Source organism: Carettochelys insculpta, chromosome 5 (genome assembly GCF_033958435.1).
Source record: "Carettochelys insculpta isolate YL-2023 chromosome 5, ASM3395843v1, whole genome shotgun sequence".
In the NCBI taxonomy this organism is placed as follows: domain Eukaryota; kingdom Metazoa; phylum Chordata; order Testudines; family Carettochelyidae; genus Carettochelys; species Carettochelys insculpta.
In genome coordinates this window covers 119,504,876-119,793,233 of record NC_134141.1, presented here as the reverse complement: position 1 = coordinate 119,793,233, position 288,358 = coordinate 119,504,876, and the positions used below count along the sequence as shown (strand labels likewise).

The 288,358-nt window shown below is 44.0% G+C and overlaps 1 protein-coding gene across 1 annotated transcript; it reads right to left on the bottom strand.

Moving 5' to 3' along the window:
• Positions 1 to 69,858: 69,858 nt before the first annotated feature.
• RIT2 (Ras like without CAAX 2) lies at positions 69,859 to 275,419 on the bottom strand. Its single transcript, XM_074995967.1, has 5 exons — positions 275,401 to 275,419; positions 268,776 to 268,832; positions 231,408 to 231,481; positions 213,079 to 213,270; positions 69,859 to 70,086 (listed from the first exon to the last, which is right to left on the bottom strand). Exons 1-5 carry the CDS (start codon positions 275,417 to 275,419, stop codon positions 69,859 to 69,861), a joined length of 570 nt encoding a protein of 189 aa, XP_074852068.1.
• Between the last annotated feature and the right edge of the window lie 12,939 nt (positions 275,420 to 288,358).

The window sequence follows — 288,358 nt, the reverse complement described above, 5'->3', positions numbered from 1 at the left end:
GCTGAAATCCTGTGTAATTGAACAGGTTCTGTGCTAGTCTATAAGATGATTAAAACTGCATAATCTTTATCACGTCCTATTAAATTCATTAGGTGTTTCCCATAAGTGGAAGTCTTTAATAAGCAAGTCTGATCAATGTACAAAGTATGGAACTTTATTCTCCATCACCTTCACTCCCACAATAGGTTGAGAGTGCAGGGGGAGAGGAATGTTAACAAAGTAAATCATGCTTTCTGGTTTTTGATGGCACTTCTGTATGAGTTGCACAGGATGGTACTGTCACACTGCAAGACTGGGCAATATGTTGTGACACATATGCAATCTACTAACAAATAATGCATTTTTCTTTGGTGGTATAAAAATGATACCTCAACTCCCTTGGGATCACACATAACTCTTGTGTCTACCACATCATAGGCCTGTGAAAGAGACATTCCAAGTAAAAATGTCATGACTGATAATCTCATGTTTCTAATGTGCAGTTGATCATTATGTGAATTGCACTTCAAACAGATAAAGAGCTGTACAATTTCAGAGAATTATTTGCCTTCAGAATATGCAGCCAGATGTGTAGAACAGAATTTCCTAGTCAGACATAATGTACTATCAAAAGCATGATACTGTAATAATGATGCAAATAGATCATGTGACAGTCTCCCTTCCTAGATCTTTGTCTACACTACATCCATCACTCTAGTGTCAGTCCAGAATTTGTGCATTTTATTCTAAGTTCTTATTTAGTGGCTTTTTTTTTGAATATGTGCTTGCCATCACGTAGTTCTAAAGTTCTTTTTCTCTAAGATGTTTTTGTACACCTATTACAATCTGCATAAAGAATTTTCTCTTAAATTCCCCAGGTCCATAACATTGCTTTTGTTCACAGTATGCCTTTAGTTTTCTATGCATTACAATAGCTTACACCTTTGCATGCACAGATCATCTCTCCTCTTCAACTCTTCATAATTTACCTCCTAAACTCACACACACACAAACAATCACACACACACATGCATGCGCACACGCGCGCACACACACACACACAGAGCTTTTGCTGTAAATGAGTAAAACCAGTTCAGGTAAAACAGGAAATTCCTGAGACTTTAACCAGCTTTGAACATAAAAACATAAGAGCATTCATTCTGGATCAGACCAATGGCTTATCTATCTCGGTATCTTGTCTTTTAGCATTGGCCAGTGCCAGGTTTTGCAGAAGGAATGAGCAGAAGAGGTAATCAGCAAGGCTACATCTACACAGGCATCATCTGTCGACAAAACTTGCCAAGATCTACAAAGTTAAAGTACGGCATCAAGAGTTTGTTAACAAAACTCAGCTGTTCAGCTGGCTGTGTTATACCTCTCCCTAATCAAGTACAGCGGTTTTGTTGACAGTATTTTGTCAACAGAGTGCATGTGTAGACTTATGTAGTCAACAGAGAGGGCTTCCAGTTCCCCAGACAGCCCTGTTTGCAGAGCTTCCATTCAGCCATTCTGTTGAGAGAGGGCCAGGCAGTCTGGCTGCTCTCTGTCAACAGAGTGGCTTGCTCTTTTGATCTGCTTCTGTGTGTAGACACAATCTGTTAATAGAAGTTTTGCTGGGATTTCTCTGTTGACGGTGACCTCTGTCAACAGAAGCTCCCCAGTGTAGATGTAGCCCAAGTGATTCATCCTGTGTCACCCATTCCCAGCTTTGGCAAACTGAGCTATATTTGCAAATAGTCTCAGAGGGGTAGCCATGCTAGTCTGTAGCTTCACAAAAAACAACCGATCCCAAGCACCTTAAAGACTAGTAATTTTATTTATTAGGTCACCTGCTTTCTTGGGTAAGACCCACTTCATACGATCGGTAATCCACAGAAAGCAATTGCCATGGGGATAGTAATGTAGAGAAAAGTGCTAGGAGCAATCAATCAAAATTCCCCAAAGAAGTTTTACAAGTGTACACTACTTATTATCTGCCATTTTCATCTTGTGCTGTGCACCTTCTGTGTACACAGAAACGAAGAGGGAAAGGTGTTATATCAGCTGTCATATTTATTTCTATGTGCCTGTCCAAGTCTCAGTGAGACAAAATCCACCATACTCTCCATTGATCTAAGTCTTTCCAGCAGGCGCTACTCTGTTCATCCTTGATCACTCCTTGAGACAGTGCTATTTTTAAAAAGCTAGACTTTAGCTGGTGTCTAAAACAAGTAATCAAGAAGTTTAACTAATTTATGGTGAATGGAGGAACTCTGTTTTCCAAATCAACTATCCCTATTAAAAATGAGCCCAGCAGTGAAGGGAAATTGTCATTGATAAGATCTTCTAGATCTTTTTCCACAATGAAATCCTTTTCTTTTTTAAGTTACGTTTCTTTGTATGTATCCAGGTTTGACATCATGAAACAATAAGTATGGTTATTACTGTGAGACAATACCTATGGAAAAAGTACTAAATAACCCTCTCCATACCATACTGACCTTTCTGTATCTTTTTATAGGTATTTTCATATTAATACTTACAAATATTTACATATTTTATTTTCCCCCGACCTATTTATAAAACAGCTGAAGAATAGAAACTTTTAATGTACTATTGGTTGGGTACTATTGACTCAAAAGTAGTATCTGCCTTAGTAGACAGTTCCAATAATCTATAGCCTTAATGAACTCTCAAGCACAGTAAAAGAGGAAAAGTGTTTATCCACATACAGGTATTTATACTTGTTCCATAGTGACAAAGAGATAGCTGTGTTAGTCTGTATTCATGCTACTTGACTGCTTTTTTTGTTTTGATACTTGTTCCATACTATTTCTTTGATTTACAGAGGACAGCCACAGAGAGACTGACCTACCCCGGTGCAAATTTTCATGCTGAATAATAAATCTGGGAAAAAATTAAAAGGGTTATTGACCTGTGTGATGCCCAGCCTGTCAGAACTCTTCCATGAAGCCTCCACAGGCTCCATGCCAGTCTCAAGCATGGATGAAGGAGGAGGGTTGGTCAGATGATTGTCAATGTGCTGACCATGAAACAACATTACAAATGAAATCTGATGCCAGTATGGCTAGGTGATAAAAAATGCCGGCTTGGACATCATCCAGATAAACAAGGTCTGTGACACCAGTCAAGTGATAGGGGTTGGGTCGATAAGTTGGCTACTGAAAGAAAATTACAACTAACACATATGCTATCAATTGGAACATGGACCACAGAGAATGGGTCGATGCTATAATAGATTGGTGCGGAGCTAGTTTACAGAAACTAAGCCTCTCCGCACTGGCCAGAGAAGATGGAAAGAAATAGTGAGAGAGGCATCTGACACCAATGGGCCCTGAGCCCACGGTTAAAGATTTGATGATGATGATGATGTGAGACTGTCAGGCGTGGGAGGTGTTCAGCCTCCAGCTGCCCTCCCAAATCTACAGCTGGCTCCCCCACTCCCCATCTTGCAGCTAGTCTATCAGGATAACGTTTTGGGATTCAGCCCAGGCTTCTAGCACATTTCCCCTGTCTGCAGCTGGTCCAGGTGTTTTGGGGGCTGGCCCTTGTTTCCAGCAACCCCCTAACTGCAGTCCATGGGGGGGGAAAGGCTCTGGAGGCTGTCCCTGGCCTTCAGCTGATCCTTATCCCAACCTCCAGCTGGTTGTGGCTGTGCTGCCAGGCCCCAGGCCTGGTCCCAGGGATTGTGGTGTGGCTTTGCCCATGAGTTAGGGGCTCCTCCCATCTGGCACTGTTTAGGATGGGGGGGCACTTACCTAGGCCAGTGGCTAGTGGCCATGTGAGCTGCGTCTACACGTGCACGCTACTTCGAAGTAGCGGCACCAACTTCGAAATAGCGCCCGTCGCGTCTACACGCGTCGGGCGCTATTTCGAAGTTAACTTCAACGTTAGGCAGCGAGATGTCGAAGTCGCTAACCTCATGAGGAGATAGGAATAGCGCCCTACTTCGACGTTCAACGTCGAAGTAGGGACCGTGTAGACGATCCACGTCCCGCAACGTCGAAATTGTTGGGTCCTCCATGGAGGCCATCAGCTGGGGGGTTGAGAGATGCTCTCTCTCCAGCCCCTGCGGGGCTCTATGGTCACCGTGGGCAGCAGCCCTTAGCCCAGGGCTTCTGGCTGCTTCTGCGGCAGCTGGGGATCTATGCTGCAGGCACAGGGTCTGCAACCAGTTGTCAGCTCTGTGTATCTTGTGTTGTTTAGTGCAACTGTGTCTGGGAGGGGCCCTTTAAGGGAGCGGCTGGCTGTTGAGTCCGCCCTGTGACCCTGTCTGCAGCTGTGCCTGGCATCCCTATTTCGATGTGTGCTACTTTGACGTGTAGACGTTCCCTCGCTGCGCCTATTTCGATGTTGGGCTGAGCAACGTCGAAGTTGAACATCGACGTTGCCGGCCCTGGAGGACGTGTAGACGTTATTCATCGAAATAGACTATTTCGATGTCGCAACATCGAAATAAGCTATTTCGATGTTGGCTGCACGTGTAGACGTAGCCGTGGAGTTCCATCCTCAGCTGGCCTGTCTCCAGGTGGTGTGGCTGCCCGCAGGGGTCACTCTGCAATATAGCTTCCCTCCTGTCTGTGCCCCCTCCCTTTCCATGTTCTGGAAGGCATTCCTGTTCCAAGTATATCACATTTCCCTGGCACACCTAAATCCTGACGCTGTACTGTTTGAGGTTAAGACAGTTCAGTGGTTTGAGTATTAGCCTGCTAAACCCGGGGTTGTGAGTTCTATCTTATGGATATGGGGTAAATATATTTTTTTAAAAAAGGGGATGCTGCTTTGTCTGGTTAAGAGGGCAGGGGACTGGACTTGATGATGTTCTGAAGTCCCTTCCAGTGTGAAGTGTATGTGAAGCTGCATGCTAAATTTGATGGTCATAGCTCTTACTGTTCAGTGCAAGGTCTTGAGCAAATGGCCTGACAGATGGATGGACTTATGGAGAGACAGACATACTCTAAAATAGATATAGATATAGCATGTGCTTTCCTGAAATTCAGGCAATCTTCATTATTCATTCCCCCTTCTCTACAACATATATGCAGTAATGTATTCCAGCAATGCTAGTACATTTCTCTTTTTAATGATTCCATTCTGACTGTCCCTTAATAAATTATGCATTTCAAAATGTTTTGTAGTCTCTTCTCTTATTGATAATTCCTGTACTTTTCCTACAACTGATTTCAGCTCAGTTATTAGTGGTTTCCTGGATGTTCTATTAATCCATTCTGCAATATGCATTTCAATTTGTAAGTACTAATATGAAAACACCTATAAAAAGGCACAGAAAGGTCAATATAGTATGGATAGGGTCATTTTTATATTTCATCCATAGTCACAAAAAGGAGAGAGACAATTTGAAGGTTGAGCTAAGTGAGAAAGAAGGAAAAATTACCTCTCAGATAGATAGATAGATAACTTTCTCTACCAGTACTTCACACCCAAAAGTAATTTTACTTTAAAGAGGTACAAACTAATAACACCAATAGTAATATTTTCATTCACCTCTAAATTAGTGAACTTTGGTCAAGACAGAAAAAGCTGAACCACTCTTCTAAATTCTACTTTGGGTGACGCTTCTGGCCTGACCTGAGGAAGACTGAAAATCATAGGAAAAAAATCATTCTGAGTCACCTTCCAGGGCAAATTTCTATATTCTGAACATTCAGAAAGTTCAGATATTGATCCAAGTCTGACAGAAACATATCTGAAGGGGTCCTGAATGTTCTGAGATTCCTTCATCAGTGATAGTCACCATTCAGGACTTGCTGTAATTTTGATCCCTTTTCAGTTGGTCTGCATCACCCTGTCTGGTGAAATGCCCTGAACCTTCACTCCTCTCGAGGTGGAATCTCATAATTCTACCACTCTCAGACCCACTTCCCTGGGAATTAGTACCCTATATGCCAACTGTAAGGACTAGGTATGGATACCAATGTCTTACCTTTGAGAGCTGGGAACACAGTGAACCAAAAAAAACTGTTTAAAAATATATTAGTACATCTCAATACCTGGAACAAAGCCTAAAAGAGAAAAAGGGTTTTCACACAGTCTACACACATATCTGCCTTACGTAAAATATAGGTAGGCTTGTTTATTTATACCAGCCACCCCCACTTCTGGGAACTGGGCTGCAGTCTGATTCCCCACCATTGCTGCCTTTCTCCTGAGTATCAGGAGATGTGTTTTTATGCATCCCAAAGTCTTTAATTTCAATCATGTTTTCCTTGTTCTCTGCATGCCCTTGTAGTTGTCTTAGCAAGATGACCGTGTTGATAGTAGAACTTCAAGCTGTGAAACTGTGATTCAGGATAGATTCTGTAAGGGTCTGAAGCAAAATTACAAGTACTGAGATGCTCAAACAGAGCAGCACACCCAATATGCAAACCCTCCTGAACAGGGACGCCTTTGCAATTTGGGCATGTATGCCAAATGGATTATGAGGATATCCTCTAGAGTGAATTGGCACCTGGAAAAATACCCAAAAGATGCCAAAAATGCATTTCAAGGATGTCCGTGAGTGTGACCACAAATAAATGGACATGGATGTAGACAAATGGGAAGATCCCATTCAAGACCACATACTTGGGAAACAAGAGCTTAACAAAAGTCTTCAGAGTTAGGAGATGAAGAAGAGGAAGAAAGAGCTTGCAGATGGCAGAACCCAAAAAGTCAAAACAACACCTTTAAACATGACAGATATGGCAAAGATAGTCTCTCTTGAATGGGTCTCTTCAGTAATGTTTGAGGCTGCCACAAAACAAGTGGGTCTTACCACAAAAGTTCATTACCTCATAAATATATTTTTTTAGTCTTTAATGTGCTACAGGACTTCTTGTAATTTGATCAGATGTGCTTTTTGAGAGACAATGTCAGTCTCATTTGTTTGTCTGTCCAAAACAGGAGTTTTCTGGGAAAATTTTAGTGAACCTCAGGGAAATTAGAGCAAAATGTTTACAACAGTCACAATGACTGGCTCAGCTTAAATCATAATAGGTCAGTATTTACAGTTTTAAAACTTTCAGCTTGCTATGTTCACCAGGACTATCAAGATGGTTCTATCGTATTTTTAATGTGCTGCATAATTTATAAGATCTAGCCATAGGTAGGGAGAAAACTTCTTGAAAACTATTGCCATTTTTTTATTCTAATTTTCAAAATTTGAAATTTCACAAACAAAAAACAAAACACCTGTTGATCAACCATATGGATTGGTTGGGAAATGAAGAACTATTTCACTGATACTATTCCTGATTTTTTCATATTTTGAATCTTGACATTTTAATGCAATTTGAAAAAAAATAATCTATCTATCTATCTATCTATCTATCTATCTATTATTAGTAGCAGTAATAATAATAATAATAATAATCTGAATGGTGCCAATAGTGGGTCAAAATGGTTCACAGGCAGGTTGAAGGCCATGTCCTATGGAACCCCCTGTCTCGAAAGACAATAAGTAAACCCCACAAGGGCTGGGTCTACACAGAGTTGCTCTCCCGGCAGCTCCATGCCAATGAGCAGCCTTGTAATGCAAATGGCTTCTTATTAGCATATTCACGTGGCTCATTAGTATAGCCACATGAGATCTTGCTCTCAGCAGAGGGGGGTGCCAGGAATAAAGAGACCATGTGGACATGCCCTGCCGGCAAAAATACCCTCTGTCGCCAGCCACTTATGCCAGGAGAGTGGCTCTATGTAGACCCAGCCAAAGCTGCCAAGCTATGGAGCAGCGAAGTAGTAGTTTCATGATGTTTGTTTGTATTTTTGGGGAGGGAGGGATTTTCAGAGTAAAAATGGTTTTGTTTCCTGTAATTTCAAAACACTTTGCTTAAGACAGAATTAAGATGACAAAATGTGCCATATTGGGCAAGACCAGAGATGCACGTAGACCTACATGGAGCTGGAAGCAAGGGTCACAATAGCTTCAGCTGAAGTCCTATGTTCTGAAGCTGAAACTATGTTTGCTCACATGGATCATTATTGAGGAGGACACATAACAGTTAATGGATTGTAGAAAAAAATCACCTTCTCACTGTTGCCCAAAATCTCTCCCGATGGGTGCTGTAAAATTTAATATGGATAAAAAAATAAGAGGCTTCTTAAACAATGAGTTACTCTAAACAGACCTCCAGCTCAGATAAGTCACCATGGCTCCACTGATTTCTGTGGTTTGACTTCTGCTTTACGCCATTGTAATTGTGGGGACATGTGAGCTCATCGTTCTCTAATTTTAAAATGTTTAAGGTTTCATGTAGTCAAAAATGAATAAAGGAATCTCCAGGAGCTATCTGTGCTTTTCGATACGTGGGTATTTAAGGGGAATTGCTGCACAGCAGCATGATAAAGTGCTGGTACAGAGTGGCTGTAATGTGAAATACAAGGCCCTATATCTTCTCTGTTTATATGCCAGCCCTAACTTGGGTTTATGCTTCATTATTAATCCGTGAGCTGTCTGCCGTACAACAGGAGAGGAATGTCCAGGCTGGGATGAGTGGGGACAGACATTGATCAAGCTGTTTGAGACAGCTCCCATTGATTTCTCCAAGCTCTGCATACTCTACATGATTGTGATAATGTGGAAACTGGGTTTGCTGTACAGGAGGACTTGTGTTATCCCTTTGCTCAAATAGAGGATGGATTTTGTATTTTATGGTCACAATGGCCTGCATCACAAACAGAACGGCCATTTAAACCAAGGCAGATAGGCTGAGGAGTCAGAATTTCTAACAAGTGGTACTTAAAATCTGAACAGAATTCTGAATAAGCTTAACTTTCTGCTGATGTTCCTTCATCTCTGGTAGATTTCTTCTGAAAAATGCTTGTCCTGATCGGTCCTTTCCTGGGCACATGTTGTTCAACACCAGTGTCTCCGGAATACTAGTGCGCCTCTAATCTTCCCCTCAGGACACTTTCCTGTGAGTATCAGGGGATCCTGGCTGCATTCCTCAACTCCATTTTGAGAGGCCTGCTGACCCCTTCAATCTCCCCTGGCTGATTATACCTAATTTTAAAAAAATAGCAAAACAATCAGTATGGGGGCAGGGCTTCCATCCAGGACTCAGTGGGGCTGACAGCAGCTGTGGTCCCCAGTGCAAGTTATGGGGGAGGGCAGGGCTGTGGGCACAAGGGACAGGGCCAAGGGCAGTCAAACCTTAGCACAACCCAGCCCATGGCATGGGGGCTCCCCCATCAGCCCTGAGAGCCACACGGAGCAGTGCTACAGCAATCAGGCGGCAATTCAAAGGGTCCTAGATTTCCACGACCCTTTGAAGATCTAGGACCCAGTGCGATTCCCCCTTTTGCTCCTCCCCACATCAGGAACTCTGCCAGGAGTTGGGCCCTGTATTTCTCTGTTCACCTCATAGCATATATTCTTGTTGTATGTCATCCCACAGCATACCCCACCATACAACTTCACAGATCATTTACCCTGCAGTAGCCTCTTGAATCATGCCATCTCAGGTAAATATAGTCCCTGCTCCACAATGACTGACACTTTATTTCACTGCATGCTAGGATGAGCATGTGCTGCTGTGCGGAGAGATTCCCTGTTTAGTGTAGCTTGACCATTTCAACCCTCTAACAGCTTCCATTTATGTAGATTCATAGATTAGAGGCCAAAAAGACCCATGGTGATGCATATGAACAGGCATGGTCACCATCTAATAACCCACCCCCATCGCCACTGATAATGAACCTGTAAAGATTTGCAGTTGAGCCTGTAAAGCTTTGCTTGAAATCCCCCAAGAACAGGTGTTTTTTCTGAGACTATTGAGAATTCTCAACTGAACCTGTTCAGAAATGCAATTCAGAATGGCCTTTCAAAAGGGATTTTGGCACTTCTGGTTCTGGATTAGGAAAATCCAAACTCTGATGAACTACCATGCTATCTATTCTGAAAGCCACTGCTATCTAAACTGTGAGGGAAAGTGTAGCATATCTGTGTAACTTATGCCCTTCTTTTCTAGGAAGTGCACCATTACATTTACAAGAACTCTCCCAATCTGCATTTTTGTCTACAAAGTCACCCTGTCATATTCCAGAAGAAAAACACATGCTCTGTGACTTCTTATTTAGACTTTACTTTTGTTCTTTCTTCCTGTATTCATCAATTTGAAAGGAAAAGTCAAGTTAGGGTAGAAATACCTGTTTTGCACTTTGGGAATGGAGATATAATATGAAGCGACATAAAAATTCCCTATGAGGCACACAAATTTATATGTTTTACATTTAAAAGCTGATTGTATTAAATCATGCCTGTAACAATCCAGCAATTTTGTATTTTGTTTGAGTTATGATGGCATTTACACCCCTCAGTTCTTCTGCTCCTGTAGCTCTAAGTTTTAACTAAAAAAATACAGAAAAAAATATTCTAGCTTTGCCTAGAAGCATTTTTGAGGCACAGTTGAATCAGTTGTTAAAACATATTGAGCTTTCTGAGTGAAAGAAAGCATCACAATTCCAATTAACACCGCTGTGGTATTCCAGTATTGTCATGGTAACAGTGGCGTGAAAGTTTACATCAAACAGCTTGTTAGGAAGTGTCAGCCTGTAAGTATTCAAAATCTCTAGGAAATCATTCAAAAGTTCAAAAGAAGCTAGTGAAAAAGCTTTTAGGACATAATTTCCATTCACAGTTAGTCTTAAATTTAAAAGAGAAAACCCACAGAAGGTCTTATAAGGATGCAGCATGGTTAAAACAGATTAATTAGGGCAGTGATGTTAAGATTGACTGAAACATTACGGTATATATCAGAAGGACATCAGCTACGGTTACAAATAACAAAACAGGCCTGAGTCACCTTACAGACTAACAAATTTATTAGGTCATGAGATTTGATGGGGAAAACCCACTTCTCCATCCCTCCAGCTTCCATCCAGGACACACCACATGATCCACAGTCCACAGCCCAGCTGTAAGACACCTACCTACAGTTAAGAGAAGAAAACCTGAAGGTGAGAGATGGGATTTTGGATGTCACTCAATATGCATTGCAACTCTAAGAAAGTATAGTCACCTGCCTGTGAAATGTGAATCCTCACAATATTATAGCTGGTAAGAGGACACACCTATATTACCCAGAATATCAACCCACCCAGGGTCAATATTCTGGGGTTCGATTTCATGAGCCTGGTGGAGCTGCATGAAATCGACCTATTGGGGGTTGGCAGTCTACCCAAGTACTCTTTGCAATCGTGAAAAGTAGGGGAGATTGACAGGAGAGTTTCTTTCATCAACCTTCCTTGGTGAGGATGGCCAGGTAAACTGATTGCAGATAAATCAGTTCCAGCTACACAATTGCCATAGGCAGATTTGTGTATCAGCAATTGACTTACTTGCCTAGGGTAGACCAAGCCTAAGAGTAAAGAAATTATCAATAAAACAAACTTGCCAAAGGATATTTAGTGGTCCTGTGTTGTAGACACAATATATTAAATCCTTCCAAACTTGTTCACTGAGTAGTATATAGATTTGGGAACGCACTAGTGATGATAAAACATTACTTGACTGATTTTCTATGGGTCCTGAGCCAATCACTTTCAGGTCTCACAGCAGCCAACGGGAAGTGCAGGCACTCAGCAGCATTTTGGAAATTCAGCCACATAATGCTTTGCATTTGTATAGCTGCTTTCATCTGAAGATGTCAAGGTGCCTGATAAATAATGAATTAATCCTCACAAAGCCTCCTAGCAGGTGAGCTGCTGAAATCACCTCCTCAGCCTATCAACAGGGAGCATTATTCCCCTGTTTGCAGCCCTCTCCTGGCCTCCCATTGCCCATTGTATCAGTTTTAAACTCCTTGTTCTGGCCATTAAGCTCCATTGCAATGGTTCAGTCATAGTCTAATTATCCCATATAGTGTCTCACCCTACAAATCAGTCTTATTTTCCTTTTGCTTTCTACCAAATCTGCCTCTTTGCCTTTCTTGACAGAATCCTCCATGAGCATAGAACACTAATACTGATCCATCTTCCAAATCTGTTTAATGCTTTCTTTTTCTCCTTTTCTATAAATCTCTATAGCTTTCTGTTGCCTATTTTTTCCTGCTTTGAGAGTAGGAATCAAACTGGTCTTACACCAGTCCCTGTATCACTTATCCCACCACCACTCTCCTGATCTGTGTCCATTTCCCACATCCCTCTGTATTCAGAAGAGTCAATGATCATTGTTCAGAATTTCACCATGAATGAAGTACAGGTTGAACCTCTATCATCTGGCACCTTTAGGACATGACCTTTGCCAAAGGAGAGAATTTTCTGGACCATGGGTGGTCAATATTGTCTAGCAGCATTACCAACATATCCCCTGCTTAATGAGCTCTTAGAATACAAATACTGGTAAATTAGAGCTTAATAACATCACAGAACACTGAGAGCCAGGACGAGTGGCTGTAAAACTTGACTGGACCACTGGAAACTTGGCCACACCCATGATAAGTGGTTGTCTGGCTAACTAAAATCATACCAGATTATGGATATTGCTGGATGAGAGAGTACCAGATTAGAGGTTCAGCCTGTATTTCCCTTCCCTCTACATGGCTCTTTTAGACAGAAGTGTGTTGAAAGGCTTTTAAAATCCAGGTGGATTATAACTGGTGTGTCAGCCTTCTGTTGCACAGCATTACAGATAGATTCAACCAGGCAACTGTTACCTCTACATGTGCATAGCTTGAAAGCTTGTCTCCCTCATCAACAGAAGTTGGTTCAAGGAAAAATATTGTCTCACCCATCTGGTCTCTCCCCTGAACCTGTCATTCCAAACCCTTACTTTGGTCACAGTCAGTAGCACTAGAATATTTCTTCCACTGTAGCAGGAGCAGGGAAAGAGGGGAAATGGAAAGCAGGCAAGTATGATAGATTTGCTTAGGTGTTGGCAATTTTGTGGCTTTCATTTGCTCTGTTATTATAGCTGAGTGTCACATTGATGACTTCTCCCTGAGCACCTCTCCTACTTACAGTGAGAAATTTTCATTGCTGTTTCTGGGTCTCTCATTTTCTTTATAATACAGGCTGGATATTTCATGCCAGAGCTCATGCATTTGATTCTTCCCTCTTCGTACCTTGTGTAGTCATTTCCATCACTTCAAAGTCACTATGCAATGACTTAGCATTACAGAACATAGGACTGTTCAGGGTTGATCTGGGGTTCAATTTCATGCATGTGACAGGAATGCATGAAATCGACCACTCAGGGGTCAGCATCAACCCCTGTACTCTTTGCGAGACATGAGGAGTGAGGGAGTTCAAGAGGAGAAATTCTCCCATTAACCTTTTCAGTGAGGACAGACAGGTAAGTCGATTGCAGATATGCTCATTCTAGTTATGCAATTGCCATAGCTAGAATTGCATATCTGCAATTTACTTACTTTCCCTAGTGTAGGCATTGCCTCAGTCAAAGTTTTGTAAGTGGGTTTCATATGACCCTGGGTTCGGAACAGAGATTGTTAATCTGATATTTAGGTTCAGCAATTCTCTATCTCCCACCATCTGACTAAGTCTTTCTTTTTCTAGTTCTGTGGAGTGAATGTCATGGGTAAACTGAACATTTCAACTTCTGTAGCCTAAAGTTAGAAAAAAACACATTCCCTTCATTGGAAAAAAAAATGGTAATCATCCAACAAAACCATTATTTTTTACATGCTCTCATTTTAAATGTGTGTAAGATTGCTCTGTCCAAAAATAAAGGGACAAAAATATAAACTAAAATAAATAAATATCATATAAAATCAGGAACCTGGACAGAAATTCTCATTCCATGGGGTGGGAGAAAGAAAAGAGACGTGGCCATTCTGGTAATGTTCCTTTAATCTTAATTCACTAGTCTATTTCATGTTATTCATTATTGCCTGCAGAGAGGAGGAGGCCTGAGAGAGGTTGAGGTAATTAGTTACACATGTTCTTTGATCAGTATTGCATTTTACTTTTTCAATCTCTTTGCCAAATTACAAGCACAGGAGAAGGAAGATTTATTCATGGTAACCCATGCAACTGGTCCAGTAACAGCAATGATTACTGCACTTTAATTTTTGTTGTATATTGTATTTTAATAGCAATTGAAAGGTGACTTACTCTTGATTTTCTTTGTGTGACAAATATTTTGACAGATATTTTCCATAACACTGTTGCCCCGATGAACCTGAAGACTGTTTCTTTGGAAGGAAAAAAATGGTGGTGAAGTCACGTATCCTTAAGACAATTCAGTTTACTTGCAAAGGAGAAGTCAGACTAATGAAATTGTTTGTTCAAAGCCCTTTTCAGGCAGTACTCAGCACAAAAGCTCCCTCTGCTAGATTATTCTTATGTACCACATACTCAGTTGCTTGTTCAGGGTAAGCTGGGACTTTCTTCCTATCTTTTTGCTTTTCTGGTGCTTCTGCTGCTTTTCTGTCACACATAGACTAGATGCACAATAGACAGGACCCAATAAAATCTGTTTGCCCACATAGTTCAAATTCTTGAGTGGACTCACATGCACCTTTTGAGCCATAACTTGGGCAGTTGGGATGGTAACTTGTATCGTCTTTTTGTTTGAAGCCTCTTTTGTTTCCTACTGGTATGCTCAGTCACCAGTTCTAATGAGGTTTATTTCTTGTATTTTAGCAAGCCATGTATGGTTCTTAATCTGTTTTAGAAAGGAAGAAAAATATGTAGAATAGGTATCCTCATTTCCCAGACACACAGGGAGGAAATAACTTGCCCACCAGCACATAGATGGTCAATGGCAAAGCTAGGAATAGAGTCCGTAAAATCTCACCTGATGCCCTGAGCTCTCTGCCATATTTGTTAGTTACAGAAGCTTCTGAAATGTTAACCAAAGATGGTTCCAATTTTCAGAAGCCCCATTCAGTGGTAACTGCAGGGGATGTCAAAGTGACAACTCCCCGTGCAGATGGTGTCTGCAGAGAGGATCTGTGATTCTCAGAGAACAGAACTGTCCAAGGGCTCCTCTTATGATGATTCTACCATGCACTGCTACTTACTCAGGAATGTGCATCCAAAGCAGCATCAGACCCAAAGAGTATAACATTTATAATGGCATTTGGCATTTAATGTTGCTATTTGGTTTGGATTGGTTTCTCTGGCCATACAATTTAGGCTACTGGGCACCAATCCAAACCTCAAGACCAATTTAGAGTGGCATTCCAGCTGCCAGTTATTACTGGAATGTGAAGGAGCTATGACCATGTCCTCCCCCGAAAGAGCCCTGGGTGGGGTGGCAGATAGCAAGATTCACTGCCTCTACACCACTTGGGGACATGTTCTGGGTTGAGGATTGTCTGCCAGAGCATTAAGCCAGCTTTGTCTCTGTCACCAGGGCGGCAGAAGGAAGTTGTAGAGGGGGCAAGGATGTGACTGATTACGTCTAGGTGTCCCTCAGGCACACTGGGATAGTGATTCCTTCTTGGGATGCACAGAAGTTGTTTCCCCATCCCTGCAGCCCCAAATGCCTCCTTAGAAGGTTCCCATCTCACCACAGTCTTGTCCCCAAACATCTGGGACAGATTAAAACTAGACTTCACCTTCCTCATCTACAGATTTGGAGATGGGCCAGATACTGGTCCATGACCACTTGGGAGCTCTTTACTCCCAGAGTTCACCTTGGCCATTACCATTTTTGGTACAGGGGAGAAGGGGTGAAGAGGGGATGAACAGACAAAGGGGCAGTAAGAGACCCTTATCTTTAAGGGAAATATATTGCCCTCTCTCAAATCCCATTGTTGGATGCAGCCTGAGACAAAGGCACTCTGATGTGAAACGTCATTGGCTCCCAGTCATGAATGTCATTGATACTGAGCAGCTGAAGTGTAACAATATTGAAGTGGTAACTGACCTTTTTTTCAGGCATCATGTTTTGTCATGGGCTGGAGGACTGTTTGGATATGACCACACTACGAAAGCTATTGGGGAACCCATGTGATTGAAGAAGCCATGTTGTAAACAGCCACACTACCAATAGAGTGTGCACGTTACCCTGCCATCAGAGTGAGATCTGAAATGGCAGATGATCCAGACACGATGAAGCATAAACCAGGGCTGCAAGAGTCCACATTTAAAGGGTTCATAGGCATGCTGGCTCAACTCCCTTCTGAAGCAGAAAGAGGCTGAAAGGTTCCTTTAATAACAGACTGTGCATTTGATCTATGCCTCCCCTCATGCCCCAAACTTGGCTTAGTTTGAGAGATGTGGTAGAATTTGATTTCTTAGTGGCTCAGCCATAGGCACTACTTAAAGCCTGCTTGGCTAAGTCTACACGTGCACGCGACATCGAAATAGGCTATTTCGATGAATAACGTCTACATGTCCTCCAGGGCTGGCAATGTCGATGTTCAACGTCAATATTGGGCAGCACAAGGGAAATCAAAATCGGCGCTGTGAGGGAACGTCTACACGCCAAAGTAGCACACATTGAAATAAGGGTACCAGGAACAGCTGCAGACAGGGTCACAGGGCGGACTAGTGCTTCCGGGGCAACAGCTAGCCGCTCCCTTAAAGGGCCCCTCCCAGACACACGCAGCCTGCACAGCACGCGGTCTGCAGAGCCATAGGCATGCACACCTCGGGCGACGCAGTCATGGACCCCCAGCAGCAGCAGAAGCAGCAGCAGCAGCAGCAGCAGCTAGAGGTCCACACAGCCACCCCTGCAGGAGCAGGGCTTGCCCTGCTCGATGCCATGCAGGAGGCAGCTGAGCACCTCCTTGCCACAGAGGAGGAGCTGCCCGCAGAGGAGGAGGAGGACGCAACCCCCAACCCTGCAGCACCCAGCCCCAGCCCCCGCTGCACACGCCGCCGGCTGTGGAGCTATCCCATGAGCACCGACTGGTGGGAGTGGCTGGTGCTTGGAGAGTGGGACAATGGCCGCTGGCTCCAGAACTTTCGCATGAGCCAGCAGACATTTCTGGAGCTATGCCAGTGGCTCACCCCCACACCGAGGCACCAGGACACCTTCATGCGGCGCGCCCTCAGTGTGGAGAAACGGGTCAGCATCGCTGTCTGGAAGCTGGGCACTCCAGACACCTACCGATCCGAGGGCAAGAAGTTTGGTGTCGTCAATGCCACTGTCGGGGCTGTCCTCATGGAGGTAAGAGGACCCACAGGGGGAGGGGGAGGCAGCCCTGGCAGGAGAGGGGGAGGGGGGCCCTGGCAGGGGACGGGAGGGGAGGGGGCCCTGGCAGGGGAGGGCCACACACACCCTGCACACCCCTCATTGGTGCTCTCCCATGTGCTTCCCCTGCAGGTCGTCCGCACCATCAACGCCCTGCTCCTCCACAGGCTCGTGAGGCTTGGGGACCCGGATGCTGCCATCGTGGGGTTTGCCACCCTGGGCTTCCCCAATTGCTTCGGGGCTCTGGATGGGACTCACATCCCCATCTGTGCCCCGGAACACAGTGGAGGACGCTACTTAAACAGGAAGGGCTACCACTCAGTGTTCCTCCAGGCCTTGGTGGACAGCCGGGGCCGTTTTCTGGACATTTATGTGGGCTGGCCTGGCAGCACCACGATGCCCGGGTATTCCGGAACTTGGGCCTGTGCCGCCGGCTGGAGGCGGGGACCTACATCCCCCAGCGGGAGATCCTTGTGGGGGACACCACCATGCCCCTCTGCGTCATTGCAGATGTGGCATACCCCCTATGGCCCTGGCTCATGCACCCGTACACGGGCCATCTGTCTGCCAGCCGGGAGCGCTTCAACCAGCGCCTCAACCACACGTGCCAGGTGGTGGAGTGCACATTTGGCCGCCTCAAAGGGTGCTGAAGGTGTCTCCTCACCCGCCTTTATGCAGGCCCCACCAACATTCCCCAGATTGTGGGCACGTGCAGCACCCTCCACAACCTGGTGGAGAGCAAGGGGGAGTCCTTCTTTCAGGGCTGGGCTGTGGAGGCCGGCAGGGCAGATGTGCAGCCACCCGCTGCCCCCAGTCGCCAGGTGGAACCTGAAGGGACCCGGGTCCGGGAGGCCCTGCAGGCCCAGTTCAATGAGGCCGCGGGGTGAACGCTGGCAGACCGCCCACTGCCCCTCCCATCCTCCACAACACTCCCTGTCCCTATGCCCACACCACAGAGCACCCAAGAGCACCCCCCCACACTTTTCTTGTAAATAAAAGCAGACAGTTGTTCATCAACTCAAATATCTGTAGAACTCTTATTATTATTATCAACAAGACTAACTATTTACAGGCAAAATCTAACTTATATATATGTGTATTATAAATAGGGATAAGATGAAAGGGGAAGACAAGGAAGGGGAGAACTATTTACATGGGGGGGTAAGGATCAGCATCGTAACAGGGGTCAAATATACAAACTATTTACAAACTAGCATCAAACTGGGGGAAATATATACAAAGGGGGAGGGTGGGGCCACATCCTGGGCCCCACACCCCCTAACATCCAGTGCTGGGGGTGGGCGGCCGGGACCCCCGCCTCAGCCTCAGCCCTGGCCGGGGCTGTCTGGGAGCCGGGCGGACCGGGAGATACGGCCGGCTGGTGTCAGCTGGCCCCAGGTTCCCCTCAGCGGAAGGGCCCTCAGTGGCGGGTGACGGTGCGACGGCGGCCGGTGCAGTGGGTGGAGCAGCGGGTGGAGCAGCAGGTGGAGCAGGCAGGGCGGGCGCAGCGGCGGCCGGTGCGGCATGGGGGCCACGTAGTCCGCGATACGGTTGAAGGTCCGCATGAAGGCCCCCCATGCCTCCTGGTGCCAGGCCAGCGCCTGCTCCTGCTGCTGGAGGCGGCGCTCCTTCACCCACAGCCGCTGCTCGGCGACCTCCAGCTGCCAGCGGTGGAGGGTCAGCAGCTGGGGGTCTGTCTCCGTCGACTGGTGGTGCTGGGTCCACCGTCTTCCCCGCCGTGGGGCTGGTTGGTCCTCCGCCGAGGGGCTGGCCTGAAGTGATGGCCCCGGAGGGCTGTCCGGGACCACTGACGCTTCGTCGGCACTCTCCAGTCCTTCTGATGGTGCAGCTGCGGAACACAGGAGTGGGGGAAGAAGAGTGGAGACAGCCGTTAGTGTGGGCCCTGAGCTGTGGCCCTTGTCCCCCCACCCCTCTGCTGCAGGTTCCCCATCCCGGCCCCAGGAGATGCTTCTGTGATGGGGTTCAGGGGTCCCCCTGCACTGCATGCCGTCCACTGGCAGGCGTGACTCTCACTCAGCAGGTACAACAGGAGGTTTATTAGGCAACAGATGCCCAGTTTCTCACAGAAGTGACAGTACAGCAGTCAGAGACGGTCCTTCCAACCCGTCCTGGGGAGAAGACCCCGAGGGGTGCCCCTCTGGGGTGTAGCTTTCCCCCTCCTCAGGCAGGCAGCCTTCTAGCTCTCCCTTCCCCTAGCCTCTAACTGCTGCCCCCAATTCAAACCCAGCTCAGGTCCTCCCTCCTCTTTGTTCAGGGCAGAGGTGTAACCTGCCAGTTGTAGCCCCAGGATCATTCTTAGCCACTGGGAGCTATTCAGCTTGTTTCTCATATGTAGCCTGAGTCTCGCATTTGCACTCCCCCCACTCCATCACATGCTGCTGCTGCTGCTGCTGCTGGATGTCCCACCCCCTCCCCCCGGGTGACCCTAGAGGTTCCGCTCCCCCCAGCCCCGGGGATGGGGCAAGGCACTGTCCTGCTGGCGGGGGGGGCAGGGGCTGATGCACTCTTCTGAGGGACATGCCACTGCTGTCCTTGGGGCCATGGTCATCTGGGCATGTGGAGGGCCCTGGTCATATCTATTACCCCCGCCCCTCAACCCTGGGGGTGTGCACCGGGGGGTACATACCTGACGGTCCACTCCCACGGTCGGGGGACACCCGGGGGGAGGACGCCCGGCTGGAACTCCTGGATGGCAGGACGATCCTCAGGCCAGCGTCGCTGGAGGAGGACTCCCCCTCCTCCTCCGGTGCCCCGGGGCTGGGCTGCTGGGGCGGCCCCTGGGGTGCAGGGCTTGCCTCCGGGGCAGACTCCGCCTCTGGGGCCTGCTGGGGCTCCTCGGCCGAGGTATCAAGTGTGGCCAGAGGGGAGGAGGTGTGCCGGGGGCCCAGGATGTCCCTGAGCTCCCTGTAAAAGGGGCAAGTGAGGGGGCGGCCCCAGATCAGCCGGCCGCATCCGGGCTGTGGGCGTAACCCTGCCGCAGCTCCTTCGCTTTACTCCGGACATGATCTGCAGTGTGGGCAGGGTGACCCCGGGCGGCGAGGCCCTCGGCCAGCCGAGCAAATGCATCCGCGTTCCACCTCTTGCTCCCCGTTACCTGGAGCACCTCCTCCTCGCTCCAGAGCCCCAGCAGGTCCCGAAGCTCGGCCTTCATCCAGGAGGGGCCCCGCTGCTGCTTCCCCACCTGGCTGCTGGGCTGGGAGCCCTGGCTCTTCTTGGTGGGGTTCCCCTGGGGGCGCTTGGGGGGCTGGTGGCCAGCCATTGCATCGGGTGTGGGTGTCTGTGGCTGCGGAGGAGTGTGCAGGCTAGTCGCGTGGCAATGCTGCTGCCTGCACGCTCTCTCAGCTTCCTGCACAGGATGGCAGGGGGCGGGGAGCTTTAAGGGGCCGCTCCATGCAGCCACCATCGAGCTCAGGGGCTGGAGAGAGCATCTCTCAACCCCTCAGCTGATGGCCGCCATGGAGGACCCCGCAATTTCGATGCTGCGGGACGCGCAACGACTACACGTTCCCTACTTCGACGTCGAACGTCGAAGTAGGGCGCTATTCCCATCCCCTCATGGGGTTAGCCACTTTGACGTCTCGCCGCCTAACATTGATGTTAACTTCGAAATAGCGCCCAACATGTGTAGCTGTGAGGGGCGCTATGTCGAAGTTGGCGCCACTACTTCGAAGTAGGCAGCACGTGTAGACGCGGCTCTTGTGTGTTAACGGAGACAATCTTCTGTTTTCCACGGGAACTTCTAATAGAAACTTTAAAAATCTGCTCTCTACTCATCTGAGACAGTGGTCCACATGGTTCTGGTTTTGTGATCTCGTTTCTTTCCATCACGCAATTTCAGTACATCTGTGTACAACTCTTCCCAACTTGGAAGTAACTAATGAGGTTACAGGCACATTAGAACATCATAGGTCACTTGTTACCAACATTATGACAAGTGTCGGTTCAGTATAAATTACCTCACCAGCACGTTTTGTAAAATATTTCATTATTTCATGTGGCAGCTTCAATAGCAGTGATGTGGGACACAACTCCCATTAGAAGTGCACAATATATTTCCTTGTCAGTTAATCTTGAAAGCTGGCTACAGTTCCTCAAGAAGCCTGGAACTTTCATTTCCTTCTAATAAATACTTCACACTAAATACATTATTGCCAGAGATGTGTCAGTAATTGAATGCTTATCACTTCATTCTACCTGTGGCCTATGACAAAAATGTTGGCTGCATGCAATAGAAAGGGAGACTAACTAGGGGATATAGGAGTAAATTAAAGAAAGGAACAGTGAGTTGAATCTATATGGAAACCTTCCTGACAATGAGCTGGAGCATTTAAAGCAAGATTGCACACAGCCAGAGAGTGTGCAGTAAAGAAAAACATTGCTGGATGGAGTGCAGGCACACACCAGCACTGCAATGTCAGCCAAGTATTAGATCTCAGGTCAAGCCTAACCTTACTTCTGTCTACACACATATTGGTCTTACTTAGGATCCCAGGACCCCAAGGGGGTGGGGGGTCTGCTTCGGGACCCAGGTCTGAAGTATCTGTCTTTGCAAGGTAGATGTAACACCATTGGACTTACACTCTGAGAGTCCACCAAAAGAATGCCATAGACTCAGCGTGTCTTCTGGCCAGTCCAGTTTGGTGGACAATCAAATATTCCCATACTGTGCCATGAACAAAGAGTAGAGTGGCTATGCGAGGAAGTCTGAAATATGGGTAGCTGGATTCAGGCCCACATAATGTAGGTGCTGGTGCCCCAGGCCCACATAATGTAGGTGCTGGATTCAGGCCACATAATGTAGGTGCTGGTGCCCCAGGTTCAATAGTTCCTAACTTGGGGTTACAAGTGAGTGTAGCAATGACAGCCCTATGTTAACAAACCCAGAGTCTAACAGCTCAAGCCCTGCTAACCCATACTTACCGTATAGTGTAGAGATACCTTTAGTTTGCAAGTATAGATCAGTGTCCCTTTAAACAAACTAACAAACTATTGTTACAATACCTCAAATAGTCTGTAAACTCTCTAGTATTTTATGGTTAGAAGCACAAACTGGAGCAGCAGTGTGCAGGTAGCCAAGTCCCGCATATTTGTGTGCATTTCACAAACACAGTGCATTAGGATCCGGGTGTGCACTAGTAGTTTCTTCATCTTGTTTGATTGTGTGAAGTGCAATAAAACAATTAACCTAATATTTCTTTTGCAGTTTTAGTGTCTATTTCTGCACTGAAGTACCCCATTTACACCTCTATATTTGGAGTTAGTACTGTACCCATCAGAGTAGCTCAGCAGCTCATGTAACGTTTTGTAAGTATTGGATTCCAAGGAATTATCACGCTAAAGCTGTAGCCTGAGTGTGAAAGAGAAACCGAGGAGCACAGAAGGGAATAGGCTCACCAAAACAGTGAAGGAGGGAACAAGAAAGTTATAAGTAGTCCATTAAAAATAAAAGAATAATCTTTTGAATATAAAGCACTAATATGAAAGATGATTAAATTACTAGAATGCCAAAACGAGCTCCTGTATAATTCCGACCCTGAAAACGGCAGAACTTATGATTGCAGCCGCCACTTATTAATGTCACCCATCTCTTCACAGCAGCATAAACTCCTTAAAATCAAGTGACCTTCACAGTGAAATTAACGCTCACATCCAGAGCAAGACCCTCAGAATAGGCATCTACCTACACCAAGCTCTGAGTGAACCAGCCTTTTAGAGCTAAAGGACCATACATCAAGGCTGAACTCCCAGATAGGAGTGAGCTCCACAGGGAATGAGCAGGATTTTGAGTCTGCTGCATTTGAAAGGTTCTGGCCAGTCACCTCTTTGCACCTGACTCATAACAGGGATTTAAGATAAATAACCCAATTACTCTTTCACAGACCATCATCCTAGGTTTCTCCACTTACTGTTGTGGCACATAAAAGTACAACAATATAATCCGTTTGGTCTCCAACTATATCAGGTCACAGTAACCCAGCCATTTGTAGCATTTCTGATGTAGGGCTGAGAAACATTTTTTTCTTACCACCCATCCCTTGTAACTCATTCCAATCTGCTGACACAGTTGATGGAGCTGGTCCTGATGGGACAAGTCCAGTAGAATTTAATAAGGACAAATACCAATTAGTTTCTATGGACAATATTTGAGGGCCAGCATTAGCAGGGATTTGTGGGATCAGTGGCACTCAAGAAATAATGAAACCAAGGGTATAAGAGCATGATGGGGCTTTAGGTTGTTTCTGGCATTCCAACAACAGGTCCCCATCGCTGTCACCCTGAACCAAACTTGAATGTGGAGGGGAGACCTTCAGGGCTTGAGAGTGAGCCAGCACAGTGCTCACCCTTCAGCAGGTCCTGCCCCATAGGGCTGGATCTGGCTCCCCCATGACCCAGTGCACAAGATCACACCCCACTCAGGCTTGCTCCAACCTTTCATCCACCATGATGGAGAGGTAGTTGGGCCAAACTGAAACAGTGCTGCAACTCCATTTACCAGGTCACAATGCCACTGACTATGGCTATGATGCTCCAGAGGTGGCACTGAACAGGCAGTGACCTTAGGGCAATTTCTCATTGTGGGGCAGGCTGGCTCTGCACTAGACTCTATGTAAGTCACAGGCTACAACAGTAAATGGTCTCATTTCTATAGACACATGAGAGCATACAGAATAGGGACTTCATACTTGTCTATTAAATTCTAAAGGATGAGTCAATAGAGAGGTAATCATCCTCTATGCAATTTTCTGAGATTCTCCATAAAACAAAGGGGAGAAAAAAAAAGTGATCTTGTTGATAAGATATTGGAGGAGACTCCCATCTCTGCCACAGTTTTCTTGTGTGAGCTTGGGCAAGTCACTTAACCTCTCTATGCTTCAGATCTCTCTTGTGTAATAACATAATACGCCTTAGTCTCGCCTATTTAGTTGGTGAGCTTTTCCAGGCTGTGGTTTCACAACACCTAGCACAGTGAGGCTACTGTAATCAATCTGATAAAAGAGTTTAACAAATAATTCTTGAGACAGAATCAGGCCCAAATAAGTCAGAATCTGTCACAAAATACGGCTAGACATATTTAGGTACTTTTTTCAGCCCCTCTTGTTATTCTCTTGGGATAACCATTGAGTGATTTGAAACACACTTGTATGGCTCATGATCAAAATCCCTCTATTTTTCTGCCCTAGGCCAGGTCTACACTGGGTGGAAAAGTCAATGTAAGATATGCAATTCCAGCTATGACAATTACATAGCTGGAATTGACCTATCATAGGTCATTTTTTCTGACCATCCTGCAGTGGAAGGGTGGCAGGAGAAACTCTCCCACCAAACTCCCTTACTTCTCTTGACAGTAAGTTCACGAAGATCAATGGGAGAGCCCCAGTGGTTCGATTTAGTGTCTTCCCACAAGTACACTAAATCAAACCCTGAAAGATCAACTACAATAGAGATGATCTTCTGGTAGGTGTAGACATACTCTAGAGATTTATACTGTCCCTCCACCAGAGTGACTGAGTGTCCTCCACATAAAATCAGTTGCAGTTCTGAAGTTCCTTCTTTCCTACTTTGCCTTGGCTCCCCCTGACTTGCTTTCACAGTGCCTGGTGAGCTTGTGGTCTCCACTTTGTACCCACCACCAGCTCTTTGTGTTGGCAGACCTGGGAAAGGAGGTGATTCAGACTGAGGTCCAGAGGCTTAGCAAAAGCTATTTTTCCTTTTAACTGCAGTCATCACCTTCCCTGTTCAGAGGCCCAGGTTTTGTTTCCAAGTGCACTGAACATTTCTGTCCACTGGAAACATTCTTTCTGTTGGCACAGACATCTGGGCTTCTAGCAGGCAGAACTCTTTATCACCTCCCTGGGAACTAGAGTTTACAGCTGCCACTTGGCACTGCTCTAGTGAGGCGTTTATCAGCTCTACTCACGTTCAGCCACCTGTTGAGCCGAAGCAGCCCCAGCACACAGGCTGACGCTATATACATATCGGCTCGCCTGACTTCTGCATTCTTCCCCTGTAATGGGGGTGGCTGTGTGTGCAGCTAGGAGAATAATTATCTTTGCTGAGCTCAAGGGGAGCATTCATCATGTCTGGCCAACAGTAGAAACCTACATAACCAAGCAGTGAAAACTAAGCATGGAATATAATGAATTTCCCCTGTGACTGTAGAATTTGGGGTCATTATCTCATGTTTTCACTGAATGCCATGGACATATTTTCTGGCTAACAGATGCATCATCTTGGCTTTATTTCCATCTGCCTGAAAAATAGAGAATTTATAGCCTTTCACCAAGCCTGAAGAGCCATGAAATAGATAATTTGAAATGTTCTTTCCTTTAAATTTTGCTTGCATAAGGGTTATGTCTAATTATCTGCCTGATGTACTGCATATTGAACTGTAAACAGCTTTATTATAATGAGGAATGGTACATTCCAGTTTTACGTATTGTATTCTCATGGAGAGTGTGGTGCCGGTGGCTTTGTAAAACTGTTGGCCTGTTTATCAACTAAAGGATATGTCTACATAGCAATTAGATACACACTGCTGGCCTGTGCCAGCTGGCTCAGTCTCATGGGGCTGTTTCACTGTTGTGTCAACAGCTGGGCTTAAACAGGAGCCCAGGTTGTAGGACCTTGTGAGGTGGGAGGGTCTGGAAGCCTACATACCAGTGAAACAATCCCAAAGCCTGAATCCAGGAGCCTAATTTGCCCACCACAGGCCAGCATTTTTTTTCTTTGCTGTCTAGACATACCCTAAGAATCTATCAGTGCTGGCAGAAGGTCATTAAAATTAAATGGCTAGAGAGGCCATACAATAGACAGTGTTTGAACTTTTGTACATCCTGCTGATGAGACTTCAAGACTAATATGTGTTAGACCCTATATTTCTGATGTGAAATGTAGTATCTATGTGTCTGTGTTTCGTAAGTCTCCCATGGGTGGGACACACTCCAGGATGACAAGGGCCATTAATTATTGCAGAGTGCTGCCCTTAGAAATGACTACACACCTCAGGGGAGAAAATGTTCAATAAGAACATATTGAAAAGTAACGTGTCTAGAAGAAACTCCTAAAAATTCTCAGCACAGGAGCTAGAATACAATTTTCAAGACAATGGAGAATTGGAAACTCCCAGTCAGAGATGAGTTGCACAGGATGACCTCACCAAAGAATTACCCAAGGGAACCCCTTGCCACACACCCACCTTTGCCTCCATGCACCCTGGGTCAGAACAGTCATAGAGAAGGGTTTGGGGGCAAAAGATGTTTAGCGGAAGGGAACAAAGTTCCTTTTGACAGACTGTCACCTAAGAGGCAAGAAATTGACAAGGTAAAAACTCCCCTGACTTCTACAGCTGAGATTAGCCTCAGCAGCTAACCCTGTGAGATTCTGATATGTTGAATGCAAGGTTTATATCTGCACCTATCTGTACCTTCACTGTACTTGGCACTCTGTAAATATCTTGTTTCACTTTCATTTGATTGATAAAGCCAATATGAGTTTACAATGGCATTGCAATATGCATGGCTTATTAGGTAAATGAGGGAAGTCTTGGAGGGAAATTGTCAGTGGCATGTTCTTGGAACCAAGTAACTTGGATTTTCTCTGCCATTATTGCGGTAAGTCCCAATGCCACAGAGATTCACTTACTTGGCATCAGGCAGCAGAAGTTTTTTCAAGGGAACAGTTTCAAATCCATAGTGAGGAGGGGGAAAGCTTAGGAAGTTAAGTAGAGACAAGCCCACCGATAGGGGCAATGGGGGCAGTTGCTCCTGGCCTTTCAAGAGGGCCCAGAGCTCTGGCCACAACTGCAACTGTTACTTCAGCGGTGGCTAGAGCTCCGGGCCCCTTTGAAGTGCTGGTAGTACTGTGCTGCCACTCTGCACCTGCGGGACGGACACAGTTGCAGTCCCAGCAGCTCTAAGGGTGAAGGCTCTTTGCCCCACCCCTTCTGTGGGCACAGAGTGCTAAACGGCATCCCAAAAGATTGACTGCAGCAATGTTCATCTTCCACTTAGTATAGACATACACTAATTCATTTATATCATGGTGGCCTTTTCAACTGGACTTACAAATACCTGTGGGGCAATTTGATTGGAGTATCACTGGGCAATAAAGGCAACCTACAAATAACAACTCTTAGAAGTTATATAATATTTTACAGGCCTGATTCCAGCTGGCGTAATCACCAGATCTTCACATAAGACTATGGAGTCACTCCTATGTAAGCTAGTTGAGAATCAGGTCCATTCTCTTCAAGTGAGCCACACTTAGGATTCCATTAATTGAAACTGAACAAATGCAGTTCTGCAAACAAAATAATGCACATTATTTACATGTTTAATAATTGTGATTGTATAGTTACACCTAATTCCTGCTCCATTTTATTAAATTTCACAGCCAGAGAGCTATAATTTTGTTCAATCTGGGGGCTAACCCTTCTTCTTATCCTTCACATCCCTTGCGTAACAAGGAATTGCCTTGGGAACACTACTGAGAGTATCAAACTGCCTACAAACAGGGTTTACAGCCCAAGATTGGGATTCCTCCACTATAAAACACATCAAACCAATAAAAAAGAGAAATTCCATTTCACCATTCTGAGTTAACAGAATTCATACAAGCAATTTGTTCAGACACTTCCACTCCAGTAGCATGTCTGATACAGATGACAGGTTATGAAAATCAAAATGGTGAAATAAAAGTTTTTGCCCATCTCAAAGAACCAGACTCATTCTCAGGTCCATTTGTAAATTAGAGTTTACCCAAAATTCACAAAATTGACAATCATTTATAATCTCAATTTTGAAAGAAAGAAAGAAAGAAAGAGAAAGAAGTTAAAATGAGCCAGAGTTAAAATGTTCTCAGAGGAAATCAAATACATGCAAAGGTCTTGGTTCCAGGTGTAGTACAAGTGATGGAATAAACTGCTGCCTTAAGTCAAGTCTCTGAAGTTCATCCATAGTTTGGATGAGTCATTCAGTTTTTTGTTTAGATCTTCAGTTTGTAGATAAGTTCCTCCCGAGGTAAGGAGCAAGACTGACAGAGACAAAATGGAGGTGCGGGGGTGAGGGACGTGTCCAGTGTCTTTTATATCTTTTGCTATAGGGAATTAAACTCATTGTTCCTCCTGTGGAAAAGTCCATCCCAAGGTGGTGTTTGGAGTCACATGGGTAAGTCACCTATCCATGCATGACTCAGTTATTTGCTGCAATAAGCCATTTTTCTCATGATAGTCTGAAAATCTACAGGAAGGCTCATCACATTTGGACTGGCATCTTCCAAGGCCCATTGTCAGTCAAGTACTTCTATTTAACTTGAATAGTTTCTTCAGAATATGGTGGCCAAATCTCCTGTTGGTGTCTCCCAGAAGCAAACATTTGAAATACAAGCACACAGGCAATACTCATAACTTCAAATAGAGAAATGAGGCACCCATACACATAGCATATTCATAGCCGGTGAATCATCAGCTTTTCATATATCAGAGGGGTAGCCGTGTTAGTCTGGATCTGTAGCAGCACCGAAGGGTCCTGTGGCACCTTATAGACTAACAGAAAAGTTTAGAGCATGAGCTTTCGTGAGTTAAACCAGCATCTGGTGGTCTGACCAGCATCGGAAGAAGTGAGTTAACTCACAAAAGCTCATGCTCTAAACTTTTCTGTTAGTCTATAAGGTGCCACAGGACCCTTCGGTGCTGCTACAGCTTTTCATAGACACCTCACCTGTCCCACTTCATACAATATTCCTTGCATGCATATAACAGTGGAAACAATGGAACAGCAACAATGATCTATATGTTCATGTTACACTCAAACAATATCACATATTGATACCTGAAATTCCAGTTGTGCTTTGGCTTTACTGATTACACTAAACCCTTTAGATATGCACAATGAAGTTGTGCATGTCTTGGGTTAACATGACTGCCACCCCTGACACCAACAGGAAACCACTCCTGTCAGGGGCAGCGGCCTGACTCTTGCTGCCTCTGACAGGACCAGTTTCCTGGTTCCCGGAATGGTGGGGAGCTGGGAACCAGGTGGCCTCCTGGTGCCTGGCTCCCCTCTGCTTGCAGAGCTGGAAAACTGAGAGGGACAGAAGCCTTGGTCAGTTTCCTGCCTCCAGTCAGTGGAGGGGACCTGGAAACAAGGAGCAGCCTGGCTCCCAGCTCCTCTCCACTCCTTGCTTCCCTGGTCAGCTTCCTGGGTCCCACAAGTGGTGGGGAGATGGGAACCAGGCTGCTCCTGGTTCCTGCTCCCCACCACCCTGGGAGCCAGGTAAAAAACCAGCCCTAATGGGTTGGTCAGTTTCCCGGCTCCTACAAGCCCAGGGAAGCCAGGAACCAAGTAGCAGCCTAGTTCCCATCTCCCCTCGACTTGGACAAAAAATTGAGTTATGCAGGGGTTGCAAGAACGCAACCCCCATGTAACTCGAGGGTTTGCTGTACACCCCGCGTGCTCAAGCAGTATTTTGGTTTTCCCCTCAAGTTCTTCTCTTCAAGTTTCTGCTTTTTCTAAGCTTCCTTTTCTCTGCCTAAGAACACCAAAGATTTCATTGTTAATCCAAGCTGATCAACTGCCATACTAGCAACTCATTCTGCACATCAGGATGGTTCATTCCTCCATCCTCAATAAGATTTCTTTAAAATATAGCCAGTTCCTCTGCACTCCTTTCACCTTCATGTTAGCCTCCCAGAAGATCCTGCTCATCAGTTCCCTGTGACAGAGGTGCTGCAACAACTTCTCCTAGTGTGGAATCTCAGTGTACAGATGTCAACCCTGTATATAATGGAAATCCCTTCAAGTCTGGCAGTTCTTCAGTACCCCCAGAACCTCTAGTTCCAACACCTACCCCTGAGGGAGTCAAAATCTGCTTTGCTGAAGTCCATTTCAAGACATTCTTTCTTCCTTTTGTCAGATTCCTGAACTTGACCATCTCGTGCTCACTGCTGAAATTTGTCTCACCCAAAATGTCTTCTGCAGTATTTCAGCCAGGGCTAGCGAAGATTCTGTTTTCACGAATGTCACTGTAATGCCTGGCTACTTCCTAAGAACAGGAAGAGAAGAGAAGACTGAAGGCTGCTTTAATAGCCGCCTTCAACTTCCTGAAGGGGAGCTCTACATTGTTTTCAGTGGTGAAAGATGGCAGAACAAGGAGTAATGGTCTGAAGTTACAGAATGAGAGAAATAAGGTGGCTGTTAGGAAAAACTACTTCACATGGAGGGTGGTGAAGCACCGGCATGCATTGCTTAGAGAAATGGTGGATTCTGCAGCTGGTGTTGCTCAACATCTTTATTAATGACCTGGATGAGGGACTGCATTGCACCCTCAGCAAGTTTGCAGATGACACAAAACTAGGGGGAGAGGTAGATACATTGGAAGGTAGAGATAGAATCCAGAGTGACCTGGATAAATTGGAGGACTGGGCCAAAAGAAATCTGATGTGGTTCAACAAGGAGAAGTGTAGATTCCTGTACCTGGGGTGGAAGAATTCCAAGCATTGTCATAGGCTGGGGACCGACTGGCTCAGCAGCAGTACGACAGAAAGGGACCAAGAGTTTGTGGTGGATGAAAGGCTGGATATGAGTAAACAGTGTAGCTTTGTAGCCAAGAAGGCTAATGGCATACTAGGGTGCATTAGGAGGGGCATTTTGAGCAGTTCTAGAGAAGTGGTTGTTCCCCTCTGTTCGGCACTGGTGAGGCCACATCTGGAATATTGTCTCCAGTTTTGGGCCCCCCGGTGTAAAAAGGATGTGGATGTTCTGGAGCAGGTTCAGCGGAGGGCAACAAAAATGTTTCAGGGTCTGGAGCACAAGATCTATGAGGATAGGCTGAGGGATTTGGGCTTGTTTAGTTTACAAAAGAGAAGACTGAGGGGTGATTTAATAGCAGCCTTCAACTTCCTGAAGGGGATCTCCAAAGAGGAGGATAAGAAACTGTTCTCAGTGGTGTTAGATGGCAGAACAAGGAGTAATGGTCTGAAGTTGAAGAGAGAGAGGTGTAGGTTAGATATTAGGAAAAACTACTTCACCAGGATGGTGAAGCATTGGAATGAGTTGCCTAAAGAGGTGGTGGATTCTGCATCCGTATAGGTTTTTAAGTCCCAACTTGACAAGGTCCTGGCTGGGATGACTTAAAGGGGATTGATCCTGCTTGAAGCAGGGGGCTTGACTAGATGACCTCCTGAGGTCCCTTCCAGCCCTATGATTCTATGATTCTGTGATTGTCATGTTAGACAGATGGATAAAAACAAACAAGCAAACAAACAAAAACACACACACAAGATACATTAAAACCTTTTTTTCTATTATGATTTTTACCCTTAAGGTATTTATATCTGACACCATATTTCAGCTTTCTGGTTTCAGTTCAAACTCAGGCAATTTGTTGACAGCAACAGGTTCAACAATCAACATTTCAGCCATCACCTTCCAAGATGTCTCTTTAAAGTCTTCATGAAGAAACCAGTGCCTCAGTAGAACAGAAAAAGAGAAACAACAAAAGAAATGTAATTTGCTTTTGGAAACTGGTCATGTTGGCTCCACTCCTGTACACACTAGCAAATAAATTAATGCAAATTTCTGAGCTGCTTATAATATAGAGAAAAAAGAAGGGGCAGAGCAGAAAAAGCTGCAGAATCTGGGTATGTTTTGGAATGCGAGGTTCCAACCTCCCTAGCTTGTGGCCCTTCTGAGTGGTTGCCTAGAGTGGGAAATGAGTGACATTTGAAAACTGGCTAGCTAATATCAATATATTTTATACACCACTTAGCACCTAGCATAGACAAAGCCCATGATCTCTGAAATAGGTGTTGCTGGCAGACCAGGTACCAGTTCTTGCCACAGTGATGGGCCTCAGCTGACCACTGACAAATTCACTGCTGGAAACTAGTCTGTTTTACCTGTGTATTAGTATGATTAAGATGGGTATTAAATGTATAACAATGTATTTAGTGTTCACCTTTTGTGGAATGCTTGTAAATTGCTGCATTCATTAATCTCAATTATAATATCTTTTTCATGTGCAATAAGGCCATATTTAAGTTTTTGCTTCAGAACTTTAAAAAGTCTTTGCTTGGAAATTGTGAACTCAATCAGCAGGGATCATTTCCTGCCCATCAAAAAGAAATATCAAATGAAATGTGCCATTGTGAGCCATCACAACACAAGGACTTCATTACTCACCCCGTTCACACTTTGAAGATTCTACCTTCGAAAGGGCTTGTCCCATTAACCTGAGTTTGGGAACAAGGAAATAAAAATAGGTGACAGGGAAATTACTCATCTCTTTTGCTCTTCGGACTCTCATAGGGCTGGAGATGTGAAATAGAAGCAGAGTACTCTAAACCCTCAGCATGGGTTAGCCAGACAGATTACAGAAACCCATTAACCTTTCCCAACCATACATTGTAACTTATTTGCGTGCATATAATCTTGACTCGTTTAACCTGTAATAATGCTCTTATTTCTTTGTTAATAAATCCTTATGTAGTTTACTATGGGATTAGCAAGTGTTGTCTTTGGTGTGAGATCTAAGGTGCAAACTGATCTAGAGTAAGCGACTGGTCTCTTGAACTTGAAGCAACCTAAATATAAAGTATTTCTTAGTGTAGAGCAGCCATATATCACTAAACACAGTTTGCCTGATTGGCAAAATAGACTGGAATGACCAAGGGGACCGTCTGTGATTCCATGGGGAGACTATTGCAGTGCCTCAGGGATTCAGGTCTGTTATGGTTTGAACCTCTGTAAGTCGTAACTTTCTCATCTGGCAACATCCGTAATCTGGCATGATTTTAGTTAGCTGGAGGACCACTTAGCACGGGGGCAGCCAAGTTGCCCATGGTCCAGTAAAGTCTGTTTACAGACACTACTCCAGGCTCTCAGTGTTCAGTGCATTTATTTAGCTGCAATTTACCCCTAAAAGTTTTCTACGAGCCCAGTAAGTGGTGGTAGTATTGGCAACGTGCTAGACAATATTGACCTCCTCATAGTCCAGCAAATTCTCTCATTCAGCCCCAGTCAGGTCCTGAGAGAGCCAGCTGAGACAGGTTCGACCCAAACTGGGTTGGGGAAATATAATTACAGAACGCACCATGGCTACATGTACAATACAGAGTTTCATCGACAAAGCCAGGGTTTTGTTGACAAATTCACAGAGCATCTACAAACAAAATGAGTTTTGGTGACAGTCTGTTGACAAAACTCAGCACTTCCGCCGGCAGCATTCTGCCTGTCTGTGGTGAGGAATAAAGCCTTTGTTGACAGTTTCTGTCAACAAAAAAAGCCATGTAGATGCTCCAGGGAGGCCTCTGCCTATTTGTTTCACTGGGCAGCTCCGTTTGCTGAGATTCCGGGTTGGCTGTTCTGTTGAGAGAGTGGTAGGGCAGTGTGGCCATTCTCTGTCAACAGAGGGATTGCTCTTTCGATCCACTTTTGTGTGTGGATGTGATCTGTCAGCAGAAGTTTGCCTGAAAGATCTCTTTGGATGGGGACTTCTGTTGACAGGTCACTGTAGTGTAGACGTAGCCCACAAGCCTGGGATCTCTGCCTTGCTGCTTGACAATCTGCCCAAAGATTGGCGTTCACAGTCTTAAACCACGCCAGACACTGACACATGTCAACTATCACAATCAGCTGGAGTATTTTTAAATATCACCATTCTTCTCCCCATTAGGCACTAACTGGTGTTTAAGAAAGTGATGATGATGATGATGATGATGATGATTATTATTATTATTTTCATCACTTATTTTACAATACCAGTTTACTTTTCTACTGTTGACAAAACCTGACCTACAGCTTGTGCAGCTGGGATTTAGCACTGGCACAAGTTACGTTAGGAATTTCAGCCATTCTTTGCTACCTACAACCACTATTCTATGGGGGAAAATTTAGTTTAGGAAAACTGTTGGATGGCTCCTTTGTCCCTTTCCCCTGGCCACACCTTGTTTTCTGTGCAGGGTATTAACCATATTGATCTTTTGCATAAGGGCACAGGCTGGGCAGGATGCAGGATGCAGGATGGGCTGTGTGCTGTGGTGTCCACACTTCACTGGCCCTGATGTGGTTATTGTGAGGCTGGGGTCACTTATGGGATACTCAGGCATGACTACTCATGAAGCCTGGCATTTTAATAGCAACAGCATGTCAGACTGAGCGGACCTGGATTGCTAGTCGTGAGGTCCTTGGACTGGAATCTGGAGCAATGGCAGACCCAATTCCCCTGCCAGGGACCTAGCCAGAGGGCCAACTTAAAAGGACAAAACACTCTGAGTCAAAGAAAAAGAGAGGGAGCAAGGCATGAGAAACCTGTTAAAAGGAACATAAAAAGGGGTGAGAGCTAATTTCCAGACCCAGGCATACTGAGGAAGACTTGCATGAAGGAGTCCTATTTGCAGGGCGAGATTATCTGTGCCAGGTTTTCTCCACTGTTTGTTTGAAGAGCAAAGGAATGCAGGAGGTCACTGGGGTTATATTTTGGAAATTGGGAAGCGCCTCTGTTAAACTCCACTGCAACAAATTCAGAGTGACTCTCTCCTTTCTGCACCATCTTCTAGTTCACACTCAGAAGATGGCAAGATGAGAGAAGATTTTTGGAAGTGAGCTTAGAATTTATGTCAGCTCTGACAGAGTCAGTTGCTGCCTCCATTATGTCCACTATTTGCAGATGTACATTGTGGAAATGGTAACTGCTTTGTGATTTCTGTTACAGCAGATCATAAACTTAGGATGGAGAAGATGAATGTCTAGTATAGAAAGTTCATCTTCCCCAGAACTGCTACCTTAGCAGCATGACTGCTGAAGATGTTTAGCCATCCGGAAAGCACCAGGTTATCAAGACCTGCATACATTTAATTATGGAGCCATAGGGACACTGAAAAATGTAAAACTCCTAGAGGTAAAGTAAGTCTGGAAGTTGGGCTGGGAGCATCTAGTGATATCCATGCATGAAGTTTTAGTCAGATGCAATCAGGTTTTCCTTTCCTTTCCTTTTCTTTTCTTTTTTGGGTTTGTTTGACTTCTCTGTGCTGAGCACATGTAACTACCCCCTTATACTGTAGCTTTCCAAACTGACTCCCAGGGAAGCAATACTCTGTGCTTTAATCTTTTATTTTTTAGTTGTTCTGTAATACCTCGCTACTAAGTAATATTTCGCCAAATGTGTCTTGTTTGTTTTGTTGATAAAATCACCATTTTAAGACTGTGATCTGATTTTTGTGTCCTAGAAGGCAGGATGGTCTTTGTGCACATGACTAAGACTGCAAAGCCAACACTTGTAATTTGGTATGATTTTAGTTAACTCATCATGGTTATGGCCAAGTTTCCTGTGAGCCCATAAAGTTTGTTTCCAGCCACCAGTCCTGGCTCTCTGTGTTCTTTGCTGTTATTTAGCTGTAATTTACCCTTACATGTCTTCTTAGAGCCCAGTAAGCAATGGAAATGTTGGTAACGTTGCTAGATAATATTGATCTGCCTGGGTCTGACACATTCTCTCATCCAGCACTGGCCAGGTCTCAAGGGCACCGAATTAGAGAGGTTCAACCTGTACTACTGCATGACTGTCTTTCTGCAGAAACTGTGTAAGACTGCACTTTGAAATTACAGGTATTAGCCAGAAATTTGAACAGACACAAGAATAACTGAATGTAAAGAGAGACTGAGGAATTGCAATCCAACTGAACGAAAACTGAAAAGAAAAGGTGCTGGGGAGTGAACTAGATAGATAATATGTGTACTTGGTTGGAATCTGTAATAAGGCCTGGTGTATTCACTTTGGCAGCACTGACTTAGAGCTTATCAAGAACAATATATTCTATTGCAGCAAAAGGCAGTATGGCAACCTCTATGAGATTGTGGGGTAAGCCATATAAAAATTTATCAAAAGTTCCTTCTAGTTCTTCAGTAAAAGGGAGAAACATATTCTTGCGGGGCTTAGTGGACTGTAGAAGTCTGCTGAAGAAGAGGCTCTGAGACATACATCACGGATTACACAGTATAGAACAGACTGAAAATGGGATTTCATAGCACACAGTACCAAGTATTTTCTCCAATTTTCTACGATTTTTTTCGGCAGCTAAGTGCAAATTGGCTTGGCATTAGCAACATCAGTACTAAGCGTCTATGGAATTTAAAAGAGATGAAACCAATAAGTTTCTATAAAATCACTGTCCTATCCTACAAAGAATGGAAACCTCTGTACAGAATTTTAAACCAACCAACCAGTCTTTGCAAAGAATTTTATTCCTGCCAGAGGACTTCACAGGCCAAATCCTCAGTTGGTGAAAATGAGTGTACTTCAAGTGAAGACAGTATAGCAGGCTGGTTTAAAAATCCGATAAGAAACCTTCCCTAGAAAATTCAGAATCCCTATAGGAAAGTTATTGTTCCCTCTGCATCTCTGTCCACCTCCCTGATTTTATCTTTAAGAGGAGTCTGTGTGTTCTTGTCTCCCTTTTGGAGAATGACTTTACACCATAACTCTCCATAGGTGTTTTCTGGCTTTATCCTTTTGGAACGTCATCATGTGCAGGCCTGGACGTAGGGCAAGGTGAGCAAAGCAGTTGCCTTGGAACCTGTATCTTCATGGCCCCGCATTCCGATTGATTATAGCATCCATTGCCCACCGCCTGGGTCTCACTGTGTTACCAGATTTGCCTGCTACTCTGGGGTTTACTTGTTTACCTGGGGTTACTCGTATGGGGAGGGGTGAATTTTATCAATGTTCTGCTTGTGTTACTTGTGTTCACAAGAAGCCATACTTCTCCCTTTTGTCAATTCCCTCCCAAGAGACATATCCTGTGGGGTCTGGTTCCCCAGGGCAGTTTCTTCCCACCCTAGAATTAGATGAACACACACACACACACACTCACATCCACTACCAGAGCATGTCTGAGAGGAGGGGTTACTCAGCACTCACAAGCTGGTACCTTACATGCCCCTGGACTCAGTAGGATAGTTTGCAGAGCAATGCCAAGGTGTGAACCTCATGCTCCTTTGGGCTCAATGGCTGGGTTTAAAGAGCACTTTAAGCTGCCACCTTCATATGACCTCAGATTTGGCACCTCCCTAGTCCCACTTTCATGCCATAAACGTTCTGTTAGCAACCCAGTTGATGAGCAAACTCCACAGGCTTTTTGGGCACTACAGAAATCTTTAGCTTAGGTACAAGAAGCCTTGTTGCAGAGTAAATAAGGAAGCCAAAACACCACCCATAAAAGGAGGTGGGGAAGTGAGCGAGAAAAGCAACCAGCTTAACTATGAAAGTTATTTATTTCCAGGTTTTAGCCAGACAAGGGCAGTCAACAGTTACAATATTAAATCTAACGTAAATCTGAATACAAGTGTTAAGGCTAGCAAACTGTAACCGACCACATAAGGTATGGTCAGGAGGCTACACCTAGAAAGGGAGAAAGAGAGAGCGAGAAAGAGTTATTACCACTCCATGAAGTTTCAATTAATCAGGGTTCCCAGATGGCGATGCTAACTTTGCTTACCCCTACCCCTTATTCTCAGCCTCACGTCTCAGGTGCTCTCTTTCTCCTACTTGATTCTGGGTTTCTTCCTAAGGCTAATTTATTTTATAAAATGTTAACCAAAATGGGTCAGCTGTTTCCAAGAGCAAGGCTAATGAAAAATACATTGGCTCATGTTAAAAGAAAAATAATCCAGGGACATTTCTGGAGAGGCCCTACCACCTCCAGGCTGAAAAGAACGGAATAAGTTTGGGATCAAGTCATCTTTGTGTCTTTTGCTGTACCTTTGAAAACCTGTACAAATCTGTCCTTGGAAAAATTGTTGTTAACGAGGTTCAGTAGCAGCTGCACAGAGCTGAGCTGGTAATATCTTCAAGATTCAATCCACACTAAACATGTGGCAGAGCAGACCTGAGATGGATTTTCCTTGCAATTTCAGTTCTGGGTGGCTTCATTCTGTTCTGGGCCTAGACTTTTATATTGAAAGCAGGAAGCCTGTGCTAATAATGTACCTTCAGACGGGCACTGAAGAGAAGAAAGCTTCCAGATGTAAATATAGAGGGTACAAGAGCCAGACTAGGTTGGTGGGTTGGGGGTTAGGATTTGGGACAAGCACCCTGCTTGGGGTTTGGAACGAATACAGGAACTCCATTAGCAGCAATGGAGTTCTGCTGATTTTACACCAGCTGAGGATCTGGATTCAAACGCCTCACATGTTACCAGTATCAGTGTGTCAAACAGGGGTCTCAGGGTGGAGTATCTTTGTTCAGCCAAGCTGGGGATGGAAAGTCCTGCCATTCACAGAGTCCACTGTAATAGGCATACATGTCTTAGGGTACTTCTATACTTACTGGGAGATCAGCCTGGTCAGTGTTGATCTTCTGGGGTCTGATTTTGCCCAGCTGGTGGGAACACGTATTTGAATCATCAGAATTCAACTGTTGACCCTGGTACTCCTCATTACTGTGAGGAGAAACGGAGGTTGACAGGAGCATTTCTCCAGTTGATTTCCTTCTGTGAGGACAGCCAGAAAAGTCAATCCTAGATATGTCGATTCCAACTATGCAATTGTCCTAGATGGAATTGCACATCTAGGATCAGCTTATTGTTTCCTGAGACTGTTGGGTGCTATTCGCATGACTCATTGACAGTAAACCTGGGCGAGTGACTTCACCACAAAACTGAGTCTGTGATCTTCTTGTGAAGTACGATTTTAGCCTGATGGACAGGCTATCTGAACAGACCAGAACATACAGAGAACACACACATAGCCCCCAACTAACTGCACTTGGAGAACACTATACAAATTATTAAGATTCACAAATGTATATGGAACAGAAAATACAATATCATAATAGAAGGTGTTAGCAATTCTTAATAATAGGGAAAATAACAAGGGCTTCCATAAGATCCTGGAGAATCCATTGCACATAGCAGATGATTGGGAAGGATATCAAGACATGAACACCCATGAAGCTCCTAAAGAAGGGGTATATCCAGCGCCTCTGGTTGACTGCACTGTGCTACTTAAATCAATAAAAGGCGCAGGAATATGGCCAAGGAATTAGGTTGTCCAAAAACAGCTCGAGCTGGCTGATACTAAAGACCATGAATTCTTGCTTGGCTCCTGAACCCCGTATTACATCTTGTTTCTGTCCTCCTGGTCTCAGACCCTGGTCTATTACTGCTTCCATCCTCCTAGCTACTTCTACATGTGAAGCCTACATCAAAGTAGCCTATTTCGATGTGGAGACATCGAAATAAGCTATTTCGATGAATAACGTCTACACGTCTTCCAGGGCTGGCAAAGTCGATGTTCAACATCGACGTTGCGCAGCACCACATCGAAATAGGCGCAGCGAGGGAACATCTACACACCAAAGTAGCACACATCGAAATAGGGGTGCCAGGCACAGCTGCAGAGAGAGTCACAGGGTGGGTTAGCGCTTCCGGGGGAACAGCTTGCCGCTCCCTTAAATGGCCCCTCCCAGACACACTCAGCCTGTACAGCACGCGGTCTGCAGAGCCATAGGCACGCAGACCTCGGGCGACGCAGTCATGGACCCCCAGCAGCAGCAGCAGCCAGAGGTCCACCCAGCCGCCCCTGCAGGAGCAGGGCTCGTCCTGCTCCATGCCATGCGGAAGGCAACTGAGCACATCCTTGCCACAGAGGAGGAGAAGCAGCCCGCAGGGGAGGAGGACTCAACCCCCAACCCTGCAGCACCCCGACCCCCGCCGCCTCAAACGCCGGCGGCTGTGGAGCTACCCCACCAGCACCGACTGGTGCGAGCGGCTGGTGCTTGGGGAGTGGGACGACGACCGCTGGCTCAGGAACTTTAGAATGAGCCAGCAGACATTTTTGGAGCTATGCCAGTGGCTCACCCCCACACTCAGGCACCAGGACACCGCCATGCGGCGTGCCCTCCCTGTGGAGAAACGGGTCGGCATCGCTGTCTGGAAGCTGGCCAACTCCAGACAGCTACCGATCCGTGGGCCAGCAGTTTGGCATCGTCAAGGCCACCGTCGGGGCTGTCCTCATGGAGGTAAGAGGACCCATGGGGGGAGGCAGCCCTGGCAGGGCAGGGGGGCCCGGGCAGGGCAGGGGACGGGAGGGGAGGGCAGGGGGGCCCGGGCAGGGCAGGGCCACGCACACCCTGCTCACCCCTCGTTGGTGCTCTCCCATGTGCTTCCCCTGCAGGTCGTCTGCGCCATCAACGCCATGCTCCTCCACAGGCTCGTGAGGCTGGGGGACCCGGATGCCACCATTGCGGGCTTTGCCACCCTGGGCTTCCCCAATTGCTTCGGGGCTCTGGATGGGACTCACATCCCCATCCGCGCCCCACAACACAGTGGAGGATGCTACATAAACCGGAAGGGCTACCACTCAGTGTTCCTCCAGGCCTTGGTGGACAGCCGGGGCCATTTCCAGGACATTTATGTGGTCTGGCCTGGCAGCACCCATGACGCCTGGGTTTTCCGGAACTCGGGCCTGTGCCGCTGGCTGGAGGCGGGGACCTACATCCTCCAGCGGGAGATTCCTGTGGGGGACACCACCATGCCCCTCTGCGTCATCACAGATGCGTCATACCCGCTCCGGCCCTGGCTCATGCAACCGGTACACGGGCCACCTCTCTGCCAGCCAGGAGCACTTCAACCAGCACCTGAACCACGCGCGCCAGGTGGTGGAGCGCTCATTTGGACGCCTCAAAGGGTGCTGGAGATGTCTCCTCACCTGTCTGGATGCGGGCCCCACCAACATCCCCCAGATTGTGGGTGTGTGCAGCACCCTACACAATCTGGTGGAGAGCAAGGGGGGGCCTTTTTTCAGGGCTGGGCTGTGGAGGCCGGCAGGGCCAACGTGCAGCCACCCGCTGCCCCCAGTCACCAGGTGGACCCTGAAGGGACCCGGGTCCGGGAGGCCCTGCGGGCCCACTTCGATGAGGCCGCTGGGTGAACGCTGCCAGGCCCCCCACTGTGCCCCACCCATCTTCCACAACACTCCCTGCCCCTACGCCCACACCACGGAGCACCCAACAGCACACCCCCCCCACTTTTCCTGCACAAATAAAAGCAGACACTTGTTTATGAAATCAACTCTGTTCTATAACTAACTAATACAAACTATATACAGGAACTTCTAACTAACTTAAATATGAAAAGTGTACGTACATATTAACAAAAAAAACCAGGGATAACAAGGAAGGGGAGAACTATTTACATGGGGGGGGACTGGGCAAACGGGGGACACAAATAAGTGAATACCAACTATATACCAGGGGATGGGGGCCACATCCTGGGTCCCATGCCCCTATAGTCCGGCACTGGGGGTGGGCGGCTGGGAGCCCCGCCTCGGCCGCAGCCCTGTCCGGGGCTGGCTGGGGGCCAGGCGGACCGGCAGATACGTCCGGTGAGTGTCAGCTGGCCCCAGGTCTCCCTCGGTGGAACGGCCCTTGGTGGCGGGTGGCGGGGCGACGGCGGACAGCACAGCGACGAGCGGAGCAGCGGGTGGCGCGGCGGGTGGAGAAGTCAGGGCGGGCACAGCGGCGGCCGGCGCGGCATGGGGGGCCAGGTAGTCCGCTATGCGGTTGAATGTCTCCATGTAGGCCCCCCATGCCTCTTGGTGCCAGGCCAGCGCCCGCTCCTGGAGGTGGAGGCAGCGTTGCTCCACCCACAGGCGCTGCTCCGCAACCTCCACCTGCCGGCGGTGGAGGGCCAGCAGCTGGGGGTCCGTCGCCGGGGGCTGGTGCTGGTGTTATTGAATTGTAGATTCAAGACTAAAAGCTCTCATTTCCCATCATCTGCTCTATGAGTTAAAGACTCTAAGGAAACTTCTCCATGTGTCATTCTGTATTTAAAGGTTGGATAGAAAAGACTGCCTGGGTCTTGCAAAAAGACATTGACTCTTCCTGGCTCCCACTATGAAAGAAATTAATTGGAAAGGCCCCCAGTGCTGGCTGACTGTTCCATATAATTGTGATCAGACCCCTGGGTGCTGGGACTGCTGTGCCTCTTTAATGCTCATGAAGTTTTGCTAGAGACAAGCAGCAAAGCTCTACATGTGATATGATCATTCAGTCAACAACACACAGGGACACACACAGTTAAAGTGCATGAATATTTTTGAAACCGCTCATAGGCCATATATAGTCCAACTCCAGCAAATCCCCCTAACTTCAAAACCTTACATCTCATGCTTACACTGCTCAGGAATGTCTCTTGAACAAGCCAAGCTTATTAATTAGTTCTTCACTATATTAAAGGATAGTGGGCATGTATCAGTCTTTGTAATCTGAGAAGATTCCATCCAGAACTTTGGAGAAACTCACTGCAAAAGGTAAATCATTAAAATAAGTTTCTTAGGTACAGAGAGATTTTAAGTTATTAAAAGTGGTTGGCATAAAGACTAGAAATAGTTGCCCAAATAAGGACACATACTAAATCCTGAATTTTATTAGCCTCAGTAAGATCTGAACTAAACAGCTTTTCTTGCCCATCTGTTTCTTAATATACAGGCTGAATTCCCATCTCAGCTTGGGATCAATCTCTCCAGTTCAAAGTCTTTGTCTTCCTAGAATTCTTGTATCCTTACAGGTGGTTGAGGAGAGAAGTGATCTCCTGGGTGACGCTGTCCTTTGTTTTATGCTCTCAAGGCAAGTCCCTGGAAAATTACTGTCCCAACATGTGCTGGTGCACTTTTTTGAGTCTCAAAATATCCATTGTCTGGTTCTTGCACAACTATCTCTTATTGAATTGTAAATCTCTTGTTAAAAATTCCCATGATGTTAGTTAAGCAGATGATTGTTAACAGGTGTCTGGGTGTAGGTCACCTCCTTTGTTGCCTCAGGAAAGCTGTGAGGATCTCCCAGACCCACAATGTGTTTCAGTAACAACCATTGAGTAAAAATCTCCAAACTTTATACTCAATAAGTTTTTCTATTTCGTTAGAACAGTGAGTTTCAGTGGCTCAAGACTGTTCATAAGATACTTTATAAGGTGTACTTTGTATAAGATATCACAACAATACAGAAATGGTGAATATAGAAGTTGCAGGATGCTACTTTGAGGTATAGCGCATTAAAATAAGAATGAGGCTGGTTTTGAAAGATAGAGCCATGGCTAATGTTAAGTTGTTGAGTGCACATATAGTCTAAGTCTACGCTACAGCTATCTGTTGACAGAAGTCACTGTTGGAAATTTCTTCCAACAAACTTCTGTCAACAGATTGCAGCCAGACAGCAAAGGGGATCAAAACAGTGATCTGCTTTGTTGACAGAGGCTGGCCAGACTGGCCGGCTGCTCTCTTGGCAGAATGGCCCACTGGAAGAACAGTAGACAGGGCTGCCCAGTGACATTGAAACCCTGTCTGACATCACAGGGCTCCCATGTTTGTCCACACTGTTTTTTTGCCAACAAATTGAGTCAAGAAAGACATTCTGCCTCACTGGGGAGAGGCAGAAGGAAGTCTGCAAAAGTGCTGCATTGTTGATTTACTGTCAACAGAACACATTTTTAGTGTGGGAGCAGCAATGAGGGGTCTTGTGGCACCTTATAGACTAACAGAAAAGTTTTGAGCATGAGCTTTCGTGAGCACAGACACTTCATCAGATGCTTCTGATGAAGTGAGTCTGTACTCACGAAAGCTCATGCTCAAAACTTTTCTGTTAGTCTATAAGGTGCCACAGGACCCTTTATTGCTGTTACATATCCAGAGTAACACAGCTACCCCTCCTATTTTCAGTGAGGTTGCTTTACGAGTTTTGTCGACAAAACTCTCTAGTGTAGACGTACCTGTAGGCTATGTCTAGACAGCAGCATTATTCCTGAATAAGATATTCTGGAAGGCTGTGTGTTCACGTGCCGCTTCTTCTGGAAACAGCATGGTAATGAGCCATCCAGAAAATGTTAATAAGGTAGGGATGTAAGTTTCCCGCACGTGATTAGCATATGGGCCCATGATTCAGAGACAGAAAAAGCTCTTCCAGACTCCAAAATACATGTGCAGACACATGGCCTGTGGGGATCTTCCAGAAGGAAACTCTCCTTCTGGAAGACCCTCCTTCCTCAAAGTTTATGATTCCCTTGCTACAACTAAGTGAGATGGTTCTTTAGCTTATGCCACAGAGTCTCCTGCTTTTACAGCCAGTGACCTCAGGGTCAGCCCTACACATGACCCAAATGGACTCTTGTTAAATCACAACATGGCTCCCTGTAAAGACTGGCTGCAAGTACTACTCTCAGTCAGACCTCAAACACCTCTGCCCTGCTGCTGCCTTCCCTCTTTCTCTTAATAAGCATTGCTCAGGCTCTGATCAGCCACTTGTACTGGGGCACTGTCCAAAGAGAATAACATGTTCTCACCCATCTTTGGGTAGCACAGAAGATTCTATACCCTGCAGGAGAGTTTCTGGCTGAGGATAATATTGCTGCCTCTGAACCACAGTGTTATTAATCCCAGTGTTGGCTTTAAAAAAGAACCCAATGCAAGACAGGGAATTAATATATTTATCAACGTGAATTGACTAAGTGTGTTCCTCTGTATTGTTTGTGCATAGCCATAATTCAAATCACTGCAGTTAAAATTATTGCAATATGTATTGCAAAGTAGGGATGTAATTATTTCAGCATTTATTTCAAATTCCAGCTTTATGTACAAAGATACGGTATTGATTAAAGCAGCTTGAATTATGCTAACTACAGCATGGAACTCTTTTTATAAAACCATTTGAGAAGCACGGTAATTTGAGTTCAAGAGAGAGGCACTGTTACAAGAGGGCTAATGACAGTCTTGTTTAAGGTCACTGGCAGCCGAAATACTGATTGTACGGGATCTTTCTGTCAGAGACAATTATAGTGAAAGCCCTTTCAATAGGGTTGGAACACGTACAGTGCATTCTGTGACTGCTTTGTTCTTACGATATTTATTCAGTTTATAGTGCTTCATCTGCTGCAACATTTTATGTCCAGTGTCACAAAGCATGCGGTTGTTGCAGAGTTGAATGGCGAGAATGCAATGATGATCTAAGTTCTAGTAGTGCCCCTAGAATAGCACCATGGCCCTTGGATCTAAACCAGCACACAGAACCTTGACACACTGTCAGCATTCCACTAACTTGGTAGATCCCAACACAGAGTTCCTCTAAATGTTATAATGAGCTGTCCAGACGGGTCTTTTGAAGTCTGTCTTCAGTCCATAATGGAGAATTCCTGTTAATTTTCTATTTATTTTTGTTTATTTTTAAACATCTGGAATTCTAAGCAGATCAAAACTCAGACTAAGATCAGGTTATTCAACTTTAATGTCCAATCAGTCCTACTATATGGACCAGAAACCTGAAAAATAACAAAAAAGTACTGTTACTTTAAATTGATTTTCAATGAAAAAGTGAAAGGGTGGATTATTAACCTTACATCTATTTTATGTACTTATCTGGATGATAGTATTGTAGCAACTGAGCATTTCAAATTTTAGTGTATTTATCTTCCCCGCATCCCTGTGAAGTAACCTCATTTCACAGAAGGGAACTGAATCGTAGAGAGTCTGAATATGGTTTTCCAAGGTCACTTTGTAATGGTATTGATTTATTTCCCAGATGAAAGAACTGAACAACAGCCTCATAAGTTACAGTTTGGTAGCCCATCCACTGGGCCATCCCCCTACATCCAGCAAAACTCATAGTCCATGTCCATACTAGCCGCCTTCTTTGAAGGGTGCAGGGAAATGTCATGGACCAGGGATTATCAAAGAGGCACTGCCATGCATAGGCAGTGCCTCATTGATACTCCCTGGTTCATGTCATTTCCGTGTTCCCCTCAAAGAATGGGGCTAGTGTAGACATGGCCATAAATTCTTGAAGGGTGGACCAGTTAAGAAGCCAAAACCTACAACCACTTCTTGTCATGAGCAACCTTAACAGAAGTCCAAGATTTATAATGGAAATTTGAACTAAGTATTAACTACTGAGTGTGTTATTTTACACTTAGAATAATAGTGTACCATGCTGATTCCTCTTTACATCCATAGTGTGCTGAACTGGCTGTCAAACGCTGGTTCAGGAAGACATTCTTCTGCACTGTATTTGTCTAGCCCTGTTTTATGTTTGGTTAATTGGTTTGTCCTTTTCCCCTTCCCCAGAGCACTGTGTAACATTTATTTGCTGGGATCAGATGGACTTATCCTCCACGATTTCTCTTCTATGACTGCCAGGTGCAGTAGGCTTTGCCAAATCTCAGTCTTCAGTATGGCCACTATCCAGCAAAGCATTTAATCCAACTTCTATTGACTTCACTGGGGACTAGTGACTTCAGTGGAACCACTTGCAAGTTTAAATTAATATATATGTTGAATTCTCTATAAACCAAAATATCAAAATGATGATTTGAGGATTCCAGTAATTCAGCAAATGCTAGGGGTTGACTTCAGGAATGAGGGTGAGGTGCTAGGGCCTTTAATGTGAAGAAGATCAAATGAGATGATCATGAAGGTCCCTTCTGACCCTAAAGCCTATGGACATGTCTACACTACTGTGATCTGTCAATAGAAGTTATTATTGGAAGATATCTTCTGACAAAACTTCCATAGACAGATTGCAGCCAGACAGCAAAGTGGATCAAAAAAGTGATCCACTCTGCCGACAGAGAGTGGCCAGACTGCCCAGCCACACTTGACAGAACAGCCAACTAGAAGCACAGCAGACAGGGCTGCCTATTGACACAGATGACCTGTCTGTTGACAGAAGGCCCTGCACACCTGGAGCACCCACACGACTTTTTTGTTGACAAATTCTGTCTAGAAACGCATTCTGCCTTGTGCGGGAGAGGCAGAAGGCTGTTGATGACAGTGCCAAGTTTTGTCAACATACTGTTCCCAAAACACATTTTCTGTGTGCGTGCTCTGCAGGTTTTGTTGACAGAACTCTCTAGAGTAAGTGTACCTTATATGTCAATACATCTCTTCAGTAAGGGCCAGGTTGTCTTGTTGAACTAAATCTCCCATGATGCACCTTTTTTCCTCCTTTTGGTGAAGGGAGAGAGTTAATCATAGGAATACTGTTTATGTTTCATCGTGGAAGGTGTAGAACACCATCGAACCCTCTCTGTGGAGGAGAACAAGACCATAAAGCACATACACTACAATTCCTGTGGTAAATGACACTACCATATTGATTCAAAATATTTTGAGTTTCAGGAGGTATTCTGACAAAAATAATTCACAGATGTGAGGTAGTTTTCATGAAAAAATAACTTGCTCAGAATCCCAAATATCCATCATTAACAGCTGAAATGGTTACAGATCTCAGTGGGGTAGCCATGTTAGTCATCCAGCCCTAGTAAGAGGTCCCATTGCCCTTTCTGGAACTACTTTTGTGTTTGAAGTTACATATGTATGAAAGGATGTTTCAGTTTGATATGTTAGAAAGAAGGTTGTTTTTTGATTTATTTATTTCTTCCTTCTCAACGTCAGTAGCATAGAGGCAGTCATACTTGGAGGCATGGTGCTGGAAGAAGTTGAGGTCTTGACATACCTGGAGCAGCATCATCGATAAAGAGGGGGCACCAGTGCTGATGTGAGAGTGAGACTGGGAAAGCAAGAACAGCTTTTCTTCTTATGAAAAACATCTGGAAGTCTAAGTAGATCAGCGCTCAGACTAAGATCAGGTTATTCAAATCCAGAGTCACATCAGTCCTACTGTATGGAGCAGAAACCTGAAAAACAACAAAGGGGACTGTCAAAAAATCCAGATGTTTATCAATAACTGCATCCATAAAATCCTCTAGACCCACTGGTCATACACCATCAACAGCCACAACCTGTGAAAACTGACTCACCAGCTCCCTGCCAAAGAAGAAGTCAGGAAAAGAAGATGGCAATGGACTGGACATACCCTTAGAACACCAACTACCAACATCACAGTGCAAGCCTTAAGTTGGAGCCCACAAAGAAAAAGGGAAAGAGGGAGTCCAAGAGACACCTTGCATAGAGATCTGAAGGCAGACACTAAAAAGATGGATACACCTGGTAAGAACTGGAAAAGATCGCCCAGGACAGGAGGCACTGGTGAATGGTTGTCAGTAGACTATACTCCAAGATGTAGGAGTCTAAGAAGCTTACTTCAATTACTATTTCCATTTCATGTGCAACAGATGGGGAAAGTGAAGTGAAGAAAGACTAGTAATATACTTTGCTATATATACTTAAAAGCCTCAGGAAGTGTTTTATATTGTGAGAACAAAATACATAATATAAATCAAAGTATTTTTTTTGTTGCATCCAAAGTTGCAGAGTCATAATCTTTAGTTAGTTTTTCCTTTGCCTAGTAGATGGATGTAATTTTATTCTGATTAAAAATTAGAGAGCAGTCTGTCTCTCTGATGCTTTTATCTGGCCCCACTTACCCAATTTTGAACAGATGTAAGCCTTTAAAAAATCGCACAATAGACATGCTCATACTGTGGCAGGTTGCTCCATTCCATTCTCTAACAGGAAATGAAGAAAAGGAAAATAAAAATAAAGCCTTTTGCGCCTGCGCATAAAGGCTGAGCCACCATGGAATGACCATTCAGGGATCCAGCATCATTTGGTTTTGAGCAGCTCTGGGATACATCTGGAATTAGTGGCATTTGATTTCACTGTTAATGGTCCCATGTTCCTGGCATTGACTGAGGCATATTAAATATTCACGACTTTCTTACAGGCTTTTGGAAAGAAAGTTTAGGAATATGACAACCTGATCTTTTTACTGCCTGTGTCAGCAGAGGGTTGTTAAATAAAGTTGCTACAAGCCCCTCTCAGCACGGGAGGAGGGTAACTTTTGAAACCCTGTGATATTAGGGGGGGGAAAATTCCTGCTGCATTGAAAAAGTCACCATTATCCTAAAGAGATATGCTGATTTTTTTCTTTTAAAGTCCGATATATGTTGATTAGTTCCTTGCCCTGATCCACTGTTTAGAGCAGCAACATATTTTTACTGCTGGTTGCTGCATGGAAAATATGAACCCCCAAACCAGTGCTTTTTTGTGTTGGTAAGTGCCAGTACTGAGTACCGGCATCTCAGCAGCCTCAGCCATGGGATTGGCTGGAGGTAGAGGACAGGGAGTCAGCTGAGGTCTGGCTCCTCCCTTTTTGCAAAAAAGCCCTGCCCAAAATCTTATCAGTGCACTTGCTATGTGTTCTTTTGTGTGAATAATGTTATTGTGAAGGCACATGCAACATACGGGATTGTTTTCATGTGCAAACGACCAGATTTGTCAGTGAGAATGTGGATGTTTGGAGGTACGTTTCCCTAAGTCTTCCTCTGTAACTCTGTCCTCTGAGAAGCAGTTCTCATAGTACTGGAGTTTGGTGGAGTCTGACGTGGGGTAAGGGGGAAAGCTGCACCAGGATCCAGCTTTTCAAAAAGGCCTGGCACTTCAGCTGCCACCACTACTACTTTGGAAGCAGCAGCAGCCAGAGCTCCAGGCACCTTTGAAGTGCCATGGCAACACTTCTCTGCCACTCCAGGGGACTGTTGGGAGCCAGAGGGGTCAGATAGTGCCATGGTCCTGGAGGAGCTAAAGGCTGACTGCCCTCAGCCCTGCCCACTTCACCCTTGGCCACACCCCTTCCAGGGGCACAGAGTTGGGCCCTTTTTCCCCCTTGCCCTGTAGCCCACAGTGAGTGTTGGCCCAGCTGGGTATAGTGAATAGTTGCTGGGACTTTCATATACAGGAGAGGTCAACCCCCAATGCCCACTAGAGGAGCTAGGCCAAGCAGAGCTAGGTTAATTTAAACTAATTGAGAATCTGGCTCAGTGTGCTCATCTGAACACTTGGCGGGGGGCTGTACTTCATGAGCACCCACAGCTCCTGTCCAGCTCGGTGCCCCACAGGGCCTTAATGAAGCAGTGTTTCAGGTCAGTGAAAAAAACTGCCAGGTACAAGCTTCTTTTTATTAAACATCCCTCTTCCATAAGTTCCAAGTAATTAAAAAAAAAACATGGAGACATATCTAACTCAGAGAAGGGACCTAGAGGGTCCCCTGCCCTCACAGCAGGACCTATCACCATTGCTGATAGATTTAGTTTTATTTTTTTTAAAAAACTTTATCTGCCCCAGATGCCTAAATGGCCCCGTCATGGATGGAGCTCACAAGCCTGGGTTTAGCAGGCCAATGCTCAAACCACTGAGCTATCTCTTCCCTGGAGACTGTAGCTAACCTGCCTACAGGACTGTCATTGCACCCAATGGGAACCACATTTGTAGAGCCTGGTTCAGAGCTGATTTACATCATTGTAAAGCAGGAATAAGTCCTTTGGGATCAGCACAACTCATAACAAAGGGGCATAAGCCAGGTCAGACAGGCCTGCAGAGCAGCCACAGTCCCTTAGAAAACAGCCTGCACGCCACAGAGGATCCTTTTTGTAATTCCTACTGTAAGCTTATCACAAACTGAGGTCACTTTCATTCACCTTCCACCACGTGCTGTATGGTGGGTTTTGATTTAAAAAGGGGCCTCCTTGACTGTGGTTTATGATTTTTCTGCAGCTTCCTTTGCTTCTCTTTTCGTAAATATTTCAGAAGGAAAAGTCTCCTCAGACCAACGTTCGGATTCATCATTGCTAAAATCATTCATTTCATTGAGATCGTTGCCAAAATATTTTTAGTGGCTAAAGCAACCTTCCAGAAATTGTTCTCCTAGTAAGTGCAGTCACCTGACCCCTTTGTGCCTCCACATAGGGAAATATACCTGGAGACATTTGGAAATTGTGTGGCAGGGTGACCCCATTTCTCATACTGACAAGGGGATTCCCGCAAAGACAAAACTACCTGAAAGGTCTCTGACATATAGGCTGTGTCTACACATGCCACTTCTTCCAGAAAAGGCATGGTAATAAGCCGTCCAGAAAATGCAAATGAGGCACGGATGTAAATATCCTGCACCTCATTAGCATATGGGCATGCAGTTTGGAGTCTGGAAGAAACTGTCCCAGACTCCAAAATGCACGTGCAGACACATGGCCTGCAAGAACGTTCTGGAAGGAAACCCTCCTTCTGGAAGACCCCTCTTCCTCAAAATTGAGGGGTTTCCAGAAGGACGGTTTCCTTCCAGTAGATCCCCATGGGCCATGAGTCTGCATGTGTATTTTGGAGTCCAGAAGAGCTTATTCTGCACTCTGAACCACGTGTCTATATGCTAATGAGGCATGGGAAATTTACATCCTTGCCTCATTAGCATCTTCTTGATGGCTCATCACCATGGCACTTCCGGAAGAAGTGGCATGTGTAGACACAGCCACGGTGTTGCTTTCTAATGTCTGAAAAAATGCCCTACTAGCTCATCAAAACTACTGTAATGCTGCCAACCCTGTATGTATAAACATGGATGGGGGGTACAAGAGGCAAGGGAAAGCTCTGCCTTCCCAAACTGACAATCCAGTCCTGCCCACACTCAGCACTTGCAGCCTCTACCCTGCTCAGGGTGTCTCCCCTGTGCTGTCTGGGATTCAACCCTGATGAGGCTGAGGCCATGCTGCCAGCTCTCTGACGGCTGGAGAGGCTGGGGCTGGACACTGCCTGCCCTATTGTAGACTTATAATAGATAATGTAGACATATTTTTATCGGAGAGGTAGCCCAGTTTGTACCTTCAAAAACAACAAGAAGTCTGGTGGCACCTTATAGACTAACAGATATTTTGGAGCATAAGCTTTCGTGGGCAAAGGCCCATGAAAACTTATGCTCCAAAATATCTGTTAGTCTATAAAGTGCCACAGGACTTACATTTTTGATATACTATTATAGACTCTGTTAATACTTTCTGCTAGGTAACATATCCATTCTTTGTTACTCTGTTCACTCTGTAATATGTTAAATTGTAACACACCTTCTTTGCTCGTGCCATTCTGTAATTATGTAAATGTGTGCCTGTGTGTGTGAATGAGAGAAAGGGTGGACGTGAAAGGACCTTTCATACCCAGAGGATCAGAGGTGGAGCAGAGGACTCGGGGCAAACCAGAACAAGGCAGATTGACTACCTCAGAGTTGGAGGTAAGCACCCCTTTAATGAGGAACGGACAAAGACTTTTCCAGACAACAAAGTCGGAGAAGACTAGATAAGGACTTTCCCAAGAGACCAGCACCTTCGGGCCACCAGCATTCAAGGCAACACCTAGCTGAAGTTGCACCCATAACGACTGCTGGAACTGTGTGACTGTTTGCAATGCTGGGTGTTGTTTGAAATGCTGAGTGATTGAGTAAGGTCTGATAAAGTGACACACAAGGGTCATGTGGCATGGTGCCTTATCCCCATGAAAAAGATCCCATGTGCTTCTTTTAAGCCGTGTCTACACTTACTCAAAACTTTGAAGTAGCTGATAGGAATAAGGGGCTTTCGATGTTGGCGGGGTCCTTTCGAAGAGGACCCCCCTCTAGACAAGCTGCGGGTGAGCGAACCACCACGCTTTCAAAGTGTAGCAGCTGGCAGCATACTAATGAGATGTTGAATATGCATTTCAGCGCCTCATTAGTATTCTTCGATTTGGCCATTAGCATGGCTGTTTTGAAGTTTTGAGTAAGTGGAGACATAGCCATGGACTTGTATGAGGGAAACCCCCAAAAAGAATGGGGTGTGTTGTCTTAGTCTTTGGGGTCTGTCCTGCTACAATGTTGAGCACTAGTCCTCATGGAAAGAACTTGGCTCAATGCCCCCATTCCTGATCTATCTGGCTAATAGGTCAGGGTGGGCAACAGACTGGTAACTATAACATCAGCAGGTGTGTGTGTGTGTGTGTGTGTGTGTGTGTGTGTGTGTGTGTGAAAGCATATGCTGCTTTGCCTATATTGTTTAATACATATGGCATGGTGCCTGACCCCCCTGAAAAAGATCCCATGTGCTTCTTCTAAGCATAACACCTATCCCTAGAGCTCAGTCTGGAGCCAGGAGCTGGTGCCTCACGCAGCCTGTTCTCTCCTCCAGCCCCATGCTGCAGCCTGGGTCAGACAACCACTGTGCTCTGGCTAGAGTCATTTATGGTCTGCTCTTTCCCGGACCATCTGAGCACTTCAGGCCAAGCCAGGGAACCCTGGAGCTATGTTCTGTCTGGTCCCCCCTTCCCACTGTGTTCCAGCATGGAACAGGGAAGGCTGTAGTGGCTCATCTTTTATGTAAGTTCCAGTTCTGTAACTACTCTGCCTACTGAACTCTCATTGCACCCAATGGAAGCTATGCATACAGCTACTTCACTGTAAAGCAGGAGGATTGAATTCAGTGCCCACCAGTGTTTGTACATACAGAGATGGGAGAGTTCCAATAGTGGTAAGGGGCTAGTGCATTTCTTTCAGAAACTGCTCTCAGGCTATGTGGGGAAAGGCTCCACACACTGGGGGCAGGGTGGCCTGCATCTACACTGGGGATACAATTGGCTCCCACAGGGCCAGGGTGGAAGGGGCAGGGCCACAGGTGCAAAGGGTATGACTGGGGGCTTGTCTCTCCCAGGCCTGTGTTCATCCACCACCCATGTGTACAAATATTTCCCTTTCAGCTGATTATCTAACTGCATGCACCAGACAAAGCAAGCTGCAGACAACCAAAGCTTGGACCCTAATAAATTTTTTAGTCTTTAAGATGCTACAGGACTGCTTGTTTTGTTTTCTTTTGTTGTGTAAGTGTATGGTGTAGGACGCATGGCACTACTTGGATGTGGTATGGAAGCTCACCAGCCCAGTGTGAACTCTTAGATATATTTGAGCCTTCTTTTGCACCTGTGATGCTGCAATGGAAAACAGTTCTACTATATCCTTTGCAATAGATCAGAAGGGGTTTCCCATGGGATGGGTGAAGACTAATGTCCATCTCCACCCAGAGACCTGTGTCTCTGGCCAAAACCTCTGAGGCCTGACGATAAGCTGCTGGCCCAAGATGACCCTTTGCTCTGGATTCCTGCTTTGGGCAGATGCATTTCCCTGAGGAAAGTCCCCAAGAAGAACATGGTGCCATGCTTCCCTGTGTAGTCCCCCCGCATCCTGTGGCACGAGAGCTACCTTCGGCTGTGACTTTCCTGCTTTAGGAGCATGAGAGACGGAGCGCCGAGGAGACTTTTGAAAGGTGAAGGGAGGTGCCGTCCTTTTGTGCTTTCTGCTTCCAGCTTCCTGTTCTTTGGCCCAAGCAGCTGAGCAATGCTGTCCCACAGGCTGTCCCATGGGGCTTGTTGATCAAGGGGAATGATTCTCATGGTGGGTGCAAAAGGGGCTTGAGTTCAAACTCTGGACAAACCTTGACCCTCCTTTCCTTTATTTTATCCCCTCAAGTCCCAGGCCAGCTCTTTGCTGTTCCTCTCTGCAGCTTAGCATGCTGGGGCCAGGCCTGCCTGACTGGATGATTCTCACTTTCAGCTAAACTGGGGAATTGAACAGGCCCAAGACTCCTCTGGGGTTTAGACCCTGGTGGCACCTCCTCTGCAGTGATTCTCGGCAGCTGCAGCTGTTTTCTTGGCTATTTGGCCCTGTGCCTTGATCGCTCAAGTTTCTCCCCATTCTGGGGTGCAGGCCCTTCCTTCTCTCTCACTGTCAGAGGGAGCCAGGTCATCTTCCCTTTGCTGTCCCTATGCCTTGTGGGAGGGAGAAGTGTGGGAGGGAAATGCGGCTCACCCACTCTAGCGGGATCCAGTCCAGGCAGCCTCTTGCAACAGTTCTGGGCTTTCCTCTGCTCACCTGGACTTCTTCCTATACTTTTTGGTTTCCTTCCTTGGTCTGGGAGAGCAGCTTGCACCTCCTCTTCCCAGGGACTGGGGGACCTTTCCCTGTAGCACCCCTGTCTCGTCTGCTTCCTGTTTTGAGAGAGCCTGTCTGTGTGCTGCCCAGTTGAATGCTCTTCAATTGCTGCTCTCTTGTTCTTCATGTGGCACAGCCTGTGCCTTTATTAAGCCTCAAACCTTGTTCACTGCACATCCTGAGCTTCTGAATTCTGTTCAGTGTGTACCAGAGACTAATTAAAATTTCAGAAATGAGATAGAGCATTCGGGGGTTTTGCTCTGGCAATGGTTCCCAACTCCCTTTTCCACTGCCCTGACGGTATAGTGGAACAATTTTCTCCCACGTGAGAGTGGGAATGGATCTAGTTGCGATTAAACATGGTTTTGCACCTGTGTGTTGGTTGAGTGGAAAGGGTGAATAGTAAAGAGCGTTACAGACACCTTATTTAGGGAGAAATGCTGTAGAGGCTAAAGCAGATCCATTCCAAAATGTGGAGCTGGTCCTAAGACTTTTAGTCCTCCAACCTCACCTTCTCTGCACTCTCTCCCAGGGTAGGTAATGCCATGTTTGTTATGTTTGGGTAAGTGTATACTAGAGTGTTTTCTTTTTTTTTTTTTTGACAAACATGTTTTGTCAACAAAACCTGTGGAGTGTCTGCACTAAAAATGCATTCTGTTGACATATCATCGGCAGAACTTGGCACTCTTGTTGCTAGCTCTCTGCTTCTCCTGCACAAGGCAGAATGCCTTTCCCAACTGACTCTGTTGACAAAAACGCTGCATGGATGCTCCAGGGGGCCCTCTGTCGACAGACCAGACTTCCAGGTCTTTGGACATCCATGTCTTCTGTGCTTTCAGTTGGCTGTTCTGTCGCAAGAGCTGGGCAGTCCAGCCACTCTGTCACCAGAAAGCATCACTTTTTCAGTCTGCTTTTGTGTGTGGATGTGATCTGTCAACAGAAGTTTTGTCCGAAGGTCTCTTCCAAATGTAAGGCTATGGTTACACTGAACCGAACTGCTGGCAGAGGTACCCAAATAAGCAGCCTCAAAAATGCAAATGGCTGTTCATTTGCCTATTTGCTTGCCAGCAAAGGCTTCTCCAAGGAGAATAAAAACCAGTGTAAATGTGGTTCTGCTGGCAAACCCCCAACCCTTTGTCAGCAGCCTTTTATGGCTGATTTTTTCCAGGCATAAGAGGCTGCCAACAAAGCAGGGAGTTTGCCGGCAGAACCACCTTTACACTGATTTTTTTCTTCCAGCAGCAGCTTCTGCCAGCAAGCAAACATGCAAATGAACGGCCATTCGCATTTTTGAGGCCACTTTATTTGCATACTGCTGCCAGCAGTTCTGTTGAGTGTAACCATAGCCTAACTTCAGTCTACATATTACTGTAGTGTAGATGTAGCCCTAGACTTCAGTGCAGCTACAACAAACCTAGGGCCTTCTCCAATGAATTCAATGAGCTTTGGATCAGACCTTTAATCGAACACTTCAGATAATGCACATGGTGAGAAACCACACGGGTGTCTTCCCAGCTGGTAAAAACAGTTTTTCATATGGTATCCCATAAAAAGTGTGGCTTTGCCTTGCCTTTCTGCTATCATTCTGTACCTTGTATTCTGTTCTGACTGTGGCTGATATGAATAATGCTTCTTCTGAGATTGGTCAAACACTTTTGAACCAGCTGCAAGGCTAAAATACTGCAAGTATGGAAAAATCTTTGTCACATTTACTATTAAAGGACAGAAGATATACAGTCATACCCCGAGATACGCCCATTTGAGTTACAAGAATTCGACTTTGTGAAGAGTTTAATTTCATATCCCTACTTCAGCTTACAAGGCATTTCTTCGCGTTTATGAGGACCGACTTGGAGGCTGGCGGCTCTGGTAAGCAAGCACCAAGGGGATGGAGTCGGTTGCATTGATCTTGACGAAGAGGCCATGCAGGAGGGCGGCGGCGCCCTGTGAGACGGCGGCAGTCTGGTGAGGGGAGGTAGACTCATCCGAGTCCTCGCAGTACATCGCGCCGCTCTGTAAGATGTGGATGCTGGGTGCAGAGCCCATCCCAGCCCCACTGCTGCCGCTCACCCCCTGGGCGGCGAGGGCACCACCACCGCCTGCCCTGCGCAGCTGTGCCTCAGGCACCGCTCGCTGTCTGTGGTGCTCCCTCCCATTTAGCGCCTGGCTCGCCCACCGCTGCTGCTTTGGCTGTCACCGGTGGGTCCTCTCCGCTGTGCAGCCCCTCACAAGAAAGGCATCGCCTCTCGCCAGCCGGGGGCCCCTTGTGCCTGCCTAGCTCCCCGCATGGCCAGCCACTGGCAGCACCCCCTCCTCACTTAACCTAAGCTGAGCTCAAGCCGGGCTGCCTCCCTGTGCCCTGCTCTGCCCAGCCCACCCCCTTGCACCAGATTTAATGGGATTTGGTATTGTTTTAGCATAAATGGGTGTACATTTTGGGGCTCAGGAACGCATAAAATTTTTTCTCATTGAAATTAATGGTAATTACATTTTCAACTTATGAGAATTCTCCCTAAGGGAGGCGTTTCAGGAATGAATTACCCTCATTAGGCGGGGGAAGACTGTACAGTAGGTGATGCAACTGCTTTGGATACGCATGCCTTTATTGCATCTTGGGGGCAATATTCAAATAAGGAAATGACTTTGGTGCTCTCAAGTCCTCTTTTACCCTCATCACTGAGACACTTCATAATTTAGAGGAAAATAGTGGAATTGGAAACTTGGACCCTAAAAGGCTCAGAACCAGGAGCACAGGGGAATTATGTATTTGAATAGAAGTGAAGGACAATGCCATATGAGGACAACTTTCACAGGACTTTTACAGAAAAGCCATTTCCATTACAAATTACTCTGCATCCTAGGAAGCCAAATGAAATTGAAGAGACTGTGAAGGTTAAGCTAAAATATGCTCAAAACTAGAAGTTGAACCTCTCTAATCTGGAACTCTTGTCCAGCAACATCTATAATCTGGCATGATTTTAGTTAGCCAGACTTATCATGGGTGTGGCCAAGTTTGCCATGGTCTCATAAAGCTTGTTTCCAGCCACCAGTCCTGGCTGTCAGTATTCTATGCTGTTATTTGGACGTAATTTACCCTTAAATGCCTCCAAAGAGCCCAGTAAGCAGTGGAAGTATTGGTGATGTGTTACACAATATTGACCTCCCATGGTCCAGCAAATTCTCTCCTTTGGCAGTGGTCACATCCTAAGGGTGCTGGATAAGAGAGGTTCAACCTGTACTGAATTGATTTGGGTTAACAGGTCACTTGTATTAGAGAGTGGTGGGAGTTTTAAATCTGTATTGAGATGAGTTTTGTATCTTAGATTTTCTATGTTTTGTAAGGGGGGTAGATTTTGCCTCTAGAGCACATGCTGAGCAAGGGAGTGGTGTGAACTTTGCAGCACTTATGGGGCTTTTTGAGCAAGTGACCACTCATCAGATGAAGAACCTGGTTGCACTTCAGCTGTTCATTTGCACTTCATTTAAATGAATTAAAAGTATTTGATTAAGTCACACTGGCAAGGAAGCAGGCTGAAAACAAAATGGAGAGATTCCCCTCCTGGTTGCTGGTATAAATGTAGTTCAAACTGGTGGATTCCCACAGTTACTTTAAAGATTGGATAACCAGTGTGAAATCAATTGATGGTCTGCAGTTTGTTCCCAATAGACAGGTCTTTTCATCCCAATCTTACTATTGTAGGTGGCAACAATTTATATGTTTATTTACTGTCTTGGTGGAGTCATAGTGGCCAGATATGTGATGCTCTTGCTCCCATTGAATTGTTTCTTTACCACATGCCATGAGATGACTCATTGAAATTAATGGGGCCACATGGAGAGACAAATATTACTCCTTGGCTGGGTCTACACTTGCCCCCAACTTCGAAGGGAGCGTGATAATCAGGGTGATGGCAGATTACTAATGGAGTGCTGCAGTGAATATGCAGCACTTCATCAGGCTAATTCTCCCCCAAGGCAAATTCGAAGTGTCACGAAGCTCTGGCATGTGTGTAGCCATGGGCACTTCAAAGTGCCTGCACTACCTCAAAGTGCCTTTACTCCCCAAAATTTTGACGAGTAAAGGGACTTTGAAGTTGCCCTGGCACTTTGAAGTACCAGCAGGTTAGCCACGGCTACATGCGAGCCGGCACTTCGAAGTTGTCACGGGGGAAAATTAGCTTAATGAAGTGCTGCATATGCCCCGCAGCATTTCATTAATAATCTCCTGACACCCTACTTACCATGCTCCCTTCGAAGTGGGGAGCTAGTGTAGACACACCCAGAGTTTGTAACACTCTTTCAAAACTGGGGAAGAAGTCAAGGCAAGGTATTAGTAGAGTAGTAATTACCATTATGGGGATGCTTTCGCTACTGACACCCATCTTGCACATCATCAGTGCACATCTCTGTGCCTTCCAATCATAGGACACAGTGTGCCACAGATGGCTTGAATGAGGATGAGGAGATATTCATGCAGGACACTTCAAATATTGTGGTTGGTTCCTTCCTGCAAGGTCAGTGATGCTTTCTGTTAAATAACCCCAGCCTCACAGATCTTTATTTTTATGTACATTACTTTCACCAAGGAAAGTGATGGAGGGACATCAGGCTTTTGTGGATTGTAGGTAACGTTGGGGCCAAAGGGAATGATGTCCACTTAATAAGAGTTATGATTCTACAGACAGAGCAGGCTTCAGTGATACTGGTCCACCAAGACCACCCATTTACAGAAAAATGAAAACTGTGCATGTATTCCATCTTATCTTACAACTACCATAACCAAATACAGCCTGGGAAAAAGGCAAATCAGGTATCTTATATTATATGTAATTTTTATGTAAAAGACACCATGGATCCATTTCAAAAGTCATATTATTTTATTTCATCATTTACTTCCTTTAATTATACCCAGGGAGGAAGCTGAATCACCCTCTAACTGCAGCACCAACTGACAAAGGAGTAAATTATAGTGCCCCTCTTCATGGGACTGTTAGCGCTGCTGCAAAGTAAAATGACTTGTTTCTTCAAATCTCACAGACACAATCTGGGGACAAAAAAGAATAGTCAGACATAGGGAAAGTCTTCAGACATGGAGCTTCTGGTTTCTAATTTCACCATCCAGCTATGACAGCTAATTACAACCTTCTTCTGTAACAGAGGCATAATGACTAATTAGGAAAAGAAGCAGCGTGAGTTCCCTTGTTCATTTATGATTTATGTTATTTTCACTGACTAGAACCTCCACAAGCTTTGCTCAATTAGCTAAGGTTAGGTATTATAGATCGTTGAGAAATCAGATGGTTGTAAATCAGGATGACATTCTCATTACAGAGGAGAAAGATGGCCATGTGTTTCAGGGACAGAAGATGGAGTCAGGTCAATGGTGACTTTATGTCACAGGCTCACTGTCTGAATAGCGGGTAAGTCATTTAAGACCAGTTTTTCAAACTTATTGAGGTGCTTAAAGATGCAGATAGACTCGTAGTGGGATTTTCAAAAGAGACGAACAGCTGAGACCCCTGGCTCCCACTGAAATATCTCTCTCATCTTTAGTGGACAAAATATCTTCAAGAATCTGGGTCCTAATACCTGATTTCAGAGGTGTGGGCACCCAGGCTGCATACATGGGCTTGGTTTCTAGCTCTGTGTCTCAGTGCATCTTTCTATGTAGACACCTAGGCACACAACTGCCCTCCTGCACGAAGTCCCTCATATGGACTAATATGGAGGGGTCCTCTTATTTACTGTCTCACTGTTTTCTTGTGCTCCCCAAATCTAATTGCTGTATCTTTCTATTGTTTCTCAGCTGACGTTTAGGACCTAAATGTAGGGTGTATGTAACTATGTGCCACAGTGACAGTCTCTGGCAAGGGTAGGCAGCGGTGAAAGGCTCCAGCAGTCCACAGGCAGCAGGGACAATATACTGCTAAAACCAGCAGCATAGACAGGGAAGGCACTGTTTGGACCTGAACAGTCACAATGTGTATGTACCCTTCAATCTTGTCATATCTGTACTCTACTCACCTAAGCTCTGCTCACCATCTACAATGTTCTTTCTACCAGCGTTAGAATGGCATGCAGAATTCAAATCCTATCATGCCATAACTGTAGATCTACCTTTAGATTACATGCTTTGTGGGGTAGAGATTATGTCTTTGTTCATGTATTTGTACAGTGCCCAACACAATAAGCCTGGGTCAATCTACTCAATGGTAATACGAATACAGGTTGAACCCCTCTCATCTGACACCCTCTGGACTTGACCAGTGCTGAATGAGAGAATTTGCCAGACCATGGAAGACCAGTATTGTCTAGCACATTACCATCACTTCCACTGCTTACTGGGCTCTTAGGAAACATTTAAGGGCAAATTACAGCTAAATAACAGCACAGAGCGCTGAGAGACAGGACTGTTAGTTGTAAACAAACTTTATGGGACTGTGGAAAACTTGGCCACACACACGGTAAGTGGTTGTCTGGCTAACTAAACTCATACCAGATTATGGATATTGCTGGATGAGAAAGTTCCAGATTAGAGAGATGCAACCTGTAATTACAAATATAATATAAGTCACACTTAGAATGACAATTGCCTTTGACTTCAGGAGAAAATCAACAAAAACAGCTTCCTTTCTTCACCAGATTCATTCTTTCTCCATCGCAACCCTAAAGTGGAAACATAGTCTTATTATTGGGACACTATCCCCTCTGCCCTGCTTCTTCTGGCCAAGGCCCTGCCCGCGCTTGTGCCTTTCCCCTCCTCTGTTGCTTTGGCCCCAACACTGGAAAAAGCTCTGTGACCCCACGTTGGCCCTCGAGCTGTGGTGTGGAGCAAGAGCTCCTTCAGCCGTGGGGCTGGGGCTGTGAGATATTTTTCAGGTGGCCCTAAATCTGACACTGTTCTGCTCCCCCTCCACCGCCTAGCTTCCGTTACATGCCAGCCCCATTCACCAATCAAACTGAAGAAAAAATATAGCCATCATAAACAATACAAATTTACAGAGACAACAAGTATGAAAAAGGTGCCTGAGAGCTTAGAAAAGTTCGATATAAACATATTGATATGGTATATTTTGCCAGGTAATCTTGACAATTTGTGTTTTAACGGTTATACAGTATTAGCTTTTTTAATCTTAATGTCTAGTGTCCTTAAATAATTGCCATATGAGGCGCCTATTGCCTGACTCCCTGCACCATTTTTGTGCAAATGTGAATGTTTAAAGAAATAGAAGTCGCAAACATGTTTTAAAATAAATATTACTTATTATTTTTAAAAATATTTGCCATGCCAAATCTTTAGACTAAACCAGCTCTACGAAGTATATGCTCTGCTGGTAACTACACCTGGTTGAAAATGTTTCAATGAAATTTTTCTTTAAATTATAATTCTGGGCAAAAACTTGGCCTGTCAGAAAAATGGATGGTTTTTTTTTTTTTTTTAAACTGGAAAACATTTCCATTTTTGCTGAAAATTTCCGGATTAAGCCGGAAAAAATGTTGTCAGCATATTTTGGTTTAGGTATTGTGTTAAAAAAACCCCATAGCATTTCAGAGAAAACTAGAGTCGATGAAAATAAAAATCTGAGAGAGATACACATCCTTTCTTTCAAGGGGGCCTACAGCCATCACGGATCCCAGGGCAAGGTGGGAGGGGAGCTTGGCTGTGCATTCTGAAGGGCGCAGAGCCAAAGTTGGAAGGGATAGGGCTTAGGGAAGTCAGTCCTCTGTGCCTCCCAGGCTACGTCTACACGTGCACCCAACTTCGAAATAGCTTATTTCGATGTTGCGACATCGAAATAGGCTATTTCGATGAATAACGTCTACACGTCCTCCAGGGCTGGCAACGTCGATGTTCAACTTCGACGTTGCTCAGCCCAACATCGAAATAGGCACAGCGAGGGAACGTCTACACGGCAAAGTAGCACACATCGAAATAAGGGAGCCAGGCACAGCTGCAGACAGGGTCACGGGGCGGACTCAACAGCAAGTCGCTCCCTTAAAGGGCCCCTCCCAGACACACTTTCATTAAACAGTGCAAGATACACAGAGCCAACAACTAGTTGCAGACCCTGTATATGCAGCACGGACCCCCAGCTGCAGCAGCAGCAGCCAGAAGCCCTGGGCTAAGGGCTGCTGCCCACGGTGACCACAGAGCCCCGCAAGGGCTGGAGAGAGAGTATCTCTCAACCCCCCAGCTGATGGCCGCCATGGAGGACCCCGCTATTTCGATGTTGCGGGACGCGGATCGTCTACACGTCCCTACTTCGATGTTGAACGTCGAAGTAGGGCGCTATTTCGAAGTTGAAATCGACGTTAGGCGGCGAGACGTCGAAGTCGCTAACCCCATGAGGGGATGGGAATAGCGCCCTACTTCGACGTTCAACATCGAAGTAGGGACGTGTAGACGATCCGCGTCCCGCAACATCGAAATAGCGGGGTCCTCCATGGCGGCCATCAGCTGGGGGGTTGAGAGATACTCTCTCTCCAGCCCTTGCGGGGCTCTGTGGTCACCGTGGGCAGCAGCCCTTAGCCCAGGGCTTCTGGCTGCTGCTGCTGCAGCTGGGGGTCCGTGCTGCATATACAGGGTCTGCAACTAGTTGTTGGCTCTGTGTATCTTGCACTGTTTAATGAAAGTGTGTCTGGGAGGGGCCCTTTAAGGGAGCGACTTGCTGTTGAGTCCGCCCCGTGACCCTGTCTGCAGCTGTGCCTGGCTCCCTTATTTCGATGTGTGCTACTTTGCCGTGTAGACGTTCCCTCGCTGTGCCTATTTCGATGTTGGGCTGAGCAACGTTGAAGTTGAACATCGACGTTGCCAGCCCTGGAGGACGTGTAGACGTTATTCACCGAAATAGCCTATTTCGATGTCGCAACATCGAAATAAGCTATTTCGAAGTTGGGTGCACGTGTAGACGTAGCCCTAATGTTATTGTACTGCATAGAACAATAGTAGACTTGCTTTCTCCATGATGTACATTGAATGAAATTGTAGAACCAGTGTGATTTTTTTCTTCTAACCTTGCCTGTCATTTGCTTCTGGAGTGGCTTTCAGTTTCTCTGTCAGAAGGAAATAAGGCTTTATAACTTTTTAGCAGCTTGCACAGCTTTCTTATTTTACATAAGAACATTATCTCTAGTCTCGCTTCAAGCAGGTGATACAATGCAATGTCCTAAGGTGAGTATATTGGTGCGATGCAACTAGGTGGTTTTACTTTAAGAGTTGTTTTACTCAAGTAGGGAGAGTAGCATGTCGAGTGATAAACTCCATCCTTAGCAATCATGTCTCCCACAGATATCCTGCACAACATGTCAGTATCTTCTTTGAAGTGCTGCCTTTGTTAGATTAGTTGCCATCTGGAACGGTTCCATTTTATGAAGTTGTTTTTGTGTATTTCTCAAGCAAAGAATGCAAATGGGCCAAGCAGCAGAGGATGGATGTGCTCTGGTGGCTGTGGAAGCAAGGGAACATGATGATCAGATTGGATTCAGAGTTTGTCTTCTTTCCTGGCTTCAGTACAACAGTGACAGGTGCCAAACTCCGCTTGTTTGTGTATTTCTGAACACAATGGTGATAGAGTATTGGTGGCACACCATCTAAAGTAGGGAATTAATCCAGTAGCTGTCAATACCATTCATCTCCCCTGCCTTCTGCTGCCAGCATCAGAGAATTCTGTCCAGCACTGGCAGCTTTTGACAGCTTTGCATTCTTTTGATTTGTTGTTGGTCTTGTTGTTGTTTTTGACAAGAGACACATTTTTAGAAGTTTGTAGAAAGTATTTTTCTTTTTGTGTAAGCTTTAAGGGGGATATACCCTCCGTATCTTCATATATTGTAACACCTCTGCGGACATAAAATTCTCAAAGTATATTCTTAGCATGACCACCACCACTCATTTTTCATTTGTACAAATATACTAGTTGTGCTAAACTCAATGGCCATTTCTAAAGTGGCATGCTAATAAAAGGCCTGAAATATGCTAATGAGGCTCAGATGCAACTTCTCCATGCCTCATTAACATAAGGTCACATGATTGGCTGTCCAGAAGACGCTCTTCTGGACTCCAAAACAATGTGTCGAAGTGCACCCCCCGGGAGGGTCTTCTGGAAGGTAGTCCTCCTTCCAGAGGCCCCTTCTTCCTGAAAATTTTTGGGAAGATGGGTCCTCCGGAAGAAGGACTTTCTTCCTGAAGACCCCCTGGGGGCCATGATTCTACACATTGTTTTGGAGTCTGGAAGAGCATCTTCTGGACTCCAAATCATGTGACCTTCTGCTAATGAGATGTGGGGAATTTGCACCCTTGCCTCATTAGCATATTTTGGGCTATGTATTAGCATGCCACTTCCAGAGAAAGTGGCATGTGTAGAAACGGTCAAATATAAATTAAAACTATATCTTTATAACAAGCCTGCCCTTTTTGTTGACTGACCACTTTCATTTAAACAGAGTAAGAAGCAGACTATTGTTATTTCTAACACTAGTATCAGTTTACTGAATTAAAATGCTAGTTTCTAGAATATTTCAAAGGCTAATATTGCACACATAAGCTGCGTCTACACGTGCACGCTACTTCGAAGTAGCGGCAGTAACTTCGAAATAGCGCCCGTCACGTCTACACGTGTTGGGCGCTATTTCGAAGTTGAAATCGACGTTAGGCGGCGAGACGTCGAAGTCGCTAACCCCATGAGGGGATGGGAATAGCGCCCTACTTCGACGTTCAACATCGAAGTAGGGACGTGTAGACGATCCGCGTCCCGCAACATCGAAATAGCGGGGTCCTCCATGGCGGCCATCAGCTGGGGGGTTGAGAGATACTCTCTCTCCAGCCCTTGCGGGGCTCTGTGGTCACCGTGGGCAGCAGCCCTTAGCCCAGGGCTTCTGGCTGCTGCTGCTGCAGCTGGGGGTCCGTGCTGCATATACAGGGTCTGCAACTAGTTGTTGGCTCTGTGTATCTTGCACTGTTTAATGAAAGTGTGTCTGGGAGGGGCCCTTTAAGGGAGTGACTTGCTGTTGAGTCCGCCCCGTGACCCTGTCTGCAGCTGTGCCTGGCTCCCTTATTTCGATGTGTGCTACTTTGGCGTGTAGACGTTCCCTCGCTGTGCCTATTTCGATGTTGGGCTGAGCAACGTTGAAGTTGAACATCGACGTTGCCAGCCCTGGAGGACGTGTAGACGTTATTCACCGAAATAGCCTATTTCGATGTCGCAACATCGAAATAAGCTATTTCGCTATTGCGACATCGAAATAGGCTATTTCGGTGAATAACGTCTACACGTCCTCCAGGGCCGGTAACGTCGATGTTCAACTTCGACGTTGCTCAGCCCAACATCGAAATAGGCACAGCGAGGGAACGTCTACACTTCAAAGTAGCACACATCGAAATAGGGATGCCAGGCACAGCTGCAGACAGGGTCACAGGGCGGACTCAACAGCCAGCCGCTCCCTTAAAGGGCCCCTCCCAGACACAGTTGCACTAAACAACACAAGATACACAGAGCTGACAACTGGTTGCAGACCCTGTGCCTGCAGCATAGATCCCCAGCTGCCGCAGAAGCAGCCAGAAGCCCTGGGCTAAGGGCTGCTGCCCACAGTGACCATAGAGCCCCGCAGGGGCTGGAGAGAGAGCATCTCTCAACCCCCCAGCTGATGGCCGCCATGGAGGACCCAGCAATTTCGACGTTGCGGGACGCGGATCGTCTACACTGTCCCTACTTCGACGTTGAACGTCGAAGTAGGGCGCTATTCCTATCTCCTCATGAGGTTAGCGGCTTCGACGTCTCGCCGCCTAACGTCGAAGTTAACTTCAAAATAGCGCCCGACGCGTGTAGACGTGACGGGCGCTATTTCGAAGTTGGTGCCGCTACTTCGAAGTAGCGTGCACGTGTAGACGCAGCCATAGACAATTACAAAAGTTTCTACTAGAAAAATTAGATGCTAGTTTCTATGTACAAAACCTTACAAGTGGAGAAACATTAAATTAGGAAGTCACATACATTTTCATCTACCCAAGAGGTGCTACAAATTATCGGCAAGCAATCTACAGCTTCTGTTGTTCAACCTTCTGTGTGAGGTTGATGAGATTGCAAATTTCACCTGAAAATATTGACAATTATTATAACAACTTGTGAGACACTTTGATAATTAAGATTCTGTGGTATGAAAACATTTCCTGTTAGCTCATTGCAAAATGTTGATATTTGTCATTTTTGCCACATGCTGAACAACTGAATAATTTCTAAAAAATATTACCCCACAAAAACCAATAAAATATTTTAATAGATTGTTGTTTGGTAGCTCTGAACAGTGAATACCACTTTAAGGTGTTGACCTAGGGGTTATGGTGTATGAAAGGCTGGCTATGAGTAAACAGTGTGCCCTTGTAGCCAAGAAGGCAAATGGCACACTAGGGTGCATGAGAAAGAGCATTTCAAGCAAATCTAGAGAGGCTGTTAAAACAAAAAGCAGTCAAGTAGCACTTTAGAGACGAGCAAAATAGTTTATTAGGTGAGCTTTAAATAAACTATTTTGCTAGTCTTTAAAGTGCTACTTGACTGCTTTTTGTTTTGATAGTGTATAGACTAGCACGGCTTACTCTCTGTTACTAGAGAGGTTGCTGTTCCCCTCTATTGGGCACTGGTGTGGCCACATCTGGAATACTGTGTCCAGTTTTGGGCCCTGTAGTGAGTCAGTATGGCCTCCTGCAGACCTGGAGGCAGGGGAGACTATGCAGAGGCCCTGGTGGGCGGGGCCGGAGCCAGGAGACCAGAGGCCCGCCCCTCAGAGGGCGGGGCCAAGGGCTAGAAGAGCCAAAGGCGGGACTCAGGACCCATTCGGGCCTGGGCCTCCAGGCGGGGAGGATGTGCCTGCACGAGCTCCTCGGCACCAAAGGGAGAGGGCCTGCTGCCGCCCAGCCAGGCCGGAGGAGCAAGCCCCCAGAGGCTCCAAGCAATCCCGGGTCCATATGCCCCAAGGGGACTACCCGGACTTCCCAGACCTACCAGGACCTTCACGCCGGCGGAGACCCCCCGCCTTGGAAGAGGCCCCAGGAGTGGGCTGCCCCAGAGTCCCGGCGGGACTCAGACCCAGGATCGCCTCGGGTCTCCTGTATTACTGCCGCCCGACTACCCTAATGACATTGTTATGGACGACTGGCCGGACCCCTGAAGGTGGATGACCTGGAGGAGACCGACCTAGGGAGACCCCTTGACCAGATGGACTGGGACCTTCCGCCAGCAGAGGTTGAGGTAGGAAGTGGCCCGGGGAACGACGCTCATGAACCAATGGCGGTGTGTTGCGGTCTGGATCCCCACTGCCGGGGTTGCATGTGAGCGACCCCCAGGGCCCCGGGCTGGGTCGCAGTGGAGTGGCAGGGCCTGCGACCCCCTACCCCCCTCCTTGACAGGGCCAGCCTGTGCTGGGCCTGCGCTTAAGCCCTTGTGTTGCTGCCCCGCCCCAAACTGAGGGCTGGGCTTGTGTTTAAACCCTTGTGTTGCTGCCCCGCCCCAAACTGAGGGCTGGGCCTGCACTTAAACCCTTGGGTTGCTGCCCCGCCCCAAACTGAGGGCTGGGCTTGGGTTTAAACTCTTGTGTTGCTGCCCTGCCCCAAATTGAGGGCTGGGCCTGCACTTAAACCCTTGGGTTGCTGCCCCGCCCCAAACTAAGGGCTGGGCCCAGAACTGTGCTAGTACTTGGGGACTGCTGCCCTACCTTGGACTGAGGGCCGGGCCTAGAACTGTACTATTACCTGTGAACTGCTGCCCTGCCCTGGACTGAGGGCTGGGCCCAGAACTGTACAACTCTTGTGAACTGTGGCCCCGCCCTCGGTTGAGGGCTGGGGCCTGTATGGTGTTGTAGCGGTGAGCCGCTGACCACCCGAACTGAGTACGTGCTGGTGCTCTAACCCCCTTTTTGCTGCCACCCGCCCTAGGCCAAGGGGCTGGGCGTCTCTGGACTTGTTACAGGCCCCCCAGTATAAAAAGGATGTCGATGTGCTGGAGCAGGTTCAGCAGAGGGCAATGAAAAAAATTAAGGTGCTGGAGCACATGATCGATGAGGAGAGGCTGAGGAATTTGGGTTTATTTAGTTTACAGAAGAGAAGACGGAAGGGTGATTAAATAGCAGCTTTCAACTTCCTGAAAGGGAGCTGTAAAGAGGATGGAGAGAACCTTCTCTCAGTGGTGACAGATGGCAGAACAAGCAGTAATAGTCTGAAGTTGAAGAGGGAGAGGTGTAGGTTAGATATTAGGAAAAACTACTTCACCAGGAGGTTGGTGAAGCATTGGAATGCATTGCCCAGAGAGGTGGTGGATTCTCCATCCCTAGAGGTTTATAAGTTTGACAAGGTCCTGGCTGGGATTGCTTAGTGGGGGTTGATTCTGCCGGAAGCAGGGGGCTTGACTAGATGACCTCCTGAGGTCCCTTCCAGCCCTAGAGTTCTATGATTCTATTATATTAACTTTAACAGTAAAAACTGCAGGCAGAGTCACCGTGGAATGCTTCTGGGACTATGCACAACGTGACACATTCTTATCTGGAGTACCGTTGCTTCACCTCACCTGCCAGCTTATGGCACCACATGATAGCTCCACATCATAATTCATGCAAACATACATAAAATAAGCTTCAAATTATATATGATTTGGGTGTGCGTATGGTAGTTACAGTTAAATATACATGCCAAAAATACTCTTTCCTATCCTTAGTGATCCTGAATAACCTTGTACTGAAGATCATGCAGGGAAATTTACAATGTTCACTCTGTTGCCTCTGTACCTGACACAAGAAGGCTTACTGTGAAAGAATGAGGAGGGGAAGGGTATGTGACTGCTAGTGGCTCCTTCTTTACTGGCTATTTCGGTATAAAGGGGCCACAAGGCAAGCACAGATTGGGTCTCATAAGAGTTTCTACATGTGTTGAATGAAAATTGAGAGAGGACAAGAGGACTCTAAAACTGGGCCCTGAAGATGCTGTGTCAATGCTGCCTTAGGAATTGGCATAGATGACTGGAATCAACTCCCTAATGTTGGCCAACTGGGAAGTGCCGTCAGTTTGTGGTTTCTCTTTTCTTCTTCAAAGACCCTTTCAGCATCCGCCACAGACTGTCCTTCCTCTTCATCTTCTTCTCCATCAGGGGCAAAGAAGACTCTTTCCTGCGGATTTCCCGCACCAGTCCATGAAAGACATCATCAATGTAGAAGCGCAGGGCGGCAGAGGTCTCAAAGAAGGAGCACGAATACTCTCTGGCCAGGCTTATGCCTTCTTCAGTGGACACCTACCAAAAAAAGAAAAAAAAAAGTCACTAATGTAACAGATACTAAATTTTAAGGCCTGAAGGGAACATTAGATCTGCTGTTGTGAGCTGTGTGTAACAGGAGCTCTATACTTGAGTAGATATGAACCACCAAATTCTTGGTTAACAGCCAGGACCACCAACAGGAGAGAGGCTAAAGGAGGCAGTTGCCCCCAGGCCTGGCATTTCAAAGGGACCCAAGGGTTCCGCCACTACTGCTGTTGCTACTTCAGCAGTGGTGGCAGCCAGAGCTGCAGGCCTCTTTGAATTGCTGCAGCAGAGCTGAGAGTTGAGGGAGTGGGCTGGAGGAAAAGGGGGCACAGCACTGTGGGGTGACTGCTTCAGGCCCTGACTCTTCTGCTTCTGACCCTACCCTTTCTAAGGCATGGAGCCCAGCCCCCTCCCACCTTTTCCTAGGGCCTACAGCACCTGTTGTCAGTGCTGTTAATAACCAAACATACTAACATATTGTACCCAGAGAGTAGCGCCCATCAGAGAGTATCCAGAAGCTGTAGGGTATAAATATTCTATATATGTATGGCCTCTATTACCACAGTATCTGAGCAACTCCCAACACTCCCATAAGGCAGGGAAATATTATTTTCCTCATTTCACATAAGAAACTGAGGTACAGAGTGATGGAGGTGGACCTAAGATCAACCAGGAACTCTTCAGGACAGGCCTCTGTACCTAGGTCTTCCAAATCCCTGACCAGCACTGAAACCAATGGACCATCTTTACTCTGTAGTGTGGACTACTAAACTCTAAGGCTGCATCTTCACGTGCCGCTTCTTCCAGAAGTGGTAGGCTAATGAGCTAACCGGAAGATGCTAATGAGGCACGGATGTAAATTTTCCATGCCTCATTAGCATAGCAGCATGTGGTTCGAAGTCCGGAAGAAGCTCTTCTGGACTCTGAAGTACAGGTGCAGATGCGCAGACCGTGGGGATCTTCTGGAAGGAAACCCTCCTTATGGAAGCCCATTTTCCCCAAAATTTTGGCCGCACGTCTCCACATGTACTTCAGAGTCCAGAAGAGCTTCTTCCGGACTCCGCACCATGTGCTGCTATGCTAATGAGGCACAGAAAATTTGCATCTGTGCATCATTAGCATCTTCTGGTTAGCTCATTAGCGTGCCACTTCCAGAAGAAGCGGCACATGGAGACACGGCCTAAGGGTAAACATGAAGAATTGAATATGAATGCAAGGCCAGAACCTCCAGTTTTTAAATTTGTTTGTATTTAGATATCATTGTTTAACCAAATATTTAAATCCATGAGAAGAAGGCTGTGTGAGACCCCTGTCAATAGCCAATTTAATCTTAAACTGTGAGAAGTAACAATTTCCTTTGACTACCTCATGGCTAAGCCAGCTTTTGTTCTTTAGCCCAATTGCAATGAGCCCACATTTCAGTTAAACTTATTAAAAACATAAACCCTCATGCTTCAGGGAATCAGCAAACCACTTCCTACCTAGTATTAGGAAGAAAATTTCCATAGAAATAAGTTATTATTTTCTTCTATGATCTCTTTGCACTTTCCTCTTTGGTAGTGATCATTGTCAGAAACAGGACTCTGAACCAGACTCTGTTCCGGCCTGCAACCCCATCTGTAGCTATTACATCCATGCATATTCATTTTTTCTATATAGTTAAAGACTTTCATATTCATCCATAGACTTTTAAGGCCAGAAAGCTTTGCTTTTCTCAGAGCAGCTGTGTATGCAAAAGGCATGACACAATATGGTTAAGAGGGAGAAACTGATTGTGTGACAAGGAGACCTTTTAGGCCTATTTTGCTCTTTTTGATAATTCTCTCTTTATGCCTTTTTCATGTTGAATGAGGAATTCTCTTTTGTTAAAACACTTCAGTTTGGAGAAAACCCATAAACAGAGCTGTAATTTTATTGAAAGTTTTATCCATACCATATAAAAAAGACCTCAGAAACCCCCATCAGACAAAAAAGAACAAAGGCAAAAAAAAAAAAAAAAAGACCTACTCTGCTGAAAAATGGAGCATGCTCAGTAAGCTCTGGATGGTCAGATTGGCACAGAGCTCAGTAGGGTGGAGCATGCTCAGTAAAGACAGACTGTTTCGTGGACTTTGCAGGAGGTCTTCAAAATTTAGCACAATTAAGTTCAACGGATTATAACTTGAACAAATTTGATGGGAGTTTCACAGAGACAGCAAAAATCAGCTCTTTGACTTCAGAGAGACCCGACTACCAAATTTCCAGTCCCTGCTTCAAAGCATAGACCTGCTAAAGCTTCCCAACACATGGTTACAATTTTTCAAATTATATGCAGGCGCTGCAGGACTGTTTACACTGAAACTTCCCATAGTAAATCAGTCTGAGCCAGACTGCCAGCATGGAAAATATCAGCCCAGATGGCTATTCTGGCAAAGGTAGAAGCAGCTGAAAACATGGTCTTCTAATTTAAAGTCTGAAGATAATTCTCGAGTATCTATGTAGAAAATTAATTTGTAATGATCTGATTGCTGAAAACATTTTAAACTCGCAACAATGTGTAGAGGAAACGTGCAAGATTGTTTTTTCAAACAAAAAATCAATCGGGATTGGATGGTTCTGAAGACTAACATTGGGGAATAAAGCTTGAACAAAGGCATTGGGGCTAAACATGACGGTAAAGTCAGCTGTGTGTGTACTTATTTTCAGGGAACTTTATTCTGAAACCAAATCCAGCCCAGGTCCATACAAACCAAAAGTCTGTTAACATCTCATGGTTACCTGAAGGCCCATATCATTGGAATAGTGGAATACAAGAATGCAGACATGGAATTTACTAAAGGCAGCCCTGGTCTGTTTGGAAGGGAGAAATTTACAGATTGTGTTCCCTGTGAGACAGAGTTTGTAACTCCTCTAGGAAGGGTGCAGTGTTTGGTTGATGAACCTGTTATATCTTCCCAGAGAAAAGTCCTGCTTACACTGGGCAAAGCCTGACTGGAAGCTTGTGCTCTTGCTGGTGAAATTTACAGATTGATAGATCCAAAGCCAGAAGGGAAAATTGGGATCATCTAGTCTGATTTCCTGTAAAAACCATTGACCTTTCCCAAATTCATTCCTGGATCATGTGAAAAAAAATCCAATCTCCGTTTAAAAAAATTGTCAGTAATAGAGAATCCACAATAATTTTTGGTAAACTGTTCAGATGGCTAAATCACTCTGGCCGCGTCTACATGTGCCGACTACTTCAAAGTAGCCGCTCCAACTTCGAAATAGCGCCCGTCACGGCTACACGTGTTGGGCGCTATTTCGAAGTTGACATCGACGTAAGGCAGCGAGACATTGAAGTCGCTACCCCCATCAGGAGATGGGAATAGCACCTTACTTCGACGTTCAACGTCGAAGTAGGGAACGTGTAGTCTTTGTGCGTCCCGCAACATCGAAATAGCAGGGTCCACCATGGCGGCCATCAGCTGAGGGGTTGAGAGACGCTGTCTCCAGCCCCTGAGCTCGATGGTCACCACGTGCAGCAGCCCTTTAAAGCTCCCCGCCCCCTGCCTTCCTGTGCAGGAAGCTGAGAGAGCGTGCAGGCAGCAGCCCAGCCACGCGGCCAGCCTGCACGCTCCTCTGCAGCCAGAACAGCTGCCCACCGCTGCAATGGCCGCCCCCGAGCCCCCAGAGTGCCCCCAGGGCACCTCCCTCAAGGGGAGCCAGGGCTTCCAGACCAACAGACAGGCTGGGAAGTGGCAGCGGGTCCCCTCCTGGATGGAGGACGAGCTTCGGGGCCTGCTGGGGCTCTGGAGTGAGGAGGAGATGCTCCAGGTAATGGATAGCAAGAGGCGGAACGCAGATGCGTTCGCTCGGCTAGCCGAGGGCCTGGCCGCCCGGGGTCACCCTGCCCGCACTCCAGATCATGTCCTCAGTAAAGTGAAGGAGCTGCGGCAGGGTTACGCCTGGGCCCGGGATGCGGCCGGCCAATCTGGGGCTGCCCCCGTCACTTTCCCCTTTTACAGGGAGCTCAGGGACATCCTGGGCCCCTGGCACACATCTTCCCCTCAAGCCATGCTTGATACATCAGCCGACAAGCCCCAGCAGGCCCCGGAGGCGGAGTCCACCCTGGAGATAAGCCCTGCACCCCGGGGGCCCCCCCAGGAGCCCACCCCTGGGGCACCAGAGGAGGAGGAGGAGGGGCATCCTCCTCCAGTGACGGGGGGCTGAAGATTATGCTGCCCTCGAGGAGCTCCAGCTGGGTGTCCACCCACCGGGTGTCCCCCGACCGTGGGAGCGGACCATTAGGTATGTACCCCCCCGGTGCACACCCCCAGGGCTGAGGGGCGGAGCTAACAGATATGACCAGGGCACTCCACATGCCTAGATGACCATGGCCCCAAGGACAGCAGTGGCATGTCCCTCAGAAGAGTGCATCAGCCCTTGCCCCCCAGCATGACAGTTCCATGCCCCATCCCCGGGGCTTGGGGGGAGCAGAACCTAGGGTCCCCAGGGGGGAGGGGGTGGGACACCCATCAGCAGCAGCAGCAGCATCTCCCAGGGACGGGAATGGGGAACCTGCAGCAGAGGGGTGGAGGGACAAGGTCCATGGCTTGGGGCCCACACTAACAGCTGTCTCCACTCTTCTTCCCCCCCGTGCTCTGCAGCTGCACCATTGGAAGGACCGGAGAGCACCAGCGAGGTGTCAGTGGTCCCGGAGAGCCCACCGGGGCCATCACTCCAGGCCAGCCCCTCGGCGGAGGACCAACCAGCCCCACGGTGGGGACGACGGCGGACCCAGCACCACCACCGGACGGCAACGGACCCCCAGCTGCAGGAGATCCACCATCGGCAGCTGGAGGTCACCGAGCAGCATCTGCGGGTGGAGGAGCGGCGCCTCAGCTGCAAGAGCGGGCGCTGGCCTGGAGCCAGAAGGCATGGGGGGCCTTTATGCGTATGTTTGAGCGTATCGCGGACTACCTGGCCCCCCATGCCACGCTGGCCGCCGCTGCACCCGCCCTGCCTGCTCCACCTGCTGCTCCACCCGCTGCTCCACACGCCGTCGCACCGCCACCCGCCACCAACGGCCCTTCTGCCAAGGGGGACCTGGGGCCAGCTGATACCCGCCTGCCTTATCTCCCGGTCTGCCCGGCCCCCAGCCAGCCCCAGCCAGGGCTGAGGTCGAGGTGGGGATCGCGGCCGCCCACCCACAGCACTGGACATTAGGGGGTGTGGGGCCCAGGACATGCCGCCCCCCAGCTCTGTATATAGTCCCCTCAGTTTTATGTTTGTCTGTCAGCCTCCACAGCCCAGCCGTGAAAGAAGGCCTCCCCCTTGCTCTCGATGAGGTTGTGGAGGGCGCTGCATGCACCCACAATCTGGGGGATGTTAGTGGGGCCCGCATTGAGGCGGGTGAGGAGACACCTCCAGGGCCTTTAAGGCGCCCAAATGTGCGCTCCACCACCTGGCGCACGTGGTTCAGACACAGGTTGAAGCGCTTCTGGCTGGCTGACAGGTGGCCTGTGTAAGGGTGCATAAGCCAGGGCCGGAGGGGGTATGCCGCATCTGCGATGACGCTGAGGGGCATGGTGGTGTCCCCCACAAGGATCTCCCGCTGGGGGATGTAGGTCCCCGCCTCCAGCCGGCAGCACAGGCCTGAGTTCTGGAATACCTGGGCATTGTGGGTGCTGCCAGGCCAGCCCACATAAATGTCCAGGAAACAGCCCCAGCTCTCCACCAAGGCCTGGAGGACCACTGAGTGGTAGCCCTTCCTGTTTAAGTAGCGTCCTCCACTGTGCTCTGGGGTGCAGATGGGGATGTGGGTCCCATCCAGAGCCCTGAAGCAACTTCGGAAGCCCAGGGTGGCAAAGCCCGTGATGGCGGCATCCGGGTCCCCAAGCCTCATGAGCCTGTGGAGGAGCAGGGCGTTGATGGCGTGGACGACCTGCAGGGGAAGCACATGGGAGAGCATCAATGAGGGGTGTGCAGGGTGTGTGTGGCCCTCCTCTGACAGGGCCCCCCTCCCCTCCCTTCCCCTGCCAGGGCCCCCCTCCCCTCCCCTGCCAGGGCTGCCTCCCCCTCCCCCCGTGGGTTCTCTTACCTCCATGAGGACAGCCCTGACGGTGGCCTTGCCGACACCAAACTGCTGCCCCACGGATCGGTAGTTGTCTGGAGTGGCCAGCTTCCAGACAGCGATTCCGACCCGTTTCTCCACACTGAGGGCACGCTGCATGGCGGTGTCCTGGTGCCTGAGTGCAGGGGTGAGCCACTGGCATAGCTCCAGAAATGTCTGCCGGCTCATGCGAAAGTTCTGGAGCCAGCGGTCATCGTCCCACTCTCCAAGCACCAGCCGCTCCCACCAGTCGGTGCTGGTGGGGTAGCTCCACAGCTGGTGGCGTATGAGGCGGGGGCGGGCAGGGTGCTGCAGGGTTGGGGGTTGCGTCCTCCTCCCCTGCGGGCAGCTCCTCCTCTGTGGCAAGGATGTGCTCAGCTGCCTCCTGCATGGCATGGAGCAGGGCGAGCACTGCACCTACAGGGGTGGCTGGGTGGACCTCTGGCTGCTGCTGCTGCTGCTGCTGCTGCTGCTGCTGCTGCTGATGGGGGTCCATGACTGCGTCGGTCGAGGTGTGCATGCCTATGGCTCTGCAGACCGCATGCTGTGCAGGCTGTGTGTGTCTGGGAGGGGCCCTTTAAGGGAGCAGCTAGCTGTTGCCCCGGAAGCGCTAGTCCGCCCTGTGACCCTGTCTGCAGCTGTTCCGGGCACCGTTATTTCGATGTGTGCTACTTTGGTGTGTAAACGTTCCCTCGCAGCACCTATTTCGATGTGGTGCTGCCCAACATCAACGCTGAACGTCGACGTCACCAGCCCTGGAGGATGTGTAGACATTATTCATCGAAATAGCCTATTTCGATGTCGCTACATCGAAATAAGCTGTTTCGATGTAGCGTTCACGTGTAGATGTAGCCCCTCAGTGTTAAAAGTATATGCCCTGTTTCCAGTCTGAATTGGTTTATCTTCAACTTCCAGTCACTGGATCTTCAAAATTTCATCTTTCTCTGCTAGACTAAAGAGTTCATTGTTAAATTCTTAAATCATTTTCAGAATTAGTGTTTCCTACAATAGAGTCCCTCATCCTGTAAATATGGCCAACATTTTTTGTTCGTGGAGGTAAACATTTATCATGAGCCATATTAAAACATATAGGCTACAGTTATACTAGAAACATCTGTCAACAGACATTTCTGTTAGAAGAGATTTCCCAACAAAATATCTGTCAGCTGAGTACAGCTGTACACAAAAGTGAATCAAAGAGCGATCTGCCCTGTAGATTGAGCAGTTGGACTGCCCGGCTGCTCTCTCAACAAAACAGATGACCAAAAGCATAGTGGACAGGGCTGCCGAGTATCCTGGAAGTTGTCTGTCGATAGAAGGCCCCCTGGAGCGTCCACACAGCTTTTTTGTTGACAGAATTTGTGGATGAAGGCACTGTTCCTCATCTGGGATAGGCAGAAGGCTGTCGGCAGAAGTGCCAAGTTTTGTTAACACACTGTAGACCAAATGCATGTTGTGTGTGGGCATGTGGTCAGTTTGTTTGACAAAATGCCAGTTTTGTCAAAACCACTCGCTAGTGTAGCCACAGCCAAATTGTTTTGCTTGAGCCCTGCTTACCAAGAAATCTAGATTACGCTGTATTTTTGAACCACCCTCTTCATTATTTACTACTCTCCCAATTTTTGTGTCATCTGCTACCTTAGAATCATAGAATCACAGGGCAGGAAGGAACCTCAGGAGGTCATCTCGTCCAGCCCCTGCTTCAAGCAGGATCAACCCCATCTAAGTCATCCCAGCCAAGACCTTGTCAAGCCAGGACTTAAAAACCTCTAGTGATAAAGAATCCACTACTTCTCTAGGCAATGCATTCCAATGATTCACCAACCTCCTGGTGAAGTAGTTTTTCCTAATATCTAACCTACACCTCTCCTTCTTTAACTTCAGGCCATTATTCCTTGTTCTGCCATCTGACACCACTGAGAACAGTTTCTCGCCTTCCTCTTTAGAGCTCCCCTTCAGGAAGTTGAAGGCTCCTATTAAATCACCTCTAAGTCTTCTCCTCTGTAAACTAAACAAGCCCAAACCCTCAGCCTATCCGTATATGTCTTGTGCTCCAGACCCTGAATCATTTTTGTTGCCCTCTGCTGAACCTGCTGCAGAACATGCACATCCTTTCTATATGGGGGGCCCAAAACTAGAGACAATATTCCAGATGTGGCCTCACCAGTGCCCAATAGAGGGGAATAACCAGTTCTCTATATCTGCTTGAAATGCTACTCCTAATGCACCCTAGTATGCCATTAGCCTTCTTGGCTACAGGGGCACACTGTTTACTCATATCCAGCCTTTCATCTACCATAACCACTAGGTCCCTTTCCATTGTACTGCTGCTGAGTCAGTCGGTCCACAGCCTTTAACAATGCTTGGGATTCTTCCACCCCAGGTGCAGGAATCTACTCTTCTCCTTGCTGAACTGCATCAGGTTTCTTTTGGCCAAGTCCTCCAATTTATCCAGGTCCCTCTGGATTCTCCTTCTATCCTCCAACGTATCTACCTCTCCCCCTAGTTTTGTGTCACCCGCAAACTTCATGAGGGTACAATCCAATACCTCATCCAGGTCATTAATAAAGATGTTGAATAACACCGGCTCCAGAACGTGCCTTGTGGCACTCCACTTGAAACTGACTGCCATCCAAATATTGAGCCATTGACCACTACCCATTGGGCTTGACCTTCAAGCCAGCTTTCTATCCATCTTATAGTCCAAGGATCCAATCCATATTTCCTTAACTTATAGGCAAGTATGTAGTTGGAGACTGTATCAAAAGCTTTGCTGAAGTCAAGGTATATCACATCCACTGACTTCCCCAAGTCCACAGAGCCTGTTACCTTGTCATAGAAGCTAATCAGATTGGTCAGGCAGGACTTGCCCCTGGTGAATCCATGTTGGCTATTTTTGATCACTTTCCCCTCTTCCAAGTGCTCCAAAATGTATTCCTTGAGTATCCCCTCCATTATTTTCCCAGGCATTAAGGTAAGGCTGACTGGTCTATAGTTCCCTGGATTGTCCTTCTTTCCTTTTTTAAAAATGGACACTATATTTGCCTTTTTTCCAATCATCCAGGATCTATCTCCATCTCCAAAGTCTTGAAAGATAATGGCCAATGGTTCAGCAATGACATCTGCCAATTCCCTCAATACCCTCGGGTACATTAAATCCAGATGCATGGATTGGTGCACATCTAGTTTTTCTAGACAGCTCAAAACTTGTTCTTTCCCCACCTTCCCATACTGCATTATCTAGCACCGTAGTGTGGGAGTCGACTTTGTCCGTGAAGACTGAGGCAAAAAACCATTGAGTACTTCAGCTTCTCCTACATCATCTGTCACTAAGTTACATCTCTCATCCAGTAACAGCCCCACACATTGTCTGATAACTCGTTTATTGTTAACATGCCTGTAGAAACCCTTCTTATTACTCTTCACATCCCTTGCCAGCTGCAGTTCCAATTGTGCTTTCGCTTTCCTGATTACTCCCCAGCATTCTCTAGCTGTACGTTTATACTCTTCCATAGTCAACTGTCCACATTTCCATTTCTTGTAGGCATCCTTTTTGAGTTTCAGCTGACTAAGGATTTCCCTGTTAAGCTAAGCTTGTTGCCTACCACGTTTGCATTTCTTACTATGCAGCAGGATGGTTTGTTCTTCAGCAGAAATAATTTTATATTTTCATTCAGGTGATTGATACAAATGTTAACTGGCATAGGGTGAAAAACACAAATGTGTGAACCCACTAGAAATACACCTGGCTGATTACGAATCTTCAATTGTAAATTACATGTTGAAACCTGTCAGTCAGACAGCTTGTAATCCATTCATGTGCATCATCTTAATTTTATATCTTTAATAGGTGGGTAAGATCCACTTCTTCAGGTGAATCTTTGATGGTCTTACCCATGAAAGTGCATGACCTAAAAAACATGTTAATCTCTAAGGTGATACAGGACAACTTGTTATTTGTGAAGTTACAGATGAACATGACTACCCCTCAGAGACTGATACCATTCTTGTTACTTTTAATCAGAATTTCATGAGATACCAAGTCAACGTCTGACAGAAACCTAAAGACATGTCTACACTGCAACTAGAAACCTGTTTCAGGCCCATGGCAGCTCACTCTTTGGGCTAGGTCTAAGGATAGGTTTAATTGGGTGTAGACATCCAGGCTGGAGCTACATCCTGAATTCTGGGACCATTCCAACTTTCAGGTCCAAGAGCCTGAGCTCCAGTTTGAGCCCATATGTCCAAACAGCCCTTTAGCCAAAGCCCCATAAATGTGAGTCAGCCTGCTTGGGCCAGTCATGGGTTTATAACTGCAATGTAGACATATCCCAATGATATTACCTCCATGCTATTCCTTTTATCAATCAAACTTGTAATCGCCTCTGAAAGTATCAAGTTAGTTTGAGTGATCTATTTGCCATAAAATCCATGCTGATTGCCATTAATTATATTATCCTCCCTTAATAGTTTATTAATCAAACTCCCAGTAAACCATTCTGTTCTGTTGCCTAAGAATGATGTCACACTGTGTTAGCCGGTGGCCGGGTAATGTGTGGTGAGGTACCAACTATGCCCTTGTTATCATCCAAGTTTAAAACTACAAGAGCAGAGAGCTCGTCGCTGCAAGCAGCCAAGACAGGCTGACGGATTCCCCTGGGTCCTAAGCAACCCAGTTTTTTACTGTTAGAGCAGGCAGCTCCTAGCACTCTCACCTACGGCCAGGCTGTTGTAACCAAATGGTTAAAGTTCTTTTGTTGTGCCGGCTGTGTTGTAGTGACAAAAGGGTTAACAAAATAGTTAGGCTTGGATCTTAACTAGTTACAAGTTTATTAAGCTACAGTTATAAGTGTGGGGTTACAAAGGCTATTGTTTACTTCTTATATGCTAGCAAAGTACAGGTGTTAACAAGTTACGTTACAATCCAACACAAAGATATCTGTTACTATCTAACACAATGATATCTTGATACTAGTTACAGAGCTCTAATTCTTTAGCTGTGCACAAAAAAGTCAGAGACCTAGCATGGGTGTATCTTACCCTCTCTGCGTCTCTCGATACCAGCGTAGCCAAGCCGGATCGGTCACTCAATTCCGCGGAAAGACAAATACGAGGTTGGGCGTCCCCATTAGTGGACCTCGGGAGGCAATCACCTGACCCGACCAGCAGGAAGTTGGTTGAATGCACTCAAAGTTAGAGTTCTGCTGGACCCATCTTTTATACCCCTTTTGGGTTATGTATTCTCTTTCTTATCTATGGTGCCAGATCATACTGGTCTGTCTTTGTGACTCCAGTTTGTTACAAGGGCATTTCTACTTAGTTTGCACTTGTAAGACAAGAGATAAGCAATTTAGGAGTACAGGACATTCTTTTGTGCGGGCGGGGCACTTCCCCTTCTGGGTGATTGTGTGTGTACATCATATTGATCAATGCCAGCTGGGGTGATTTCTTGAGGGTCCCCCCCCACCTCATGTTGACAGTCTGGCCTGTTAGCCTTCTAGCTGTACTTTCTGCTTCTCAGGGTCACGATAAGCCAGCGTATCTGGGCCTCAATGAGGGCATCAAAGACTGTGCTGTCAGCAGCCATTTCCGTGCCCTGTGTGCTCCTCAGTGGGGGGGGCAACGAGCAAGCTGGCTTGTAAGGGGGAGACTCTGTCTGGCTACACACTGAGAGGCCCATAAATATCTGAGTTATTATGTTCACATTTTTTTATTAATGACACACTGGAGACTGAAGGAGTAAGAATAGACAATAGATCAAAGGGAATCCTAGAGGAAGTTGTGGTGTGGGGCTGTTGAAGTCTCCATTGTCCTGATCTAAATTCCTTTTGGGTGAAGTGTGTACAAGTGTTTCTACTGATTTAAACTGGGATAGGGTCAGGCCCTGTGGAACCAGCCATACGGCGCAACTGGCCCACCAGAGCAGCTGAAGAGCAGCATCCAATGAAGAGACAGTTGGAGGGGTGGGCAGTAGAGCCAGAGGAACTTAATGTGTTGAGGTCAAGAAGCTGACTTGCCATTGCCTCAACAGTTACATTATCAAAGAATGTGCCCCCCTCAATCCATTTAGGGTGCATGAGATATAAGGTGTATGGGATATATGTAAATGTGAGGCCTCATTGAGTGACGGGAGCTAAACAGAACTTAGGGAATGCTTGTGTTACATGACTCCACAGTTAAGTGACATATTTATTGGCTCCACACAGCATTTTAGAGAGTTAAAATTCTGTTTGTGGCTTTTTCGTGCTTTCCTCAGAAAATTACAAGTGAGATTAAATGGATTGCTGACAGTGTGCGGAGGCAGTGACGGATGGGCTGTCATCTTAATGACAGCCAACTCCGTTCAAAGGTCAAGTCCTGCACAACCGAAAGGACAGCATGAAATGCCACAGTTGGTTGCCGATGGGGAGGCAATCACCAGATGACAAACACTGAAGTATTTGTACTTTGGGTTGGAGGGATGAAAAACAAACTGGATCAATTTTCTGTGCGTACCCTTGGGTTGTTTATACTGAGGAAAGTCTCCTTCATGCTCAGTCCGTGCTACATTTACCCTTTGCATCTTTGTTGGAACAGCTGCTGCAGCACCTCTAAGGCTGCGTCTACACGTGCACGCTACTTCGAAGTAGCGGCAGTAACTTCGAAATAGCGCCCGTCACGTCTACACGTGTTGGGCGCTATTTCGAAGTTGAAATCGACGTTAGGCGGCGAGACGTCGAAGTCGCTAACCCCATGAGCGGATGGGAATAGCGCCCTACTTCGACGTTCAACATCGAAGTAGGGACGTGTAGACGATCCGCGTCCCGCAACATCGAAATAGCGGGGTCCTCCATGGCGGCCATCAGCTGGGGGGTTGAGAGATACTCTCTCTCCAGCCCTTGCGGGGCTCTGTGGTCACCGTGGGCAGCAGCCCTTAGCCCAGGGCTTCTGGCTGCTGCTGCTGCAGCTGGGGGTCCGTGCTGCATATACAGGGTCTGCAACTAGTTGTTGGCTCTGTGTATCTTGCACTGTTTAATGAAAGTGTGTCTGGGAGGGGCCCTTTAAGGGAGCGACTTGCTGTTGAGTCCGCCCCGTGACCCTGTCTGCAGCTGTGCCTGGCTCCCTTATTTCGATGTGTGCTACTTTGGCGTGTAGACGTTCCCTCGCTGTGCCTATTTCGATGTTGGGCTGAGCAACGTCGAAGTTGAACATCGACGTTGCCAGCCCTGGAGGACGTGTAGACGTTATTCATCGAAATAGCCTATTTCGATGTCGCAACATCGAAATAAGCTATTTCGAAGTTGGGTGCACGTGTAGACGTAGCCTAAGTGTGCTTTATTCAGAGAGACAGCAGTAACTAAGGCAGCTAAATCAGCATTGTTGGGCAGGCAGTGGTCTCCACACTAGAAAGCAATCTCTTTTCCCTCACACGCCTCATACCCGCCATGGTGAACCTCAGAAACTTCTCTCTGAGTCATTTGGATTCTGGGTTGCCATGGAGAACTCGTTTTGGCCACAGGTGCAATGGTAATAGTTACAAGGATTCTCCTAAATATTTGTTACTCACAATTTCACTGAAGATGCCCTCTTTAGCTTTTCAGTGGTGAACACAGTGGCAATTACATGCTTATAAGCCTCATTTACACTCAGTTTAGAGCAGTTACTGCAGGATTGAATGGGCTTTGATGGCAAAACTGAGGAAGAAGGGAAAGCAGGCAGTTCAACTCAGTTCCAAGGACCTTATCCCAAACCAACAGAAATAATTCTATTGGCTTTGGACCAGGTTCTAAATGGATGGCACTTTGACAGAAATGAATTATCCTCATTGTAAAATACACTCATCCCTCACTATATGAGCACAATTGGTTCCCAACTTTCTGCTCATTGGTGAAAACTCATAAGAGGGACACTAAATACAGGTAAAAGTCTCTGATTGGTTCCTAGTGCTCCAAACTCAGAGAAGGAGTGGCAGCAGGTGGTGCTGCTTTTGAAAGGTAAGTGAACTGTGCATTTCGGGGTCAGAAAAGGTTCAAGGCTGGGGCAGTCTGGGCCATGAGTGGGCAGGAGCGTTAAAACCTAGTGGCAGGTTGGGTCCATGAGACGGGTGGGAGGTTCAGGCTGCTGAAGGTTGGATGTGTGGTCTGGCAGGGGCGGGTCAGGCTGCGGCAGGTTAGGTCTACTGGGCTGGCGGGGGTCAGGCTTCCATGGGGCCAGTCTGCAGGTCCAGCGGGGGTGGTTAAAGCTGCCATGGGTTGGGGCTGTGGGTCTGGCAGGGGGTTAAGGCTGCTGGGTGACCAGTGTGCAGGACTGGCACAGGGGGCCAGGCTACCATGGGGCTGGTCTGTGGGGACAGTGCAGGTGGTCAAGCTGCCATGGGGCAGGTATGTGGGGCTGGTGGAGGGTGGGGTAAGACTGCTGCAGGGCAGCGGGGGAGGTTAAGGCTGCCATGGGGCAGTCTGTGGAGCCAGCATCGGGGATCATGCTGCTGCACGGCCACAAGGGGCGGTGGGGATCAGGAAGCCACAGTTAGGGGCTGTGGAGCTAGAGGGGTGTCAGAATAGGGCAGGTTGGAGCTGCGGGGAGGGGCTTAGTCTCGTTTTAGCGGGGGCAGTTCACTCTTCTAGTGAACTAAGATAAGTATATGCGTCACTTGTTTAAGTGAGTACTCATAAGAAAAGTACTTTTTTAACGAGGGATGAGTGTACAGGTTGTACCACACTTATCTGGCACAACTGGGGCTTGACACAATTTGCCAGATTCAGGGCAGTGGAGGGCTTCTGCAGGCAGACAGCCCTGTACTCTGGGGCTGCAGCAGCTCCAGGCTCTCTCTCTGGCACTCTGGCTCCAGCTCAAGCTCCCAGAGGCAGCCAAGGGGCTCCAGATAGCCCCAACCCTCCCCACCCACACTGCCACTGGGCAAGCAGGAGCTCTGGCTTCCAGACCTGCAGCAGCCTCCTGGCCCCTGCTGCCACAGGGTAAGTGGGATTCTGTCTCCCAGACCCTGCTCTTATACAGGGCTTGTGGGAGCTCTGGTTTCCAGCCCTGCTGGGGCTCCTGCACTGGCCTCTCACTTGGAAACATCAATGGTTGTGCTGGATCAGGGTGTTGTCAGATGAGAGAGCAGCAGATCTGAGAGGTGCAAGCTGTACCGGCTAGTGACAGTCAGATTGGAGCTATTCAGGGCAGCAGCTACAGGTTTGCCTCTGAGGCTGCATATCTCTTCCCTGGCACTCAGCCTTGGCAGAAGTTAGAGCAGCAGGTGGGTGACTCTAACTTTTGCCATTAGCATAAGTCAGTGATGGTCAACCTGCAGACTGCAGACCCCTTGTCTGCCCTCCTCACGCACATGCATCACATGCATAGGGACACTACAGCCCCACACTTCTACTTCTTCTCTCCCCGCCAGCACTTTCAGAGCACTAAGAATCCAAGGATTCACATTCCGTCCCTTCTCCTCCCTGTCCCTCCCAGAGCCTGAAGGTCACAAATCAGCTGTTCTTATTTGCTCTAGCTTCAATTTGCCCTGAACAGATGAGACTTTCCTGGGGGGAATCTCTGGTTGTTTTAAGAAACCAACACACCATGTTCATTGGTTAAATGATATTGCTCACGTCATGCTTATATACTTTGGCAACGATTGGAGTATAAGATGGGGAAAAAATAGATTGGAAAGTCAGATTGATCAAACTTTCTTTTCTTCTAAAGAGAAGCAGCACTGACATTATTTACCTAAGAGTTATTTATGTCCCAGAAGATTAAAAAAAAAGATTTTAACAACCACCACTGCTGTTATTATCCAGCCATTTCCATTTTTACCCATTTCGCTGTTACCATTGAGCCTATACATTTCTCACTGTAATGGAGAAAATAAGATTGGAAGGAAAGTTTTCTGACTTCCCCACAAATATATGAGCAGCCTAGGAAGAATTTTAGCAGCTGATATACAGGCAAGTGCAGCATTTCAAGCCACCTGTGTGACTCTTAGTACTGTTTGGAAGTTTTCAGAGGTAATCCATTGAGCAAACCTCACCCTAATCTCACTGCAGGTAATTTTACCAGCTCAGCTCTGTTGGCTTTCTTGGGCTGTGTCTACACTAAGAGGTAAAATTGATATATAATAAATTTGAATACTTAATCTTAATATTATGAATTTGAATAAACTGTCCATAAAGCTTCTTGAAATTTGACCCACCTTTTCTCCATGTTGAATCTCCATGTCCCTGTTGCCCCGAGCACTGCATTGTGGGTACCTATGCCACAGTGCCTTAGCCCCGGTTGCTTGTGGGTGTTTCATGTTGTAATCCCAGAATTCCAAGCACTATCCCAGAATCTACTGCATTACTAACTGTGTGAAAAAAGAACTGGAGATCATGCCATTTCCTGCTGCAGCATTCCAGTGCAAGCATGGATCCATAAATGCTCCAACTCATAGCACAGATCATTTCGGCAACCACAGCAGCTGTCACGCAATTTGTCCTTCAATTCCAAAGCTCAATGATACTTGGCCGTCCTACTGCTGCTGATGATGATGGTGTTTTGGAACAGCAATTGTGCCAACTGAGATCAAAGGACTCAGAGCTGGTGGCTGCCATGACTGCGTAACTGAGAGTGGATCAGCAGATTTGGGCTTGAGAGACTAGCACAAACTGGTAGGATTGCATCATTTTGGGGTCCTGGGATGACCAGCAGCGGGTGCAGAACTTTTGCATGTGCAAGTCCACCTTTATGGAACTTTGTGATGTGCTGGTGCCCGCCCTGAAGTACAGCAACACCAAAATGAGTCAGGATTTAACAGTACAGAAATGAGTGGCAATTACACTGTGGAAGTCTGCAACTCCTGACAGTTACTGTTCAGTGGCAAATCAGTTCAGGGTAGGCAGATCTACAGTGGGGTCCGTGGTGATGGAGGTGGCCCATGTAATTTGTTGGCTTCTGCTCAGGGAGACTGTGACCCTGGGAGATGTATAGGCCATAGTGCATGGCTTTGCTGCCCATGGCTTTCCTAACTGTGGTGGGGTAATAGATGGTGTGCACATTTTCATCATGGCCCCGGCCCAGCTGGTGTTGGAGTACATTGATTGAAAGGGGTACTTGTCCATGGTCATGCCGGGGTTGGTAGATCACAGATGCCATTTTACCAACATCAATGTTGGCAGTCAGGGAGGGTTCACAACATGTGCATATTCCAAAATTCAGGACTGTACCAAAAACTCCTGGATGGTACTTTTTCCCTGAATGGAAAATCAAGATTGGCAACATGGAGATGCCCATTTTTATATTGGGCAACTCTGCTTCCCCCCTGCTTCCCTGCCTGATGAAAGCCTACAGAAGAGCCCTGGACCCCAGCAAGGAGAACTTTAATCACAGGTTAGTAACAGAGAGATGGCCATGCTAGTCTATGTACTATCAAAACAAAAAAGCAGTCCAGTAGCTCTCTAAAGACTAACAAAATGTACTTGGTGGATCTCCATTCTAAACAGCTGAATGTAGTGCCTTGCATGTTGAATAGTAAAAAACAGATAGCCGTGCTAGTCTACATACTATCAAAACAAATAGCTGATGGATCTGCAATCACAGACTGAGAAGGTGCAGAATGATTGTGGAATGTGCCTTTGGATGTTTGAAAGCGAGGTTCAGATGTTTATTGACCCTTTTGGATGTTTCTGAAGCTAATGCCCCCACCATTATTACAGTGTGCGTTATTTAGCACAACATATGTAAATCAAGACGGGAAACTTTCCCGTCTGCCTGGAGTTCTGAACCGGAGGCAATAGCGAGGGCTTACTTACATCCATCTACAGTGCCCTCTACCACTCGCCACTCTCAGGCTGAAGCAATGAGGGTCGCTTTAAAAAAACAGCTTTACGACTGATCTGTAACACACATGGTAACTATGTATGTCTCTGCCATAGTGCCAATAAATCAACCATGCCGGAATGGATGAATTCTCTTTTTGGTAGGAGGGGGTTAAGTTGCAGTAAATAGAATGTGCTGTGCCTTCAGTGCCCCCATCCCCTGCCCGGGTCCCTCAGCCACGCATCTGCTGCAGACAAGGGAGTTTTACTGCACACTTGATAGGGATGACAGTTCTTTAACCTTCACCCAGCACTGCATATAGTCCCATGTGTAAACTCGGGCAGCCAGCTCGCACACCCTCTGATCACAAATGGCCACATTTCTCTTGGCACCTGAAGACTCTTCGCCACTGATTGGGCTCCCCATATGACAATGTGATTCAGAATCTCTTGGTGGGTCCAAGCTGGGGCTCTTGTGTAAGCCTGAAAAGTGCTAGTCAGATCACTACCCTGAGTGCTCATGATTGCAGTGCAGGGCTACCGGTAATTGCTGCCGATGCAGTGTGATGGCTACCGATGCAGTGCAATATGATAGGCAAAGGGATTTAGGGCAATTGTAAAGACCACAAAGTGTTTACCAAAAGGAAAAGAGAGGAGTATACCAGAAGTAGAGAGAGCTCTGTGCTAGGTCTATCGAAGCCCTCAGTGAAATTTCAAGTCAGGCAGGAAGCATGCTGGAGATGGGTCAGGGTAGGACAGAGAGTAAGACAGGAAGAGGGATAGTCAAGGTCCAGCAGCCACTGTGGGCTCTGGGGCAAAGTGGGAGGGATGGCCTGGCTCCACAACCACAGAAGGGGAGGGATGAGGGTGAAACAGGCATGGCCAAGGGCAGTCACATTTGATGCCACCAGGATCACAGCACTGAGCCCCCCACAGCCCTGGGGAACAGTGGCACTGACACTTCAAAGGGTCTGGAATTCCAGGTGCCGCAATTGCTGAAGTAGCATTGGCAGCAGCAGTGGCTGGAGCTTTGGGCCCCTTTGAAAGGCCCAACCCTAGGGCAATTGCCCCTTTTATCCTCCTGGCAGTGGGTCTGATATCCAGCTATCCTGTGCCACAGAACCATCAACACCATCCTGGCCTGTGCCAAGAGTTGCCCCAACCACTGAATAATGAAGAACTCAAGATGCCTATACTGTACCTCTGTGGTAGCCTCTGCACCAGCCTAGGATGAACAGGGCCCAGAAACACAGCAACAGGAGGCAGAAAGGAATACACTTCCAAAGGAAGAAAGAGGCAATAGAGGCATTGTAATCAGGCTGATTGCAGGGCCACATGATTCTCCCACACTCATGCACACTGTAAAAAATAACAAGCTGTCCGGTAGCACTTAAGGTAGGTCTACACAGAAAAGTGATTGTGAAATAATAGCTGTTAGTACAAAATAACTCTCCTAGTGTCTGCACAATACAACCACTATTTCAAAGTAATTTCAAAACAGCAGTTGGCTTGTTTCAAAATTGATAAGCCTCATTCAGGTCTCGTCTACACTAGCCCCCTCCTTCGAAGGGAGCATGAAAATGAGCCTGATTGGAGAATAGCAATGAGGTGCCATGCTGCATATGCAGCACCTCATTAGCATAATTCCTTTCGTGCAAACTTTGAAGTTGCTAACTTTGAATCGGTGGCAAGCAGTGTAGCTTCAGGCACTTTGAAGTACCCACTCAACTTGTAAGGTCTCTTGCTCCCAAAAAGCTGATGACCTAATACATTTGTTAGTCTCTAAAATTACATCTACATTACCCCTCCATTTCGGAAGGGGCAAGCAAGTGTGGCCAATCATAAATGAGACTTAGTCAGTTACTTGTCACCAGCTGGACCAGTTAATGAAGCAAATTAAGTAAGATGTGTCCCATACTTGCAAATATCAAAGGTGGGGAAATTGACTTTGTGATGCATAAGATAGTTGAGATCTCTGTTAAGGCCAAGATTGAATGTGTCAGATTTGCAAACATGGTCCTTTCCACAGTTTAGACACTAGCCATTGTACAATAGGAGTCCTCCCCTCACAGGTATTTTAATTTGTATTATAAACAATCCTTGTTTTTAATAGAGAGACTAGCAGGCTATACACACTGGATAGCTGGTTTTGAATGATATGAAACAAACAATGCTCCTAGATATATTGTAAGAGCTCTGTCGTAATGTTTACTGCTTCATTATCCCACAGCTATAGTGTTTAACTAAACTGCGGAGATTCAAAGTTGTACTAATTCACATCTTCCATAGAAAGCTCCGTTTTTGCAAACTGAATATCTCCAGTATCACTCTTCATGCACAATGATTAAATGTCAATTTCCCTAAGTGTTTTCATGGATCTCACAACTTTCTATATTACCTATATTCATTAAAGGCGTGCTTTTTGCAAAACCTAGTTGACTATATTTCTGTGAAAAAGAGGGCAGAAAAAATAAGACATTTCTTAATGCATACGCATTAGAAGTAGGATACCTCTATTCTTATGAAAATAAATTTAAAAAAAATGTTTTTAACACTTAAAACCTAAGGAATTTATTTCAATTTTCTTCTAAGCAACAACAAAGTTGTGTTACCTTTTATCCAATGCTGCGAAAAGATGGTTATAAAAAGATTTGCATGTAAAAAGAAGGCAGCAAATGTTGCGTATTTAGTCACATTCTGGAGGGAGATCCAATGGCAGCAATAAAAAACCTCAAAAATGCATTGATCTAAATCCTGACCCCTGCTAAGGCAGCTTTGCATAGTTCTGGTGGCACAAATCAACTTTAAAGCCCATGCAAACAGTTCTCTTGACAAGTACCTATCTAAATTTTGAAATCCATAATCATAATCATTTATCTGTTTATTATTTATATGGCAAGATAACGACCCCAATTGTGTTGGAAACCATGCAAATCTTTGCAAAGATGTGATCCAACCTAATCAGATCTCTCCCTAATTAATATTCTGTTATCACTACTGGGAAGGAAGAACGAATCTGATACATCCTTGAAAAGGAAGAGGTTGATGTATAAATGCAGAACCAGATGGGGGGGGGCGGGTAGGCAGAACAGAGTGAGTGTATGTGAAAGAAAGAAAGAAAGAAAGAAAGAAAGAAATCTGTAGATCTAATGGAAAATTTGATGGACTGGCAGGCCACAAGTCCAGAGCTAAGATAATCTCTAGTGTTGGATTAAATTCTCTGAGGCCCATATTCAACAAAATACTTAAGCACATGTCCACTATTAAGCATATGAATATTCCTGTTGATTTCACTGGGATTGTGTAAGAGCTTAAATAAGTGTATATGCTTTAACACCTTCCTGAATGAAGGCATTAAATGGTAGGCTGGATATGTCATGATAAAGTCTGTTCAAAATGCAACAAACAACATTGTGTGCCACCGTGTGATGCATATAGAGCATTCTTTATAGTATTCATAGCTATGAGTCAATGAAGGCTTGACTGCCAAACAGACAGGCTATGGTTACACTACAATGATTTGTCTGACAGAAGTCACTGTCAGAAAAGATTTTCCAGCAAAACTTCTGTGAACAGAGGGTGGCCACACACAAAACCCAAGGGGAAGAGCACTGCTTTTGTCAACAGGGCGGCTGGACAGCTGGCAGCTCTCTCGACAAAACAGGCACCTGGAAGCACAGCAGACCGGGCTCCCCATTGTTCTGTCGAGAGAATACCCACGCCCAGAGTGTCCACACAGCGTGTTTGCCAATAGAATCTGTCCACAACAGCGCTATGCCTCATGGCTGCTGGCAACAGTGATGAATTTTGTTGACAGACTGCCAAAAATGCATATTTTGTGTGTGGATGCTCCACCATTTTTTCCAACTAAACCTGGGTTTTATCAGCAAAACTTCCTCATCTACCCAGAGCCATGGAGAATAGTTCGTTCTGCCTGGAAATGAAAGGAAAAGCACTCCAAAACACTCTCATTTCCCCTCCACTTCCGCGTGCTCCTCATTTGTTGGACTTCTATGTCTTCCGCTGAAGTGGGTAATCTATACAGGGGAGACGGGGAGAGAACTTACAATGGATTTAGAGAGACCTGGAGTGCAATGGAATAATCCTTTCTCATAAATGGTTTGCTAGACTAAGAAAGCACTGCAAATGGATGAGGCATCAAACTGCCATTATGCACAGGGCACAGAGCTCATGTTCCATCTTTTGACACTCCCTCGGCAGCCTTTCAAAGAGAGAATTATTGGCTGCAAGTGATGAGGGAGGGGAATTCAGCAAGCACACTGTGTTTTCTTTCCGGAAGGTGTAATTCAATTTTGAGGTTTTATTAATCTCTGAGTTTACTGGGAGGGTTAGTCACATCCTCTCAATAAGCAGAATGCTTTAGCAGTATCTTCATTAAACAGAAGACATTGATCTTCCGCCATGATAGTACCAGTTCAGGAAAAATGTCACGCTCCTGCAGGATGAGAACTGGGGAGAGAGACGATGAGAAAAGCATGAAAAGGATCTTTTCTTAGGCTAGGTCTACACTACAAGTTTACCTGGGTTTAGCTACACTATGCAGGGGGGTGAAAAATCCAGGCCTCTGAGCAGGGACATCTCAAGGGGGTCACAAGGCATGCAGGTTACCCTTCCTGTGGTGAGGAGCAGAGCCCAGAGCAGCCCCTGTCACTGCAGTCTCTTCTCCCTCATTACATTCCCCCCCACAAGTCCAGCCCCTGCTCCACCCTTTCACTACCCCCTGCCTTGCCTTTGGGGGCCTAGCTAGAAGCAGCTGGGGTCACCTCCGCTCCCACTGGCCATGCAGGCAGTGGGAGCCGAAACAGTCCTGAAGCCTGCTGTGCCCTGCCATGCCCCCTACCCAGGCCCCTGTGCTTCTTTTCTCCATGGGTGGTGGGAACTGGAGAACTGGGGTGGAGTAATTTCGTTCCTGCTTCCTGCAGCGGTAGGAAGCACACCAGGGCAGGAGGGCACTGCAGCAGAGCAGAGTGGAGCAGGCTTCTGAGCTGCCCTGGCTCCCCTGCCCATGTGGTGAGCAGGGGGGGAAGAGGAGGTGAGGCACTCACACCAGGCTCCTTTAGACTCCTAGTCCCTCCCATCCATAGAACATCAGGGGTGCCTCAGAAGCCCAGAGCCTGGGGGCTGCCTGATTTGTTCTATGAACTCTTACCGTGAGTGATGCAGTTATACCAACCTCACCAGCAGTGTAGACAGCCCTCTGTCCATGCCAAGGTTTCCCCTCCTGCACCTCCACCACTCCTGGAGGTGGATTACCTCTCATGAGTGGAGAAGCTGTCCTGAGGGTACCATAGGCATTCACTGAAGCATTACAGCAGTGCAGCTTTGCCCCAGAAACATTTTAACTGTAGACCTGCCCTGAGTCACAGGCACACAGAAGCATAGATTATCGCATAAAACGAACATGATAGTTGTCATGTGAGAATCCTCTTTATCCCATTCATGGTCCTGGGAGAATACAACTTGTTTCTGTGGTGATTCTGCAGCATAAAACTGCTGCTGAAAAAATGCATATGGAGCAGTCAGGGCTGAAAATTGTGTGTTCCAAGAGAAGCAATCAGAAATCATAGCTGGCCAGTGGGTTGGAATAGTTGTAACAATACACTTTGGTAAGTGGGGCACATCAGCCAGGTCCTATCACCCTGACACCTTGCACCATGTACAAGGTAGGCATTACAGGTTTCTTCTGAATCATCTGACCTTTTCCTTCCCTAATTTATCTTAAAGACTTGCACCTGGCCACGGTAGCTGCATTCAGCAGGGAAGCGTAGGCTGAGTGAATTCAGGTGCAAGCTCACAAGACCAGAAGCAGAGCATTTTCCAAGCTAAGGACCTGCATCTGCAGAAAGCAGAGCTGCTGGAGATCAGGATGTGGCCACATCATGCCAGTTTTAGGGAAACAATGCAAAACCAATTGTTTTAAGAAACTTGTTGGCTAAGAATCTGTGCTGATGCTTTATTTATAAAATCAGCATGGAAGGGTATAAGTATATAGCTTTGTTCATGTGGGCCAAAGAACCTTTTGTCAATTGGTATGCTCTTTTAATGAAATAACAATATTGTATCAGTAACATACGCCCAATCCTGTGCTCTGGGAAAGAATCATCCTTACCCAAACACAGAATACACACCTGCACAGGGCACCTGAAAATTTGGAGCACTGAGTCTTAGGATATATCTACACAGCAGCCTTATTTCAAATAAAGTTTTTCTGAAAGGCTGCATCTACACTACCCTTCCCTTTCTGAAGGGCCATGTAAATACAGCCAATTGAAAATGCAAATCCTAAATTTTTGGGGGGAAGAAGGGTGCTTGTGAAATTGGAGCACCCTTTCGAAGGAACCCCAGCTAAATGTCTATTTTTATTTCGGAATCTGCACTTTTGACAGGCCGGGTGGCTGCCATTATGTAAATGAGACTCTGAATATTCATATCAGCATCTCATTTGCTTTTTGAATTCTGTAATTTACATGTCCCTTCTGAAAGGGAGGGGCAGTGTAACCATGACCTAGGATAGTTATGGCTTATTCTGAAATAACATTGCTGTGTAGACATACCCTTAATGTGCATCCACCTGCCTCTTCCTATCCCTTTTCTGTGACTCTGCTTCCTCCAGAGAGGATTAGTTAAGATGAAAATGGAGAAGCCTGACAGAGCTATTAGCAGAACACTGATCCCATGAAGAAGCCACTCAAGTAGTAATGAAGCCTTTTCACAGACATTTGCTAACCTTGGGTATACACCGTCAGTTTCTGAATTTATTGTGTGTGTCTGCAGGACCTTAGTTAAAAGTCCCCTTTAAAATATGTCATTAGTGTGTTGCTCAAGACTATAAAATCACATATCTAAAAGAATCATCATTCCCCTCCTGGGCTGCCACTGGGCATAGGAACACTAATTTAATAGCGCTGCATAGGGCCCCATAAATCCTAAGGATGGTCCTGCTCTGTGTGTCCTTACAGCAATCACAATTAATAAATGTATATAATCATCTGATATAACTGACTGCCACAGACAGGAAAGTAGCTAGTGGTCCCTGGTCTTGCTCCGCCATACACAATAAAAAGGTGTCTCTGGCCTCAAAACCATCATGTTCCAAAATGCCTGGGAGAAAAGATATGCCTTGGAACCTGACTGGAAAGTTAACAGAGCTGCCTTTGGTGGGAAAGGACTGCTAAGGGACCAACATGGAGAATTTTCTTCCAAAAACTCCCTCAGGCTATGGCTGCACTATACTTGCTATTTCATGGTACAAATGTGACCTGAAATAGCAACTCCACTGTGAAACATTGTGCTCGAAATAGCAACACTATTTCTAATGCAGTATTCCAATTCTGGTGCCCCTCATTGCACCAGGGGTACTGGAAACTTCGAAATAGCCACTTAACGTCAAACTTCGGTGCTGTGAGGATGGCACCATGTTTGAAATAACTCAAAACAAATGACTTTTTTTTTTCAGGAAGAAGGGTGTTTTCAAAAGTGAGATTTCTTTTCAAAGGAACCCTGTCTACATGGCTGTATTGGCTTTCAAAAGCAGCAGTTCTGGAATGGTGAGTGGCAGCCATTATGCAAATGAGGAGCTGAATATGCAAATCAGCACCTCATTTACATCTTCAGTTGGTCACTGTTGCATGCCCCTTTTGAAAGCGAGGGGCCAATGCAGATGTAGCCAAGGAGGGCCCCCCCACAAATAAACAACACTTATTTTGAAGTAGTGCATCCACACATAATAGAGCCTGTTTCAGATTAGAGCCCCTGGCAGAACTGCTTCCAGGGGCTCTAATCTGAAACCCTGTCTGTGTCTACACTAGCAAGTTATTTTGAAAGCTTTTCAAGCAAAGGGGGCTCTTTTGAAAGAAATAATGGAGCATCTACACACTAAAAAGTGTTCTTTCAAAGGTAAATCGAAAGAATGTGGTGCTCTGTTCGAAATCACTCTTCCTTTCTCATTTCAGAAAAAGCATCCTCTTTTGAAAGCTTCTTTCAAAAGAAAGCATGTGTAGACACTCCACAGGGCCCTTGTTTCGAAAGAACAGTCTTCATTTTCAACCCCTCTCACATTCTTTCGAAAGAGCAAGGGCTATGTGGACTCTCACTTTTGAAAGAGCACATTGCTCTTTTGATCCACTTTTTGGGGTGTGGATGCACTCTCTCGAAAGAGGTTCTTTCAGAACATATCTTCCAGAACAGCTTCTTTTGAAAGATCTCTGTAGTGTAGATGTAGCACCTATGTCTACACAGGAGTGTTATTTTGAAATCAGTTATTCCGGAATAGTTTATTTTGAAATAGCCCCTGTTACCGGGCTGAATCTACATTAGCAAGTTCTTTCAGAAAATCTGGCCCTTTTTTGAAAGAACACTCAGAGCAGGACAGGGTTCAAAAAATCTAGCACCATGAAAAAAAGGCCAAAAGAGCAGCTACACGTTGGTTTTTTTTCTGCAAAGACGCTTTCAAACTGAGGCACTCTTTCTGATCCAGGAAAGGAAAAGGGCTTCCTGAAGAACAGAAGCACTCTTTCAATTTCGGATCAACAGATCAGATTTTGGCCGTTTCTACACAGGCCACTTCCTTTGGAAGTGGCATGCTAATACACGGAGCGAAAGATGCTAATGAGGCATGGATGCAAATTCCCCATGTCTTATTAGCATAACATCACGTGATTTGGAGTCCAGAAATTCTTCCGGATTCCAAAATGCTGTGTAGAAGCGTGGCCCCCTGGGGGGCTTCCCGAAGGAAATCTTTCTTCCAGAGGCCCCTTCTTCCCAAAAATTCCGGACTCCAAATCACATGATGATATGCTAATGAGGTGCTGGGAATTTGCATCCACGCCTCTTTAGCATCTTTCACTCCATGTATTAGCATGCCTGTAACAAGTCCAGAGACGCCCAGCCCCTTGGCCTAGGGTGGGCGGCAGCAAAAAAGGGGGTTAGAGCACCAGCCCGTACTCAGTTCGGGTGGTCAGCGGCTCACCGCTACAACACCATACAGGCCCCAGCCCTCAACCAAGGGCGGGGCCGCAGTTCACCACAGTTGTATAGTTCTGGGCCCAGCCCTCAGTCCAGGGCAGGGCAGCAGTTCACAGGTAATAGTACAGTTCTAGGCCCGGCCCTCAGTCCAGGGCAGGGCAGCAGTCCCCAAGTACTAGCACAGTTCTGGGCCCAGCCCTCAGTTTGGGGTGGGGCAGCAACCCAAGGGCTTAAGTGCAGGCCCAGCCCTCAGTTTGGGGCGGGGCAGCAACACAAGGGTTTAAACACAAGCCCAGCCCTCAGTTTGGGGTGGGGCAGCAACCCAAGGGTTTAAGTGCAGGCCCAGCACAGGCTGGCCCTGTCAAGGAGGGGGGTAGGGGGTCGCAGGACCTCCCACTCCACTGCGACCCGGCCCGGGGCCCTGGGCGGGGGTCACTCACACGCAACCCCGGCAGTGGGGATCCAGACCGCAACACACTGCCATTGGTTCGTGAGCGTCGTTCCCCGGGCCACTTCCTACCTCACCCTCTGCTGGCGGAAGGTCCCAGTCCATCTGGTCAAGGGGTCCCCCTAGGTCGGTCTCCTCCAGGTCATCCACCTTCGGGGGCTCCGGCCAGTTGTCCATAACAATGTCATTAGGGTAGTCGGGCGGCGGTAATACAGGAGACCCGAGGTGATCCTGGGTCTGAGTGCTGTAAGGATCCGCTGGGACTCTGGGGCAGCCCGCTCCTGGGGCCTCTTCCAAGGCGGCAGGGTCTCCGCCGGCGTGAAGGTCCTGGTAGGTCTGGGAAGTCCGGGTAGTCCCCTTGGGGCATATGGACCCGGGATTGCTTGGAGCCTCTGGGGGCTTGCTCCTCCGGCCTGGCTGGGCAGCAGCAGGCCCTCTCCCTTTGGTGCCGAGGAGCTCGTGCAGGCATGTCCTCCCTGCCCAGAGGCCCAGGCCAGAATGGGTCCTGAGTCCCGCCTTTGGCTCTTCTAACCTTTGGCCCCGCCCTCTGAGGGGCGGGCCTCTGGTCTCCTGGCTCCGGCCCCGCCCACCAGGGCCTCTGCATAGTCTCCCCTGCCTCCGGGTCTGCAGGAGGCCATACTGACTCACTACAATGCCACTTCCAAAGGAAGTGGCCTGTGTAGAAACGGCCAAAATGTGCTCTGTTGATCTGAAATCGAAAGAGTGCTTCTGTTTTTCAGGAAGCCCTTTTCCTTTCTTGGATCAGAAAGGGTGCCTCAGTTTGAAAGTTTCTTGCAGAAAAAAGCACGTGTAGCTGCTCTTTTGGCCTTTTTTTCATGGTGCTAGATTTTTTGAACCCTGTCCTGCTCTTTTGAAAGAGCTGTGTGGATGCTGTCTGTTGAAAGAGCAGATCAATCTTTCAATCCATGTTTTTGTGTGTGGACACAGTCTTTTGAAAAATGGTCTTCCCGAAGAGATCTTCCAGAAGATTATTTATTGAAAGATCACCGTAGTATGAATGCAACCCCTGTCTACACAGCCCCTAATCTGAAATATCATTTTCAGAAGAGGCGCTATTCCTTGTAGAATGAGCTTTACAAATTTGAAATAAAGCAGTTGCATTGTGTAGACGCTCACAAAGTTATTTTGGAATAGTTGCCATTATTCTGAAATAATTTTGCTGTGTAGCTACACCCCTAGTGCCTGTTCCAGTTTCAATTTTGGCTGGACACTCAAAATACAATGAGTTGCATTATTTGGGACACATGAGGTAGAAACATGAAACCAAGCATCATCTGCAAATCACAGAGCATACACCTTCTGTGAGGGATTTACTTCAGCGTGTAACAGGAGGCACAAGAAAATGGAGCCTTCAGTATTCCACTCCATGTGAGAGGGTCTCCCTCCTTTCAGGCAGAAATGAATGGATGCATTCAAGAGCAACTTCCGCCATGCATGTTCCTCAGTAGTACCTCATCAATGAAAAAAAGGCAGCTCATAGCTGAATTGAAAAGATCCAGTATGGTACCTTGATCGCCTTATGAAAATCACCAGAAACTGTATTTCCCTTTCCTTTAAGATATTTAAGGAGATTCTGTCACAGGTTTTTTAAAGAGATGAAACAGCAGGGTGGTTAATTTGGTAAAATGGAATAGAACCCTGAAGACTTCAAACTGACATTGCCTAATAAGGATGCCGACTACTTTCCCAAACTGAGCCTTTTCCCTTTGGTAGCATCTGAACTACAGTGATATTTGAAAGGAATTCTTCTGGAAGAGGTCTTCTGAAAAAGCATCTTTTGAAAGATGTCATCCACACAGAAAAAAGCAGATAGAAAGAACGATCCACTCTTTCGATCGAGAGTGTCCACACAGTCTCTACTCTTTCAGAAGAACAGGCAAGAGATCAAAAAATCCGGCAGCATGGACGGCTCTTTCTAAGAAAGGGCCTACACAGCATCTACACACACCTTTTTCGTGAAAGAATCTTTCAGAAAAAGGCACTCTTCCTCATCTGAGAGATGAAGAGGGCCACCAGAAAAAGGGCTGAATTCTTTCAATTTCAGATTGAAAGAGCACATTTTGTGTGTAGATGTTCTGCAGGTTTTTTCAAAAAAATTCCGGCTTTTCCAAAAAAGTTTTCTACTATAGACCCAGACCTCTTGTGTGAAAAAATGAGAAGTGGCCAATTTTAAAGGAAATCTGCTTCCCGGGGCTCTAAGCCAAAATACTATGTAAACTATTCTGGAATAGTTGCTTTTTAAACAGCCCCTATTCCCTTGCTGTTTCTGCACTAGTGTTTTTTTGTATCTTTTGAATTGGGCGTTAAGTATGTAGTTCACATACTGACACATCATTTAAGGGAAAGTGCTTAATTTGAATTCACCCATGAGGAACATTTATAGTTTCCTGCCTGTTTTCTCTCTCTCTCTCTCTCTCTCTCACACACACACACTCTCTCTCTCTCTCAAAATTGGGAGAAAAAAATGTATAGATTTTTATGAATGTAGTTTTAAAAGCAATAGCTGGAAAATTCAGATAAGAGCTCAAAGCCTTAATAGTTGGTGTCAGTAACAATTTGGGACATGTTATCCCTCAGTTTCTCCCAAGCAGAAGTGAAGTTGGGGTTATAATAGAATAATAAAACAATAGAGCTGGAAGAGACCTAAAAAAGCCATCAAGTCCAGCTCCCTGCTCTAAGCAGGACCAAACCTATCAGATCAGCCCAGCCAGGGCTTTGTCGAGTTGATGGAGACTCCACTAGGTAGACCATTCCAATGCTTCACCACCCTCCTAGTGAAAAAGTTTTTCCTAACATTCAACCTGGACCTTCCCAACGGCAACTTGAGACCATTGTTATTAAAGGACTTACAAAACTGCAATTGGTCCTTGTAAAGTTTTGCATAATCAAGTGAAAGAATACTAATGTGTGTACATAGGTGTCTTCTATTTGCTCCAGGATGAAGGGAAATGATGTGGTTGGATGTCCTTTTCAGGGTCTTGACATTTAATTCCATTATTATTATTTGTATTAAAGTAGCAGCTACTAAGTCTATTGCACTACATGTTGCCTTGAAGAGCCACAATCTAAACAGACAAGACAAAGGGTAGAAGGGAAACAGGTAAATGATATTAACAAAACTAAAATATGGTAAACTTAGTTTAAATTGAATAGTAACAGAGAAGTAGCTGTGTTAGTCTGAACTCCAACAAAACAAAGCAGCAGAAATGTAGCTCTTTAAAGACTAACAAAATGATTTATTCAGTGATGAGCTTTCATGGGACAGACCCACTTCTTCAGATGAATTTCATTTCCATACAAATTGACTTTTAGAAGTACAGAGGAGCAAAAAATAAAAAAAATGGGGCTGACAGACAGGGCTTCTGGTTCACAAGGCCATCCTGTTTGTAGAGCTTCTAGTCAGTGATTCTGTTGAGAGGGCTGTGCAGTCAGGCTGCTCTCTGTTGACAGAACACATTACTCTTTCAATCCACTTTTAAGTGTGGATGTGATCTGTAGGCAGAAGTTTTGCCAGGAATTCCCTCCTGACAGTGACTTTTGTCAACAGAGGCTTCTCATGTAGATGTAAACCAGGAGTATTTTGAAAAAAGACTACTTATTTTGTGTGCTCCCATTTTTCAGACTCTTAATGGCTACGTCTACACGTGCACGCTACATCGAAATAGTCTATTTCGATGAATAACATCTACACGTCCTCCAGGGCTGGCAACGTCAACGTTCAACTTCGACGTTGGGCAGCACCACATCGAAATAGGCGCTGCGAGGGAACGTCTACACGCCAAAGTAGCACACATCGAAATAAGGGTGCCAGGAACAGCTATAGACAGGGTCACAGGGAAGACTCAACAGCAAGCCACTCCCTTAAAGGGCCCCTCCCAGACACAGTTGCATTAAACAACACAAGATCCACAGAGCCGACAACTGGTTGTAGACCCTGTGCATGCAGCATGGATCCCCAGCTGCGGCAGCAGCAGCCAGAAGCCCTGGGCTAAGGGCTGCTGCACACGATGACCATAGAGCCCCACAGGGGCTGGAGAGAGAGCGTCTCTCAACCCCTCAGCTGATGGCCGCCATGGTGGACCCCACTATTTCGATGGTGCAGGATGCAGATCGTCTACACGTGCCCTACTTCGACTTTCAACTTCGAAGTAGGGCGCTATTCTCATCCCCTCTTGGGGTTAGCGACTTCGACGTCTCGCCACCTAACGTCGATTTCAACTTCGAAATAGCGCCCAACATGTGTAGCCGTGACGGGCGCGATTTCGAAGTTGGCGCCGTTACTTCGAAGTAGCGTGCACGTGTAGACACGGCCAATATGTGACAACTTAAAAAGGCCCGATTTTCCAAGGAAAATCATGACTTTCCAAACAGCAAATCCCTGTAAGATGGTTCACATCTACGTACCCCAAAATAGAATCACTGAAAATGACTAGTAGTTGCTATGGGTGGAACTTTGACTTTCACCTACCAAGGTATGAACTCTGCTCCCACTGATCTTTAATGGATGGCTTCCAGCGGCTTAGCGTTAGGCCAATGATAAGTGCTTTTGAAAATCCAACCATATATCATACATATACACACATGCACACCACACACACATAACCACAGAGCACAGTGGGAAGAGGGTATTTTTTTAACCTCCTGGATGCGGCTTATATGCTTTGCTATTACGAAATCATCATCAAAGTCTCTTTGAAAACCACAAAGCCGTCACGCACAGAAAGAAAACCTCACCTCCAAAATAAGGATTAAAAATAAACATTAATTCCAGGCTGGCTTGTGCTCACAGTTCCCGGGAATGTGGTAGAAAATGACAGAATTAATTAGACACTAGTGTCATCTTAAATCTTTTATCAGAATATGTTTCATCTGCAGTAGTCTTTTTTCCTCCGTGTGTTACCTCTCTAATGTACTCCACAATGGAGTGCTTTGACTTCCCTTATTTTTATTTCCTTTTTAAGATACAAAAAAGTACAGCTCCCAAGGAGAAAAAGAAAAATAGAGTATATCAGATAAACTGATTCGTATCTCCAAGGTACATTAGCTGCTCTTCGAAGCTAGAGAGTTCTGCTAACATGTCATCCTGAATTTCCTGTTGTAAGTAATTGTGTTTATCAGACAGAACAATCATCAGAAGGCCTTTTATATACCATCATGTTTCTATAAAACAAGCTGTGGCTTTGCCACTAAAAAATTAAAATCCACAATCACCAGTTTTATACAGTCTCTTAAAATATGTTTCTTCTTAATCTGTGGTTCTGCTTTTTCAAAAGTGAAGATACCTCCATTGTAGCAAATCATATCTTTCTTCTCCCATAAGACAAACAGTATTACACGGGTGGCTAAACTTACTGACCCTTTGGGCTGCATATGACAATCTTCAGAAGTTCAAGAGCGAGGACGTGCCTGCTGGGGCTCGGCACTTCAGCCCATGGGAGGCACTTGCCAGAGCTCAGGGCTGGCAGAAACTCTCTGTGGGGCTTCACCTCAAGAATTCTCTCCCCAGTGGGCAGAAGCTAGAAGTGACATACAGGGCCCAGGGGCTCACTCTCCCCAATTTCTGCCAGTGTTTTCTGGCCTCATTCAGTCCCACAGTGCCACCCGTCCCCCTCCTTGCATAACAACTGCTGGCAGCAAGCTCAGAGCTGCTGCCTTGGGGAGATGAGCAGCAAACAGATGGGAAATGCAAAGAGAGAGTTGCTGTCTTGCCATGTGGAGCTAACAGCTAAAGGAAGGGGCTGGTGCAAGTAAGGAGGGGAATGGTTCGGGGACAAACTTCAAGCTGTTGGAAGAGCTGAATCTTTAAATTGTTCCCCACCCTTGTTAGCAGAATTGAACTCAGGATTCTGGAGGCACAAATTAAGACACCAGCTGCAGGACCAGCCTACCACTCCCCTGCCTACAGACACAGGCATGTAGCTATGGCTCAGCCAGAGCTCAAACCTGCTCAACTTCCTATCTTGTTTATTCTTTCCCTCGGGCTGTGGGCACACTTGGCCAAAACTTCATAATGGCCATGCTAATGGCCAAATCAGAGGATACTAATTAGGCCCTGAAATGAATATTCAGCACCTTATTATCATATTGCCAGCTGCAGCACTTTCAAAGTGTCGCATTTCGCTCGTGCATGGCTCGGCTACATGGGGGTCCTTTTCAAAAGGACTCCACAGACTTCAAAATCCCCTTATTCCTATCAGCTGAGCTGCACGCAAGTGAAATGCAGCACTTTCAAAGTGCCATGGTTGGCAGCATGCTAATGAGGGGCTGAATATTTATTTCAGCACCTCATTAGTATCCTCCGATTTGGCCATTAGGATGGCCATTTCAAAATTTTGGCCAAGTGTGACCACAGCCTTAGTGATGAGGTTAGGTCACAAAGATCTCTTAGAGACCATTACCTGATGGGCTGATCACTGAGTCCACCTGCCTGCTATCTGGGGCTCAACACTACCTAGTACAGCTGAGGCAGAAGCTTTGGTCTCTCCCAGCAAAGGCACAAAGTTGAGGTATCAGCTCCCAAACAGAGTGACAGTCACTGAGAACAGCTCAGTGGTTAGAGAACTCAGTTACAGAGACATGACAGCAGCACAGGGTACAGCCCTAAAACCCTTTCTTACTTTGTATAAAAGTTTTATCCAGGTAAAGCTCATAAAGTTTGTTCTCTTTATCACAGAAAGAGAGATCTCCACACATATTGTTCCGCCACCCAGGTAACAATAACTTACACTGGATTTAATAATTCATTAAAGTGATTTGAATTGGTTTGGGTACTTTGCAGGAACCAGATTGTACAGGATGTACTGTCCACGTGCTGCTCGTGTGGAAACTGATCTAGTTTTATCTTGTCCTTTGTCCAGTAGCATCAAGTTTTCACTGTTTATCTTGGCTGGCTCATATAGTGGCTGCATCTACACAAGAGGCTTTTCCTGGCAAAGCTGGGCTTTGGTTGGGAAAAACCATGAAGCATCTACATGCAATACACTCTTTGTCAACAGTTTGTTGACAAAACCGGGCACATCTGTTGACAGTGTTCTACCTCTCTCTGTTCAGGCGTAAGGAATGTGCCAGCTCTGAAGGATTTGGGGAATGTGTCCTTTAGAGATCATTTCCATGAAAATGCAAAGGTGTGCATATGTAATGCCTTGTAAACAAAGCCTGATGGGTAGCAGGTGAAGCAATGACTTGTCATCTATTGTAAACAACATGCTGCTGTAATGTCACAATTTATGCTATCACCCAGTGTAAGAAATGTGGAGTCTCATCAATGCCTGAAGTTGTTGTGGGGGTACAGGGCATTCATCATTATTGTGTAAGATATGGATCACACAGGGCTCCCCACCACATCTGATCATTGTAAGGCATCAGGGGGTAAGAAATAGGACTTGAAACAGCTGGTTGAGAGTTTTCAAACAAACAAACAAACAAACAAACAAAATTAAAAAAGGCCTTACAGCCGTAAGACTGATTAGAGTAGTTCCCTCCTTTACTGTTAGAAGATAGAGCTAAAGATGGGGTCTACAGTTGTTTTGTGAGAATCCACCTCAGTGAATAGACTAAGCCCAGAGCTGAAGCCACTATGGCTGTAGCTACACTAGACACCAACTTTAAAAAATGGAAAGCTAATAAGCTGCTTTGGTGGATGCTAATGAGGTGCCTTCATGAATATACAGTGCTTCATTAGCATAATGAAGCTAGGCAAGGGTCAGTCCATATTGCTTCCCACTGCCCTGTCTTCGGGTTTGTGAGCTGCAGAACTGTTCCAGGTGGGACTTCCTGGTGACCTCCCACTCATCCAGAATGTACCAGTTGTGATGTCTTGGGGCTTGGGTGAGGCTCAGCTGGAGGAGGTTTGGCTGGGTGTCCTGGAGGGCAGGGCAATGGCAAGGGTCCCATCGCTGGAGCCCTCATCATCCCCCTCGGTCTCAGTTGCCTGCTCCGTGCATGGGGGCTTGTGGTGCTGGAGGGGCCCATCTCGTCCTCACTGTCCGCGGGTGGGGGGGTGTAGCCAGACAAAGTCTCCCCCTTACAAGCCAGCTTGCTCGTTGCCCCCCCCCACTGAGGAGCACACAGGACACGGAAACGGCTGCTGACAGCACAGTCTTTGATGCCCTCATTGAGGCCCAGATATGCTAGCTTATCTTGACCCTGAGAAGCAGAAAGTACAGATAGAAGGCTAACAGGCCAGACTGTCAACATGTGGGGGGGACCCTCAGAAATCACCCCAGCTGGCATTGATCAATATGATGCACACACACAATCACCCAGAAGGGGACGTGCCCCGCCCGCACAAAAGAATGTCCTGTACTCCTAAATTGTTTATCTCTTGTCTTACAAGTGCAAACTAAGTAGAAATGCCCTTGTAACAAATTGGAGTCACAAAGACAGACCAGTATGATCTGGCACCATAGATAAGAAAGAGAATACGTAACCCAGAAGGGGTATAAAAGATGGGTCCAGCAGAACTCTAACTTTGAGTGCATTCCACCAACTTCCTGCTGGTCGGGTCAGGTGATTGCCTCCCGAGGTCCACTACTGGGGACGCCCAACCTCATATTCGTCTTTCCGCGGAATTGAGTGACCGATCCGGCTTGGCTACGCTGGTATCGAGAGACACAGAGAGGGTAAGATACACGCATGCTAGATCTCTGACTTTTTTTTGTGCACAGCTAAAGAATTAGAGCTCTGTAACTAGATGTCATTGTGCCAAGATATCATTGTGTTAGATGATAACTGATATCTTTGTATTGGATTGTAACGTAACTTGTTAACACCTGTACTTTGCTAGCATATAAGAAGTAAACAATAGCCTTTTGTAACCGCACGCTTATAACTGTAGCTTAATAAACTTGTAACTAGTTAAGATCCAAGCCTAACTATTTTGTTAACCCTTTTGTCACTGCAACACAGCCGGCACAACAAAAGAACTTTAACCGTTTGGTTACTACAGCCTGGCCGTGGGTGAGTGTGCTAGGAGCTGCCTGCTCTAACAGTAAAAAACTGGGTTGTTTAGGACCCAGGGGAGTACCTCACCGCGCATTACCTGGCCACCGGCTAACAGGGGGGAGCGGCAGTGTCCACCAGGTACTCTGGGATGGCCACCTCCATCAGCCCCAGGAGTCTCTGCAACTCCTGGTAGTGGGGGCACGGGCTGTGCCCCCAATGGGCTGGCAGCATTGCACGCCTTGAGGTAGGTCTGGCAGAGTTCTTTGACTTTGATGCGGATGCTGCTGCCAGGGAAGCCAGGGTCACCTCAGGTGGTGAGGCCTCTGTTCAGCTGGTCGAACGCATTCTTCTGCATTCCTCTGCTGTGTGCCAGTTTGGTGAAGGACCTCCTCCTCCCCAGACAGAGCGAGAAGGTCCTTCATCTCACCCTTGATCCAGGAGGGTCGCCCCCCGCACAGCCCTTGCCTGGGCACTGCGACCCCTCAGACTCCTCGTCTGGGGCCCCCGGGGGGGCAGAGAAGTCCTGGAGTGATGCCATGGTGGCCAGGGGATGCAAAGGCTGGCTGGTGCTGTGAGCAGGGCAGTCCGAGTGTGAGCTCATGCTGTCCCTGCTTGTGGCACAGTCTCAGCTTCCTGCCTGGGGTTGTTGGGGAGCTGCTTCCTTTAAGGCGGCTGCAGGGACCACAGAGCCCCGGCTAGGCTGGCCAGAGTATCTCCGTCCTCCAGCGGGGGCCACCTCCTTGGTGGACTCCTTGCTTAGAAGTAAGGACTGCAGATCATCTACACACACTTAAATTCAAAGTTAAACTTCGAAATAAGCCTTCCTTACATCGCAGTTAACTTTGAAGTAAGGGAAAGTGTGTGTAGATGCTCTGCATCAAAGATAACTTCAAAGTAAGTTTGTAGTGTAGACACAGTCTCTGGGGACCTTTTGTTGATAGACAGGGCTTCCAGTTCACTGGGAATCCCTGTTTGCAGAGCTTGCAGTCATCCGTTTTGTTAAGAGTGTTGGGCAGTCAGGCTGCTCTCTGTCAGAGTGGACTGCTCTTTTGGTCTGCATGTATGTGGAAATGTGATCTGGGATTTTGTTGACAAAACGCACGGAGCGTCCACACTACAAATGTGTTCTGTATAGAAACTGTCAACAGAATGCAGCAGTTTTCTTGAGAGAGTTAAGTCGCTCCCGTATGAGGCTTAACACCTCTTTTGACAAATTCTGTCAACAAAAAAAGTAGTGAAGACACTATGGGGGAAATTTCTTTTTTTATGTAAATGCGCTTTCTTAATTTGAATACTTGTACAAAATTGATGATGATGAGGAGGAGGAGGAGAATGTCGTCAGCAGTGCAGAGATGCTGGCAGGTATAAACGTAGCTGATCTTGTAAAATATTATGCTTGCAAAATGAAACAAGCAACAATTGGAAGATGAAAGAAGAAGCTCTGTCCGATACATAATTGTGTTATTGTCATACAAATTGCAGTGCAGACCTCTGGTACCTATCTCACTGCTCCCAATGCCTACACCATCACAATTGCATTTGCACCTAGAATACACAAATACTTCATCAGTCTGATTTGCCAATTTAAAGAGTAGAATAATGTTCAATGCCTACATGAGCCAGGCCCGGTGCATGCTTCCATTGTTGTATGGATAAAGCAGATGTGGTGAAACGCATACATTTTTAGTACATTAACACCTGTATGGAACTTCCAGATTACAGGCTACATTGCGGGTTCAGGCACACCCCTGAGCATAAATGGTACCAACTCAGGTGTTGCATTTTTGAGGCTCTCCTCTGAACCATAATTTATCCTCTGTAATAGCAAAATACTATTGCTATGGCTGCACTCTCTTCTCTTCTCTTCTCTGCTCTTCTCTTCCGGTTCTTACTCCAACATCACTATTGTATCTGAACAACTACTATAGTAAGTGACATGATGGAAGTCAGCTATGTGAAATTCATTCTATCCTCTGCCCAGAGGGAGAACTGTGTGTGCTACGCAGACTTTTGGTTCAGTAGATGATATTGCTGTTGCTTTATTTCCCTCTCTCTCTTTTATCTAGTCTTGTTGCTGTCTCTGAAGAAGTGGATGAAGTGTGCTTTGACCTTGGAGCAGAAGGTACTGAGTTTTGTGAAGGTCTGTCCCCTGGGGATTCATTCCACAGTCTCAGGCTGGCTCCTGAGAAAATTCCATCTGCTGCAAATATGAGCCTTATCCTTATTGTAGAACACTCTGTACAGGAAGTAGGAGGAAGGAGGGAGCCATCTGAACATTCCCCACCTCTTCCAACTCAGTTCTTGCCAGGAAGCATGCAGTTGAGGAAGGCTACTCCCTCATATACCACAGAATCTAGGGTCAGGTAGCTCATGGAGGCTATGTTATTTCAGAATAAGCTATTTGGGAAGAGATTTTCCAGAACAGCTTATTGCAAAACAGTGCATCTACACACAAAATGCATAACAAAATGGTGCTCAGCTATTTGGAAATTGAGCGTCCACACATAATAGAACCTCTTTCCAATTAGAACCATTAGAAGAACTATAGTTTATTTCAAAATAGCCCCTATTCCCCATCTATACAGCCCCTATTCCAAAATGTCTATTTTGGAATAAGCACTATTCTTCATAGAATGAGGTTTACTGAATTTGAAATAAGCCATTCACTATTTTGAAATTACTTTGAAATAGCATTTTTGCTGTGTAGACACTCTCAAAGTTGTTTCAGAATAGTGGCCTTTATTTCAAAATTAACTGTGCCGTATAGACATACCTTGAGTGTGTAGCAGGAATTCAAACTTCTTTACAGGGACTCTTGGAAGTCGCAAATTACCCATACATTTACACTGTTCTCCTTAGAAGCTCACACAGACTGCTCCTGATCTTTTCTTCACTCACCTATCAAGGAACATACTTCACTGTGAACTCTCCCTCTCATATAACATTTGACTGGGGCTTTGGGAGGTGTACACATTTCTACTGTTGCTAAAGAGACTCATATTAGCACATGAATGTGAGCAGCTCCAGAAACACCCAAAACCCAATAAAGCTGATAGAATTATTATTTGTGGCACTTTTATTATGGGAATCTGTTTCACAATGTGCGATATAATGTGATTCATATCCTGTCATTTAGCAGGAGACATCTTGTTATTATACCTTGTTAACCGGCAAAGGAACCCTTCTTTCAACATTATGAGGAGTAAAACATGATAAATAATAATGGAGGGAAATAACTGTCAAGCAATTTACAAATGATATGTTGTAGAAAAATGGCACCATGGCATTTTGTACTAGAAACATGAATACTGGAGTAATGCTCTGAATTAGATGGTACTTTGCTGATTAGATATAAAATGAGTATAGATGGACATATCTCTGTTTAGGGTCCAGGTACACAATGCATAAACAGAAGTTTGGGAGCAAAATTCTGGGCTGCTTAGGTAGCAGTCACTGCACAGCACTCACAGTCTGAGGAGTCAGATAAGGTGCCTTTAAACTCCCCGTCGTGATCTACCTCAGTGGCTGGAGAGACCCCATGCTGCAGGCCCAGATGAAGACTTTGCAGGACACAAAGTGGCACACTGACAGTGGGGCCCAGCCAGTGGGCTGTAGATGCTGTTGTCAGGTGGAGCGTGGGGCCCTGAAAGTGCATGGCTTAAGGTAACAGCCTTGCTTTCCTTGCCATAAGGCTGGGACTGCCCTGGTGTCACTTAGCCCTGGGCCCTTGGTTACCTCAGCCTCCTTGGGCTGCGTAGTTGGCCAGAGAGATGCCTTGATTCTCTGCCAGTCTGTGTGCTGGTAGCCCTCCAGCTCCTCAGCCACATAGCCCTATTTCAGACTTTGCAAGGGGATCTTTCGGAAGTAGCTTTGAAACTAGATTCTCTAGTGCTTTAGCTTGTGAAATTTTTCTTAGGCCAAATTCAGAGATTTTAAGACCACTTTAGAGTGTTCCTGTCCTTTTTATGGTGTATAGGACTGGAGTGGGGGTGACAATCGTCAGATGATTAATCAAGCTATTTGAACTGCTTTACTGGGTTACATTTCTCTGACTCCTTCTATACTGCTGATGTTGGCTGCAGAGACAATGCTGATGTTCGAGTGTCTGTCTTCCTGGCTGATTCTGAGAATCCTCCTGAGGCAGCTCTATCGTATCTACTCCAGTCATGTGAGATATCTTCTGCAGGTTACCCAGGTCTCACACCCATAAAGAAGGGTGGGGGTAACAACTTCCTGTAAATCTAGATATTGGTGCCTATTTGCGATGCTTATAATTGAAGACTCATTTGAGTAGACTTCCAAAAGGCATGCAGGTACAATGGATCCTGTATTCAACATCTGTGTCAATGCTGCCTGTTTGGGAGAGGTGGCGCCAATGTGAGGAAAATTGTCCACGTTTTCTAGAGGTTCTCCACAGAGGGTGACTTGTGGAGTACAAAGAGAAGTTTGTGCAGGTATGGGTTGGTAGAGTACCTTGGTTTTCCCACTGTTGAGAGAGAGAGAGACTCAGTCATGATAGGCATTTGAGGAAAGATGTAGGGTGCTTTGCAGGTTGGCCTGTGTGTGAGCAAGAATGATGTGCAAGAAGAGTCTGCAACCTGAAGGTCAATGGTGACATTTCTCTTTGTCTTAGATGTTGTTTGGAGATGCTGGTGATTGAGAAGTTGACCATGCATACAGTAATCAGTCCCAATTCCATCCAGAAGACTGCTGCAGGTGTCAATAAGAATCATGGTAAGGTAAATGAAGAAGAGAGAAGGAGCAATGACACTGTCCTTCTTGACACAGGGACAAACGAGGAACTGTTTGGTCTCTGAGTCATTGCTCAGAATAGTGGTAATCATTCCATCCTGGACTAGTCTGAGAATGAAAGTTAATGTTTGTGGACAGCCAAACCTACATATCAGCTTCTATAGTGCATCTCAACCATAGAATTATAGAATTCTAGGGTTGGAAGGGACCTCAGAAGGTCATCTAGTCCAGCCCCCTGTCTAAAGCAGGATCATCAATAGTTAGCCAAAGGTACTGGCTAGGTCAAGGAATACCATAAACGGTTCCTGGTGTTGCTCTTGGCACTTCTCCTGAATCTGTCTTGCCATGAAGGCTATACCATTTGTGCTTCAGGATAGCCTGAAGCCACACTGTGATTCAATAGACCATTGAGTCTCCTCAGTGGTACTTGGCCGTGGAACACCTTGCTGATACCCCATCCTCTGAAGAAGTCTGCTGTGCCATCACCCAGACAAAAACCACCAGGCACCATGTTGGCACCCCAGCTGAATTTTTTAAAGCTACTGGAAAAATGCTCTAGGACAAACTTTCCCAACTCCTCATTAAAATGTAGACTTGTAAAGAAATTCCATCTGACCAAAAGAATGCCAACACTGTTACACTAGTTGTGTCTACACGTGCACGCTATTTTGAAGTAGCGGCACTAACTTAGAAATAGCGCCCGTCGTGGCTACACGCGTCGGGCGCTATTTCGAAGTTAACTTCGACGTTAGGTGGCGAGATGTCGAAGTCGCTAACCTCATGAGGGGATCGGAATAGCGCCCTACCTCGACGTTCAACGTCGAAGTAGGGACCGTGAAGACGATCCGCGTCCCACAACGTCGAAATTGCCGGGTCCTCCATGGCGGCCATCAGCTGGGGGGTTGAGAGATGCTCTCTCTCCAGCCCCTGCCAGGCTCTATGGTCACCGTGGGCAGCAGCCCTTAGCCCAGGGCTTATGGCTGCTGCTGCAGCAGCTGGGGATCCATGCTGCAGGCACAGGGTCTGCAACCAGTTGTCGGCTCTGTGGATCTTGTGTTGTTTAGTGCAACTGTGTCTGGGAGGGGCCCTTTAAGGGAGCGGCTTGCTGTTGAGTCCGCCCTGTGACCATGTCTGCAGCTGTGCCTGGCACCCTTATTTCGATGTGTGCTACTTTGGTGTGTAGACGTACCCTCACAGCGCCTATTTCGATGTGGTGCCGCGCAACGTCGAAGTTGAACATCGACGTTGCCAGCCCTGGAGGACGTGTAGACGTTATTCATCGAAATAGCCAATTTAGATGTTGCTACATCGAAATAAGCTATTTCGATGTTGGCTTCACGTGTAGATGTAGCCACTATTCAAGAAAGGGGGAAATTCTTTGTGCAGAAATCACAGAGCTATTGCCCTCCTCTCCATCAAAGGGATCTTTTATTTTTCCTGGATACTAGTAAATCTCCCGCTTACTGAGGAGCTACTTCCTAGGCCACTTACCATGTATAATATAGGGGAAGATAATTGCAGATCATTACAGTTAATGGAAAACATTAAAACTGAAAAAGGAACCTCCAATCTTTGGAAAACTAAAGAAGAAGGGCATTTACCCTGCTTTGTGCAAGCTTGAGTGACCAAAATATGACAGAAAGGGGAAAAGTAAACCACAAACCTCACTAAAAGGGAAGAGGGTTTGAACTGAAGTGTATCTGGAAACTGAGAGCCAGTAGGGCAGATGTTGTCTATGGAACAGTGGATTCCCTGTAGGACAGAGGGGAATCTTTCTTCAGGGGCACCAGGTAACTTGTATTAGAAAATGAAAATTAGGTAGTCAAGAAGTGTAAAGCCTCAGATTTCATCGTTATGGATGATCTGTGTAGAGTGTATGTGCTTACTTTTGCTCATTAGTACATCTTTGAATCTATAATTTTCTAGTAAATAAACATTTTCTTTTTATTATTAACCAGGTGCCTGGCTTGCAAACTTCATATTGCATGTATCAAAAACCTTTGGTTGGGTGCGGGGATGGTAGTTTCACTCCTTCCAGAGTGAAGAAAGAGGAAAGGAGAAATGCCCAAGTTTCTTGGAGTTAAGAACACAAGGAGGTGGAGCTGGGGGCACTGGAGGGGCTGTTGAGGTCAATCTGCAAGGAGCAATTAGGCTGTGGAATCCAAGGTTGAGACCTGTATACTTGTATGCTGGGTCAGTGGTGTTAGAGCTCTAGAGGCACAGAAGAATAGCATTATGTCATTCAAAGCAACAATGCAAGCAGTGACAATACTCTTTCTTAGCCTGGGTGATCCCCAAAAAATTACAGGAGGGAAGAAATTCCAGACTGAAATCTGAATGTATATAGTTTCCAGATAGAGGAGCAAAATAGCAATCTGCCTCATCTGGCACCACAATACCCACTTACATGCCCACCATCACTGCTCTTATGGCAGCAGGACCCCAGGGAAGTTGGTTCTGCAGGATAGAGCTACGCTATTCCCATGCGGGACTTTAGTTTACTCAGTTTATATCTGGGTGAGGATAACCTTTCAGGTCGCAAGGCAGATGGTAGATTTGAAAATACAGTCCTAGAGAAGATGGATCATAAAGAACATCCCATTAAACTGTTGTGCTATAAATTTCCAGTCTTTGGTATTATTTATAATCTGCACAGAATGTAAAATTAGGAGTGGGCCACTTGTGAAGTGGAAAATTTATCTAGTGTGAACAAAGAGATGGATGATTTGAGGCTTGCTAGGTAAGAAGCAATCTGCCATTAATCTTGTTAATTTACTGCACAAATAAGTATTGTACATCTCTGTTAATTTCTGCAGAGATATTTCGGATGTGGGGCTTGGATATGTTTGATTTAATTTGCCCATCTGACACAGAAAGAGGGTTGAGATACACATGAAACACTACAGTATGCTGCATTTACAATGTGGCTGAGCACTCAGAAGGCATGTCAAGAGTAAGCAACTTGTGGCCTGCTCATGGCCTAGCAAGGTTTGCTGTGGTCCATGAGACATTTTATTTACCTTTTCGTATTCGGTTGGGTTGCCCCTGTCTAGGTTTTTTCCCCCCTGCTGGTATTACTAAAGCGACACTCAAGTAAATCAAAGGCACATAAAGGGAGGTGGGTGCTGGCTGCACACAACATTGTCTATAAAAGGCATGTTCTCCCTCTGCATCCATGAAAACCCTGCCACAGTTCAAGTGGCACACCCCACAGACTCACATGTATGCAAGCACAGTTAGCAAAACCAGCCTATCCCAGGAGACCATCTTGATTACAACAAACTTGAAGCCCACTCAGGAGAAGGAGGGTCACTCTTGGAGCCCACTCACTAGCCTAGGTTGCCCATTGCTATGTTCTGGGGCCCAGCAATACTACAAAAGCACCTGAGAGACAGTATTGAGTCAAATTTAAAATGTAATTTGATGTGGGGAAGCCACAGATCCAGTCCATAGCATGGCTCAGGGCTTCACCCCCCAGTGGGAAGAGCCAAAGCTCATACTCCATTCCTGCACTGAGTTGCTGAGCCTTGATCCTTGCTCCTCCCCCCGCCCCCAGACTAGAGTGGTGCTGACGGGGAAGCTCCAAGACTGTTGGCAGCCTGGAGAGTGAGGGGTGGTATTTATGTTTTTGTTTTTGTGTTTTGTTTGTTTTCTTTTGTTTTTACCTTTTTATTTCTCATTTGTGTATGGCTCTGGACTGATTTCTCAGGGGGGTCAGTGGCCCTCAACCAGAAACAAAGTTCCCAGCTCTGTTGTAAATAGTAGACTATTCAGTATAATGCATTGGGGCACAGCCATGCTCCCTATTAAAGTTAAATGTCTATAAGTGGAACAAAAAATACACCAGATGAAGGGAGCAAAACCCTACGGAAAAGTTTGTGCAAAACACAGCCTTAATCATGTCACAGACTCAATAATGTGGTATGAAGTATATTGTGTATAGTTTATATTGCTGTAACTTAGGAAACCCTGTCATGGACCACGACCAGTCTTCCCTGACCTTTTAGATGGCCACCCAGGGAGGAATCAGATGCTACCCAGCTGATTAGCAGAGCACCCACAGCCAGCCACAGTGAGCAATATGTGGTGCACATCTACACATGCCTTGGTGCACATCACAAAATTTATTCCACCCACTGATGGAAAAAAGTAGAGGGAACACTGACCATGATCACTACCCTCCTCCCTCATTGTACTAAATGCTATACAAAAATATTCTTCTGGCCCCAAGGAGCTTACATAGTAATGAAATGAGCTATGTAATAGTAACCATCAGGCAATTATAATAATTTCGTGATGATACAGGGCTGTAGATATGGATTTGCAAGCGATGACCCCAATCCTGCAAATTTCATGTGCAAGAGAAATCTGTAGTAGTCTCACTGAGTCCAACAGTTATAAAAGGCCTGAACTGTAGCAGGGCAAGTCATAGCTTTCCTTGCCCATACTTCAAGTTTGAAACACTGTGGCTAAATTAATGGCTAGCTATTAATTGCAGAAGTAGGGCAAATTCTCAGCACAGACAGACTTGGGGTATTTTGGGGTGCTTTTCACAGTTGTGGCTAGGTATTTCTATTGCAATTGAAACAGAAAATTAATAAAGCAAATGCTACACTACAAGAAACTATGCCACAGATTTACAAAGCTCTAGGGATGGTAGAATCCATCCTGTCCTTTTTATTGTTATTTTTAGTGAAAAATCCTGAGCTGAGCCCTGAAAATATATTAAATCAGAATATTTGCATGTTACTGCTTTTCTCTTAGATAACCCATTTTCTTCTGAGCATTGCATGATTAATGTCACCATTTACACAACTAGCAGCAATTTTAAAATGTGTTTTCTGTTGTGTATCACTTATGGGTTCACTCACTGAAGTCACTCATTTATTTTACGTAAATAAGGGATTTGCGTAGCTCAGCCCTGCACCTTATAGCACTCTTCACAAGTAATGCAACTTTTTCACCTCCTTTTATACAAGGAATGAGGGAAATCACTCTGGACATTACAAGAACTTCTCCAAGCTGGCACTTCCAAAATTACATTATTCTACCTTTGTGCATTATTATTAAGTACACATTAAGTACCCTCGGTGTAAAAATAGAGATTCACCTAATTATAAAGTTACCATCAAATATTTCAGAACAGTTTGAAAATTGCATTATTTAAATGCAAATGAATATTTTCGAAAAAAAAATCACCTTGTAAAAATTTTCTGCCTAGTTTTCAGTGGCTGGAAAGCCATTTTTTTTCTTTTTTTTTAAGAGATAAAACATTTATGACCATATCTTATGATTTCTTTTCTTTGCTATGGTCTGTCTTCTTGTCTTGTATTGCCTCCAATAAAAATGGTACCTAAGTGATTTTCAGATGAATTTAGGAGTAATAATTGACCAACACTTCACTCACAGAGTTTTCTCCTGGTTTATGTCTTTATACCCTCACTTGCTGGGTTTTTTCAGCATAAATGTCAAACTTTTTTTCTTCTCCAAGGCATCTCCATATTTCAACCACCCTGAACCATTCTTATCTTACATAAGGCATTCAAACATCTGGGGCATCAGCAGGTCTTTTTTGTCCACCCACTCACTGCTTCCGATCCCAGGTCTGTGGCTCTGCTTCCTCCGGATAGTATTAAGTTAACTTAAGAGTGAAAAAGACTGCCCAGAGCTATTAGCAGAACACTGAACTTGTGAGAGAGCCATTCACGTGGCAATGAAACTACTAAACAGGCATGTGACCACCCCAGGGACAGATTTTCAGTTTCTGAACGTCCTGTGTTAATCAACAGGAGCTTAGTTTAAAATTTACTTTTGTTAGCGTGTTGCTGAAGACTATCAAATCCCATTTCCAAAAAACTGTCATCCCCCCACCCCCAGGTTGCCATCGGGTTTAGGGGCTCCAGTTTAATAATACTGCATAGACTCCCATAAATCCTGAGGATGGCCCTGCAACCACCCTGGATTGTGGTCCTCATTTCCTTTTGAATCTCATATTGGTTTCTTTGCTCTGTACCACCAACATGTCTAATTACCTCTTGCATGTTTTCCACTCTCTAACCTGTGTTTCCTTTAAGCTGAATGTTTGTGTGCTGACTCAGGAGAGATTCAGGTGCTGCCTCGGTAATTATCACAATGCTCACAGCAAGGTGTTTTATATCTAGTGGAGAGCCACATTTGCACATCCCTCAGGGCACATGAAAACATATTCTGCACTTGGAGGGAAAAGATGACAGGGGACATTTCTTCTGACCATAGCCTATCCAACTGTTCACTTGAATTGAGCAGCCTGATTATTAGTCCCTTTTTAACATTTCTGTTTGCAAATTGATCGTTAACGAATGAATCCTTCTGGATTCACCAAAGGATGTGGAACCATTAACTTCTAGGCTTTGGGTTTGCTCCTCAATTGTTTATTTCACCAGTCAGGTGTTTGATTAATGGGGTGTGACCCCCTACATGAAATGGGACTAGATGGAGCCCTTTCTGAGTGATGGCGCACAGCTGCTCTTTTCTAGCCCTAGCTCAAGGGTTGAATCATGTTTCATATCTTCGTTTATCGGGGAGGAAGACTTTTTTTCAATCAACTAAGCTCAACACAGGTGAAAAGCGTTGCACTGGGCCCACCATATCTCCCCAAACAGCCAGGCATGACTCCACCATGCTCCACCCTGAAGCCTCCTCAAGCAGGGGACTGAGGTGGGATGGCAGCCCAGGCGTACTTGAGGGGAGCTAGGGGAATTCAGTCAGGCTGCTCAGCAGATGGAACGAACTCAGGTCAGCTGAAGCCGGGCTCCTTCAGCTGCAGTGTTGTGGGACTGGAGCTCTGGTGACGCGAGCCGGTCTTCCTGAGCAGGCGGGTCTCACACCATCCAGTAAATAAAGTTAGCTTAACATGACTGGAGAGCAATGTAGACATGTGCTGTGCCTTCACCATAAAAAAGTGTGTGTTTTCACACTGAGCTAGCTCTCACTGTTAAATCCTAGTGGCAGTGAGGCACAGGCACTTATTGCTTCAATGTGTCTAGTTGAGACCCACATTATAACTCTACTTGTAGCTGACACTAATTAGCTACACTCAGTTAAAAACTATACCAGTTGAACCTCTCTCCTCTGGTACCCTGAGGACCTGACTGGTGCTGGATGAGATAATTTGCTGGACCACGGGAGATCGATATTATCTAGCACATTACTAACAGGTTCACTGCTTACTGGGTTCTTAGAAGACATATAGGGGGTAAGTTATGGCTAAATAAGAGCACGGAACACTAAGAGCCAGGACTGGTGGCTGAAAACAAACTTTATGGGACCACAGGAAACTTGGCCACCCCCCATGATAAGTGATCATCCAGCTAACTAAAATCAGGTCAAATTAAGGATGTTGCCAGACAAGAGAGTTTTGGATTAGAAATGTTCAACCTGTAGAGGATTTTACAGCGAGAACTCTTAGATAACTATCCTAACGTGAAAACACATCTCTTTGTAATGAAGACAATCTCACAATTTAAAAGTCACATGAGCTGATCTTGTTACCTAACCTCCAACATGATTGCCTAGATGACTGAAACAGTATTAAACTATGTCTATGTAGGCCTAAAATGGCATATTCAATTAATTTAAAATAATATGATTGAGTTATGAATGAATAAAGTGCTTGTCCCCCTTGTGTAGACAAGCAAGAAAATATATATTTGATTAATAGTGTCAATTTTCTCCACTAATTATTTTCTCTCTCATTTCATGGACAGATTTCTCAAAGCAGAAAGATTGGTTGAAAAGTCAACCTTTCTTTTTTATTGTAAGATTTTAAAATACATTTTAAAGTAAAAGCATTCAGTCTGATCCCAGCACAACCTTTTATAGCTTTATTTTATTGCTCCATTAACAAAAGTCACTGTAAGCAGCTGAAGCAATGTAGTTACAATACACCCAGGGCATGTATTAATTGCCCTAAAAAGCATACCCTGTTCTGCATTATTGCTCAGATTAAGTATAGTTACTATGACAACTTTCAAATCACATAATGCAATGGTAGATTTAGAAGCAATATTTTTTGCAACACTCACTGAACTGTTAATGGGTGAAAATGTTGAAAATTGCTCAGGAGTTAAAGTGGTTTATGTTAGACACAAAAATGAGTCTATCTTCACACATTGATTCAAAGATTCTAATTATTAGAAGGGAACCATTTTTTGAGGCTGCTGTTGAATAGCTTGTTACTGTTCACTGTATATATGTATTCATACCACATGCTACAGAATGAGATGGATTGGGCAGCCCCATATTGACTGTTGGAATTCTAATCACAAACCCACAGAACTCACCATTGTGAGCTGCTGTTGCCAAATGAAATTGTTCACTAATTGCTGTGTAATGGCTATGTTACATTTAACTTCTGATTTTATATGTGTATATATTGCAAAAAATACATTTAAAAGAACATTAAGAAGGTTGCAAGACCAAGGAAATGACAGAGTTAAAACTGTGTTTGTGCTTGCCTTTCTATACATACACATTAGGCTGAGCATATCTTTTTCTTTGCAGAATATGGGACACCTGGTAAAATTATGAATATTTAAGTGAATTCAACAGCAGCCAACCATACATTCAGATTAACACGAAGTTCACTGGGCCCCTATTAAATAAGAACTACTGTGTGGCTGAATTCTTCTTATTTAACTTCTTATCTGTAAGGCTTTAGGAGTCAAACAGGGACAGATGACACACATACCTGTATGCCCCTACTCATACATGGGAAACGGTCTCACACATACACTGCCCTACACATTCCTCATTCACAGTGCACAGGGAGACACTGATTCAACCCTTTCCACCTGGAGATCTCCACCTTGCATGCTTCCCTCCCCAGATTTCTGTCAGGGTTCAGACCAGAGTACAGCCAGCAGCAGCCTTTTGGCCTGTGTGGGAGGGAAAAGAAGAGATGGGAGATGATTCCATTTGTAGGGAGGTGTGTGTGTGTGTGTGTGGAGGGGAGGGATGATATTACAGAGATCATCTCCTCCCCACTTCCACCACTCTCATAGGCAGCTTCTCCCTTATTACCCGCAGAGTGTCTAAAGGCAGCTAATGCTTCCAGTCTGCTACTGGACATCACCATATCCTGGTCACCACCTGTATTCTGGCTATAAACTAATGAAGAATTATACTCTAGGGAACCTGACTGCTAGGACACCAACAAACCCAGGCAGACAGGTGGATCAGTAGAGGAGGGTATCTCAGAGGAGTCCTACATTTCCTGGGAGCCTGACCCAGGGTTGGCAGTGGAGGCCCGTAAAAAGGGTGATAAGCCCATGCCTCCAGTGCTGCTGTGGAGTTTGAGTTTGAATGGACTGAAAATTACTAACTTTGGAGCTTAGCTGGGGGCAGAGAAGCTTTCTCTTACCAATACAGTGTGGGTCTTTGTCCCTCACAGCACTTGGCTCTTCCTGGATCATGCATGGGGCTGAAGGAACTTTAAGCTTTTCCAGGGCACTGGCCTAGCCAGTGATCCATTTGGCAGCTGGTTCTCTGCACAGCACTGGGAGCAGGATGTTTCCCACCAGGAGGCATGGTAAGGAGCAGTGGGGTTGGGAGTGGGGTTTGAAGGGGGCAAGCAGGCAGAGGACATTGAGAGGAGAAGTTCATAAAAGGGCTGATGGGTGAATAGCAGAGGTGACATACAATTGACCGGCACCTGCCCACACTCACCAACCACAGCAGCCAGTGCCATCTGGAAATAGGGTGGGGCTGGGCTCCTGCTAGCAGAGAGCTAGTGTACAGTGGGGTCTGTGATGACAGACCAGCAGGAAAAACAGACAGCCCTGAATACGGAATCTTTGCCTCACACTGGCCTTGTCTATCCTCTCCAATGTTGGCCATTGGACCTCCTCCTCCCACCACTGCCAGTGATCAGGAGGCTAGTGAGCAGGGATCTGGTTGGTAGCAGGACCTGCCATTACTGATGAGGGAGAGATGCACAACAGGGGACAATTTGCCCATTTTAAAGAAAAAAGTTCAGACGCATCCAGGAGGGCCTAAATATGGGACTGTCTCTTTAAAACTGGGTCATCTGGTCTCACACACACACACACACACACACACACACGTGTCTCAGTTAGAAAATAAATAAAGTAGATCTTTGTTCTTGGTATAAGTGAGCTTTAGCAGCTCTACCCTGTATAGGATAAAAATGTAAGTGATGGTAAAGAAATTATTATAATTGGCTTGACCTCCAGATCCACTGGCCAGACACCATCAGCAGCCAAGCCCTGTTCCAACTGACTCACCAACGTCCTGCCAAAGAGGGAATCAAGAACAGAAGATGGTGATGGATTGGAAGTAACCTAAGAAAACCAACCACCACCGTCACAAGACAAGCCTTAAGTTGGAACCCACAAGGAGAAAGGACAAGAGGGCACCTAAGAAACACCTGGACTGTGTCTACACTACAAAAATAACTTTGAAGTTGCTTACTTCGAAGTACAACTTCAAAGTAAGCAATTTTGAAGTTGAACATCTATACACATCCTACTTTGAAGTTAAACTTCCAAGTAGGGCACTACTCCATTCCCAGGAATGGAGTAAGGACTTCAAAGTTGGGCTCCCTACTTCAAAGTTAACAGGGGATGCTAACAAATGGTTGTCAGTGGCCTATCCTCCAAGATGTAGGAGTGGAAGAGGTTTACTACTACAACTACTTGGTCAAATGGTAAGAGGCAAAAGGCTAAATGTTTTATCGTATGCGCATAATGAGTGATTATATGCCCTGTGGACAGGTATTCCCAGGAAAGCACTAAATCCATAAGGATTCAGGGCAGTGCTTAATCATATGCTTAACTTGAAATATGCATGTGTCACAATGCCTGAAATTTAAGCATGCCATGCTGAAAAAGGATGACCTTCTGACCTGGGGCCCTAATAGATGCTGATACAGTATGGACAAGTGTTAACACTGGAGTATTAAAATCTCGAAAGTTTTAGCAGGACATCCTGCTAATTGCCTAGTTTGGGATAGTGGTGGTAATGTTTAGGTGAGTCCCTAATCAATACTGTATTAAAGAAGAAACTTGAAGGTAGAGAGTTCACTTGAACATAAGGATCTGAAACAAACTATCCTTCCCGCATCTTTATTTTCAGGGGTTGAAATTCCCCCCTGTGCACACCCCAGCATTATGTACACATGCTAAATATCAATAACAAATATTTTGCACGTGTGTACTACTTAATATTTTTAGGTCACAGTTACTCCTGTGGAAAGTACTCAATAAACCAATCAAAGGTGTCCTGCATGTAAGAAACAAATTTGAGCTTTACAATATTATCAGGTTTCGCTGATGAACTTCTAAAGTAATCTAGAAGAGACATGTTCATTAGAGTCTCATTACTCTGCCGGATAATTGCTGTTCATATCAGCAACACAAATCACACGAAAGGCTTATTAAACTAATCTCTTAAAAGTCTCAGACAGACAGACTTTACCACACAGTATCTCTCACTATCTCATGCAAATAGTATCAGATAATTTACTGCATGAAAAAGCCTTATTCCATTATTTAGTCCCTTCTGTCTCTAAGGCTACGTCTCCACGTGCAGCCAACATCGAAATAGTCTATTTCGATGAATAACGTCTACACGTCCTCCAGGGCCAGCAACGTCGATGTTCAACTTCGACGTTGCTCAGCCCAACATCGAAATAGGCGCAGCGAGGGAACGTCTACACGTCAAAGTAGCACACATCAAAATAGGGATGCCAGGCACAGCTGCAGACAGGGTCACAGGGCGGACACAACAGCCAGCCGCTCCCTTAAAGGGCCCCTCCCAGACACAGTTGCACTAAACAACACAAGATACACAGAGCTGACAACTGGTTGCAGACCCTGTGCCTGCAGCATAGATGCCCAGCTGCCGCAGAAGCAGCCAGAAGCCCTGGGCTAAGGGCTGCTGCCCACGGTGACCATAGAGCCCCGCAGGGGCTGGAGAGAGAGCATCTCTCAACCCCCCAGCTGATGGCCGCCATGGAGGACCCAGCAATTTCGACGTTGCGGGACGCGGATCGTCTACACGGTCCCTACTTCGACGTTGAACGTCGAAGTAGGGCGCTATTCCTATCTCCTCATGAGGTTAGCGACTTCGACGTCTCGCCACCTAACGTCGAAGTTGGTGCCGCTACTTCGAAGTAGCATGCACGTGTAGACGCAGCTTAAGTGCCAGATTTTTCTCTGCTGCCTGTTTTGGAGTGATTTCTTCAGTCCGGTGATTCTAGAGGTGATATTCCCATCATTACCCCCACAAGATAATTTCATAGCCTAATAGACTTTACAATTAAGGACTTTATTTTTGCTATTCAGTCTGTATGTTTTTATTCAGTTTCATCCTATCACTTGCTACCTCTTTTTTATCGTTGTCCATCTACCTACCTTATGACATGTACTACTATAGAATCAGAACAGATGTATTGACCTAACCATTTTCTCCTTCCTTATGTTCATCAAAAATGCATAGATGACTATTCTCTGATTACCAAAGTTCCCACGATATGTTTGAACATGTATTAAAGTCCATCCTTATTCAGAAAATCACTTAAGAATGTTCTAAACTTCAAGATCACCGTGTGATTTTTTAACACAATTGTCAACATAGTCCAGACCATTTTTTTACCATAAGTTTTTATGGTTTCAGTCAGTGTACTGGGACTTAAATCCAACAATTATAATGAAGACAACCAATACAGAAAATTTGGGAGGAACATTTTCCTCCAAATGAATTTCTTACTCTTTGATGATATGACTACATTTCTAGGCTTAGCACTGACTTTGGAGTCACCCATATAAATATGCCTCTGAGGACATTGTTTTAATTAATGATGTACATGCCACAATGATGTGGAATAAGACATATTGGTAACTAATTAATGAATGTCACCATGACATTAGTTACATGTGTAAGGATGTTAAAAAAAGCAATGATGCAGGGCTAATTAACCTCCCGATTCCCAGAAATTCCCTCTTTCTCAAAGGTCAGACCCAACCTTCAGCAATCAGGCCCATCTGTAATGAGAGAAGGCTCTAAAGGTGCCACTAAGGCTGTTTACAGAGCTGTGGCAAAGGGGGAAGTAACATTCTATTGCATTTCACTGGGTTCCCTACAGGTAGCATGCGTCACGGGAATTTTGATTGAGTAGTGGGAGCAGCATGGCCAACAGCTACTGCCGGCCTGGGGTCACGGTTTGGCGGGGGGCAGTCTGTGCCCCTGGAAGGGGCAGAGCCTCAGGCAGAAGGGGTGGGTTTGAAGGCAGTCTGCCACTAGTGTCACCTGGAGCATGGTGCTCAGCCCTCTCCCCCAACCCTTAGAGCTGCACAGAGCAATGCTTGCATGGCATTTCAAAAGGACCCAGAGCTCCAGCCCCTGCTGCAGTAGTCACAATAGTGGCTGGGAGCTCTGGACCTCTTTGAAATGCTGGGTGCCTGTGCATTTGCCCCCATGCCCATCCTGCTGGCCAGCCTGAGTGAGTGTTACTATAGCGGACAACCTGGATGTATAACAAAACAAATTACTTGCAAAGAATGCTTGAGTGAATGGATATGATCATTCTCACTACACGATATCTTCAAAAATTATTTGTCCAGCTTTAGCAGTCACTACAAATATCCATTAGTTAAAATTTAAAAAGAGTGAGAAAGAAATGAAACAAAAAGCTGACTCAGCCATAGCTCACAGAATACTGCTGGTCCCATCTGCTACTAATGTCCACAGGCCACTACAGAATTAGGTTTATTAAGGTATTAAGTTTTACATGGTTTTTAGCTGTCTACCTATCTCATAGAACTGGAAAGGACCTTCAGAGGTCATCGAGTCCAGTCCCCTGCCCTTACAGCAGGACCTATCACCATCCCTGACAGATCCTTTTTAACCTATTTGCCCATGATCCATAAGTGGGCCCCTCAAGGACTGAACTCATGACCATGGGTTTAGCAGGTCAATGCTCAAACCACTAAAGGTTAAGCCAAACTTTGTACCCATGGGTGAAATTAGCACCCTTTTAACTTGACTCTTAGCTGAAGGTGCTTTATCCAAAACACACAAGCTTTATGAGTCTGCAAAACTAGCTGGGATCTGTGATAAGAGACTTCCTTCTCAGATTTCCAGCTGTGCCATTAACAGTCCTGACCTAGGATGCCCACAGAACAGCTTTTATTGCAGCATTACTGCTTCTTTAGAGGCCAGCAACCTGATGTAAAAAAAATGTATCTGAACATTTCACTAAAGGTTAGGTGTTCATTAGGTGAAAATGGAGGAGGTGGGGTCAGTATTATTTTCAAACCAAACTACCCATTTCAGTGTAATATACAGACCCTAATACTGAATCAAAACAATGGAAAAGAGAAACTAGACACTTACTGGATAGATTAGAATATGGTAAAGGGATTTTAAAAAATGACCCCATAGCTCTATGTTGTCTGCTATATGAAAAATGACATAGTGCTCAGGATTAAGGATTTAGATGTGGAATATATTATAGACTGCTGATGAAACAGTGATATGAGGGAAGGGATGCAAAGCAAGCTGGAATGATCTTGGAATACATGAAACCACTGAGCTAAACAAGATAAACAGAACAAAAATAGCCCCAGTCATAGCTGTGAAATGAGTAGGAGCAGTGGTTAGAACACAGACTTTTCACCAGAGTTTTATTTAAATTATGAAATCAATCAAGGGAAACAAATTAATCTACAAATCTAAGATCAAACCTTCAGTCAGTTAAAGCCTTGCTGAAATCAGTGAGACATTTTCCTGCTTAAAAAGTTACAGAAAAGGCACTGTGAGATTCATCTACAGCCGTATGTGGAGAAAGAGCTTTGTAGTTTTTGACCTCAGCATCGAGGTTTGCCAAGCTGCAACAGTTAATGATATTCTGTTACTAAGCGGATATAGAGCAAACCACCAAAGAAGTAATAAGCCTAAAAGCTGCAGCCCTCATTACAAATGGTCATTGTCAGCCAAATGTCACTGTTTCACACCAAAACTCTGTCCAAACACCCTTAGCAACTACGCTAAAAAAACTTCCCCTTCACATCTCCATAGAAAATTCAAGCTGAGCTGGGGAGTGGCTTCTATACCCAGGCTATAGCAAGTCAAACGATGCCTGGAACATTGACCTCCGATATATAATCATGGTAATTCCATACCTGCACACACTCGTTGGGGGTAATACTACTGTTTAATCTTTGTCCTCTTTCCTTTTCTTCTAGCCTTTTTTACCTTTTTTACTCTCTTTTTTCTCTCAAAACAAAAATACTTAGAGGAGCCTTAGCTATCCACTCTTCTCTGGGAACTGCTGCAATCCATATTAAGATCAAAACGTTACATTTCAACTTTTCTGTTGCACTTTATATCAAGTAATTTGGTGAGCAGAGATCTGGAGAAATGAATCAGTAGCTGTTTGCAGTGGGGGAGCTCACAGGAGTTGAGCTACAGAACACTCATCCTCAAGAGGAAGTGAATAAAATCATTTAAGGCTTCTTTCTCAAACGATGGTCAGATTCTACCAGGGTCAGCAACCTAGCTGAGTCGGAGTGCCGAAATTTGACCATTTGGCCTCTATATGTGGTCTGAGTGTTGGTGATACATTTTACATTCATTAATAATCCTACTTACAACAGGTTCATTAATAAATAAATTAAGATGCAGAGCTTCGCTGCTTAGGTGGCAGTTGGTAGCATTAGCTGATCGTTTGCTAATCCACTGGCTGCATGGCTTTGAGCAAGCTCCCAGCTGCATCAGGGAGGAGGGATGGGGCTGAGTTCCTGACCAATTTTCCAATAAGAATTAGGTGTGTGACACTCTAGGCATGCATGCTGGGGGTTATTGACCTGTGGATTATATGAATATCGGGGTAGAAATCCTAGCTCTCTTGAAAAACCCCAGTTGACTTGGATGGGGCCAGGACTTCACTCTAGAAGACTGGAGTGGAACAATAAAGAAGTTTGCTATGAAGAAATATGGAAATGAGAACACTCAAAAGTTCAATCAGGTATAATTTGCAATGTTTGTTCCATCTTTCTGCATCTTCCCACCACATCTCATGCAACTTTGCACAAGGAAGGGGCTTTTATTATCATGTGCTCCTTCACTGAAGACCAGAATATTATTCCCTTTCTTTAGGTTTTTATGGAAGTTCACTAGCCTCACAAAGGAGAAACTGAAACCAATAACTTAAATGCTTTGGAAATTAAGCATGACTCTTTGTTAACAAAGAGAATATCCAGAACTTGCAGCAGGAATTACTTCTGGGGACGGGCAAGATTCTCTCATCAGGGATGTTATTCCCAATAAGCTTCGCTGCAGGCAAGGTTAGGACACAGAGCTGAAGAGAATACTCTTTCCAACTCCAACTCAGGACAAGAAGTTGGTAGGCAGTACACCCAAATTAGACATTGACCAGGAAATGGGGGCTAACACCCTTAGGCTATGTCTAGACAGCAACTGAGTAGACAAATACACCCATTAGCAGTGTGGCATGACAGAATCACAGAATCATAAGGCTGGGAGGGATCTCAGGAGGTCTTTTAGTCCAGCCCCCTGCTTCAAGCAGGATCAACCCCTACTAAGTCATCCCAGCCAGGACCTTGTCCAGCCGGGACTTAAAAACATCAAGGGATGGAGAATCCACCACCTCTCCAGGCAACACATTCCAATGCTTCACCACCCGCCTGGTGAAGTAGTTTTTCCTAATATCCAGCCTACACCTTTCCCTCTTCAACTTCAGACCATTACTCCTTGTTCTGCCATCTGACACCACTAAGAACAGTTTCTCACCCTCCTTTTTAGAGCTCCCCTTCAGGAAGTTGAAGGCTGCTATTAAATCACCTCTAAGTCTTCTCTTCTGTAAACTAAACAAGCCCAAATCCCTCAGCCTATCCTCATAGGTCTTCTGCTCCAGACCCTTGATCGTTTTTGTTGCCCTTTACTGAACCTGCTCCAGCAAATCCACATCCTTTTTATACTGGGGAGCCCAAAACTGGAGACAATATTCCAGATGTGGCTTCACCAGTGCCTAATAAAGAGGAATAACTATTTCTCTAGATCTGCTCGAAATGTTCCTCCTAAGGCACCCCAGTATGCCATTAGCTTTCTTGGCTACAAGGGCACACTGTTTATTCATATCCAGCCTTTCATTCTCCATAACCCCTAGGTCCCTTTCCATCGTACTGCTGCTGAGCCAATTGGTCCCCAGCGTGTAACAATGCTTGGGATTCTTCCACCCTGGGTGCAGGACTCTACACTTCTCCTTATTGAACCGCATCAGGCTTCTTTTGGCCCAGTCCTCCAATTTATCCAGGTCACTCTGGATTTTCTCTCTACCCTCCAATGTATCTACCTCTCCCCCTAGTTTTGTGTCACCCGCAAACTTGCTGAGGGTGCAACCCAGTCCCTCATCCAGGTCATTAATAAAGATGTTGAATAACACCGGCCCCAGAACTGAGCCTTGCAGCACTCCACTTGAAACAGACCACCATCCAGATATTGAGCCATTGACTACCACCCGTTGGGCCCGACCATCAAGCCAGCTTTCTATCCATCTTATAGTCCAAGGATCCAATCCATATTTCCTTAACTTATGGACAAGAATGTTGCGGGAGACCATATCAAAAGCCTTGCTGAAGTCAAGGTATATCACATCCACTGACTTCCCCATGTCCACAGAGCTTGTTACCTCATCATAGCAGATAATCAGATTGGTGAGGCAAGACTTATCCCTGCTGAATCCATGTTGGCTACTTTTGATCACTTTCCCCTCTTCCAAGTGCTTCAAAATGGATTCCTTGAGGATTCCCTCCATTATTTTCCCAGGGACTGAGGTAAAGCTGATGGGTCTATAGTTCCCTGGATTGTCCTTCTTTCCTTTTTTAAAGATAGGCACTACGTTTACCTTCTTCCAGTCATCCAGTATCTCCCCCAATCTCCAAGAGTCTTCAAGGATAAAGGCCAAAGGTTCAGCAATGACCTCAGCCAATTCCCTCAGTACCCTGGGTGCATTAAATCCAGACCCATGAACTTGTGCACATACAGTTTTTCTAGATAGCTCAGAACTTGTTCCTTCCCCACAGATGGCTGCCCTCCAGCTTCCCATACTGCATCATCTAGGACTGTCCTGGGGAAGTTGACTTTGTCCGTTAAGACTGAGGCAAAAAAATCATTGAGTACTTCAGCTTTTCCTGCATCATCTGTCACCAAGTTACCAACCTCATCCATTAATGGCCCCACACCTTCTCTGATAACCTGTTTATTGTTCACATGCCTGTAGAAACCCTTCTTGGTATTCTTCACATTGCTTGCCAGCTGCAGTTCCAATTGTGCTTTTGCTTTTCTGATTACTGCCCGGCATTCTCCAGCTGTAAGTTTATGACTGCAAAGTCAGTTGCATTTCTACCAACCTAAGCAGCTACGTATGCAACAGTTGGGTGAACTGTACTCATATGGCTAATTTGAGCTGCCACCCAGACAGCATCAACCATGTTGCTATTTCTAGCACATCCACTTGAGAAGAACTAATGTCTGACTGTCTACCCATGCTGGAAAGCACTCTCATGTGTAAACATTCCTCACTTTCATCATAAGACACAAGGAATTCTCAATAATGAATGGTCGGGGCCTTGACTTTAGAAGACATCTGAAAGTGCCCCAAGCAGGACAAAGAACCATTAGTTTTAATAGAAATCAGAAAAGACGAGCACCTGTAAACCATTCATATTGTTACAATCCTGTTGCCTTTGAGTTCAATAGTAAGATCCAGTATTGGTCTTTTAGCAAGTCTGCTCAGTAGATAAGTAAACACTATGACTGGAGAGACTGTTGTTATTTCATAAAATAGGTTGGGTTTATAACTTTTTCTTCACTTGATTTACATATGAATGAGTCTTTGCATCCTAAATAGTTTTCCAGTCTAGCCAAATTTCTATCAAACAAGAAATCACTCTCCTAAATGAAAGTATGTACAACAGTTATTACTAGCAATATGATATCATATTCTACATTGTTTATCTAGAAAAATTATAACCTAGAAGTCTTAATTCTCTTAATTCTGTGAGCTGAAAAATCTATTTTTATGGTGGCTGAAAGTTTCTTTTTCCTTTTACTTTCTAAAAGAGACATAAAATTATATGACAATTTAAGCATTAAGCAGGGCAGATAACTGACATTTCAGATCTACTAATACATGGGTATAAATCAGATAATTTTATATCTCCACAGATTCATTAATCTGAAAAAAATCCATTTGAAGACATGGAATTTTAATAATGATATTCATATTAAAGCGCTCTCTGAGGCTAACCCCTAGCTAAAGCTCTGTTAGATCTTTTATTTGTTTCATTAAAGAAAAAGTCACGTGATAAAAAAATGTAGGGCCCTCCCCACACCCTAAGAACACCAAATCTATCATCTATTTAATTCCAACAAGTTACATCAAAACAGGGTATAGCCAATTTCAAGAGAAAGTTACACCACTGCTTCTAGAAGCTGTTTTTAGTATTCTAAGCACATCTAACGTTGGCGTGAATATTTCATAGCATGCTTTGCAAATTCCAGGTGTGAAATATTGGCCCAACTGAAGTCAATGGGAGATTTGCCATTGAGTTAAATGGGTCCAAAACTTCACTCCAGGAGTTTGATGCTGCACAACTTATTTTTTTGAGATTACATATAGGTAAGAGCAAGGGACGATATATGGGCTGCATTAGGCCAGGAATAAGCCAGAGAAACACTAAGACAACTGGAAATCATAATCATGATCCATCTAATGTTCTCCTCCTTCCCAGTGCATAGAAATTTCCTGCTATCCTACACCAACAGTAATTTTCTCTTCCCTCCTCCCTAACACTCAGCCACTTTTGCCTGTGATTAGGGTAGTTAATTTCTTTGTTTTTCACACAAAATTCTACTAAGAACATCTGTGGATTCTCCAATGAAATCCTCACGAGGGTAGTAATAACCAAGGATCCCATCCAGCTCTGTGAAGTCAACCTAAGTATTTTCCTGGAGTTCTTACTTAGTGGGTATATAGACAAAACTTCCATCAACTGGAGAAAGAGATTTCCCTAAATAAGTACTGGGGAGATATTCTGTAAAGAATAAGGTAAATGTTAGGGATTTAGCACCTTATTGGACTAGGCTCTGTTATTTACAAAGTGTTTTTCCCCTAAGCTTTATGCAGGCAGAAATGTACGTAAAATGAATGAGGGGCATCATCCTGGGAGGTGTATGTTCAGCCCCTTGATGAACAAGGATGTTTCTTCTTTAACTTTAGATGGGACAGGGATCCCTGCAGGTTCTCTGTTTCATTATCCAAGGGATGGCTGTGGAGGGGAGGAGAAGGACCCATTACACCATTGACAGAGAGATGAATGATGGAGGGCTAGATGCCCGCCACATCCACAAGAGAGCACAATAGAGATTCATTAAAATGGGAACCAAAGTTTGGCAGACTCTTCGGTTCCACTATATTATGTTCAGAATATTTTGATACTGTAGGTTTGAAGAGTGACTAGGTATATACAGACATACAGAGACCTAAGAAGGAGTAAGACAACCATCCTCAAAAGCTCCCTAGGTAGCATATTAATGATCCTATCATTGTGACTCCAGGCCTGTGGTTGAAAGAAGAGATCTCAGTGGGAGTTAGGCATCTAATCTTGTGAGATGCTTTTGAAAAATCTGCCTATCTGCATCTGTCAGTGACTAAGTATGTTTGAAATGTGGACCCTTAGAATTGTCTCTGAAAGCCAACGTTTGAAAATCCACCTTAGGCTCCTAAGCCATTGAGGCTTTCTTGCACATTTTACCCATGAGCACTAAAGTTACATTTGTGTAACTCACCACTGTGTCCCACTGCATTGATGAAAGGAACTCCCAGTTCAGCAGTGACAAAGAATGGTGATCGGGGGGAGGGATAGCTCAGTAGTTAGAGTATTGGCCTTGTAAACCCAACGTTGTGAGCTCAGTTGTTGAGGGGCCTTTCAAGGGTCTGGAGCAGGTTAGATTTAAAAAAAAATGTGACAGATGGTGATAGGTCCTACTGTGAGGACAGAGGACTGGACTCAATGACCTCTTGCGGTCCTTCCAGCTATACGATATATATATATATATATATATATATATATATATATATATATATATATATATATCTCAAAGGTCAAACATAGCCATCTCCTTGAGTGGTCACACTTTGTTTTCACAATTTTTGGCAGGGATTTTAGCTTGTTTCCCACTCTGTTTATTCACTGGATCAATATTATGAGGTATTTTTTGTGCCAATAGGAAAGATAAACTGATACTGAATGGGAAAGAAAACAAATGGAGATACCACCATGATACCATCTTGTGGGCTTAGTGCTGCTGTCTCTTTTGTTGCAAAACAGTCTTCCCAGTGGGAAGAGCTAAGCCTTAACTCTTTGACTACTTAATATGCACCTCTGTGCGGAAGAGAAAAAACAGCTAACTGATGCCACGGTGAATGCAAGGCATTTGAAAAAGCACTTTTGACATGTTTGACAGAAATTAGTCAAGTAAAGGGCATCATTGCTAAACTGTCTCAACATAAAACAAAGTTCATTTAATCTTGCTGAATGAGCTGGCTTGATAGAAGTCCCCTACATGTCCTTATTCCATCAATAAGTGCAAGTGGAAAGAGGACTGTGATGGTGCTGTGGGAGGAGGGGGCAAAAATCGGGCACAATGTTATATGTTTTTTATTCCAGAGAAGCAAAACCTAGTGGTCTCTGTAGAGTCAGATCATTCATTCCTTGAAGTTCATCAAAATCAGTAGGGGTTATGGTAATGTGGCACTTCAGGATATGCTAATGAGGTGATCCATGAATATGCAGCACCTCATTAGCATAATGGCAGCCACACGTGCTTCGAAACTGCTGGTTTTTCAGTGCAGCTGCCCGTGTAGCCAGGAGCCTTTTGAAACAGCCCCCTGATTTCAAAAGCTCCTTATTCCCAAAACCAAATAGGCATAAGGGGCTTTTGCAATCAGGAGGTTTTTTTGAAAGGCCCCCTGGCTACATGGGATGTTGCATTTCGAAACCAGCAGTTTTGAAGAGAGTGTGGCCACCATTATGCTAATGAACCACTGCATATTCATTGAATCACCTCATTAGCATATACTGAAGTGCCACATTATCATAGCCCTTCCAAAAACAGGGGCTAGTGGGGTCACAGCCTAGGTGTTTCAGCTCACTAGGGCTATTTTGGCATGTCCACAGCGCATCCAATGTCAAAATACTGAGCTATTGCAAGGCATCCCTTACTCCTCCTGCAACAAGGTGTAGACAGATGCCAAAATAGTGTGGCCAGGATTTCAACAAATGTTTAGAAATACCGGGCACATTTCATAGATGCAGGGTAGCTATTTCAGATACCTTGGTATTCCACCTTGCGTTCTGGGATGTAGTGTGGTGCATCAGGGGGTGGAATGTAGCCAGACAGAGTCTGCCCCTTACAAGCCAGCTTGCTTGTTGCCCCCCCCCCACTGAGGAGCACACAAGGCACGGAAATGGCTGCTGACAGCACAGTCTTTGATGCCCTCATTGAGGCCCAGATATGCTGGCTTATCGTGACCCTGAGAAGCAGAAAGTACAGATAGAAGGCTAACAGGCCAGACTGTCAACATGGAGGGGGGGACCCTCAGAAATCACCCCAGCTGGCATTGATCAATACGATGCACACACACAATCACCCAGAAGGGGACGTGCCCCGCCCGCACAAAAGAATGTCCTGTACTCCTAAATTGTTTATCTCTTGTCTTACAAGTGCAAACTAAGTAGAAATGCCCTTGCAACAAACTGGCGTCACAAAGACAGACCAGTATGATCTGGCACCATAGACAAGAAAGAGAATACATAACCCGAAAGGGGTATAAAAGGTGGGTCCAGCAGAACTCTAACTTTGAGTGCATTCCACCAACTACCTGCTGGTCGGGTCAGGTGATTGCCTCCCGAGGTCCACTACTGGGGACGCCCAACCTCGTATTCGTCTTTCCGCGGAATTGAGTGACCGATCCGGCTTGGCTACGCTGGTATCGAGAGACGCAGAGAGGGTAAGATACACCCATGCTCGGTCTCTGACTTTTTTTGTGCACAGCTAAAGAATTAGAGCTCTGTAACTAGATGTCATTGTGCCAAGATATCATTGTGTTAGATGATAACTGATATCTTTGTATTGGATTGTAACGTAACTTGTTAACACCTGTACTTTGCTAGCATATAAGAAGTAAACAATAGACTTTTGTAACCGCACGCTTATAACTGTAGCTTAATAAACTTGTAACTAGTTAAGATCCAAGCCTAACTATTTTGTTAACCCTTTTGTCACTGCAACACAGCCGGCACAACAAAAGAACTTTAACCATTTGGTTACAACAACCTGGCCGTAGGTGAGAGTGCTAGGAGCTGCCTGCTCTAACAGTAAAAAACTGGGTTGCTTAGGACCCAGGGGAATCCGTCAGCCTGTCTTGGCTGCTTGCAGTGACGGGCTCTCTGCTCTTGTAGTTTTAAACTTGGATGATAACAAGGGCATAGTTGGTACCTCACCGCACATTACCCAGCCACCGGCTAACACATATAAACATAGCTTATGAGATGTCTCATCAAACTTATGGTTATTGCTGCACTGGTGTTTTCAGTCAATAAAATGTAGTGGTTTATAATGCTCCTTGGAGCAGCTTGCTTTGGATCCCAAAAGTAGAAAGCTATTTCATGATTTAATCCCAAATGGCACAAAGGATCTGGTCTAAGCGGTGACTATAGCTGACCCGCTCAATACTAGTGACCACAATGAAGGTCAATCAACAGCAATTCAGGGCCCCAGGGCAGAAATCAGTGGGGTCCCTGTACCCCTCCCTCATCCAGGGCCACAAGCCCCACCCTTCCCCAGAGAAGCACACAAGTGTTTTCCCTCTCCTGCCCTTCCCCCGTCCACCAGAAGAGCCTTGGGATGGTGTAAGCCAATCCCCACCTTCCCCACTCTCTTCACTGGACCCTACCTGCCTATTGGAAAAAACTGCTGCTGTGTCTCTTATTTGAAAGATACATACATCTGTGATATGCTCCTCCCCTCCCCCATAGGTGACCCTGCCATAATGCAAAGCGATTCAGCAGCCTTGTGGTAAGCATAGCACCCAAACCATCCACCACCTTTACATTTATCGTCCAAAGAGGAATTGCACAACAATTGGATTCTTGTTCAATGGAAATTGAAAGAAGCCATCACAAGGGTTAAATGCCTGCAAAACTCTACAGAGACTATTTAAAAAGACCATAGTGTGGTTCAGCCTAAATGTATATCCCAAATTAGAGAAGACAACAAGAGGTCCACAAGAATGCTACACCTAAACAGCAGACTGATGGAGGCTGTTAGAGACAGAAAGGGATCCTTTAAAATATTGAAGTCAAAACCCAGTGACATTATAACAGCAAGATGTTTTTGGATTCTTTGCAAAAAATCCAAGAAGGCCAGCCAAGAAAGCTTCTGAGAAGCAGGTTCCTAAAGGTGCAAAAAGGAACCATAAGAATTTCTTTAAACACATTAGAAGTGGGAGGTTTGCCGAGCAAGCAGTGGGCCACCAAACAGTCAAGGTGTTAAAGCAACACTCAAGGAAAACAAGGACACGGGAGAAAAGCAAAATGAATTTTTTGCATCAGTCTGCCCTGCAGAAGATGTGAGGGAGAGCCCCGAATCTGAGCTATCCTTTTTGAGTGACAAATCTGACTGACTGACCCCCAATTCTGTGTCAGTAGAAGAGGTTTTGACACAGTGCAATTCAACATGGCTGCCTGTAATCCTGCGTCTATCATTCATATATGATACCAATATTTCATACAAAGCATGCTCGGTAAAGTGTCATGAGGAAGGTCATGATTTGCCAAACCTTGTTGTTCTGTCCAAATATGTATATCATTATGGTATAGAAAGTTATGAGATTCTGCTGCATGGCTGTTACTGAAATATACTGTAAATCTGCGAGTGACATACAAAGGACCTTGGCTCAGGAGGGTGTCCAACAATAATTAATCAGCAGGGGAATTGGATTTGAGGAATTTACAATTCAATGAGGGCTGACCAAGCACCAGACAGTGGGGACTGCTCAGTTCTATGGCTCACCAAGGCTTAGCAGGGCACGTTGAGGCTAGTATTTTCCAGGCACATGGACTGAGGGAATAAAATAAGGCCTTTTCTCCACTCTGCAGTGGATCCACATTGCAATGATTGATCTGTTGTCTGTTGATTTATTGTGTCTACTGTAGACATGATAAATACATCTCTGAGCTCGCTCCCAGCAATGCCTGTACAAGACAAGAAGACTAGCCAGCATCAATGGGAGAGCAGCCCCTGCTGACCTTACCTCATGCAAGATGCTGCAGTAGGTATGTCCACTTCAGCTGTGCTATTTGCTTAGCTGAAGTAGATTGATGGTGTCGGGAAGTGTAGACAAGGCCTAAGAAACAGTGGCATCTTGCCTTTGTCTTCTTCCTCCCTTGCCTCTGTTGGAAGCAACAAGAACACTGAGGCTTCAAGGAGAAGCCGGAGCATTAAGCACTGTAACATCAAGTGGGATGAGAAAATTGGCCGATTAAATACTTCCTAGTGTAGTAAATTTCAAGATTCAGATTACGCATTTATCTTTTATTTCCTTTGGTAAGTATAACTGACCTTTTATGCCTACCACTTATAATCACTTAAAATCTGTGTTTCTGAAGTTAATAAACCTGTTTTTATTTTGCTTGAAAATATGTATTTTTCTTGAAGTGTTTTGGAAATCCCAGGTTATTTTACAAAGCTAGTAAACATAATGTGAAGTCTTGTGGTATCTAATAGAATAACAGATATTTTGGAGCATAAGCTTTCATGGGCAAAGACTGTTAGTCTATAAGGTGCCACAGGACTTCTCATTGCTTTTGTGAATACAGACTAACACAGCTACCCCTCTGATGCAAAGTTAGTGTATACCCTCTTCACAGTGAAGAAGGTCACGTTGGCTAATAAACTTACACGGGTCAGGGCTCTATTTTGGTGTGAGGCAATGGGGAGCTGAGGGTGGGAATTGATTGGTGCCCTTTTCTCTGTGCAATTCATTAATGGCTTTGGGGCATTCATGAAATTTAGCTGGGTATGAGTCTGCACATGCTTTTGTGTTGAGTGATAACATCACATGGAGTGATTTAATAGGAAAGCATTATGAGAGAAAACCCAGGCTGGAAAGCTAACGTGTCACAGCAGCATTCTAGTTTCAGGTTGCATCCTGGGGACCCCATCACAGAGGTTTTAGAACAAATTGATCAATTAAAAAGAAATAACTCAGCAAGACCAGATGGTATTTACCTAAGAAGTGCCTCCAATTCAAAATTGCAAAACTCCTATATGTAATATGTAAGCTGTAATTGAAACACGTGTCTGTATTGGATGACTGAAAGGTAGTTAATGTTACAGTGCTTTTGTTAAAGAGCTTTTGACGTGTTCTCAGCAATTACAGACCAGTGAGTTTTACTTCAGTTCCAGGCAAATTGGTAGAAACCATAGTAAAGAACAGAATCAACACTATATAGCAGGACTTTTTTTTATTCTTGTAATAATAGGACAGAGTATAACAGCTAATATACAAGAGATTGTCTGTACCAACTAAACTAAAATAAACAAATAGGTTTGGATATTTTGAAATTACATGGAAAGTGTTTAGATTCCTAAAGTTGCTTTCTTGCCGTTGTACAAATGTTAAATAATTTACATAACAAAAGACAATGGAGTAATAGAGATTAGTCACTTTGGGCATTTACAACAAAGAATGCCAACGATGTATCATAAACAGGTTTTTAAGCCATTTTGGGCACAGAGACACAAGGAAAATTGCAGTTACCTGCCCTGATTCTGAGATGTGCTACTAACCATTACATCAGACATAATTTCTTGGTGCCTAATATGTAAGATACAGAAAGGTAAGGTGACCCTCTACTATGTTTAGTTTGCAGTTTTCTTCTGCTTTTTAGCACACACTGCTTAGTGAGGGATACTTTCTTTGTCGAATTGTCTGATTTATTTTGGTTTTGATTTTTTTTCTTCCTGTTTGTTTGCTTTCTGTCATCAAACACTTATTTGTTTGCTTCTCATTTTCACAGAGGGTTTTCTTTTACCTTGTCATGTTTCTGAAGGGCCCTTTCTATTGTCACTAAGGCTACGTCTACACGTGCAGCCAACATCGAAATAGCTTATTTCGATGTTGCGACATCGAAATAGTCTATTTCGATGAATAACGTCTACACGTCCTCCAGGGCCGGCAACGTCGATGTTCAACTTCGACGTTGCTCAGCCCAACATCGAAATAGGCGCAGCGAGGGAACGTCTACACGTCAAAGTAGCACACATCGAAATAGGGATGCCAGGCACAGCTGCAGACAGGGTCACAGGGCGGACTCAACAGCAAGCTGCTCCCTTAAAGGGCCCCTCCCAGACACAGTTGCACTAAACAACACAAGATACACAGAGCTGACAACTGGTTGCAGACCCTGTGCCTGCAGCATAGATCCCCAGCTGCCGCAGAAGCAGCCAGAAGCCCTGGGCTAAGGGCTGCTGCCCACGGTGACCATAGAGCCCCGCAGGGGCTGGAGAGAGAGCATCTCTCAACCCCCCAGCTGATGGCCACCATGGAGGACCCAGCAATTTCGACGTTGCGGGACGCGGATCGTCTACACGGTCCCTACTTCGACGTTGAACGTCGAAGTAGGGCACTATTCCTATCTCCTCATGAGGTTAGCGACTTCGACGTCTCGCCGCCTAACGTCGAAGTTAACTTTGAAATAGCGCCCAACGCGTGTAGACGCGACGGGTGCTATTTCGAAGTTGGTGCCGCTACTTCGAAGTAGCGTGCACGTGTAGACGCAGCTTAAGATTGGGACTGATCAAACACTGAAATAAAATGAAAGGGTAGCAGTATTTCACACTTTAAAAAATGAATCAAATGAAACCTGGATTTGATTCCACTCTCCTTATTCTTGTTGAGTACTAGTTTCCATGCATCTGTATTTTATCAGCTTCACAGTGAGTAATACCGCACTCATATGTGCCTGTGATGTGTTGAAGGCACACTCCAGCCCGACTTCTTCACTTTACATCTGTAATTGCATCTTAAGTCAAAAGTAACTTCCTAATGGACTAATCTGCTTGGTTCTTATTTTAGTTTTTGGATGAAACCAAGCGCTAGAGATTTCTCTTAAAGTGGGACCATTTTAATTGTCTGGATTGTAACCTACAGAAATGAATTCCATGCATCCACCAGCATCTCCAAACAGTTCAGTCTGTCGCTAGAGCTCAGTCAACAATGCTGCACTTAAACACCTTAAATATGAGCACAATCAGTCTACACTGTAGAGTTATTTCGAAATAACAATTATTTCAAAATCACTTTGCTAACATCTGGACTACGCACATGCTATTTTGAAATAAATTTGAAATAGGTGCACTATTTCAAAATTGGTAACCCTCAGTGCAGGAGGAATAATGACTATTTTTAAATTGCTATATCAAAATAGTCAGTATTATGACACAGAGGCCGTGTCTACACTAGCCAAAAACTTCGAAATGGCCATGGAAATGGCCATTTCAAAGTTTACTACGGAAGCGCTGAAATACGTATTCAGCGCCTCATTAGCATGTGGGCGGCTGCAGCACTTCGAAATTGACGCGGCTCGCCGCTGCGTGGCTTATCCAGACGGGGTTCCTTTTCGAAAGAACCCCACCTACTTTGAAGTCCCCTTATTCCCATCTGCTCATAGGAATAAGAGGACTTCAAAGTAGCTGGGTTCCTTTCGAAAAGGAGCCCTGTTTGGATGAGCCGCGCAGTGGCGAGCCGTGTCAATTTCAAAGAGCCACGGCCACCCACATGCTAATGAGGTGCTGAATATGTATTACAGCGCTTCATTAGTAAACTTCAAAATGTCCATTTGCATGGCCATTTCGAAGTTTTTGGCTAGTGTAGACACAGCCAGAATGGTGCTATTTCAAAATAAACCATAATGGGCTCCAGTGACACTATTTTAAAATAGCACTATGGGCTTGTCTACACTCGCTCCAAACTTCAAAGGGGGCATGTTAACCAGGGCGATGGAAGATTACGAATTAATTGCTGTGGTGAATACACAGCACTTCCTGAGGCTAATTCTCCCCTGTGGCAAATTCAAAGCATCAAACTTTGAAGTGCCCACATGCATGTAGTCGTGGGCACTTCGAAGTGCTTGTGTTACTTAGAAGCACCTTTACTTCTCAAAATTTTGGGGAGTAAAGGAACTTCGAAGTAATGCAGGACCTTCAAAGTGCCCGCCGCTATACACATGCTGACACTTCAAAGTTTGATGCTTCGAAGTTGCCACGGGGGAGAATTAGCCTTATGAAGTGCTGTGCATTCAGTGCAGCACTTCATTAGTAATCTCCCATTACCCCGATTAACATGCCCCATTCGAAGTTGGGGGCAAGTGTAGACCCAACCAATGTGTCAGAAAATGCTATTTTGAAATAGCAAGTGTTATTTCAAAATACCTTTTATGTGAAGTTGTGTTATTTCAAAATAGCTTCAGTGTCAACATAACTTAACCTCAGAGAACTTATTGTCCCATTTGACTAAAAATTTCTATAAACACACTCATTCTTTTGTAGCATGTGTACAAAAGACAATACAGACAAGAATAAAAAAGATATCCATTGCCTTATACAGAAGCAACGACAGCCTGGAATAGCATCAGCAAACTTGGGACCGAGGAGGCTCAGGGATCTATCCCCAGTTATGTAAATGTTATGCACACTGGAGCAATGAGATTTCCTTGTGCAAGTCTGATGGTAAAATTTGGCCTTAATTATATGAAGTAATTTGAAAATGCAAAGTGCTATTTAAATATTGCTGCCAGGCATGTTTTCCCTCTCAAATCACCCGTTCAAATCAATTTCAGATTGCAACATCAAAGTTCTGTTATTTGCTGATGACTGTTTCAAACCCGTTACTGTTAATTAACATTTTTATTGCCATGCTGTTCAAAGCCCTCACCCAGACCCAGGGCACCATTGTGTGAGGTGCTGTGCACAGGAGGATATGGCTCTGCCCATCAGAGTTTAAAATCTAATTTGAAGCATGACAAATGATAGTCACCAAAATATAGATCTGCTTTTTAATGATGTGTCTACTTCTTCCTTGGTGCCAGGGAGTAATAGTGTAATGCTAACAGGTGGAACCTACCCTGGGACATCTGGGGCTTAGCGCATGAGCTTCTACTTCTGGAACCGGAAGGTTACCTGTCACTCAGCCAAGACTGCAGAGGAAATTTCAGTGTGTAAGTGCTCTAAGTACTAACCACTGTATGGGACAGTGAACAATACCCAGTAGGAGCATAGGTTACAATAGCATGTTACTATCCTGCACCAATGGTAAATTAATACTTACATGATCTGCACTGGCCCAGCTATTCTGGCCAGGGAATGGAAGAGTAGAGTCAAATCTCCAGCCAATCCCTATCTGATACATTCCCTCTTAACCCACCTGTTCTAGGAAGAAAGGAAGTAGGTATGTAAGTAACGATGTTTAGTATGCTCCTAGGCTACAGCGACAGCACCATATGCCAGTTCTGGTATCTTCTGTCAAATGAGGGATAATGGAACTTCCAGAATAGCACCTTATTTTGAACTTTGAGGCTGAGTTTGAAATAAGGTAACTTGAAATAACTTACAAAATTTGTGTTGCGCAAATTGCATAAGTTATTTTGACCTACAGCTACAGTGCAGCCACAGCCTCAGAGCCCAAATAGTTTGCGGATGGGATTTCCTTCATTTTACACCCTTGTATGGGCAATTTTATTTCAGTCACAATAAAGCCAGTCGTCTCTAAAGGGAGTAAACAAAATCACTGTTTTTGCATGTGGTACTGTGACATTACTGGATTTTTATATCAAATATTAAAACCATTTTTGTAGTCACTATATTAAGTTTGCATCTAATATTGTGCTAGGTGGGCCAAGTGAGATGTCTAATGAAAGCTGGTAATTCACGAAGTCTATTTGTGCTACTTCTGTATCTGTGCCATGTTTGTATGTAAAGTTATAGATATTGGCTTTACACCTGCGTTAGAAATATTCTAGTGCTGAGATTCACAATGGAAGGTGTGATCACCTCCCCAGTCAGGTGCCAAGGGCTGAACAAAGGAAGAAAGGTCCAGATGTTGAATCCACATTGACTGGGACATTCTGGCTAGCCCAGCAGCCGGTGGCAGAATGTTCCAGGCTACCTGATCAGGTGATTCTCCATCGCCTACGTGAAGAAGAAAGAGTTTTTCCCTCCACATGGCAAGTCTGTAAAGATTATCCTGGGATTTTGTTCTTCTGTCCTCATGAACTAAGCCTGTGTGGACTGGGGGGGCCCATCCCTCAGAGGATGTATTTTCAGAGACTCTCCAGAATAGCAGCTTGTACCATTGCTGAATCTTGCATCAACTGCTTTAACTGAGGTATATTATTTATCACTTTAACAATTTTTCTCTCTCACCCTATTCTTTCTTTCTTTCTTAATAAACCTTTAGATATTAGATTCTCATGGATTGGTGTAACATGCTGTTTTGGGTAAGAGCTGAGTATATATTGACCTGGGAATGTGACTAGACCCTTTGGGGCCTGGCAGAATCTGTGTGGATTTGGTGAAATAGATTTTCATAACCTCTCATCTGAGTAAGGAGGGTTATTGGTTTGGGCACTAAGAGCAGCTGGAGACTCTGCGGGTCTGCATGTAAAGATTCTGACTAGAGAGACAAGCAACAGAGGTATTTTAGTGTCTGGCTTGATTTGCCTTACTGAGAAGGAAATTCCAGCCTAGACGGTAAATTGTCCATTTTTAAGCAATTTGCCCAGGATCGGTTCTCTCAGCTATGCCCAGAACCCTTCAAAATATTACACGTCTAATGCTTTAATTTTTATATAACATCCCTTGCAGTTCAGTGGTTAGCAACTGAAGTAGCTATTGCTTAGATAACTGATGCAGTTCAGGATGCTTCATAGATTGTAAGCAATCTACGTATTGTGTGGCATATGACAAAAAGGCACCAACAGGAAGATCAATTCCAAAAAATGAGAAAACCAAAATCCCAATAAAACAAATTAACAAAAATCAAGAAGGTCAAGGCTCTGCTCATGCCCTTAGTTGACCCCCATTAGGGGATAATTACTACAAGATCAATATTACTTATGCATAACTATGAACACAACCAATCAATGGAAAGTGATAAAAGTAATCAATAAACATTAGTGGTCTGGTGTATAATTGTCCAAGAAGGGATTGGGAAGGAGGGGCGTCACCTTTGACTTCTTTGAAAGGCCACCACAAAAACTGTGATTCTCCAAAATCTGGAAACTTGAGATGTAACAAACCATTGAATCCATCTAAATTCCTCTCCATGCTGTAAGAGAGACCTGGGTACTACATTGTCACTTCCCAATCAGTTCAGCAAGATTTCACTTTTTAGATGTGATCACCATGTTGCTCAATAACTTACACCTCCAAGTGAAATGCCCTAACTATTGTTTTAGAGCTCCGTTAGTGAAGAAAAACTTTTTCATATGGATATTTGAATGCAACATCCAACGAAAGAATTGGTTATTAGCTGTGGAAAGTGGTTCTTATGTGAAATGCACACATAATTTCCGAAATAAAAGAGGTTTTTCTGAAGTGTCCATGGTAGACATAAAATTCCAGGGGCCTGATCCAAAGTCCATTGAAGTCAATGGGGTGGGGGAAACAAAAACAACTCCCGTTCATTGCAATAGGTTTTGCATCAGGCCACAGACAAAGATTCAACCACACAACATAATCTAATGTAATTGTCTGACAGTTAGTGGAAAATTGTTAGCGAACAGTCCATATGATTCTCACCCACTTGTTTCAATGTGCTTCTGGTTTCTACTTCCTTCAGTATGGTGCACAGTATACTATTACCATTCATTTGTGAGAAGCACCAGTCATCTATGTGAGACAAAACATATGTGCTTTGGAGCGTCATTCATTCATGCTCACCCTCACCATCTACATATCCCTACAGAGAAAGCTGATGTAAATAAACATTGAGAAGAACTTTCTGGGAGAAAACAACAGACATCAAGGTAGTAAGAAAACGGTAGGATGTCTGGCAATTATCCATCTCTAGGCCCAGATCTTCAGCCTGTTGTAAATTGGTGTAGTGTCACTGACTTCCATGGATATATGGTGTTTTACCTGAGCTGAAGCCTACTTCCATGGTACTGAGAGCTGGTTAAAGAACGATGAAAGCCTTTTGTTATTAAAAAAGAATTCTCAAAAAAAAATTGGGATAAAAGTTCATCAGCACTAGTAAGACTAATGTTTCTAATTTAATTACTAATTCAAGTCTTTTAAAATCTGAACCTGGTGGATGCTCAGGCTGGACTGACCTGCCTGATTTGCTTGATAATGTAGTTCTTGTGGCTGATTTTACAATCTTTGCTCATGTTAGTGAGCAGTGACACATGTGAATAGTCCCAATGGGATTACCTACACGAGTATATGGTCATCAAGATAACTCAGGATACTTCTACATCCCTCAGCAAATCAACCTGGTCAGGGTCAACCTGGGGTTCAATTCTGTTTGCCTAGTGGGATGCATGAAATCAAACTATCAGGGGTTAACAGTCAGCCCTTGTACACAAGGAGTAAGGGAGGTTGATTGGAGTTTCTCCCATCAACCTCCCTCAGTGAGGATGGCCAGGTAAGTCAATCAAAAATAAGTTGATTTCAGCTATGTAATTGCCATAGCTGGAACTGCATATCTATGATCAACTTTAAGGTCTAGTGTAGATCTGGTCTAGAAATGGTAGTATCAGGACATTAAGATTTGTGTGTGTGTACACATTATTCTGTATATTTCTTCCAATAAATTCTATGATTGAATGATCACAGTGGATAGTTCTGGTATGGAAGATTTTAGAGGATAACAGCTCCTTTGTTTGCTTCCTCCCAATGATTAATTTGTTATTACAAACAGTCAGTTTACATCTGGACACAGAGCTCAGAATGACACCAGTGTCTGAAATATTTTACCCGAGGGTTTTGATATTGCTCTGTCCCCCCATTACCCACATTATCTAAATTGCTTGAACATGTTTATGCCCAATTAATGGACTGTAGTGTGAGGAATACTGTTTTGACTAGACATAAATCTGGTTTTAGACCTTCTCATTTCACGATAAATGTGTTAATTGCCTTTACACATGATTTGTTTATATCTCCACACAGGGCACAATTGGCAGGCAGTATGGTAGGGGACTGATGGTATCTTTCTCAGATTTCATTTAGGCGACCCTGGCTTTTGATTAGGAGCTATTAAACTTGCTGTTTGCTAGCTGGGGAGTGATTAACACTCTGAATGATTCCTTTTGCCTAGTGTTGCGTGTCCTAATTGTCCTTTTCTTTGGGACAACTAGACTTTATGACCATGTTTCTGCAACTGTTAATCCGAAGAGTAGTAGGCATCCTTCAGTCTGCATAGACTATGGATTGCGCCCTTTAAAGTTTCAATTGAGGACTTCATTTACAGCGTCTATTGTGACTATGAAGACCCACACGAGAGTGACAGTCCTTGCTGCATCTCTTGCAGATGTAGTGGGTGTCTGGCAAATCCTTATTGTGCTTTCTGTGCGCTCACTTTTCTGCTAGCTGTCTGATCTTCATCTTGCCCTTCTGAAGGCCCTTGTGTAACCCCTGCCTCCATCTGCTGCGGTCATCTGCTAGTTCTTCCCAGTTGTCCAGCTCAATGTCTACCTCTCTGAGGTCTCTCTTGCAGACATCTTTGTAGCGCAACTGGGGGCATCCGGGAGGTCTTTTGCCAGAGGCTAGTTCACCATACAGGATGTCTTTTGAAATCTTTCCATCATTCATCCTGTGGACTTGGCCAAGCCAGCGGAGTCGACGCTGCCTGAGGAGGGTGTGCATGGTTGGGATTCCAGCTTGCTCGAGGACGGCGGTGTTGGTCACTCTGTCCTTCCATGATATTCCAAGGATGCGCCTGAGGCAGCGCAAGTGGGAGACGTTCAGCCTCTTTTCCTGGAGGGCATAGAGGGTCCAAGTCTTGCTGCCATAGAGGAGGGTGCTGAGGATGCAGGCTCTGTAGACTTGCATTTTGGTGTGAGCGTACAGCTTGTTGTTATTCCACACTCTCTTGCTGAGTCTGGACAGAGTTGTGGCCCCTTTTCCGATCCTCCTATTTAGCTCAGTGTCCAACGACAGGGTGTCAGTGATGGTGGACCCGAGGTAAACAAACTTGTGGACGACTTCTAACGTATAGTTGTCAATGCTGATTGATGGGGATTCAGCAACATCCTGACTGAGTACGTTTGTCTTCTTTAGGCTGATGGTAAGCCCAAAGTCTTTGCACGCTTTGGAGAACTGATCCAGCAGTTTTTGAAGCTGGTCTTGTGTGTGAGACACTACAGCAGCATCGTCTGCGAACAGCATGTCTCTGATGAGGACTTCTCGCACCTTAGACTTAGCTTTCAGCCTTGCAAGGTTAAACAGTTTCCCATCAGATCTTGTGTGCAGCAAGATGCCCTCTGTTGAAGATCCAAAGGCATGCTTCAGGAGGAGTGCGAAGAAGATCCTGAACAATGTCGGAGCAAGCACGCATCCTTGTTTGACGCCGCTCCTGATTCTGAAAGCATCCAATAATGCGCCGTAATATTGGATGGTTCCTTTCATGTCTTCGTGGAATGACTGGATCATCTTGAGTAACCGTGGAGGACAACCTATCTTGTGGAGCAGTTTGAACAGACCATCCCTGCTGACCAAGTCAAAGGCCTTGGTCAGGTCAATGAAGGCTATGTAGAATGGCTTTCTCTGCTCCCTGCACTTCTCCTGCAGCTGCTTAGAGAGAAGACCATGTCAACGGTAGACATCTCTGCGTGGAATCCGCACTGCGATTCGGGGTACACCCTCTCAGCAATCTTCTGGAGTCTGCCAAGGATGACGCGAGTGAACAGTTTACCAGTGACACTTAGGAGGGAGATTCCACAGTAGTTGTTGCAGTCGCTTCTGTCTCCTTTGTTCTTATACAACGTTACAATGTTAGTGTCGCGCATATCCTATGGAACCTCACCCTCTTTCCAGCACAGGCACAGTAGCTCATGTAGGGGTTCCAGGAGTGTGTCCGCGGCACATTTGATTACCTCTGGTGGTATACCATCCTGACCAGGGGCCTTTCCTGCTGCAATGCTGTCGATGGCTGCCTTCAGTTCATCCACAGTCGGTTCTTGATCCAGTTCATCCATTACTGGTAGGAGCTCGATGGCATCGAGGGCTGCGTCAACCACAACGTTCTCGCATAAGTACAGCTCGGAGTAGTGCTCAACCCAGCGCTCCATCTGTTTGGTTTTGTCAGTAATGACTTCACCAGATTTCGATTTCAGAGGTGCCATCTTGTTCCGGGTGGGTCCTAATACCTTCCTCATACCCTCGTACATGCCTTTGAGATTACCAAAGTCGGCACAGGTCTGGATGCTGCTGCATAGCTGGAGCCAGTGGTTGTTGGCACAGCGCCTGGCTGTCTGCTGTACTGTTCTTCTGGCCTCTCTAAGTGCTTGCAGGGTACTCTGGCTCGGTGAGCGTTTGTGCTGCAGGAGTGCAGCGCGCTTCTTTTCAATGACTGGAATCATCTCATCGGAATTAGCTTAGAACCAGTCGTTCGTGTTTCTAGCTCTTCTTCCAAACACCGACAAGGCCATGCTTTAAACTGTATCCCTCAGATGTTGCCATTTGGATGTCACATCAGTACCCCCAGGGCCACTGCACAGATTTTCCTGGAGGGTCTCTCTGAACTTTTCAGCTTTCTCCGAGTTTGCCGTCTTTCTGGCGTCAATGCGGGGCCTTCCAGCAGGTTTAGAGCGGTACAGCTTCTTGGGTCTCAGCTTGAGCTTGGAGCAAACTAGCGAGTGATCTGTATCACAGTCAGCACTATGATAGCTGCGTGTCAGAAGGACGTTTTTGAGGTTATTACGCCTAGTGATGACCACATCTAGTTGATGCCAGAATGATGATAGAATCCAAAGAGTAAAGTCTGCTCATGTGGAGCAACTTCTGGGTAAAGATTGCAGAATCCAGACAAGTAATAATACCTTATATGCTCATCTTGTCCATGTTGGTTTAGTTTGATCTTTTCCATATTTATAAGAGGATAGATTATTCCTCCACAGCCAGACCAGTGAAAGGAACATGCTAGAAGCAGCTGAGGGAAGGAAATATGATTCAAAGAGCATTCTTCACATCAGAACTAAAGCACATTGATGGGGCAGGTTTTGGGTGTTGAAGTGTCACTCAGTATTGTTCCACATACGTGCTGATTCCCCAGGTGTTCTGGTGCTCAAGTTTACGCACACACACAAAAAAAAAATAGTGGGTGCTCAACGCATTCCAACACCACTGTTTGGTGGTGACACCAGTCACTTCCATGGAGACACTGATCAGCCATTTGTCAGCTGAAGGAAATACTTGGGGGAGGACAGAAGGCAGTAAGTGGTGGGAACATGGTGTCTTAAGGCTTGGGGCATAGTAGTGTTAGACAGAGGCGGATCAAGGGCAGGATCTCTGTGGAACGACCCGGGTGGGGGTAGGGCCTTGAATCAGCAGGGGTGGGGCACCCCCTGAAAAAAATTAGACTCAAAGCCAGAGTTCCTTCTATTTTTTTTTCTATCTATGAGGGGAATAAATGGTGTTATGTGCAGCAACCACCATAGAAATTGTCATGAATAAGTAGAGAGGGGGTTAATCTCTTCCTGAGGTAACCTGAGCCCAGACGAACCAATGGTACTGGAGTGACTTTTCTTAATTGAGAACAATTGCAGTTTTGGGGGCTTTTGTCTGTTGGGAAAGCAGAGTGAAAAGATGGAGGGAGAAGCTGTCTCCCAGGCAATTAGAATGAATATCATAAATATTCTGACCATCTCAAATTCAGCCATAGAGATGTAAGTAAAAGGGAAACACATAGTTAGACACAATCAGGTTATGGTAATTTTGAATTTGGTTGGACTGGCTACCACTGTTTTCTTGTTACTATGTTTTTCTCATTTGGTGCTCTGTTTCTTTGTTGTTGTTGTTTCACATGAGATTTTTCCCCCTGTAGCTTTCAAGCTGAATTCCAGGGAAATATTCTTCTCTGTGTGCAAACCATGATTTATTTTCTCTTGTTTGGTGAATAAATCACTATTTAAGTAATTCATCTGATCCTGTGTCCTAAGAAGAGTCTGTGCCTTAGACGAAAAGATCAGCTACTAAATTACAGTTTTTTGTGTCTGAACTATCTCCGGAGGGAGAGTTAAGAGCTTGGGGTGCCCCTAGGAAGATAATCCCAGGTGTATCTTCCTGGGTTGGAGGAATTTTGTTTTACCTGGGTGGTAGCAGCCTACCTTCCAGGGTCCCGGGGATCTGTGACCTTGGGAAATTTTCAAGAAAAGCCTGTGTATAGGTAAGGCGTGTAAGTTTTTGTGGGTTCCCACTTTCTGCCCTCGAAGTGCCAGATTGAGGGCAAAGCTCTGACAGAAATGAATGTTGCTGTCTGTGGGTGCTCTGGTAATCACCTTAATCTCTCCTGGGTGGCTGCCCAGGCACTCAGATTGCAGGGAACTCTTCTCAGCACCTATTTTTCAACCTACACAGATCTCAGTGTAAGGTTTTTCATTCGTATTACTGTTACGGCCATGCCCTTTCATCTTCCAATAGCCTATATAACAAAAAACCTTCACAGTGGTCTGCAATTCAGTACAGTAGCCTCCTACTTTCCTTCTAGGTCAGCACAAGATAGCCATCTTTGAATTCCTATGCAAAGAAATAATTTTGCTGCATTAAAATTTACAGTTTTGGATATGCAGGGAAAGAGTGAACAGATAATCAGTCAAAACACACTATACTGACAAAGGTTAAATGTCCTTGACACATCATCATAATTCACCAACTCTATCAAGCAATAAAATGCTATGGTAATGCACTTTTCATGACAAAAGTTGTAATGCGAACAGAAAATGGGGCAAATTCATCTATTCAGTTGACCTAGATTGTAGCTGGAAAAGGGAAAGTCTGTGCAGAATTAACCCATTCTCATAATAATTATACTGGTATCAACTTATGCTCCTTCATGGCTATATTCTTTTATCTATTTCATGTATTACACATTTACGAAGTGCCCCCATACCTGAATGGCTTGCTGAGCAATAAAGACAGACAGATATGAGAAAGAAATGGTTTGGAAATGTCTAAATTTCTCATGTTTTCATAATTTATTTCCATGAAACAGCCTACCAATCCAGTTTATCCTAAACTAGTTCTGTGGGAGGATATCAAAGAATGTTGTTTGTGATTTGCTGTTTGGGAGCTACACTGGGAAATACAGAGGGTAAAGTATGTTTGGAGGAGCATTTTGAAATATTCATGCTTTTCCAGACAAGGGCAATTTCTGGAAATTTGATAAATGCAGACTAAAAATATATGGCCTTTTTTGTCTTGAGAGAGGGTGGTTAGTAATGGCGGTGAGGATCTATGAACAGTGTTTGGGTTTGCAGCTTCTCTCATGGCTTACCCGTCCAATATTGGATTTGCACAGTCAACTGCAATAACCGCATGTCAGTCTGTTTCCGAATTCTTGAGTCTGAGACATTCCTTCTAAGACAAAGTTCTTCTGCACGGCTTGCACATATACTATGAAAGGATGATGTGCCCTGTCATAGCAGTCATCTCTAGGTATTTGATCTGATGATATAGATTCCCAGGACTTTGGATCAATGTTGAATTTTTTCATGGTGTTTTTGCAGGTATCCTCGAATCTTAGCTTTGCTCTTCCTCTTGTTCTCAACCCATGTCAGTTCACCAAAGAGGGTTTCTTTGGGAAGATGTTTGTCACACATTCTTCTCACGTGACCAAGGCAATGTAGTCTTCTGCTGTTGAGGATTGCTAAGAGGCTGCGTGTGCCAGATCTTGACAGGACATCTGCATTTGAAACTTTATCTTGACAGTTATTCATAATTTTCTGGAGGCAGCAAAGATGGAAGCTGTTCAATTTTAATCCTAGTCAGAGTAGGTGGTTCAAGCCTCAGAACCATACAGTAAGACACTCAATACACATGCCTGGTAGATTAGTATCTTTGTTTTCACTGTCATTTAGGATTGTTCCATGAATGTTTCATAAGTCTGTCAAAAATAGTAGCTGCCTTCCAGATTCTGGTGGTCAGTTCTTCATCCATGGATAGGTTTGTCATCACAGTAGATCCAAGGTAACAGAATTGTTGAACCACATCTAATGGGTGTTATCCTGAAGGACATTGGGTCACTGAGGTATACCTTGAGTGAATACATCAGTTTTCTGTTGTAACACATTTTAACAGTGAACTAATTAACCATTGAAAAATGTATATGGTTGATTCTACATCATCTAAGGCTTTCACATCAAGACTGCATTTGTTTCTCATGAAAATATGACCTAACTCAGGGCTGGGCAACATATAGCCTGCAGACACATTTGGCCTGCCAAGCCTTTGGATCTGGCCTGTGGACATAATGGGAAGCCTCAGGTGGACGCCCTGCCCCTTGCATGCCACTCAGAAAAGCAGCTGCAGGGCCCTGATTTTTTGTCAATAGTTTGTGGCCACACATCTGTGTGGGAGAGTAAACCGATTCAGATGAAATCATGACATGCGTATGGAGTAACACTGAGAGTTTTGGTTCTGAGGAGATTCTGAAAAATAAAATTGGGTCAGTTTGAAAAAATAAATGTTTGAATATTTCAGTCAGGTCCACTACTGCGGGGAGCAAAGGAAGCAGCTGCCCTGGGGTCTGGCAATTTAAAAGGGGATGAGGTTTCTGGACACTATACTGCTACCCTGGCAACTGCTATGGATGGAGCTGAATGGCTGACATGGGGAGCCTACATATTTCTTGCCCCTTCTACCTGAGCCCCTGCCCATTCTGGAAGTCCAGAGCTGCTTCTGTCTCCCAGGCCCATGGCGGTCTGTCCTAGCAATGGTTTCAGTAAATCAAACACACAGGCACACATTCATTAGAAGCTGAATAAAACATTTTAAGCTTTTGGCCCATACACGTTCAGAAAATATAGAGTAAAAGTATCAAAACAAAAAGCAGTCAAGTAGCACTTTAAAGACTAACAAAATAGTTTATTAGGTGAGCTTTCATGGGACAGACCCACTTCTTCAGACCATAGCCAGACCAGAACAGACTCAATATTTGAGACACAGAGAACCAAAAACAGTAAGCAAGGAGGACAAATCAGAAAAAGATAAGCAAGGGCAGCAAATCAGAGAGTGGAGGGTTGGGGGGGGAAGATCAAGAATTAGATTGAGCCAAGTATGCAGACGAGCCCCTATAGTGACTCAGAAAGTTCCCATCACGATTTAAACCATGTGTTAATGTGCCAAATTTGAATAAAAAAGTCAGCTCTTCCCCTTCTTTCTCTAAAACGGTGCGATAATTTCTCTTCAGTAACACACATACCCTGAGGTCATTGACAGAATGCCCCATTCCATTAAAATGTTGACTAACTGGTTTGTGGATGTGGAGTGTTTTGATGTCTGTTTTGTGCCCGTTGACCCTTTGTCTAAGGGAGTTAGAAGTCTGTCCAATATACAAAGCATCTGGGCATTGTTGGCACATGATGGCTTATAATTTCAGAATAAAGAGTCATTTCAACTCAAAAAGCAGAAACAAAATGCTTTGCCTCATTCTGATATTTTTTCTACATAAACATTTTGCTGACATTGACACAAAAGTTTTGCTTGACAAATTTTGCTCAGTTCTTGTGTGAAGTAGCTGTGTTTTTTAATATCAGGATTCAGGAACTAGCTGGACAGTTCACACGTCACTGGAAATTTCTGTGACTGCTCAACAGAACAGATAGCTGCCTACTCCTCTGAAGTGTAGAGGAAGCTGAGTGCAGTTGGGTGGACATAACACTAAAAAATAAATAACTTATTTTTTAACAGACTTCTTGAATTGAAATAAAGAACCCAGCACACTTGTTCGACCAGCCATACTGGGTTAGACCAAAGGCCCATCAAGCCCCGAATTCCGTCTTCCAACAATGCTATTTGCCAGATGCTTTAGACGGTATCTACAGAACAAGTGATCCATCCCCCATGACACATCCCATCCAAATAGAGGCTAGGACACCATCCCTATCCATCTTTATTTCTGTGGCTGGGAAGTAGGAGGAACAGAACCAGTGTTCCTCCCACTCTTCACCTGTCTCTGGCCCCTCGCTTCCCGCTTCTTCCTCATGAGGAGTCCCAACCAGATCAGAGCCATGGCAAGGTAGTAAGGGGAAGCTAACTCCCATGTGCGTCCGGATATTGCTTGTGAGAATCTAGCCCTTGGTGAGCAATGGAAAGGTTGGTGGAACTGGACACATATTCCAAATCCTCATAGACAGAGGTGAGGGATGCAGTGCTTGGCACAGTGTAGCAAGCAGGACATGTTGGGAGGGACAACACATTGGAGTTTGCTTGTTGTCTGATATCTGTAGTGCAAACTCATAATTCTACAAATAAGTGATCTTCAGGACCTAAGGAGCTTATTAACTGTACTGGAATAATTGGTGTTTCAGCACTATGTACTAAGATCTGTCAGTAAAGGCTCTCTTAAAGCATTGCTCAGGAACTCTGAAGAGCTGCACCATGTAGCATCTCAGCGACCTCTAACCCATCTTGTCATGGTGCATCAAGTTGGCTTTGGTTATGATATCTATTGACAGCACATATACAATGTGACATGACCTAATATGGAGGGCAATAGGGAAAAAAGAAATAACCTTCTGAGACATGTATTGGATTAAAGAATCAAAAATACAAGTAACTGATATCATTTCCATCTTCTGGACACAGGTACGGTGAGACTCAAAATTACTCATTTTTACCCAACAGAGTATGTTTCTTATTGGGGTAAATTAAACTGTGGAGTACGAAACCCCCCAATATCTCAGTCATTTAAATGGCAACCCAGTCTCCTGGCATGAGATCTGTTTTACTTAGCATATTTCCACATCGTTATTCTCCTGCCAGCTACTACTAGCAGCGTCCCTACCCCTGCTCTCAGATGGGACTGGAAGTGGTATCTGCTTCCTGCTACATATCAAAGATTTGCAAAGGAATATCACTCTGGCTACGTCTACACGTGAAGCCTACATCGAAGTAGCCTATTTCGATGTGGCGACATCGAAATAGGCTATTTCGATGAATAACGTCTACACGTCCTCCAGGGCTGCCAACGTCGATGTTCAACATCGACGTTGTGCAGCACCACATCGAAATAGGTGCAGCGAGGGAACGTCTACACGCCACAGTAGCACACATCGAAATAAGGGTGCCAGGCACAGCTGCAGACAGGGTCACAGGGCGGACTCAACACCCAGCCGCTCCCTTAAAAGGCCCCTCCCAGACACACTTGCACTAAACAGCACAAGATACACAGAGCCGACAACGAGTTGCAGACCCTGTGCATGCAGCATGAATCCCCCGCTGCAGCAGCAGCAGCCAGAAGCCCTGGGCTAAGGGCTGCTGCACACGGTGACCATAGACCCCACATGGGCTGGAGAGACAGCGTCTCTCAACCCCCCAGCTGATGGCTGCCATGGAGGACCCCACAATTTCGACGTTGCGGGACGCGGATCGTCTACACGGTCCCTACTTCGAAGTTGAACGTCGAAGTAGGGCGCTATTCCGATCCCCTCATGAGGTTAGCGACTTCGACGTCTTGCCGCCTAACGTCGAAGTTAACTTCGAAATAGCGCCTGACGCGTGTAGCCGCGACGGGCGCTATTTCGAAGTTAGTGCCGCTACTTCGAAGTAGTGTGCACGTGTAGACACAGCTTCTGAGGCCATGTCTACACTAGCCAAAAACTTTGAAATGGCCATGAACATGGCCATTTTGAAGTTTACTAATGAGGTGCTGAAATACATATTAGCATATGTAGCATTAGCATACAGGTGGCTGCGGAACTTCGAAATTGATGCGGCTCACTGCCGCGTGGCTTTTCCAGATAGGGCTCCTTTTCGAAAGGACCCCGGCTGCTTCGAAGTCCCCTTATTCCTATCTGCTCATAGGAATAAGGGGACTTCGAAGTAGCCGGGGTCCTTTCAAAAAGGAGACCCATCTGGATGAGCCGCACGGTGGTGAGCCGTGTCAATTTCGAAGTGCCGTGGCCACCTGCATGCTAATGAGGTGCTGAATATGTCTTTCAGCACTTCATTAGTAAACTTCGAAATGGCCATTTGCATGGCCTTTTTGAAGTTTGGGGCTAGTGTAGACGTGGCCTGAAAGAGCAGAGTGGTTCCTTAAACCAAGCTGCTCACAGTCCCCAAGAAGAGTCAGGCGACATCTGTCTATAGAACACTGTCAGCCTAGGCCTAATAAGAGTTTGTTTCATCACTGAGGCTATGGCCATGCAACAAAGTTATTTCAAGATAACAGCATCTGATGAAGTAGATCTTTGCTCACAAAAGCTTATGCTCTGATAAGGTTAGTGACTTCGACGTCTCGCCGCCTAACGTCAAAGTTAACTTCGAAATAGCGCCCGACGCGTGTAGCTGCGACGGGCGCTATTTCGAAGTTAGTGCCGCTACTTCAAAGTAGCGTGCACGTGTAGACACAGCTACTCACTTCATCAGATGGTTCCCTCAAGATTTCCCTGTCAACAGTAACTTCTGTCGACAGATGCTTGTAGCGTAGACATAGCCACGGTCCCTGCTACATACCCTTGAACGCCATCCACTGGCATCCCGACACCTCTCATTTATCAGGCACTCTTGTGACACACTGATCAGTGCTGGGCAGAGCAGCCTGGAAATGGGCAAGTCATAAAAGATGAACCAGTAAAAGCTAGAAGCATTCAGAAAATTTCCTAGCAGAGAATAGTCAGGAAAGATTATACAGCCCCAGGCTCACCGTTATTTCCTATTCAAATTGTAAGCAGAAAATGTATGATCTCTGTTACCTCTGTGCAGTAACCATTAGCAACACTGACCATTAAGGAGTGTGCAGAATATGTTGCTATGTATGTCAGGCAATATTTCATAGCAATCAGTTAAAGCAAATGTCTTTATTAAACAAGAGCAAGCTACCCAACCCAGCATTAATCAAGACATTCATTACTTTTTTCCCCATGTGCCTCTCTTGCTACAATAATAGCACTTACAGCTGAATAGTTGGCAGTTTTGCTAAAATCCCATACAATAAAACTCTGTCATACTTACGTAATTGATAAAAAACCTACTTGACATTTAAAAATAATGGGAGTACCCATCTGAGGAACAAATATATGAAGAACACTTGAATTATCTCATGATTCTGCTCATTTGTGAAACATAAGACCTTAATGGAAATATAAGGGCAAATTACTTTTCCAGTGTCATATGAGGAAGCCTTCAACTTTTAGTAGTGTAAGTGGAGAGCACTTCTGGTTGCTCAGATACTTCAAAATCTATGCTTTCGTGATACTACTGTTACGCTGCTGTATGACATAAAACTAGTTTTTCTTGATCACTTCTGGACTCTTAGTCACCATGATCCCACACATTCCCTTCCTTAAATCCTAAACTGTAAAGCCAGACTCTGCCCCTAAATTATTCAAATCCCAATGTCTTCCAAAAGGACTTCTGTGCACAAGGCAGAGGATAGAAAATACTCAGTCTCTGAACTAGATTGTAACTTGGATTGCATCTAATGGAAACCACTTCAAGTTAGAGGATGCTGGAGCACACCCCGCCCGCCCACACCCCTAATTTCAGCAGATATGGTTGTGGTACATCTACCTGCTCTCCACCCTCACCACAGAGTTATGGTTGGTGAGGTGGTCAGGAAACGGGGGAAGACAACGTTTCCCCTTACAACAGTAGTGGGCAACCTGCAGCCCAAACATTCCTTCTCTGCCCCCTTCGCCTGCACCTCTCATGCACCGGAGCACTTAGCTACTCTTCCCGCTTCCTACCAGCACTTCCAGAGCACCATGAACCAGCTGGCTCCTGAATGGCCAAGCTCTGGCAGGGAGGGAGGGGGAGGAGGGGGAATGGAGTGCAAATCAGCCAATTCATGGCACTTCACAAGCTATGGAGAGAGGGAAGAAGGGAGGGGAAGGAGTAGGTGTGGGTTGCAGTGCCCCAGTGAACTAGAGGCATGGGGGAAGGAGGCAGAGAGGGGGCTGGTGGGCCAGAGGTGGAACACCAATGGGTTACATACAGCCTTTAGGTTGCCCACCACTGAATTTCAATCTCGCAGCCCACTGAGATGAAGGAGGGTCACTCCTGTGTTCCACTCCCTAAGCTTGGTTGGCTCCAACACATCAGCCAAATCAACAAAAACCGATCATGCTGAGCTGGGGGCATTACTTGTCCGTTTTTCTGCCATGGTTTACCTCTCTCAAGTTACAATGTCATCACACACATTTACTTTTGGTAGCTAATGTAACACAAAAAACAAAGAAACGTTGTACAGAAAAAGGTAGCAGGACACCAAATAAGAAGACGATATAAAGACAACAATGTTGATTTCTACACACCCCAATAAACTGCAGGAATTACTTTGGCAGGCCCCTGTCTCAAACTTGTTAGAAAAAAAACTTATATAAATAACGTGCCCCTGATAGACTTGATTCCTGGTTGTCAAGGGGTGTGACTTACATCTGTAAAGTTATTTTGGAGCATAAGCTTTCATGGGCAAAGACCCGCTTTGTCAGCTTCGAAAGCTTATGCTCCAAAATATCTGTTAGTCTATGAGGTGCCACAGGACTTCTTGTTGGTCTCAAATATACAGACTAACACAGCTACCTCTCTGATATTCATCTGTAAAGTTATTGGTTCTAATCCTGAAGAAGCTCTGATATCAGTGGCAAATATTTTGGCTTCTTCAACTCAAAGAGGCTTTGAGAGGATGAATAAATTAAAAGATCATGAGGCACTCAGTTACTCTAATAAAGGAAGCCATATAAATACCTAAGAAAGATATGTGCTCAACTTAAGTCAAGTACTGTAGCCCCATTGAATACAACAGAATTTAAGAATGTGGTTAACTTTTACTAACAATCCACTACAGCCTGAATTCTGCAAGTAATTTAAGCATGTTCACAGGTACCTGGCTGAATTAGGATCTTTGTGGGCTGTTGTGGAAAATGTCATTAAAGGGAGAGATTTATTGTGATGTTATCTTTATATGCTTGTATCCATACCACAAATGCAGAGATGATACCTGGGTGACGAATTGCACCACTGTGTTATAGATTGTGAAAGCATATGATCAGCACAGAGCTACGTGAAACTGTTCTGCCACATGCAGCCACACGAGATTCATAACCGAACAGGGCCTAGTAAATACAGGGTGGCTAAATATTTTATTTGAGAAAAAGTTGTCCTATATTTTTGACCAATAAATATTTTAAGTGTTCACACTGCTCCGAGTGCTGTACAGCCTTGCTTCAGAAATGTCCACAGCCGTACAAATTGCTAGTTTTGCAGCAGCTGAACTCTGCTGATTTAGTGTTCAGATGAAACCAACAAAGACTAAGAACTCATAAAAGAAAAGAAAAGAAAGTGAGAGTGCATCTGAGCCGAGTCTCTTCTGTTGAAGCTTTTCCTCCTTGTGTGAATAATTAAATTATTACTGAGCTAGCAGTCAAAATGTGCATTTCACTACTTGCTACCTCAGATGCTTACCCACTAAGCTTTGGAGAATCTAAGAGTATGTTTACACTACCGGGAAGATAGATCCAGTCAGGGTCAGTCTTCCAGAGTTTGATTTTGTGTGCTTGTTAAACCTTGTAAAGACACGTCAAATCAAACTATCTGTTGTGAGGACTAAAGGAAATTAATGGGAGTATTTCTGTGTAGACGGCCAGGTAAATCAATTGAGATAAGTTGATTCTAGCTATGCAACTGCTGGAGTAAGAACTGCATATCTGCAATCAACTTAACTCCCCAGTGTAGACCAGGCCTTAGATGCCTAACTGTCCCCCTATTGTGGAGGTACCATGAGCGACTATCTCTGGGATCAGATTTCCACTAGGAAGCTGGGTGACTAGGAATTAGGCTTTGCAATACTGAGCACTGTAATACTTACGTAGGGAGACTGTATGTCCTTTTTTGGCTAGGACAATCCCTCTTTTAAACCCTTTTCTGGACATCCTGGCTTTGACAAAAGTGGGCATTTAATCCATTTAATCCAACTGATGATCAGTTGACAGGAACACATGAGGCAAATACTCAATTTTGTCAAAAAGTGGGGAGTTCACCCACACTGGTGTGTAGATGTGTGTGCACAGGGAGTGAAGTATGATGGAGCATGTGGGGAGAAAACAGAGCTCCAGCAAGCAGCATGGGAACCAGCTGCATGGGAGGCTGGGGAAGTCTGAGCATGCAGTGATGCCAGCTGGTTGTGGGGGTAGCATGGCTGGGTGAGGAGTAATGCCAGTCCTGGGTGGGGAACAGACTGTGTTTGGAGGACAGCCCCGAGTATGGGGATGCAGGGCTTGGGTCAGTGACTTGGCTCACCTCTGCATAGGGGTGGAGGAAGGCATGGGCCAGCCTGGAAGGCAGGGATTGGACAAGCAGCTCAGCCCCAACTGGTGTCTTTTTTTCTCCCTTTGGGAAATATGGTCACCCTGCACCTCTGGACCTTTATTAAGCTAGTCCTGTGAGCCTTATTTTTCAGATGTTCTGAGCAGCTGTGACTCCCATGCTGAGTGGTCAGGACTTCAGCAAGCCAATACCAAGATTTTCTCTCGGGCATTTTAGAATGGAGGCACCTGAAATTATCAGCCACCCAAAGGTGACTTGTGAGAGAACTTTGGAGGTGCACTGTCCAATCTATACAACCCCCTAAAATATAATTGATAAAGGGGGTGCCCTCAATGCTCCCCCAGCCCTCTGGATGGCCATCCTTGTTCCCACTTTCCCTGCAGGCATCTGTAGCCCCAGCGGCCACCTTGGGAATGTGAGCCAAGTGATTTACCAAGAGCCAAAGTGGGATAACTCTTCCAGCAGACGACATGCTTCTTCACAGGACAAGGGCCTTTAAGTACCAAATAACACACACACACACACTCCTAGTAAACAAAAAGGGCTCTTCATTTTTCTCCAAACTATCTGGTCCCTGAAAGTAAGCCTAAACTGAAGGAGAAACATATTAAACAGAAAACAATAGGTATTTCACTGCCTTGGAAAACAGAACCTTCTTGATATAATGAAAATAGCTACTGGGGAGGAGTTAACAGTGAGAAAGAAAGAAGAAAGAAAGCTTTGCAAACTGCAAAGTACTTTCTCTTTGGGGAAGAAACACACAGATGCACCCGTGACTTTTCTGAGCCAACAGAAGAAAAATTACATTTTTCCTTCCTTAGGGGATGAGATGTTTGAGGAGAAAACACAGTGGCGACTGGAACACATTCAGCCTTTGGTGGCCTGTTGCCGTTTTCCTTTCAGATAAGTGTCAAGTTCGAACTTGGAGAACACGACTTCAAACAAAGAATATAAAATGAAGCCCAGTACTGTGCCACACCATTCTCTGAGTGAGACCGATGATAACAAATTATAAATCAACATAACCCCAGTCTCGCCTCTGAATTATTGAACAGGAAACTAAAACCTTGGAGAGGCTTGAACAATCTATCAGTGGCTCAGCTTTCATTAGAAAATTAGCCGGTGATATGTAATGATCTTTCCTATACATTTTAATTCATTTTAACTGTTTAAATAGAATTTGAATAATAGTTTCTTAATGTTTCCCACAGAAGGTAACTAAATCTTTAATGGACTCCTGCTGCAACCAGCTTGATATTGTAATTTACCTGAGGTCTGTGCAAGACAAAAGACACATTTCCTCCCTTTATTTTCTTTACTGTTTTGATGTACTGATTATTTATTTATTTTGGGTGTCCCTTCAAAAAAAACAAACAAAAAAACATACACAAACACAGACTCCACTCCCAATTTTTCAAAAACAGTACGCTGATGATCATATGTATTGACAGTAGGAATTTTAATGGGGAAGGGTATTATTTCTGCTTTTTTATAAAAATGTTTGCATTTTTAAGTCCACAAATCAGGCATTGTAAGTCACACTTACAGACACTTTAGGGCCCAATTTCTCCAGAAGCTGCATTTGAACTGTTGTGACAACCTTAAATTCTGCAAAACGATGCCTAATTTTTTATTCCAAAAGAAGAGGAAAAGAAAAGAAATCCTTTCCCATCCTCCTTTAGGGCACTGCAGCTCACACAAGATGCAGATTTGTGTGTAAGATAATAGTGTCCATAACAGTTTTTCACATAAATTTCTGTATTTGGGGTCTGATTTTGCAAAGTCCATTCACTATGAGTGGCTGTAATAGGATGGGGTTTCTGGGAACAGCTAGAGAAATCAATCCAGAGTACCTTTGCTTTAAATCTGGGCTACTCACAGCCTCAGGCTGGGGTTTCCTTCTTGCTAAGGCAAATCCAGACAAGGCAAATCCAGTCAGCCTCAACAGCACCTCTGCCAGCCTCACTGGCCAGCCAGAAGCCACACAAGCAAACCCATAGAGTTCTCAGCTGCTCTATCAGCCCAGACCAACAACCTCCAAATTCAGGTAAGAGGCTCTTAAGCCTGTTTCACCCAGCACCACACATATTCTTCCAGACCCCAAAGGGCCCGTCCCCAGACCTCAGTCAATACATACTTGTATTTTACCCAAGCAACATGCTCACCAATTCTTTAGATCTAATATCTAAAGATTTATCAATAAAAAGAGAAAGAAGAGGATTAGAGAGAAGAATTGTCAAAGCAATACTCTACATACATCAGTCATAACTACTGAAGCAGGCCAGTGGTGTTACTGGCTGATTCATGAAAGTCTCTGAAAGTTCATTTCCAGTTACATAGATTCAATTGTTAAAGCATTAAAGATCTGGTCCACTGGGGTCCACATGCTGGCACGTGGACCCTTGGAGACCAGAAGACAAAGGATGCAAGATGGACACTGCTAAGGCCAAAGCATGGTTCATTCCTGTCTTGTGTTGTCTCTTGTGTTCAGGGACAAAGCCCTTTCTTCTTCCCATAGCTCCTTGAGGGTCTACCCCCACCTGACACAGGTGGGCTGTTGTGACAAACTGACATTGGATGAATCCCAGGAGATAGTCTCAAATTTCTGAAACGGACCTGTTCCTTTGTTTTAGTTCAGGTCACTTGACCCCTGGCCTGTATCCCATTGACATGTCCCAAGCATCTGGAATGTGGATTTGTTGCCTGAGCACCGGGTTTCCACCTTATTGTTCAGCCCAATGTCCTGGCTGGGGCTGAGTTCACCCCTCCTATTGTGAAGCTTAGCACTTAAACATTTTCTAATACAGCTATATAGCTTAACTCTATAACTTTACTTACATACATGATACAGACATGTGAGAAGCATACCCAGATTCAGGGCATCATCAGCTTTCATTTGACACCTCACATGGCACCTCAGCTCAATATTTGGGGCCAATAGTCACACGGGGCATTGAAATGGTTTCCATACCCAGTATAAAAATTCGGTCACATGACAGTGGCTTTTACTTACGCAAGTAGTCCCACTGACTGATATCCACGGAAGTGATACTGGAGGTGAATAAGGGTTGCAACATCTGTATCTGTGGCTATGGCTACACTAGAAGCATCTGTCAATAGCCATTTCTGTTGGAAGGATTTTCTGAGAAAACCTCTGTCGACAGAGTGCAGACACACACTAAAGTGGATTGAAAGAGTGATCCACTCTGTCAACAGAGTGGCCGGACTGCCTGGCCTCTCTGTCAACAAAACAGCCAACCAGAAGTACAGCAGATAGGATGGCCCAGTGTCCTGGAAGCCCTGTCCATAGACAGAAAGCCTGCCGGATTGTCCACACAGCCTTTTTGTTGACAGAATCTGTTGACAAAGGCGCTTTTCCTCACTTGGGAGAGGTAGAATTCTGCCAGCGGAAGTGCTGAGTTTTTGTTTACAAAGTGCATTTTGTGTGCAGACATACAGTGTGTGGGCACAAATGCCAGTTTTGTTGAAAACACTCACTACTGTAGCCACACCCCAGCTGTGTCTACACATGCACGCTACTTCGAAGTAGCGGCACTAACATCGAAATAGCGCCCGTCGCGGCTACACGCGTCGGGCGCTATTTCGAAGTTAACTTTGACGTTAGGTGGCGAGACGTCGAAGTCGCTAACCTCATGAGGGGATCGGAATAGCGTCCTACTTCGACGTTCAACGTCGAAGTAGGGACCGTGTAGATGATCCACGTCCCGCAACGTCGAAATTGTGGGGTCCTCCATGGCAGCCATCAGCTGGGGGGTTGAGAGACGCTCTCTCTCCAGCCCGTGCGGGGCTCTATGGTCACCGTGTGCAGCAGCCCTTAGCCCAGGGCTTCTGGCTGCTGCTGCTGCAGCGGGGGATTCATGCTGCATGCACAGGGTCTGCAACTCGTTGTCGGCTCTGTGTATCTTGTGCTGTTTAGTGCAAGTGTGTCTGGGAGGGGCCCTTTAAGGGAGTGGCTGGCTGTTGAGTCCGCCCTGTGACCCTGTCTGCAGCTGTGCCTGGCACCCTTATTTCGATGTGTGCTACTGTGGCGTGTAGACGTTCCCTCACTGCGCCTATTTCGATGTGGTGCTGCGCAACGTCGATGTTGAACATCGACGTTGCCAGCCCTGGAGGACGTGTAGACGTTATTCATTGAAATAGCCTATTTCGATGTCGCCACATCGAAATAGGCTACTTCGATGTAGGCTTCACGTGTAGACGTAGCGCCCATGTGTGTAGAGGAGAAGGCGGGACCAGCCAAACATTTCAACTCTGTGTGGCTCTCTTTCACTGCTATATAAAGATATCCTGGTTATACAAGACATATCCACAGTGCTTTTTTGTGATGGTATGGCACACAGTGCCAGTACCTCGGCATTATCAGCCGGGATACCCATGTGGGTGGTGGGGGACCCTGCCAACCCCACAGCTGGGAGCTGGCTGGGTGCAGAGCCTTGCTGGAAGCTCCTGCCCCAGGACTCGACTGGGGGAACCCCAGCAGACTCAGACCTGGGAGCCAGCTGGGGCACAGACCCCTGCCAGCAGCTCCAGCTCCAGAGACATGGCAGGGCCACGGGAACCCTGGCAGCCTTGGGTCTGGGAGACCCTCCAGCAGCTCCAGCCCAGAGAACACTGGTGTGGTGGTAGCTGGGGAGGGGCTGGGAGAGCAGGGAGCCAGCTGCATACTGTTTTTTTATACCCTTTACATAAGTTGCAATAGGCAAGAAAGCCTCTGCCTATGCTACAGACCACACGCTGAATGTGTATGTGTTTCAAAAAGCAATTTCTAGTCATGACCTCAGTGTCAGAGTTCTGACTCCCTGCTATCCCAAGAAAGAGGTGTAGTGAAAGAGATATTTGCTTATGTGTGTTTAGCAATCTCTCTTCCATCTGCTCCATGTAAGCAGTGTTTCCAGCTCTCGTGATTTTGTCACAAGCCTGAGGATAATGATTTTTCTCCTTAAAAAGCTCCAGATGCTGGAGTCAAGGGGATATGCGATGATGTCAGTCTTCAGTCTTAAAGAAAAAGTAAGTTTCTGTCCCTCAGTGATTCAAAGGCCCTCCAAACAGAATAAAAAAACCCTGTTTTTACATAATCCTGTGATTTTTGTTTAGCTCTACTCATGATTTTTAAACATCTGGAGCTGGCAGTACAAATGGGTGTGTCTGTCTGGAAAAAAATATTGAACAATTTTCCACTGGAAAGCCAGTTCCTATATGATCCCAGTATTTGGCAGGATTGTGTCAATTTCAGTGAAATTTTAGAAGGGAAAAAAGATTAAATGTCTGCAAACTTTCTTGTTTTATGTTTATAATGGTGAAACTTTTGTTTTGAGAATTTCATTTGGAAATTTTGTTTTACAGGGGTAGCCACATTAATCTGTATCTGCAAAAACAGTAATAAGTCCTGTGTCATCTTACAGGCTCACTGTTATATTGGATCATAAACTTTTGTGAGCAAAGAACCACTTTGTCAGATGCATGCAAGTTTTGTTTGTTTCATTTGGATTCAGTTAGTTTCATTCAATGGCATTTAATAATATATTTAATTGTTCATCATTTTATATCACTTTATAAAGTGGCAACACTACAGACATGGATCATTTTGATGGTCTTGAATTGATATTTTTAAATGTTTGTGTCATGGGAAATGGTGTCTTTATACAGATTTGGAATGAAAACAATATTAAAGTGCTGATATTCCTTGTGGAACAGAAATTCCATTTACCTACCAGCTCTGTTCTACATATATTCCCTTGCAGTTAGAGCAGACAACCCCATCCTCTAATCCCATTGTAACCAGTTGTCCACATACACAATACTATTTTAAACCTGCTCACTAAAGCTTAAAACATATCCCACTGAGAATTCAACCACCTTTAATAGCCACCTTTCAAAGGGCTAATGATCCGTCCCTCAGACTGCATTTACCATTTCAGTCTGCTAGTGAAATAAAGTGGTGGCTGATGGACCATACACTGAGTTCATTGAAGATGGTAGTTTTATCTGGCAGGGGAGTTTTAAACCTTAACTCCGGCTCCCACCTCCATTGTTATTAGGTATTACACTTGAGCATAAACCATCAGCAATGCAGAAGCTCTATTTAGAATGCTTATATGCCTTTCCTTGGCATTGCAGGCTGCTCTGAGTATGTCAGTCTGGTCCTCTGATCTCTACACTGGATTCCCTTGGATTGTGTCCAGACTGGTTCAAGATATCAGTCTTTAGATTCAAAATGTTCTGGTGCCCTTGCCCAGGATATGTCAAACATTGCCTAAATCTCCAGGAGGAGGATTGTGGTTGACACATCTAGTAAGGCACTACAGGAATTTCAGCCTAAAGGGTAAAGCTTATCTGTGTGGTTCTGCAGTAAACTCCCATGGCAGCTAAAGAGCCCCACAAGCCTCACCACCTTTTACTTTAAAATCAAAGCATACTTCTCGGACCTGTTTTCTCTGATATAAATTCTGAGCAATGGGTTTAAGAACATAAGAACAGCCAGACGGGGTCAGACCAAAGGTCCATGTAGCCCAGTAACCTGTCTTCCAACAGTGGCCAATACCAGGAATCCCAGAGGAATGAACAGGACACGTAATAAGCAAATGTTCTGTCCTGTGTCACCCGTTTCCAGCTTCTGATCAACACAGGCTAGGAACACCATTCCTACCATCTTGGCTAATCGCCATTGATGAAGTGGACTGTCTTCCGCAAATTTATCTAGCTCATTCTTGAACCTTGTTAAAATCCTGGTCTTTGCAACATCCGCTGATAAGGAGTTCCACAGGCTGACTGTACTTGCATGAAAAATGCTTCCTTCTGTTTGTATTTAATCGGCTACATATTAACTTCGGTTCATGACCCCTAGTTCTTGTCTTACGGGAACAAGTAAATAACTTTTTCTCATTTACTTTTTCAACATCAGTCATGATTTTATAGACTACTATCATATTTTAAAGTAAATTTAAAATAAAGTAAAAATACCTCTCTCTCCCGAAAAAATCAGGGAACCACACATAAAATTCTCCCCATGGGGAATGATCAGTCGTATCACTTACTGCACTACTAAAAGATGCTGAGATACTACAGGTTGAACCTCCAAAAACTAGTATTCTCTGGTTCTGCAACATCGCTACTCCTGCACCAGAAGGCTGAGGCAGGAGGGCAAGCTAAGCTGGCCTCCCAGCAGCCTGATGGGAGACAGTGGAGCCAGGGCTGGAGGCAGCATCTCTGGCAGCCCTGCAGGGGACAGCAGGACAAGGGACAGGGAGCTGGCTTCTTCCAGCAGCCCCATGGGGGGCAAGGAATGGGGTTCCAGCATCCTGCAGCAGCTCTGTGTGATGTCAGTACTCTGGCATGCCACAGTTGCCCTGCTCACAGCAGAGGCCAAAGAGCTGGCTTCCCAGGGCTGCCCACAACGGAGCCAGGGAGCTGGCTTCCTGCAGCTACCCCATGCAGAACTGGGGCAGGGTAGGATAGACCTGTGCAGCAGCGAACTGCAGCAGGACAGCAGGAACAGCCAGGGACTGGTGGTTTGGGGGGCATTAACTATCCCTCACCGAGCAAAATCCCTTGTTCAGGACTGAGGTACCAAGGGTGCTGGACCAAGGAGGTGGAATGTGTATAGTGGTGAGGGTGGTATAAGAACCTATCACAAACAGCATGAAATATCACTTTCTTGAAATACATATTCAGTCCTTCACAGTTTTCAATGACAGTAGATCAGATCAGTACTGAAGACTTTTGAAAATCATGCCAATAAACTAAATAAGTATTCTTAATTACTAACAATATGATAATTATGTAACTCTTGTGAGCCAAAAATGTGAGGAGAACATTGGCTACCTTTTTAAAGACAGCTTTTCTTGGGCTTTTTTTGTTTGTTTAGTTTTCCCACCAAAATTTCAGTCATAAACTTTCTGAAAATGCCTAATGTCTCAAAAAAAATGCAACCACCTCTACAGCTGTGCAGTACACTGAAGAAAGGAAATAAGTTCAGCACAAGCTCCAATGATGACTTTTGGTGTTCCAAAGCAAAACAGAGAGGGAAAAAGTTCACTTTAAGCAAATATGGGCAAAATATGCCATGTTTTGCTGTTATAGTTATTTCTGTTAGATGGTAAAATGCTCCCAGGCTCTTCACAGGTAAGATAGCTATATAACAGTAAAGTACGTTCTATTTTGGCTAAAATCCTGCACAGACTTCAACAAGAAATAATCCATGAAAACCTAAATAAATGTGATTCACCTCGTATGCTAAATAATGATCATCACCTGTTCCCAAGTTTTGGTTCAAAACTTTTGCTTAGCTCCATCATTTATGAAGCTCATTGGGGTTATGAAAGCCTTAATATTTGCAAAGAGTTTGAGACTCTGAGATGAAGAGCTCTTAAGATCACACTATAATTATCATAATATTACTATCCCGGCCTGGGAAACCTTTTATAGATATTCCTATCCCCAGATTTCAGTTGGAGCTATGAAAAAATATCCCATAAGAAACAATTAATGGATAGCTTTTTATAGCAGTCCTTCCAAACAATAGGTGCAGCTGGAAGGAAATTGTCCACAAAGGAATTCTACTTTACCTTATTATATTTGATTTTGTTTAGCAGATGGTTAGTGGGTACAATCAGTTCCTCCCTCATTTATCTCTGTCTATTGTGGATGGCCTTGATTAACCATCTATTATGTTATTTTAGATTTCACAATATTTCATTGTTCATATAAATAATAATAAAAAGATCTTAGAAACATAGCTGCACACTGTACATGAAGCCTTTAAGAGGTGAGCTAATGCCAATTTCATTTTCAGTAGAGTTGTTTTTACACATGATTATATCACAGCTTTTGAAAACAGTATGGACCAGCTTTTCAGCTGATATAAATGGTGATTTCAATGGGCCAATACTGATTTATGCTATCTTAGGGACTGCTCCTGTGTTTTTATTTAGGCTACATCTATACTAGCACACTACGTCGAAGTAGCCTATTTCAATGTAAGAACATCAAAATAGGCTACTTCGATGCGTATCATCTACTTGCCCTCCAGGGCTGGTGCCTTCGATGTTGAACGTCGAAGTAGTGACGGAGAATGTCGAAAGGAGCCGCCCCGGAAGGAAATGCGGAGCGTCCACACACACAAGTGTTCCCCGTCAAGAAAAGCGGCCAGCAAAGCCCCAAGACACTCCCCTAAAGGGCCCCTCCCAGACAAACTTGCCCTGCACAGCATGAGATCCACAGAGCCAACAACCAGTTGCAGACCCTGTGCACGCAGCATGGACCCCCAGCTGCAGCAGCAGCAGCAGCAGCAGCAGCAGCAGCTAGAAGCCCCGGGCTAAGGGCTGCTGCACACAGCGACCATAGAGCCCCACAGGGGCTGGACAGAGCATCTCTCAACCCCTCAGCTGATGGCCACCATGGAGGACCCCGCTATTTCGACATAGCAGGACGCAGATCTTCTACACACGCCCTACTTTGACGCTGAATGTCAAAGTAGGACAGTATTCCCATCTTTGGATAGGAATAGTGATTTCAATGTCTCACCACGTAACGTTGATTTCAACGTCGAAATAGCTCACGCTGCACGTAAACGCGACGTGTGCTATTTCGATGTGACAGCTACTTCGAAGTAGCCAGCTAGTGTAGACGCACCCTTAGTGTTTTATGTGCATTATGTCATTGTTCTAAAGGATAGAGTGGAGATGAGTGGGTGAAACTGACAGGCGGAGGTCCTCCACAGGAGGGAATGAACTTGCAACCTTAGGGGCTAAAGCCACTGGTCTCCCGCATGAGCTAAAAGACAACAGGCTCTCAGCTGAGGCTGGAGAGCAGGAAATGCAATCCCTTGTCAGTTGTCTCAGTGTCTGTGGGGTTACAAATGTAACAACTGGAAATCCAGTTGGTAACAGAAGCCCAATCAGTGCATATGTTTAACATTGTGGTGGGGAAAGCATTATAAAGCACATAATAAGAGAAAATCCTGCACTAAGGGAAAAAGAGTAGGGACAATTAGGAGGTTCTTGGAGCAGGAATAAGCTGGTGCACGCTTTTGCTGTGAATTCACAAGGAAAATATGAAGTATGTGCTGCCTCCAAACAAACAGGCAAACACCACTAAACTCACAAACACACACAAGTTAAGGCTTCCCTCAGTTAAGTCCAAAAGTATGGTTCTGTAAATCCCAGTTGTCAAAATACCTGAGCCTCTTGGTTCTCTCAGCTGCACCATCTAGGACCATACTTCTCCGTCTCCTTGACAGATCAGACCCCACATCTTTAGAACATACTGTTCTCACATTTTGCAGAGAGGGATAATGTGATTCATTCTCCTGAAAACCCAGTTGCCTTCTTCAGTGGCACAGGAACATTTTTAAGAGTGAAGGTGGCGATACCCCTTGATGTCTGTCCCACCCCCGCAAGCTGAGGCTGAGAACCAAGCCCTGGCTTGGGGCCTGACAGCTGGGACCCAGAGCAGGTAGCTGGCACCAAAGACCCCAGCTCATGGGACCAAAGCAGAGGCCCCTGGTGCACAGAACTAGCAGATAGTACTCCAGACCTGGAGTCAGCAGCAGACCCCCCCAGCGTGCAGGGCCATCAGCGGAGGCCCTGGCATGCATGAAGGCAGCCAGGACCCTGGGCACTAGGCTGAGAGCCCAAGGTTGCTCCAGCACCCCCCCGACCACCCACCCACACACACTGTTTAGTTGCTGTGCCTATGGTCTTCTTCCAACTAGGATAAAATGGTTAGCTCCTTCCTTGCCCACTACTTGATGGCAGTTGTATGTACCTCATCCTATGTACATAACTTCCAATTTTTATTGTATTTGGCTTTTATATGCACACAGTACCAAGTGTTGCTCAGGTAAAATTCCTTAAGTCATTGAGTAGAATTGCAGGATTTGGCCTATTACATAAAAACAACTATTTCTCAGAATAATGTATTCCTATGAGCTTGTGTTAATCAGGAGGACCATTCAAGGGTCAATGGCTCCGTGCAGCAAGAGGGTTATTTGTAAACATAGAAGCTTTGAAAAATTTCCTCCAGAGTATTCTGTGATGGTTACAGGAGGGCAGAATCACCTACAGAGAAACTTCATGGACCCCACTTCCCTTTCATCCCGTCCCCCCTTCAGCTGTACACATAGCAGAGCAGTTCTGCCTCAATATCCTGGGCCACTGGCTAATCTTAGAATCATCCCTGTGAAAGTAGGTTTGCACAGCACAGGGGGTTTTGGTTGAACTCCTCCTTAATAAAGTCTTGGAATCCCGATGGAGCAAAGGAGCGGGTAATAAACATCCCTCCAGCTCAACACATTCTGTCACTTCCATAGCTGTGGACCTCCAAATGGACAGCATGTTTACTTCTGACTACCCTGAGTAAAGAGTGAGACTGTAATGAAATTTACATAGAATATAAGTATGTGGCTTCTAGCTTCCCAGTTAATGGCTGCTGCTTTTTATTTTGGCTTCAGAGGAAGGCTTTGAGGTGTCTTAATATGGTTATAGGAAATCATATTTGATATACTGCAACAGGATAGCCAGACCCTTAGTTTGTACATTTTTACTTTTTGCTGAGTCAGGTCACAGAATAGGACCCTGCCCTACCTGTATCTGTAATGTTTTAATTTAATATCAGTCACTAAACAACAGAACTACCCAACAAAAATATATATACATCAGTAGTCCAATACCCTCAAAAACAAGAGAGTGGTTTAATACTCACAGTATTGCTAAAATAATAATAATGGGTTCATGTTATTTGCCTTCCAGTTTATGGACTCTTTGGTTACACCTGGCTTGTACTTTTCAAGCTTTTCTCTGCAATCACAAAGATTAGAATCTTCCTTGAGTCTTGATTTCACCATGTGGTATCCAACGGTCACCAAATGGTGAAACAGACATCTAGTGGTTATTATGTCACACAGCCCACATTCATACATCATACAGACACTTCCATAAAAAAATAGAGATCTGTAATGAATCCAGATCAGTTCTCAAGGTCCATTTACATTGTTAAAAAAGCAACCTTCAGATTACCCGGCAGTCATGCAGTGATAGAAGTAATTGGTTGTAAAAATGTGACAAGAAAGGCCATCTGCAAGGTTTCAGACAAGAAGACAGGTTTGGGATTATGAATGTAAATTGGAAAGAGAGAGAACAGAACAAAACAAAACAAACCATTGATTTCATAGCCTGGTGCATGGATTTTTGTACCTCTAGAAACAAGAAAGCAAGAAATATGTCTTATCTCCCCTGCAGTACTTATCAGTATGCTTGGCTTCTTCAACCTAGGTGAATGGGATGAAAATATAATTGATGCTTTATGCAATGGAAATATGACTTCAGTGGAAAGATTTTCATTTCAGCCACATGAAAATATTGGTGGGAGGGAATGGGTGTTATTAAAAATAATTATCACAAGAAGTGCCTGACACTGTGTACTCCATCTTATAATACATGTGAGAAAACCATAGAACCATAGACTTATATGGCTGGAAGGGACCTCAGGAGGTCAAATAGTCCAGCCCCCTGCTTCAGCTTCAAGAAGGATCAACACCAACTAAGTCATCCCAGCAAGGACCTTGTCAAGCTCTGACTTAAAAACCTCTAGGGATGGAAAATCCACCACCTGTCTAGGTAACACATTCCAGTGTTTCACCACCCTCCCGGTGAAGTAGTTTTTCCTAATACCCAGCCTACACCTCTCCTTCTGTAACTTCAGACCATAGTTCCTTGTTCTGCTGACACCACTGAGAACAATTTCTCACCATCCTTACCTGTTCACATTGGGTTTCACAAACATAGAATAGTTGTAATAAAAACTGGACCTGATCTTGAGACAAGGACCTGCCAACCCTTAGTGTATTATATGGGAATCTTTGGATCAGACCTCTTCCAATCCCCCCTTACCCACGAGTATTTCCCACTCTTTTTCCCCAACCCCAACTGATCCATGGCAGGAGGTGCTGGACAGGATAAGAAGCCTCAGATCATCAGGGCCACCAGCAGGTGGAAGGCACTGGAGATGAGAACTACTATAAATAATCTAAGACCTATCACTAGAACTTTGTATTGATTACATTACAGTTGCAGAAATTACAACAGATATTACAGTTGTAGAAATAAGAAAAATCATCAGTAGATTAAAAAATCAGACGGCAGCTGGAGAGGACAATATAACTGGAGTGATGCTTAAAGCAAATGTTGAAATAGCCCTTTGGGTTTTCCTTTTATTTTTGGGAAAGAAATTGCAATAAAGAGATCAGTACCATAGAAGAGAGGCCTCATTATAAAATTGCCAAAGAAGGGCAAATTTTACCAATTACAGTGGCAGGAGAGTAATCACATTACTCTGAGTGCCTGGGAAAAGTATGCACAACATCATGCTGCAATGTATGAAGAAACAAATCAATCTTCAACTTAGGCTACGTCTACACGTGCAGCCAACATCGAAATAGTCTATTTCGATGAATAACGTCTACACGTCCTCCAGGGCCGGCAACGTCGATGTTCAACTTCAACATTGCTCAGCCCAACATCGAAATAGGCGCAGCGAGGGAACATCTACACGTCAAAGTAGCACACATCGAAATAGGGATGCCAGGCACAGCTGCAAACAGGGTCACAGGGCGGACTCAACAGCAAGCCGCTCCCTTAAAGGGCCCCTCCCAGACACAGTTGCACTAAACAACACAAGATACACAGAGCTGACAACTGGTTGCAGACCCTGTGCCTGCAGCATAGATCCCCAGCTGCCGCAGCAGCAGCGAGAAGCCCTGGGCTAAGGGCTGCTGCCCACGGTGACCATAGAGCCCCGCAGGGGCTGGAGAGAGAGCATCTCTCAACCCCCCAGCTGATGGCCGCCATGGAGGACCCAGCAATTTCGACGTTGCAGGACGTGGATCGTCTACACGGTCCCTACTTCGACGTTCAACGTCGAAGTAGGGCGCTATTCCTATCTCCTCATGAGGTTAGCGACTTCGACGTCTCGCCGCCTAACGTCGAAGTTGGTGCCGCTACTTCGAAGTAGCGTGCACGTGTAGACGCAGCTTTAGAGAGTAGTGAGTCCATTGATATCACTTGCAGACCACCAACCACTCTTTCTCCCTATGGATATGTCCATACTTACTGCACATTCAACTTGCTGCGATCAGTCCTCCAGAGTTCAATTTTGCCACATCTTCATAGACTCAGCAAAATCAATCGCTCTGGGCTTGGCCGTCGACCCTGTCACTCTACTTTATTGCATGGAGTAAGGGACATTGGCTTGAGTCCAAAGACCCCCCATCTACGCCAGGGAACAAAGTTGATCCAGATACACCAATTCTACCTACACTAAAGGCATAGTGAGAACTGAGTATATGGGATTGATTTTGTTCCATAGTGTAGACCAGGCCTATGACTGGAGGGATGTCCACAGACTTTTTCTTCCTCAATGATCTCCTGGAACATGTGATAATTACTTATGCTAAAAAATGTGTTCCACCCTTTATTTTGCAGTGATATACCAAGCTTATTTCTCAGACCTGAAGAAGAGCTCAGTGTAGCTCAAAAGCTTCCCACTCTCACCAACAGAAGTTGGTCCAATAAAACATATAACTTCACCCACCTTTTCTTGCTCTCATAAATAATTTTGCCAAAAACATCTGACTAGTGCTAGTTGAGAATGTCAATTGCTATGAATAGTTGCATAGGGAACACATGTGTTACTATAGTGGAGCAGACCTGTGGGCTTCCTTGTCCAGCATTCTCTCACTGACCATACCAGGTGATGCAGAGGAAGGGGCAAGAAATCCTGAGGAGGGCAGGTATGGAATAACCTGCCCACTGAGAAATTTCCTTCCGACCCACTAGCTAGATATTTGCATGAGTTCTGAAGTTTAAGGATGCATATTACTTCTACAAATATGACTTATTTATGTCGTAATATTGATAATTATAACTGGATAGTCTTCTTAGCCATACAAATATTTATTTTCTTCCAGTCCACTTAAACTCTTTGCCTCAATGGTATCTTATGGCACTGAATTCCACACACTAAGGCTGCATCTACACTACAGTTTTGTTTCGAAAGAATGTCTTTTGAAAGAGAACATTGAAAGATGGTCTTTCGAAATGGAGCATCCACGCACACCAGCAGGGACTGAAGGTTCAGTCCGTTCTTTCGAAAGGCCTCCAGCACAATTTCAGAAGAGAGTGTCCATTCATGCCACGGTGCTCTTTCGAAAGAGCAGGGGCAGGAAGTGCCACAGGCAGGGTCGCATGACGAACGAGCCCTTCTGGGGCTGCCGCCGATCGTCCCTTTAAAGGCCTCCCCCACCAGACCCCGTACCTCAGCCTGCACACTCCAAGGGCCAGCAATCTTGTCCCCAGGCAGTGCAAGAGCAAGAGAGAGAAAGCGAGAGCGAGAGAGACAGTGGAGGTGGCATCCCCAGACCCTGTGGACCCCAAGCAGCACCCCCCCTCCATCGCAGCCATGGCCAGCGCCTTGGCTGGGGTCCTGGCCACTTTGCTCCAGCAGCTCTGGGTGGCCAGCACCCTCCTGGATGCCATACTTAGGGTGCAACTTCCCCAGATGGTCCCCTGGGTCATTCGCCGCCGATGGCGTTTCCCCACAATCAGCGACTGGTGGGACCAGCTGGTACTGGAGGACTGGGGAAACAATTGGTGGCTACAGAACTTCAGAATGACTAAGGGGACATTGCTGTAGCTGTGCCACTGACTCGCCCCAGTCCACCAGTACCAGGACACACACCTGAGGCCAGAACTCCCCCTGCACAAAAGGGTGGCCATTGCCCTATGGGAGCTGGACACCCCGGACAGTTACTGATCCGTCAGCCACCAGTTTGGGGTGGACAAAGCCACCCTTGGGGACATCCTCATCGAGGTAAGCCATGCCCAGCTCACACCTAGACTGCATGTGGGGGTCAGCCTGGTGACAGGCACCATCAGTAGAAGGGCGCACCCTGGGGACAGGGGCAGGGTAGGCAAGCCGCACCCCATCCACACTCACAAGCACACCCCCCCCATGTCCTGCAAGTTGTCCGGGCAATCAACAAGGTGCTTCTGAGGCAGCCGGTGCGATTCGGGGACCTTGATGATGCCAACCGGGGATTCCAGGCACTGGGCTTCCCCAACTGCTTTAGGGCCCTGTCTGGCACCCACATCGCCATCCGGGCCATGGAGCACAGACTCAGGGCCTATGTGAACCACAAGGGTTACCACTCAGTGGTCCTGCAGTCCCTGGTGGATGCCAATGGCTGGTTCCAGGACATCTATGTTGGCTGGTCCGGTGGTGCCCACAACACAAGGGTCTTCAGGAACTCAGAGCTGGGATGTCGTATGGCCAAGGGGAACTTCATCCCCCGGCGGGAGCTCCCCATTGGGGACACGATGATGCTGTCCTGCATTGCGTGAGATGCAGCCTACCCCCTGCAGGTCTGGCTGATGTGGCCATACACCAGGCACACCCAGCCGAGCCAGGACCTTTTTAATGAGAGGCTGAACCATGCCCAGAACACCACAGAGTGGGCGTTCGGCCTCCTCAAGGGGAATTTTAGATGTCGCTACACCAGGCTGGAGGTGGGCCTCCCCAATGTCCTGGTGATGGTCAGGGCCTGCTGCACCCTCCATAACCTGGTGGAGGTGAACACGAGCCCTATATGCAGGGGTAGGCAACTGAGGTGGGGAGAAGGTACGAACAGCCCCCTGCCACTCCATGCCACCAGGCCCAGCAGGATGGGCGTGTGTGTAAGGGAGGACCTGCGCCAGGCCTTTGAGTGGGGGGGCCATGGTAACCCCCCTCAACCTGCACACTGCCCCCTACTCACACCCTGCACACACACTCCCCACACCCTGCACACACACGCACACCCACCAGAGCCCTTGGTCCCTCTGCGGGCTGGCAGCACATGGTACTGTCCAGCCCGTGTGGTTCCAGGTGCCCCATGTCAGCCCCATGAGGCCGGGATGGTGGAGCTGCCTGGCCTTCCCATTCCCTGGGGCTGATGTCCCTATGGGTGGGCTGCAGCCACCCTTGGTGGGATCGCACTCCCCTGCCCAGGCCCCGCAGTCACCAGCGTGCATGGTACATACCTGTGGCTCCCTACAGGAAATTGGGCGAGGAGCGGTCAGAGGGGGCCAGGCTAGATGGGCCCGAGGTGACATCAATGATGAGGGCCCCCTTGCTCGAGCCTTCGTCATCACTCTTGTCCTGGATCCATTGGGGGCGCTGGCGGGTGGCATCTCTGTCCCCGTCTCTGTCTCCTCCAGCTTGGTCGGTGGGTCAGCGGTGTCCAGGTACATGGCCAGGGGTCCCGTTTCCTTGGGCCCATGGAGGCAGTCCAGTTCTTGATAGTAGGGGTAGCTGGTGAGCTCTGACCCTAACCACCCAGCCATGTCCCGAACCTACAAGTATGCCTGCCCGAGCAACTTGACCTTGGACCTCACCTGGTCTGGGGTCCAAGCGGGGTGACCCGGCCAGTGAGGCCCTTGGCCAGGTGCTCGAACACTGCAGCATTCTGGTGCTGGAACCCCGTCTGCTGCAAGAAGTCCTCATCTGCACACAGGGCAAGGAGGTCCTGCAGCTCAGCCTCAATCCAGGAGGGGGCCCAATGCTTGGGGGGCTGGTTCCCCTCCTGGGAGGACTCTCCCCAGTCCCTTGAAGGCCCCTGGTGTGGGCAGGAGTCCCGGCTGCTGGCCATGGTGCCGGAGGTGCTGCAGCTTCCCCCAGGTCGGCGTGACTGGGAGCAGTATGTGAGGCAGGATGGGCTCCCTGCTGCCTGCACACTCTCAGCTTCCTGCCTGAAGGCTTCTGGGAACCTGCATGCTGAAAGGTGGCCAGACACTGGAGCCATAGAGCTCTGCTTGTGCTGTGAGCGGCACCGCCGCCTGCCAGCTGATCGCAGCCATGGAGGACCCACTCTTTCGAAAGAGTGGGCCATGGAGCATCTACACTTGCTTTCTTTAGAAATTTTCCTTCAAAAGAGGGTTCTTTTCCTATCCCAGGAGCAAAGGACCAACTTCAAAAGAGTGGGGGAGTTCTTTCGAAGTTAATTTCGAAAAAGCGCCGTGTCAGTGTAGACATTCCGTGGGTTCTTTCGAAAGAACTTGGTCTTCTGATCTTAATTTTGAATGTATTTGCTAGTGTAGATGCACCCTAATTGTGCTTTGCCTATTTGGAATCTGCTGCCTTTTAGTTTCACTGAACATTTCCCTGATTTTATGTTATGAAGCTGGTTGAATAAAATTTGCTCAGCACTATTTATAGGCATCACACTTACCCTATTTCCATAACTAATAATATGCACTGTGGTTTATTAATATTAATATAATTAATATTGTCATCCAAGAAAAAAACATAGTTTACATTGCTGGAGAAGTATATGAAAAGTTGTTCATGAGAATACAATATGAGTTTCACAGACATCACATCTCCATGCTGAAATTATTGCAAACCAAATACACATGAATTCAGTCAGCCATCCTTGTATTATTGGCCATGGGATAATTAGAATACAACCAATGTTAGTATTATAATTATTTGGAGCTTAATTCTCGCTCTGACCCAAAATTGCTCATTACTATGGTTCATTACACTACTTTCATTAATACGGTGTATGAAAAATTATGCTAACATTCCTTACTGGATACAACATAATCTTCTGGTTCACCCACACACAAAATATCATCCATTAAAGAGGGAAAATATCTTGCAATAAAACTTAAATGCTCAGTTATCTTTTCGCTTCCAAAGAATCAGAACAATTTACATAATTTCCTGAGCATTCTTCAACAGCTCTTCCTGACCACTTGCGGGAAGATGACTGTATTGCTATGTGATTGTGAAACACTCAAAGATGCTATGTTGCATGACAGCAAGTGCTGAGCTAAGATTAGTCCATAAAACCAATGATCCCCAATCTGTAAATGGTTAGCCTGCTCTATCCTTTTGTGTAATTGCTATTGAGATCATATTAATTGTTCTTGTTGAAATCAAATCACACATTCCTAATCATCATTAAAACTTGTTACTCTATTTGCAATATTCTATCTGCATCTTCTTTTCTAGCATCTCAATTTTTTGCAATCTACGCATTTTAATGAGGTTATCAAAAAAGCACATATCACAGAAGCCACAAATTAAAGGATTTAATTACAAAAAATAATCAGAAATTCCATTAGGAATTACAGGAAGGGCTAATCAATTTCTATCTGAGTGTTCTGCTCTTCCATGTGTGTCATTTCAAACACAAAGTATTTATTTGCTTTCAGTGAAATTCACTCAAGTGCAGAGGACAAGCACAAGGTCCATGCATCACTTAAATTCTGTAAGTCTGGCTTTGGGCCAATGGTTCTTGAACTTATTTGATCAGGACCCCCTTCTTTATGTCTGCAGTTGTTTACACCAAACTCCCACTTCCCACCCAGCTCTGAAGACAGATTGGAAAGCAGCAGCTGCTGGCTGGATGCCCAGCTCTGAAGTCAATGCCATGCCAGCGGCAGTGCAGAAGTAAGGATGGTAATGTGACAGGGGATACTCAACAACATTGCTTTCCATAGCAAACTTAGCACCCCTTTGCCATGCTTACATCTGTGATCCCGGTGAGGAATTGAGGTGCGGGGGGAGGGCTCCATCTTTCCTCTTTATCTCTGAAGCAGTGTGGCTGACAGAATTGCCAGGTTCCTGGAATAGGGAGATGAGGAAGCAGCTCTGTCTCTTGGACAGAAGGGGAAATCTGGGATAGACACTCTCCACCAGCCCTTCAGCACCTCCTAGACTATGACACCCGGGCCGTGTCTACATGTGCCCCAAACTTCGAAATGGCCACGCAAATGGCCATTTCGAAGTTTACTAATGAAGCGCTGAAATGCATATTCAGCGCTTCATTAGTATGCAAGCGGCAGCATCGCTTCAAAATTGATGCCCCTTGCCGCCGCGCATCATCCAGACGGGGCTCCTTTTCGGAAGGACCCTGCCTACTTCAAAGTCCCCTTATTCCCATGAGCTCCTGGGAATAAGGGGACTTCAAAGTAGGCAGGGTCCTTTCGAAAAGGAGCCCCATCTGGATGAGCCGTGCGGCGGCGAGCCGCGTCAATTTCGAAGCGCCGCTGCTGCCCGCATGCTAATGAAGTGCTGAATATGCATTTCAGCGCTTCATTAGTAAACTTCGAAATGGCCATTTGCGTGGCCATTTCGAAGTTTGGGGCACATGTAGACGTAGCCCCGGAGAAGTAGAGCATGTTGCACAGTGATCTGACAGAGATTTAAAGGGCCTGGGGCTCTGGCCACTGCCTCAGTATCAGCGGTCAGAAGCCCTGGTCCCACTCTGAATCACTGGGTCCTGCGGCAGTCGCCTTCATCCCCTGCCATCAATAATCTGCTCCTACATGTGCATAGTCATTCTTCACGACTCACAGTGACATGGGGATGACAACCAGACCTCTTCAAAACACAAAAACACACTAGTACATCCTTTGATACATTCCTGTACTTCCCTTTGGAGGCCTACCCCATAGTTTGAGAACTAAGATGGGGGTGGGGTAGGGCTTAGTGATTCATTAGTTCTTTGTGGCCCTTTGCATTGGGGAAAATTCCACCAATTAAACTGAAAAAATTGCTAGTCAAAGTGATGACCTGCAACATTACAGAGGCTTTTCTACTGAACAGAAATTAGATTCACAGATGGACAAAAGCTGTAGTTAATAACAAATAATAATATTAATGCCGAAGGCATAGACCAGGAACTCGTTGCGCTATGCCTTGAACAAAGACAAAACAGAAACACAGGCCCTGGCTGGTAAGACTTGCAATATTATGCCTTATCTAAACATGTGCCAGCAATGTCCCGCTGCCATGTACATTGGATAAACTGGACAGTCTCTGTACCAAAGGAGGAATGGACATAAATCAGACATCAGGAACTGGAATACACATAAACAAACCTCCCTGGATATTCACTAAAAGGATCTTAAAGTTGTCATTGTCCTACAAAAGGGTTTTACTACAAGATTACAGAGGGAGACACCTGAATTGGAATTAATTTGTAAGTTTGACACACTTAACCTGTGGCTTAACAGAGATCTCAATTATCTTAAGCGTTACAAGGGTAAGTTCCTCATCTTTCATATTTGCAGGAATGGCACATATCCCACTTAACTTAATTTGCATTTTCCATAGGTCCAATTAATGACAAAAAACCTGTAAGAGAGTACTTCAGTCTCCCTGTATACTCAATAACAGATTTAAAAGTAGCCATCCTGCAACAAAAACACTTCAAAAACAGACTCCAAAGAGAAACTGCAGAGCTGAAATTCATTTCCAAATTTGACTCCTTCAAACAAGGATTGAACAGAGACTGGGAGTGGCTGGCCAATTACAAAAGCAGTTTCTCCTCTCTTGATGTTCACACCTCCACATTAGCTACTGATAATGGGCCACATCCTCCCTGACTGAATTGACCTGTTTTCTCCTCTCTTGATGTTCACAGATCCACATTAACTGCTGATAATGGGCCATATCCTCTGTGACTGAACTGACCTTGTCAATTTTGGCCCTCCTCTTGACTGGGACTCCCTCCTTTTCATAAGCCCATGTCTTTAAATGCTCCTCTGGAACTCCCCCACTCAGGCATCTCATGAAGCAGGTCTTTGTCCATGAAAGTTTGTGCTCCAAAATATCAGTTAGTCTATAAGGTGCCAAAGTATTTATTCTTGTATCTTCAGTTGATTGAGTTTTATTCACATCTGATTTTGGCCAGAACTAAAACTTCTCACACACTGTGAGAAATCCCTTTCTGAGTTATAGTCAACCCTGTCGAGCAATGGAGAGAGAGATTTGGCATTTTGCTGAAAGAAAACAGGAGAAAACTTGTGACTTTCTGACTCAGTTCTGTTGGCTTGGAAAGCTCAAATAAACCCTGTATTAGCATCTGTAATCTCTGATGGTCACCTAAACCAGATCTGATTTCAATCTTTAAAGGGTCACCAATAAGTCCTTATAAACCTCTAAAGTGACTCCGATCCAGGACTCCCTTTCTGGAACAATGGCAATGGTAGCACAGGCTTTTGCTAGCAAAAGAGATGTGCAGGGACCCTCCCCCCCATTACACATCTGCTATATAAATAGGAGGATATTTCTACAATCATTTGATATTTCATTTCAAATATTTTCCCCCACACCACCACAAAGATCCTATTTCTTCTCTGCTACAGAAAAGCAAACATTTTAGGTTTTTCTAAATTAGTCCTCAGGTTTCAATCCATCCCTCACTATGTTACACAAATGGGGTGACCCAGATCCTTTGCTTTTCACTTGATTAGCTGTAACTATTTATGTTTTGCCATTCATGTTTATGACTGTGCAGTAAAAGACAGGCTTAATGGGCCAGTGGTCCAGGATGGGAAATCATTCAGCTAGTGAAGCATTGAGGACATTGAATTAGTGGCTCTGCTGATCACTTTTTCCCTCAAGTTGACATCTGTTTGCATGTACAGCCAAGAGCATTCTAAATGGCAATGTCAGTGATAGGGTCTGGAGTTTGCCTCCTCAGATGCAACATGTAGTCTCTCTTCCCGTTATTACTTGTTATTCACTGTTGTGAAGTAACAAGACAGATGGCATCAAGTTCCAAGGAGGCAAGGAGTGCAGACTTGGAGGTCCATATCTGTAGCTTCTGTAACCCACTACTGATTCACTGTGTGACTTTACACTTGTGCACCTGGTAAATGTGTATAAATAATTAGATAACAAAGAAGTTTCAGAGGCACTCCCTAAAAAGTGACTTAGCTACAACTATAATGCTCCTTTTCTTTGCATTTCCAGCAACAATTCCAGCAAATGAGTTTACTGGCAAGAACCTCCTGGAATCAGTGAATTTTCAGGGATGGTTGAAGAATATTAATAGATTTTAAGGCCAGAAGACATGTTGATGATCATCTGCTTTGACTTCCTACGTAACACAGGTTAGAGAATCTCACTTAGGCTGTGTCTACATGGCCTATCTTTCCCAGCAGGTCCATGCTAATGAGCAGCCTTAAAATTGCAAATGGCAGCTCATTAGCATGGTCCTGCAGCTCATTAGCATAGCTGCACGAGGGCTCGGTCTCAGCAGAGTGGGGTGCCAGCATTAATGAAGCCATGTGGACATGCCCCTGCAGGCAAAAAGCCCCTCTGTCACCAGACTGTTATTCCTGAATTTTTTCAGGCATAAGAGTCTGGCAACAGAGGGGCTTTTTGACAGCAGGGGTACATCCACATGGTCTCTTTACTGCTCGTACCCCACTCTGCCGAGACTGAGCTCTCACACGACTATGCTGATGAGGTGCAGGACCATGCTTATGAGCAGCCATTTGCAATTTCGAGGCTGCTCATTAGCATGGACTTGCCAGGAAAGCCGCAAAATGTAGACCCAGCATTAATGTCTGCATTAATATATATTTTCTCTAAAACAGAAATTGTTATATGCAGTCATAATTTAAATGCTGTAAGTGTTGGAAAATATCCACCACACCCCTAGGTAAGCTGTTCTAATTGTTAACTGCCCTCACTATTCACAGAAGATTAATTTTGAATTTGTAAACATGCGCACATTTACAAGCAAATTATTCTAAAAGCTATGTTCATCCAAGCTAGGAAGAACTATCTTAAGAGGTCTGTGTATCCAATCAAAATTAATCATCCCAGCTCTTCTTTATTTCAATTACTTTTACCAAGTTTCTCACAACACATTTACAGTCCAAAGATCTTTCACAGGAGAATTTTGCAGATGGAATCAACTGAGCAAACCACTAAGGAAAGCTTGCATTTCTCAATGCTAATCCTTGCCTTCCTCATGGAGGTGGTATGTGAAATAATTATTGTTTGCAAAGCACTTCAAAGCTGTGGGATGAACAGCTTAGATAAACGCAAAGAATCTTTAAAGGCTAAGTGGCAAAGCTGCCAACAGTTAACATCAGCCTCCATCCTGGGCAAACTGCCTGACACCACTGCTGTGATCAGAAGACAATGAAGTGTGCAGGTTGGATCACAGGCATTTAATGTAATGAGCCATATGTGAGCCATTACACAAAACAAACACATGCACTTGGCATGGAACAGGATGACAGTTGCTCACTATACTACCTTTACATTTACTGCAGCTGCCTTCAAGAATGACCACAGCCTGCCAGGATGTAGTTGTATGCAAAGGGTGACAGGGGATGGATCATTTGATGATTATCCGTTCTGCTCATTTCTGCTGGTGCAAGTGGCATTAACCACTGATAGAAGAAAGGCTATTGCGCTAGATGGACCCTGGCCTGACATTATTTTGCTCTTAAAGAGGACTGCAATCAACACACACATAAAAATCTCATCATTTTATGTCTTGATTCTTTGCTGTCCTTGACAAATGCAGATTGCTCCACTTAACTTTTTTCAGGGACCATGTTTTAGCTCATTCCTTTGAACAAGACAGTTTTCTTCTTGTGTCCCTTCAGTGGTTCCCACTTCTGTATCACATCAAATACCAATGGGTGTTTAAATCTTAACTCCTTCCTTCTGTCTGCTGGGGCATTGGCTGCTACAGCCCATTCTTAAATGTTCAGTCGCCTTTGCTCACTGGCATGCTTCCCTTCACGAAGGGAAGAAGCTGTCCACAAACATTTGCAAAACTGTCTCATTCACCTCCCTCAAATCCTTCTTGTACAGTCCTTTGCTGTCATGCCCACTCCAAATAAGCCAGTGTATGTGCTGAGACTGTTCTGACCAGCACTGTCATTATTTTCTTGGGCTTCCCTGTCTCACTCAGTCTTTAAAACCTTGGTCTTGTCTTTCTTATACTTAGATCATTACCTCTTTGGGACTGATTCCATAGTTCTGCATTGTGTTTGTACACCCCCCAAGCACAATATGTCTTGACACGTGATCTAGGTTTTTCTGCAATATACTTGGTAAATTATAACATAAACGTAGTCTTCTCAGGAGGGAAGCCTAGTGGTGGAACCCAGTCAGACTATTAGTATGGATGGACCAGAAAAACTTGGGGAGCTAAACTAGCCTACTGAGAGATGAACTAGGAAAATCCAGCCAGGAGAGAATACAGGAATGAGTCCTGTTGAGAGAGGATAGCTTAGTTGGGCCATTTCTACACAGGCCACTTTCTTCAACAGTGGCATGGTAATACACGGCCTGAAATATGCTAATGAGGCAGGGATGCAAATTCCCCATGCCTAATTAGCATAATGTCACGTGACTTGGAGTCTGGAAGACCATTCTTCCAGACTCCAAAATGCCGTTTAGAAGCGTGGCCCCTGGGGGGACTTCCGGAAGGAAGTCCTTCTTCTGGAGGCCCCTTCATCCCAAAAATGTTCAGGAAGACGGGGCCTCTGGAAGAAGGACTTCCAGAAGCTGCCCTGGGGCCACTCTTCTACATGACATTTTGGAGTCTGGAAGAACGGTCTTCCGGACTCCAAATCATGTGACCGTACGATAATGAGGCACAGGGAATTTTCATCCATGCCTCATTAGCATATTTTGGGCCGTGTATTACCATGCCACTTTCAAAGAAAGTGGCCTGTGTAGAAACGGCCTTAGAGACCAGATTATCTCAGTCCCAGAACAGAGTAGAAGTCGTAAAAATATCTGGTGGACAAACAAACATTGTCTATTCTATGTAATTGTAGGTTACTTTAACAGTAGCATAGCATGCAAGTCATGAGAGGTGATAGTACCACTCTGCTGAGTACTGATTAGATCCCATCTGGAATATTGTGTCCAATTTTGTTCACCAATGTATGGACATGGTGTAGAGTACTGAAAAGCATCCAGAGGGGAGTGGCAAAAGAGGATCTAAAGGATGGAGTACAAAGCATGTGAGCTCAGGCTGGAGGCACTGGGTGAGGTATGTTTAGTTTGGAAGAGAGGAGATTAAGGGGTTTATGATAAAAGTCTGCACACATTTGGGAAGATGCCATAACAAAGATGGAGAAAATTTCTCTGTTGCCAGAGAGGGCAGGACAAAAGGCAATGGGTTCAGATTACAGCATGGCAGATTTAGACTAAATCCAAAGAAAACAACTTCCTATCTGTAAGAACAATAGGACAATGGAACTTACTGCATACTGCCTTTTCAAAAGGAGGCTGGATGGGCATCTATCTTGGATGGTTTAGACACAACAAATCCTACATCTTAGCAGGGTTGCTGTAGATGAGCTACTAAGCCTATGAGTCTAGGAATTATCTACTGGAAAACTGCAATATACAAAGGATTGTGTAAATTTCAATCTGGAGATAAAAATTGAAGATTTGTTCGATGGTAACATTTCATGTTTATCATCGGTGTAGGCTGGATTTGGAACTAGAAAATATCAAGGAAAGGCTCCTCTAACAAATATAGTATGACATCTACATTCTTACACCATGTACCATAATCATATTATGTGGAATTTATATTTGCTTAACAACCACTGGTCCCTGGGAGGTATACCATCACTGCAATTTAAAAAAAACAGAACAAAGCAAACCAAACAAACCTGTGGCTGGCACTTGGATTCATGACCTGTTCACCTGCACTGTAGACATTTGGATGCAAGTTGGGTCCTTGGCTCTAGGTCTCTGCACTGTGAGACGTACCTGAGCTCAGCCTGTAGTCTGAACCTAAATGTCTACACTGCAATTAAACAGCCCCTTAGTTCAAGCTCCTTAGCCTAAATCAGTGCTGCAGACCAGCCATATGTGTCTAACTGCAGCACGGGTATACCCTTCCTATCTTGGCTTAGGTATTCACTCCATTTGATAACATCCCTGCAAAATAATGAAATGCACTCTTTGCATGTGAATGACTAAGATATTTGCAAAACCTGAATGGATATAGAATTTCAAATGACAGCAGATTAGACACAAAGAAGTTTGGTAGCTGACACTTTCATTCCTGAGTTCTGGGAACATCACAAATCAAGACCCTCACTCAACAATTTGTGAAGTTTGCATATATACCCAAAACCTCCTTTGAACTTTTCACTCAGCTGTTAAGCATATAATGAGTTGCATATAAGCACTATGTCAAAATTGGATAATTCAGATTCAAGCTTTGAATCAGGTCCATCTTTCTCCATAACTCTTTCCCTAAAGTACCCTCCCCATTTCCAGTATGTCTTACTTTATTCAGGTTAGTAGTACCATAAAATGAAACTTTTTTAACTGTAAATCAGTGCTTCCTTTTAACAACAAAACCAGGAAACAGGAATGTACCTGCAAGTAGGAGATACAATGAACTGATCAATCTTTTCAAGAATCATGGAGATTCAAAAGTGAGATTCAAAGAGATTCAGAGGTGAGCTAATTGTATACAAGAGCTGTTTGCAGTGGCTGGTGCTCAAAATTACACCAAAATTAAGATGTCAGAAAAGATTTCTTAAATTTTAGTTTTATTTGCAATCCTCATTTGCACAAATGAAACAGAATATGGAAGAAGCAGACGATTTAATCCATTTTAATGGACTACTGCACAGAACAGTTTCTTAGTAATTGCTTGCTAGTTAATTTCAGGTACCATATAATTTATTTTGTTTATTGTTGTGTGTTAATTTTCTTTATAAGCAGTAGTTTACACAACAAATTTCTCCCCTAAAATGTCTGTATTGGGGTTTCAGTACCAGGGACAGCTCACATATTCTTCTTCCCCATTTTGATAACTGAAGCATATGAAAATTAATCATTCCAATCCTGTTTTGCTTCAATGCGACCCACTTCATGAGAAAAAGCAGACAGCCTATTTGAGAGATACAGGAAATGGCTAATTAGGAGAATGAAGAAGGTTTTCATGATTCTGCAAAAGTTTGGCATAACATTTAGACACCAAACTGAGTATGTGTGTGTACAGAGGGAGGGAATCAAAGACACCTATCATTGCTCTCTAGTAGCATTTATTTTAATAACATCCACTTTACCTTGTGGTTATTCTACCTCTAAGGCAGAGGTGAATGGTGCAGGGATTCTGGGTAGGGGCACTAGCCACATGCCCCTGCTCTGCCACCTCCCTGCCCGTGTCCTTCTCCTTCTCACTCTGCACTGTCACAGACCTGCCCTCTCCCCATCCCTGTTCTTCCCCCTCCCCTTGCTTTGCCCCCACACAGCTCTTCCTGAGGAGGCACTGCACTGCTTCCAGGGAGAACAAGGGCATCTCACTGCCCCCTACATGAAGCATTTCAGCTCTGATTGTGCATATTGTGTGGGCCACTTCCAATGCTGGGTGTGCATGTACCCCATGTACCCTGCACAGGTCACTTCAGTGTGAGCCATAAAAAAACAGGTATTTCCTACTTGCTGATGTTCTAGAGTTTGAAAAGTCTTTGATTTTAGGACAAAAAAATTAAGTTATTTCTATGTGTTATGGTTTCAAAATGAACAATAATTTGTCATCTATTTTTAGTGAAGGTTGAACCTTTCAGTTTGATCCTATCTTCTACAGCAACACCCCTGATAGTCCTGATGGATCATGGATGTTGCTGGATCAGAAAGCACCAGCCACAGAGGTTGCCAGTAGCTGAGAAATCAGCTGGTATAGTGGCAGGGAGCCCAGGCAGCTGGGGGCATGAAGCCACTGGTAGCGCATGGCAGAGAGCTGCACTGGCCAGAGCAGAGCTGTCATCCCTGGGGGAAGGAGCTCTGGTGGCTGGGGGCAAAGGGAGCCCTGCCAGTCAGGTTCACTCATCATTGTCAGCTGAGGCAGAAATCCCTGGTGGCTGGAAGCAGAGTCCTGCTGACCCGGGGCAAAGAACCCTACCAGCTCAGGGTGCAGAGCTGCTGGGGGAAGGGAGCCCTGCTTGCTGAAGTAGGGTGTCCCAGAGTGGACTGACTTCCCTGGGATGGAAAACTCTCTTCTTCTGTACTGCTCAGGTCATGAGTGTGCAAGTCGAGTGAAGTCCAACCTGCATACAGTTTAAATTACATGAAAATTGATGGACTGACATCCCTGGGGAAGGAAGAAGTACATGGGCCATAACACTTTATAGTTCCCCATAGACTCCTGATAATGTTCTTCCAGTGTATTCTAGGAGCAGCCACAAGACCCAGAGAAAGTCAGCTTCTCCAACTTTTAAGTCCTTCCCTAAACTGCAGTTTGGCCTACACTACTCAGTTAGATTGGTGTAACATCATCACTAATGGCTGCGAAAAAATTCACATCCTGTCAATGTGATTCATCTGTCTTATACCCAGGTGTGGACATCAACCTGTGTCTGGAAAAACTCTTTTGCTGACCTCCCACAGAAGTGGATCCCTTTTATCACTGTAGCCAGGTCTATGTTGTTGCTGGAGTTTTTCTAGTGTAGACACTCCCTGACATTGCCATTATAGGTGTTTAGAGCCAAATGTGGTGGCAGTTACAGAGGGAGCAGTGTAGGTTGGATATTAGGAAAAACTACTTCACCGGAAGGGTGGTGAAGCATTGGAATGCGTAGCCTAGAGAAGTGGTGGGTTCTCCATCACTTGAGGTGTTTAAGTCCTGGCTGAGATGACTTAGTTGATGTTGATACTTCTTGAATCAGGGGGCTGGACTAGATGACCTCCTGAGGTCCCTTCCAGCCCTATGATTCTATGATTCATGTTTTGAAAAAGGGTCCAAAGCCCATTGAGGATAATAGAATTAATTGAAAGAAAGTCATTGGCTGTTTCTACACAGGCCACTTTCTTCGAAAGTGGCATGGTAATACACAGCCCAAAATATGCTAATGAGGCATGGATGCAAATTTCCCATGCCTCATTAGCATACGGCCACGTGATTTGGAGTCCAGAAGATCGTTCCTCCAGACTCCAAAATGCCATGCAGAAGCATGGCCCCAGGCAGCTTACGGAAGGAAGTCCTTCTTTTGGAGGTCCCTTCATCCCAAAAATTTTTGGGAAGAAGGGGCCTCTAGAAGAAGGACTTCCTTCCGGAAGCTCCCCCCGCCTGGGAGCCATGCTTCTAAATGGAGTTTTGAAGTCCGGAAGAATGGTCTTCTGGACTCCAAATCATGTGACCGAATGCTAATGAGCAGCAGGGAATTTGCATCCATGCCTCATTAGCATATTTCAGGTGATTTATTACCATGCCACTTTCAAAGAAAGTGCCCTGTATTGAAATGGCCATTGACTTCAATGACATTTTGTTCAGGCCCTAAGGTCCCCATTCAGCCATACACATGATTACCTCTTCAACTGCTCATTCCCATTAAAATCAATGGGACTTATGCTTTAAAATAAGTAAGTAACTACCTGGACAAATATTTTTTCCCCCTTAATAGGAGTGGTTTGCTTGAATCACAACCTCTGAGGACCAATTCTCCCCCAACATCAGTCTCACAAATCAGATTAAGGTAGGACCAGAAGATCATCAAATCTGAGATAGTATTATCTAAAGCCTCCCTGTCTAAAAAACCTCCAGTGACAAGGATTCCACTAGCTACTTATGGCTCTCACTACAATGGATGAAGTGAGAGAGGAAACACCTAGAGCAACAGTAGCAGCAGTCTTATGCCAATAGTAACATGACTGATAACTAACACATTTTTAACTCTTACAACATGGCTGTTTGAAGAATGATTTCCTTACCATCTGCCAGAGCATCTCTAAGTATCATGTTATACTTTTATATATAGTTAAAAATATAGTTACTTTTATATCTCTCAGGCTGTGGCTACACTTGTCCAAAACTTAGAAATGGCCATGCAAATGGCCATTTCAAAGATTACTAATGAGGTGCTGAACTGAATATTCAGCACCTCATTAGCATTGATATGCTTCCGACCGTGATGCTTCGGCTGAGAGGAATAAGGGGATGTTGAAAGGTGCAGGGTCCTTTCAAAAAGGACCCCCATGTAACCACATCGAGCCACGAGCATTCGAAAAAGGCATTTTTGAAGTGCCGCAGCTGGAAGCGTCCTAATGCTAATGAGGTGCTTAATATTCAATTAGTAATCTTTGAAATGGCCATTTGTATGGCCATTTCAAAGTTTTGGCCAAGTGTGGCCATAGCCTCAGATGGCAACAATGCCATTCACTGTGAAGTGCTGCCAACACATCTGTACCTGCAGGAGAGGAGATTGGGTAGCCTCAGTTCATTCTTGGTGTGAGATCCTGTAGTTTGGGACAACTGATTTTCTAACTTGAAGATACTGTCAGATGAGCTGCAGTCAGGTTCTCTTTTTCCCCTTCTCTCTCTCTTTTTTTTTTTAAATGTACACTTGATGCTTCTAGGAGAGTTACAGACTCATTCAACTCCCATTGCAGTCAGTGGAATGCTATTCTTTGCCTTAGATAGGGGTTGGATTAGGTCCTTATTAATAAGTTGCAGTGTGTGGTGTTGGTATACAGTTTTGAGTCATCATCAGGTTTTTCTTAGCTGGTGTGGGGGGTGACTCATTATGTGAATGAGATCAGTGTCTGATTGTGGAGTTAGGTAACTGTAGGCTCTGTCTGGACAAGGATGAAGACAGACTGGTCCAAATTCAGAGAGAAAATTGCAGATGTTTTCCCACTTTCCTCATATTTGAAATCCATGAACACATGGAGTCTGAAGGTGAAGAAAGATTTACAACAAAAGAGAAGTGCTACTTTTCAGTAACAACCAGCCTACCAGGAGTCGTAGCAGGGAGGGGAGTATAAGAAATTATCCTGGCCAACTGCACTGAGAAGAGAAGAGGGATTTGGTGGTGACAAAAATCATTAAATGGAGACACACGTTCCCTGCCAACACTTTGGAAGAGAAGTGGATCTGACTGCAAAATGGAAGGATTAACCGTAAATGACAGAAACATCCAGAGAGTGCCCTGAGGTGCCCAGCCTGAATTCCACATATTGTTGATTAAAAACTCATTTGAGTTTATGATTGCAGCTGATGATATAAAAGATTAACAGGTCTTAAATGTTCTTCCTTGCTAACCTTTTGGATTATAAAAAGCAATAAAAAAGAGAGAGGTGTTTATCTGGAAAGGGGCTAGTTATTCAGAATGAGTTCAAATAAAACAACAAAGGATCTGATTCAATGCCCACTGGGAAATCATGACAGGTTTTTTCTGTGTGATTCAAATAGGTCCATTTTTTCCCCATGTGCTTTAGCTCCATAAGATGTAACACATATTATAAGTCAGCAAATTATAGACCTGACTCTGCTTTCTCTTATATGGTAACTCTGACGTAAATCCACTGAAGATACACAGGTTGTAAATGCTGAGTGAGTTCAGAAGCAAGGCATATCTCTGCTACAGCCACTATAATGGCACACCTATAGCACAGCAGCTGTGCCACTGTAATTGATTCCTGTTACTTCAGTGGATGGAGATTTTGCTTCAGTATAGGTAGTCCACCTTGCTGAGAGGCAGTAGCAAGTGCAACAGAAGAACCTTTCCACGGACCTAGCTGTAGCCTATCTGTAGGTACACTGGGGGTTTGACTGACATTATTACAATGTGAATTTTTTCACGGTTCTGAATGAAATAACTAGATTAGCCTAAGCTTTAGCTGTAGGCCTAGCCTCAGTCTCTATCTCCTACCAAGGAAATGCAAGGAAATAAACACACAGAGCCAGAATTATGTTTTGTTAGTGTTTTCAGTGTGCACTACTTTGCATTTATCAACACTGAATTTTGTCTGTCATTTTGTTCACTGCTTACCCAGTTTTAGGGGATCTTTTCGAAGCTCTTCACATTATGTTTGGGATTCAACTGTCTTGAGTTGTTCTGCATCATCTGCAAATTTTGCCACCTCACTTTGTACCCCCCACCTTTCCAGACCATTTATGAATATGTTGAATAGGACTGGCCCCAGTACAGGTTCTTAGGCAACAACACTATTTACATCTCTCCTTTCTGAAAACTTGCCATTTATTCCTGCCCTTTGTTTCCTATCTTTTAACCATGTACCAGTCCACAAGAGCACCTTCCTACTTATCTCATGACAGTTTGCTTTGCAGAAGAGGCTTTGGTGATGGACTTTGTCAAAGGGTCTCTGAAAATCTATGTATACTATATCCACTGGATCCCCCTTGTTCCCATGCTTGTTGACTCCTCATAACAAGTCTAGTATATGGATGAAACATGATTTCCCATTATAAAAACCACATTGACTGTTCCACAACAAATTATCTACGTCTGTGTCTATGCTACAAAAATAACTTTGAAGTTGCTTACTTTGAACTGCACCTTTGAAGTAAGCAACTTTGAAGCTGAGCGTCTACACACACCCTACTGCGAAGTTAAATTTCGAAGTAGGGCACTATTCCCTTTCTGGAAATGGAGTAAGGACTTGAGATAATGTTACTATTCCTAGCCAAGTTGGAACTTTTAGAGAAAAGCAAATCTCTCTAATTTCCTCTTTTGTCTGGAAAAAAAAAGTTTGTAAGTCAAGAATGCAAATAAGCCTTTAAAAACAACAATGATTAAACAGATTAATCCTCTTCTCTGTTTAAATGTTAGGTTGGGATCTTACTATTTGTGACACCATAACAAGCAGTAATTAAGCACTGGCAAGTTTTCGTCTTCAAAGTAACTTGGATTACTGTTAGAGAAGCACAAAAGAAAGCATCCATGCTACTACTAATGGGCAAACTCTTTGCAGAAAACATTTCATTCAATACATTATATCTATTTAGCTCCCAGTTGATCTTCTTACATACTTTGATTTTTAAAAATGTATTCATTTGAGTCCCATTTCAGGAAAGTATCCCTATTCATGTTCAGCCTAAATTCAAGAACATGCAAAACATTAATGAACCAGCATGTACTTTAGTGTTACCCTGAACTGGGACCATAACAAATAATTAATAAGATTTAGATAGCTGGGTACCTGGCAAGAGAAAGAGTCCAAAACAGTCTAGTGACTGAGATGAAGCATACACTTCAACCTGACAGAAGTACATTGCATTTGGTTGCCCTAACCATACCCCCCAAAGAGGTTCTGGCTCTTTTATTTTTCCACAAAAATTTCAAAAGGACCCATTTTTCCCCACATTAAACAGATTTTGAGAGTGAGGGCACGTGTGTAATGAAATTCTTGATTTCCAGCCATCCCTGAACAACCCAAACACCAGACTGACTCCCAGCCAGCATTACTTCCCAGTTCCACAATGTGGAAAATAAATTATAACAGTTCATTGATTGCTGTATCTTAATTTCAGGGGCTGAAACATTAGGGGGAAGAATATTTAACCAAATCTCCACTCACTTTCCCTCCACTTCCTTCAATAAAGAGAAGTAAGATTCCAGTGATGTTCACCGGCTTACACAGATAACTAACCTGGCTGCTTGAGACCACAGACTTCCATGCTGAACAATGTTGTCTCAGTGTTTTCTTCTGCTCTTATTGATCTACCAGTATCCCTCTTGTTTTAGGGCTTTGCTGTGCAATCAAATGCTCTGGAGAATGCCAGGGATCTTAATCAGCCAATTAGCTGTAATTCATAGCTAATTAATTCCCACAGAGCCCTAATTAATTGATATTTTATATAGTACAGATGCAAAATGAGATAGGGTTAAGTATTCTTACGTTTAGAGCAGTGGTTCTCAAAGTATGGTCCCTGGACCATTCATGGTCTGTGACCATTTTGCTAGCGGGCCACACACTGAGGACTTTTCTTCCCAACCCCTGCAGTGAGGTACCCCAGCCCACAGCTCTCCAGCTCCACACTCTCCCCATCTTACAGCTGCCTATCCATATTTTCATGATCTAGTAGACTAATATGAAAAAAATAGTATTTAAGGTATATAGAGATAAGCAAATGCTGTTTGTCATTGTGGATGGTTGGCTGGTGGTCCACAGAAGGGTTTGCATTGAGTTCAGTGGTCTGTGGGCCAAAAAAATTGAGAACCACTGTTTTAGATGACTATCTACCATCATCTCAGGTCTGGTCTACACTATAAAATCAGTGTAGATCAGGACTGTGTTGCTGAGGGGGAGTGAAAAATTCACACAAAATAAAGCTAATTTAAGTCTTTTTGTAGAATAATTCCTCTGAAGACCTAATTATCAATTCTTGGGAAGGTGGATTACCGATGTCAATCGGAGAATCTTAAAAGTTGTAATCTAGGACTAGTGCTTATAGGCACAATGATAATATAAGTTATTATCAAAACAAAAAAGCAGTAAAGTAGCACTTTAAAGACTAACAAAATAATTTATTAGGGGAGCTTTCATGGGACAGGCCCACTAATAAATTATTTTGTTAGTCTTTAAAGTGCTACTTTACTGCTTTTTTTGTTTTGATAGTACATAGACTAGCACGGCTTTCTCTCTGTTACTGATATAATTTATAGTACTGCTGTGACAGTGTCACTATAGTTCAAGTTACAATGTGACTACTGTTTAAAGGTTGGCCTAAGTTCTTTAGACTTTACATGCTTAGCAGGATTCTTTTGAAATCTGGTTTGCCCCAGAGAACTGCAGAGTGAAACTAGCAACTCACATTTGGGGTTCTTTGAGGTAAGTTTTATGGAGATATGTGTCTGAGGAAAAAAACATACTTTTTTGTACAGAATTTCTAAGTAAGTTTGTTTTGCATTGAGCCAGAGAGGATTTCACTGAAGAGATGCTGATCAGATAATTTTAATCTATTGAGTTTTCCCAAAAGGACTGCTTGGAACCCACTAAGTCTTTGAAGGTCCCAAACTGAGAATGATATTTAACAAAATGAAAGTTTTTTGCAATGCTCAAATGCCCAAATAAAACAAAAAAGGCTGGAGAGTTTCCATTTGTGTCATTTTATATGCTTTAAGGCATGTACTCTAAAATCCAAATTGCTCTTTGCACAGACTTGACATCTGGTAGGCCTCATGGGGATACAGGTTAATTTTGGCAACCCACCTTTGGAGTCATTTGACTTCGGCATTCCTGAGTTACAGGGCTCCCACCAAATGTTATTTGGTCAATGGTCATTGAGGGTATGTGCATATTGATGCACTGCTCTAGGGAAAGATAGTGTGGGCTTCCTTTCTTTTTTGTGCTTTCATATGATTTGATGAAATCACAGGGGTGAGAGTGAAGGAGTAGCTAATGAAGGTGAATGGCTTTTGCATTTCTGCAGCCATGGGGGTTGCCAATAAGAACAGCCATATTGGGTCAAACCAACATTCCATCTAGGGAAGTATCCTGTCTTTTGACAGCAGCCAAAGCCAGGTCTGACTAGAACAGAAAATCATCAGCTGATCCACCCCTTATCCCCAGTAGATGTATGAGTATTGATGTAGGGGTGGCAGAGCGTATTGATGGGACAGAGCTAAGGTAGTGATATGGGGCAACCTTCACTATGAGTAGCTTGGTTTTCAGAAATTTATGTTTTGTGCAACACAGTGTTCTGCAAAAAGCCAACAGGCCACCAAGTAAACCTACTTCTGCACTAACCTAATTTTTATTCAATGGCAAAAATGAAGATTTAGGCCCAAGTATCCAAGCAAATGACTCTTCCTGACAGCTGTGAACAAACCATGTATTCACTGTGTACCATGCTCCCCGATGGTATCTCTGTGAGAGCTGTGCAACACCACTTGCTAGGTGGCTGGTAATATGTTGTCCACACAGCACGTTTAGAGACTCGGCATTAAGTGCTCAGAAGTGCTAGGACGTCCCAGCTCAAGCCCTCGGAGGAGATGTCATTACTAAGGTTTCCAGAAATAAAGGTGGAAGATCCCTTGCCATGACAGTTTTGCAACTTAAAAGATATACTTGACAGTTCACACCACAGCCCCTGTGTCAGTCTAGTCCAGGGGTATGAAAGGAGACATAGGCTGATCTCATCCTTCCACCTATCCTATTGCCTTCTGGTCAGAGCTTTGTAGCCTCCTGCTATGGCTACTGCTGGATCCCTTCTCACAACAGGGTGCACCAACATCCATCTCACAGACATCTCACCCCATTCCTCATGTAGGAAGTCAGTGCTCCAGCCTTCCGTCTGCAGACGCCTCAGAGGTTGTTGACTCTGGCCAGACATTCTGTTCACATAAAACCTTCCGTTCCCTCCAGAGCTTGGCACCCTCCAACTTCAGTTAGCACTCTGTTTTCCTGTGCTGGTGATATTACAGCATGCTGTACTTGCTGGAGGTTGGCCTAGGGGTTAACACTGGCCCCATTTATGAGCCAGCCGCAGATTCATTACAACTGTTTGTATGCTTGAGCACCTTATTGATGGCTTCAGATAATATACATGCATGTGTTTTGATTATAAAATATCCAAGCATTAGAATGTCATATTATGTAACCATAACTGAACACTCGTTAGGGAGAAAAAAAAGAGGCAGTGATAGCACTTCTTTGCATGAGGCTGAAAATTGCTGTATAAAATCCCACCTGCTGTCTTGGCAGACAGAAAAAATATACAAGATGTGTTTTGTTTTGGTAGTGGAGGAGTAGAATTGGAAGAGTTTATTACAGGGTGTCAGGATAGAAAGGAAGCAAAATGTGATGAACATCCCTCTATCATATGATCCTTTCTTATGGAATGAGATCTAATTAACAGTTAATGCAATAGGAATGGGTGATTTTGAAAAGATGAGTAAAAGAATCTTCTACATCTATTTTTGAGAAGAAAAGAAAATGACTAAGGTGAGATAAATGTGGCTGCTAGTTCTAAGGTTTTTTGCCTCAGAGGTTCAGGGAATTTAGTGTTATGAAAATAGCAACACAAAGGTAATTCTTAAGTTAGCACAGTTCATCAACAGTAAAAATATTTTTAAAGTGGTGGTGTTTTGTGAAATAGGCTATATAGCAAGGTAGAAATAATGGCAGGTATTTTTAAAAGTAATTCACTTCCTTTAAGTTTTGATGCTTGCAAAACTCATACGCAAACGTTAACTGAAAATGCATATTAAAGGGGCATGAAGAAGGACAAAATAGATTTGCTTTTTTTTAAATAATCAAACATTCAGACTATGCATAGAGAAATTTTCCCAGATTGACTCACCCTCCAACGATTTGGTTATGCTGGTTATCTCTCTGTTAGAGGTGATGCCATTTATTCAACATAGTTAATTAGGAAACTCCTGCAGAGATGCATCTTGTAAGACTTTAATCTGGTCTTCACCTCCAGCTGAATGAAACTGTTCTGCTTGCTCATGAAGACTGAGAGGAAGGCCACAGTCACCATGTCAAACAAGGTAGCAATGGACAGAACTACAGCCATGATCAGTGCTGAGCGACAACAATAAATCTACCAGAACAGCACCGTTTTGATGGCTGGGCTGTGCATAAACTCAAACATCTGCTGTGCCTCCTTCCACTCACAAAAGGAAGTTTGTAAAATGCTTTGGGATCTCTCATAAGGAAAGGCATTTATTGATATATATAAGCTACTAGCAGATTTACAAGTAATTGCTCGGGTTCTTCCCTTAATTAAGGGTGTGCTTCATTTTTATGGAAAATAAAAGGAAAATGTGATTGCATTTTTAAAAAAATATTGATGTTTGTATGAAGTCAATTTTTATTTTGAATTTCTTAAAATGGGGTTGTTCTAATTTATCTATGCCATTTTTAGAATTTTTGTAAATGGGAATTCCACCAAATGTATTTTTTCTTTCATTCCCATGCATTTTTATCATTTACGGAGTTTTATCAGAAGGTCTACATTTCAAATTTCTCCATTTAGCTATTTTCTGTAAGGTCTATTGAGAAGCAATCCTATTCCAGGTTCATTCTATTTTCCTGGCTCATTTTGATTCAGTCTCCTACAACATTTGCTCAGTTATATCAATTTTCAGAACTGCCCTTGTTTTGGTGATTCTCTTTTCTGTTTGGATTTATGAGAAGCAATCCTATTCTGGGCAAATCCCATTTTCCTAGCACAACCATATGGCTACTTTCAGTTATGATAAGAGAAAACTGTTTACCAAACTTGGTGATCTTAGCTCTTACTATTTAGGAGGCGTTCCTGATCAAACAGACAAGCACGGCAAAATATATAGTAGATTACTATTGTTCAGTGCATCAAAATGATAATAGTAAGGCATGGATTCCCCCCAATCAAACTACTGAGATAATCTGTTCAGAATTCCACAGTGCCAGTGACTAATGGGAGTGAATGGAAGTTTAGCAGTCTACCACGCACAAAAAAAGAGAGATTGAGTATAGATTTCTGTTTTAAGTATCTCAAAGTCTCTGCCAGACACCATGACATATCACTTGGAAACGTTCCACAGATGGTGATGAGCTGACTGCACAGAACAAGGCAAAAATATACCATCAGTGCCAATCTATACTACAGAATTACTTTGGCATAATTATGTTGCTGATGCTTAGGTTGGTATAACTACGTCAACTTGAGATATAAATAGTTAACACCCCAAATGTTGTAGTTATGCACCAACCTAAGTACCAACGTAGACAGCACTATGGCTGTTGGGAGAGCTTCTCTGAGTGACATAGTTACCCCTTCTTATGGAGGCGGAACAAAGCCAGCAGGAAAGCTCTCTCTAGTTGGTTTTAGAGCATATTCACAAGAATTTCTGCAATGGAGAAGCTGCACCACTGTAAATGTGTGCCTGCTGTAAGAGTACAAAGTTACTTTCAGTTTAAAGAATCTGGTCTCACAGGTGTTAACAACTGTTCAAATAGGAGTCTAAAACTTGGTTATGTGGGTACATCAAAATCATAGAAATATAAACTGGAAGGGAAATCAGGAGCTTACCTAGTCCATTTCCTTGTGTTGAGGAACGATTAAGTACAAGTTGAACCTCTCTCATCTGACACCCTTGGGACCTGACCAGGTCTGCATGAGAGAATTTGCCAGATGACAGTAGGTCAATATTTTCTACCACATCACTAATACTGCCACTGTTTACTGGCTCTTAGAAGACATTTAGGAGTAAATTACAGCTAAATAACAGCACAGAACACCGAGAACCAGAGCTAATGACTGTAACCAAACTTTATGGGACTACAGGGAGCTTAGCCACACTCGTGATAAGTGGTCATCGAGCTAAATAAATTTATGCCATATTACAGAGATTGCCAGATGAGAGAGTTCCAGATTAGAGGGTTCAACCTCTAGACCTACATCATCCCTGGCAGGTGTCTGTCTCACCAGTTGTAGAATTCCCATCCCTGGGGGCTTTTAGTAATCTAAATTGGTCCAGTGCTTAACTCTCCATAGTTATATATATGTATTCTTCCTCATAGATAACCTAGATGTCGGTTGCTATAAATGAAATTGCTTCTTGTTCTCACCTTGGTGAATATGGAGAACATAATCCTCAATATAACAATCTTCTTATATAACTGAAGACTAACTCTGTCCCCCCGAACCCACTTTCCTCTAGACTAAGTACCCAATTCTTCCAACCTTTCCTCATAACCATGTTTTCAAACCCCCATATTTTTATTTCTCTTCTGGACTCTCTTCAATTCGTTCACATCTTTCCTAGGATGTAATGCCCAAAATTGTTTATGGTAGTCCAGATAATTTCTCCCCAATGATCTGTAAAATGAAACAATTACCTCCTGTGTCTAACATAGAACATTCCCATTAATATACCCCAGAGGGATATTTGCTATTTTTGCTGCAGCAACATAATGTTGACTTTCTTCCTGACCCCCACTAAGCTCATAGGCTATGTCTGGACTGCAAGTCTACCTCAAAAAACTATATGAATTTGCACAATGCAAATTGCATACATTATTTCAAAATAACTTATTTTGAACTTGGTGCCATCCAAACAGCACTGAAGTTTGAAATAATGGCCTTTTTTGAAGGTTCCATTACCCCTGTCATGATGAGGGGTAACAGAACCAGAATACTGCACTTGAAAAAGCCGCAACATTTCAAGTGCAGGGAAAAGCCATGGAGTTGCCATTTTAGGATACATCTGTAGGCTAGACATAGCATGAGTTAGGGTTTATTATTTACTTCTTCACATAACACCAGAATTAGGGATCACTGTAGCCAGACAGAAACCCCCCTCCCCTTCACCCTCTCGCATCACAAGAGAGAGCAGTCTTTGACGCCTCAGAGGGTACAGATGTGCTGCCTCATCATGACCCTGAACGACAGACAGAAACCAGACAACAAAGACAAGCGGGCTAGCTGACGACTGGGGCCTCAGGCTGCCCTTGGTTAGTACTGGCAATTGATATGCCTACACACCATCCCAGGAGAGGAATCTCACACCCATAAGAAAAGAATGCCTAAGTTATCTTCAACTCACAGGTGTAAATTAAGTCTCTGTAACCCCTCTGTAAGAACTGGCATCACAAAGACGATCCAACACAATCGGCATCTTTAAGATAAGGAAGAGTGTACGTGACCCAAGTGGTATAAAGAAGGGTCTGTCAGCCCACTCTAACTGAGCTCCAATTACCTATATCTGCTGGTCAGGAAGGTCTTTGCCTCCCGAGGTCCCAAGGGATGCCCTCCTCGTACTTCTTCTTCCTGAGGGATTGAGCAAAAGACGCTGGCCACACCAAAGTCGGGTAACGCAGGGGTGAGAATTATACCTGCTATGTGTTTCTTTTGCGTGCATTCAATAATAGCTCTGTAAGCTAAATTACTTCGTTATATGTAAGTTACTCGTAACCAAAGTGAAGCAATAGCCTTGTAACCATAAGAGTTAAGTTTTCTTGTTTAATAAATAGTAACTGTTTAAGTTTCAGCCTGACTCCTCCTGTTACTGTATTAAACCGAACACAAACAAAGAACCCCAGCCAGTCTTGGCTGTATTAGCGTTGTCACTGGTGAGGTGTACTGAGAACCGGGCCATTGAGTCGTGCTGCCTCCATGGGACAGACTCTTGGGGCACCCGTCAGCCTCCCTGGCTGCCCGCTGCAAAGGGACTGGCTGTCCTAGCAGTTAAAGACTCAGGTGAAGTAGGCTCTCAGTATAACCCTTGGGGCACCTGTCAGCCACCCTGACTGCCCACTGTGAAGGGACTGTGTGTCCTAGCAGCTAAAGACACGGGTGAGAATCCTTGGGGCAGCCATCAGCCACCCTGGCCGCCCGCTACGAAGGGACTGGCTGTCCTAGCAGTTAAAGACTCAGATGGGAAGTGAAGGCATACGTGATATCTCATCAGGCCATCAGCTAACAATCATTCAATGAAACTAATAGGCAGTATATTTAAAACAAACAGGAGGAAGCCTTTCTTCACATAATGCACCAACAACCTGTGGAACTCTTTGCCAGAGGATTCTGTAAAAGTCAAAACTAATAATGGTCAGCAGTTATGGAGGATGGGTCCATCAGGTGCTATTAGCCAAGTAGGTATGGTGTCCCTGACCTCTGTTTGCTAGAAGCTGGGAATGGGTGTTATGGAATGGATCACTTGATGATTACTTGGTCTGCTCATTCACTCTGAAGCACATGACACTGGCCACTGTCAGAAGACAGTGTATACCTGGCTAGAGGGATCTTTGATCTGACCCGGTTTGGGCTCTTCTTATGTTCATCTTACTCAAATTCAAATAAAAACATTAACATAGAAGTCTGAATGTGGCAAAGTCACCGAGCTAGAGCCAGGAGAACCTGCTCAGATGACACATTACAGATCTGGGTATTATCTAGGCAATTTGTGCAGGGGGCGGCAGGGTGGAGGTTGGCTCTGTACACCAGGAAGTAGCAGGGCTTCAGACAGAAGGTGTGGAGTTAGGGGAAGCTAGCCTTGAGCATGACCCAAACTGTACTGTGCCTCCCTCAGCCAGCCCCCATTACCTCCCAAACTAAACTGCAGGGGGCTCTGGTGGCTACATAAAAATGCTGGAGCCCCATGCTCTCTTAAATTCCCTGGCTGCAGCACAACTGCTCCCATAGCCCCGCCACTGGCAGCTCTTCCTGGAGTATAAAAGTAACCGGAGAAATAAATTGCACAAAAGCATTATCTGATAATATTCGGTTTAAAAAGTGTTCCCTTATGAGTTTCTGGAGGAGAGTTGGCTGTGTAGAAAGTTGTGCAGTGACAGGCACTGCTTATACAAAGATTTATACATGAAGCCAGCAGCACTAGCCATGTGCTGAAAGGTAGACAAATGTGTAAGCCTACAAGTTTGCAGACTAAGGGCTATAGTTAGTAAAGCTCACATCTTTGGTGTCAGGCTTCCCAGAGAGGGGAAGGGCTGAGTGAAGAATGAACTGTCCTGCTAAACCAAGAGATATCCTACCCCTTGTGAGGGTTCAGGCAGTGTGAAGATGTTTGGGATTGTATTGAGGTTGCCTACATACTGGAGGCTAATAGAAACAAATCTATGCAAATTTTTCAATCACTTATACTCTGGCAGCTTTCAACAACATGACCACGTTGATCTTTAATTGAGTTTGAATTAATCAAATCAACATCATTTGAATAAAGTGCACTATTAAATCTATTTTAAGTGGTACCAGTTGTTATTGTGTCTTGTACAGATTAATGTGTGTTAATTAGATTAAATGTTTATCTATGACAGGTTTCAAACCTCATTAAGAACCAGATCTTCAGATGGTGTAAATTGGTGTAGATCCAATGCTAGTGCTAGTATAGCTATTTATGCCAGTTTACGATCTGACCCATAATGTTTTTTTAATAATCTAATTGCAATTAAAATCTGTACACTGCCTATCTTTATTATTCTAACTCCTTAAATGTAAGAAGGCACTGGCGTTATATTGATCTTTAATCATGCATTTATTGCTATGATTAAAGAGAACAATCAAAAGCCGGAGACCACTTTAGAACCAACCAACCAGCCCAAAACACACACTAACTTACAGAAATGCTCCAAAGATCATGTTTTATCAGAAATATTAGCAAATTTTTAAAATGCTTATACACAAATGCCAGAAGTCTAAATAAGAAGATGGGTGAACTAGAGTTCCTCTTTAGGCATCCCAGGAAATTGGTGGAATGAGGACAATCAATGGGACACAGTTTTAGCTACTACCTTACTTTCCACTAAAGACCATGCCCAAATTACACTTATATATATATATATATATACATAAATTCCACTGTGGGATTTAAGGAAAAAAAGGGACTATATTTCAAGCGCATACCCACATATAGTCATACCTCCTGCACTCATGCACTTACACAAGCAAACTCATGAAGGCAAAGAATTGCATAGAGACAGCAGAGAAAGTCACGGCATAGTGGGTTCAGTGTGTCTGCTTGAAGTCATGAATCTGGGGTGGCATTGTATGACCCCCTTGCTATCTTGGTCTCTTGTCAGCTTCCTCTCATATCAGTATGGTACTCAGGCACAGTCAGTACAAATCATTCTGGGAATGGGGGAGGCCCATGGTGAGGGCCCTCGTACTCCTTCTGCCTCTCCATCCAGTCAGGCTAACTCATGCTGAGCGATGATGGCAAGAATAACTCCCCTGTAGTTTTGAACCCATATTTTTATAGGTTTCAGTCCAAAGCAGAATAAACTCTCTCAAGATAAATGTAAAAAATACAATAAGAATACCCAAAAAGAAGAACAGCTAGCCAAAACCTCAAAAAATAATAGCAAAATGTTTTTAAGTACATCAGAAGCAGGAAGCCTGCTAAACAACAACTGGGACCACTAGATGATCAAGATGCTAAAAGATCATTCCAAGGCCATTATGGAGAAACTAAAGGAATTCTTTGCTTTGGTCTTTACAGCTGAGGGTATCAGGAAGATTTCAAAACCTGAAACATTCTTTTGAGGTGATAAATCTGAGTCAACATCTCCAACTGAGGTGTCGTGAGAGGCAGTTTTGGAACAAAATGATAAATTTAACAGTAACATGTCACTAGGACAAGATTGCATTCATCCAAGAGTTCTGTGAAATTGCAAAAGTATTAACTGTGGTTTGTAGCCTCCTCTTTAAATCAGCTTCTGCACCTAATGGCTGGAAGATAGTTAATATGATGACAATATTTGAAAAGGTCTCTAGAGGTCATCCCGGCAGTTACAGGCCTGTAACTCTAACATCAACACCAGGCAAATTATTTGAAACTATAGTAAAGAATAAAATTGTCAGACAAATAGATAATCTTAACTTGTTGGGGAAAAGTCAGTGTTGTTCCTGTAAAGGGAAATCATGCCTTACTAATCTACTATAGATCTTTGATAGGGTCAATAAATATGTGGACAGTGGGGATCCAGTGGGTATAGTGTACTTAGATTTCCAGAAAGCCTTCAACAATATCCCCAACAAAAGGCTCTTGAGTAAAAAAAGTTGTCAAAGGATAAGAGGAAAGGTCCTCTCATGGATCAATAACTGGTTAAAAGACAAGAAACAAAGGGTTGGAATGAACTGTGAGTTTTTAAAATTGAGAGCAGTAACTCAGTGTCCTCCAAGGGTCCATACTGAGACCAATCCTGTTTAATCTATTTACAAATGATCTACAGAAATGGGGTAAATAGCAAGGTGGTAAAATCTGCAGATGGTACTAAACTTCTCAAGATAGTTAAGAACAAAGTAGACTGTGAAAAGCTTCAAAAAGATTTTACAAAATTAAGTGATTGGGCAATAAAAGGGAAAAAGAAATTTAATACTGACAAATGTAAAGTAATGCATCTTGGAAAAAAACAGTCCCAACTTTACATACAAAATAATCGGTACTAATTTTGCTATAATGAGTCAAGAGGTACATCTTGGAGTCACTGAGGATAGTTCTCTAAAAACATCCTTTCAATGTGCAGGAGTAGTCCAAAAAGCACACTATGTTAGGGATCATTAAAAAAGGGATAGAGAGTAAAACAGAGAATATCTTTTTGCTTCCATAAAAATCCATGCTACACCCACATCTTGAATATAGCATACAAATGTGGTCACTTCATCTCAAAATATATATATTGTCCTTGGAAAAGGTTGAGAAAAGGCCAACACAAATGATTAGGAATTTGGAACAGGTGCCATAAGAAGAGAGATTAAAGATACTGGGACTTTCCAGTTTAGAAAAAAAGGAGACTAAGGGAAGCTGTGACAGAAGTCAATAAAATCATGCCTGGTGTGGAAAAAGTGAATAAGCAAAAGTTAATTACTTGTTCCTATAACATAAGTACTCATCATCGTCATCATCATCATCATCAATAACCGTGGGCTCAGCACCCGTTGGTGTCTGATGCCTCTCTCACTATTTTCTTCCATCTTTCCTTGTCCAGTGCGGCATGGCTTAGTTTCTGTAGACTAGCTCTGCACCAATCTATTATATCATCTATCCATTCACTGTGGGGTCTGCCTCTCCTATTCAAGCCATCCATTACGCCGAATATTAGGGTCTTGATTTTTTGTTTGTCTGTCATTCTGCAAATATGCTCAAATAGTTGTGGCTTCTGTTTTATAACCTTCTGCAGCAGGTTCTCTTTTGGTTGTATCTTCCTATATAATTCATCATTGGTGACCTTCTGCACCCATCCTATTCTCAGAATCTTTCCATAACAACTGCTTGTAAATGCCAATATTCTTCTTTTCAAATATTTCATTATCACCCATGTCCCACATCCATACAACATGCAGCTGAATACACACATTTTCTAGATGCTTATCTTTGTTCCTAAGCTAATTGCTTTGCTTTTCCAGATCTTGTCCATCCCCTTCAAACTCGCTCTTGCTTTCGCTATTCTAGTAGCTATTTCCTTCTTACAGTCTAGGTCATCCGTGATGTTGCTCCCCAGATATGTGAACTTCTCTACATTTTCTAGTTCAATAACATCTACACTGATCTTCCTTCCTATTTTCTTATCTCCAAATACCATTGTTTTTGTTTCATTAATGTTCATAATCAGTCTGTACCTCTTCCCTTCTTTGTTTAGCACCTCCTTGGAAAGTTCAGCACTGTTGTACTGATGTTGTCCATTTTCTTCTTGTCAAAATCATATCTATCATGTTCTTGGACTTCCCGTCATTCGATCACCATGTCCATTTCCTACAGTCCTTTTGTTGGAATCCTGTGTTGCAGATCACCATCTCATGTTCTGTAGCAAACTCTAGTAGTTTCTCACCTCATTCCTTTCTTTCTCCATATCCAAACCTTCCCATGACTCTCTCCTAACCTTCATTATCTGTTTCAACCTTCACATTCCAATCTCCTCCGATGATCAAAACATCTGTCTTCAGTATCTCCTCTACTGTCTTTGTACCGTCTTTAGAGAATATTCCAATCTCTTCCTCCATACTGTCCGGTGTGGTTGCATACACCTGAATGACTAAGATGTTGAACAGTTTTACTTCGAATCTCACGCCCATCATTCTTGCAATCACTGGTCTGTATCCTAATAATGCTCTTCTAGCTGTTTTGCTAAGATGGAATCCAACTTCTGCTTCATGCTTTGTTTTGCTTCCTGACCAAATGACTTCACAATCGCATGTCTCTCCTGATGCCATCCAACACATCTCTTCCAGTCCAAGTATATCTCATTGCTATCTCTCCATTTCCTTCTGAAGCAGCTCTAATTTTTCCAGGTGCCCACAATGTTCTAGCATCCCGTGTTCCAATGGATGGCATATGTGTTAGTCGTAATTTTCTTTCGGTGGACACTTATCGACCCAATCCCAATTGCTCAATTGGTATCATGGACTTTGTTTATCCAGACGATGTCGGACCCAGTATCTTTTATCATTTAGTTGTACTGGCATCAGATTTTATTAGTATTGTTGTTTTATGGTCAGTGCATCAACACTCATCTGATCAACCTTCCTCCTTCATCCATGCTTGGGACTGGCATGGATATCATGGAGGCTTTTTGGCAGAGTTGCGTAAGTACTAGGAGACACCAAATGAAATTAATGAGTAGCAGAGTTAAAAAGAAAAGGTAAAAAGAAAGGTTTTTTTTTCTTCACACTGCATATGATAGGCTTGTGGAACTCCTTACCAGAGGATTTTGTGAAGACTAAGACTTCAACAGGGTTAAAAAATAATTAAATATATTCATGGAGGTTAGGTCCATCAATGCTTGTAGCCAGTATGGGTAGAAATGGTATCCTTAGCCTCTGGTTGTAAAAGGCTGGAAATGGATGTCAGGAGAGGGATCACTTGATTATTACCTGTTCCGTTCACTCCCTGTTGGGCATCTAGCATTGGCCAGTGTTGGAAGATAGGCTATTGGGCTAGGAGGACCTTTGATCTGATCTAGTATGACCATTCTTAAGAGTTTTCAAGCATGTGGTTGACTTTAGACCCACTGTAGGAATGAGGTAAGTATTCAGTTGAACTGAGGTCAATGAGACTAAAGCATACACTAAAGTACTTTCTTGAATCAAGATGCTTCCTTGATCTGTGGCATATAAATAGGCCAATAGCCTAGTGAAGTCAGCGGGATGACTTTATTACTTAAAGTTAGATCCAGTTCAGCAAAGTACTTACATTGATGATAAAATCCCCAGTTTGGGCTCCTAAACATCAAAGAACCTAAATCCCCATGAACTGTGGTCTGACAGCTGGGAGTATGGGGCCTATTTCTGGGGCCCTCTCTCTATTCCCCCTCCTCCACTTACCACTTCTCTATCCATAGTGGCTCCCCATGGAATAGGTTATTGTTTGATATCAGTTCAAAAGGGCAAAGTAAAGAATTTAACCCAAGCCTGCCACACAAGTTCCTTCAAAGGGAATTATACCAGAAGTAAAAGAGTTACATCAAGCATCCAGCTTCTGTGTTAGACATAGCAATACATGAAACTCTATACAGTCCCTTAAATGAACCTCTCTTTCACAAATACACAGACGGTTCCTGAGCTTGCTCCACTCAGTACCTGTCTGGCAAAAAGGGAAGGTGATTACCAAACTATAAACAACCACTCTTCTCCTCATCTGTTCCCTTCTCATATGGGTCTGGTCTGGCCCACAAAAGAAAGGCATTGATTGCCTTGAAAGCCCCCTGGGTCACACTTCCATAATTCACACAGCGATGCATCACTGGCTTCTTCAGGTGCTCAAATAAATCTGCACCACCAAGTAAGCTAATTTGTTTGATTCTCTAGTCTTCTACTGTCTTTCTCCCAAAGGAGCCACATGCGTCAAAAGTCATTATTGCTAAATTTGATGTAATTAATATTTTTGAAATGGGGCTCAGACAGGAGGTACCCAAAGTCACCCTACAGCCATGCATACATTCACTCTGGCTTTTGTGTGACATGCGTTGATGACACTAAATTATGGTGACTGGTTAGGGAAGGCTCCATGCTGGAACTTTCCTCACATAATATTTACGTTTTCATGGCCATAATACTGAACAATAAATCCAGTACTGATTGCATATGCAATCCAGTTCACAATCCTTATCAGTGTAACTTACCAAGTTTACTTCAGTTCACTTCTGCTCAAAGAACTCCCTGCTCCCAGAGTACTCTGCTATTTAGCCATGTTTAAATCATGTCAAGTCACTTTCCTACCTGCACAGTATAATCACACCAACTTAGAACCATCCCAACAACAGCCAAAGGGATTTTAACTCCTGCAACCCTAAACTGTGGGGAGGGATAACTCAGTGGTTTGTGCACTGGCCTGCTAAACTCAGGGTTATGAGTGTAATTCTTGAGGGCCATTTAGGGATGTGAAGCAAATAGAGTCTCAAAAAAAAAAAAGAAAGGAAAAAAAAAAACCCTTGCCAGAGATGGTGATAAGTCCTGCGGCGAGGGCAGGGGACTGGACTCAATGACCTCTAAAGGCCCCTTTTGGTTCTATGAGATAAGTTTATCTCCATATTTAATTCCTTTAGGTTCATAACGGTACAGCTTCAATGCCCAGCATTTAAACACACACACACAACACACACACACTGGATCTAATGGCAAGAGTTTTAAACATATTTAGAAATCGGAAGACGCATATGCACTGGTGGCGTTTTCATAAGAAGCTAAATGTTTCAATTCCCACAATAACCATCATGCTTAGAGAACGGTGAAAACTGCACAGGACTCCTATCTGTACATTTACATGCATAAATCTAGTTAAAATTCTGGCCCTTGAGACTCACTCCTGTATAGGGGTGACCATTTTAGCCTGATTCATCAAACTTTAAGTATATGGGGTAACTCATTATTTTGATGTAGCTCTTCATGTGTTTAAAGTAAATTATGCACCTAGCTGGGTCAGACTAGAGTTCTTAGTTCCTTGAAAGGTCAAGCCCTCAAGTAAGTTCCATGCCTTCTTGGGTAGGTGAGTGTTATAAGGAGATCTGTCAGTATTTGCATTCATAGCTGACTTGCAGAATAGGATAAGAAACCATGTGTCAATACTCATGGTCTCCATAGTGCTCAAGTTTTACACATAAGGGGATGGTGTTCATTCTTTAAGCAATAACATTCCTTTTTTTTTTTTTTTTCAGAAGCACAGATACACCCGTGTTTTTAAGGACAATTAGGCATGCTTGAAAGTAACAAAAGATGCTTAAAATTCACTGGAACCATCAGAAAGGAAATATTATTTAAAAATAACAAACTCACTGTTGGCAGTGTTGTTTCATATGATTAATTTTAATTGCAGATTATTCTTGTTCTCATAAAACTATTGATAGATTTGAGAGAGACAACATACATCATTAATTTCATTGCTTGGGGGATAGCATTTCAAACAGTAGCTTTGCACACCCGGCTCCTACAGCTTGATTGCTATGAAATTGTGGCTAAATGGAAACAGTGTTAAGAAACACTGGAGCTAATGTTACTGTCATATTATTCATGGCATTTGGAAATGTCTTTATAATGAGTTTAATGTGAAAAAAATGTCTTTAACAAAAGCCTTAGTGTTAGCCTTGATGCCCTGGCCGAACCCCAGTTTGGGTAATTGCATTTCTGTCTATCTAAAATTCCCTCAGTAGCTTTAATTGGGTAGTTTTCTTTCTCACTGTTGTAGTCTGTTTTGTCATGTTGCTTTGTATTTTTGAACAATTATATTTCTTCCCACAGGTGGCTGGACTCCATTGATGGGTCTAATGATTCCTATCTAAGCATTTTTAATATAGATCCATGAACAAGTGCCTAACTAAGCACATGAACACTCATAGCTTCTCATGTCACCCTGTTCTGCTCAAAAGAAAGTTCACTCAGGTCCTGAACCAGCAAAAACAGTCACATGCAAGCAAACAAACTGACATCCAATGGACTACTTAGAGGGTTAAAGTCGGAAATTGGCTTAGGTGCCTTACTGAACTGAGACCTAAAGAAGCATATCTCCATCTTCTAAAAAATAATACTTTAATTTCTGTTGTATATCAAGAGCATAGATTTTTCTTTGAAAACCACCACATTATCCCTGTCTTGCAGAAGGGAGACTGATAGGCCTGCCTTCTAATACCTTCATCACTAAAGCTACATAACCACTCTGAACCTGGGGTGTGATTTCACAGTTCTGGCTCATGTACCTGCAGTACTCCTTGAACGAGAACAAGTAAGACAGGTACATTACACAACAGACCTCATCGATGTACCTCAGGAGCATGCACATGAGCAGAGGAATAGTGACAGAGAGATAGCCATGTTAGTCTGTACTCTATCAAAACAAAACAGCAGTCCACTAGCACTTTAAAGACTAACAAAATAATGTATTAAGTGATGAGCTTTCGTGGGACAGACCCACTTCTTCAGATCATAGCCATACCAGAACAGACTCAATATATAAAGCACAGAGGTCCAAAAATTGTTATCAAGGTTGACAAATCAGAAGAGCAGAGGGGAGGTGGCAGCGGGGTGGGGGTGGGGAAGTTTACCTGGCCCATTATAAGGACTCTTTGACATACCTTGATGTTTTATCTAACTCTTAACTTCCCCACCCCACTCCCACTGTCCTTCTGCTCTTCTGATTTGCCAATGTTTTTGGACCTCTGTTATTTATATATTGAGTCTGTTCTGGTATGGCTTTGATCTGGAGAAGTATGTCTGTCCCACGAAAGCTCATCACCTAATAAATTATTTTGTTAGTCTTTAAAGTCCTACATGACTGTTTTTTTGTTTTTATGAGCAGAGGAAATCACACTCCTAGCTTGTAGCACAGATGTAGTGCAGAGGAAGAGTTTTGTTACAAAAAGAAAATCAAAGTGCATCCTTAATTTGACTCTCTGGTGGCAGGAAATTCAACACCAATAGCCCAGAATATAGTTCAGCTGAGGACATCCGTTTCAAGTATTGAAGAGTGTTTTATTCTCCAGCTACAAGCCATCCTGCCACAAGCACTCAAGTGCTCACTGACTGCTGTAGAGGGGTCATGGAGGCAGAAATTCTATGAGAGACTACTCCAAGCTCATTAGGGTCTTCACAAAAATAAATAAATAAATGCAATCAGAATAAGACCTTCATTTGTGTTTGTTTCAGTACAGTGAGACAGTACAGTAAACGCTCAAGGTATGCTCAATCAAGGAGCGGGAAACAGCTTCTGACAGGGGCAGCAGCCTGATTCTTGCCACTCCTGACAGTGGCAGTTTCCAGAAAATCTGGGGCATCCTTTTCTGCCCCAGGGAGGGCTTTCCTGACAGGAGCTGCTCGGGGGCCACCTGTGCAGCATTTAGCAGGGCTCCTGCTCCACTGGTGACAGTCTGAAGGGTTTCCAGCTGCTGCTGCAGCTGCTACTGAGCATCCACGTCTGAGGGCACTGGGTCTGCAAGGCTAGTGGACTCGTGCTGTGCAGGCTGCATGTGTTTGGGAGGGGCCCTTTAAAGGAGCAGGTATATATATATATATATATATATATATATATATGTTTTTTGTGCCAGTACTGAGTACTGGCACCTCAACAGCCCCAGACGCAGGATTGGCTGGGAGGGGAGGCAGAGAGCTGGCTGAGTACTGGCTCTTTTATTCATATACAAAAAAGCCCAGTAGATATAGCTATATATGCACACTGGCTATTACATAGAGCATTGTTGTTCAGTGTCTCAAGCTAAGTATTATGCTACAGTTTGTCACCATTATGGTTTTGTCTCAAGTTGATTTAGGAAGAATGTCAATTATCTGAAACTCAAATGTGAAACTCTTCTGACATTTCTTGGAGTCCTAACACTAATTTCACTCCTGCTGTTGCTTTGGGTTTTCTAGGAAAGAGAAGCTGGAACTACTTGTGGGTGACATACTGAACAGTGAAAAAATTAGCATCTCTGTACACATGCGTACCTAGGAACTGGAAGGGAGAACTTTAAACTTATTCTTTTTTCCCCAAGTTATTTCATTTACTTAAAATGCAGTTCTACTGTGTGTAAACGGCATTCTGGATTTCCATGTTCAATGTTTCAGTAGCGTCCAGAGCACATATATTGTCAGGTCACAAGTAGGGAAAGAAAAAAATATTAGGTAAAATCTGCTAGCTATGGAGCTGTGTGGATTACTCTTTTTTGGAATGAAAGTAATTATACAAATGAACAGTACTCTTCAACTTAAAATCCTGGTGCATTGCCCCTTTCATCCAGGCCTATTCTGGATCAATAATTCTCAATGGGACCATATGACACATGCTGCACAAACTCCTAATGCAGCAAAAGGAAGAAACTTCACTTACCTGCCTGAATTCCTCAAGGTCTATTTTGTTTCCCACCAGTACCAAGGGAATGTCATAAGTATGCCGGACACGATAAATGAGCTCCTTAAACTCTGCAGCTTCCTGAAAGGATTGGCGGTCTGTGATGGAATAGCAGATAATAAAGCCTTCTCCACCTCGCATATATTGGTCCCTCATGGCTGTGAATTCTGCCTGCAGGGTAAGAATGACATGCTCTGTAATTTAGCAGACAAAATAATCCACCCATAAATAATGGCCTGGGTGAGCGTTTTTCTAGGGTAATTTTAGATTAATTGTTTACTTTTTTAACTAGTGCTTAGTAACATGTTTGCTTCCTCCTGGGACCAAGACAGCAATTTGTCTTTGGATAATTCACCTCCTAGTTTTTCCTTAGGCAATTTCTTTTTCACAGATGAGCAATCTTATATTGATTCCTGATATTTCTTAAGTCTCATGTTTTTTGTAGCTCCTTCCACAATATCTGTATGTTAGTCTATATGGAAGATGCTTACTGCACGTGGACACCAGCAGATCAGAAGTGAAGAACACCTGGCTATTCTTATATAGAGACTGTAATTTTAGACTGGTCTCCTGCCTATAGACTTGATCCAAAGCAATTATGCCAAAGTGAAGGCCTCCATAGACTTCAGTGGGCTTTGTATTAGTCCGCAGAAAATTTGACACAGGAAAAAGAAACCTAGTAAAATTATATTTTTAATCCATCATGTAGAATAAAATATGACCTGTTCCAAAATCTATACCAAATTCAGTGTTTTTCCACATTAACTTTGTAAGGGTGGCTTTTGGCTCAGAACCAAAGACTTTATCCTGCTCCCAGTAAACTTAACTGGCACCAATTCAGAGTCCCACATCTGGAAAATCTAAAACTTTGTTGTTCAAAAAGCAGATGCCATTAATGTCACCTCCTCAAATTGTTTGTGGTGAGATTTTTTTTTAGCAATGTTCACTTTCAAGTATCTTTGAAACTTGGTCTATACAGTGCTTTGTCCTGCCAGAAGGGCGGGGGACTGGACTCGAAGACCTCTCAAGTACTTCCAGTGCTAGCGTTCTATGATTCTAGGTGCAACATGTGGCCTAGTTCTGCTCCCATTGAGGTTGATGGCAAAATTCCCCAATGACTTCATCGAGAAAGGGACCGTGCCCACACTGCTCTTTTCTGGGTGCCTGTTTAACACAACCGCTCACTCATTCCAGGTATTTTCACAAAGCCTGTCCATTCTTCATCCCCACCTCAGTCCTCTATTTTAAGAAGTGGCAGTACAGTAAAGTTATGAATTTAAGGAAACAAATCAGTTAGTGTGGGCAATTACTTATTCCAACATGTTATACAGGCAATGTATTGAACTAACTGCCAAAACACCTTAGTGCCATATTTGCAGTAATCCATTTTTTGTATGCACTAATTATTCTGTGAAAATTAGATGACAGTCTGTCTGTTCATTTGCAGTTTTGCCTTGGAGTTTGATGCAGGTTTCCACATACCTCTGTCTCACCTTTGGCATGACAGCTAATCATGGAGTCAAGGACTAAGTTAAAACAAAGATTTTTCATAGATTTTTCCCACTGATTCCTCTTAATTCTGCTTACACACAGACCCTTGACATAAGCAGAATCTTCTGGACCTGTGTATAAGACAGTATATACCTTTTGGGGCACACATAAATTATGATACACCAAAAAAAGACAAATGTGAAATTTTACAAGAGCTGGGATGAAACCAAAACCTGTATCTAACCTCCTGGAAACAATGTTGAAGTGTTAATTTAAGTCCAGATCCAATATCCATTGTTTACTTCATCTCTACAATGGAAAAGTTCTAAATCTTGCATTCCAACAGCCCTGGAATTTGCCAAAATTCAGGGTTGGATCAAAATCTAAGCTTGGCGGATCCTTAAGATGTTACATATAACTGTTCAATATTTTCAGCAGTTTCGTTGGCTCATTCATAAAATACATCACACTCTGTGTTCTGTACATCCTGAATGCTAATACCTCTTTAACGTTTTCTGTCCCAAAATGTGTTTTGTTGGTTAATTTTCCCAGGAACATTATTGATTACATTTGCTATCCATGAGGAAAAAGATATTGGACATTTCCATGTGGGTAAATGCAAAACAGAAAAGATTGCGGAAGTGAGAAATTTTCAAAATTCTCAGACTCAAAGGGAAGATTTGTGATGGGTATAGCACTTGCTCCTGATATCAGTTTTAATACGTACTATAATTAGGAGCTTATTGAAAAATAACAAATGGAAAGGATTCCATTTCAAATGATCTTCTATTTGGGATGAGTGAATTTGTCCAAGTAACATAAACTCCAGCAAGAAACAGAACCAAAACTTTCTGAAGAACTTTTGGGTGATTCCCAGCTGGTCCTGATAACGTATTTTTAATTTCTCAGTTGGTTCCAAAACCTCCTCTGATACCTTAATCTAGGACAATTCCTCAGTTTTTAACCCAGTTCTTAATCAACCTAATGTCCTCCTACCAACATCATCATCTCACCCACACATTGAGACCATGCAGTGCAGCCTGTCTACCTGGTCTGGCAGGAGAAATTGGAAGCACTTAAGAAAATGTTACCATGGAGATCATACCCTTGAACCTCTTATGTAGTAGCCTAAATTTAGCCTCTAGGACCTCTCCCCTACATTTCCCAATTATAAAGTGTGGGAACTGAAAGTTTTATCTTTCATGTCTTAGCATGCAATTTCAGAAGAATATTGTTAGCATTCCCACAGAACTTCAATTTATTTGCAGACCAACATGGCCATTAGCTCTTGGGATATAGCAAAGAAAAAACAAATAAACTGAAATTAAAAACAAACAAACAAACAAAAACAGTAAATATTACTTTTCTATGCTTACTTTTCAAAAGACTAACCTTGCATTGGATGGATCCCCTTTCATTTTGGTATAAACAGATAAAAAATTACACTTACATTTTTTTTTAAAAAATATACTACCTAGCTTTTTGTGACCCCCCCAAATCTCAATATAATTTTATACATTGGGAAATTAAACCAGAACGAAGGTAGGGGACTATCCCTATGTTACCCAGCAAACTAATGGAATCAAAGACTCCATAATCTCAGCTGACAGCTTTCTTTACTAGGCCACTACCATCTGGAGGGTCAGACAAGACAGATCAAAAACCATTTCCAAGACAGTAAAGTATATTTCCCTCCTTTTTGACATACTGTAGCAACTTGGAACAAAATGACTTCTTGCACAGAAGTAGAATTCTTAGAAATTGAAAGGTCCATCACATAGAAAGTAAAGGCATAATAATATCAAACACTATACTCTATACATTTTTATGCCTGATCTTGACTTGTACCTCTCTAGGAAGAGATCAGAGCTTCCTTAGGGAACCCATCTTTATTCTGAAAAGTGCCCTTTTTATATCATCTTATTTTCTGCTTGGCTTTAGAACTGGGAATCTGCTAACAGATGTTCTTAATCAAAGCTGTCTGCCTGATTACCACAGGAGTCACTCTTATTAAAAGGTTTTCATATTTATTAAAAAAAAAAACTGATGCATCAATTTTTTTTTTTTTGTAAAGAGTCAGTGCATTGCCTGTCTAGGACAATGAACAGTAAATCATAAAGAGGGGGAAAAAAAGGAAAACAAACTTCTAATGACAAAGAGGTTAGGAACAAATAAAGAAGCATGACCCTGTACGATGAAGACAATGGTGCGAAAGTGCTCATTTTCATGTCACAGGTTCACTTTTGGGAAAGTTGCCATTTTCTTAAGTTTATGTGAACATTTATTAGGGTGCCAAAGGTAAATGTTTACCAGAAAATGCCTTTCACATGCATGACAGCCATCCCTTTCTATGTGCTACCCACTGTAGTCAATAGGACTTGATGGCAAAATTCTCAAGTGCTTCGTGAACATTCTTTCCCTCTTATATTGAGACCCAACTTCTCTGTTTCTTCCTTTCAGACAGAAGAAGGTCTACACACCTGCGATGCATGGATAAGTGGATCTCTAGAACATTCCCCTGACAAGGCAGGATTTGAAAAGTATAGTCAGGGTGAACAGTTATAACCAAACTGAGGCAAGTGACCCCAAGTTGTTACTTTATGTGTGGAACTTGTTCACAAATGATGCCTACCAGGCAATAGAGTTAAGCATTTTTTCCCAGACAAATAGTTTATTGGTCACAGTTTAAGTCACCAAGGCACAAGTGTGTCCTCCTGTAGCTATGGCACTTACCAGGGGTATGGATGACCTAAATTTGAGTCTCAGCTCTGCAGAACGGACATACATTCTAGTGTCTCAACTACTCATATCAGCACCTCATTAACCAGTTCCAATCCATGTCATTTAAATATACCTTCTGAAAGGGAAGGTTAGTGTAAACATGGCCAATATATATTAAGCCAAACAGAGCTAGTGAGTTTGACTCCATAGTCTGATGATTGGAGCATTCACCTTCAACCTAGTAGATCTGGATTCACATCCCAATGCTGAATCTGACAGTTCCCATGGATCCCAACCCACCACAGCTTCCCATGTTGGCTTGTGCCATGCTGATCTAGAAATCTATTGTTGCATGGCCACTGCCTTTCACTTATTTTCCTATATGGAGTTCTGGTGATGGGGAAGGAGTTGAACCATTTCATACGTTCAGCACTCAGCAACAGAACTGGTACACAGTAGCCCTAGTGAGAAAGCCTGAAAAGGGTCTGTATACAGCTGTAATTGCAACCAGACTTTCTGCATCAAAATCAAGGGGGCAAGCCTGGAATCTGCATTGACACATTTACGCCAAGGTGCCCGCTGTACTGATACGCACACTTCGACCTGTCACAAGTGTAAGCAAAGAAGCAAGAGTGCTGAAAAACGTCAAAGGTCCATCACTTCACTCTTCTCCTCCTTGCTTTCCCCTCCTACCAAAGGTAACTTTCAAATGATCAGGAGTCTGCAGCAGAAAGTACAAGGCTATCTGAGACAAACCTGCCCATCTGCTACTCTGTAGAAAAGGAAAATGGAGAATTCATTGACAGGGCAGATATAGGGCAGAACTTGAACAACAATTGTGGGTTAAATACTGGAAGTTTGATACTGATTCACACAAAGTTTCCTTTAAATGGCTCTGGTAGCAAAATTACACCTGTCTAAAAAAAGGCTCCTTTACACTACTTTGCCACAGTGTCCAAACACTCTGAATGGGCCTCACTGTAAACCAGAATCTGTCCCTGGGTCTTCAGTAGAAGTGGATAGTTATCAGTCCATTAATGATCTATAGAATTACAGGAAAGTGTCTTTCATCCTTTCCCATTATGAAGACCATCATGCTCTTTGCTACTCTACTGATTGGTGGTGAGGACAAAAAATGAATTGGAAAAGTTGACACCCAACATAAAGCTATCATACAAGATAACCTCTGTCCCCAATGAAATTCTGTAAATCTGAACTTTGATCTGGTGATATTTTGTAACATCTCTGGTACGATTCTCTTACCTCAATGAGGCTAAAGCAATATGCAACTGGGGCAAGCTATAGCAAAAATAAACTCCAGTTGCTTAGAATACAACAGGAAAGTTCTGCTAAAAGTACCCCTTGCAGTCCAGGGGATAACTTTCTCTCTCGCAAACACACACACACATTCAACTGAGCAAAACAAAAAGCAGTCAAGTAGCACTTTAAAGACTAGCAAAATAGATATGGATATGGATATGGTCTGAAGAAGTGGGTCTGTCCCACGAAAGCTCACCTAATAAACTATTTTGCTAGTCTTTAAAGTGCTATTTGACTACTTTTTGTTTTGATAGTGTATAGACTAGCACGGCTTCCTCTCTGTTACTATTCAACTGAGCAGGTTTCTTGCTTTCAGAGAAGAAAATTAACAGAGCTATTGAAGCAGAGACCATCTAGCTTTTAAAATGATATATGCATAACACAAGAGACACACATTTTGCCTCCAGACCATGAAGAGCTCAGTTAATGGAGCTAACCCAAGTGCTGAAATTAAAAAGTGCCACCATACACACACACAGTAAAGAGGCCTTGAAATGGGGGTGCATGTATTGCCAAAGTCTTAGTATAAAGGAGGAGCAGGCCCAGAGGTTTTAAAGCTGAAGGGGCCATTATGACCCTCTCTCACCTGTATAACATTGACTGTAGAATTTCACCCAATGATTAAATTCAGAGGCAATTGAAGTAAGAGGCAAGAAAGTTGCCTTGTTTCAGATCCTGATAAACAACAGGTGAGACTCTAATTGACAGAATTTCAGCTTGTAATTGGATAAATACCCAAAGTGTACCCAAATCACCTAAGTCCACAAGGAAAATGCTGTAAATCTCACACAAATGAGTGCCCTCTTGAGGTTTCTCTTGCATTGTTCTGTTGCATATGGATGTCCCTTCAAGGTATCACATTTGGCTCTATTCCTGCACAGTGAGGCTGTGTCTAAACTTGCATTCCTCTTTCGAAAGAGGCATGCAAGTGAGGGAAATCAATAATGCAGATGCATCATTTGCATATTATTTCAAAAGAAGAAAAGCAGTGTAGATGCAGATCTTTTGAAAGTAAACCCCATCTTCGAAAGAACCCTTCTTCCCATGAAAAAGGAAAGAAGGATGCTTTTGAAGATGGGGTTTACTTTCTAAAGAGCTGCATCTACACTACTTTTCTTCTTTTAAAAAAAGCTCTTTCAAAAGAATATGCAAATGAGGTTCCAGATATGTAAATCTGCACTTCATTTGCATTTTCAATTTCCTTCATTTGGATGCCATTTTGAAGGAGGAATGCAAGTGTAGACACAGCTCAAGTGTATTTAAGTACTTGAGGGACTTTGGAACTTCAGATATCTTAAAGGGAAGCAGTCATCAATATTAGGACAGACGGAATACAGAGACACTGAGGTTCTCCTTCTCTCTCTAGAGGGTTTAACATTATGTTCGTTGCCAGAGCATCGGGGTATTCAAGATAGCATAAACAAAATAATGAAAAAAAATCTCAGATATTAGATAGGCTCTAAGCCCCTTTTCACTTTTTATAGCTCGTGATCTTGGTTAGATGCTTTTCCACCTACACCAAGGTAGGGCTATAGCTGTGGAGTTTCTGAGGGAATAGTAGGGCCAAGCAAGTTGGAAGCAAAGATCAGTGGTCTCTGTTGACCACATGTACCTGCACTAGACATAAGCCTGAACTGGAACACGAGATCTGAATATCCTTCTACTTCAGAAGTGTGGATATGCATCAGAATTTGTTTGAGCCTTCCAGCCCAGGCTTATCCTTGTTTTCCATCACCCACAAATCTTCCTGCTATACCCTTTCAGAGTTTTCAGCTGTGGGAACCTGCTGAAACAAGCACCACTATATATTAGGAGTAATGCCTTTTCAACCAATGCTGTCTTTATTTACATTTCCATGAATCTAGTTTGTTTCTGATTTCAGGTGTGGGCCATGGTCCCAAGGTGCTAGGAATATTCCTGACCTGGAGGCCCGCTACAGCAAATTTCAGGACCAACTCTCTTCCTGGGGTCAACTCATCATTCCTGTGTGGTCCCCCACAGTACATCTCTGAGCCTGACAGCCATCTTGTGATTTAAAATGGCCTGTGGGGGTGCAACCACTTCCTTGAGCCCCATGGTAAGAGGTGTCTCCATACACAGCCCATGCACTCAATGGGAGCAGTGGAAGTGGTGTCTGCAGGCAACAGTGTGTGGAGGACCCACCCAGCCTCCTAGCACCCTGGCTTTCATACCCCCTGAAGCCCCAGGCTACCTTCTGTACCCCCACTTCTTCCCCCACACCTCTTTCTGCTCTCAAACTCTGTACTGTGCCCTCTGGCCCAGCACAGAGTCTGCACCCAGCACCCAACCTTGTCGCAGAGCCAACAAACCAAACCTCCTCCCACACCCACATTTCCTCTCAGATTCCAATCCCAGACCCCCTCCTGTACTTTAACTCCCGCCCAGAGCCTGCACTGCCCTGCATCCCAGTCTCCTATGCCAGTCCAGATCCTGCACCCAGCATCCAAAATCCCTCCCCCACACAAACTTTCTCCCAGAGCTTCAGGCAGGTGAGGGGGAGGGAGTTTAAGTGGGTGAGAGATAGGTGCATGAGTGTTCAGGGCACCATAAAAATTTACACAAACCTGCCATCCCTGTCTGGTAGTGCTGCCCCAGTGACTGATAGAAGAACATTTTGTTCTGCACATCATCTTTTCCTTAGCGTTGCAAAGTGTCAGGGATACTGAAGGGTCAGTCTGCCTCAAAACAGTAGCAATGAAAAAATAACAAGGATCTTTTCCATAGTAGAAAAATGAAGCACAACAAAGGCCTGTGAAAGTACCCACCAGAAATGGCAAAACAGCATGATGGCTGTTTTCTTGCCTCCTAAAGGGGTTACTAACTAACCAGCACTGGCTTTCAGAACATCATTCCAACAGTAACTTCTCTGCACTGGGCTTTCTTTCTTTACGCTGTCCCCATGCCTAAGGTGATAGGCATTCCCCAATTTGCTGCACCTGTGCTGCGAGTGGAGCTTTATTATTCAGCTTTTTCATAAAGCATCAGCCTTCCCTGTCATACTCAATAAAGAAAATACATAATCTCTCATCTGGGAGTCAACACAGGGTTTCCATTCACCCTGAAACAGGGTTGGAAGCACCAAATCGATGCTCCACACTAGCAATAAAACGCCTTCATGCAACAGTCTCTAGCACAGCGAACTTTTTTTTCATGTTAATGCTAATAGTTTCTTCCCTCAGAATAAAGACTTTTACAATTTTATTGTAAATGCATTCATTGAAGCAAGGCTCTTTGTTAACTGTCTTGACACACCCCAGGTGCATTTCATTTGCTGTGTGCCATAAAACACTTCCCCACCTCCTCATCTGTATTCAGGAAAGAATAAAAGAGATTTTCATCTTTTATCATGAAAATGCATCGTAAGTGGTAAAGAGAAGGAATTAATTGCTCAGTAAATATGTTTTAGTAAACAGCAGAATAACAGCAGAATGGAGGTAATGACTGCAGCTGGCAGGCAAAGCCTCGTCAGGGATTACAATCAACCCGTGTCAGCTCACACAAGGACTCCAGACTTACAATTCTCCCTAGTGTGGCTCAGCAAAGGTAACACAGAAGGTCATGAAATTGACACATTGATGTTCTGATAAGTGATAAGAATGACATTCTGGGTTTGCATATTTATTGCCTTGTGCTGACTTCTGTATCTAGTTTGTTTGCTGTACATGTCCCCAGAGATGGCTGTTTTCCCCCACCCGCTAGAGATGCAAACCTAACATGGGATCTGAATATCAACCTGTTTTTTCCCCTCTTCCAGCATGTCACCATTACAAATAGTGAAATTCCAGCTAAGCATTTTCTGGGGCTTGAACCTCTGTAGTGCTGTAGATATCATATAATTGTGAATGATATTTTTAATACAAAGAAGTGCCTTCAGTGCCTAAGGCTGGCAAGCAATTACAGTCTGTGGATTGCCACAGGAGACCGGAGCCTCTGCCCAACCTGGAAAGAGGCACCTATCTCAGTGAAGGAGTTGGACTTAGGTCATTACCCTGCCATCAGCATCTTCCATCAGCTATCTTGGGAGGCTCACTGACTATGTGATAATCTTCTAAGGTGTCTATCTTTTAGCATTCATTGTATAGGGGTCCTAGACACCTACCTCCAGCTTTGTGAATGGCAGCTTTGCTCTTGTGATTTTCTAGATGTCTACTAGTTAGATGCTGTGATCTTCAGGGTCATGCCATTGAAGTCCCTCTGTGCATTTAGGCCTTAGTCTATCTGTGACTCAGTTGCTCACCTGAGAAATGTGCATGGGAGTTCTTCCTGCCTCGTAGGGTTATTATGAATATCAAAACAAGGCTCAGAACTATGGTCTTGGGTGAGGTTGGGGTCATTTGGATGATACAAGATACTGAATGATACTGAGGGCTTTCACAGTATGTCTACGCAACAGCATTATTTTGAAATAAGCTGTTCTGGAAGGCTATGGCTACATTGCAGAGATCCTTCAAAAGAAGTTCTTCTGGAAGATATCTTCTGAAAAGACACCTTTCAAAAGAGTGTGTCCACACACAAACATGCGGATCAAAAGATCCTGGAGAGGAATAGGGCTTCTGGAAGCAGAGGTGCATTCTTTCAATTTTGGATCGAAAGAGCACATTTTATGCATAGGTGCTCTGCATGTTCTTTCAAAAAAGAGTTGGTTTTTCCGAAAGAACTAGCTCATGTAGATGCAGCCCTAATGACCAATCTTTGCTGCTGCCAGAATAATGCAGGGAGCATGACAAGAGAAGAATGTGATCAAGTTTTTATTTTTCTCCTCCAGTCTTAAAATAGGGGTCAGATGCCAAGTTGCAGCTAAGATGCGGAAGATAAAAGAGACCAGAATTAAAAAAAGTAGACCTACAGATGTATACTGGCACAATTAGTATATCTAAAGATGAGGTTTTGCTTTTTTTTTTTATGAGTAGTGCTTTCTGAGCAAAGTTTGCTTTGTGTCCTCCCACTGTTCTGGTAATTATATAAAACTGCTGTGGCACCAATATAATCTTATTAGCTATCAGTCCCTAACAAAAGCAGGAGAGAAAATCTATCTAGGATGGAGGAAGCAAGAGACATACAAATCTGAATGATATCTATATTGCATTAATAATTTTCTTGAAACAATTCCTCTCTTGCCCACTCTTTCCACTTTGGAGGCTTTTCATACCCAACAGTAGAGTCAAGCAAGTCCAGGTTTTTAAGGGTCAGAAAAAAAATGTTTGAAAGGGGTTGAATCAACTAAAATACTTGGCAGCAGGAGCATGCAATGAAAACTTGAGCTGCAGCATTCACTGATGTCTGCTTGCTTGTTAATTTCATTTATTTGTATGCACCTCTCTTCCTGATTCTGCCTGGGAAAACAGAAGCTGACATGCTGATATATGGTATCATGACAGTAAGCTTTCATTTATAAACTTTCTCATGATCATGAAATGGAAGACACCAAGTATCTCTTTAGAAAGCTGGGTCCTGTGAGATTCCCCATGCAATCTCCTGGAATCAAAAGGCTTGGGCAGTTCAGATAAGAGGTGAATATGCACTTACTTCATCAAGGGCATTTCAACATCTTTTCTCTTGATTGGCCTCCTCTTTTCCAGGGGCCCTGCTTTGGAACCTCCATCAGCCAATGTCTTGGTGCGGCATCCAATGGCAGTAGAGCAGAATACAACACTGCCAGCTTTTTCTGAACCATAGTTGCCTTGAACCAGAACCACCTTTTTTTATCACTAAAACTAATGTATGAAATCAGGTTCACATTACATACATCAAAAAGGCAGGCCAGTCTGTAGATCTGGGGTTAAGCTTGCAGTATAAAAATTCACAAGCATCAGGGCCAATGGCTACCATGGGCTGCTGGGCAAGGTGGGGGCGGGCCCATCTCCATGCCCTAGAAGGCACAAAGCCAAAGGCTGTCAGCCCTAATGCCACTCAGACTGCAGTGCTGCCCCCGACTCAGAACCACATGGAGCAGTGCTGCATGGAGCAGTTTCAAAGGGATCCAGAGCTCCAGCTGCTGCGTCTGCCAAAGTGATAGCAGAAGGAACTTCATGTCCTTTTGAAATGCCAGGCCTCTGTGCAGCTGACCCATTTGCCCACCACCACCATTGATGGGCCTAGTCATAAGTATCAGTTGTAAAGTTCATGGGATAAGTAAGGTACGTCACCAGCATTGTCCTAGATTGGGGTATGTGAGTTTTTAAGCATCAGAGAATATGTGTTCTTTGGTACATCTCCCATACAGTGCATAGAGTCAGAACCTGTGGCAGTGACGTGGAGGGGTCTGTCATTATTTGATGAGTCCTCTTTAAAAAAGAGATGCAGTTTGAGTGGGAAGGAAGGGGGTTATTTTCCTGACTGTTTCCCTTCTTGGTGGTCTCATTCACTCACCCTGACACTGATGGTGCCCCCTGACGTGTTTCATGTAGATGCCTCTGGACCACCAGATGGCACTGGAAACCATGAGATGCCACATGAGTTGCACATATCACTGACTGAGTCTGCACACTGTCAGCCCAGACTCCTTTTGAGGGTCCCTCATGAACAGGGCTTCCACAGTCAGGGTGTGGATCTGGACCTTATAGCCCTGGGCTGTCAGGGTGTCCACCAGCTGTGTGCACTTCTCCACCTCCCAAGATCAGGCCCTGTGGAAGGCAGGTTCCTGTTTTTATAGGGCACTATAACATTCACCAGCATGACCCTCTCCTTCTCCTCCTTGGTCATGATGATGTTAGATCACAGCAAGATGCCCATTCAGAACATGGCAGAATCAACAGTGATCCCCTGTAGGTATGAGGAATGGCTTTGATCTACTGGTCCTGGATGGAGTTGTGGCAGAATAGCCAGGCTCTGGGGTGGATCTGGCAACCACACAGGATGTAGGGCAACATCTCATTAGCGTATCCACACTTCCTGTAGAGCCTGTGTTGGCTCCCATGGTGGACAGCTCTGTTATGGGGAGCACAGCTGAGCCAGACCTGGAAGAGGAACTGTGAGTTGGTGAACGGAGTGAAGCTACCCCCAGGAAGGAAGTAGTTGTTGGTGTCCCACTTGCTGGTTACCTCACATAACTAGGCCTGGTTCAGGTTCTGCTTTAGGCTGTCAGGGTAGTGACAGCTGATCATATCCTTCAATATTCTCTCCAGCATCATTCGGGTGGTCCAGGTTATGATGGTGTGATTTGAGCTTTTTTTACGCATGACACCAGGGCTCTCAGTTCCCAGCACTTGTCACACGCATGTCCAGCAGCTGCCAATCCTCTTTTCTAGTCATCACAAAGTCAGGTCTCACCTTCTCTTCCAAACTCAGCCTCCCTGGAGCCACTGAGGTAAGTGGTGACATTTTTCTTGGAGGGGGTCCTTGTGATGATTCTCTTCCCACATGGCACTCTCTGCAATGCTCCTCACTGTGATCCAAAGCCTGCAAGGTGCCCACAAACCCATACTCCACCAGAGGCCATAAACTTGGTCAAGTATTTATTGTATCACGGCAGGCACCATAAGGCAGCACTGCCATAACAGAAGAAATACTTGACGGAGTGTATGATCTCTGGTGGACACTGGGTTTGTGAGCACCTTGCAGCCTTTGATCTTTTTGTGTCCGCCCTTGGTACATATGTGAAAATAAAGCACGCCATATTGAGCATACACCCAGAATCCATTACATTAATTTCTCCTCTATTGGCCAGCAAAATCTAAGAACATCCACTTCATAATCAGAGGAGTAACTGTGGTAACAGCAATGGGATGCACGCATCCCTAAAAGGGATGGAGCCATATAACGATGCGGTGCTTTAAGTACTGGGGGGAAGGGGAGTTTGGGTGGTGGTGGATGAGCTTATTAAGCTGGTGCCCAGTACCTACTATTATGAAACTGTTTGGAAAATACAACAGTAAGAAATTTGCTGAAAAGTCTGGAAACAAACAAAAACAATATTCACCCCAGTTTTTTTCTTTTAAATGGTCCAAAATTTTTGTTGTGATGGGTCTGGTTGCTTGAGGTTTTGTAGAGAAAAGCACAAACCAATGTTTTGTTTTGGAAAACAAATGTTTTAAAACACACACACACAAACACATGTAAAGCTGTTCATTTCCATGTGTTTTGGGGGAAAAACCCAAAATATATATTTCCATTAGAAATTGTTTAGAAAAAAAGTCTTATATTTTGAAGAAACAATGTTTCAACAGAAAACTTTCTTTCAGCCTTAATATGGAACGCTAATCATGAACAGAACGTTGCTTGTCTAATAGGAATCCCTGGGAAAAGAAGTTGACGAGAAATCTAGCTGCTATTACGCATGGTGCGGGACACAATGATGACTTGGGACATTCCACTTTTCAGTGGTTATATAGTTTGAAATCCACTTCTTTTGTGGGAAGAATGGAGATATCAGCACCTCTGGCATTAATAAACTCTGATATTCAGCATAAGTCAATATCTGTGTCTGACAGCCATTTATCACATCTGTCAGGCTGAGGGTGAGGAAATATACAAAGGAAAGGTGACTTGCCCTTGGTTATGCTGTGATTCCTTTGATGACAGAGATAGGAAATAAACCAGAATTTTAGCTCCTGATCACCGGCTGTAACTAGACAAATTGTCTTGATGCAACTTGGGCTCTTTTTCCACTCAAGTCATTGAGTGCCTTGCCTAGATTATGGCACAACAAGGTCTGTTTCTGTCACTGAATCTATGATTTGTGAGAATTTCTTTGTTTAATATCTTCCCCAAACCTCAAATTCTTCTCCCAAATTTATAGCTTCAGAAACAATGTGATTTAGTGATGAGATTGATTTTGTCTCTCTCTGAAAGACTGAAGGAATAGCGCCCTACTTCGACGTTCAACGTCGAAGTAGGGACAGTGTAGACGATCCGCGTCCCGCAACGTCGAAATTGCTGGGTCCTCCATGGCGGCCATCAGCTGGGGGGTTGAGAGATGCTCTCTCTCCAGCCCCTGCGGGGCTCTATGGTCACCGTGGGCAGCAGCCCTTAGCCCAGGGCTTCTGGCTGCTTCTGCGGCAGCTGGGGATCTATGCTGCAGGCACAGGGTCTGCAACCAGTTGTCAGCTCTGTGTATCTTGTGTTGTTTAGTGCAACTGTGTCTGGGAGGAGCCCTTTAAGGGAGCGGCTTGCTGTTGAGTCCGCCCTGTGACCCTGTCTGCAGCTGTGCCTGGCATCCCTATTTTGATGTGTGCTACTTTGACGTGTAGACGTTCCCTCGCTGTGCCTATTTCGATGTTGGGCTGAGCAACGTCGAAGTTGAACATCGACGTTGTCGGCCCTGGAGTACGTGTAGACGTTATTTATCGAAATAGCCTATTTCGATGTCGCAACATCTAAATAAGCTATTTCGATATTGGCTGCACGTGTAGACGTAGCCTGAGTGTCAAAATATAAAGTAGTTTGCTATGATAAAGAATTCAATGAAGCATTTGAGACCATGGTTTGATTTTTTTTCCTGAAAGCTGACACCAGCCTTCCTAGCAAATAAATAGAAGAAGAAAATTAAATTGATGTTCTCCCTTAGCATGTTATTGTAATAATGTTCACTGCTTACCTCACTAATAGAGTGCCTTAAAAATAAAATGTGAATATTCATATACACGTTGCATTACAGAAGAAAATGTGCATTAAAATTATTTTCTCCATAAAAGAATAATCTCTAAAGACCCATTAAAATGTTATTACTGCCAAAAGTGCATTTCACATTTCCTTAAGATAAGCTTCAGTAGCTTGGTTTGAGATTCACCTTGCACTGATTCTGAATTAGGCAGCAGACTGTTTTGATAATAACCTGAAAGATCACAGATAAAAATCAGAGTGAGTCATCAGACTAAGATATTTAGTCTGAAAAAGCACATTTAGCTGAAGAGGTCTTGGGTTAGTATGGTACTCTCTTTAGAGCTCAATGCCTGGGGTAAAAAACCTAGCCGTGGCAGGTGGCAGGATAAACATGTCTTGTGATTTGCTGGCAATTTGACAGACAGATTTCAGTACAGAGCGTGCTGTCATTGTCAGATTGGAAGTGCCTGTGTAAAACAGAATTCATGCACAAACAGCTCCAGACGAAGGATATTCTCTCTCAAATAATATCCCACAGCACATTGAAAAATTAGCCTCAATCTGGAAAATGTATTTCTGCACTTAAAAATATCTCACTTTTGGACATGCAAATTTGGTACAATAATGGTGATGATTTATGTTCTGATTGTCAGATCCATTCACCCATTTTTCTATAGTCATGCAGGACGTCAAAGACTAACAAAATAATTTATTAATAATGTAATTGTTTGTCTTTAAAGTGCTACATGACTGCTGTTTTGTAGTGTTGGTATACAGACTAACATGGCTACCTCTCTGTTACCCTTTTCCTGTGTAAGAGACATCTCAGTTTGAAAATTAGTTTGCCTGCCTATCTTGGCTCATGTAGGCTCTTGCTCTCTTTCCACAAGTAGGTTCTTTGTGGTGCTTTTTATCAAAGCCCTATATGGGGATTCAATAAGGAGCTTTGGATCATGAGCCATGAGGGACAGGAATAAAAGCTTTCTCTCAGCAAATGGTGAGAGAACATAACAAAGGGGATAACTGCTGTGCGTGTTCATGAGGGAGGATTTAAACACGGCTGCAGATGCAGCAGCACATTTTGAACTTTAACCGAAAAGCTGCTGAAAGTGGCTTGCGTGAAAGCTCTTTGTATTGGAGGGGTAGCTGCCACTCACTGATAATCAGTAGGTACATCTGAGGCAGAAATAAAAGCCAGGAAGCCTGAGTCTCTTTTACTCCCACCATTAGAATCCCAGAATCATTCCTTGGAAGTGAATGGATTTACACCAGTGTAAGACAAATTCATGTGAAAAAGGACTTTCAAGCCTGGTGGTTCAAGGAATGCCATGAGAATAACTAACAGACAGCCACATGGGGTGAGTTTCAAGGTAGACAGTGCATAAAGAAACATCTGAGATGGAGGTCAGACACCTTTCTGAGGAGAAGTGCTGAAATTAGACTTTTTGACCTCTGTGCATGGTCCAAGCACCTATGATAATTTTTAAAGTCACTAATAGTCCAACTTACACCTGCTTTGATAATAAATAAAGAGGCAGAGCTTTCCTACTGAGGTGGTGGTTGGTAGCACTAGCTGGTCTTCTGTTAATCCACAGACAGCATGGGTTTGAGGAAGCTCCCGGCTGCGTGAGGGAGGAGAGGCGTGGCTGAATTCCCACATTGCATGCCAAGGAAAATACGTGATGGGGGGGCTGCTGACCCATGATTGAAGAGAAAAAGGCTGAAAATTCAGCTTAAGCTTCCTTCCTCATAAGGTCTCCGTCCTATTCCCCCTAGTCAACTGCAGTTTTATCGCTCCAAAGCTACGTCTACACGGGGATGCTACATCAAAATAGCTTATTTCGATGTAGCGAAATCGAAATAAGCTATTTCGATGAATAGCATCTACACGTCCTCCAGGGCTGGTGCCATTGACGTTCAACATTGACATTGGGCAGCACTACATCAAAGTAGGTGCTGCAGGGGAGCATCTACATGCCAAAGCGGCCCAAATCGAAATAAGGGTGCCAGGAACAGCTGCAGACAGGGTCACAGGGCGGACTCAACAGCAAGCCGCTCCCTTAAAGGGCCCCTCCCAGACACACTTGCACTAAACAGCACAAGATCCACAGAGCCGACAAATGGTTGCAGACCGTGTGCATGCAGCATGGATCCCCAGCTGCAGCAGCAGGAGCCAGAAGCCCTGGGCTAAGGGCTGCTGCACATGGTGACCATAGAGCCCCGCAGGGGCTGGAGAGAGCATCTCTCAACCCCTCAGCTGATGGCCGCCATGGTGGATCCCGCTATTTCGATGTTGCGGGACGTGGATCATCTACACATGCCCTACTTTGATGTTCAACGTCAAAGTAGGGCGCTATTCCCATCTCCTGTTGGGGATAGCAACTTCGACATCTCGCCGCCTTACGTCGATTTCAACTTCGAAATAGCGCTCGCCACTTGTAGACGTGGTGGGCACTATTTCGAAGTTGGCACGGCTACTTCGAAGTAGCCGGCTTGTGTAGACGCGGCTCAAATATGCCAGATACAACACTGAGGTAGCCACACCCTGCAAAATGCAGCTGTTAGGAAAGCATCCAACACAAACATTTTCCTCCTTACAATGTGGTTGAATCAAAATCAAAGTTGCCAGCAGGAAAATTATGTTTTTGACAAACTGTTTTGATTTTCAGAATTTTGAAATGAATCAAAAGGATTCATTGTAAAATGTTGATATTTAACTTTTGATATCACATTGACATTTTGATAGAAAGATGATAACAAGAATACAATACAAACATCTGTTTACCTAATAAGGGACTTTATTAACAATGAAATATAACATAGAAGTGGAAAATAAAAACCGTTAATGATATCAATAAACTACAACAGATTGCTCTTATTGACTAGAGACAACATAAATATTCAGGTCAACTGTGCAGTAACGATTATGTGTTTCTTCATTACAATACATTCTCCATGTGAATATGTGGAAATCCTTTATTGTACTATACTAATCATTTCCCTTAATGTTACCTCTCTCTACTGACCAGGAAATTAAGTTTATTTCTGATGTTCCCCTGGATTTTTTGTTGGCACTAGTTCCTCTGTATTGTGTTGACACGGCTATATTTGTACCTGAATAGCGAAGCTTCTCTGGATGTTAGTGAACCCTTTATGGGAGCTAAGGTCCTTGCTTTTATCTCTGTTATGAAAGTTTACATAAGAACACTACTCACCTGTCCAGCTGTATCGAGAATGTCCAGGTAAGCTGGTTCATCATCAATTCGTACTTGAGTTTTATAAGCATCCTCTGAAAAACACAAGACAATAAGGCCACCTTAAGGAATAGACAAATTAAAAAAACTTGCAGGCTTAGAATGGGATTTTCAAAAGGCTTCACTATAGGCTTCAGTGGTCTCCCACTGAGTTTAACAGGTCTTTTACCATTAATTTCAATGGCAGAGCTAAACCAATACAGAGGGCTTTTGAAAATCGCACTATAAATCCAAAGTTATAAGGACTTTAGGAAAGGAGAAACGATCCATCCAGTTTCATTACAATTCCTCAATACACTGAATGAGTGAAATTCACTCCACTCAGGCGGCTTGCACAAAGCCAATGTGTGAGTTAATTCCCATGGATGCTTACATCTTCTTCTGGCTTTCTGCCCAAGTATCAACTTCACCTAGTACAAATAATACCATGCACTTCTCTAGTGGCCTCCATCAAAATATCTCAAAACACTGAACGAAAGTCCATAGGAATTAGTGGGAAGGACATTCATCGGCTTCACTGAGCATTAGATCAACACCTAGGTAGACACTAATTAATTGAGCATGACACCATTCCCATGAGGTAGGTAAGCTGATTTATTAAAAACTAAATCACTGCAGTATTCTCACCCTGAAACTACGTGCTTGATGGAACATTCCTTCATTCTTGGTTTAAGGCTAAATGGAGCTGAGGCATCAGACAGTATTTATCTTGGAAGTAGCTGTAGAAATGATTTCTGTTGTTTAATTAAACAACAATGAATGGCAGACTGTGTGTTTATACTGATTGATGGTGGACCCTGGCCATGCAGTGAGGAATGAGGTGAAGAAAAGTGCTTCCAATGCACCTGAGAAGTGTCATTAATCAGCATGAGCATATGGTCAGCAGTGTCCTATGACTTGAGCATGCAAATCCTCTAAAATCAGAACTCCTATTGAAATTGGATAGCCACGCCAATTATGTTTTACCAGTTGCATGCCAAATGAGCAGAAGGGTAGTCGGGCTCAGTCCAGCAGACACTGTGGGTCTGCATCTTTTTGCTCTGTGTGTGTGCCAAAAGGATAACAGATAACCCAGTTTTGATGTGTATGATCTGCCACCCACAGTTCTTGGATTCTTAGACACGCAGGGCCTGATTCTAAAACCCATCCTGTCATGAATAGTCACATTGTCTCCAGTAAAACCTCTGGTAAGAATAAGCACTATTCAAATAAGAAAAACTGCTTGGCATGAGGCATCAATACCCCATAACAGGCAATGGATGTAAATCAACTTATGGTGACATATAGTATATACAGCCTTGGAAATCAGTCAGCAAATTCCGCAGGGCTTCCCTGACTACCTTGTTTATAATCATACACATAGATAGATAGAAAGAGAGCTAGAAGCACTTCACAAAGGTGCGTAAGCGTTACTTTTGCTCTTTTGCAGGCAGGGACACTGAGTCACTAACATCCTCTCTTTATTTTTGTATGCAATGTGTGCCCAGAGATTAATTGACCTTGACCTTGGGTGGGGTGGAATTGCCTATTTTCATTACCTTTACCTTGTTTTTTTTATTGTGGCTTTTTCTTTATTTTTGTTGTTTTTAATAAGAACAGTAGATAAAAACTATCTTTTATAATAGGACAGCAATGTAGGAAATTAGGAAGGATCATGCTGATGCATCCAGTAGTCCATATGTTGAAGTATCCAGCATCCAATGCCGTTTTCAATGCATTTGATCATTTCAGTTGATGGATGGGTGGGGACATAGAGAACATAGCTCAGTGGTTAGAGCATTGGCTTGGTAAGCCTGGGTTTATGACCTCAGCCCTTGAGAGGGACTTTCAATATTCTGGGGCAGACTAAATTAGATTGAAACAAAACTGTGAGAGATATTGGCAGGTCCTGCTTTGAGGGCAGGGGACTCAGCTCAATAACCTCCCATGGTCCCTCGCAGCTCTATGAGATACATCTACTCCATGTTTCAGATTATGCTTTGTGGTTTTCATTATTTTAATTTGTTCAGTGTTGAATTACCTCTGCCATTTTTTCTCACTTTGTTAGATTCCTTGAGTCTTTGCCCTTCACAATTTTGCGGCATTTACAATTTTGCCAGTTCAATGTTTACTCCCTTTCATGGATCATTAGAGAACATGTTAAATACCTGTTTCCAGCAGAAGAATCTGGTTGCTGATTGTGCAATATACATAAAAGAAGACCACAGATTTCTGATACTCCAGACTGCCAGCACTGAATATATTTCTGTGATTGCCAGATAGGTTCCTTTCTGTATCCCTGGTGTAGTGTGGCTTTTCAGTAATTCACTGGTTGAATATACTACTGCATTCAGTGCAGTCAATGCTACACTTTAACCTTTTAGTCTTTTAAACAGAATATAGTGTAGATCTGGAGAACACTAGATTGGTATTGGGGAAATAAAGAGGATTTGCATGTTTTTTACTAGTCCTAAGGCCATATTGTAATGAATTTGTACATAATTTCATTATATGGTGTGCAATAGGCACATGGTACAGGTTACACCTCACTAGTCCAGTACCCTCAGGACCTGCTTAGTGCTGGCTAAAAGAATTTGCCGGACAATGGGAAGTCAGTATTGTCGAGCACCTCCTCTCTTACTGGGCTTTTAAAAGACATCTAAGGGTAAATTACTGCTAAGTAACAGCACAAAACACAGACAGCCAGGACTGGTGCCTCTTAACAAACATTATGAGACCACAGGAAACTTGGTCATACCCATGATAAATGATCATCCTAAACCTAACTAAAATTATGTCAGATTACAGATGTTGCCAGATGAGAGATTTCTGGATTAGAGAGGTTCAACATACACTTTCTATTTTCCAGTTTTCTCTGTTAGGCATTCAAGTTATTATAGCTTTATTTTCATATAACAGTTAAATTAAAGTCCCAATCCTACACAATAATTAAAGATTCTACAGCACCGTTGTGCCACGACATTGCCAATTTCAAATTTGGGAAACCACAGTGCATTCTGATGTTTTTCAGTTTGGCTTTCTGTTCTTCGTATCGTCTTTTTAAATCTGTAATGTTGTGCTTCATTCTGAAACATCACCGTGTTCCTCACCTGAGGCAGCTGCTTTTTCAGTGGTACATGAAGAGTTTCCTGGTCATTTGAAAACAAATAAGCTGTAAAGCTTGTGTGTGTGTATTTATATGCATACAAAAAAGTATCTATTGCATATATCTAAAGCCCTCAGTATCATAGCTTCTGAGCATTTTATAATCTTGAATGGATTTGCCTATGAGGTAAGGCACTGCTATTACCTGCATTTTAAAGATGGGAAACTGAGACACAGAGGGACTAAATGATTTGCTCAAAGTCACACAGGAAGTCTGTGGTGGAGATGGGATTTCACGTAGGTCTATTGAAATGCAGGATAGTCTCCTAACCACTGGGCAACTAGCAGTAGCTGAGGAATAAGTGACCTTGGTTTTCAATTCCTTTGTTTAACTTCATTGATGCTCCAGTTGTTGTGTAACAGCCTCCCCTTTTTGAGTTCCATGGTCAATCTTGGTAATAACAGCAAACTTTTCTTTTTCCTAACAGACCACTCTGTTTTGTTTCTCGGTTAATCACTATGCTACCCCCCTCCTCCAATTAAAGTTATGCTGTAGCCTTCTGAAGCATCTGCTCTCAAATGAAGCTTCTTCCTCACTTTGGGCTCCCTAAGGGCTCAGCTCTCTGTACTGCCAAGCAAGACTGATAACACACAGCTGCTGAAACAGTCTGATTGATTTAAAGGTAGGTAACGTATCCATTAATTTGCTCAGTGGCCCCAAATGCTACTCATTGCATTCCCCATTCTAGGATGTATTACCTGCCCCACTTTCCATCTGAGTGTTTTCTGTGGGTACACAGAAGACTATCTTTCTCCCTCAACACCTGTTACTATGTGTATTAATTTGGTTTCTTTCTTTCTTTGCAAAAAGTCGTCAGAGGTGAGTACGGCTTAATTACTTTTCTGCTGTTGATTTTCTGTGGTCCTAAAAGAGAAACTTTGTGAGCAGTGATGGAATGGAGCAAGAAGACCCATTGGAGATATTTTGATTGGAGGCTGTCTGCTCCAATTCTGCACTTGCTTTCAAACAATATATTATTAAGCAAATTGGAAAAAAGAAAAAACACTTGCTCTGAGCTCCCAGGTGAGAAGCACACCAAAAATTCTGAAAGTGACCCAAGCAAAAAAGGAACGTGTAGCAGTGAGAGATATGAAAGTTTTGAAGGTAGCATGGTCATGAACAGGAGATACATAACCAGAGAGAGGGAGCTAACATATAGTGTTGGACATTCAATCCAATGTAAAAGCTTCTTTTTCAGGTGACTGAAGTCAAGAATGTGAGCTCAGAATTCGCAGAAATGCAAATTGACACCATATTCTAGCACCTGGGGTTCTTATCCATGGTTAACATATCAAGTTGCTACAAAAATGTGACAAAAACCAAAGCTGGTTAGGGTTTGGAAGACGTGTGCATGGATTTTGGGGAGTATTATTAAAACTGACTAGAAATCAAGGCCTAAAAATCAAAGCACCTTAAATTCTGTAACAGGCAAATTATTGGTAAGATTTAGCTACAGAAATGTATAGAGATTTTTGGATGTCAAACAATGTGAAAAAAAATGACAACATGGCATTTACAGAAGATAAAACATGTTGACACTAAAGATCCACAGCATACTTTCTAAAATGCCCCTTCTAATACGTGAAGGGGAAGGAAATAGACATGAAAACACACACCCTGATCTATAACTTAAGATGCAGTTTTCCAGTAGCACCCTAAAGACTAACCATTTTTTTCAGTAGGTAATGACCTTTCATGGATAGGAATTGCTTTATTAGATATGATGAATCAGATCATCTGATGAAGCAAATCTTACCCATGAATGCTCATTGTCTAATAAATGTATGATTTTGTTAGTCTTTAAGGTGTTACAAGACTTCTTGTTGTTTTTGTGAAGCTACAGACTAACATGGCTAAGATAAAGGGTTTCTAATAACATGATTAAAAGCTTTGTTAGGTATATTTTTAATTTTTAATTGTAATTACGGATATTGAGGAAATATAGATATGGCAACACACAGGCCAAAAGTTTGCCTGGTATGAGTGTATTTGTTAATTTCTCTTTGATATGCTTTGCTGATTAGTTTAAAATGATTATTTTTGGTAAGATTAGTCATGCTGAAAGCTCTAAATAAGAGATACAAGCATATGAAGATAAACAAAAAAAAAAATCTCTTTTTCTAGGAAACATAGGTACAGGATCATCCAGGGCAGCACAGTACAGAAACAAAACAATCAGCAGAAAAATTGTAGGCAACTAGGAGATTAGTGCTTGCACATGCATAATTCATGGTTTATGTAAAAATCAGTAGATTAGGTGCTGAATTCTGATGGGAGGAAAGCGAGGTAATAGACAGTATGAAGCTGCATAACACATATAAAAATGGTCTAAACCTGGAGAAATGCTGGATCAGAAACTGAAGAATGAAACTGAAGCATCAGGAGATCAAGCTGGTGGCAAACCTCATGGAGGAAAGAAGAACTTCCTAGCACACCAGAATGTGGTACTTTGGGCCTATTTTCTTATACTTTCATGTCAGTTATAAATTATCTGTCATGAATGTGTGTCACTTATACCGTCAGGACAATAATTCTGTCTGAAAATGTGTTAGATGAAGACAAAGCTGAAAAGCTGAAATTGGGTGGATGTGTTGACTCAGTTTTCCACTCTACAGTCCCAACAGACATAAGCTGAACTATGATAAATGTCACATACATAAGTGCCAGGGTATTGATGGGGCAGGGAGGATACACAGGTGGCAACTGCCCCAAGGACTGACATTCAAAAGGGTGGGGAGCTATCAGCTGCCACCACAGCTACTATGGCAGTTGCGGCAGGTGGAGCCTCATGGCATGTACCTCTCCACTCAAGCCCTGGGCGGTGCACTCTGTGTAGTGCTAATGACTGACACGGAGGGGCACGGTGTGGTCCAGGCAGCCCTGAGGACTGGCTTCTCTCAGCCCTGTCCCTCCTGTCTGATGCTGTGCCTGCTTCCACCTTACCTTGCTCAGGGCCCAGCAATTCTGTCAGCCCTCCTACATAAGGGGGTAGATGCCATCTGGAGAAACACTGAGCACCTACTACAAATGGTCCAGAGACTATGACACAAATTTCCTGATTCAGATCAGAAATTCCAGAAGCTTGGGATGATGGCTTGCTTGATACTGCTTCGAGTGTCTTAAAAACCTGGGCTGGTTTCTGAGATACATGTGCTTCTACATTATTTCATTTTGAGACTGCAGACATTCTGCCCTTGTGCTGAGTCAGAATGAGATCACAGGATAGTTGCCACATACACAGAAATCCTGGAAAACACAAACATTGTGTTTTGCTGCCCAGCTATAACTAGGACTCATACAATGGAGACAAAAAGCTAGAAAACAATGTGCCATAGAAACAACAAGGTCTACAAGCCAAATAGGCTGTGTAAAGAGCATGTGAACAAAAGGAAGCCTCTGGGGTCCCTGCCTCTGGAGGTGCATTAGCTGACAGAGATTTCCGGGGAATGATTGCTAAAGACAGCTCAAGATGCTTCAGATATATTAGTGCACAGCAGTGACTACAGCAACAGGAAAACTGAACACAGTAAGGTCCTTTATCAGACTACAGAGAATGGCTTTTAGGCTGCAGCTCCAGGAATTACAGGGCACTTGCTTAATATTCAGGGAAAAGAGATCTACTTAGGGGATCTCACTGACTATCTTGTACGTGCAACTTAAAAAAAAAAAAAGCCAGACAAACCGTTCATCATGGCCTGCTCCTGCCCACATAAAGGGTAACAGTCTTTTACTCCTATCAGCTTGTGGCAGTTAGGACGGGACTCACACGCCGACCAGAAGGACAAGCATAAGCCTTGAATGAAGGGTGAAAGGGAGACAACAGGCAGATCCACCATGCAGGGACAGATATATGTCCAATATAGACCACAGAACATTTCTGGGCTGGGCCCAGAGATAGTAGCATGGAAGGAACATTGGAGTTGTAGCCAGGGAAGGGTGGGAGGTTTCCTGGGGGAACCCAGGATTGTGAGGCACTTCAGTATCACCTGTCCATGGCACGTGGGAGCCTTCTTTATGCCTTTTATGGCTCAGGGCCTCCAGATCTACTAACCTCAGGCAACACAATCTCTAGGCATAACAGAACACACAGTTGCATGTTAGTTATTGGCACGCCCCAAACCTCAAGTCCTTTGAGCATCTTCCAAGAGCATCCAGTTCCTAATCCATTGGACCCTCCCAGCACTAACAGAGTAGGGCCGCGTCTCCATGTGCTGCTTCTTCCACAAGCAGCATGCTAATGAGCTATCTGGAAGATGCTAATGAGGAGCATATGAAAATTTTCTGCACTTCATTAGCATATCAGCATGTGGTTTGGAGTCCAGAAGAAGCTCTTCCAGACTTTGAAGTACACGTGGAAACATGCAGCCCACAGGGATCTTCCAGAAGGAAATCCTCTTTCCAGAAGCCCTTCTTCCCCAAAATTCCCCACAGGCTGTGCATCTCATTAGCATCTTCCAGATAGCTCATTAGCATGCCGCTTCCATAAGAAGTGGAATGTATAGACACAGCCTTAGTCAGGTTTCTAGTGAAAACAAGTACAAGTTTATACATCAAAGCACAGAGATTCATGGGGGAGCAAGTTCTGAAAACAAATGGCTGCATATCTAATAAAACTGTAACATATTTTACAGTCTCGACTTAATTAACAAGACACCCACATGCCTTGCAGAGCGACAGTGTCCAACACATTCACCACATGTAGTGAACAGGGCTGTGGAGCTTGGCAAAATGCATCTGAGAAAAGCCACACAAGTGGGGCGCCCCTCCAACTGTTCGTCCCATGAACCCCACCACATGATGGGACAAGTGTGTGGGGGCAGCAGTGGAAGTGGCTCCTCCAGCCCCAGTGTGCTCCAGCCATGGGGCAGCAGGTGTGGCATTACTTCAGCCTGGGGCGGCTCCAGCTGCGGGCAGATCATGTGGCATGGCTTCAGCCTGAGGTGGCTTGTGTGGTTCCAAGTGAGTAATCTTGGGGGGAAGGGGGGCAGGGATCCTGGCTGTGTTTGGTTCCTGGCTTGTGGGCAGGGGGTCACCCCCTTGATGGGGGAGCAGGGCCTGTCTTGGGGGTGGGGCCCTGCGCCATCTGTTACATTTCTCTTGGACACCATTGTTGTAGAGTATTACCCCAAATTCATGTTATGCTTTACAGCCAGGCCGGCTGTAAGCCATATTTTATGGGGGAAGCCCACTGGCAATTTACTTCATAGGTGAAGAATTCAGTGTGCCCCTGACCAATGCTGTTGTCCTTATTCGTAAAAATACCCCCAGCTCCTGAGCTGTGCTCTTTGCTTCTGCCTGTCTAGATCTCACAGTCTCTTAACTTGCACCTGGCTCAGTTTGCAACTAGACACATTTTGAAGTACAAATTGCACCATGCACAAATGGTCAGACAGGGAGAGATGTGACAGTTACCGCCTGTCTAAATGGAACGTCTGTGAGCAGGGATGGTCTAGATGGTGCTTGTTTCTGCTATGAGTGCTGGGGACTGGACCTCATGACCTCTAAAGATCCCTTCCAGTAGCATAATACCTTGATTATGTTGTCCAGCAGGCTACAGTAGGGAGCTAACATGCTTTCTGTTGGTGAATCATTATCCACATATGGAGCCCAAAGGATCTCAGTAAACCCTGTGCACTGCTGTTTCCTCTGACACTTGGGCCATGGATTACCTAGTCCCTGCTCACTGAGTAAGATGAATAGAAGGGGCTGTGGACATTATTCTAGCCCAGAGATTTCTCAGCCTCCTTAATGCTTCCATACTCCATATAGATTCCCACTGTGTCAACCTTTGTAGTCTATTAGCTGGATTAGAAGTTGCAGCTCCTCCACCTCAGCTTTCTGTAGCAACTGGCCACAGGGTCCATGGGAAAGTAAATATGTGGCTCCTCTTTTGGTTTACCCCCAACCTGTCCTCACTATGGCTTTTCAGCCCGAAAAAGGACCTTGCTTTTTGTATCTGAGGTGCACAGTGAGCCCAACACACAGTGCCCACGTGTGGGGCTAAATGGTGCCAAGACCCATGCACTAGTAGTTGCTATCATTGCTGTGCATACCAAGATATTTTTATTTCCCTGGTAAATTATCATTTTTACTGACCATCAACTGAATGAGAGATAATGAATAACAAAATTTAGTCGAGGTGTAAACTAGCTGACAACAATGGCCAGACTGAAGTTACCCTTAGCTCTCTTTCTCTCTCTTCCTGTCTCTCTCTAAATGATTATGCCCTGTGATAGGATCATTCTGAAAAGAGCTTTTCCATTACACACGCTTTGTCCTGATTCTATTTTCATTCATGTTTTCTTGCTTGTTGCCAACTCTGAAAAATAAATGAGTCAGTATAAAGTGTGTAAGTTCCTGTTAGGGCCAACTAAGGAAGAACCATTATGCCTATTAGGACCTATTAGGAGAATTTGATAGGAATCCTATAGATGGGAATTCAGGGAAACATTGAACTGGAAGATACAGTCAGTAAAACTAAACAATTTCCCAACATCTATGGTTCACAGGCTACAGGGAAAAACAGGACACTTATTTCTCTTCAGCTACTGTTTTTCAAAATTGTTCAATTTAGAATTAACTCCAAATAAACCGATCATATGCCTGTCACACTAATACAAAGTAACAGAGAGGAAGCCGTGCTAGTCTATACACTATCAAAACAAAAAGCAGTCAAGTAGCACTTTAAAGACTAGCAAAATGGTTTATTAGGTGAGCTTCCGTGGGACAGACCCACTTCTTCAGACCATAGCCAGACCAGAACAGACTCAATATTTAAGGCACAGAGAACCAAAAACAGTAAGCAAGGAGAACAAATCAGAAAAAGATAATCAAGGTGAGCAAATCAGAGGGTGGAGGGGTGGGGGGGGAGGTCAAGAATTAGATTGAGCCAAGTACTTGACCTCCCCCCCCACCCCTCCACTCTCTGATTTGCTCACCTTGATTATCTTTTTCTGATTTGTCCTCCTTGCTTACTGTTTTTGGTTCTCTGTGCCTTAAATATTGAGTCTGTTCTGGTCTGGCTATGGTCTGAAGAAGTGGGTCTGTCCCACGAAAGCTCACCTAATAAACTATTTTGCTAGTCTTTAAAGTGCTACTTGACTGCTTTTTGTTTAGATAATACAAAGTAATCTTTCTCAGTAAGTCAGTTTCACACAGCTGTGCAGCTTAACTAACTGATAAGATAACAATGGCATTGAAATAGTTGAGGGGGAGAGCAAATTGTCAAGCAATAAATAAATCACTTCAAAATTACCCCTTGTTATCTTTAAATCCTACTATGCCCTTTCCTGATGGATCTTCTAGGTTGAGGGTAAAATTCACAGGCACTGAAATTAGTTACAAATATTTTCAAAAGTAAATTAGAAATCTCTAACCCTAACTCCCAAGACACTTTTGAAAATGAGATTAAATACTTTTCAAAATTGTCTCAATCATCTCAATGGGTGTATCCACACTGTGTATTACACCTGAGTCTGTGGGACTCAGGCTTGTGGAGTCAGTTTTTCCAAGACCAAACCTGAGAGCGCGGTTTTCACTATACAGTTAGGTTTACAATTTCTAGAGCCAAATCTTCAACTCATGATAACAAGTACACTACACAGACCTGACTTCACTCTTTGGCTACACCTATATCCACACTGCAAAACAGCAAGGCTTGGATTTCAGTCTCACTAGGACTTGAGCTCTGGTCTACCTTTCTAGTATGATTGTACTATCAAGAGCCTGAGAGTTTGTTGATATAAGTCACAGTGATTTATATGTGGGTGGAAAGGGAGGTTGGATTTAACCCCAGAACAGAGCTCAGACTTACTGTTCAGTGTCCACTTCTTCCTCCCAAGACTGCATTCTCAATTTTGCAGCTGACAAGCTGTATGACATTATGTAGGACACTTAGCCAATGTGTGCCTCAGTTTCCCTGCCTGAAAGTAGGGATAAATATAACTGGCCTTTGTCTCAGTAAAGGTCCTTGCGACCTATAGATGCACAGTACTGTGTGGTCTGATGAAGTCCTTCAATTGATTTCAGTGGTTTTTGGAGTAGTTCTTTCAACATATGAGTAGAAAAATTGAAAAGATGCCACAATCTGTGTGTGCCTTAATATCACAAATGCTGGTGACTGCTGTTAAGAGAAGGCCCTGAAAACTGAAGTCAGAAAAATAAGGTTAAGAGTGTAGAGTTTTAACACTTGCTCCTTACAAAAAGTTCACATTCGAGTTATTAGGAAAGAGTTAATATGAATAACACCAATTTCAAATGGCACTAAAGAGAATTCTATGAGCATGAAAATGGAGTAGGATACATAAAAAAGGTAAAATATAAAAGTAGAAATATTTTGAAATAAGGTCAATGTATTTAGAAAATGAAAGTAAACACATGCAAGAAAATTAAAAGGAAAAATATAATTTAGCTATGGAGAAAATACACTAAATGACAATTGAAAGGTCAATAAGATAAGTTTAAAAGCATTTAAAATAGTCCTATAGATAGATTGATGGAGGGATAAGTATAAATTGAGAATGAGGTATTATGAGCAAAATGATATATAAAACTTCAAAATATGAATGGGTTTAGCAGTCAGTTCAGAACAACTGAAAACAGTAAAGGATAAGGAAAGGCAAATGAGCGGAGAGTCAAACATACAATAAAATTAAAATTGAATTCTGAGATTCCGAATAAGCAATAATCTAAGAGCAGGCATGAGTTAAGCAATGCAAATGCAAAGGTAATCACAGAGAAAGAGCAAAACCAGACAACAACAAGGAAGACATATTTAGAGAAGTAGTGGACAGGGATGAACAGGAGGCTGCACAGAATGAATATTTTTGTTTCTTTTCCATTTCCTTTCCCTTCAATTTATCATTTGAGACTGTATGTGGTTCTGCATAGCATATTTTTTTTTAAAAAACAGTGAAGGTAATTAACCACTGCAGCAACTTACCAAGGTTGTGATGGATTCCCTCTTATGGAATTTTTTTAATTGAGATTGGATTTTTTTCCCTTGAAAAGCTTACCCTATTCAGAAAGGAATTTATTTAGAGAAGTTCTATGTTTTGTTTTCTAGAGGAGGGTAGACAAGATAAGCACTGGGCTCCATTCTGAAATATAATCAACACATCAATATGGTCTGAAGCAGAATTCTACTGGAGTCAGGGACAGCAGCAGTCTTGGTAGTTGTTGATGCAGAACCATGAATGGTATGTTCTTTCGGAAAGTGACTCATCAGCTTAAACATTTGTGACGTGCTTAGCAAACAAGGTGCTACTAAACAAGCTTGAGAAAGGTAGACGTGTTAGTTTGTTTCAGCAAAAAACACAAGGAGTCCTGTGGCACGTTAAAGACTAACACATCTTTTAGGGCACAAGTTTTGTGGGCTGGAGCCTACTTCATCATATGACTATGAGATGACAGATGCTTATGCTCAAATAAATGTTAGTCTAAAGTGCCACAGGACTCCTACTTGTTTTTCCCATAAAACAATACAAATGTTAGACAGCACCAGCTGAAATGGACCCCTTTAATCTTTTTTCAAGTTTATGTGACTATAATCCATTATGGTTGTTATTGTATGTTAAACAAATGTAGGGAAAAATTTAGAGAACATAGACAAGTGCCAGCTTTACCCATCTAATTGAACCCTCTTCTGGAGGAATGTTTTACTGACAGCCAGAACATAATTCACCTCTAGAGTTAAATCCTTGGTCTCTAGATTAATTCCAACAACACAAGTGAGTGTCATCTGGGATGGCATATTTTCTACTGTGGGCTCACATCCCTGGGGATGTGAAGTGAGAAATATTCCAGCTGTTGACCACTTTCAGTCACTAGCAGAATCATTCAGATAGTAGAGAAGTCAGAAGAAATGGTGAGTGTTTCATGAATAATTTGATGAAAAGTGCCAAAATCTGTCTGGTTGATTTCAGTCTGGTAAGTGATTAAACAGGTGATGCAGAGCAAAATTTTATATATGCTGAAGCATCAACTGACTCACCTAATCCCTATTTATGACCTTATTATGTAAATATGTTGAAAATCACCTGAAAAGTTGTATAGGGAATAACCCACATCTCAGTGATGTTCCACTGACAATTGATGTGAATGGGCAATAGAGCAAAACTATTGGTCCCAATTCTGCAAACATTCAGTCACGTGATAAACTTCATCTGTTCAAATAGCTCTATTGAGGTCAATAGGCCTGCTTATGTGAGTCAAGCTACTTGCCTGTATAAAGTTTTGCAAGACCACATTTAAAAGAGATAACCTGATTGCTTCTTGTTGTTTTTGCAAAGCAATTTATTTATACGCCTAACACAGCTGAATTTGCTCATCAGCTGGAAGCCATTTGTGCTTTAGATAATGGTTTTAATAATTCACAAAACTATGCCAGTATTTTCTCTGCTGCCAAGAAAGTATCAATTAATTCAAAGATGTACATGAATAAAATACTCTTGACTAATCAAAATATGTTCATTAAAAGAAGTGTGATCATACTCATCTTGGTATATAAAAAGAGCAAGTAACAATTTCACTACACTTAAAATTCTGTGATTGTACTAGAGAGTGGGAAGATCTGACAGTTATGAATTCACTTATTATTATTTCCAGGGGAGTAATTAACAGGTTGACTACATCTATCGGGCTATTAACATGGCTGGTAGCTTGGATTTAGTGAGATGCAGAAAGTTGCTGGTTTCCACGAAAAAGGGATGACAGAAACATTAGTTCTGTAGGAACATATTTTCATAGAATTATAGAATACTAGAACTGGAAGTGACCTCAAGGCGTCATCAAGGCTCTTCCCCCTGTACACACAACAGAAACAAGCATAATCTAGATCATCCCTGACAGGTGCTTATCTAACCTTCACTTAAATATCTGCAATGATGGAGATGCCACAACATCTCTAGGCAATTTATTCCGATGCTTAATCACCCAGAGACTTAGGCAGTTTTTCCTAATGTCTAACCACAACCTTCCTTGCTTCAACGTAAGCCCATTGCTTCCTGTTTTACACTCAGAAATTAAGAAGAATATTTTTTCTCCCTTTTCCTTTAGGTACTTGAAAGCTGTTATCATGTTCCCTCTTAGTCTTTTGTTTTCCAAACTAAACAAACCTAATTATTTCAACAGTCCATTATAGGTCAACAGAAAGCAGGGCCAGGACTTGTTGCAATCTCTCACACCCTAAATGAGAATCATGCCCCTATAGCAACAAGCCACTAGGAGAGTTCCATTATCCATTACCGAAATTAAAAAAAAAACAAAAAAAAGGAAGCTGCTTTGTATAAATAAAGCAATGCTTTTTACAAAACATAGTGTACAGAGAATTAGGAAATTGATGTAAGAAAACCTGCAGCCTACGCTGGCTCATCTGCGTTGTACTCTAATGAAGTTATTTGTGTTTCATTCAGTTGAACATCAGGTCCCATTATATTATTTTATTTTGTGAGCAGTTGAGAGAAGGAGCTTCATTTTAGTTTCCCAAATGTTCTACCTGGCATTTGCTAACTGTGGTCAGTATATGCTAGACCTGAAAGTCGTTCCTAGATATGCAATTCCAGCTGCAACCACTGCATATCTGGAATCAATGTATTTAAGATTGATGTACCAGGCCATCCTCACAAAGGGAGGTTGATAGGAGGAACTGATAGTTTGACTTCATGCACCCCCACTAGGAGTGTGAAATTGAACCTTGGAAGATCAACCCTGACTGGGTCTATCTCCCAGTAAGTATAGCCTTCCCATTGTCAAAGCAAGCAGGCCTGTAAAAGACATAAAAGCCATCAGCATGTTTTACTTGCTATGTTAGAGTCATTTAACAAAACTATAGTTTATGTACAACAGCTGATGTTTTAAAAATATTTATCTCTGTTCTGCATTCAGGCTGTCGGATTATGGCAGATACTGATACAAAAACTTTAATCGTGTCTTTTTCGCCAAGATATACTTAAGCACAGCTGTGATTTCATTATAGTAATGATAACTGAGCAGTTTCCTTTTTATTCTCCCTAAGTTTTAAACTAGTGTACTGGTTCTTGTGAGTACTAACTGCTCTAGTGTGTTGTTATTTACTATTTATGATTTGATTTTAACAGTTCATAGCAGATGAACTATTAATTCAGGCTGCGTATAGAGAATTGAAATGAGCAAATACCGTGTTTTGGTTCTCTCTTGACATTTTTCTCACTTAGGGAAAAAATGCACATAAGCTGTGTCTATACTAGAGAGTTTTGTCAACAAAACCTGTGGAGCGTTCACACTAAAAATGAGTTCTGTCGATATACTGTCAACAGAACTTGGCACTTTTTTCAACAATCTGCTGCCTCTGTCCCCTGGGTAGAACCCCTTTCTCAATAGAATCTGTTGACCAAAAAAGCATGTGGATGCTCCAGGAGGCCCCCGGGTGACAGACAGGGCTTCTGGGGCCACATCTACACAGATCTGTACTCCTGGCTGCTCCATGTTAAAAAGCAGTCTTGCAATTGCAAATTGCTGCTCATTAGTATAATTGCATGGCTAATTAGCACAGGCACACACGATTTCGCTCTCAGCAGAGGGGGCTGCCGGCAGTAAATAAGCCATGTGGATGTGGCTTTGCCAGCTAACCCTCCCTCTGTAGCCAGTCCCTTATCCATGATTGTGCCCAGCAAACAGTTTTCACAATGACTTGTGATTCTAAATTTTCTTTTTGTTTTTGCTTTACTTTGAAGATGGCTCACATTGTTGAAAATGTTATTATATCCTCCTTCACGTCAGGCTCATACCCAGTTAAGATTCCAAACCATGGCAACTGTTTGCTTTAAAAGTAGTCATTCCATTTTCATTTTTGCTGATGTGAATCTGGAGCACTGGAAGATTCACCACATTTTTTGCGTTATAAATGTTTTGAGCCTCTGACAACACACTGGATTTTTCCTCTTTTGTGTAAACAAGAATCTTTATGACCATCTCAAGGTAGATAGATAGATAGATAGATAGATAGATAGATATTGCATTTTCCCAGTCCACCACTGTAATTAAAGACATGATGATTTTGGTCTCTTTCGCACTTTGCAGAAGAAGAGATTTTTTTTATTAAGTTCTAATTGACATTTTAATGCATTATATGAAACTTATATAGATCACGGTATTTTTAGATTGTGCATAATTTACTTTTTGTATGTGCAACAGCGATATCACATGCGATTTAATAAAATTGATTGACTGAGTGAGAAGCCTGAAGACCTCTTAGGTCTGAAAAATTGATAGGGGTAGAATGAGTCAATACCCTGCAATCTTTCTGAGCTAGGATCCTTGGCAGAGCCATAGAATTCAAATTTAAAGTGAGTCACATTCAGGAAGTAGCTATAGTGTCTTATTCAGCAGGAAGATGGATGACTCTTGAATGGGAGAAAGAGAAAATCCACCTAGAGGAGAAAAGGAGGAAGAACCTAGCTTGGAAAGGGGTTCTACCAAAGCTAGAGGAAATTTTGACCAGGAGAATGGAGAGACTGAAGTTTTGATGGTTCTGAATTCAATTGGTCTTAATCTACCCTTAAAGGCTGGGCTGGCAATCGTATGAGAACATTTATACCAAGAGAAGTGGGGGTTGTAATACTAGGGACTTTTAATACTAGACTAGACAAATGATGGGTAAACCCACTATGGGGCATTTCCCATGTTGTGCACAGAGACATAGACTGGACTTTCCACTCACGGTCTTCCATGACTTCTCTGTTATTTTTTCTTCAGCTGAGGCCAGAAAATAACAATAAAAACAGATAATTTGAATGTAGGATTTCACTTTGCTTGGCCAAAAATAACAACGAACTCCTCTATGCACTTTTAACCGGTAGACCTCAAAGTATTTTACAAAGAAGTTTAGCATCATTATATCAATTTTGCAGCAATAGAACCTGAAGCACTAATAAGCAAAGCCACTTGTGCAACATCAACCAGCAACGAAGAAACTATGGAGTCTAGTTCCATAGAAATACCTAGAAACTCCATATATGAAAATGAAAGTAGAAGTAGTAATAGTAGTAGTAGTAAAAACACAAATCTTCCAAACGAAATAAATACAGAAAATTGAGAACAAGTCAATGTTTAATGTGTGAAATGGGGGTCAACCCACCACCGAGGTTTATAACTTCAGAGAAAAAAGATGATGGGATTGTAGGGCTCAAACCTTTGTTAATTTCAGGCCTACAAATGGAGCATAAATAACCAAGCAATGTTTCAGACCAGGCAATGCCAGGTGCTTCATTATTTACTGAGATTACCAAAGGCCTAGCACAGGATGGGAATCTAAATGATCATGCACTGGTGAAGTGGTGGGTTTCACGATCTAATAGGACTGTTCCATCTTTGGCTTCTGTGATTGTATCATGAATAGTGGATTCTTTAGCCTTGTCTCACACAACCAGTGGGGCTGATAGGCTGGGCCTCTGGGCAAGGTGGGGGGCAGAGAAGGGGAGGTGGGCACCCACCTTTGGAATGGGTGGGAAATCAGGAAAGGGGCCGGGCTGTGGCTGGCCTCCTCCACGTAGCCTCAGCACTGCTTGGAGTGTGTTGTGCCTTCCCCAAGCAACCCTCAGCGCTGCCAGAGTGCATCTCATGGAGATTCAACAGTCATTCAAAGGGCTGGGGCTTCAGTCACTGCTGCAGTAGAGACAGCAGTGGCCGGGAGCCCTGCACCTTTTTAAATCACTGGGCCCTGGGGCAACTGCCCCCTTCACTCCCCTTCCCACATCAGCGGGTCTGCCCACAACAGCACTATGGACTATGCAACACAGAAAACATTCACTGATAGGCAGATACATTTCTGTTATTTATATAACCTTAAAAAAATGAGCCACGCCCACCCAAGTAGATCCTGGGCCTGGTTAAGGGTGATTTACTTATTTTTAATGTACTGGGGAATTGCATTTTAGTGCTAGTGAATCCCATAGAAATTCATATTGGACACTGAAACATCTCCCTCCCCACCCTAATTTCAATTAAAATGTGATATTGACACAGCTCTAATGCTCTGGAGTCCTCGTGCCACTCAGTTGACATAATCTCACACAGTGATATCTCCCCAAAACAGGAAGCTGCTTTCACATCTTATTTGCATTATGTATTCATTTTGAGATTAGTCACATGGCTAATAAGCAGCTTGGAGGGTTTCCAGTTTGCCACACTGTGTCATGCTTCCCTTCCCACCACTCTACTGCATTAACTCTCTGCGAGTGTACCAAGGAATGCACAGAATAGAAATTGCTTTCATCCATTTGTTCCAGAAAATGAGCACATCTACCACTGCTTGGAAATTGCTTCCATTGCTGAGTCTAATTAAATATTATTTAGCAGAAATCACTTTATTTTCTCCAAGGGCTAACTGCTGAAATTTTGCCTGCCTATGGACTACATCAGTGCAAGACTTCCCCCACACTCTCTTACCAAAAAAAAAAGTTTCTGTCTGGAAATATTAAACTGGAACGTTTCTGGCCAGACTGTTATTCATACTGTATTGTAAAGACATAGACACAAAAAGCCATGCTTTAAGCAGCCCCTGAAATATCCCTTAAGTAGGAAGTTTCTTTAATTGTTGAGCTTCCCCCACCTGTTAGCTGATGGTCAGGTGAGATACCAACTATGCCCTTGTTTTCATCTGAGATTTCAACTGCTAGGACAGAGCCCCTTCGCAGCCAGCAGCCCGGGCAAGCTGATGGATGCCTCAGGGTCCTAAACACCCGAGGCTTTTACTGCTAGAACAGAGTCCCTTTGCAGTGGGCAGCCAGAATTGGCTGACGGGTGGCCCAAGGTTGCAATGAGAGCCTCGTACACCTGACACTTCAACTGCTAGGATAAAATCCCTTCACAGCGGGCAGCCAGGGTTGGCTGACAGGCGCCCCAAGAGCCTGCTCCGTGGAGGCAGCACAACTCAACGCTGGCTCTCAGTACGTTTCACTGGTGACCAGGCTTAGAGCAGCTGAAAACAGCTGGGTTCTTTGTGTTCGGTTTGCACAGTAACAGGAGAAGTCAGGTTACCACTTAATCAATTACTTTGTTTATTTAACTAACGAGTTAAGCTCTTGTGGTTACAATGTTATTTTGTTTATTTAACTAACGAGTTAAGCTCTCACGGCTACAATGTTGCAAGGTTTATACTTTGATTACAAATAGCTAGTATACACTTTAATTCATAGATCTATGCTTGTTAAATGCGTGCAAAAAGCAAAAGGTAAAATACCTAGCAGGTCTTATTCTCACCCCTGCGTTACCAACGCGGCGTGGCCAGTTTTCTCTCAATCCCTTGGGAAGAAGTCTTTTTCCCTTTTTTCGAGGAGGCAGGTGTCCCCTGGGACCTCGGGAGACAATAACCTTCCTGTCCAGCAGGAAAAGATATTTGGAGTTCAAAAAGGGGTCTGCCAGACCCTCCTCTTATACCTCTTGGGTCGCATACTCTTCTTCCCTATCTAAAAGTGTGCCAATTGAATTAAATCATCCCGTGATGCTGGTTCTCACGGGGAGTTCAGGGGCTTAGTTAGCACCTGTGAGGTGGAGACAATTTAACAATTTAGGGCATATTTTCTTAATGGGCCGAGATTCCTCATCTGGGACCAAGTGGGCATATTAATCACCAGTATCACCGGTACCAGTCAAGGGCAGCCCAAGGCCCTGGTGGTCTGTTAGTCTGTTGTTCTTTGTTGTCTGGTTTCGGCCCATTCAGGGTCAGTCTGGCTCTTGCTCCGGAGCATCAAAGACTTGTGCTAGGAGATAACCACATCTGTGCTCTCTGGCATTCCAAGACAGGGCCGTTCCTTTAACCCTTTTGTGCCTGAAACACCTAAGGGAAGCAAGATGGAGTATAGCAAAAGGTGCAGGGGGGCTCTGTCTGGCTACACCACCCCACAGCGTATGCTGGGAACCTCTGATTACTGTGAAGGACCCAAATTTTTATAACCTCTCACCATCTCCATTTATTTATAACAAAATTAAATCAAGGCATAAACCAAAGCACTTACACAAACTTAAAAGTCCTTAAAATTACTTATATCGCTATTTCTCCTTATCAATTATATTTGAATAGCCTTGAGCAGTATTCCAAGGATCAAGTCTCTGAGGGGATCTGATGAGTCTTCCATACCATGTTCTCACTTCAACTCACTTTGTGGATGGAGCTCCTTGTGTGTGGGGGTGGGGGTATTCATTTCCTGACAGAGTACCTGGAGGTTCCAGACACTCTCTTCATTGTGTTCAGAACATTGACAATGAATCCAACTTCTCCAAGGAAGTCATTTGATCCAGCTAGTGTTTTTGGTCTTTGCCATACAATGAAGTTTTGTTGCTGCCAAATTTTGGTTCAGCATCCTATTTTCAAAATGACTTCAGGCCAGGTTCTTCAGACTAAAATTTAAGATGGCTTAGTGACACCACTAAAGGTGTCCTCAGTCATCTTGAGATCATAAATTCTTCTGAAAATAGTTCAGACACCAGTAGTGTTGTCAGATATACAAAGAGAGCTGCAAGTGTGTCCATTGAATGCATAACTAGGGCTCAAGATAGAGCGTATGCTCCCATGAGTGCTGTCTTTTATATGTGTTCTATAATAAAAGAAAATCCCATCTTTCTAAATACTTGCCTCATAGGCTTTGTCTACACGAGCACCCTCCTTTCGAAAGGGGGATGCTAATGACACACTTTGGGATATGAAGCACCTCACTAGCACAATGGCGGTTGTGGCACATTGAAAGTGTCACTTTTGATCATGTGTGGCTCGTCTACACAGGGTCCTTTGAGAAAGGCCCCCGCGCTTTTCAAAATCCCCTTATTCCTATAACCAGTGGTTTGGAATCCTATACTGACATTGGATGTAAACCAAATTCAAACCAAACTAAGCCATTCACAAATCCAAGTGACTGCTAGAATCTTCTCTTGCATTTACATATACTTGTGGTTCATTTATCTGAAAATTCTTGATAAGAATGCTACAGGTCTCTGGTCTCCTCCTGGCTGCTTCTGTGTGTACACTGCTCCTAAATTATATGAAAATATTTCCACTGACTCAGTTGTACAGTTTTCCAAGCATTGTTTCAAAAAAGGTGGTAATACCAGTAATACTTTTATTAAATGTATTTTGTTGCGGAGTACCTGAGATCATTCATAGCGCCACTAAGAAAATCTTTTAAAGGTTGTTGGATGAGCTAGATTTGGTAAGAAATTTCTAAAAATGCTATACCATGCCTGGGAATGTTCTTAGACCAGAAACATCTCTGGGGTTGAGTAAGGTGCACAATGCCCTCAGTTTGTATAAATTCAGCTGAACTCCCGATTCACTAATTACGTGTCCTGCAGGTTTGATCTCCTCATTTCCAGTTACATATTTTTCATCCACAGTGAGGCCAGCTTGTTGGAAGACTCTCATAATTGAATGTAGACAATCATTGGCTGCACCTACACTAGCAAGTTCTTTTAGAAAGTCAGGCCCTTTTTCGAAAGAACATGCAGAGCACATGAAATATGCTCTTTCAATTTGAAATCAGAAGACTGTGTGTTTTCTGGAAGCCCTGTTCTCCTTCTGGATCAGAAAGAGATTCTCCTTTCAAAAGCTTCTTTTGAAAAATAACACGAATAGACACTCCATGGGCTCTTTTTTCCAAAGAGCAGTCCTTATGGTGTCAGATATTTTGATCCCTGGCCTGCTCTTTTGAAAGAGCTGGGGTTATGTGGATGCTGTCTGTAAAAAAAGTGGATTGATCTTTCAATCCGCTTTTCTTGCATATTGGTGCGTTCTTTTGAAAGAAGATCTTCCAGAAGATCATCTTTCAAAAGATTGTTGTAGGGTAGATGAAGCCATTGTGTTTATTTTTATATCTGCCGTATACCAACACATCTGCAAGGCAAAGAATGCCAGACAAATGAAATATTACCTCAGAAATTCTCTTTTGGATGTGTTCTAATGCTGAAGATACAACTTGGCTATGTCTACATGAGAAGGATCTGCTGACAGAAGTGACTGTCAGAAGGGATTTTCCAACAAAACTTCTGTCGACTGATTGCATCTATGCATAGAAATGGATCAAAAGAGCAAGCCGCTCTGTTGACAGAGAGCAGCAGACTGCTTGGACCTCTCTTGACAGAATGGCCGACTAGAAGCTCTGCAAGCTGAGCTGCCAGGTGAACTGGAAGCCATGTCTGTTGACAAAAGGGGCCTGGAGTGTCTACATGGCTATTTTCTCAACAGAACACTGTCAAGAGTGATGTTATACCTAAACAGGGAGCATTATAATTCTGCTAGATGATGTGATAGGTTTTGACAACAAACTGCCAACAAAGCATATTTTGCATTTAAACATTCTGCAATTGTTTTTCCAACAATATCCCAGTTTTGCTGGAAAATCCCTCTCGTGTAGACATAGCCCAAATGGAAGACGTTTGAAACAGCATCCTCCAAGTGGAGTGATGAAAGGACTTAATAATATAGAATATTTATCAAGATGGATATGCAGGCAGCTTTCTATCAAATCTGACCTCGAGAAGACTTCAGCTTCCGATAACTGAGCCAATGTCTGGTCAACTGCAGGAAATCTCTTTCTCTCCACATGCTTTTATTAAGTTGCATCATGACCGCATAAATCAGGATTTTACCATTGGGCTTTCATACTACCACCTTCCCCACATGCAAATTAGTGGATTCTTCTGTTTCAGAAACAATCCCCCTATTTTTCATTCTCTTTAATTCTTCTTTGATTTTTCCTATTCAGAGTAAAGCGATATGGCATATATCACGAGACACGAGAAATCATGCTACTGCTCTACTCTGCGCTGGTTAGACCTGAGCTGGAATATTGTGTCCAGTTCTGGGCACCCCAATTCAAGAAAGATATGGAGAAATTAGAGAAGGTCCAGAGAAGAGCAACTAGAATGATAAAAGGTCTGGAGAACATGACTTATGAAGAAAGGCTGAAAGAATTGGGCTTGTTTAGCTTGGAAAAAAGAAGATTGAGGGGGGACATGATAGCGGTTTTCAGATAACTTAAAGGGTGTCATAAGGAGAAGGGAGAAAACTTGTTCTTCTTGGCCTCTGAGGAGAGAACAAGAGGCAATGGACTTAAACTGCAGCAAGGGAAGTTTAGGTTGGACATTAGGAAAAAGTTCCTAACTGTTAGGGTGGTCAAGTACTGGAATAAGTTGCCAAGGGAGGTTGTGGAATCTCCCTTGCTGGAGATATTTAAGAACAGATTAGATAGATGTCTATCAGGGATGGTGTAGATAGTGGTCGGTCCTGCCATCAGGGCAGGGGACTGGACTCGATGGCCTCTCGAGGCCCCTTCCGGTCCTCGTGTTCTATGATTCTATGTCTGTAAGAGTAAAGCAGCTGATGATGACATCAAATTTATTTTGCACTCCTGAACAGTTTTCATAGCCCTGTGAAGAGATACCTTCCTGTGTCTCTTAGTCATTAATGTTTTTAGTCATTAACGGACTCTGGTTTCTCAGTTAGGTATGGTTGACTTTCCTCACATTGCTGGCAACCCTAGTAGTGAAGTTGTTGCTCCTTGTATTACATATATTATTTCACGAAGACCTTTCAGTCTTCCTTCCAGTTCCCAAAGATCTATGCTTGTGTATCAAGGTGTTGTTAATCCTATTGAGGATACAGATCCTACAAGTATTGACTTATTGTCATCAGATAACATTCCCTCATCAATTATTTGCTCTTCTCTGGTGACCTGCAAGCTGTTGCAAGATATTCTATTTTGTAGTATCGCTTGTAGTCTGGTTCCTTTGCTGGATACTGTTTCCAGCTGTGGCTTGCTATATTTCCACATATCACAGAATCACAGAATCACAGGGCTAGAATGGACCTCAGGAGGTCATCTAGTCCAGCCCCCTGCTTCAAGCAGGATCAACCCCCACTAAGTCATCCCAGCCAGGACCTTGTCCAGCCAGGACTTAAAAACCTCAAGGGATGGAGAATCCACCACCTCTCTAGGCAACGCGTTCCAATGCTTCATCATCTGCCTGGTGAAGTAGTTTTTCCTAATATCTAACCTACACCTCTCCCTCTTCAACTTCAGACCATTACTCCTTGTTCTGCTGTCTGACACCACTGAGAACAGTTTCTCACCCTCCTTTTTAGAGCTCCCCTTCAGGAAGTTGAAGGCTGCTATTAAATCACCTCTAAGTCTTCTCTTCTGTAAACTAAACAAGCCCAAATCCCTCAGCCTATCCTCATAGGTCTTGTGCTCCAGACCCTTAATCATTTTTGTTGTCCTTCGCTGAACCTGCTCCAGCAAATCCAAATCCTTTTTATACTGGGAGGCCCAAAACTGGACACAATATTCCTGATGTGGCCTCACCAGTGTCGAATAAAGAGGAATAATTACTTCTCTAGATCTGCTCGAAATGCTCCTCCTAATGCACCCCAGCATGCCGTTAGCCTTCTTGGCTACAAGTGTACACTGTTTACTCATATCCAGCCTTTCATCCACCATAACCCCTAGGTCCCTTTCCACTGTACTGCTGCTGAGCCAGTCTGTCCCCAGCCTGTAACAATGTTTGGGATTCTTCTGCCCCATTCTTCCATAACACTTTCCAAGAATCCCTTTTTTTTTGGTGCATCTGCACAAGCCAGCTACTTCGAAGTAGCTGGCACAACATCGAAATAACACACGGCGTGTCTACACATGCCATGCAATATTTCGATGTTGAAATCGACGTTAGGCAGCGAGATGTCAAAATCACTATTCCTATCCAAAATGGGAATAGCGCCTTACTTTGACGTTCAATGTCGAAGTAGGTGTGTGTAGACGATGCGTGTCCTGCTACTTTGAAATAGCAGGGTCCTCCGTGGCAGTAATCAGCTGAGGGGTTCAGACGCTCTGTCTAGGCCCTGTGGGGCTCTTTGATCCCCATGCGCAGCAGCCCTTAAAGCACCACTGAACCAGATTTCCTGTGGCAGGAAGCTGAGAGCATGCTGGCAGCAGCACAAGCACATGCTAGCCCTGCACTCCCTCCAAAGGCCCCGAACCACCACCCACCATCCACGGCTGCCAGCCAGCCCCCAGAGTACCCCCAGAGCTCCCCCCGAGGGGACCCCAGCACCCCCAGCAGACAAAGGGGAGGCCAAAAAGAGACAGGGCCCCTCCTAGTTTGAGGCCGAACTCCAAGACCTGCTGGGGCTCTGGGGTGAAGAGGAGGTGCTCCATGTGATGGGGAGCAAGCGGCAGAATGTGGAAGCATTCACCCAACTGGCCGAGGGCCTGGCCACCCAGGGTCACTTTGCCCGCACTCCGGATCATGTCCAGAGCAAGGTGAAGGAGATGCGGCAAGGGTACACCCAGGCATGGGACTTGGCCAGCTGGTCTGAGGCCTCCCCTGCCTCTTGCTACTATTACAGGGAGCTCAGGGCCATCCTGTGCCCCCGGGACACCTACTCCCCCATAGTCACCCTTGACAACATGGCCGAGGAGCCTCAGCAGGCCTCAGAGCTGGCGTCCACCCCAGAGGCCAGCTCTGCACCCTGGTGCCCACCCGAGGAGCCAGCCCTCGGGACAGCAGAGGAGGGGTCCAACAGCGAGGAGTGGGGGCTCCTCTTCGACCTCCCCTCCCAGAGCACCCGCTGGGCATCCGCCCACTGGGGTTCCCCTGACTGTTGCAGTGGGTGGTCTGGTATGTACCCCACAGAGCACACACCCCTGGGTCATGGGACGGGGCCACCAGACGTGACCGGGAGCCCCACACCCCCCAGGTGGACCCTGACTCACAACTGCCCAACCACAGCATAGTCCCAGGATGGCAGCATGTCCATCAGCCCCCGTCAGCACCCACACCCATGGACAGCACTGTGTCCTAACCCCAGGGGTTGGGGGACCATGCAAAGGGGACCCAACAGGGACACCACACCCACCGATGGGGACGGAGACCCAGCACCCAAGGAGGAGCAGGGAGAATGGTCCATGGGCCAGGGCACAGTACTAACAGCCTTCCCCTCCCTCCCTCCCTCCCTCCCTCTCCACAGCTGCACCATCAGAGGGCCCAGGCAGCCAGGCACCCTCCCTGGTCCCTGAGAGCCGGCTGGAGGTCATCTACCACCAGCACTTGGGAAAAACTCCGAGGCCAGAGTGACAGGCACACCACCGCCAGGCCCAGGGGATGGCCTCCATGGACACCCAGCTGCTGGTGGCTCTCTGGTGGCAGGGGGAGGTGGCCGAAGATAGGCTCTGTTTTGACTGGGAGGAGTCCACCCAGGACTGGGCAGCGTGGCAGGTGTTCACAGGTGTACTTTGGGACATAGCTGGGTCGATTTGGGAGGCTGTCACCTGGCTCCCACCCCCTGCAGCCCTCTCTGCTGCTCCACTCGATGCCCCCCTACTGCCCCACCTGACTTGCCCCCTGCCACCCCCCGCCACACCACCTGCCTCTACACCTGCTGAGCCACCCGTCATGTGGCCTGCCAGCCCCCTAGGACTGGAGCCCACTGGGGCTGAAGACCGGCTGTTGGAGGCATCCTGGCTGTACCTGCTGGTCATCCCGGCCTCCAGCCAGCCGCACCAGGGACCACGGACAAGTGGGGGGGCCGCGACCCATACCCGCTGGGGTTCGCGCTCCTCTACACCTACCCCAGATTGATGGGCTGACGGCCAAGCCATCCGCTGGTCTCCCATTTGTATATAGTTGTCCCACTCATATATAGTTGTTCCCTTTGTATATAGTTGTCCTCCTTTGTACATTGGTTCCACTTTTTGTTGTGAACATCACACAGTTTACTGGTTTTCCATATCCAGTTTATTTTCCAAAGAACCTGAGATGTGTGCTTGTTGAGGGGGATGGTGTGTGGGTGGTGTGTGCAGGCAGTGCCAGTGATGTGAGGGGGCCCTCCGGGAAAGGCCGGGGAGGTGCTCAGGGGTCTCCCTGATGAAAATGGACCCGCAGGGCCTTGCAGACCCATGCCCCCGCGTGGTGGGCCTGGTGACTGGGTGCAGCGGCCAGCTGAAGGAAGCCCATGCCGGCATCGACTGCCCAACCCTGGACAAAGGCCTCCCCTTCGCTCTCCACAATGTTGTGGAGCATGCAGCACGCGCCCACAACCTGGGGGATGTTTTGGAGGCTGATGTCCAGGTGGGCGAGGAGGCACTGCCAGCAGCCCTCCAGGCAGCCGAAGGTCCTTTCCACCAGCTGGTGGGCATGGTTCAATTGTGCTTTGAACTTCTACTGGCTGGAGGTGAGGTGGCCGGTGAGGTGGCCAGGGCTGGGAGGGGTTAGGCCTCATCCACCATGATGCAGAGGGGCATGGTGGTGTCCCCTAGAGGGATCTCCCTCTGGGGGAAGTAGGTCCCTGCCTCCAGCCAGCAGCATAGGCCTGAGTTCCGGAAGACATGGGCATTGCGTGTACAGCCAGGCCAGCCCACACAGACGTCCTGGAAGTGGTCCCAGCTGTCAACCATGGTCTGCAGGACCATGGAGTGGTAGCCCTTGTGGTTGATGTATCTTCCCCCACTGTGGTCCAGGGCCTGAATGGGGATGTGGGTCCCATCCAGGGCCCTGAAGCAGTTTGGGAACCACATGACAGCAAATCCGGCAATGGCTGTGTCCAGGTCCCTGACTCAGACAACCCTCTGGAACAGCATAGCATTGAGCTCATGGACCACCTATGGGGAGGGGACACAAGCACCCATGAGGGTGTGCAGGGTGCCCTGGGTACCTCCCCAGGTATCACCTCACCCAGCTCCTCCCTCCACAGCACCACTCCCTCCCTGGCCCCACATCCAGCCCCCTCCCTCCCCAGCCCCAGACCTGTTCCCCTTCCTGGCCCCACCGCTCCCCAGTGGGTGCATGCCCAGGCCTCCTTACTTACATGACAACGGCCCCGACCATGGCCTTTCCCACTCCAAACTGGTATCCCATGGAGCGGTAGCTGTCTGGAGTGGCCAGCTTCCAGACAGCTATTGCGACCCTCTTCTCCATGGGGAGGGCACCCTGCATCCTGGTGTCCTGGTGCCTTAGGTTGGGGGTGAGCCACTGGCAGAGCTCCAGGGAGGTCTGCTGGCGCATGTGGAAGTTCAGCAGCCACATGTCGTCCCACTCCCCCATGACCAGCTGCTCCCACCACTTGGAGCTGCTGGGGTAGGTCCAGAGTCAGCAAAACACCTGGCGGGGGAGGAACAGGGGATCCCGGTGGTTGGGTCGTCCCCATCTGCCCCCTGGGAGAGCCCCTCTTCCAGAAGCTGCTGGGTGGCTTCCTGTGCAGCACCTAGCAGGGTGCTTGCTCCCGGGTGACCACCTGGAAAGCTTCCAGATTCTGCTGCTGCTGCTGCTGGGGGTCCATGGCTGCTGTGTGTCAGTCTGCAAGAGTGTGGCTAGCACTCTGCAAACCTCGTGCTGTGCAGGCTGGGTGTGTCTGGGAGGGGCCTTTTAAAGGAGTGGCTTGCTGTTGCCCCAGAAGGGCTAGTCCAGCCTGTGACCCCATCTGTGGGCTCTCCTGGTCCCCTATTTTGACAGGGAAAGCTTGTGAGTGTGGACATTCCTCATTTCCTTCCGGGGCAGCTCCTTTCAATGTTCCCCATCGCTACTTCGATGTTGAACGTTGACAGCAGCAGCCCAGATGATGGGTGGACAATACATGTCAAAGTAGCCTATTTTGATGTTGCTACTTCGCAATAGGCTACTTCGATGTAGTGTCCTAGTGTAGACATAGCCATTTTGTCAGAAACCAAATTACCTGTTAAGTTGTGCATTGTTCTTATGCTGTAAATTTGGTCTGACTGCTCCTTTCACTTTCTTTTTTTTTTTCTTTTTGCGGTGTCATAGCTGTCCTCTTCCTGTTCTGCTAGCATGGAAATGCCATAGCATGAAACCATAAAAACAATCTTCTTTTTCTAAACTTTTTCTATAGCTTTTGCTAATGTGAAATCTGTGTCTCACAGAAACTGTGCTCATAAACTGGTGTTTCTTTTGCCAACAATGATCCTGTGTCTCTTATCAGGTCTTCTTTTAACACGACACACTTGCAATGTCCAGCAAGACTGTTAACAAATATCTTAGTTATTTCCCCTTGTTCCTGACACCTCCTCTCACAATTGGCCCTTTCACATAAAATGTTCTGCCTGTCTATGGAGTGGGCATCAAAAGACCCTTTCAGTTTGGAGTATATTCCTCAGCAGAGAAGGCTGCAACACAGGATAACAGCAGGTTTGGCAAACATCACAGCGTTCACCTGTTATTTTTGTGCTTTCTGCATGAACCACCCCACCACCCCACCCCCAGAAAAACTGCCCCTCAAACCTCCAAATTCAGCAAGACTAGCGGTCTGATTTCCCAAATTCGAAAATGGCAAGAACAGCCATTTGTGTTATTGCTCAGACAGGGCTCCAGTGTTCCCTGCAAGCTGAGCACATGGGTGATCACCCAGCTAAGTTTCAGATGCTGCCCAGCTGAACAGCAGAGTGCCCACAGTGCCCACGCCAAAAGCATGCACTTCTGTTTGTGGTGTACATTTGTACATACCTTGGTGCATATAACAAAATTTATTCTGCACCTATGGGAAAATTAGAGGCAACACTGCCGCCTTTCTGCTGCTGTTTTCACAGCTCTCTTCCCTGATTATCCACTTTTCCTAGTCATTCACTCTGCTAGTTTAGGGCACTTTTTTCTTTCCTTTGGACCTATAGGGAGCAATTCATAGACTTCTGACATGCTGTGGTGTGAGGACACAAAAAGAGCCATGGTGCAAACAGGGGATTCTGCTAACCAGGATGTTTTTTGTTTCCTGAGCCTCACACTGCAATGCTTCCTGATCCTCCTTGGTAACTGCAAAGGAAGTGAGAACTTTTTAATCACCCCACAAATGCTTTGATTAAATGTGGTAATAGACAAATGACTCCATGCAAAGTTAGCTCTTGGGTTTCTGTATTTGTGTCCTTAGAGATTTGCTCTCATATTTGATCAATGTTCTATGCAAATATTTTGTATATAACTCCCAGCACTGTAAACGCAGCATAGGATCTCAGAATGAAGCCAGCCTGCTCAGAGTTAAATCAAAGAACAGGCAAAGCCAAAAGGAAGCGTTGTGCTCATCAAACCTGATCCTCTGAACAACAGGTGATAAAAAATGTTTCCCGTTTGAACAAGGGTATCTCTCTTACTAACTACATCCAGTCTTGCTTTCAAAGTTGCTCCTGTTGGACAATCCACCTTAAACTTGGCAAAATTTTTTAACCAGTTCACAAAAGAACCAAGCAGTTCTGTAGCATCTTGAAGACTAACATGGCTAATTATTGGTGTCTTTATGATCACAACTGCCCCTGTATCATATGAGGGAAAGATCATCTATGGTAGATATATCCCAAAGGAACATATCACGTTTTGTAAGTCGAAACCTAGCAGAAATTAAACACTGTCTGAAAATTACCTGGTAGCTTAGACAGCTCATGTGGGGTTGCCAGCTTTTTACTTACACAAAAAAAAAACCATTGTTGTCCTGCCCTCTCTTTGGCTGTCCACTGTGCTTGTCCCTGCCCTGCCCCTTCTCTGAAGCTCCAGTCCCCCTGTCACTCCATCCCTCCTCCCTCTGGCACTTGCTTTCTCCACCCTTATTCACTTATTTTCACCTGGTTGGCTCAGGAGTTCAGTACGTGAAGGTGGTGCGAGCTCCAGCTGCAGGTGCTGGCCCAGGGGTGGGATGAGAGATGAGGGATTTGGGGTGTGGGAGAAGGCTGCAAGTTGAGGGGGGTGGATCTAAGGAGTTTGAAGTGTGGGAGGGGTATCTGGGCTGAGGCAGGGGTTATGGTCTAGGAGGAAGTACAGACACTTGTCTGGGAGTGTGCATTCTGAGGTGGGCCCAGAAATGAGGTGATCATGGTGTGGGAGAGAGGTCCAGGCTGCGTCAGTGAGTATGGGTGAGGGCTCTGGGGTGGGGCTGGAGATGAAGGATTTGTGGTACAGAAATGTACTCCAGGCTGATACCAAAGAGTTCAGAAGGCAAGGGGGGCTCAGACGTAGGGCAAAACGTACAGGATTTCAGGGGTGCACTTACTTCAAGCATCTCCTATAAGCTGTAGCACATCCCACTTTGGCTGCTACATGGAGACATGGCCAAATGTCTGTATGCACTGCCCCATCTGCAAGCACTGTCCCTGCATTGGCTGCTTTTCCCAAACAATGGGACTGGGATTTGGAGCAAGGACAGTGTGTAGAGACCCCTGCCTCCCCTACACTTAAGAGCTAGAGGGGGATGTGCTGTTGCTTCCAGGAGTCACAAAAAGCCACGGCAAACAGGGAACATGTCCTAACCTTACTACATCATCAACTGGAGTTTTAATGGCCTGGTCAGTGGCATTAACCGGAGCCAGCAGAGAACCATTTTGGCAAGGTGTTTTGGTCACAAACCAGGCACCTGGAAATGCTGAGCTCATGGAGCATATGTTTGTCATACGATGAATGAAACACCATGGCTACGTCTACACTAGCCCCAAACTTCGAAATGGCCACGCAAATGGCCATTTCGAAGTTTACTAATGAAGCGCTGAAATGCATATTCAGCACTTCATTAGCATGCGGGCGGCCGCTGCACTTTGAAATTGACGCGCCTCGCGGCCCCGCGTCTCGTCCAGACGGGGCTCCTTTTCGAAATGATCCCGTGTGCTTCGAAGTTCCCTTATTCCAATCAGCTCATGGGAATAAGGGGACTTCGAAGTAGGTGGGGTCCTTTCGAAAAGAAGCCCCGTTGGGACGAGCTGCGCGGCGGCGAGGTGGGTCAATTTTGAAGTGCCGTGGCTGCCCGCATGCTAATGAAGCACTGAATATGCATTTCAGTGCTTCATTAGTAAACTTCGAAATGGCCATTTGCATGGCCATTTCGAAGTATGGGGCTAGTGTAAACACGGCCCATGAAATAAATATTCTTTGTTCTGTGATAGATGCAATTTTTAATGCTCTACAAGAGATATTTCCAAAATGTCACTGGATCATTAAATAATGCTAAGGTCATATTGTAAGGAGAATACTTTGTCAAGGAAATTACCTCATCATCACACTTCAAGATGGATTTATAGTTATATTCCTAGAGATATAGATCACCAAAGGAAAACAATGTGTAACTATGATAATCTCTGAATAGTAAACCATAAGGCAGGGACTCATGCTCATGGGAAAGGTGTATCCATAGGACACTATGATGAAGGATGAGGAAGCAAAATATCTGTAGACCTCTAGTGATATGACAACAGCTTTATCCTACCTGGAATAAACTCATCCATAGCAGGGAAAGATACAAAGTCCATCGTTTTATTAATAGAAAATTATATACACAAATCCCCTTACCTCAGCTAGAATTTCCCAAACACTTCAATTCAATGACACTGGGTTAGATAAAACTATAAAAGGATTGTATTAACAACAAAAGGATAGATTTTAAGTGGAGACAAACCATGAGGTTTAATAGAATATCTTACAAGAAAATAAAAGTAAAATGTAACTAATGACAAATTTAACAATTCAGTGGATTCAGAACAAAGTCTATCTCATCAAATGATTTAGAAAATTTACTGGCCCAAATTCTTTCATTCAGGATTCTCTCTTTCCCTCCGTCCCTCCCTCCTACTCCCCTTCTATACGCCTCCCTCCTTCTGTCTTTTGCTTTGCAGGTGCTGAAGATGCCATGGCTAGAGAAAAAGGCAGGGATGGTTTGAGACATCTGATCTCCCATTTTATGGCTTTCTTTTCTTTCAGAAGCATCTCCAGTTGAGGTTCAGAAAGACAGAAAGTCTGTGTGGACATGAATCCCACACCATTTTTTTGGAAAGTTGCAAATGTTTCACTGACCCCATCTTTCCTCCCAGGGAGTGACCAATTGACTAGATAATGATCTGTTTGATTCTGCCTACTCCTGGCTTATGTTTCAGCTTGCCTGTTGTCTTTGAGGCGTTGGTTTATGGTCATTCCACACGGACCAGGTGGGACAAGTTTCAATTACACCATACAGAGAAATCTTACAAATGTAATAATGCTGCCATAAAATTATTTCAGGAGAATATGGACCAGCATGTTAAGAACATAACAACATAAGAATGGCCATACTGGGTCATGCTATTCCATCTAGAACAGTATCCTAGCTTTTAATAGAGGCCATTGTGTGGTACTTCAAAGGGAATGACTAGCACAGGTAAACATCAAGTGATTCCTTCCCTGTCACCCATTCCCAGCTTCTGGAAAAAGCTGAGTTTTCCAGTGATATCCCACAAGTCATACTTGCACCAGGATAATGTGCAAGGGGTGAAAACAGAGGTAAACACTGTCACAAGAGGCTATCTCATCAGCAAGTCTACTTGCAGAAGAACTTCAGCCTGTCTCAGTCAGGACATGCTTGCCAGATCATCTGGATGGGGAAAGCAGGGGGTCAGAAGACAAAATAGACCAAGTGTCAATGGAATTGAAGTGGTGCTGTAAAATATAGTATAACATGGGCATGTAGGGACAGATCCACCACAGAGGTTCAGAAAGGGTCATATGTTCTATAAATAAGCCAAAAAGTTGCATAGGACCGGATGTGTGATGTCTGCACCTGCACACATTGGCAAAGGGATGGTGGCCAGGGGTTCACAAAAAGACCCTGAAAAGAGGCCATCCATAATAGCAAAGAGTAGCCAGATTATCAGAACAAGGATGGTCCCGTAGTTACAAAACTGCCTGAAGACCTGCATTCAATTGCCTGTTCTGCCCCAGGCCTTCTCTGTGATCCTGGCTAAATATCTTGGCCTCTTTGGCCCCTCAAACCTTATCTACTTTCCTACCTGGAATCACATGGTGATACAGGGCCATGTAAGCACTGTACATCGATAGGGTGCTGTGGTCCAGCAAAAATAGCTAGTAGGTAGACAGCATCTAGAGAGAATTCAATGAGAAATAAGCCACGTGTGGTTACTGCCTCAAAATGTTAGATGCACCCAGTCAGCATAGGGTATATCTGTTTCTAACACAGGGACATCAGAGGGTAAAAGCTGCTCTACAACTCTTGCATGCCACAGAGAGATCTAGAAGGGAATTAATGTGGGCTGGAATCAATCCCTCAGTTTCTTTATATCTGAATATACAGTTTCTGCTTAAACCAAGTCACTGGCAACATATGGCAACTTTGGACACTGGTTTAGCTAGAGTTGGTCATGTACTCTGTTTTTTTCAGACTCCATCTGTCAGAGAGTCTTATCTCTTTCAAGAGGAAAAGAGGAAAGAGAGAAACATCTTTTTTTTTTCCCTGAAAAGCAAAAAGACCGGTGAAATCAGATAGACAGTTATAATATCCATGACCTAGCTTGCAAGCTAAAGCTACTCAGGCTCGTATGCCATGTACCAAGTAGTGTATTTTTCACTCAACAGATGGAAGCATTTCCCTAAACTGCTTGAATCATTTTGTTTGGACTGTGTAATGAGTTTTGAATGAAGAGGATCCAGCTAAATGCTTTCACCTTTGTCTTTCTACTGGATCAGAATAAATAATGGTGGGGGTTAAGGTTAGTTGAAATCACCCCTTCTTTCTTTAACCAATTGGCTCCTCATCATCTCATGTAAATTTATGTTATGTATCTACGTTGAGTTCAATGGAGTGGTTTTTTTTTCTTTCTGATTTACATCACCAGAGTTTCAGTCGATTGATTTCTTCCTTCATTACATTTATGTATTCTTAACAATCCCATGCTGCCATATTTGTTAATTTCTTTCTTTCTTTCACTCTAAAGACAAAATTAAATACTCAGATCAAATCATTTAGTCAGCTTTGTGTTCAGGAGCTACTTTATTTTACTATTATCCATATAGTATATCCATAAAATATAGCTAATTTTCTGAACAGCCTATGGAGAGTTTTTGAGGGTTTGCTTACAATTCAGACAATATATTAGTTCTTTCATTTTGTCTCTGGTTACATTTTTTCTAACTGCACTCTTGCCTAGCATACCAAGGACTGAACTGGTGATATCCACAACTCAAGGTGTAAAAAGCTACAGCTTGAACTAGAGCCAGCTCTGTAGCTAGGAGCTTGTCACTACTCCTATTCATTGTGGGCCAAAAACAGAGAGGGGTTTGTAATCCCCACTTACTAGAGAACTTGAAAGACTAACAAAATAATTTATTAGGTGATGAGCTTTTGTGGGACAGATCCACTTGATCTGAAGAAGTGGGTCTGTCCCATTAAAGCTCATCACCTAATAAATTATTTTGTTGGTCTTTGAAGTACTACTGGACTGCTTTTTTGTTTTGACAGTATATAGACTAGCATGGCTTTCACTCTTCCTTCGGAAGTGATATGCTAATACATGGAGTGAAAAATTTTGGGGAAGAAGGGGCCTCCAGAAGAAGGACTTCTTTCTGGAAGTCCCCCCAGGACCATGCTTCTACACGGCCTTTTGGAGTCCGGAAGTCCGTTCTTCTGGACTCCAAATCAAGTGACGTTATGCTACTGAGGCATGGGGAATTTGCCTCAGCACCTCATTAGCATCTTTTGTTCCGTGTATTAGCATGCCGCTTCCAAAGGAAGTGGGCTGTGTAGAAACGGCCTCTGTTACCACCTACTAGAGAGTTATGCATGCTCCAGTTGATGTGGAATATGCTGAACAGAGATCTTGGATCTAAGAAAGTCCAAGGTCCCAGATGTGCCAATAAAGTTTCCACTGTTTTCTTTTCTATTTAATACTTAATTCATAGCAGGAACAGTTCTCAGTACATCATGAGAGAAAACAGAATCCAGTGGTTTGGGTACATAGTTCTATTTCCAGCTCCTCCACTGATCTGTTGTGAAACATCTGGCAAGTTATTTTATTTCTCTGTTCTTCTCTTTCCTGTCCCACTTTTTGGCTACATATACACTACAACATGTCGACAGAAGTTTCTGTTTGAAGATATCTTCTGACAAAAGTTTTGTCAACAGATTGTGGCCAGACACACAAGTGGATCACTCTGTTGATCTGCTCAGTTGACAGAGAGTGGCCAGAGTGCCTGGCCACTCTCTCAACAGAATGGCCAGCTGCAAGCACAGCAGACAGGTCTGTCAGGTGACACAGAAGCCCTGTTTGTTGACAGATGGCCCCCAAAGCATCTACACACCTTTTTGTCAAAGGATTCTGTCAAGAAAGGCATTCTGCCTCAAGGGGAGAGACAGAAGTCTGTTAACAAAAGTGCTGTGCTCTGTCAAGTTACTGTTAACAGAATGCATTTTAGTGTGGGTGCTCTGTGAGTTGTGGTGACAAAACTGGGGTTTTGTTCACAAAACTCTTTAGCGTAGACATACCCTTTGTCTTTTCAGTGCAGATCATAATCTCTTTAGGATAGCAACTGTCTCTTATTATGTGTTTGTGTACAATGGGATCTTGATTCTGACTAGGGTCTCAAAGTGCTACCATGATACATTTCACATATAATAATTATTTCTTTTATCTCTTTATCAATTATTATTTTTCATATTGTGGTAGTGCCCAGAGGCCCATCTAAGATTATTACAAGCCAGTACATTTAAAGACGGAGTAGGTGATGAACATCAGAAATAAAAGCTCCTTGATAAGTAAATCTTCCACATTCATGAGGGTATAGGACCTGATGGGGAGAATTTGCATCAATGCAGACGTGGATAAATATTCACCTGTTGCTGGCATGAGAAGCACTCAACAAAATATGTGAAGAAATTATGGAAAAGAGTTGGGGAACCAAGATGCAACATTGTTTGGTGCTATTGGTGACACAGCAAAGTGGTGGCAGATATGGCATTCCACCATTAACCTCTTTTTGAAGCAATTCACTTGAGACCTAATGTGCAAAAGCTGAACAAAGCAAAGCAAGGATGCAACAACTCGCAGTCATGATGCACAAACCAGAATGTCCTATCTGCAGAAGTGTTACGGTCTTTATAATTGGACCTCACATATATATGTTCACCAACAGAGCTGGCTGAGAGGTCATCATTTTAGGTTCAACTATTCATCACATCACCATGACACAACCAAATGACATTCAAGCAAATATCATTCTCAAAAAAAGAGTAATAACTTCCAGGTTCTTCACAAACCATTGTCAGGTTGTTGCCACTGCTTTTCCATTCTCATCTTGCTAACTGCAAAGTGGATCCCAGTATAAAAAAGGGATCCAGTTATGCACACAGTAGGAGCTACTGGGGTAAATCTCACAGAGCAGCCAGATTAAGGAGAATAAAGAAAAGAACAATCTCTACTCACCTATGGTAGGATCATGATAATCAGGAAAACGATGGCTTATGAACTGCATTGTCATAGCTGGGAAGGAGAAAAAGAGAAATGTCATAAAAGAAACCAATGAAGAGATATGGGGTGAAATGAACCAGAGTGAAATTTAGGTAGAATTCGCAAACCCAAAACGTCAGCCTGATCATTAATGGTCCATACACTTGTCTAACATTTGCTATTGCACAAGAAGACACAACCAGATTAATTTTGTGTAGCTTTCTTTGCAGACTGTTTGTCCAAGCTTAGTAGATCCCAATCAGCAAAGCAATTTAAAACATGACAAGGGGATAGCCTCTATGTAACAATCTTGTAACAGCTAAAGGCTGAGAAGGTTTGATAAATATAGCTTGTGAATGTATTAACTTGGTATTAATTGGTAGAATCTAATGAAAATTTATTGGCTAGGAGATACTCTTTGTGAAAATAATTCATGAAAAAAGATTTCAAAGAATATGAGTTTTATGTAACATCAGTGTACTGGAACACTCTGCATGCCCCACAGAACAAAAAGGGGGTTTGGAGGACAAAACCAACAGCTCCATGCACCAAAGGGACATGGGACACCAGTCCTTGAAACCTTAAGTCATCTACTGCTCTTGAAACACTGCTCTTCTCCAAAGAGGGATTCACTAGTACAGAGGGGCTGCCTGTCACTACATTCCCCTTACAGAAGGGTAATGCAAATGTAGCCAATCAGAAATGTTAATGAGGCACTGATTTACATATAGCATGCTTTATTTACATAATGGCCGCCACTTTCTGTTCCAGAAGTGCTGGTTTCAGGAAAAACTCAATCTGTGTAGATGGGGTTCATTCAAAATCAAAGCCAGTAGTTGAAAGAACCCTTCTTCCTGAAAAATATGAGGAAGAAAGGTGCCTTTGAAGAAGGGGTTTTCTTTCAAATGAACTCAATCGACACTACCTGATCTACACTGCTTGCTTTTTTTTTTGTGAAAACTGCACCTTCATAACAGTAAGTGACTACCATTATGCAAACAAGGCACACAATATGCAAATCAATGCCACATTTCCATTTCTGATTGGTCATATTTGCATTATGTAGGAATGTAATGTAGATGCAGTCGGGGAATATTAACTATATTAAAATTGGCCCAATCAATATTAATTTACCCATAAAAACATGTGGAGTTAATAGGGAGGCAGTGTTGCCTCATGGGCATCCTCAGATAATGATCCTCTGCCTGCGTGTATTAAAATACTTGTGTAACTCCAAAAGAAGAGCTTATACGATGAGAGGTCAGGAGGAAATGATGCCAAAGTGCTTCATAAATATAACTGTATATATACATATACATATAAATAAAAATATAAATATAAATATAAAGGTCTTTATAGGCTTTTGAAAAATAATAGCTTATGCCTGTGAGGTAGAGAAATGCCTCCCTTTTGCAGATGAGGATATGAGAAACAGACAGTTTTAATGAAAAATCTATGGCAGTTTGTTAATATATGTTTAAATATGATAATGGAAAAATGCAATATTAAACACTATATTCACTGAAATACTCCTTGGTGTCTTCTTTTAAATGTTATCGAGAACTTTTCACATTGAAAGGTCAGAGATGAGAATCTCGTATCTATTTTAGCACTTGCCTAAATACTATGTAACTCCTTGGTAATGGTCAAATACCTCTCTAAAGCAAAGTTGTTGTTAATATTCTCCCAGTTATGCAACAGTCCACTCGTACGAGGGATATTCAGTTGCTCTATGAGTTATCGCTGTAAAACAACCGTAATAGTTAAGTGTACCTTACAGGGTAAAGTATTCAGGAAGTATCAGATGCAGAAATTGTTTTCAATTTTGGGGAGAAAAATGAATGGGGTCCAAGAAGAATCCTTAAGGCAAATGTGTTGCAGCATCTTCTGATGCACTCTTTTCCTCCCCAAATCTCATCATCCTGCATGAATAGCCCAGAACAGTACAAAGGCCTGGTCAACACTGCAGTTAGGTCAACGTGAGGCAGCGTATAGCTACCTAATTATGTCAAGAATGCTGCTTTGGCCAAGGTGACCATGAGGAACAATGTAATGACTCCACCTCCCTGAGCAGCACATAGCACTTATGGGCTACGTCTACACTAGCCCCAAACTTCAAAATGGCCACGCAAATGGCCATTTCGAAGTTTACTAATGAAGCACTGAAATGCATATTCAGCGCTTCATTAGCATGCGTGCGGCTGCGGCACTTCGTCCCGACGGGGCTCCTTTTCGAAAAGATCCCACCTACTTCGAAGTCCCCTTATTCCCATGCTAATGAAGTGTTGAATATGCATTTCAGCGCTAAATTAGTAAACTTTGAAATGGCCATTTGTGTGGCCATTTCGAAGTTTGGGGCTAGTGTAGACACAGCCCTGTTATGTACACGGGCTGACAGCTGGAGCCATCCCTGACAGCATCAGCTGAGCACTGGGCTTAGACTGGGACCCTTGGTGCTGATAGTTCAGGATATCAGATCCACGATGGTTTTGAGCCCAGATGTTGGCTCACACCTGGCTGACAGCTGGGGGATCAGCATTGAGCCCTGTGCCTATAGTTGATGCTATCAGAACGGTAGCTCAGCTCCAGCTCTCAGTGTATTGCAATGCCCCATTGCTGTTGGTGGAAGAACTCCTGGTAAGAACACACAACATATGCAGAAGGAACTAGTATGGCCAGGAACCATGGATTTAATTACTGTGATGTGTCTATGTTGACTTAAGTCAATTTATTTCTGTAGCATAGACAGGACAACACTGACATCAGCCGCAGTACCTGAGTTAATATTTGACAGAGACAGGAGACAAATAAGCCTCCTTTATACTGTATGAAATTAGTTCCCACTAATTAGATTATTTTATGCCTGCATGTTTTTCACTATAATAAAACTTTTTAAAAAATTATTTCAGCCAGTAAAAAACTAGATTTTATCATTTTGCGGTGGCAGTGTTTCCCGGGAGTGAAATACTACTCTGTGCAGATGGCCAGAACCATGTACGTCACATTTAAGCCTCATTTTAAGGCTTAAATGATGCATAATCCATATTAAGACCATTTAGCTGACATGTGATTCATCTTGGTTGGGTCAGTTGACAATGGAGTGACTGCTGTTTGCTAAGAAAGGCTGGGTGGAGTTTCAACAATGGCATGCCTTGCTTAGACACAGCTGTGTTGTCAGTTCTCAAGATCTGTAACTTCCTACAATACTTGGCAAAATCTCAGTGTCCAAAAGATTGTGTTAGGATCTCAGCTTTCATAGAAAAGAAAAAGTAACTTTCTAAGCCTAATGGATGCAGGGAAATGGTTGAAAATGTGCAGCACTTTGACTCAACATGCTCAGAACTAGAAGGCAAATTAAAAAAAAAAGAGGAGATTTAAAAAAAAAATAAATCAGGTATCTTTAAACCAATATCATACTTTGGAGGGGATCTTAATTCATAATTTCCAAACACTTAGAGTTGGCAGTACTGCATACTATGATGTAATCATACCCAGCTTTTATAAAGCGCTTTTCATGAGCCCTATATCAACATACCTTACAAGAAAGAGCAGTGTCATTTTTCTTACTTTACAAATGGGTCACCAGTGTTAGAGCCAGGAATAGAATCTAAGTCTCAAATCCTTGTCCAATAATCAGCCATTCTGCTTCCCCTAGGACACACAGAAATACACGCCCCTTCCCCAGGGCTGAATCTAATACCTCTTTCCTTGTCCCCACAGTCTATTATAACAAGTTACACAAAAAAGGAGATTCTAACAAGGATATCTTGAATGGCAAAACTCATAGCTACTACAGCACCCCTACTACGAAAATTATGTATGTAAATAAGTCCAAAATTGCATTACTTTGCTGAAATATTCTTTCCTGCTCTTTTGTTAGGGAATCATGGTTTAATAAGATTACCCAACAAAATCTTACAGAGAAGTGAGATTAAATATTTATTACCATGTTAATAAAGTATTGCATCTTTTGTGTAGATACATAGAAATGTTAAGGAGCAGCATTATAAATTCACAGTGACACAGAAGGATAAGTGTTTATACATCTTATTTTAAGTACACACTCCAGGGGTGAATAAATCAAGACGCAGTTACATTAATGTTTTCAGTCCTGTGTGCCATTAAATGCATTCATTTTTATGCACTGTATGTTTTGAATACTTCCATCTCAAGGCCACCTGTTTTCATCCCAGGAAGCATTTTAGAAACCTCTTTCTGGTAGCTGTTTGTTGGCCTGTGAGAAATAAGATAGTATCCAAGCTAATATTTTCAGTTTATAAAACATGGAACCACTAAAACACAGCCCATATGATTCAGGCATACAAACCTTCATTGCACTTTTCTGAGATCACATGCTGTCTGCATAACCAATATACCCAGCTAGTTTCACTCCTTTGTATGTGCCATTGCCAGCTCTCTGAAAGGTACAATCCTAATCCAGTCTCAGTCCCAATAGACCAAAGTCCACGTTCCAAAAAAATTGATAACTGAGACAATTGCTGAAATTCTCACGAGAAGCCAAGGACTGAGGATTAAATGTTCCCCTTTTCAGTGGATCAGTCCAAACACAGTGCAGCATTTGTATCTCTCTTAAATCCTTATGCTAACAAAGGACTTTAGTGGAACTTTTATTCTTCATAGATTAAAATAATTCTAAGGCCAAAAGAGAACACAGTGGCCATCTGTGCTGGCCTTCTGTATGACACAGGCCATTGATCTTCCCTTCCTGAAGCCCACCAGATTCCTTTTGAACTACAGCATGTCTTTGAAAAATATCTAATCTTCCTTTAAAAACTGAAAACAATGGAAAATCCTTGGTAATGTGTTCCAGTGGTTAATTACCCACATAGCCGAAAATGGATGCTTATTTCCAATCAGAATTTATCTGATTTCAATGTTCATATGTTCACAGGCATTTACATAATGTGCAGGAAGACTGGATTTATATTGCCATTTCTACACTTTGTTCCTCTCTTGAGGAAGATTGAAGCCTATTGATGTAGGTGTGCATTGAAATCTGCAGTGCCCATGTCAAAGCTATTGAGCAGCTACATAATGATATATTGTCCTTTAAGTGTCAAAACAAGTTTGAGAAAGCATACATAGTGTTTTTCATCAGCATATCTCAAAATGCCTTACACGAAAGAACAGTCTCATTGACCTAGTAGGCATCACAGAAGCTTGGTGAAATGAGAATAATCAATGAGACACAGTAATACCAGGGAACATAATATATTAGAAGGACAAAAGAGGAAGTACTGGTGTGGGAGTGGCAGTAGATGTCACAGAAAGAATAGAATCAACAGGAGAAACATCTTAAATGGGTCAAACTGTTCCCTGACCAGGATGGTGATAGTGAGTTTGAAAGGCTAACAGAGATTAGAGAGGCCACGACATAATAAAAAATAAATAAAAACACAAGGTTTGAGCCAACCCTATATTGACTGGGTACCCATCATCTCTGGATGAGACCACAGATGAAGTTTCTTGACATTTTAAATGACTTTTTCTTGGAGTACCTGGTTCTGGAACCCACAAGAGGAGAGGAAATTCTTGATTTAGTTGTAAATGCAGGATCTGGTCCAAGAGATTAATATAACTGGATAGCTTGGAAATAGTGATCATAATATAATTAATTTCAAAGCAGAGGAACCCAACACTATGACATTTAATTTCAGAAGGAGGAATGAAAAAAATTAGGAGGTTAATTAAACAGTAATTAAGAGGTACAGTTCCAAAAGGGAAATACATACAAGATGTATGGAAACTCTTCAAAGACATCATAACAGAAGTTCAATGTAAAGGTGTATGTATATATGTACGTATGTATATTCCAAATTAAACAAAAAAAAAGAAAAAAAAACCATAATAAGGTACCAAAAACAAAAAAGCCTCCATAGCTTAACAACCAAGTAAAACAAGCAGTGAGAGGTTTAAATGCGTCATCCTGCTGTGTTCCTGACAATTACAGGTCACCAAATTCACTACTGGACAAACAAGTTGAAACCGTAGAAGAGAACAGAATTGTTCAACACATGGATGAACATAATTTTGAGCAGGGGAAAGTCAACATGGTTTCTGTATAGGATATCAAGCCTCACCAGTCTATTAGAATTCTTTGAAGGACATCAAAAAACATGGGGTCAAAGCAGATGCAGTAGATACAGTGTACTTAGATTTCAGAAAGTCTTTGACAAGTTTCCTCAACAAAGAGTCTTAAGCAAAGTAAGTTGTTATGGGATAAGAGAGAAGGTCCTCACATGGATTCATAACAGGATAAAAGATAGGTCAGTTTTCAGAATGGAAAGAGTTAATCAGTGGTGTCCCTGAGACGTCCATAAGCAAACTATTCCTATTTAACATATTCATAAATGATCTGGAAAAAGGTGTAAGCCATGAGGTGGAAAATTTAGAAATGATAAAAAACTGTTCAAGGTGGTTATATCAAAGCTGATTGTGAAGAATTTTAAAACTAGGTTTTCAGGTAACAAAATGGCAGATTAATTTTAATGCTGATAAATACAAAGCAATGCATATTGGACAACATAATCTCAATTTTATGTATAAAATGATGGAGGATAAATTAGCTGTTACCCCTTACCAAAGGTCTTTGGAGTCATCGAGGATAGTACTCTGAAAACATCCATTCAATGGAAAGCAGTACTCAAAAAGCAAACAGAAAGTTAGGAATCATTAAGGGTAGTGCTACACTTACCCCCTGTGCCAGCAGCTTGATGCAAATGAGCAGTCTCAAAAATGCAAAATGGCCACTAATTTGCATATCTGCACAGCTTATTTGCATATGGAAGGCAGAAAACAAGCCGTGAAGACTTGGTTCTGCCATCAGAAACTCTCTTTGTCACCAGCCCCTTAATCCTTGAAAAAATCAGGAGGTTTTTGCCAACACAGTCTCATCTTCATTGCTTGTTTTCTGCTGTGAATATGCAAATGAACTGCTCATATATTCAAATAAGCAACACTTTTGCATTTTCAAGACTGCTCATTTGCATCAAGCTTCTGGGACTAGGGGTGAATGTAGCACTAACCTAAAAGTGGGATACAGACTAAGACAGAGAATATTACACTACTTCTATATAAATCCAGTGTATACCCATATTTTGAATACTGTGTGTAGAAGTGGTTGCCTTATATATATATATATATATATATAAACTTGACATTGAAAAAAGTTCAGAAAAAGGCAAGAAAAACTGATTAGGGAATGGCTGTCATATAAGGAGAGATTAATAAAACTGGGACTTTTCAGCATGAAAGAGAGGTGACTAGTATGGAAAATGTGAATAAAGAAAAGTTATTTACTCCTCCCCATAACAAAGAACAAGAGCTTATCAAATTAAATTAATAGGTAGCAGGTTTAAAGCAAACAAAAGGATATCCGTCATCACACAATGCACAATCAACCTGTGGAACTCGTAGCCAGAGGCTATTGTGAAGTCCAAGTTTTTAACAGAACTCAAAAAAACAGCTAGACAAATTTACAGACGGTATGTTCATCAGTGGCTGTTAGCCAGTATGGGCAGGAATGATGTCCTTAATCTCTGTTTGCCTCTGTGCTGTATGACTGTGGCTAGACTATTGTTGCTATTTTGGGATAAAAATGCCTCCCAAAATAGCAACTCCGGGGCTAAATGCCGTGCTTGAAATACGTATGCAATTCCCAGTGTGTTATTCTGTATTCACTACCCCACATTGTGAGAGAGGCAGTGGAAACCTCGAAATAGCCCCATATTTTGAACCTTGTGCCATTTGGACCAGGTTAAAATAATGTAGCTCAAAATACCTTACGCAATTTGTGTTGCGCAAATGGCATAAGTTATTTCAAGTTATGGTTACAGTGTAGCCATAGCCTATTTGGAGGAAAGATGATGATGTAGTCTCAATGCACGTTGAGAATAACACTCTTTCCATTCCATTAGTACCTCTGGGAGATTTTTACAAAAGCTGATAAAAAGAGACATGTTTAAATCAGCAGGTCCAGATAATTTGCATCCAAGGTTTTTGTTGGATTGTTAATGCTGATTTTCAATAAGTCTAGAAGCACTGGGGAAGTTCAAGAACATTAGAAGAAAGCTAATATTGTACCATTTTTAAAAAGGCTAGATGGGATGCCCTAGATAATTATAAGCCTGACAGTCGGATATTGATCCCAGGAAAGTTTGCAGAGCCACTGATACAAGAGTTGATTACTAAAGAATTACAGGAAGGTAATGTAATTAATGCAAAACAACATGGTTATATGGAAAATAGATCATGTCCGAACTAATTGAATTCTTTTTTAATGAGATTACAAGTTTTATTGCTAAAGGAAAGAGTATTGATGTAAAATACTTTTGCTTCTCTAAGGAGTTTGACTTGACGCTGCATGACATTTTTGGTTAAAAAGCTTGAATTATATGAAATGGATTAATAAGTGCCTAAACAATAGGTCTTGGCAAATGTTACTGTAAACTGGCAGTTGTTGCCAAGGGTATGTGTTTTCACTGGTACTTTGAAGTTCTTGGCTCTGCACATTTAGCATTTTACCAATTACGTGGAAGACCACATAAAATCATCCCAGCTAAAGTTTACAGCGAACACAAAAATCGGGGGAAGTAAAATAACAAAGAGGACAAGTCTTAAATTCAGAGCAGTCTGGATTGTTTAGTAGACTGGGTTAACTGGCTCATGCATTACAACAAGAATTCCCCATGTTTGATATTTGCTGTAACGAGACACAACCAACCTAACTTACCTCATTAACTGGTCCTGCTACTGCCAGGTCACGTCCCTTCCCCTCCCTTTCCCTGCTATATAAACTCTAGATTCTGTTTTCCCAGTCCCTTTTCATCTAAAGAAGTGGGTTTTATCCATGAATGCTCATGATGTAGCATGGCTCTAAAGCTGTGTCTACATAGCAGCATTATATCAAAATAAGCTATTCTGAAACTGATTTTCCAGAATAGCTTGTTTACAAATAATGCTACTACACACATTGTTCATTTTAAAATAGCCATCAGCTATTCTGAACTAGAGCATCTACACACAATAAAGCCTATTTCAAAATAGAGCCATTGGATGCACAACAACTTATTGCAAAATAGCCTCTATTGCGTGTCTACACAGCCCCTATTTCGAAATAGCTATTTTGAATAGGTGTTATTCCTCATGGAATGAGGTGTACCTATTTTGAAATAGGCCAACCACTATTTTAAAACTGTTTTGAAATAGCAGGTGCATGTGTAGGCACTAGCAGAGTTATTTTGAAATAATGGGCCCTTTTACAAAACAACTTTGCTGTTTAGACATACCCTAAAATGCCACAAGAATGCTTATAATGCATGCTTTAATACATCTGAATTCTAATGTACACATACTGGAACAAGGAATGTAGTCTGTATTTACAGAATGGAGAACCTTACATTGGGAAACAGTGACTCTGGAAAAGATTGGGCAGTCATGACAGATAATCATGTCAACATGAACTCCCAAAACGATGCTGTGGCCAAAAGATTGAATGTGATCTGTGGATACTTAAACAAAGGAAACTAAATAGTAGTAGAGAGGCTATTTTATTTTTGTATTTGGCACTGCACTGACTTCTGCTGGTATTCTGTCCAGCTCTAGTGCCCAGAATGTAAGAACAAAATTCACTGTTACATTGGAAAGGGGTCTGAGAAGAGCAGTGAGAAAGATTAAAGGAGAAAATCTGCAAATAGTGATGGACTCAAAAAGTACAATGTGTTTGGCTTTTGAAAGAGGAATTTAAGGCATTACTTGATTGCAGTCAATAATTTTCCCCATGAGGAAGACACTTTAATAATGAGCTATTCAATCTATCAGAGCAATGTATAGCAAGACCAATGACTGGAAAATTAAGCTAGACATATCCAGACTGACTATAAGGCAAACATTTTTAGCAGTGAGAGAATTAACTATTGAAAAAATTAGAACAAGGATTGTGAGGGATTCTCCAACACTGGCGGTTTTTAAAATAATTTTGGATGATTTTTCTTAAAGATCTGGGAACATTATTCTGGGGAATGCTTTATGTCTGGTATTATACAGAAGTTCAGACTAGGGCATCAAAATGGTCTCTTCTACCTTGGCAATATATGAATTGAGCCTCACTCAATTTTTCCCCCATGCAAGTCCCTGGACCCACTGAAATAAACAGATTTCTTCAATGAGGGTTGGATCAGTGACAAAGTTCTCCAGAACTAATTAATAAGGCTGGCCCTGTCTCAGAGGCAAGACTGAGGTGACTTTGGACACCTTTCTGCTTTTCAAAGTCCATTTTAGTGGTGAGAGGGGTTTGATTAGTCAGTGCTGATGATGGAGGTTTTCCATCTTTTTCCATCTGAGCTATGTGGTAACAAGAGTCAGCTCCTTTCAAGGCAGAGAACCTTTCCTTCTGGTTACAAGTATCAGAGGGATAGCCGTGTAAGTCTGTATCTCCAAAAACAAGAAGTCCCATGGCACCTTACAGACTAACAGATATTTTGGAGCATAAGCTTTCGTGAGCACAGGACTTCTTGTTGCTTTTCATCCTGGTTGCCACCCGTTCCTACACCCACTTTTCTTCTTAAATTTGCTTCCTCCGGCTGGGGGCAGCTCTGCAAGTCGTAGAATCATAGAATCTTAGGGCTGGAAGAGACCTCAGGAGGTCATTGAGTCCAGCCCCCTGCCCAAATCAGACCAACCTTAACTAACTAAGTATATCTGCCTCAGATAGGAATTGAGCCCAGAGGTACTCATAAGCTTTCTCCAGATTAGAATGGGGTTGTGACCCATCCCAGGTTCAACGTAATAAAAAAATACAGCAAATTCTTACAAATCTTTAAATGAGCAGCATTTAACTCCTGATTGATTTCTCACTGGAAGCAGTGTATTAACAAGAGATTTTAAAATGGAATAACGAAATGGCATAAAAGGATATGCTTGATATTTAAATGTATACATAGACATGCACATAGGTCAGTAAAATATTTATTATAAAAATACTCCTATTTAATCTGTCGCAATTACTATGAAACATTGTGCATTGCAAGTCACCCTGTACATATTTAATGAATATTTTATTAAGCTTTGCATAGTACTCTATTTAAGTGGCACATGTTTGTCACATGGCAACTAGGATAAGTAAAAGGATTATTGTTTCAGATGAATAGGTATCTCTCTTATATCCATCTGTAGCTAAGTAAATGCAAATTTTTTTCAGCTAAAGGGATGCAAGCTTGATACGTATCAGTAACTCTCTAACAATGTTATGATATGTTTTCAAAATGAAAAATATGTGCTTTTCAGAGCTTGGAATTACCTTTTTTTCCAATTCCAATTATTTTTATCAAATTTTCATTTGTTATAATCAATAATTAAATGCTAATTATCTCCCAATAGCTCTTATAATTGCTGTATGCATATGTGATCTGCATATATATTATGCCTGTATTGGCACTTCACTGTATATAATTATTCACTGTGAGCGATAAAGTTAATCCTGTCTAGCTATTTCTACTTAGTTTGTAGTGTCCTACACCTGCTATTTCCTCTCCCATCCCAGCAGGAAATTACCTTGTTGTAGAGAATTATTAAGACAATATTGTTTGTTGCAGTTCAAAAAGAAGATTTACTCATTTTGCTCAGCACATCATCATGGAAGTTGACATGAAAGACAGACAAAGAGGGTGAGATAATATCTTTTATTGGAATGACTTTCATTCACCCAGTGAAATGTATTATCTCATTCACTCATATCCTAGAACTAACACAGTTACAACAACCTGCATCTTTCTTCACATGTTCATACTTCTGAAATCGCAATCCATATTCTACCCCCATTCATCTTTTCTCCCAGACTACTGTGCCACTCTGCCAGACACATTCCTCTGTTTCCCTAGTCTCAGAGGTTTCACCATGTCAATCTGTAGCTTCAGATGAACCAAGCAGTCCTGTAGCACCTCAAAGACTAACACATTTATTTATTAGGGGCTTTTGTGGGTAAGACCCACTTCATCAGATTGGGGTAGATAATAAGAATCCAGGGTTTACATAGCAAGGAATGGAGAAGGAAGGAGGAGGAGAAAAAACTATGGGGGGATTCACCTGTCATTAGCAGGACAAAAGGAAGAAGTAAATGTGGCTGAGCTATTACAATTTACTTCTTCCACTGGACCTACTAATGACATGTCTTGGAGATATCTAAAATAGTGGACCTAACAGGTAGATGAAGGAGTGATTCCCTGTGCCTCCTGGCAGCTTTTATCTGCATATGTATTCACCTTCATTGACAAAAGCAGGTGTACAATTCTGATTTTCACATGGGGTTGGAGAGCAGCCTCATCTTTCACTTACCCAACCATCACGGCACCTGTCCCAGAGGACAGGGTTTTGACTCCCTGCTTTAGGTGTTTTGACATGACACTCAGACTCATGTAATGTTAGGACCCCATTCATCATGTTGCATTGCCACTCACTGAAATTTGCCTGAGATATTGCTATTGGGATGAACAGGTAAAAACTCACCATGTGCACCAAGTTGCAATGGCCAAAGTGAAGAGCCAGGCTGCACCTAACAGAACACAAGTCTATGAGAGTGTGGGGTGGGCTCACTCTGCTGTCCCTCTCTGCTCAAATCCTACAATCATAGATTCATAGAGTCTAGTCCCAATGGAAAGACTACGTATTATCTACACCAGGGGTGTGGTGTCCAACACATGGCCTGAGGGCCAGAATCCAGCCCACAGAGCCTTTTTATCCAGCCCACAGAACTGGCAGCGATGCAATTTTTAAAAGATGGCTGGGCAGCTCTGAGCCTCCTGTGGCTCTTTCAGGAGCCATTTGCAGCTCCTGCCTCTGCCCCCAACTCGTCCTTTGGCTCCTGTGCAGGGTGGCAGGGGCAGAGAGAAGTGGCAAGGGGTGCACACACTGGAGCCACATGCAGCTCTTCAAACAATAAAATGCTCAGAGCCTCTGGAGCACTGTGACCCCTCTGCACATGTGTCCCTCCCCGTGCTTGGAGGGAGAAATGCATGGCAGCAGCGATGGTGGTGTTGGTGGCAGCAATGTATCCTGCATTGGATTATAGTGGGGTGGGGCTGGCTCTGGAAGAGGGGTCAGAGGATTGGGTTAAAGCAGGGGGACTAGGAGTGCCTGGCTCTGTGGGAGAGGGGATTGAGTTAAGTGGGTAGATGGGGATGTCTGACTCCGGAGGAAGAGAGGTGGGTTGGGGATTTTACATGCCTGAAAATTGTGGGTACTGGGGCTACTTACACTTTTTTTGAACAGGGGGTACATTTTAAAAGAAGTTTGAGAAACAGTGGAGTAGAACTCAATGTAGGCAGCTGGATCTTTCCATTAAACCAGTTAAATTAATTCTTGTTCTTTCAGCATGGCAGGGCAGTGGGAGCTTCCCCTGTGATGTTTGTGGGGAAGTAGGAGGGCTGTGGGGAGACACACAGCCATGCTTAAGAGCAGAAGGTCCATCAAAGGAGCAGCGGGTGTTGGCAGCATACAGAGTTCCTGGGTGAGTTAATGCTCGGTTGGGGAGGGCGTGGTTTGGGGCTCTGAGGGGTATTAAGCCTGTGGGTAGAGGCATGGTTTGGGGCTATTTTGTGTTCAGCCTCTGGAATAGGTAAAGAAATGGCATGTGGGCACCAATGAAAAACGGTTGGACTGATCTAGACTATCTCTGACAGGTGTTTGTCAAACCTGTCAGATTCCTCAACTTCCCAAGACAATATGTTCTAGTGCTTAACCACCCTGACAGTTAGCAACAGTTTGGTTCTAATGTCCAACCTAAATTACTTAAACCAGAGGTTAAAGAGAACATCTTTTCTCCCTCCTTCTTATGTATTTGAAAACTGTTATCATGCCCGAGTCCTTAGCCCTGGCTTCTTTTCTCCAGACTAAACAAATTCATTTTTTCACTCTTTCCTCTAGGTCATATTTGCTAGACTTTTCAGCTGCATCTACATTAGCAAGTTCTTTCAAAAAATTTTTCAAAAGAAAGGAACTTTTTCAAAAGGGCCCATGGAGCATCTACACACTACGTCTACGTCTACGCGTGATAACGTCTACACGTCCTCCAGGGCTGGCAATGTCGACGTTCAACTTTGACGTTGAGCAGCACCACATCGAAATAGGCGCTGCGAGGGAACGTCTACACGCCAAAGTAGCACACATCGAAATAAGGGTGCCAGGCACAGCTGCAGACAAGGTCACAGGGCAGACTCAACAGCAAGCCGCTCCCTTAAAGGGCCCCTCCCAGACACAGTTGCACTAAACAACACAAGATCCACAGAGCCGACAACTGGTTGCAGACCCTGTGCCTGCAGCATGGATCCCCAGCTGCCGCAGCAGCAGCCAGAAGCCCTGGGCTAAGGGCTGCTGCACACGATGACCATAGAGACCCGCAGGGGCTGGAGAGAGAGTGTCTCTCAACCCCTCAGCTGATGGCTGCCATGGCGGACCTCACTATTTCGATGTTGTGGGATGTGGATCGTCTACACGTGCCCTACTTCGACGTTGAAGGTCGAAGTAGGGCGCTATTCCCATCCCCTCATGGAGTTAGCGGCTTCGACGTCTCGCCACCTAACGTCGATTTCAACTTCGAAATAGCGCTCGCCACGTGTAGCCGTGACGGGCACTATTTCGAAGTTAGTGCCGCTACTTTGAAGTAGCGTGCACATGTAGACACGGCTAAAATTATGTTCTTTCGAAAGTAAATCCAAAAAATGTGGTGCTCTTTTCTAAATCACCCTTCCTTTCCTGCTACAGGAAGAGCACCTCCTTTTGAAAGCTACTTTTGAAAGAAAAAGTGTGTAGACACTCCACAGGGCCCTTCTTTCAAAAGAACAGTCTATATTTTCAATCCCTGGCACATTCTTTCGAGAGAGAGGGTGCTGTGTGGATGCACTCTTTCAGAATAGATCTTCTGGAAGAGCTTCTTTTGAAAGATTTCTGTAGCGTAGACGTAGCCTTAATGATTGTTATTTCTCTTCTTGGATTTTCTCCAATTTTTCCACAACTTTTCTGAAATGTTATTTCCAGAAGTGGACAGAATATTCCAGCTGAGTCCTAAGCAGTGTGGAGTAAAGTGTAAGAATTACTTCTTGTGTCTTGCTGACAAAAAGACACAAGTTCATTAGCATGGAAGAAGTATATTGTTAGTCGGTGGGACATGAGACAAAGGATTGAGTCTGTCACTGCAAGTGGAGGAGAAAGCGACGAGAGTTAGGGCTGTCACTCTGTGAGAAAAAGAACTGAATAAGTAGGGGCAGAGATATGTAGATCATGGATGTGTGCAGATTATGCAAAAATAGCTAATCTGAGCTTCTGCTGAATTTGCAAAATTCATGATCTATTTGAAATATAGTTTCGAAATATATGTAAATTATGTCAAAATATTATTACTTTTGTTTGTTTTGCTTTCTATTAAAAAAGTCCAAAATGTCACAAAAAGCAAAATTCTGCCTTTTTCATGAAACTTTGCAAGTTTTCATCATGTGCATTTGATACACATCATTTTAACACACAAATATCTGTAAAGTGGAAACTGATAGTTTGAACAACTCTGGCATTCCTCATGGTTCATTTCCTGAAGATCCAGGGATTGTCATCCTTCAAAGGGGTCCCATTTAGAGATTGTAATCTTGACTTCTCTAGCTTTTACTTACAAAAGTAACGAGTATTATCAACACTTTCACTGATTACTGAGCTCTTACAGGACATTTGGGGTGAGTTACAGCTAAATAACCACAAAGGACACAGAGAGCCAGGACTGGTGGCTGTAAACAAACTCTATGGGACAGTAGGAAACTTGGCCACACCCATGTTATATGGTTGTTGAGCTAATGAAAATCATGCCAGATTGTGGATATTGCTAGATAATAGAGCAATGGATTGAAGAGGTTCAACCTGTATAATAAAGACTGACTGAAATAACCTGATTTTACTGAAGTTCTTGTATAGGAACACTAAATAATCTCAGAGCAGTTTGTATGTTCATGCATTATTCATGTGATGTAAGCCATTACCCATTATAGTGCTTAATACTTACACCTAATTAGACTGAATTATTTAGGTACGACATTGTATTTTCTTTCTTGTGACTTTGACCTAGAAGTCTTACAATGCAGCCAACATTCCTTTGAAATAACAATTTTCCAGGTCACTACAATGCACTCACAAAAAACAGTTTAATATACATATAAAATAGGGGATGTTTTCTCTTTCTTGGCTCTAGATGTTGTTTTTGGATCCCAGCAAATTTTCAGAATAAGTGACTGATTGTAGCATATAGGCATCTGGATGTCGAATTACAATTGGTATGTTCCACTGCATCGCTTCAGTGTGAACCAATATTAATGAACAGTGGCTAAGAATTAGAAAGGGACTGCAAGTTTGATCTGGATGGATTTCAGGAGATAGTCGTGAACAGCAGATATTCAATCCTTTGCGTGCTCATCCATCATGAATGTATGTAAAAAATCCATACCATCATGAGTACTATAAATACATCTTATATGGGCATGTGTGGCGGGGCTGGGAGAGGAGACAACAGACACACTGATTCAGCAAAGTGCTTAAAAATGTAAATGACATTATATGCACAACTAGGCTCACAAGAGTCAGTGGAAATAGTCACATGCTTCTGGTGACTCAGGTGCCTAGATGTGTGCTTTTCTCGGTAGATGCCTAGCACTCCAGTGTAGTGGCTGAAGGTTAAAACTGCCGAGTGTGTTCATCTTGACAAGACCATTATTGGATTATGAAGCAGAAGCTGGATTATGGATGGCCTGAATGTGTTACATAAGTTCATGATGGAGGAATGTGCAAAGGATGGAAGCGGCAGTTATTGCTAATTTTAAGCTATTGTTATGCAGGTTATATATTTATTAAAGTATAATTAGGAATTCACTCAAGAGTTCCGAAGGAAGTTGAATGTGAAACTGCAGAGTTGTTAAATGTGGTATGCACCCTATTATTTAAATCAATATCTGTACCAGATGACTAGAGGATAGTTAATGTGACACCATTTTTTTTAATGAGGAAATCCCTGTAATTACAGGTTGAGAAGCCTAATTCAGGACCAGGCAAATTGATTGAAACAAATGAAGAATAGAATTATCAGACACAGATGAAAATGATTACTGGGGGAAGAGTCAATAGCTAATTCTGCACTATTGTTTCTATTTTGGGATACATTTGTATCTCAAAACAGAAACTGCACAGCCAAACACTGCACTTAAAATAGCGGGGCTGTTAGTTCTGAGATCTACTCCATTCTCAGAATACCCCTCTATGTCATATAGCAAAATGGAGCACAGGGACTGAGATGACCCAGCTATCATTAAGTTCAGTAACAGGGAAAGCAAATCAACCAAATTAGTGCCACTGTGGCATAATATTTTGCCATGTGAACCCCAAAATTCTGTCTGCCACAAATTGAGCAGAGATCGCAAACTAAAGTGACATTGGCCCCTAAGGAACCATGAGAAAGCAACAGCTTCTTACTGTTGTCATTATGAGCATAGCCTAGATTCAGAATGATGACCTGGGAGGGAAAGACTCTGCATCTCTTTATCCGCTTCAAACTCGCTCTTGTTTTCACTATTTTATTTGCTATTTCCTTTTTACAGCCTAGATCATGTGTCATGGTGCTCCCCAGATATGTGACGTTCTCTGCGTTCTCCAGTCAGATCCCACCCACACTGATCTTCCTTCCTATTTCCTTTTTGCCAAATACCATTGTTTTCATTTTATCGATGTTCATAATGTCAGCACCACTTCGTTTCCTCATGTAGCACCTGCATATCAATCGGATCCACAGCAACAACAATGAAAAATATCGCTGCAGAGCACTGAGTAGCTCATGACATTTTCCAGTGATAGGGCTGAGGTAAGCTGAGCAAGAATACAGTTTGCTCATATGCATTCTGCATCTTCACACAAGTAATTTCAGATTATTCCCATGTAATCTAGGAGATGCATTGATGACTAGGGAGAAATGAAAGAAATCTGAAAAAGTCTGTGCTGCATTTTGATATTTTTGTAATAAAAAAGATTGAATGTGTGGTTGAAGTCCTTCAATTTAATTTTAAAAACATTGCAAGTCAAAATGAAAAAAAATGCATTTCTTACCCAAATATACAAAGGCAGAACGTTCCCTATTGAGAAATTCATTGACTACTAAAATGCAAAATGTTGTCTGATTTTCAAAATCTGCAGGAGACCAGAATGACTTTAGTTTTATACCTCATACAACAGATAGCACCATCATTAAGATATGACCTCATGCGCCATAATAGTGCTCTAGTTTAACACTGATTAAACACTATTGTCTCCGTATTATTTGTTCTCCCTGAGAGATCTCCCATAAAAGTACTGAACTGGCCCATTTCTCCTTCTCTTATAAGATTTGGCAAGATGCATTAATAAATAGCAATTACCTTTGGAAAATGGGACTCGCAGTGCATGTTACTACTGTAAGTGTTTCACCCATTAGATTAGAAACAGCAAGATAACTTTAATGTCTATTCTACTATACTCCAGCTAGAAACCCCTGTGGCAATAGGTTACCTCAGCCAGAAAGCAATACAAAATTTAATGACATAAAAGGTTTCGAAAGCTATTAGAGCATGCTCTGGTATAATTCTCTTTCTTTTTTTTTCTGGTGGAGAATACATTGAAAAACCTTGAAAAACTATATATACTTCTGAAAACATGACAGATTATCAGTTTATACAAATAGGTATCTTTCCTTTGAAGTGAATGAAAGCTGATTTAAAGCTATAACTCCCATTTTTTAATGTTCATTAACTTATAAAACCAAAATTAAACAATGGGAGGAGCTAGTTCTATGTATCAGTCCATCCCTGCTTCAGGGCAGCAGGACCTCTGTCATCCACAACACACAGTAAAATATACTTTCAGGAAATAATAAAGCCTTAGTGGAATTCATAGTTCCCTGAACGACAACTCTCATCAGGTGAATATATTTCCTTCTCTGTTTAAGTGCTGTCACAGTTCCATATAATGACTTGTGGTGATTTGACTTTATCTACTGATGCTTCAAGTAGTGGAAAATTGAGATTGTTACATAGTTTACGAACACAAATGAGTGGTTAGCTTTGATGGTGCCATCTATATGAAATCACACTTCAGACTTTAAGCAGTGATGAATTGGCAATGACAGTAGTTGCAGATTCTTGTGAACAGGACCATCTTTAAAATGTGGGAGGAAGATAGCTCAGTGCTTTGAACACTGGCCTACTAAACCAAGGATTATGAGCTCAATCCTTGTTGGGGCCATTTAGGGATTTGGGGCAAATAGATTAGAAAGAAAAGAGGGATGGTGCTTGATCCCCTAAGAGAGCAGGGGACTGGACTCATTGACCTCCCAAGGTCCCTTGCAGTTCTATGAGAAATGTTGTACCTATATTATTGAATGTCAGACCTGTGGGCTGGAAAATTGATGGTAGGTTTCACGAAGAAACACTCACTTTCCCACTTCAAACAATAAAGAAGATATATTCTACTTTCAAACTCTGTCCACCCTT

Excerpts from the sequence above, each read along its gene's own strand:
- RIT2 (XM_074995967.1), bottom strand. Across the intron at positions 213,271-231,407 it reads TTCTCGATACAGCTGGACAG|GCAGAATTCACAGCCATGAG; the intron begins GTGAGTAGTGTT and ends CTTACCCTGCAG. Across the intron at positions 70,087-213,078 it reads ACCTTGAGGAATTCAGGCAG|GTGTCCACTGAAGAAGGCAT; the intron begins GTAAGTGAAGTT and ends TTTTTTTGGTAG.